At 38.4% G+C, this 206,315-nt stretch overlaps 1 protein-coding gene across 1 annotated transcript; it reads right to left on the reverse strand.

Moving 5' to 3' along the window:
* Positions 1-77,672: 77,672 nt before the first annotated feature.
* On the reverse strand, positions 77,673-206,101 carry LMO7 (LIM domain 7). Its single transcript, XM_032442945.1, is given in 36 exon segments — positions 77,673-78,410; positions 80,768-80,870; positions 82,179-82,287; positions 83,553-83,825; positions 84,716-84,935; positions 86,075-86,127; positions 87,984-88,049; positions 88,366-88,434; positions 89,817-89,949; positions 90,250-90,406; positions 90,409-90,498; positions 91,781-91,885; positions 93,737-93,850; positions 94,138-94,163; positions 96,092-96,148; positions 97,097-97,157; positions 97,793-97,977; positions 99,340-99,501; positions 104,041-104,155; positions 107,243-107,566; positions 108,173-108,593; positions 110,132-110,274; positions 111,290-111,407; positions 113,988-114,017; positions 115,486-116,205; positions 116,669-116,869; positions 117,074-117,364; positions 117,695-117,994; positions 118,480-118,732; positions 119,894-120,092; positions 120,568-120,681; positions 121,079-121,109; positions 149,231-149,337; positions 168,959-169,028; positions 172,272-172,342; positions 205,916-206,101. Coding segments are annotated over 36 exon segments (5,655 nt in total). The 5' UTR covers positions 206,057-206,101; the 3' UTR covers positions 77,673-78,387.
* Positions 206,102-206,315: the final 214 nt, after the last annotated feature.

The following is a 206,315-nucleotide window of genomic DNA, read 5'->3' on the forward strand; positions in this document are numbered from 1 at the left end:
GTAACCCCATGACAGGAGACCACTGAATAGAGGAGAAAACGTAATAATAATACATATAATACATATCATACATATAATACATGTATAATAATAATAAAAAAAAAGATGAGAAAATTAATGTTTCTTTAACTCACCTTTCAATTCTTGTTATGTTTAGATGACTACATGACTTGTATTCAGAATCTTAAGATTTTTTTTCCCTGTGATGCCATTGTAAGATGTGTAACAACAGCATATACTCTTGCTGTGAAAATACAAAGACCACTCAGAGACAAAAGTGCAGCTTTGGAAAGGGCAGGGAAGCAAATTTGAGACCATCAGTTGGATTAGAATCACACCAGGAACTTATAAAGAATCTTCTTGATTTTTCCACAGTACGGGGAGCTGATGCTTGCTAATTTGTCAGGCAACAAGAATGTAATTTAGTCAGTCAAGCTGATTGCTGTGACAAATTTTGCAGATTGACTGTACATATTATTCACTCATGTTTGTCATCTGACTTTTAAAAGTTTTCTTTGTGAACTTTTATGGAACTCCATTCTTTGCCACAGGATAAAAAAAAAAACAAACAAAAAACAACACACCTATTTATCCACTGTTTCTTCTGATGTTCAGATCAGTCAGTGAAGAAAATAACACTATAAATAGCAGGTTAAGAAATAGTGGATTTCAAACCATCTCCCCAAAATGTTCTGCTGTCATGTGCCATTCAATCTCAGGAAGAATTTGTTTTAAACTATAGAAAACATTATTATAAAGGAACTTCATAAGAGGTTCTTCTCTTGCTCCCTTTTCTCATACATTTTCCAGAATACTGAGCTTGAAAATTCGTTACAAGAAGGATCAGAGATGCAAACCATGCCTCTGGTTTGAAGAAGCATACGGACAAGAATAAAAGAAAACAACACAGAAGTAACTTGTTTTTTCTTGCAAGGCATTTTGAGATCTGAAAGATCAAACTCACCCAGCAATATACACTTGAGCTTACAGAAGTTGTTTCAGACAGAAAATATACATTGATGTCATCTCAGAAATTGGAAGGAAAGGCATGGGAACCAGAGACTGTAATGAATAAATTTTGTTAGAGGCTCTTACAAAAAAGTCCAACAGAATGAATATTTTTGGGATGTGGTTCTGAAATGGCTGTATGAAGTCTCAGGGTTTCTGGATGATATTTCATGAAATGGCTGAATTATTTAATAGCTTACTTCTGACAAGCAGGATCCCCTAGAAAGAAAGGGGCTGAAGGGGTCAGAGGGTGCTCAGCTTTCTTTCTTTTGCTGTCATGCCCCTTGGAGACTGATGGTCAACCATCAGCTCCCTAGTTGTTTGTAAGAAGTCAGGAGGCCTTAGTGATTGACCCAAACCAAGAAAATGTGACTGCATGACCCCCAAACAAGCAAAAGCAGAGATTTACATTTAAATTCACACTTAATTCTGTAACAACTGTAAACATAATCTCATCTATTGCTATCATACATTCATTAGAGACAAAACAATCCAGGTGGGTTAGGAGCTTCTATCACATTCCTCCATATTCCCAAATCCATCAGCCAGTATAGGAAGAAATTCCAATATACAGCAAGTACACACAGATAATCAGAGCTCAGTACATGAATAGAAGTAGCTTGGATTTCCCATGGCCTTAAGCAAAGATATTTCTCAAAGAAACCATAATAAGTAGCTGCAACACATACTAACAGTCTCCTTAATATAACAACTGGCAAGTTTTCAGACTCCCTTTGTTGAAAAAAAAACTTAAGATAATCTAAGTCCTTTGGCAATTTCTTGAATTTTTAATGACATTTTGTCTGCCAAATAAATAGGATAGTAGTTTCTGGTATTTTCTGTGGGGTACTTGTGATGCTAAGTTGCTGGAATTTCTTGGTTTACATTATCATATATATAACTGTTATTCTGGGAGGAGACCAGTGAGATCCACCAGTGGGCAACAAAAATGTCTCCATTTGAACCCAAAAGCAAAGGTAATTAAAAATAAATCTGTTAAGATGCCTTGCTTTCTCCCACATTTACTTTTTAATATTGTCTTTTTTTCCTTTCAGCCAGTTAAATCATTTTGGTTTGAAAAAGCACAGTGCACTTCTTCAGATTAGAAAAATTCTAACACCAGTCCTTCTGTACTGACTAGGAAGATGACACTTGCAATAGCATTTACAAGGATGTTCTGGGCTTTTTCTGTAATGAAAGCAAAGCTAATTCTTGTCTCATTAAGTAAGGCAATGCATTCTATGTCTTTTTTTTTTTCTTAAAAAATAATAAAAAAAATGTTACTATGCTGTAAAAATTTCTAGAAAGCTGCTCTGATTGCCTTAATGTGTCTCTCGGCAGCCAGATTCATTGGGCTCATGACAACTGAGCTCAGATAGTGTGAGCTATTAAAGCCCTGCAAATATCTGGGGGAAGCAGCGGATCACTGCACTGCTGTATCCAGCACACGTTCTGCAATAAGGAGTCATGATGGGTAAGATGTTAAAGCATCCTCTGCCTGCTTCAATATCTAATGAAACATTTGGGACAAATGACATTGGTTTCTACAAGCAAAGAGCTTAGATTCTGCAATCATTACATTTGAGCAGGGAATACGACATGCTGAAACTTGCAAGATTTCAAGGAAGCTGGGCTTGCAGCTATGAAAGTCAATGCACAAGGACAGATTGTGGCCTTATATGCTAATGCTTTTATCTTCTTCCTCCAGCTAGAATTTTTTATCTTTTATTCTCTCTCTCAAATTTCACTCAATTTGTGTCCTAAAGCAAATTGTTCCCTCTTCCAGGAAGAAAAGAGGAAGAAAGAATCAGACATGGTGTAACATTCTAGGAAGTCTCTTCCTTGTAGATCTGGCCTTAAGTCTTGGGGAGGTCATTCAAGGGAGACTGTAGCATTCAGGTAGAATAAGTAGTGTTGAATGGTAATGCACTGGATCAAGCTACCAGGGACGTGGTGGAGTCACCATCCCTGGAAGTGTTCAAGAAATGTGTAGATGTGGCACTGAGGGCCATGAGTTAGTGGGCATGGTGGGGATGAGTTGACAGCAGGACTAGATGGTCTTCTTAGAAGTCTTCCAATTTTAATGATTCTATGATTCCAGGATTCCAGGATTCTGTGATTCTATGATTCTATTATTATATTCAAAAGGCAAACCAGACAGATGAGACAATTCCCTTTGGAAAGGATATCCCAGACTGGGCAGGGTCATCTGTGTATTTCCAAAAGAAGAAATAAAAACATGTCAGTGAGGTGACAAATAACAGTTCTCCCAGGAAACAACCCTGGCAAGCCACTAAAGTAAGGGACATCCACTTAAACAGCTACTTTTTATCACTAGTTCTAAGGTTTGTCCCTAATGTAGGATGCAAGAACTGATACCTCCTGACTCTCAGTGTTTTCACTTGAGTGAAAATATTTCCTCTAAAGGCAAATATACCATAAAATATACCTGAGTTTCCACTCTGATGCAAATACAACATCTTACACTAACACAAAGTCTTCATCATTCTTTGTATTGCTGTAAAGGAGATGAAGGCTTATTTAAAGACATATCTACAGTATTTGATTCCAATTGCTTCTAAGGATTTTACGGGAATCACAAAAAGTCGCTGTCTTTGAGAAGCTCAGGCTGGCACAGCTGCATTATCAAAGATATGGCTTGATTTATGTTTTGTTTGCACTTCCTGTGTGACATGGAGTAAGTGTCAAGAATCTTTACAACTAAAATGGTAATTAAAGCCCTTCTGTCTTCCACAAGGGACATGATGATGACAAAAATAGAGGGACTGAACCTTGAATACTATCATAAACATTTCATATAGATTTAATGTTACACAACATTACGGGCATTTGGATATGTTCTATGTTCACTGAGCCAAGAGAATATTTGATTTGAGTTTTGCCACCAAAAAGGGATAGAGTGTTGCCAAAAGCAGAGCATAGTACAGATCTCTTCAGGCAGAAGCATAAAAGCACCCCATCCTAATATTTTTGTTCAAAAATATATGTGTATATCCAAAAGGTAACTCTCCGAATGGCTTAGCTATAATGAGCTGAAGACTACACAGATGTGCTGATGTAACTACACTGTATATGATTATTTAAGATTAAGACTATCATTAATTAAACCAGAGGATGTATTTTTAGGCAGCATGACTCATTGCTTAACTATGACAGCACACTTCAAACATCTGAAAATAAACCAATATTCCTATAAACGACTTCAAAGCAAGAGGGGCAGAATTCAGGCTTTTCCCAGCAGACATCACAGCTCAGCAGGCCTGAGGCTGGCTCACTAAGACAGAGCTGTCCCTGCTTTCAGATCTCTCCCCATGGCTGTCTATATCTACTCTGTGCTCCCACCTGCTGTGGTCCGGACAGCTGGTCTCAGAAGCAGTACAGAACATCTCTAGTTTGCTTGTGATCTGAAGCTAACAAACACATGAAAATGCAATTTACAGCATTCATTATTCTTCTAATGTATACTCATTTCTGCTTATTAGAATGGAATATGTTTTTATCTATTTTCATGAAAACAAAATAATGTAATATTGACCAGGTTTGCTGGCTCTAGATGACAGTACAAAGGACTAAACCAAGATCTGTTGTCTCATTAAATAAAAGTGTCTTAGTTTCTTCTGGGATGGAATTGTTTTCTTTAGAGTGTCTGATATCTTGCTATGGTTTTGGTTCTAGGAGAAAAACTGTATTAATAACACACTGACATTTATAGTTGCTGCTAAGCAGTGTTGTACAGAGCCAAGGCCATTTGCAGCAAATGGCCCAAGGAGCTGGGAGGGAACAGAATTAGGACAGCTGACTTAAACTGGGAAAAAGAATATTCCATACCACATGGCATCACGTGGAAGGAGTTTTGAGGGGGGGTGAGAGATACTCTTTCTCCACCACTGCTAGCAGGGAAAGAGAGAACTTATCAGAATTTCTTGTCTCCCACCATCAGTTAAGGAATGGCTCCTGATGTTTATTATGCTGTGTGTCTGCGCACAGCAGCATGTGCTTCTGGGCTTTATGTTCTTGAAATCAATCTGTGTGCCTTGTTATAAATGCTACAGAAATGTGAGAACAGTTATAGGACAGAAAATGTCATTTAGTATCGTCAGCTCACCATGCATCCCAGCAGAAGCATGAAGCCAAGCAAGCAGCTCTGGGCTGGGCTTCCTGACTAAGCCATCACTCTAGGAAGGAGCACAGCCATTTCCAAATCTGTTTGAAAATGGGATACCTTACTCCTTTCTGTTTTCATCCAACATTGCCCAAGACAAAAATCTCTGAGATTGGGTCATTTGCACTGTGCAGCCATACTATAAAATTCTCAGACCTTGGGTATGTGTTATTACAGTTTGTCACTTTTGCTTGAGTAAATATTAAAAATATGATAACTGTTATGATATAGAATTAAAAATAAGTTATTTGGGGAAGTTTTTAAGGAAAACAAGCAATTTTTGTAGTCACTCAAATACTGAACTGTCCAGATTCAATAATTCAGATGACCTAAAATTTCTCTCCTGAATATGAGTTTGTAACTCTAGATTCACTTTATAGTCAGTGAGAGATAGCTACCTTTCAAAGGTAATTCAGCTCATCATAAAATAAGGCAACTGTTCCTCTGAAGGTGTCTATCTCTCAAATGACAATACAGCACAGGATGAATAACTTAGAATTGTATGTCAAATTTTTAGACTTAAATTTTGGCAGATGAATCCCACCATGAATATGCAAATGTAAGGCATCTGTGACAAGCACTATTAAGACAGCAACTTGAATAAAAAGAATTTGACAGAAGTTAAACTATACTGTAGATCCCATTACAGCAATGCTTTTCTCTCACTCATTTCCCTACCCGTCATAAATATTTCTTAGTGATATCTGCTGAAATGAAGTTCATACACACCTGGTACCACCAGCTGAGCTATACAGCTCATAATCTTTTATGTGAAATGTCATAAGCATCAGATATGACATCTTTACAATACTTTTTAGCATGCTATTAAGCCATAAAAAGCCTATGACACAATGTGGAAAAGATTGTGTGGAAATGTTGATGACTGGCTTTTATCTCTCCTACTATAGAGCATCTTGATTTTAGACACTTATAAATAAATATCAGAGGAAAAAAAAATAATAAAGGAAAGCAAGTAATAAATTAAATTGTCTGTAAAACACTGTGGAACATTACATCCAAACCTTGCAAACAGAGTTATAGTGCAGCCCCTGGCTCAGAAGTGCAAAACAATTCTGCTGGATATTCAATCTAAATCTAAGTCTAAGTCTAAATCTAAATCTAATCTTTCAAAGTCCAAGCAAAAGAAAAAGAGAATGTTGTTATGTTTTCTAGTATTAATCCTAACAGTCTCACTGCTATAATTTTGAAAGGAATAGCAGGAAAGAGGTAGAATGTTCCTGCACACTGTTTAGTTTGACTAGAAGGATTGAAGATTGCAACAACATTTGTTATAAAGACCAATATTTAATTTCTGTGTTATGTATCAGTGCTAGAGGCATGAGTTATAAACAAAAGGAACAGGAGTTGTTCATTTTTGGGGAAAGAAAATGATAATGCTGGCAATTCTGAAACTCAGTGTCACATGCTTGGAATGCTAAAATACCCAAGACATATTATTTATACAGCATACAGTGTGCAAGTGAAATCCCAGAAGTGCCCTCACACTACACTGCACTGACGCAACTACCAATGAAGATCTGAAGGCAGATGCATTCTATAGGTATACGTCGTCTTTATCTGGGGAGAAATCTGAAAAAGGCACTTAAATTTTTCAGAAGTCATAGAATAGCTTCTATTTCCTTGACAATTTTGTAGCATTTAAACTTTGTAACTCTTAAAGCTAGAAGCTCTTAAAGCTGGAGAGATACAGACAGTAGTATCTAGGGGTATCAAACCTGTTGGTTGGAAACCCCTTTCCCAGCCAAGAGTACCATCATACAGCCCTGAAAGCAATTTTCAGAAATTCAGGTAAGCTAACTTGAGGTTAAAGACGTGGTAAACATCTGCTTTCAGAAAATTAAACTCTGCCTTTGGGCCCAAATCAGTCTTAGATTAGGAAACTTAAAATGTTTCCATGTAGGTGTCTGTAGATGTCTAAAATCCTATTACAGCCAACAGAACCTACAGAGCATTTCAGCTTATAATATAGACATGTAGAAGATGACTCAGCTGCCTACACACTGGTTTCCAGTGGCACTTGATACATCTCAAGGTATGTATGATGTCATATAGACCTGTGGGAGACTCTTGCTCTTCTGGATGAGCAGCTGAAAGCCAGACAAGATTACCAAGGACATAAGAAGTGGCATATATGCCTCTGTGGAGTGAATGAATCACACTCCTCATGGTGATCAGCTGACTCATTCCTCAAAGCTCCACCAGCTAGGAAATCTCCTTTACAGATACCACCAGGCATCAAATTTATCAGCCTAAAATTATCTTTCTTAATTCTTAAAATGATTCCTTTCTCTCAGAACCATTCGAGGAAAACAGATGCCACAGTTACATGGTGTCAATTTTCTTCTTCATTGTAGAGGCATTATAGTGGCAGGGCAAATGACGTTAAACAGGAAGAGGAAGGTGGCGTTACCTCCATGCATCTCATCTGCAGTATCTCTTGCAATTCTGTTGTTGACTTAAGAAAGAGGCTGAAAGATAATAAAGCATTTCACAGGAAACTATATAGAATCTGGCCATGGTCTACAAAAAATAATCACTGAATAAGAGGGACAGGATATATTATAGTGCAGAATTTTCAGTATTCACACCTATGAAATTCAGTAAACTATCAGGAAAATATTGAGAGATGCTTTGTTTGAAAACTGAGAGCTGATAAATTCAGACATCTTATCCCTAAATAGGAGAAAGGCTAACAGTACACAGAGGCAAGGAACTCTGAACTTGCTTTTGCATAGCTTTTACACAGCAATGCTCTAGGATAGTTTAAACTGCTGCTGAACCAGCAGTGTTCTACAGGAGGTCAGAGAAGGAGAACAAAAAAAGCCCCCTGCAACTGTGAAACTTATGACACTACTTAGTGGTGTTTACATCAAGGAGTAACCCTCAGAACAGTCTCCGGGCTCTGCGTGCAACCTCACAGACCTTGGGGAATGCACTAAGAGAGGGGTGAGAAGAGGCTAATACTCCCTTTTAGGGGAGGGCAGACCATTCAAATTAGCAGAGAAACACCAGAGTGCATTGTGGTGACAGTGCTTGCTTTTCCTTTGATCATTCACAGAATATTCAACTTGCCCTTAGCCCCGGAAGCCATGTAAAAAGTATGACTAATATCACAATACAGTGTTTATCTCAAGGGCAAGACTGGAGATTTTCTAGAGGATATGTCAGGAAGCATTCCATGACTAAAAAATTAAAGACAAACCTGTAACACTTGAGAGGGATGTGGAACAGTCAGAGCAAGGTGTTTCTCAATGGAGTCCACAACAGGTTGTCCCTGATTAAATAACATAATGTATAGATGCGTGACTTTCTCATGAGCTGAGGAATGATTTCCTTTTTGTGTAGTGAAAGAGAGGTAACAAGGAGCTGCTGGGATCTCCTCTGTTTCCCACAAATGTGACTGCAAAATTGTTGCAGAGTATGTAGGCATGTATGAGGGAATCAGAGGGGATTTGGGAGGAAAAACATTGTACATATAAAGCAATGTAATAATTACCAGTTTCAACTCAACGTAATTACAGATGAGCTTCCACCAGCTACTAATTATCTTTTCGGTTACAAAGGCCATATTTTATTTAAATGAAGTGGAATGAAATGCTATTAAAAGCTACATGCACAGCACTAATGAGAGAATGCATTGGAGAAGACCATTTCTCCCTGTAGGCCATTGAATTAAGGGTCTAAGCATCCTCCTGAACGTGCAATAGATTCCCAAGTCTGGCTGTTTTGAATGTGTAAATGCACATGTAGAAGAGAAGAGGGGGGGTCTTGCTATGAAGATATCTGTCCTCTGGAAAAAAGGCCTAGCTTCCAAACACCTGAAGTTATGTATGTGGAAGAAAGATTTTGCTCACCTTCACCTAAACTGCTAGTGAAATAGATAAATGAAGTCAGACCTTTTCTCACATACAGAAGTCGGAAGCCCAAAATCCAAGAAATGTTTAGATGTTGTACTAAGAGACATGGTTTGGTAGGGAAATATTAGTGGTAGGTGGATGGTTGGACTGGATGATCTTAGAAGTCTTTTCCAACCTTGGTGATTCTATGATTTTATGAAGTTAGAAAGTGATAAATCACCATAGAGTCACCACCCCTGAAGGGGGCATGGTAGGAATGGGTTGATTGTTGGATAGATGACTTTACTGGTCTCTTCCAACCTTAATGATTCTACAATTCCATGATTCTCTCTCAAGACTACTAATTAACATTCATAATCATGGCTATTGCAATAAAATCCGAAGCCTAAACAGGGCAAGACATTGTGCAAGACAGGGTAACATGCAATCCTTGCTTAAAGTATTCACACTAATTAAGCAAGGCAAAAAAGTTTAGGAAATGACATAATATAAGAGCAATGATACAATGTGAGGATGTGATGACAGCAGCCATCTGAGACAGTTCACAGTTCTCAGTGTTCATGTAGGAGACTAAGCTTACGTAAACAGAGAAAAAAGCAGGAGATGTGTTGGGAGGGAAGATGGAGAAGGAAGAAAACAAGTATATGCCAGGAAAAATGTTGTGTGTTCCACAACACATTGTGAAGTTATAGGGGGTTAAAAGTATCATGCAACACTTGGGCATAAATCCACCATGAAACCAAAACACTGAAAAGCAAAATAAAAGGAACAAAAATACCAGAATGATCAAAGACAATGTAAATCTTGTAAGAATAGCATAACCATATAAATAATTTTGACATTTATATGTCAAACTCATTTTGTGACAACAGTAGCTGTCAAGTGCAAATGCGCTGAGCTTTCCATTCACCTTTAAAATAGCAATTTAATAAGTAATTCTAATATTTTTCCTTTTATATGCAAGAAATCTCTATTATGCTTACAGGAGTTGTCATTTAAAATAAAATGTCAGTCTTATCATGAAATATTTGTTTAATAAGTGTCACCATTGTTATAATTCTGTTTATTATTTATTCCTAGCATGCCGGTTCTTCTTAGGACCAGGGCTATTGTGTCAAAGCACTCACGATCTTGCTGTAAGCTACCCACTACTCCATACAGACAGAGCTGAAGAAAAATTCCTGCCATAAAGCCCACTGGCTTGCAGCGCTCTGTTCATGTTGGTTCACAGAAGCAGCAGAGACAGTCTACACAAACCTGAAAAACCTTGGTAAGCATCTCACAGTGCAGCCATGAGAACTGAAAAACAGACACAGCTTCAGTATACAAATCTTTACACACACAGAGTCTTCTTATTAGAGTGTAATGAATGTACAGTATCTGAATTTGCAGCTGGCTCATCTTACTCATGATTATCTGGCTCATTTCTTGTACATCATATTGAATACATAAATGTAATAACCAGAGATATAGTGAAATGATAAAAACACAAACATAATTCATACAACTATTAAAAAAATAGATGGCAATATTACAGCACTGATGAAGATTCCAAGCTGAAAAGCTCATCTTTTTTGAAAAGAATTTTTTTTTTTCTTTTTGTCTGAAAGAGGTCCAACTTTAAGCTTTCATTTGTATAGCCTGCTTTAGGACAACATCAATTCAATTTTCAGTATTTAGTTATTTGTATATGAACCACCAGATGTTCAGAATTCTATATCATATATAGATTTCTTTTTTTAATCTCTACTGAAGCACAATAAAACAAAAATGGGATTGTTTTTGCAGGTTTTCTAGATAGCTACCTATGCCTCTGGTGTATGGACTACATTTCCATGTGTGATTAAAATGATAGGTGTCTTGTGGTTTATAAAACCCAATCCTATTTACTTAGCTGTGTTTTTAATTAAGTGTGCTTTGCAGTTGAACTCTCTGTGGCACTTGGAGAATGCTATAAAAATAAAATGAGTGACTGAATGTAATATCGGATAGGGACTGCTGAAGTGCATTTTAATGTATTTAAAGTGTGTTCATAAAACTTTTGTTGGACAGGCTTAAAATTCAAATTTCCTGGAGCAGAAGAAACTTTCTTCATTATTTAGCCAGAGTGACGTATGACCAGATGTTACAGTCTAACCAGGAGAAAAATACATATTTTTGTGTCACTATTTTTCTTCTCAATTTAAAGTTTTTCCATCATACAGCTATTTTCATCAGCCACAGCAGAAAAGGCAATAAACAAGGCTCCTCTTCCTGCTTACAGATTTGCTATCTGGTTGCTGTGTCACAAGAATGAAGGCCAGAGAGCATCAGCTTGTTAAATCCTGAGTCTTTTAAAACCACATATACACCTTACAACTGAAAATCCAAATGTTCTTGAACTACTCAGGGACATACTATAAGAGACAAATAATCATCCGGGAGTACACTCAGTGCTTTGTGTTTCTACTGTTCTTATAAAACAAATAAAACTTCAGTTCTGATCCCATCCAGCCTTTTCCCATATGAAACAAAAGGTGTCCTCTGTCCATAGGAGTGCATGATCTCAACATGAGATTACAGAGATAGAAGGCAGTGCAAAAATTATGCCAGACAGAACAATGTACAGAAAAATACTCATCCTAAAAATATACATCCACTCTAAAGTGCAGTAGACAAAGCCCCCAACATTTCCTCTTCTTTCTATAGATTATAAAAGGGATACGGAGATTTCTGATTCAGACATCTACTTCACATGCATCCAAAATTAGAGGAACTGAATCTCAAAGAATCAGAATAGCAAATTATTGTCAGCTTTCTCTGTGAATAACAAATCTAAGACCCAGTTGTATAAAGGAGAGCAAAGGACTGGTTTTGTGCATATTTGCACATAGGTGATATCATTGATGGAATCTCATTGCCTGGAAGAAAGTACCAACATGCTCTTCAAGACTTTACCACATCGGTAATGGAAACTGATACTGTGAATGGATCAAAGACATATATTAAGAAAAGCTGTTGGAAATATATTGGCTAATGTTGTCAAATGAAAGATTACAAGATTTTAAGCAGAAAATGTACACTTCTGGAATGATGCAACACTTTTCATGACAGTATTGCATGCCAATAGAAGAAAATCTGCATTCTTTCTATACAATAAATACAATAATTGATAATGTCTCACTGCTCACTTCTCTGTTCTTTTTAATAGCCATGCTTTTCTACTTACTTCAGTGCAGATATTTTTCCAAGGTCTTCTAAGGCTTTCCACCTTGCCCACTTGAAAATCTTGTTATAAAATGTCTTTTACCTAAACCAGCCACCCTAACCTTCCTGGAATAACTGAATCAAATTGACAGCCACCATAATACCTAGCCAGGAACTTCCCAGTAATGCAATGATGCCCTGAATGATTTTTCAATGATTTTTTTTTTTTTTAATACATAATTCTATTTCCTCATTATCTTCTGCAGTAATAAGGCAATACTGCATATGTGGGAGAAATTTTATTAAGCTGCAGGAGCAAAATGTACAGCTACTGTTGTACCACTGGGTACTCCTTAGATTTGTGAGTCAACTTGCATGAGTCATTGCAAACCCTGTATTATATTCCAGATGGGAACAGCTAAAGAAAAACAAATGCTCCTTCTGTCAACCTATTTCACCTTTAAGCTGGAACACAGGAGCTCCTTTCTCAGATCCCAACTCAGCCATAGGCTTTCTGTGTGATCCTATATGTATTTGCAGTGTGTCAGTTACGCAGCGGTTTGATCCCATTCTCAGCTCATATTGGCTGGTTAACCAAGTTCAGTCAAAGACTTGCATTATATTCTGGGATATTTCTGAGGGAAAGCCAAAGTTCTTCCTCATACAGCTAAAAATGATTAGGCATGGTGAGATTAAGAAGCTACAGCTAAATCCACCATCATCTTAAATTTGCTTATTCTAAGGTTTTTCTGTACTTTGAGCCTGAGCTGCAGTTGTGACAGTAGCTCACACAAGGCAGACAGAAAGTGTGTGGATTGGGCAATAGCATGCTTATGCCTATGTGTGCTTAAATGCACAGCGTTTTGGTGCCCCTCTGTATATTTTCTTTTACTACAGATCTTCACTTGCAGAACAGGAATCATCTCAACTTTTCTTTGTCTAACCTGGATTTAAAAAAAAAAACAAAAAAAAACACCAAAAAACCAAAAAAAACCCACCACAAATTCTTTTAAATATCTGAAGCAGCTTTTCAATGGTTTTAGTAGACTCAGATTTTTGCATTCATTTCTGTATTAAGGCAGCTCCACACATAGTAGAAGAAGTGTTATTTCTACACTATCATGAACATACTACTCTAATGATTGAAATTACCCATTTACTTTACTTTAAAATGTCATTATACAACACAGTTGTGCATAAGGAAGACAGAAAGTCTTGGGGGAAATATAGCTGTCACAAAGCCATTCTTTAAAACAACAACAACAAGAACAAAAACAAAAACAGAACAACAACAACAAAAAAAGCAGGCTATATGCTACTAACAACAGGGAGATGAGTACTTCTTTACACCCACTTTTTACATGTTTATATCATTAAGTGAGCACAGCCCTTGCCTGCTTGATCTTTGGCTGTGTATAAATCTCCAGATTTTAAAACTGCATGTTTTCACTTGTTGTGACTTCTGAAAACAAAGCAGTGAACAGTGGCAGTTTTAAATGTTGTGGCTTAATGAAGGCTGGGGACCCAAACGCAAGGTGGCTGCACAGCCTGATGTACAAGGGCATGGTGGCCAAAAGGAAGTATTGTCTGCTAGGAAAGAGTATCCTTCTGTTCTACTAGCAGCATTTTTCTCTCAATAAACAGTTAGAAATATCATTTTCAATGATCACAAAGAATATAAATTTCACATTAATGTATTATTCTTTTCTGCACATCCCAGTGAAGTGTGGCACTTGCACTTGAACAAATTAAGGGGATTGTGAATGGGTGAGTTTTCTGCAGTTTTTCTCTGAAATAGCACATTATCAGTGATGTTCTGGTACAAAGTAACATTAAACCCAGACACAGTAAATGCTGAAAGCAAGCATTGCAATGTTCTGTTTTGGAAAAATGCTCATATAAAAGGTAGGAAAGGGTGCAATACTGATGCACTATGTGAATGCTTTGAGCTAGATTCTAGAAACCATTACTGTTCCACTCAGCAAAGCTTGGACAGAACAAAGTTTAAAGGAATGCAAAATTTGATCCATGATGACATTCTTTAATAATTCATCACAGACTTAAGCCCCTTTTCTGGGCATCTGCTAGTAAGCAGCTAAGCATTACTTGATCCAAAGATTTATAGGTACCAGAGTGATAAAATCTGGGCAGCATGGTCAACATTACACAACTCTTCATAAGTCCTTTGTTTCCTTTGCCACTGAAATTTGAAGAAGAGCTGACTATGCATGTGGCATATGATATTGCTGTCTTGAAAGATTATGGTACCACTCTTTTGCATATATAAAAAAATAACAATGGATTGTAAAATTTGATATCAGCGCTTTATCTTTTATGGATCCTTTATGGACCAGTTCTCTGTAAGTTAAAATCTGTAGGATGATCGAATGAATAGAGGGTATTTGAGGTAGATGTTTTTATCAGTACATTTCCTTCCAATGTGTAACTAACTAAGGAGGGGAACAATGAGTGTTTTGCTTTCTGAAGACTCACCAGGTACTGTCTGGTGGCCATCCATGCTGACTGTGGGTGGATGTAACCAATTGCCAAGAGCTTATCATTTCTTATGGTGTCACTTGGAGAGGTGGCTGGACAATATCATTAGTAACAGTGACTTTTGAACCAGCTCGGCCATCCCAGGCTGCAGAAGAGCAAAGTAGGAGTGACAGAAGGGCCAGTTTGGATGGAGCAGTGGAAAGATTATGTATATTTTTCAGACACTCAATCTAGGAATCTCTCTGCTGCAAGGACCATGTGCAGAAAGCTTCCTCCTTCTCTTCCTCTCTAGGAAAACTCAGTCTTCATTTGTCCCTATTTGTCTGTACTCAGCTGTCAGGCCAAAGACTCCAGCTAGGCAGCACATAGCCTGCCTGAGCAAATACAGCTGTACTGTCTGTCTCCTTATCACCAGCAAGGGATGCTGCCAATGCAAGTGGAGCACTGTCACTCTGTCTTAATGGCACACCCACTTACAGTCAGTCTGCCAGGCACGTGTGTGTCATTATCACACATTTAAAGTACTGAGTGTTTTATATATTCATCCAGATTCCTACAAAAAGTATGTATGCACCAAGTTCAATATAGGCAAAATTGTTCAATTTCTCTCCACTCTTCGGCTTAATTTCTGATGCTGGTATTCATCTTGTCAAGCTCAAGTAACAAAATACATTTACTAGCTGCAGTCAAAGGAACTGTAAACAGGTTTCTTGCTTTGCTTCAGTTCATCGAAGTGGGAAGCTTGATACTACCATAGCAGCAGAACCCTGTAGTGACGCAACACTGAAATGACTCCTGCAACAATTTGTTGGTATTAGGGCAAAAATCTTTAGTCTGAGAGAATCTCAGAGGAAATCAGGAGGAACACTGAGCAGATAAGGTGGAGAAAAGAGCAGTATCACTTACTGATGCTGAAGCCCATTGCCAAAATTCTAGTTGCTTCACTTTGCGCCTAAGGGAACTGTGCTGAGAAACACCTTTACATGGCCACTGCTATACCCACTGATAAAAACCAACAAAATAGGGAGACAAACAAAAAAGAACAGAACAAAAAAAACAATACACTGTGTTCCCCAGTCTTCAAACTCTTCTGCAGCTGATCATTTTCAGTTGTTTGCAAGAGTTTCACCAGCCTCAGGTCAAATGTGTATTCAGGAGTTGCAATGTTAAGGATGCAGGTGTGTAATGGTACCATCCTGGAATGTGTCACTAGGTCAGAGCCTTCATGAGATATTTATGATCAAAGTGGTAACATCAGTCTTATAGTATTTAATCAAAAAGCATAAGCCCCATTATTTTTGAAGCATGAGTACCCGTACACTAAAAAAATATTGAATATTTCTTTTTAATAAGGAAAACATAAGGCATCCAGATCCAAACAAGGAAAATCAAGACCACAGAAATCAAAGCAGGACTTTACTGTTATTTTTCAAAGTGAAAATCAACTGTAGTGCACAGCTGTAAGGGCCACATGATCACAAGTTGCATTTGATTTAGATGCCAGACATCTATAAAGGATTTTTTTGAATGTGTGGACTTCCCATGGTTTCTTATTCTCAACATCTTTTTAGTGTCTATTTTTCTTTCTTTCTTTCTTTCTTTCTTTCTTTCTTTCTTTCTTTCTTTCTTTCTTTCTTTCTTTCTTTCTTTCTTTTGTGTGAAACACCTGTGAAAAGCCACCCACTACACAAAGAAAGTGTAAGGATGAGATCAGTGGTACAGGTGCATGAAGTGTTAGTATTTCTNTTCTTTCTTTCTTTCTTTCTTTCTTTCTTTCTTTCTTTCTTTCTTTCTTTCTTTCTTTCTTTCTTTCTTTCTTTCTTTCTTTCTTTCTTTTTTTATTTTCTCAACAACAAAATAAGCCTAAAAATGACAAAAAGCTACAACATCATCCTTGCAAGTGCTGCAGAATAATGACCTAAAATTGAACAGATTAGCTTAAATTGAAACATTTTTTTGGCATTGTAACAGAGCCATTATGGGATATTTGGTTACCATGGAAACACAGGTAATGAATAAGGCATTGTCACTAAATCATGAAACCTGAAATAAGTGAATACAGGCATTGGAAACATAGCCTCATGTATTACACTAGAGGACCAATGTGATTGACACACCACTGTCTCTAGGGTACAAACCCTAACTTTAACGATGGTGCAAATCTAAAAGACAAACTGCACCTGGTGGCCATTCTGTTACAAAATTAGTCAGGGAAAGAGAAGTTTTAAGAATGTGCTCCTATCTATTTAGCATTCCTTCATGTTACACAAGCTGTCTTTAACAAGCAAATAGTTCTCCCTAAAGAGTAACATTTAACAAAACCACAGCAGCTACTACGGCACTGATAGAGAATTTGTAACTTAAAATTCTGTTTTTCTAGCACTTCAATTTTCTGAGTTTTAAGGTTAAATACCTTTCTGTTCTTACAGGCTTTTCCCTGAGGTAAACAAGGAGTTGGCCTTTGTCTTCCCTATCTATCTTTCTATCTAGCTTTGACAGCAGCTAGGAAAATGCCTCCACTCTGCCTGACCACACTGGCAAACCTCAGCCACTACTCCCACTGTCCAACAGGTGAAAACCATGAGCAGCCAGTGGGAATATCTGTGCAGTGAGGCAGGATTATGTGTACTTGTGTTTTCTTTTTTATACACAAGAACAAATTTAGTATCAGCACACGCCAGATTCAATCCCTAGTCTGAATCTTCAACAAACTTACAAACACAGAAAGCTGTTCCTTTTAACTCTGTGATCCCATGCAAGCCATTCTCTGCTTACTTGGCCCACGTTCTTCCTTCTCTTTCTCTTTTTTCCTCCCAGTATCCCTCTCATGCAGCTTCTTCTGCATTGAAAAGGGAGAGGTATGAATTTAAAATTCTCAAGCAAATATTTCCAGTTCAGTCATTCTAAATATATTTGCAAGGAAATAAGTTCTTCATTATCACATATGTTGTCAATTAGGAAACACAGTGTCCTACTAGCTAATTTTTATTACTGCAATGTGAAGTGTAAATATCAGAACTATAGAGAGGGAGTGAAGAAAAAGGGAGGATGCAGTCTAATAACTTTGGTATTTACATAAACCTTTGCAAACTGACAACTGCACAGCAGTTATGTGAAGACAGTATTATACATGCTAGTGAAACAGTGAGATACAAAGATGGGGTTTTGGAGCACAGAACATGTATTACAAACAGGAGAGGTCTATGGAGCTGATTGACAGTTTTTTCAGGATACTCAAGAAGAGGACTTGGATTTCAGTTGCTGCATTTGCAGAACTGGCCAATTAGTATGTATAGTAGAATTTGGGAAACATTTGTTTCTGTCTTGCAGTTGCAGTTCAGCCACCTTCCAGTAGCAGAAGGTAACAGTAATATGTTAATATTCCCTATTTCTGATTCTGTTATTAGAGTGTTATGAGAGCAATTAAAGGAAAATTACTCTTCAGAAATGCTGATAGTTATAATCTCATTTTCCATTCTACCACTGAAATATGACAACCGGTGTTGTCTGCAGGCAAAGAGGAAACAAAAGAACTCTGCAAAAGCCAGCCTAATTCTTTTATTCCTGATGACAGTTTTACAGAATCAGCGATACCATCAAGTAGCTGAAAAGAAATACTGTAAATAGCACTCAACACACAGGAAACATAACATGCAATAAGAGAAGGTGAATTTCTGTTGGTTATTTTCAGTGAGGTTCTACAAATCCTTCCATAATCCTAAAGAATATTCACACCAGAGAAAAGGCTCCTCAGACCATCTGGCAAGTCTTTTCAGCTCCTGCATTTTGGTTTGTGTGCCAGTTATCCTACATGCAGATGCTCTTGATGTCCAGGAAACTGCAGAGCACCTTCCCTGGAGACATCTCCTTGCAAGAGGTGGTTCCCAGACTGTAACAATGGGCATCATGGCAGGTGTCTTTCACTCAGGCATGTCAGGAAAACGAAGTCCAATTTCTCCTACAATGCTTACATTGTATAATTACAACTTCATATGGTATTTAATAGATAAATGAAGAAGTGCTCTAAATGCAACACAAAGAGTTACTGCTTTATTTCTCTTTCAAAGAAGCCCCCATTAAGTTCTCTTAGCAGAAGACTTTCATAAAAAATGTCTTACACCTTATCATCACTCATTTTGATTATGTTGAATGAGTCCAAAAAGTCTACATAGCTAGAAAGACTGTTAAGTCTGAGTATCTTGGTCTTCCTTTGTTCTTAAGCTTGTCCACAGGAGAAAAGGTTAGTTGAAGAGTTATACTGGGCCTGGCTTGGATGGCATTAATTTTCTTCATGGCAGCTTGTATGGTGCTATATTTTGGACTTGTGGCTAAAAGTGTTGATAACACAGCAGTGTTTACACTATTGCTGAACAGTACTTGAATAGCACTGAAGATTTCTTCTTCCTACTCTGTTCTGCCAATGAGGAGGCTGAGGCTGTGCAAGCAGCCAGGAGAGGTACAGCCAGGGCAGTTCATTACAGATCAGAGATAAAAGCATGGGAAAGAGGATGCGGGGATGTTCGTGGTTGTGGTATTTGTCCTCCGAAGTTACTATCAGACATGCTGGGGCCCAGCTTTCCATGAAAAGAATGGCTATCTACCTGCTGACAGGAAGCAGAGAATTAATTCCTTATTTTTCTTTAATTGCTTGAGCAGCTTTTCCTTTACTTATTAAATTGTCTTTATCTTGAGCAGACAGTCTTCATGCTTTTGCTCTCCCGACTTTTTTCCCTACTCCCTGGCAGGGAGTGAGTGACTGAGTGGGGGCTTAGCTGCTGGCCAGGGTCAAACCACCACAAGAACACAGAAGAGGGTGACAAAAATGAGGTTCTGTGATTTTGTTTTTGTTCTTACTGATCCAAGGAGGCAAATCTCAAGGCTGGAAAAAGCAGGTGGTAGCTCACAAGAAGATCAGGCCCTGTGCCATGAGTAACATTTAAGGTGAATTCCCACAGATTTTTCTAAGACAGGGTAACAGATGAGACGAGACAAATCTCCAGTGAAAGATGGCATTAGGAACTTTATGATTTTCCATCTTAAATGTCCCAAAAATATTTCCATGTTTTGCAAAAGATATCCTGAATTATTGATATAATATCCTTTTGGCAGTGTTCCTAATGGCTTTCCTTTAATGCTATAAAATCTTTTTGTGATTAGATTTTTTTCAGCAAATGAAAGAAATAGACTCATAGTTCACCTAATGAATATACATAAAATTTCCCTCTGTGTCTCTAAAAGCAAATTGTGCTGAAAGATCACATTTTTAAAAAATTGTTTTTTCTCATGTTTGATACAAAGAAAATTCTTTGCAAATGGACTGCCATTCTACTATTCTTCGCTTGTAACATGTAATTGTGGCCATTTTAGTGTCAAAGGAACAACCAGTATATTAGCTGCTTGTGTAAAATATTCTGCACAAAAGACATTTGAAACCCACAGTGCCAACTCTTTAAAAACCATGCTTAAAATGGGTAATTAAAATGCTGATCATATTGAAATAAGAAACAAAGTTTTCACTGATTTCAGTAGGGCCCCTTGTACTATGTATTTGTTTGGGCAAATAGGGATCAAACTGGTAAGTCTATTATCAAGTCCATAATTCAGCATTTATATGTGGCTTCCCTCTGAATAGAGTGCTTTGTTTTGTTGACCAGTCATAAGAGCAGTGTCACATGGAAGCTGTACTTGTCATGTTATGAATGTACTCACAAGGACAGTGCACATCTATTTACCTGCTGAGGGCTGAACCTTGAACATTTTCTTTGGCGGGGAATTCACATCATTGGTCCATTGACTGCCATCTTGCCTCTGGCTTGTAATGGTGACTCCGTGTCTTGTCACCGGTTATGATGCTATCTAGGAAACTGTTACCTTCAGCTTCATATTGGTTCACTACATCTGGACAGACTTTCATGCAGCGCTCTTTCTGTTCCTGTGTGAGCATTTGTGGGACCCACCTTTTCAATATTCCAGCACTGCCACTATAATTTCCAACACATTTAAGCCAGTGTTCAGCTTTGGATACAGTTCCCTTCTCATAATCTGCTGATTTGCATGGATAAGCTGATTGAGATTTTCTTCATTCTGTGGTGTGACGGCTGTCTTTCACATCGCTGTTGTCACTGCTGAAATGCACCACCCACAGCCTCACTGTGCTCATATCCACTGTTTTGTCTCCAGATATGTTCAGCAAGCATCAATGAATATCAATGGGCACCATTTTTTTCACATGGAGGAATTTAATGACATCCCTTTGCTCCTGTGTACTTTTTGTTGGATGCCATTTTGTCAGACTGCCCCTCTGCTGCCATATGTCACACAGCAACAAAACATAATGGCATGTTGGTGGGAAGATTCTACCTCTATTGCCATACCATCAATACCAATCTATGACACTGTGGGACAACATGATAAAATAAGGAGCATTACTTTAGGAGCAGCCCTTGCACTGCAGCAGGCAGACAGGGAAATGGGAGATGCTCTTTAACTTCAGTTATTTTATTTAAAGCAGGCTTACAAAAGCTCAATGGGAAGTGAAAAATGTTATGAAGGCCTTTTTGGCCAAACACTAAAAGCAACAAGGATCACTTTGGTGATCTTTTGTTCACCAAATGCTACAGTCAGGGACATTCAGCAACTTAAAACTTCCTTTATGCTGGCTGCAAATCAGCTTCTGCTGCCCAGTTTCTTTCAGGAGCTGACTATACTGCAGCAATAAATTTCACCAACAGAATGGGGGGAAAATGGAGAATCTTGCCCTCCTAAAATACAAATGAGCACAGCTGTGACATGGAGAGAAGGCAGAACCACAAGCATTCCTTTTTCATATTTCTGGGCACCTAGATATACCATAGATTTCCTACAAAAATCTCTCTTAGTGTGATTCTGTTTATTAATTACCATACCAAACAGCACAGAAAAAAATATTGGCTGTAGGCTGCCATCTGCCGTTTTATGTAATGAAAGGACACTTGTGAGCAGATTTTATTCACAGTGCATTGGCACTGTAAGCAGAATGGCAAATCCTTGCCTGTGGCAGGCTGGGGGCATTGTGTTCCCATCAGTGGCATTTGATGAAGCTTTTGGTAGCCAGTGGGTTTTCCAAATCTGGCTTATAATTCCTCAAAACCCCTTCAAAAATCACAACTTTGCTCAGATAAAGGTGTTGCTAATTAATTGTAATTGAAAAAGAATATACTTCACTGCTTGCTGTCAGGTTATGAATCTTTCAGCCTTACAAATACAGGCATGTGCAATCCTCGCATAAGCCATGCTAATAGGCAAAGCCTAATTTTTGTCATGTGTATATAACTGCACACTGTTTTCTTGCAGTATGATTATAGCTTTAAATTCATCAGATGATATGCCCTGAAGGTTCTCCATCTGTTTTCCTGGGCTCTTAAAATTCTTTAATGACTTATTACAGCTCAGAACACTAACAGTTTATTGGGTTCAAGTGAGGCATGTAGAGTAAATGAACCCGTGCTGATGAGGAGATATCAGTTCTCTTATTTAGCTGACATTTACGTTAACATGTACAACACATGCTCACAAAACAACAACAACAACAACAAAACAAACAAAAAAAACCCCAAAACCAAAAAACAAAAACAAAAAAAACCAAACCCACAAAGCTCTAGAGACATAAGACAAGCTTTTGTGTATCAGTAGGATTTTTGCCACAGATTTCCATAAGGATTCCACTGGATATATGTGATACATCTTGATCTTAGCACATACATATATCCCCAAGCCTGAAACAAGCTCAGAATGTACAGACTCTCAGACTGCAAACAGTGCTGTTAGTTTTGCAAGGGAAGGGGACGTAAAACACTTTCCACATGGGCCACATTCTCAAAAAAATGTTTCCAGTGATCACTTCAGTATGCGGCATGCGCCTCCATCTTGTGGTAGTTACTGTTTCAGAAACAGTGCTGTTAATACTTCACCTCTTCATCTGAGTCATTTGCTAGTTTTTAAAATGTCTTGAGGCCCTGTTACAAGCAGCGTCAGACTTTGTTCCAAAAATAGTCAGCAGAATAACTTAATGGCCAAGACCACAGTTGAATATTTCAACATCTGGGCATAATATTCATGATGCTGTGATCAAAACAATACTGTCATGAGTAACAGATCTTACACTAATTTACTTTTATGTTCTTTTCAGGTCTTTTCTGGGTATCATAGTGCCGAAGGATCTCTATTTATTGTTGATTCCACGTTTTAATGGATCTCACTGGAATGTATAGAAATCCATGGTGATGCGAATGTATTTGCATTCAAAAGCCTATGGTTGTATTTGAATGCACATATTTGGCAGTTCCTGAACAAAAGAAAATAGGGATTCCAGACTAAGGTTTTGGGACACAAAAATGATGCAAGTGATGGAACACCTTTTCTATGAGGGCAGGCTGAGAGAGCTGGGGCTGTTCATTCTGGAGAAGAGAAGGCTCTGGGAAAATATGATAGTGGCCTTTCAGTGTCTAAGGGGTGACTACAAGAAAGAAGGGAACAGACTCTTTAGAAGGGTCTGTTGTGATAGGGCAAGAGGAAATGGTTTCAAACTGCAAGAGGGGAGATTTAGATTGGATATTTTATTAAGAAATTTTTTTATTTCTTTTTTACAGTAAAGATGATAAAGCACTGGAACAGATTTCCCAGAGAGGTGGTGGATATAGATATGTCCCTGTCCATTGAAAAGGTATTGGACTACATGATCTTTAAGGGTCCCTTCCAACTCAAACAATTATTTGATTCTATCAGCTAAGTGCATTATGAAATTTCCTGAGGCTTACTGTTTCACGTGCTAGTTTCCTTGACAACATTAAGTTTCTTGGAGCCATCTTCTTCACTTTATGGTCTCTTCCCAAAAACAATGAACCTCTTAAAATTTAACATGACCTTTCTCAATCACTTGATCTGACAGAAAGTTCAGCAAAGGCACATTCAGAGCCCTGCACCCGAAATGGGGTAACCCCATGTAGGAGGGCAGTCTGGGACAAGGAATGGACCCACAAATTTTGGTGCGCAACTTGAACATGAATCACCAATGAAACTTTGCAGCATGGAATAACGAAGCTTCCCTGGACTGTATTAGTGGAAGTTAAACTAATAGATCAAGAGAAGAAATTATATTCAGAGCTTGTTAGACTATATCTAGAATTCACTTTCCAGTTTCATGCTCCACAGGACAAAGTAGATGTTGATATCCAGGAACAAACAGATAAAAGACTACCAAGTTGTTTGGGGTCTGAAGAACATGTTGCACATGAAGATGATGCAGCATCTGCAATTACTCAGTGTGGAGAGCGAAGGCTGTTGGTGGGATGATCTTAAGGCTCTGAACAGCTAACAGGTAGGAAGCTGTAGAGAAAGCAGAGCCAGAATTTTCTTGAAGGTGTGCAGTTACAGAACAGGAGGCAACAAGCACAAATTTGAGAACTTTAAAAAACTAGAACAACCATAATGAAAATGTTTTTAACATGAGGGTGGCCAAACACTGAAACAGTCTGTACCAAAAGGCTGTGGGATCACCACTCTTAGAAATATACACAAGCCAACTGGGCACAGCCCTAAGCTACCTGCTGTAGCAGGTCCTTCTTTTATCAGGGGAGCTGGATGACAGACCTCCAGAGGTGCCTTCTGGCTTACCCACCTTTCTCCTTTACTTTCTGAAGACGTTTGTTGTTCGCACAGCTGTTACAACATGATACAGAAATTCTCCAATGGCTCTCACTTAGACACTTCAGCAGCTAAGGAGGAAACAGCACACGACACTGGAACAGAATATCTGCTTGGAGCTGTCAAATCTGTCATTCCTGAGTGCATGCAGTGAGACAACTCCTACTAGTTGTACCTTTATAAAATGTGTGCTTCTCTTCTGTGTACTGGTGGAACAGCTACCTTTCTGTTATTTAAATGATTTTGGATGCTCTTTAAATAGCTTTGCCATCCCAACAGTACAACAATATGTGCTGTCATGTTAGCAGGCAACATACACTGTTAGAATTTTACAGTTAGTGGAAAGCAATTAAGAACCTTCAGAGTCAATCAGAATCAATCACAGAATTGTTTGGTTGGAAAGGACCTTTAAAAATCACAGAATCACAGAATTATCAAGGTTGGAAAAGAACTAGAAGATCATCTAGTCCAACCATTACCAATACTTCCCAGCTAAACATACCCTCAACACAACATCCAAACGTTTTTGAACACCCCCATGGTCAGTGACTCCAACACCTCCCTGGGCAGTGCATTCCAGTGCCTCAACACCCTTTCTGAAAAGTAATATTTCCTAATATCCAGCCTGAATCTCCCCTGGTACAGCTTCAAACTATTGCCTCTAGTTCTGTCACTTGCCTACACGAGAGAAGAGGCTGACCCCCAGCTCACTACAACCTCCCTTCAGGACGTTATAGAGAGTTATAAGGTCTCCCCTGAGCCTGCTCTTTTCCAAGCTGAACAATCCTAGTTCCCTCAGCTGCTCCTCGTAAGGTCTGTGCTCCAGACCCCTCACCAGCTTTGTAGCCCTCCTCTGAACACGTTCCAGGGCCTCAATGTCTTTCTTGCAGTGAGGGCCCCAAAACTGAACACAGTACTCAAGGTGCAGCTGCACCAATGCCGAGTACAGGGGGACAATTACCTCCCTGTTCCTGCTAGTAACACTGTTTTTGATGCAAGCCAGGATGCCGTTGGCCTTCTTGGCCACCCGGGCACACTGTCAGCTCATGTTCAGACGAGCATCAATCAGTACCCCCAGATCTGTTTCCTCCACACAGTCCTCCAGCCACTCCGCCCCAAGCCTATAGCGCTGCCTGGGGTTGTTGTGGCCAAAGTGCAGGACCTGGCATTTGGTCTTGCTGAACCTCATTCCATTGGCTTCGGCCCAGCTCTCCAGCCTGTCCAGATCCCTCTGCAGGGCCTCACTACCCTCAGTCAGATTGACACTCCCTGCCAATTTGGTGTCATCCGCGAACTTACTGAGGGCGCACTCAATGCCCTCATCCAGGTCATCAATAAAGATGTTGAAGAGGACAGGCCCCAGCACTGACCCCTGGGGAACACCACTCGTGACTGGTCTCCAACTGGATTTAACTCCATTCACCACCACTCTCTGGGCCCGGCCCTCCAGCCAGCTCCTTACCCAGCTGAGAGTGTACCCATCCAAGCCATGGGCTGCCAGCTTTTGCAGGAGAATAGCATGGGAGACAGTGTCGAAGGCTTTGCTGAAGTCTAAGTAGACAACATCAACAGCCTTTCCTTCATCCATCAGACGGGTCACAGGACCGTAGAAGGAGATCAGGTTGGTCAAGCAGGACCTGCCCTTCACGAACCCTTGCTGGCTAGGTTTGATCTCTTGGTTATCCCACACCTGCCGTGTGATCTCCCTCAAGACAATCCGTTCCATTACCCTCCCCGGCACCAAGGTCAGGCTAACAGGCCTGTAGTTCCCCGGATCCTCCTTACAACCTTTCTTGTAAATGGGAGTCACGTTGGCAAGCCTCCAGTCTTCCGGGACCTCACCTGTTAACAGGGAGCGCTGAAAGATAACAGAAAGCGGCTCAGCAGTCACTTCTGCCACCTTCTTCAGCACTCATGAGTGAATCTCATCTGGACCCATGGACTTGTGACAGTCCAGTTGGAGCAGTAATTCCCCAACCTCTTCTTCCAGAATCACAGGGGGTTCAGTCTGTTCCCCAGCCGAGACTACCAGGTCAGAGCGTGGGGAGCCCTGGGAATAACCGAGATGACTTTTAAAGACAGACGTAAAGTAGGCATTTACTCTCTGCCTTTTCCTTATCCTCTGTGATCACATTCCCAACCTCGTCCAAAGAGTGGATATTCTCCTTTGTTCTCCTCTTACTGTTAATGTTTTTGTAAAAGAGTTTCTTGTTTGTTTTTACCTCAGTGGGTAAAACACATCTCCCACCAGACCTTCCCTGTTTGTGAACAGCAGGCCTAGCGGGGCAGCTCCTCTCATGGGCTCTCTCACAAGCTGCATTAGGAAGTTATCCTCTATGCATTCCAGGAACCTCCTAGACTGCTTCTTCTCCCCCATGCTGTATTCCCAGCATATCTCAGGGAAGTTGAAGTCACACATGAGGACTAGGGCCAGTGACCACGCAGCTCCTGCCAGCTGCTTATAGAACAGCTCATCTGCCTCTTCATCCTGGTTTGGCGGTCTATAACAGACGCCCACCAGGATGTCTGCCTTGTCAGCCCTTCCTCTGATCTTTACCCACAGGGATTCAACCACATCGTCTCCAGTCGCAAGCTCTGCAGCATGAAAGCATTCCCTGACGTAGAGAGCCACGCCGCCACCCCTCCTTCCTTGCCTATCCTTCCTGAAGAGTTTGTAGCCATCCATTGCAGCACTCCAGTCATGGGAGCAATCCCACCATGTTTCCGTTATGGCAACTAGGTCATAGTTTGCCTGCCTCACAATGGCTTCCAACTCTTCTTGTTTGTTGCCCATGCTGCGTGCATTGGTATAGGCGCACCTCAGCCAAGCCCCTCGCCTTGCTCCTGATCCCAATATACCACTTCCTCAGGCTTATCCCTAGAAGACCTGGCTTTACCCCCTTCCCCCTTCATAGAGTCATCCTCCTCCATCACGAAGGCACAAGACCATGGGTTCTTACAAGCACATCCCTCTCCTGCAAGCACTGGGTCACTACGCACCGGCTTTGTGTTAGCGACCCCAGTTAAACACCCATCCCCCTTCATACCTAGTTTAAAGCCCACTGAATGAATCTGCCCAACTCTCAGCCTAAGATCCTTTTTGAACGGTGGGAGAAGCCACTCCTATTGGTCCCTAGACGGTCCAGTCTACTGCAGACAGAGCCAATGTCAAAGAACCCAAAACCCTGCCGAGCACACCAAGCTCGGAGCCAGGTATTAATCCACTGGCCCATTATATAAAGTTTCTCATTATTCCCTATAGCTGAAGGGATGGAGGAGAACACAACTTGTGCTCCCGAACCCTTTACATGTCTATCCAGGGCTCCGAAATCCTTTTTCAGAGTCCTTAGGGAAGTTCTGTGTAAATTATCACTACCAGCCTGAAACAACAACAGAGGATAGTAATCAGTGGGCTGGACTAAGGACGGAAGTTTCTTCTTTACATCCTTTACTCAGACACCCGGGAGGCAGCAGACCTCCCTATGCAGAGGGTCTGGTCTACATATTGGCCCTTCTGCTCCCTTCAGCAGAGAGTCACCAATGACAATGACCCGTCGTGTTTTCCTATTTGATGATGTATTAATTTTAGGCAAAAACTGGTTAGACTTGGGAAGCACCAACTGAGGAGATCCATCATCACCACCATTATCCAGTTGTCCCTGCAGAGCACTGTACCTGTTCTGCAGGGGCAGCTGCGAGGGCTGGGGACTCACTGGGGGGGCAGGCCTGCATCGACAAGCATGGGCTTTATGCCACTGACCTACATCCTCCAATTCTTTGCCATTGTTCCCAGGGGGGTGAGAGGACAGTGGGTTCACTATAGCAGGAACACCATCTGCATGTAGGTTCCCCTCTGTTACCTGTTTGCAAGGCAGCAGGGGTGACATTCTCCATGACTGCTAGGGGCCAGCAGTCAGTCTCCCTCTCAGAATCCCTAATGCTTCTCAGCCTCTCCACCTCCTCCTTCAGGTCAACTACGAGGCTGAGCAAGTAGTTAACCTGGTCACAGCGTACACAACCACTGCCTCCCTCACTCAGCACTGCAAGGGCCAGGCTCTGGCACTCAGTACAGCCAGAGACCTGCACACCAGCATCTCAGGTTGGGAGCTCAGTCTGAGTCTCCTCAGATTTTTTGGTAGCAGCCTTCCGATCAGACATGTGCAGGACCTCAGTCTGGGTCTCCGCAGTCTTCTTGGTTGCTGCCTCCCTTTTCTGAGAGCATGGGACCCTTGTCTGGGCCTCCTCAGTATTTCTGAGTATTTCAGCCTTCCGCCGGGGCACGACCATGTCTAAGCAGAATAGTTACCAGCACTGAAACAGGAAGTCACGAGGTGCACGGACCCTGACCCCTCCTGACCGTTTCTGGTGGGCAGCGACTAGTCGCTGTCCTCCTTGTGCCCGTTTAAATCTCCCTCCTTTGCCAGGCAACGCCCACGTCACGTCAGTCACGTCGGTCCCGTCTGTCCGAGTCAGGCCTGCCTGGCTCAGGCAGCCAGGGCCCCACAGAGCGCGTGCATGGCAGCAGAGGTGGGCTGGGTTGGGATGTGTCCCGAATGGTGGAAGTGAGGTGAGCACTGGGATAGGGAGCTACCACATCCTGACCCTGTGAGGGTTTGGATGTTATCCGTGAGCAGAACATAACCATTAACAAAAGCCATCCTCTGAAATAATTTTGGTCGAAGTGCCTTTTCCTTCTCCTGACCCACAAAGTTGTTAGGAAGCGAGTTTTGACAGCCTATTGAGTTATGTCCTTTCAGTCTGCGGGAGACAAGACTTTGAGGTGCAGTTTGAGGGTTTTTTTTTTTTTATTTTAGAAATAGAAGCTTGAAAATGATAGTTTTCAGCATCAAATCTCAGCCCTCAAATCTTGTATTTATACTGCCATCTGGATAAACTATAAGTAATCTCCAGCAACACAGCAGCTTCGTATACAAAGATGTAGTAATATAAGACCAAATATTTTTACTAAGTAATTTCTAAATGCAAATGAGTATATTTGTATTTAAATTTATTAATGAAAATATTTTAAGAAAACTAAGCAAATGCTAAGTGACATGTTTGTGTTCATGATAAATCAAATCCTAGCGCTGTTTTGAATGACCTGGACTGGTAAACTGAGCATCTTAACTGACAGTTGATAGATTTATCTGTTTAGTCTTAGGATATTTGTATTTGTTACAGAAAATTCTTCACTGAATCAGTTAAAGTAGATTGTATGATGAGCTCTGTTGATTCATAGGTTATGGGGAATCAGTTTCCAACAGAAGCACTACATTCTTCACAGTTAAATTAGCAACATAGGTTTTTTTTCCCCAAAAAAATACAAAATTAAGGCATATAATTTAAAATCTGTTGCCAGTTCAGAAGAATATATGAAACAATGTATCAATCCTTGTAATTGGAATATAAGATGACAGCACCATAAACAATGTATGAGCAACAATAATTGCTAATCACATTTGGAGCCCTGTAAATGTAGCTCTGACTTAATTTGGTTTGAAATTGGAGGAAAACAGTAAAGTTTATAGAGCATGACATATAACAGTTTCTTTATATATATACAAACTTTAAAGGAGTACTAAGAGTGTGTTCCACCAGTTGTTATCTATGAAAGAAATGTTAATTCCTCCAGTAAAAAATACAGAACTGGGGATTTACACTTGGAGCATCCTGCATTGAAGAAACAGAATAGTAAAGACAGGTATTTATTTCTGGCATACTTATTAAGACACCCTTCTAATCAATTCTGTTTACATTGTTGACTATTTTCTTAACTGTATCTAAGAAATATTTGGTTTCTGTATGTATGTGGAGAGGAAATAGATGACATCCAGAACCATTATTTTTAATTCATTGCAAGCCTTTCTGATTTCATTCACTTTTAAGTCCAGTAAAAATGTCTCCAGCATTCAACAGATCTCTCATCTTTTAAAGTCACCAATTGTTGGTCTTGAATTAAAACAGAAATTAATAAGCACCGAGAGGGAAACATTAGGCAGCACATGAGAAAACTGCTTCAAGCTCTCCCATTGCCGCCTTCTCTGTGAGCAAGGTGTTTGTAGCAAACATAACAACTTTGATCTCCTGAGGGAGACAGCTCTCTCCATAAATCAAGCTGGCAAGTATAAAAGGAAAGCAATGCTTTTCTTTGATGCCTTGCCATGCTCAGCTGCTGGTCTGGGCATTTATAAAAGCAGTCATCTCCAAACACATCAAGATGCAGCTTCCCAGCTTTTGGATTTGGAGCACAGTTGAATGTCACTGTGTTAATGTGCTGTTTTTGTACCTGTGATACAGTAACTTGCCTGCTTTAAGGGATGGGATCCTGTTTGATTTCAACACTTTGAATGGCTGTATGTTTATCCTGTTCCTTACATGTCTGATGCACTGTCATGGATGTAGGTGTTGCTTTCATCCGCAGTTTACCTCTTTAGTGCTGTACAGCTTCTGGAAGAAAACAATCTGTTGGCATCTCCATAGAAAATTTGTTGCCAGGGCAGAGGCAGGTTTGTTTCTCCTGATCATGAGGAGCCAAGACAACATTCTGTGTACATTCACCGTTCAGTGAATAAGGTGAAGTTGTTACTTCAGAAACCGTAGAGAAAAGGGACAGATCAGGAGGTGTGTGACAGATATATGACCCTCGGATCATCTGTCTCGCTACCTAAAGGCCGTGGAGCTGGAACACAGCTGGTGAAAAATAAAATTCATCTTATTCTAGGACAGAAACAAATAACTTGACATTTAACTGAGGAGAATAAAAAAGAACATTTAAAAAAAAAAAAAAAAAAAAAAGGGAAGAGCAAAGTACAAGGAGAACTGGAGCTCCAACATTGCTGCCATGATATTTTGTCAAAAGCAGAGTGGTAAATAAGAGAACTGGCAGTTTCTCAAGGGTTTCTAATACCAGTATTTCCTGGTATTCATCTTTCCTAGGAGAAGCACAAATGCTTGGCTACGTCAAAGGGAAAGTAATGCAGAAGAACAAGATATAGCTATTAATGTAAGGCAAACAGACACACAATTCAAAAAAAAGAAAGTCAGACAGCTCATTTAAAGGCAAGACGAAAAAAAAAATATGCAGTGCTTTTAGGAAAATTGGCTTTCAAAGCTGACCTTTTCTTCTTGTCCCTACAGTAAATGCTTGGTCAAGCACTTAGTTTCTGCCATTTTGATACCACTGTAACCTACTACTCTTTGGCTTCTTTCAGCAATCGCACTTCATGCAAAACGCATCTGTCTGTCTATCCGTAGGTTCATATACACAAATATATACACGCTGAGTCAACATCCTTGCCCTTTAGGCTGATCTTTTCTTCCTCCCGTAAGAATTCTCCTGCTGTGATCTGGCACTTACAGATCAAGTTGCTTGCCTTGCTTCCTGCTCTCATGTGTAATGATAAAACCTTTCTTCTTTCTCTATCTTCTCTATCAGGGATGACCCCTCCGAGGTGATCTATCAGTCAAATCTTTGTAACGAGGATCCTCTACGCATTGATATCTTGGAGATAAAATTAAGTAAATTTAGTATGGAAGAGAAGATAAGAAGCTGTAAATTTTAGATGATTTCTTTCATTGCATTCTTCCTAATTCTTTCTTGGCTAAGTAAAAACCTTTCAGGCTTTTTTTGCTATAGGTGTAGCAAACAGGCAGTTGTCACTTTGATGGCAGAGTTGTTTTGTTTTGGCTTTGTTTTCTTTTTTGGTGGTTTTTTTGTGTTTGTTTGTTTTTTGCCATTAAGCATATATCTGAAAACCATTTCTTTGATTTATTTACAGAGCTGTAATTGGAAAAAGGGATTTTCTCTTCTAGCTTACTCTGTAACAGTGACATTGCTCAAACAGTGACATAAAGAACAGAGAACAATGCAAGTCGACCAGTAGAATTTAACCTCTTAAATGCTAATAAAATATGCCTATTTTGTTTCCACATGCACCAACCCACTGAAGTTAGTTTTCTGTAGTAAGCAATATAATTGCACCAGTATGGAAATACTAGGTTAACCTTCCAGCCCTGCTGTTATCATGACCTTACTCATTACATTAAGGCAGAAGCTGTATGAACGTGCATCAGCTGGAGAATTTTGTTTCTTATCACTGTCAGAAAACTAGCTGGGGTATTCCATTTGCCAGATAAAATAAAAGGGGGGTAGGAGGGGGCAGGCTTTGATGGGAAATACAAATACTATTTCAGCAAAACAAGAAAGTGGGGCAGCATCTGGAATAACCATGAAGCAGAAGCAAAAGCAAAAGCATCCACCCAAGTATGAACTGAATCTATGCAAAAATAATGAGGAAAAGAAATTCTGAGCCTTTGAAACAATTCTAGTCAGCCTGGAATAAACTGGACTGCTATTGCAGTAACAGTGCTCCTAAGTGAGCTGTTACTGTTCCCACAGTCAAAGAAACCAAATGCTTTTTCTTTTCATTTTTTTTCAAATAGATTGATTCCCTTTGATCTGTATATCACAGTGTCCTCTTATGAGCCGCAATGATTCATCCTTTAGAATTGAAGTCTCCCAATAAAATTTAAATTAATAAATAGTTCATTTGGAGGCAGAACATGTTGCTTGTGAGTTTCTCAAACATTCAGGAAGAATATATAAATCAATTCTACATACAAACAATAATAACAATTGGCTAAGTTTCTGAGTAACTAAGTGCTTAGAAATAACACATTTTAACTTGTTCTTCTGATTTACTCTGTAAGAAATTATTAGCAGTTAAACACAAAATAAATTTGACCTACCGATCAGTGTAAGTATAATAAACCTTTCATATTTTTTGAAGTATTCTGCAAAGATCAAGGAAAGATGCATGCTGTCTGGTAGTGTGCTGGCACAATTTTAACAAACATATCTAATAAAAAGTCCCTTTTTTTTCTCACGCTAAGCTTCACAGACTGTGTGCTTCACATCTATAAGGTTGTAAAAATCATTTTCCTTTAAAGTAAAAAAAAAAAAATTTTGCTCAGATTTACAGGAAAGAAGGGATTACAAGACAATGGAAGAACCATTTGAAATGTGGTCATTTTATGTCGTGAAAAAATAAATTGGTAGAAAGTCCAAGAAATTCTCTTGTGGGCAATAACAAGAATGGTAAGCCATTATATAAACAGGGTAATGTATGAGTAAGTCATATCACAGGCTTCTGATACCAGGTACACAGAATATGGAGGTCAGTACAAGTTCATACTGGAAAGTTACAAGCAGTCATTCTCCTAATTTTGAAGATTTTTGGTTCGATTCAACAGTGCTGCAGAGGACAGTAGTCATCTCACAGGGGGCGCAAAGCCCCAACATTTGGTTTGAAGTTATTTTGAAAATTGAAGGCAACAGAATTTAGGCTTTCTATATTCAGATTTGGAGTTCTCAAGTCTCTGTTCAACTGCTACCTAGTCTTGAAAGCCTCACTGGTTTCCATGTGAATTGACTAGCAGTTAGCCCATGCATCATACTTGTAATGTTTGTCAGAATTATGCCAGAATCACACAGTCTAGAAATTGATTGTTCCCCCATTGGTATCTAATAATCATTTCAATTCAGTATATGTACAGTGAAAACAGCTATCAGAAATCCACAGACGTTACACAGTGGCAATAATTTTCTTTTAAAACTTCACTCTTTTTACCTCTTCTCCTCAGCCTCCTTCCAAGTCTCTACAGACAGCTCAGCAGTTGAGTCATTTGTCCAAGACAAGAATGACTGAGACCTACTTTCCATATTGTCTAGAGATCAGATTAAGCAGAGCCTTCTTAAGAGTAAAGTGTGCATACAGAGGAAGAGACCTTGCTGATGTATGTTAGTGTTTATTCCCATTCTAAAATCAGGCATTGTTGCTTTGAGCTTTGTGTGCAGTTTGAGTATTCATTGTATCAGATCAGAAGCACAGAGTGGGGACTATTCTATGTCCCTGACCTCGTGGTCTGTTTAATTACTGACTTCAACACTGGTTTTGAAAGAATGAGGTCTATGTGTGTGTGAAGACATCACAGATGAAGACACATAAACTCCCAACTTGTTTCTCGTTTTGTTTTCCTCATCTGACCCTTTAAGTGGTCATCTACATAACAATCTCACTTTGTTTCCTTTTCTGAATCATCAGACCCTTCCAGTATAATAATAGTGTAAGAAAGAACTTCTGGATGTAAACGTCCTCTTCGGAACAAGAATGTAATTCACTTTTCATCTATGCTAATATAAGTCTATGTAAAAAAAGATTTTATAAAGGACTGCTCATAGTTGTTCTGCTGAGAATTTTTCCGAAGACTCATGGTTATTGAATTTCAGTTTGATTCATTTCAGATACTCTTCACTTCGCAGTGATGTATTTATGTGTCGTGGAAACATGATTAAGTATCAGCCTGGAAATTAGCTGCAAGATCAGAAACAAGGTCATCATTCTATCTTTCTTTTTTATCTAGTAGAAGAGTTTTAACAAGCCTCTTAAGAGCCTCCTTTGGCTCACAAAAAACACTGAACATCATTAAACTACAATAATACGAAAAATTATATCTACTAACAGCAAAATCAAATTGCTTAAAGACTACAGAACATATGATTTCTCTGTGTTCACCAAACACCTTCAAACTCATTGAATGTAATCAATTCAGACTCCTTTGTCACCACTTGCATGTAATTCTGAATGTTTTGCTCACAGCTGAGATAATACTTGATATATCACAAGATTCATTAGGTTTTCTGTTTAAAATGAGTAGCATACATGTTTGGGAAACTGGGTGTGAGATGCTGTTGTGATCAGCATAAATCAGACTTAATGACTGTTTGAAGATTTGTATATGTATCAAACTCTTCCATCTGATGATGATGGGACTAGATGATCTTAGTGGTCTTTTCCAATCTTAATGATTCAAAGATTCTATAAAGAAATTCCAAAAGGTTTTGAGGGGTTTTTGGTTTTGATTTGTCGTTATTGTTTTTCTGAAATGCTTTTCACCAGATTTTCACCTTTACCAGACTTGAGACAGTTAAGCTGTGATAATAAGTGTGTGACCAATATCCTGTGATACTGCAAATATCTAATACACCTCACAGAGTTTCAGACAGTCAGTGTAGATTGTACAAGACTTCTCAACATAGGATAAAAATACATGAAACACAAGAAAATGTTAATAATTATAAAAAAATGCAGAAAAGGAAACAAAGTTTATGGTATGTTGAATGCTCTACCTGAACAGAATTCATACCTCCCTATGTAATCTGGAGGCACACTGGGAAGAAACATTAAAGTGATCATTTAAGTGGTTTGGGATGCAGAACACAGCTCTGTTTTGGACTACTGCCTCAGCCCATGTTCAGCTAGGGTGGCCTACACACCATGCATCCTACTACTATTTTCTTTAGAGCAATGCTTCTCTCATGCCCTTGTAACTTAAATATCAACCATCTTATTGAATCAGCTGTAGTTCTCCTTTCAGACCCAAGGTCAGGGAGCTATCAGACTCACTTAGCTAGGAAGATTCACTATATTAAAGTCTAACAATTAGTGATAACTTATTTTGTGAGTTTGTTGTAGATGTTCTGTGCAGTTTTGCAAGGGGGGGGGGGGGCGGGAAAGGAAGAGAATTTGTATTATACTTGGCTGTTGAAAGCAAGGGCACTTCTGAAATTGCTTTATAGATTCAATACCTATTTCATTTCAGCCTTTGCTGATTTTCTTACCTGCTCAGCAAGCAGTTTATAGCTTACTGCCAAAGACAGAAGAAGAAAGAAAGGAAAACAGAAATGTGTCAATTGTACCCCTGGAGCCCTGATAATTTTAAGAGGGCTTCCCATTTAGCTGATTCTTTTTTGGATCACTGGATCAAATCCACCTTTCATATTTCAAATTATTACAGTAGAGTTCTAAGCTTTTATGTAGGAGACTCATTACTGCTTCTGTAATGCATGAGAGGCAGCTATTTCAGTACTGTTTCAGGGGGAGGAAAAAAGGTTGAAGCTCTGTGCTGGAAAAGGCTCTCATTCACAGGAGCTGACAGTGTAAGAGGCAGAAAGACACCCAGGTCCCTGAAAGTCACGCAACCACCCAGGATCCACAGCTTTCATCACAGGAGGGTACTGCTGAGGGTTGCCTGGTGGACACAAGGATCCTGGGATGTACAGGCAGTGCTCAGCAGAGCCATGTCACACCCTCCCACTGCCCAAGGGTGCTGGTTGCCCAACTCTGGGAACATGCCACCTTCCTCAGGCAGCAGGTCAACAGCATCTCATGGCTGCAGCTGGACTCTCAAGGTTTTCCACATAGCTTCTGCAGGTGCTTTGAATTAAATTCTCTTCCTCTGTAAGTAGTGAGCATAGCTCACTACAAAGGCACAGAATACCTCTATTCCACCATGTTGAGTAATGTTCTTATACTCATCTACAAGGAGGCAAACTGTAAGTGCAGATGAGAGAATAATTTACCTGCCTCAGCTTACTGACTTAGCCACATTCTGACCTCCTGGCTCTATTGTTATACAGTTAGGTACAATCCAGACAGACTGGAATATTCAAGTGGAGCAGGTGACATCTTTGTGTGAAAAGCAAACATATCAAATATGAGCAAATTCAAATTATTCAATCGTCATTAAAAAAATATAAATATATAGGTAGTTAATTATAAATGCAATTTAAGGCCAACAAAATAAAGGATGTGATCCAACAAATCCAGATGGATTTGCAGTAATATGGATAGTCACTGCTGCTATCCCAAAACATGGCTCCAACTACATTTGTCTGTGTAATGGTCAGTTGATGTGCACCTGTGAAGTGCTGCATTCTCCGACAAAGGCTTTCTCAAATCTGTTATTGTTTCATGAAGAACTGGTTGTTTACAGTTAGATGGAACCTGGCTACCACTAGTTGCATTTCATGGTGCTTTATTCTCATTCTAGAAGAGATGACAGTCTTTCAGCCTTCATGTGCCTCTCTCAAGTCTGCAGATTTCTACCAAACTGCACAGATACTCTTTGTCCCTTTACTCATTCTCACCCTCCTCTCAAACTTCTCCAATGGCAACCTATCTTTTAAAAGATGGATGGATCAGAATTCTATTCAGTGTACAAGCCATGGAAAAATGGGTTTTGCACAGCAGCAAGATGAAGTTTACCTCTTGTTATTTATTTCCTAGCACTTGGTCTCATTTTTGACTGCTGCTGAGCTGAAGTTTTCTACTATCTATCATAAACCCAAGATTTTTCTCTGCAGTAGTAATGACTACTTCAGAGCCCATCATTTTATGAAATGATAGGATTTGTTTTAGTTGTTGTTACTGTTTTCTTCATGTGTATTTCTTTATATTTGACTACACTGAATTTTGTTGTTGCCATTTTTTTTTTTTTTTTTGGCCACTCATCCATTTGCATACATATTCAATGTTTTCCTGCCAAAAATAGAAGTTTCATACACCATCAAACTATTCAGTTTTCTTTTCACTCTCTATTGGATACTTTTTCGTGAACATCTTGGCAAAATTCATGCATCTCCAGTAACTATTTTTGTTTTGCTGAAACAACAGCTTTATAACAAAGAGTTGCATTCATCAAAAATGTTGCATACAGCTTTCTTTGGTAATATAATAGCCTTCATTTGCCATGTAGTTCTGTGACTTTATGCCTTCCCAGTGTTTTGCATATAAATTAAGCCAAAAAGGACATAGACACAGCTGGTATAACTCAATGTGGTTTCAATGAATGTTTCTAATTTTCTTCCCTTGTTTTCAGTTATTTGAATAATTTTATTGTGCAGTTGAGTAGAACTGCATATAGAACTACCAGTGGCATGCATAGCAAGACTAATGATGATCAAAGTCCTTTAAGACTTTTAGTTATATTAGCTTTCTCTTCTTCTTTTCTGCTTTCATTTTTTTCCACAATATATTTAGCACACAAGCTTTGAAATGACCCACAACAGAAATGAACATAGAGGTAAGCCAATTTACACTGACAGAGTGTTTCTTAGGGTTCATGAAAGAAACGGTGAATTCATAGCAGTTTTCTGAAGATACTGACTTGGAATGTTTTTGTCAGAATGCTAATTGCAAATATAAACCCAGAATGATGCACAATATATAGGGCATAGTTCACATTATGGCCTATGTTACAGTAGCTACTTGATAGAACATGATTATCACACCATGTGGTGATACAATCCCATACATCAAATCGGACATTCTTGTTCCTGTCTAATGATCCAGAACAGTGAAGCTCCAGCAGGCACAATTACACAAGCAGCTAAAAGAGAGCTTACATTGGTCACACAAGAACATCTGCCAAACAGCTATTTTATTTAAAGATGTTGATTTATTAAGCATTTCAAAGGAATCTGAAATGAGCAATGAAATACTTGTCAATGTATTCTATTTGTCTACTTTTAAAATTATTTTGCTAAAAATATAATTGCTTTGGCAGATCTTACTATTGTTTTCTGCTTCAGCATTTTATTATGGACCTATAATTTCTGGTGGTAACTGCTTTGAAATAGTAGAGGCTGATCTAGATGCTAATTTATCCACTAAATAGAAGATATTATATGACCTCCTGAAGTTAAATTACATAGATTGTAAGATGTTTATCACATCTTGTTTATCATCATCATTGGGATGAGAAACATCAAAGAAGAGGAAAAAATAATGTAAGTACCAAAGGCATCTACAGGTGGAACTCTCCAAGACATGATTAAGCGGTTTTTTAACATTGTAATCATCCACCCTTTTATGGTTTTTCATACCATTTTTTACTCACTCATGTATTTTTATGTATTGGACTAGACTGAACAATTATGTATCCAAATAAAGGGATTTCAGAGACTCATTTTCTGTGAAGTCTGACAGGAAGTAATTTCATATAAATGACCAGAGTCTTTCTGGTCCTTTCTGAATGAAGAACTAATGGACATATCTGTGTGTAAAACTGTCAACGAACTAACTGTAGAACAAGTGTCCAAGTAATAGCATGTATTAATAGCTAATAATGTGACAGACAGCGATAGACCAGTTAAAACCTAGAAATCTGACATTATTCTCATCAAAAGAGGATCATAGAATCATAGAATCACAAGGTTGGAACAGACCTACAATATCATCTATTCCAACTGTCCTACAGAAAACCACTAAATCATATCTCCTAGCTCCCTATCCAGATGCCTCTTGAACACGAAATGAGGAAGCACTGAACAAATCTTGCTATGTTTTAGGTAGAACAAAGAATGACAAAGTGGATCATATCTGAGTTCTAAAAAGCTGTTAAAAAAATAAAAATAAAAATAAAAATAAAAATAAAAATAGAAATAAAAATAAAAGAGAAATAAAAGAGAAATAAAAGAGAAATAAAGAGAAGAGAAGAGAAGAGAAGAGAAGAGAAGAGAAGAGAGAGAAGAGAGAAGAGAAGAGAAGAGAAGAGAGAGTAAGGAACTGAGAAGAGAGAGAAGGTGAGAAGAGAAGAGCAAAGAAGGAAGAGAGAGAAGAGTAGAAGAAAGAGAGAGAAGAGAAGAGAAGAGAAGGAAAAGGAAAAGGAAAAAGAAAAGGAAGAAAGAACAAGGACAAAAGAAACAGGAAGGGAAAGGGAAGGGAAGGGAAGGGAAAGAGGGAAGGGAAAGGGCAAGGGAAGGGATAGGGAAAGGGGAAGGAAGGGAGGAAAGGGAGGTGAGTAGGAGGGGAAGGGTGAAGGGGAGAGGGGACACGGGGAGGGGACGGGGAAGGGAGGGAGCAGGGAAACGGAGGGAAGGGAAGGAGAAGGGAAGGGAAGTGGAGCAGGGGAAGGCGCCCATCGGGGAAGGACGCAAGGGAAGGGAAGGGAAGGCAAGGGAAGGGTAAGGGAAGGGAAGGGAGGGAAGAGGAAGGGACAGTGAGAACGGGTGTGGTAGAAAGGGAAGGAAGGAAGGGAAGGAAGGGAGAGGAAGGGAAGGGAACGGGAAGGAAGGGAAGGGAAGGGAAGGGGAGGGAAGGGGCGAGGGAAGGGGAGGCAAGGGAAAGAAAGGGTAATTTATCATTGCCAAATGATAAGGTGACATGATTAGTACTTCCTTTGCCCTGTTACACAAGGGTAGGTTACTCAATGTGTCTCTGTACTTGCTGGGCAGTCAGAGAGCGAGTGAAAGTCTGTGTGGGACTGACATGATATCTGATGTATTGTTTAGAAAAAATATCTCCTTGTCCTTCTACATGGTCTCACAATAAGTTAATTTCCTGTTTATCTCATGTAACCACATCTGCATAGTTTGATTACAATTACAGACTTACAGAAGTATAAGAATTTCCTTTAAACAAAACAACTTCATCTATCTAAGAAAGCTTATGCACTGTAGAGCCTGTATTTAACCTTTTTCACTTTGCAGTAACACCGTTAGTAAAAGTTAAGAGATATTGAACTGTGAATTTGTATAAGTGGTAATGACCTTTGTATCATTATTATGCATTCATTGTCGAATATAGAAATAGAAATTAAATTTTGCTGATGAGTTTGAGCTCTACCCATGAATTCTCAAAAATGGACGTCCCCAAAGAGGGACCAGGCAATGCAGCAGGAAAGAAGACCGGCTGCTATTAAGACTGGCCTCTGCAATTTTGCACTGGACCTCTTCTTCCAAGCTCAGGATCGGGTGCGTCCCTGTGACTAAAGAAATCGGAAAAGGGTGTGCAAGAAAGCACCTGCGTGGATGCGCGTAAGGAGCTCATGTGGCAAGCTCCGCGGAAAGAAGAAAAGTACTATGATATGTGGAAGAAGGGTCTGGACCACTTTGGGAACAATACAAGAATGTATCAGCGGACTGCAGCAGATGCGGACCGACGAAGGCCAAAGCCCAACCTGGAGTTGAATCTAGCTTAAGAGTAAAGAGATAATATAAAAGGCTTTTTTAAATACGTTAACAGCAAAAGGAAGGCTAGGGAGAATGTGGGCCCCATACTAAGTGAGGGGGGCGCTCTGGTAACAGGGGATGCTGAGAAGGCGGAAATACTGAACGCCTTCTTCGCTTCTGTCTTTAGTGAAAGGGCTCTCCCTCAGGAATCCCGGACCTGGAGGTTGATGAGAGAGTCCGGGGAATGGGAGATTTCCCTTTAGTCAGGGTAGAGGTGGTCCATGAGTGCCTAGGAAACATTAAGGTCCATAAATCCACGGGTGCTGAGAGAACTGGTGGAGGTCATTGCTGAGCTGCTCTCTGTAATCTTTCAGAGGTCTTGGAGAACTGGGGAGGTGCCTGAAGACTGGAGGATGACCAATGTCACTGCAGTCTTCAAAAAGGGCAAGAAGGAAGAGCCAGGTAACTATAGGCCAGTCAGCCTCACCTCTGTCCCAGGGAAGGTGATGGAACAGCTTGTGCTGGATGCCATCTCCAGACAACTGGGTGATAAGGAGGTCATCAGGGGTACCCAGCATGGGTTCACCAAGGGGAGGTCGTGCTCGACCAACCTGGTGGCCTTTTATGAAGATGTCACTAGCTGGGTGGACAGGGGGAGGGCGGTAGATGTAGTCTACCTTGATTTCAGTAAGGCTTTTGATATTGTCTCCCATGACATCCTTATAACAAAGCTGAGAAAGTATGGGTTAGGTGAGTGGATGATGAAGTGGGTTGGGAATTGGCTGACTGGCAGAGTGCAGAGGATCATCGTTGGCGGTGTGGTCTCCGGCTGGAGGCCTGAAACTAGCGGTGTCCCCCAGGGGTCTGTACTGGGTCTGGTCTTGTTCAACATCTTCATCAACGACCTTGATGAGGGGATAGTGACCACCCTCAGCAAGTTTGCTGATGACACGAAGTTGGGAGGATTGGCTGACACGCCTGAAGGCTGTGCTGACATTCAGCAAGACCTGGACAGGCTGGAGAGCTGGACAGTAAGAAACCGGATGAGGTTTAACAAAAGCAAGTGTAGAGTCTTGCACCTGAGTAGAAATAATTGCATGCACCAGTACAGGCTGGGGGAAGACCTGCTGGAGAGGAGCTCTGCTGAGAGGGACCTGGGCGTCCTGGTGGACAACAGATTAACTGCGAGCCAGCAGTGTGCCCTTGTAGCCAAAAAAGACAATGGCATACTGGGGTGTATTAAAAAGAGCGTGTCCAGCAGGTCAAAGGAGGTGATCCTCCCCCTCTACTCTGCCCTGGTGAGGCCTCATCTGGAGTACTGTGTCCAGTTCTGGGCTCCCCAGTACAAAAAAGACAGAGATCTCTTGGAAAGAGTCCAGCAGAGGGCCACTAAGATGGTGGAGGGCCTGGAGCATCTCCCCTATGAGGAGAGACTTAGGGAACTGGGTCTATTTAGCCTTGAGAAAAGAAGGCTGAGAGGGGACTTGATCCAGGTTTATAAATACCTGAGGTGTGGGAGCCATAGTGGCGAGTCTGGTCTCTTTTCAGTAGTGCGTGGGGATAGGACTAAGGGTAATGGGATGAAAGTACAGCATAGGAAGTTCCGCATGAATGTGCGGAAGAACTTCTTTACGATGAGGGTGACGGAGCACTGGAACAGGCTGCCCAGGGAGGTGGTGGAGTCTCCTTCTCTGGAGATATTTAAGACCCGCCTGGACGCCTACCTGTGTGACATGGTGTAGGGAGCCTGCTTTGGCAGGGGGCTTGGACTCAATGATCTCTAGAGGTCCTTTCCAACCCCTACAATCCTGTGATTCTGTGATTCTGTAATAGTATGTGATACAAAGTGACATAGAACAAAACCAAAAAAATGAAGATCGGCATAGATACAGATACTCATACAGACCACTTAAAGTTTTTGTCCTGCCGCTCAGACAGCAATCTAAAAGAGAATAATCCAGGTAAAAGACAAACCTGAAAGAAAATCAAATATAGCATTTTGCCTTTCCTGAGGGAGTAGGGACCTACTTCCTAGCAATTACAAAGACATCAGCTTTCAGAACTGTAGGGTTTGTAGTGCATCAGATAACCTAAAGCAACTGGCTTTGATGAAGCCTCAGTGATATGCCCATGCAGACCTCTTCCAAGATCTACAACTTTGCTAGATAAAAGAAACAAACTCTTCTGTAATTGCTGAACCTCCTGAACACACCTAACATCAGGGAAGACCCTGGAGGATACAGACCCTTCTCACAGCAATTTGATGAAATCACAACAGATTATAAAGCTATGGGGGATTGAATGTGTGGAAGAGATTGAAGGCCATGTGCAATATAGTGGGAACACAGCTAGTTGTAAATTGTGTTTTCAAGATAAAGAAAAGGAAGAGCATTTGGTAATCTCAACTCTGACTTTAGAATTTCATTCAATCTCATTTTAATTTCTCAGCACAGATTTTGTTTTGCATGATACTCAACTCCATGCATCTAAATTTGAATGATGCATATTTGTATTCTTCCACAGATCCTACAGCTGTCAACATCTTTTCTAGATAATGCAGCACATTCTTATAGTCACTGAGCAGTGAAGGAAAATCCACTACAGCTACATGACTAATGAGACATATTAACAATATTTGATTGTATGGTACAATGTTAATTATCTTTTATGGACAGAGCCATGTGGTAACAGTTAATGCATATGCAGTGCTAGGAATTCCTTTTGTTTGTGTGACAAAGAGATTTAATCCCAAAGAAAAGCTGTTCTTCAAAATAGTTTTTATGAATAATAGTCAGAACATATCTGTCTTGAAAAGAATGCAGGGTTTTACCAGATGCAGGGAAATTAATTTCTTCAGTCAGTTAGAAGAACTGTAACAAAGGACTCCCTGGAGGTTTTGTCTGATAGTTCCAACACAATAGTGGAAATACATATTTCAACATTTGCATCTTCTCTGAACTTACTCTGTAGCAGAATTGGGTGACCAGCAACTTGTCAGAAGAATGCAACCATCATCTACCCATTTCTGGTTTTATATTGCTAAAAATATTGGTGTTCCAGTGACAGCACGAAATGAAATAATGAAAAAGATTATATTTAAAAAATGGTGCAACAAATGAATATCTGAAAAGTTTGAATTTCTTAGTTTACACCACTCTCTCCATTAGGCAAAGGGGATTTACTCTCTATGCGTGCTGATGTCTTAACAAAAGCAATGGCAGCCAAGAGAGACACGTCCGGCTCATCAGAAAAGATTCTGACAGTGAACACAGAAACTAACACTTGATCATGCACATTGCTTATCATTAGGGCACTCCTGCTTTTTTTTTCAGATATAGCAGCTAGCTCCTTCCAATGCAGAAATAGCTACAATTAAGTTTATGTACCCTGAAGTCCTGAGGCCCTATCTTTCTTTTTGTAGCAATATAGACACAGTCCCCCGGACAGAGTAATTTCTAGTGCATTTTCTGAGCACTGTTCACTTCCAACTTCTTTGTATAGTTCTACTTCATAAAATCTGCATTATAAATCTGATGATGATCCTGCAAGTAAAATAGATAGGTTGCTCTGAAAGTAATGCCTTTTTGTTTATTTCCATGGAAACTACAACAGATACAGAGCCCGATAAAACTAATCGATAGAGCAAATTCTCAGCTACTTACTATTCATACATTCTTTATTTTGTGGTTGGACAGTTGTGTATGGCCATCAAAGACATGGCTTGTCTTTCACCATTTCAGCTGTCACCATTGCTGAAACACAACAATCACTATTGCACTGAGCTCTAATCCACTCTTTGGTCTCCATAAACATTCAGTAACTGTATGTGAATGTCAATGAGTGCCATTTTTTACCATGTGGAGGAATTCAGTGACATGCCTTTGCCAAATATACACTTCCACGTCGGATGCCATTTTGTCAGTTGCTCTCTCTGCTGCCATCTGTCACATGGCAACAAAATGTAATAGAATACTAGTGGGAAGGTTCAGCATCCACCACCATACCACCAATGTCTGCCTCTGACATTGTGGGCCAACATAATGCAATAAGCATTACTTTTGAAGCAAACGAAGTACACACAGGAACAAGGCCATGTACAGTCTTTGGATCTGGAGTCTTATCCACACATTTTCTGACTTAAGAGAAACTATTTTTCACTATGTACTTGCACAAGACAAGAAAACACTGAAGCATACACAGTGGAATAACTCACCTAAATTGTTCACTTGGTCTTCCTAAACTGGAAGACTAGTAGCTAGAAGAGTCAGGCACAAATCCATCAGTCTTTCTTGTAAAATCAGTATAGAGCAGTAATAATTCTAATGGTAATATTTATTTGCAAAAAACATATAGATATGTATCTATGGAAGAAAATTTTTTCCAGAGGACTGAATTCTTTTCATTCTTCCCATCTTACTCTACATCATTCTTTTCCAACCATTAAAATTATCTAATTTTTTAAGATTTTTTCTTTTTAAGACAGTGAAAAAAAAGTTCTGCTAGGAGTAATCTTTCTTTTGGCACATAATATATTTTGAAGAAATAGGTGTAAAATGACTTCAGATTCCATTAAATGAAAATATACCTCTCCTATACATAAGAATAGCCAGTTTAGAACTGTAACGACAGAAGTCTTTCATCACCTTGAAACAAGTACGGTAAGTTGTGTGACAACCACAACACTGATATTAATGTTGTGCTGGTGGCAATGACTTTGTTTCTAGGCTTGAAAATCTGCATAAAATCTTCTGGAAAGAGCTACTCCTACATGAATCCCATCCTGCTGTATTTTACCACCTGAATATCAATAAACTCCATTAGCTAAAATTTCTTTTACAGAAGCGCAGCATTGGGTTGAGCTTCTAAAGCTTAAACATGCAAATTTATTCAAGTTTACTTTTAGTAACAGTCAAGTAATCACACATAGTGAATAAAATAAAAAGCATTCTGTTTTCTTAGAGTTTTTAATTAGTATTTCAGTCATTTGAGCTCCTTTCTGAAAAGCGTGCTTCTGTCTTTTAATGCTGAAGCACAATTTTAAGACTCTTTCTGAACTAACCATTCTTGAGTACACTGTACAAGGACTGTATAATTATAGGAAAAATCTACTATAATAGATTCCTGCTTGCATTCAGTTTCTCAGGGCTTGCATTTATTAAAACAATACTCTTGTTCATTAAAGAAACTCATGAAACACTTTTGTCTCTTTAACAACAGCAAATGTACAAGCAGTTACAAAAGCATCATGTTGACTTAATCTCTGGGATATCTGGTTTTGCTTTGTGGTAAACTGGAGTTGTGCTCTGAGATGATTAGTAGAAGTAGGGCCTAAATGTGTTGCTATTCAGACAGGAGCTCCACCCACACTGGAGAAATACTCCTACTTTAAGTTACTGAAGGGAAACCTGAGTCACTACAGTGTAACAGAGGATTGTCAGATTAATTAACCAAAAGGATGTAAAGGAATTCCTACTCCTTGTGCTAAGTTTTCACCCTTGTTCACATAGACCTGCATTAATTATACCTTTTCAAAGCTATTTCCATAAACTAAATCATTTTGTTAGTGATTCTGCTGGGCTACTCTAGAAATAGGTACTTCAAAATTTATGATCTATACTACTGCCAGGCTACATTTCTAAATTAAGATATTTTCAGCTCATTAGACTGAGATTATTTCCTCTGGTTAGACTCCTAATGTACAAATTGTAACTAAGTCAAACACTGTTTCAGACCACTATTATTTAGTGAGGTACAAGTATGTCATGAAACTCTCTGACAGTGAAACCAACTGCCAGTAACATATGCAATCTTGGAGACAGCCTTAACATGTGGAAAAGTTAAAAGGCTGCCAGGGCCTTTCAAACACATGACCCTCCAAAGCTAAAAGCACATACTCTGAGTTCTATTCAATAAATCAGGTAAATTTCTATCACTTGCATGATGAAGTCTACTGCAGGTCTTACTATGGTTCTTATTAAATTGAGAACATGGTCAAGATTTGGATATATCTCTTATCACTGATATATGATGTGCAGCTCTGATCATAATCTAGCCACTGCTTTTCCATTTACTCCTCCGTATCAAAAAGAATCTCACTTAGCAAATCTGCTGTTCTCATGACACTGGGCTGAGTGCACCCAAGAAGATATTAATGGCAATAGTAGGAAGTTTCAGAAGCTAACTGGTGACTGGAGATCACAGTTTGTGGTGGTGCAGCTTCCAGAGGTGAAAAAAAAAAAATAAAAAAAAAATGCAGCTTTCCCCATTCTAAGTGAAATTGCTGCTCCCATCCTTATTCAGCTCATTCCTGAACCTGCATAACATTTAAAACAACATATATGGTCAGTGATTACAAAGAACAAGTTGTGGACTGTTTTAAGTTACTACTGTTGCTCTCTCTGTAGTAGTTTCCTAAAAGATTCAACAATAGCAGGCATTTTCTGTTCTGGCCTGCTTTATATTCCTCTTCCTATCACGTGTCTTTTTTCAAGCTGTTTCTTATTCATTTCTTTTCAGAAAGTCCCCTATTGAAAAACAATAACCATCAGTTGTCCACCACATATAGAAATCCAGCAAAAAAGGAAATATACCAATCACAAAGTGATAGTGCCAGAGTTCAAAATGTTACAGTTAGTGGTGTCTTATATGTCCCTATGACTGTGGGAAAAGAGCACATGGAGGAGCTGAAAGAAGACAGCTGGGAGGGAGAGATGTTCATTCTGAATTATGAAATATTCATTATTTCTCCTCACTTGTATGTTTGCACTTCATTTTGAAGACTAGACTCCTACTATATTGACTCTTAGATTAATTAGGAAAAAGCAAATTCCAGTATAATATTAAGTTTTAGTCAGAAAAACGGTTCAGGTAATTTAATAACTATCAGGCCACAGGCCAGAGCTGATTGCTATGCAGACAAAAATCAGTCTTCCACTGCTTAACTACTGCTGTAAACTAAGAAAAAAATCACAACCCCCAAATTTGCAGCTCCTGAACTAATACAGTTTCAGCAATTACACACATAGATTATTCCAAATGCAATTAAGCACCACAGTTTACACATGTGACATCAATAAATAAATAAATAAATAAAATCATGTTAATAGTTACTTCAGCACAATAACTTTGCTGAAATTAGCCAATCTTTGCAAAGTCTCATCAGCCAAAGAACCATCCAAGTGTCTTCTTTCAATACACATCATGACTTCTTTTCAGTCTATGTAGTTGTAGGGCATTAACCTTGACCAGCTGCCAAACACCTACCCAGCTGCTCTCATCTCCCCCCCTCCTCAACAGGAAAAGAGTACAGGTGCAGAAAATTAGATGAAATTAGCTCATGATTTGAGATAAAGAAATGTAGGTTAATTGCCAGTTACTGTAATGGGTGAAAGAGACTCAACCTGGGAAAAATCAGTTTCATTTTTTACCAAATAAAATAAATGTTAGATGGTGAGAAATAAAATCAAAACAGCCTCTGCAGCCTCACTTTTTCTCTTGAGGTGAGGCTTTCCAAAAGGGGACAGCTCCTCCTCTCCCCTGTGGTAGTGCTTGGCCTGATGTACCCTAGGGTATGGTTGGCTTTTTGGGCTGCCACAGCACACTGTCTATCTCTGATTCAATGGTTTTCTTCTTCCACTCACTGCCAAATAAAAAAAAAAAATCAAATGTTGGAGATTCTACAAGTGGTTTTAGTTAACCATAGGTTATCATAATGATCAAGAGTATGAAAACAACTTTATTTTTATTTTTATTTTTTTCACCACTTTCACTCTGGTACTTTTGTAGATAATAAAAACAATATGTTCCATTTGAAACTTTGGGGGGAGAAGGAATCAATCATCACAAACTACAGTAATCTCTAACACCGCTATTGAAAACAAAGTATTTGGTATGCAAAAACAAAAACAGAAAACAAACAACAAAAAAGTATTCACTTCAATGTTCAATGTCATACAGTGTCATTAAGACTACTAAAAACAACTCTTCGAAAGACAGTCCAGTTTAAAATTTCTAAAATGCTCTTTTAAAAACAAAGAAATAAATAAGGGAAACATTCATCTGTTCTATATAATTATGATAAAGTCACTAGTCGTGTTCCAGTGGATTTTCCCTGTAAAATAAGTTGAATTATGTCACAAAATCACAGTGTTGTAGGGGTTTGAAAGGACCTCTAGAGATCGAGTCCAACCCCCCCTGCCAAAGCAGGTTCCCTGCACCAGGTAACACTATACTCCCTACAGTCATGTCTGTGAGTTTATAGGTGTGTTTTCCTAGTTTACTGTCTAGTGCTGCTCTGATAGCTTTAGAAGGGCACAGTACTAAATTACATGTATACATGTATCCACTCTTAAATTTCTGATTTTATATGAAAATTTGAGACGTTAATAAAGAATGATCCTTTGTGTTTCCATAACTAAGCTGTCGGTTAACATTATTAAGTTATTTTACCTGGAGGAATAGCAGTAATGAGAAGACAAAAAAGAGGATGTGTTCAAAGAACAAGAATTGAGAGGCTAATTAGTGTTAGCGGAAGAGTGCTTTAGGGATAATTTACATGGGAATTTCCAGAGGCAAATGCAAGCTTCTGTCATGGCATTTCCCAGATAAAGTAAATTATTAGTCATATCCATCATAACTTCAAGGTTGCTTGAAGGATTAAAATAAGGAAAAGCAAAGCTTCATATATTTAATATATATATATGTACTTTCTGAAGATAGAAGTCTACTTCTCTGTAACTTACCCAGAAATGACTTTCAGACAGAAAGACGTATGCTACTGACACAATTAGGTGTTATGCTTTAAGAAGAGAAAGTCTTAAAGAAAAAAAAAAAAAAAAAAAAGAGTGAAAAGAAATAAGAACATACTGCTGTGGCCCCAATTCAGGACAATTCACACCAATCTCATTTGAAACTAGTATTTCAAGTACCAGTTTAAATGCCAAGTCATTTAGACCTGAAAGGCAGTACACTTAGCTAAAGTTCAGTAAGATAAATCTTACAGAAAGGCATTTAATCTAAGCTGTTCACATAGACTCCTCTAATAGTTAAGAAACAGAGAGGTGAACCCCGAAGGAAATTCATGGCACAAGCCTAATTACTTCACAGTGAGCTGAACTGTGCCTGAAGTGTTTATCCTTCTTCATGTAGCACTCTAGGGAGGCTAGATGATTAAGAAATAATTCAGCTGAACCAAGATCTCTGTCTTGAACTCCTCTCCTGGTGCCAAGATGCACATCAGAGTCANGCACTCTAGGGAGGCTAGATGATTAAGAAATAATTCAGCTGAACCAAGATCTCTGTCTTGAACTCCTCTCCTGGTGCCAAGATGCACATCAGAGTAAGGTGGAGGTCAAAGCCTTTTCAATATAGAGTCTTAGGCAGACATGGTTCTTAAAGGCAGATTCATCTCAGCTTCCTTTGGATACCCAAATCATCATAAACTCTCTGGGTAGGTGATGTAGGGAGGCTGGCATTTTTTCGAAATGATCCATTTGTCTATTTTTGATAACCCTCTTCCTCCCCACTGAGTAAGAAGGAGGCATAAAACCACTCCCTCTAATGTTAATATCTTCACTAGAAATTGTTGGACATATCCTATTTCAGATGATGTCACACAAGATTGGACTGGAGGATACAGTACTGTCATTCTTACTAATGATTTTCATGAGAGAGATGAAAGAGAGACACCTGGCTCCAAGGTCATTCCCAGATTCCCTCTGAGAAAACTGCTCAAACTAGCAAGTCAGTAAATTGTTCATCTTTTCTATCTTTTGTCAGTAATTCCCCCAAAGCAGCTGATTCCATTTCTAAATAAAATATGCTGTCAGGCTTAAGCAGAAAGTAAAGAAGAAGGAAAGGAAGCAAGAAGGGAAGGAAGAAGGGAAGGAAATGAAGGAGAAGGAGAGGAAGGGAGGAGAGGAGGAGGGAAGGAAGGGAGGGAGGGAGGAAATATCAAAATGTTAGCTTTGTGGGTTATTTTGTTTTTGTATTGAAGAAAACACTATCATCTTGTGGCAGCTCCCTTTCCACTCCCATTTGGTCAGAATTGCTTTCCCCTCCAAACTTTCTTTGTTCTTGATCATCTCATGACCTAGATTTTTATTTATTTTTTTCAGTGAAACAATGTAGGCACTCATCATGTTATTTCTCTATTTTAAAGCAAAACAAAATAGATATTTAAAGGACTAAACTCTGTTTTGCAATGTCTACACATACTAATGACTTAAATGGAGAAAAGTTGTTTCAAACATGAGGATAACTGAGATCCCAGTCTCAGAGCAGTTTGAAAACTAGAAAGGCAGATTAGATGAAAAGACATAAGAATATGTAACTGAGTACCCATGCTCCTCTTTTTTAATTGCAGGAGATGGTGGTGTTTCACAATACTGAAAGAAAAATATTTTCTTGAATAACAGTTCTGAAATCTCATTAGACTTTGAATATTCCCCTATTATTACACCATGTCTGGATAGAATACAAAGAAAAAAAAAATATATATATATATATATATATATTTAGATGGATTAATGTAAGTTTAGAATTAAAATGAATGAAGAAAATTTTTGAAGCATGTCAGATCTCTCCTTAACACTCTCCCTTCCAGAATTTATTCAGGTTCCTATGTCACAGTATTGCAGGAAGTACTATTAAGTTTCTTCTTAAATATCAATAAAGCCATAGCATCTAATTCATTACATCTCCAGTGGATTGATTCGTATGTCATACTGATAACCATAAGAAAATAAATAGATGAAATGATTATATTCTGAGCAAAATATATTAAAAACAGTTAATATTTTTCAGTAAAAGTTTAGCAGTACAACAGTAGAAAGGTTAAAAAGTTAAAAGCCTTATTTTCATTTGGAGAATGAAAATTCTAGCTTATTCTAAGAAGCGCTACAGCTCACTCTAAATATAATTTCTAAAAAATTATGAGATGCATTCAGCTTAGTGAAAAGAAATCATTTTATATCAATATCATTTATATCAATATAAAATACCATTTATCATTCAGTTTTTTCTTGCTTGTCACCTCAAAGCCATAGCACTAATATTTGCAGTAGTTAAGATGGCAGTCGGTGGCTTTTCTATGTGCTTTGAGCTGTCTAGAAATAAAAAGTACTCTATGAGAATTTTGCTTTTCCAGCCCTTCTTTGGACAGCATGCAGGAGTTGGGTCCTGCAGAGCCAAAGGAAAACATCCCCAATGTGTTACATTAGAAGCAAAGCAGTAGGCAAGCCAATGCAGCAGGCTATCAGATTTTCAACACCAGACTATGTTAGTTGGCAGCCTGCAAAGACACCTACTCCCACACCTTCAGCTCCCTGTGGTATCAGTTCTGAACTCTCATCCTCTGCATTATTTTTATGCTTTGACTTGTGGCAAGAATGCTCAGCAGCTTGAACAGCAACTCCAAAATTATGGCATATCCATTACAAGAGCAGTTTAAAGCATCATGTGTATAAATTTCAGTAATCAGAAACCAAATTGTCGAAACCATTTAAAAGGTATAACTTATGGGAAAGTTATAAGTAGCATGAGTTTTATTACATGATGAAATGAAGAGGCTCTTGAATCATTCTCAGAGTTATTGCAACAATGTTCCATTTATTTTATTGAATGCAGAGCAATTGACATTTAATACTCGGGGAAAAATGTGGCAGTACAAACTAAATAATAAACACTGATTAAAGAAGCCAACAAATACTCTACAAGATCGTGTATCAGGGTAGCTGTTTTCTGTGTTTATGTGCCACCTATTTTCTCCAGAATGCAGATGAGTCCCAAGGCCATTACATGGAATTGATGCTTGGCAGTTGTGAATTCCTGTTGGTCCATACAGCAGTGTAGGATTGGAGTCTAGCTTTACACAGGGAAATTCAGAACATAAGGAACATTTTTATGTCACCTCTATCCATGTCCAAAAAAAAAAAACCACAAAAAAAACCCATGGATGTAAGATGAGTATCTTAGTGAACAAAGGTTTGGAATCTTATTCAGATTGTGAAAAGTTTAAACTCACTGTTTTTCTTAGTTCCCTTTCTCTCACTGAACCCTAAGCCAGAAATTAAATCCCGCTGTTGTAAATTAAGAAAACAGACTAGAGAGAATAAAGACAACATAACCAGGGAGCAACAAAGCAACTCCAAAATCAGCCTGAAACGGTCATAGAATCACAGAATGATTTGGATTGGAAAGGACCATAGAGATCATCCTGTCCCATTCTCTCCTGCCATGGACACAGACACCTCCCTCTAGACCAGGTTGCTCAAAGCCTCATCCAGCCTGGCCTTGAATGCTTCCGTGGAGTGGGCACCCCAGCTTTTATGGGAAACCTGCCCCAGTGTCTCACCACCCTCACAGTAAAGAATTTCTTCATTACATCCAGTCTAAATCTACCTCTTACATTTTAAAGATGTTTCCCCTCACCCTGTCTTTACATGCCCTTATAAAAAGTCCCTCCCAGCTTTCTTGTAGGCCTCCTTCAGGTACTGGAAGGCCACTATAATGGAGCCTTTTCTTCTCCAGGCTGAAAAGCCCCAGCTATCTCAGCCTGCCCTCATAAGGGAGGTACTCCAGTCCTCTGATCATATTGGTGGCCTTCCTGTGGATCAACTCCAACAGCTCAACATCCTTCTTATTCTGGGGACTTTCGTACAAGTCTTCCTGAAAACAGTTCAGCACCAGGAAGCAGAGATACCTCATTATGTCCCTGCAGCATTCAGAAATCTCACACACAGACAACCATTTTCTAAACACAGTCAATAAAAATCAGATTTGTTTAAAAAGGCACATTGCTGGGTTATGGCAGAGGTTTAAAGTTTTAGCTCCAGTTTTCTCCCTTGGAATTTAGGTTTTTACAAAAGGTTTTTACAAAATCTAGCTGGCTTGGCTTTAAAATGTACACAGAAATAGACTGGTTTTAAACAAATAACATATTCCCCAGCACTGCTGTCAGCCTAAGGTTCTTCAGACACCAGTCTGAAAGCAAAACCAGTATTAAACAAAAATGAAGCTAACCTCAACACAGAAACCACGCAAAATGAAGGAAAGGCACAAAACAAGCTGTCTGCAGCCTGGACAGTGGAGAGTTGTTTAATTCTGCAGTCTTACTGCAGGCACGAGGCAGATTTCCGTCCATATGAATGACTACAGAGATTTGCAGTGAATTCTACAGAGTTGTGCATTAAACCTTTCATTATTACATTGCATCATGTAATGTGCATTTAGCAATTAGTAGTTTATATGTTAATTGTCAAATTCTCTAGGATATATCCACATTTTTTTAAAGAGGTTAACTTCTCACATCCTTCTAAAAGCTTCATGGTAACCAGCTGGCTTTGCCAAAGTTTTCTTGTCTTTTTTGTCTGCTGACAATGCATCAGAGAATTTAAATATAAACCATATTTAATACCAATTTGAATTGCTTCTTCCAAACAGGAAGGTTTCTGAATAATATTACAAGGTTACTACTGAGTCATCTGGATTTTGTCTAACAAATGTCACCACAAATAACTTGAAAATATCTTTTAACACAGCCCAGAGAAATTAGCTAGTTCCTGCTCTAAAACTCATTGTCAAAGTAACGTACACAGACCCTGCAACTTCCATACATTTGTTGTGTTTCAAAAGTCAGCACTTGAACTCATGACAGGGGAAGTAAGGAAAGGACAGGGAAGGAGGCAAACAAGACAACCAGGAGCATATAGATAAAGCAGAAATTAAAAGCATGCAGCCAACACTGTGATGAACACCTTAAAGAAGAAAGTTAAAAGCACAGTAAGTGTGATCCAACCTACTGCTGTGATCAGTGTCCTCTGCACTCTCACAAAACCAAACAAAAACAATAAAACCTTTAATGTCTTTCATCCATTTTCAAGATTCCTAACATAAAAACAGTAACTTTTAGTGACTTCTTTCACTTTACTTCTGGGCTTTGCTACAGTGATTGCTTGAGGCCTTTTTAAGTGCTCCATACAAAGGGGATAAATGAAAAAGTGGTGTAACAGCTTAAATTCTTATTTCCTTTATGCACTAACAGAAATTTTTGCAGAAAAAAGGCATATTTTCCCATATTTGCTGTGAGATGGAGTCCAGTTATTTTATGAGATGAATTCTGTGTTGTGGATTACTTGAAAATCTCAAAACTTACGTTTTCCCTTCAGCCTAATATTTCTGTGGGATTATTTCCACACATACACACACTGACATTCATATATACAAAATATTTTGTCAGTTAGAAGATTTTAAACACATTTTTCTATATTTGTACTCCCCACCCAAACTATTTTATTTTTTTCAGACAGAAAAGGGATCAGCAGCAGCCCGAATCTCTGATTCACAAGCATGGTGATACCAAATCTAAGCCTACTGTCACTTATATATGGCTTCTGGCTATATTCCATCTAACCTTAAAGGCCTAAGTCTTGACTCCTAATGCAGTCAGTGAAGAAAGAAAGGCATCTGGAAGACATTTGAATAGGGCCACAAAAGCATATGTAAGTCTCACTGGTTCAAATTATTCTCCAGAGTTAATACTTCCACTGGTTGTATAAGGAACTTCAACTCCTAATCTAAAATGCTCTTACTGTTACCACTGGGAATACCTTCACAAGATCTGAGACCGTAGCCTCCAACTCTTTTTCCTGTTTATGGAGATGATCAGATAAGCCGGTTAACTTACTTCAAGTTTTCCTCCAAAATCCAACATTCCGCAGAATACTGATACGTGAGTTAATGTGTATAATAATTCAATAAATCTGAGTTAGTTCTGAAGTCTCTTAGGGCATTTTTTCAAAAAAACTGATTTGTATGGTTCAGGCCAAGAGGCATCATTCCATCCTCCTGTGTAACTGATGACATGGCTACTATGCAGAGGATCATACAGAAAATCAGTAATTTCAGAAAGGACTAGAAGGCTGGAGGCAAATCTGCACCCTGAGTGCAAATCTATCTTGGTCTATTGTGGAAGTTTTTTTATGCTTTGTGTTTAAATAGGAAATGAGCCAAATAGGTATTTAGGGATTTCTTAAAACTTGGTTTGTTGATACGCCAGCCTTTAGAGCTCTGTGTAGTAGAGTTTTCCAAATCAGATTCCCTTATTACTGTTTGTTTTGGATACAGCAAACATGTCTCTCCATCCCTCCCCTTTGGACGGATTCAATTTTCAGATGGGTTTCAAGCTTATGTGTATGCAAAATATCATTTTCTTCCCCTCCTCACCTTTTCTACTTTGTATACACTGCATTGCTTTCTCACCCAACCTGAGGAGGGAATCCCTCCTGCCTTTTTCCTGAAGAGGGAGTGTTTGCCCTTAGATTAGCAGCAGCCTCAACCCTCATACAGAGCTGGACAGAGAAGGGGCAATTTTTACTGGAGGAAAAAATAGCAGCAGGCTCCTTCTTCCTATTGCTTCTTTAGTGACCCCATTTGGAGCTATAGGAAGCCCCCACTCCTACCAAGTGGCAGGATCCTCACTCCTACAAGCTATTTCTAAGCAAATTTTAAAAATCAAGAGGTCTACATTTTCAAAAGTAACTTGTTATATTTGGAATCTTGTTCTTTGTCCAGCTTACTTGCAAGGGTTTTGCTCATATGGACATGAGTCAGCTATTCTTTCCCTTTGCCCACGTATTAAAGAAGAGTGTCAGAGCTAAAAGGAAAAGAGAGAAAATGAACAAATAAATCTTGAGTCACTTTAACATCTCACCTGCTCAACCTTCTGAGAATTGCCCTCTGACATTTGCTAATCTAATTTAGTCCCAGATGCTTGGAGACTCCCCCCAGTATTTGGATTTCCTTGTAAGTCAGCTCTCTGCTTTGCTGGTGTTGCTGTTCATGCTGTTGTTGTGGTTCATGCCTTATAAAAAAATTAGAAAGCACAAATCCTCCTGGGAAATACATAAAAGTCATGGCGGCAAAGTGCTACCATGCTTTCTTTAAAAATCAATGGCGAGATGTCCACTGACTTTGCTGGTGAAAGGATTTCATAGCATGTGCACTAAGTCCAGGTTTGATTGCTGCTGGGATCTCTGTTTCATTCACAGTCAGAAAGATTTTAGGAATATTTAAAAGCCTAAAACCAGCTTCTACACTTCAATGAACCTTCATTTCCCAGTGAGAGTCTTGTACATTCTTGTATGGCTTTTTCGTTCTGTTCCCCACCTTGTCTTTAAATGATCATTCTCCTCGTCCTCACTCTGATATAGATTGCCATAGAAAAGCATGTTAATCTCATCTGAAATGACTGGAGGTTGCTATATTAGGCAGTACACCTTCAGGATAACAACTACACACACAACTATACATCAAAGATGTAAATCTGGAGATGAATTCCACTTCAGTGCAGTGCTTGCATGAATCAAACCTCTCTGTTTGAGAAAGAGAAGTTTCCAAATTCAGAAATGACTTCAAGTGAACTAAACAACTAAACCTGTGTATTTCCAAGATCCTTTCCTGAATTTATTTGCACCAAATGCTGGTGTTTATGATAGTCACCCACTCATTACCTTAGTGAGGAAGACAAAAAGGTAGTGTTTTTAGTCAGGGAACATTCTTTAAAATCATGTCTATTTTCCATTTTTCTCTGCTTTTCGACCATGTTGGATTACACGTAGTTCTGTGCCTGCCTTGTTAACAGAGACATAAAAATATATACATATATTCTTTTACAAAAATGTTAAAGGTATCTTAGAATTTGAATGTCATACACACTCGTCTAAATAAATATTCACATCTATGGCTAAAGGTAGTTTCTGTCCTCTCTCGCCAGGATCAGCTGTGCTGTGACATTAACCTGACAGTCACTGATACTTCCCAGACACCCTCTGACAGACTATTTGAAAACTCTTTAATTTGCTTCCCACATCATCTCATCTTGCTTCAGGACTGTTTAAGGTGAAGAATCCAGATAAAATGTCCTCAACTCTGAACACGACCTTGCAGGAAGAGCAGGAAAAGCTGGACAGAAAAAGAACCCAAGCATGCAGTAAAGCATAAAGAATGTGACAACACTTTTCAATAAACAGCAAAGCTATTTTGGTGTATGTTCAAAAACAATCTCTTCTGTAAGCAGCATAACAGTCACATCACTGTCTTCCTATGGATTTGTGACTTCTTTCCCCAGAATCTCTTTTCACATTGTGATATCTCCATCTAAAACCCAGTCTACCCAGTTAGCCTGTTGACACATGATGGTCAGGGCATGCCATAACTGAGGTTAGACCAGTCTGCATCTATTGATAGCCAGCTTTCTTTTGATGCAGGCATCAATTCAAGCTTTCTTCCTCTACCCGAGTTTTTCAGAACACTTCCAGGAATGTGATTATTTTGAGATTTCCACATCTCTGTCAGATTATGTGTATGTTAGACCATTAGCGAACAACAGCTTGACAGACAGCACAATCACAGAGGCCTTTTATTCTTAAGAAATCAGACAAAAACATGTTTCCAAGGTATTCCCAGAGTCAATGGGGAACACTTCCTAATTCGCTAAGTGAAAAATGAATGCAGTAAGCCTTTTTCCAATGAAAATGCTTACTTTGTACTCAGTCTGAAGCAAAAAATTGTGTTTAATGATGCATTGAGGTCTCAGAGGAACAGTGAGAGCCATGTTAAAATAAATTGCCACAACACAAATATTGAGTTTGCTATTTTTTTCTCTCCTAGACATTGAACAAAAAAGTAAACCCACATGTTTTATCCAGGAGTGTCTAAATTTTTCCATAGGGAAAGGTAAGAAACACAGACTTACTATATCTGGCCATGGAATCAAAAAGAAAAAGGGTAGCAAAGTCAGAAAGCAGACAGTAAAAGTCATAGATATGGAGAACTGAGAAGAAACTAGTTCTTCTGTTTTGAATGCCAGAAGTTAAAATTCAATGAGCAGAGTCACTTTGGATAATTCAGTGTTGACATCCAATATTTCTGTACTGTTTGTCTATTAACAAAGAAAAAGAGAAATGGCAGTTTCCCTGAATACATTCAGACAGCAATGAGAGGGAGCCTGGCTCATTGGAAAGCAGTTCCAGATCATGGGTAAGTTTGTTTTTTCAGCAGTTTTTTTCATTTCTAAGGGAAAATAATGCCTTGACCTCTAAAAAAATTGCAAGACCCAGCTACTGCCATGAATATTCAATGGCTCTGGGGTTATAGCACTTGTGCTGGGTGAAGATAATTCAGAGGTTGGTAACTCTCTTTGGACTATCTCATACTGCACCTCTGAGTCTACTAACTCTTCTGAGATGCATCTTTCTGCATTTTTGCCCATTGATGTAGACATAAAAAGTTCCTGTTTGAAGTTTCACTGAAAGCCCTTTGGAAATTTTCTCTAAATAATTAGCAGTTTTCTATTTCTTAGTTTTTCCTCTGTTTTATTTACATTTTTTAAAATGCAAAGTTTCTCTAACTACAGCTTCAACCCTCTTTCTTCACCCAGAGAAACTTTCTCTGGGCATTTATGAGAACTACATCTCTGCCCCTGGATCTAGTTTTATTTCTCCTGGTTTTGGAAACATTCACAACTTAATAACACCAAACAGAACCTTAGCATATTACGTGCCTGAACACCTAGGCAGATGTGGCAGCAGGTAGACACTGACGATATGGGATGGAAATGGATCAAGAAACAGGGAGAAGTAGATGTTACTCACCACTTCAGTTAGAGATCACAAAGCAAACATCATAACCAGTCTTTTTTATTATTATTAAATTTTATTTTTTTTTTACATAGAATTGTAGTCATTTTTAGTACTAGCAGCAATTTTTATTCATCCAAGAGGTTTTCAGCTGTTTTGTTGTTGTTGTTTTTTCTTTTCCCATTTTGTTCTTCTTGCCATAGAAAAGGAGGGAAAATTCTTCTCATAACTTTTTAGTATGTTGAGGTTTTAGCATCTCTTTATCTGAACTAAGGGATGGAACTTGCCCTCAGAAAGACCAACCACTTTTAATACTGCTCTTTGACTGAACTTGGAATTTATTGGAACCTTCCAATATTTGAAAATTTCTAGTACTTTTTTTCTATGTTGGTCTTCTCAAATACTAACCTAGAATATATTTCTGCACTGTACTTACTCTTTGTATGAACACATCATACTTTGCTTGTTTTGGGTTTAAAGTAAAGCTAAAACAAGACTTCTACAAAACAAAATTGAACAACAAAGAGATTTTGCAGTTACAAACACATTTTACTTTCTTTTTCCCTTGGAAAATACATTCTCCATTTCAAGGAAGCTATCATCCAACACATGGTAAGCTTGACTTACCAATCATTAACGGCCCCGGTGGCGCAAGTGGTAGGAATGCCGCCTTGCAACACCAGGGCCCGGGGTTCAAATCCCCCCTGTGGCGCAAGTGGTAGAAGTGCCGCTCTGCAGCACAGAGGCTCGAATCCCGGGAGTTGGACTCGATGATCTCTAAGGTTCCTTCCAACCCGCACGAGACTATTACTATTACTATTAACAGCTTTGCAATTATTTCGATGAGTGAGCTGGAGAATATCAGCCTTTAGAGGATAAGTTTCCTTCAAGTTGTTGTTGGAACTCATCTTTATACAATGAGAACTAAGTAGCATTAGGTGAACATGACACAGGTTACCCAAATAAATTGTGTGCTTGCAGAGCTGTATCCCAGAACATCTGGACTTGAACAGAAAAGAAAGAAGTATCAGGGTCTGTACTGCAGATGGATAAAAAGTTATGAGAAAGTGCAGTTGTATTTAGTGAGTAGATCAGTTGTGTAAAGATAGATGGCAGACAAACAATGTCTTTTTTTTCCAGTGATGAAGAAATTAGAGATTTCTCCATTCTAGTCCCTCAGACAAGTTTTCTCTTACACCTACTAAGACACTGCAACTCCTCATTTCTAAATTTCTGTTCAGCACAATGTATGTGAACTTGTGCACAGCAGCTGCAACCTACCTATCTATGTCTTAAGGCTGGAATGTCTTCAGCAGCAGACTTTTGAAACAGCTGGCAAAAGATTTCAGCTGAGCTGGGGATTTAGGCTAAAATTCATTGTAGTATTCTTTCAGTACTCAATAAATGATCTTCTGAAGTTAGGCATTTCTCCTACAGAAAGGCTGTCAAATGTTTTTTAGTCTCTGCTACTCTGTATACAGTAATATCAAACAATTTAAGCAATAAGTATTTTGATACCACCACAGTACATAGCTCATGGGCATCAGTGACATAGCCTCAATAACAGAGAGTCCATATCTAAGTGTTATTATCACCTTTTACTACAAACAAGGATAACAGAAAGTCAGATAACATCTGATGGTATTAACTCATATCTGAATATTGGTTACATATTGTAAAGAGATCATTTCATCACATCTGCAACTCCTCTACAAGACTGAAGGAGACTGTATGTTTGGGCAGTATAGAAGTTTACTTTGCCTGAAGCCAAACTAGACAAATAAACAATCGTCAGGCCTGTCTCTTTGCCCAGTAGTCATTTTTATTACAGCTGTCTCCTTCACCTTGAGAGAGGTTCCCAGTATAAAGAAAACATAGCCGTGGAGAACCTGTAAGACACAATGGCCTTAAATAGCCATGAATTGTCATCACTTTATTTTCAATAAAAACAAAGAATTCCCATCTCAATCAACAGAAAAACACTGTTTGAAGGAAAGAAACAACTGCAACACCTCAAGGGAGATAGAAAGAACAGGGAAGTCCCTGGGACAAAACAAAATATCACTGAATCTCTGTGATGAGAAATGTGTAAAAATTCTCTCAGCTGAAATACTGTGGTCCAATGAGGCATTCATAGCAATACAAACATACATTTGAATGGATGCTAACACTGATGATTTCAGAGAGAATAAAAGAAACACACCACCTTAGGGACTCCACAAGAGAAAAAGAAAGACTCCAGCTCAGTGTTATCACTGTGTCTGATCCATAGAGAATAAGCCTGAGGGGTTTTAAGAATTAAAACTAAGTTTGCTTGTTTAATATTTCAAGTACCAAAACTTTAATCTAATTTCTAAAATATTATAAACTATATATACTACTATAGTATTCTATGCATCTGATTCAATAAAAAGAGCCAGTATAGTCATGTCTTTTTCCACTGTTCTAACTGACGGTTTCAAATCTTCTTCTTGAGTTATTATGGAGCACATTGGCCACCACAATTCAGCAGTGCTTTCATGCTTTCCTACACAGTACGTGTAGCTCGGAACTACAAACCTCTACAAATCTCTAGATGCTAAAATAATTTTATGAACATACGTGAAGGGAAACTACTTCTAGAAAATATTTTTCATCACACTATAATCTTACCAAATCATTTTGAATGTCTTTGGCTTTTCTTATTTTGTAGACTCTGCACTTCAGAGAAATGCAGTAGAAACACTTTAAGTACTGTAAATTTAAGTATAGTAGAAATACAGTACTTAAATCTTGCCACACATTACTATTGTATATCACTCTGAAAATATGTGCATCACTTAATCACTGAAACTTCACTGAGCTATTTTACTGCAGATATCTCAGTGGAAGTACTGCATAGTGTGGAGAGGATGCAGAAGAAACAGTGGTTCAACTACTTCAGACGAACCTGATAGACATCCATTATCAAAAAGTAGGGAAAATATAGTATGAAATGTAAAGAATTAAACTTCAACAGCTTAATAGAATAATTACAATGATAACAATAACATCTGTATATATTCTAATGACTTAAGGGCTTCTCTCTACTCAACTGAATAGTTAAATGAGACTCAAAGCTCACAGATATGCTAGTCACAAGGAAATATGCAGCATTTACTTTATTAAAACACAGTAAAATGCTTAACATTCCATTTAGGACATGGCAAACAAAAAAGTATTTCTTGAAGGAATTTTTTTTAATTAGGTTGCCACGGTAACTAATAAAAATCACTGCCTATTGTTAAACTTAGCAGTTACTAACTTACTGAAAATGAAAGAAAAAAAGCATTTTAGGTAGCCATCCTACTCTGCAATTAATATCTGGAAAAAGCAAATGCAAATAAACATATCCTATATATTTCTTTCAGTTCGTAACTCATTTTATGTTAGGAAGTAAATAACAAGGAGTTGGGGAAAAAAAAAAAAAAAAGGAAGATAAATTAAATTATTAGGGTCAGTGGTGGTGGTGCAGAATCTGGCTGGAGACCTGTAACCAGCGGCGTCCCCCAGGGGTCTGTGCTGAGTCCGGTCTTATTCAACATCTTCATCAGTGACCTTGATGAGGGGATAGTGGCCACCCTCAGCAAGTTTTCTGATGATACAAAGTTGGGAGGATTGGCTGACACGCCTGAAGGCTGTGCTGCCATTTAGCGAGACCTGGACAGGCTGGAGAGCTGGGCAGTAAGAAACTGGATGAGGTTTAACAAAAGCAAGTGTAGAGTCTTACATCTAGGGAGGAAGAATTGCATGCACCAGTACAGGCTGGGGGATGACCTGCTGGAGAGGAGCTCTGCTGAGAGGGACCTGGGCATCCTGGTGGACGACAGGTTGGCCATGAGCCAGCAGTGTGCCCCGGTGGCCAAAAAGGCCAATGGCATACTGGGGTGCATTAAAAAGAGTGTGTCCAGCAGGTCGAGGGAGGTGATCCTCTCCCTCTACTCTGCCCTAGTGAGGCCTCATCTGGAGTACTGTGTCCAGTTCTGGGCTCCTCAGTCCAAAAAAGACAGGGATCTCTTGGAAAGAGTCCAGCGGAGGGCCACTAAGATGGGGAAGGGCCTGGAGCATCTCCCCTATGAGGAGGGGCTAAGTGAACTGGATCTGTTTAGCCTTGAGAAAAGAAGGCTGAGAGGGGATTTGATCCATGTTTATAAATATCTGAGGTGTGGGGGCTATAGTGACGAGGCCAGTCTCTTTTCAGTAGTACGTGGTGTCAGGACAAGGGAAAATGGGCATAATCTGGAACATAGGAAGTTCTGCTCGAATGCGCGCAAGAACTTCTTTACGGTGAGGGTGACGGAACACTGGAACAGGCTGCCCAGGGAGGTGGTGGAGTCTCCTTCTCTGGAGATATTCAAGTCCTGCTTGGACGCCTACCAGCATGACCTGGTATAGGGATCCTGCCTTGGCAGGGGGGTTGGACTCAATGATCTGTAGAGGGCCCTTCCAACCCCTACAATTCTGTGATTCTGTAATTAATTATTATAAGGGAATCTGGAGGTGTCAGTTGATACTCCACTGAATATGAGCCAGCAGTGCACCTAAGTGTCCAAGAAGGCCAATGGAATTCTGACTTGCATCGTAAATAGCATAGCCAGCAGAAGCAGAGAGGTGATTGTCCCTCTGTTCTCAGCACTGATGAAGATGCGTCTCAAGAACTGTGCTCAGTTCTGGGCCCCTCATTGCAAGATAGCAAGGCTTAAGTTATTGAGGGGTATGGGACATATTTCTCATGAGAAATGTCTGAGGGAATTGGAATTGTTCAGTCTGGAGAAGAAGAGGCTTAGAGGAGACTTTATTACTCTTTATAATGACCTGAGAGGGGGCTGTGCTGACGTGGGTGTTGGCCTTTTCTCCCAAGTGACTAGTGATAAGACCAGTGGGAATGACCTCAAGTTGCACCAGGGGGGGCTCAAGTTGAATACTGGGAAAAAGTTATTCTCTGAAAGAGAGGTCAGACATTGGAACAGGCTGCCTAAGGAGGTGATTGAGTCACTGTCCCTGGAGGTGTTCAAGAATCATGTAGATGTAGTATTAAGGGACACAGTTTAGTTGGCAATAGTAGTAGTAGTTGGATGGTTGGACTGGATGATTTTGGAGGTCTTTTCCAACCTTAATCATTCAATGATTCTACATGGTTTTATGATTTTACTTAAAATTTCCACATGGACTACTTTTTAGGAAGCAGCATTCAAACATTATCTGAAATTGTTTCAAGGATATTACACTTGAAGAATAATGTCTCACAAACTGACTAAAAGATGTATTCACTATTTTCATTGCCCACTATAGGAAAAAGCAATAAAATCAGAGAACAAGTATTTTATTTTGAACCATTCACAGTCAATAGTCCCTTATATAGAATAGGAATGCATTTGAATTACTGGGTTAATTTCCCATGATGAAATTGTGAACTGTTGAGAAGTAGTTTCCTTTCATTTTCAGAGATGTCAAAATGGAAGCTGAGGATACGGTCTCAGCTTTTTGCTAACTTAGCAAAGAAAAAAAGATAAAAGATTATTTTTATACACATATTCAGAAGCAACAGATGTAACTTGACACGACTGTACTGTGAGAAGAAAATGTGGAGTTTAGTGTACACAGAAATAGAGGTGATTGTTGGTGGGTAGAAGAATATTGACCTCATGAAATATCATGCTTTAGTAAAACATTAAATAATGTATCTCACTATCACATATGAAAAATTAATTTGTATTGTATGCACTATGAGCTGAAAGACTGTAAGAACTTTAATCAAGGATTATAGAACTTTAATCGAGGAACTGTAATCGAGGATGGCTCAGAAAATCATTTTCAGGCTATTTTGGGAAAAGATCTTAAATGACCTGGAAAACAGAATATATTCGATCTGAGCACAATTATACATACTTTGGAGTGGCATTCTTCTGACCACAGGTAATGATGGGGAATAATTACTGACTTTAGAAAGATCAGCACAGGATGCAACTGCATTACAGAGGCCAAAAAACTGTGGGGGGATGGGAGAGCTGCAAGAAAACTGAACAAATTATGGTATATCACCACTAGACAGAGACATGGCAAGCACCTAGCTGTATCTGTACAAAGCAGAAAAACCTAATTCATAAGTACTTAACATTCCAGTTGAGCTAAATATCACAACAACAACGTGCCATAGAAATAAATCAGAAAAGATCACAATCATGGCCAGTATCCTTAATCCTGCCAGCAACAGAGCATTTGCCTTTTAAAGCCATCCTTTCCTCCTAGCATATCCCATACATTTGCAAAACCGCAATTGTGTGGGCCAGCTGAATCCTCAGGAAAGGCTCTATTCCAGTCCAAAATGTGGCAATCCAGTTACTCCTGAGAGGGATCAAAACACACAAATCAGGGACCTGAAAAATATTCAAATGCAATTCAAAGAACCTATGCACTCCACTCGTATTGGTAGCTGTAGCCAAACTACCATGCCTTAGAAAAAATTGAAAGGGAATGAATTAATTCCAATTGTACCAAACAGATGACTACTCTCATGCACATCCTGCAATCAGATTAAAATAAATACTATTCAAAATAACATTCCTTTCAACCCTTCTGCAAGATGCCAATACTTCAGACACAAAGGGATCTGGACCACAAGATTATCTTTTCTTCTCCCGGGAACCACTCTTTTTTTCTGTCATACGTTGTCCTCTATATACCCTTGGAAGTCCATCTTGTCTCCACTAACATGTCTGCAAGACTAATTCTTCAAACTGATCAGAAATCCTGTTTTATTTCCAGTATAAATTTATTTTTAGTCCATTCCAACACAATTATATGACTCTATGATTCTAACACATTATTCTTATATCTTATCTTCCTCTTAATTTAAACAGATCTTATCTTTCCTGATGTTCATCTCTCCCCTTTCTTAATTAAATTTACACAAGAATAATTTTTTCTCTCAGCCTTTTGTTAGGCCACATTTTGTGTCAAAGTCAAGCACTGAGAGTTTTAGATGTTTTAAAAAATAATGTGAGACTCATACCAGTTGCCCTATATGGAATCCCCATATATTGTAACAATCACATAAGACCTATCAACTAATTGCATTTTGAATATGAGTCTCTTCTTCCGATTATTAGGGTTCCAAATGAACACAAAAGAAGTACACTTAATGAGGGTCTGAATTCAAACTTAACTCAAAACAAAATTCAATCTTAACAAATTGGACTGTTTTTAGCAAATAAAATAGAAACTAGTATTTTAACTAGTATTTTTACCTAACAGAATACCATATAGAGTTATCAGAGAAGTGCATTCACTCCAGCAAAGTTCCTCATCATAAAAAGGCAACTAACAGTAGTTTCATTTTAAATAATAAACTTTAAATTCTTTCATCTTAAATGTAATTTGTGGAAAGAGTCTGGCCTTTTATTAACTGATCTTAATGTGTTTATAGCCTGAGTACATAAGGTTTGCGTTGGCTGAGATTTTGGGGGGGAAAGAAGGAAAAATGGTAAATATGGTACTGCAAAAAATATATAGCAGTTCATGTTAGTGAATACAGTCTTGTAAAATCATTTTAATATTAAATATTAAACTGGAAGAGGATAGATTTTGATTAGATATCAGGAAGAAATTATTTACTGAGGGTGGTGAGACAGTGGAATAGATTGCCCAGTGAGATTGTGAATGCCCCCTTCCTGGAGGTCTTCAAGGCCAGGATGAATGGGACTTTGAACAACCTGATCCTGAGGAAGGTGTGCCTGCCTATAGCAGGCAGCTGGAATTAGACTATCATCTTAAAGGTTCCTTCCAACCCAAACCATCCTATGATTCTGATTCCTTTAAAGAACCAGTACACCCTGTGAGCCTCTTTGGGCCTCTTGTGATTTTCTTTTGCAAGAAAATGCCCATCTACTTCATCCAGTTCTTAACTAAACTACAAAGTCTTAATCAACTGCTGTTCTAAAACTTAAAACAGTTGCAGCCAACTCAAAGCTGAACAGAGGCTTCAGCTTTTTAGTACTTTCTCCTTTTCTTCTCAATTTCCTCAATTTTAATTAAGTACTAAATTAAAAGTATATACAACTCTTTAATAAGTCTGCAGAGCCAAAGGCATTGCTTCAAATGCCACAACCAAAGCACATTCAAGCCAATAAAGAGTTTAGATATGAGACCTCAGAGAAAATCTCCCCTGTAGAGAAGAAAGTGTCAATTACAGATAGTCTAAAGCCAGCATCATTTTCAAGAAGTATGGAAAAATTACTCAGATTTTTTTCAGAAAAATTCTCAAAACTAATGTTGGAGTCAACTACTGTTTCTGAATCAGTCCCAATTAAACTCTTAAGGGAGAGGCCTCTAGAAATGGTCTCCAGTTGAAATAAATTAAAAGGGGAGTTGGGGGGGAAGGGGAGTCATGTCAGCTTTAAAAAGTAATACATCAATCCCATGATGAACCTCTTTTCATGCAAATCACTTTTCAAATTGTTGTCTACCATGTTATGCGTCCTATTTCCAGCATGTGATCCTTCAGTAGTGTGAGGCTTTTACTAAAGAGGTTCTAATTTCTTAGAAAGAAGGACAATATTCATCTGCTAAAACATGGAAGAAAAAAAAATAGACTGCATCATGTCATTATTCTTTAAGTTGCCTTTATTTATTTATTTATTTTTAAACTTTAAACATCAAAGACACTGCTCAAGGTATGATAAGGAGAACAGTAACTGTGAACTGTGAAGATGAAGGCTGCCTTTTTACCTTCTGGGTAGACTCCTTTACTGCTACAAGGTGCCTTCATTCAAACTCCTGTAGTTAGCTATAAGGCTTAACAGACTTATCAGCAAAAAAATAGGTGATATATGGGAAGTTCTATGTATCTGCTCTTCTTGAGGATAGAATACAAAGGGCAAAAAGCTCCCCTGCTAAGCTGTTGTACTTCCATATGTTAAATTTATGCTTTTTCTCCAGTTTTACACAGTCAAGAGTTAAAAAAAACAGTGCTCCAACACCAGTGATGGCTTCTGCTGAAAACACACAACTGCCATTTCATGGGAGCAGACACACATACATATGGGCTCTGATGTAAATTGAGAAACTCCAAAACGATTTATGAAGCCTTCAACTTGACTTAATCACAAGGTCAGTAGAGAACAGCTCCTTTAACATCCTGAATGCAAAAACTAACCTGATCCCTAGGTAAATCTGTAATGCGCAAAGCTGAAGGAAAGAAATAATCAAGTTCCAAGTCACACATGGGTTAGCTGCCAGAGGGACATCACATCTTTTGCCAGCAGCACAACTGTCAGAAGAAAATCCCTGAGCCAACCTGACAGTGCGGTGGGGAAACAAGAAGACTGCCACATTTTGCTTTCCAGCACAGCTGTGAGAACCCCAAGTCCCACTGCTTGCCAAGTGAAATGCTACAGTTAATTACTGACATTACAAGGAGAGGCTGAGCATCAGCTTTCCTCCTGTTTCACTTGTCAGGAATACAAAATCTGACCTCAGTGCTGGAATGTGAGCACTGAAAAAATAAAACTAGTGGCTACAGCATGGGCATGCACCCAGTGCTTTTGGCCAGAACTATCAGTGAATAAAAAGCACTGGATAGTGAAGTTCTGCTCAGGAAAGTGAGGTTTGGCAAATGCACCACATGCTGTCCAATGCAACCCACAGGGCAAATCCTCTGCTGCCAGAAAGAAGAGCCCACACTCCAATGGACAGGACAGCAAAACTCACCATCCTAACGCTTATCTGCCCAGTCTTGTGTTGAAAAGTTAGCAGATGAAAGTTGGTTTTGTCTATTATGGCTTGTAAAAGTTAAATCAGGTCTCAGAGGTTCAGGCTTTTATATCCAGGCAGAGAAATGAAAGAGTATTTCTAATCTGGCTTGGTAACGAAGGCGAGAGATTTGAGTGCAGAAATCTTATTCAGATGCTGTATGTGAAATTCACAGTGCCATTTCCCTCTCTCTACAGCAAATGTTCTCACAGAGCATATCAAAGAGGAAAAAAGCTTGATACTGGCTGAACTTAGACCTATGATTAAATGAAACCATTTATCATCCTCATCACTAGTTGGTTATTTGAATACTGAAGCTTACAAACAGCTAATGGGCGCTACAAAAATGGCTGAAAATGTTTAAACTTCAATCCTCGCATAGAAAATGATGAGTACAGCTACACTTACCTGTGTTACAAATGTCTGCCTAGAAGTGTCAGATAATACTGCTCACACATTCCTTTGGAAAGTAGTGGGGAATCACAAACCCATCACGACAGGCCCAGTGAACTGTCTGAGATTCATTTCATGCTGTAAGAAACAGTTGAACCTTGACGTTTCTTTCAGTGAAGCAATCATCTACCAGGGGCTCCTCACACACTATCGCTGGAAGAAATGCCATAAGAAGTTGATTTTGCTATGGAACTGTCTATCTACCTGCTTTGTTTTATTTGTTTCCTTACTTTAAGGGGAAAAAAAAAAAAAAAAAAAAAAAAAAAAAAAAGTCACTTGGTTTGTAAAAATTATCTCTGAATTACCTTGAAATCAGAGATTTCAAGAATATAGCAAACATTTACAATCTGACACAATAGGCGAGAATTCAACACCCTCAAAGAGTCACCATATTTATTTCATCACTCTTAAATTTCCAGCTATTCTGTCAAGCTTCCAGAAAAAAATAATGGTGATATATCCATGAAATACACCTGTACAAGAACTCTACAGCACCTGTTTAAATTTTAAAAGAGATGAGACTAGCAAAGTAGTTTTAATTTCACCTGCATGGCTTGTGCTTTTCCAGCTGAGGCAAACCAGCACAGTTCTGCTCATATCAATAGTGATAATCTTTTGAAGACTGATTAGCAATACAGCACTTAGAGTTTAGCTCAAAGTTACCACTTCACAGTCTCACTAATAAGCCTTGATGATCCAAATCATATTTCTGTTCTAGGTGGCCAGTAATGAAGCAAACCTTCAGTGATGCAGAACCCTCTTTCACATAAATCATTAGTGTTTATTGAACCAAATAACACTGGATTGTATGGAGAAATTGTTTTCACCAGCTAAGGAACAGCATTCCTATTGCAAAGAGCTTGTTCTGTCCTAAGAGGCAACAGATGGAGACATGACTCCCAGGCTCTCTTCTACTTAAAACCAACCAGGCACTGTGGGAATTAGAGAGTTGCAGTAAGTCAACATGCTTGAGAACAGTATTATAAATGCATCTGATTTGCTGTCTCCACATGAAGCTCAGTAAGGAGATAAATATATTTGCTGAACAATATAAAACAATATAATCATTGTTGTTATGCTAGTAAAAAGAAAATAAATAATCCAAACACAAAGCATGACTTTGAAAAAAAAAAAATATTTTGAGTAAGTACTTTAAGTACACATATCTGCTGCTTAGGGGAATGACCCAGGAATAAACCTTCCAGTTTATTGAAACTTTCATTGACTTCAAAGGTCATCGCCTCAAGACAATGAATGGAAGAAGAGCAAAGGGATGCTTTGGTTTTACAAGGTCAGTGAAATTAGCACTTTCATTTAGTATCTTTCAGACAAGCATGATCTGTCAAGGAGTGCCGGGCTAGTGCTAAAGCTTATGAGAACAGTTTCTACATTGTACATCAGATTTCATGGCTTTGAGTCCAAGGTATTACAGAGAAAGTGGATTTAATAGAACGTGAGGACATATGATACCAAGAACATGCTATGTGGTAACACTATATATGTTCACAGTGTTACAGAGAATATCAAAGAGAGAGTTGGTATGATAAGGATAAATGTGTTATGAACATCCCTTCTTCTTTAGTACCTATTATTGCAATAGGAAGCTGGTATTTGTCTGATCATTTCTTCCCTCACATTTAGCACTATGTCACTGGAAGAAGCAGATGAAATTAAAAGGATACGTGAAAGCAAGATAGCTGGTGTAACACAGTCTCCTGGGCAGTCTAAAAACTTGGTAGATTGACAGGGCTGACCTTCAGCCCAGAATCATCTTTTAACATAGAACTGACATAGGTCTGAGGGAGAGGAAACATGAAATCCTGAGGCTTATGAATGTCAGATGCAGTACTAACCACCACAGGCAACAGATAGCTTCAAAGAACACTTGAATCCAACAGTCAAAAGCAGGAAACATCTCACTATCCCAATAGCAAAGGGCAGAGAAGTTCTCAGTCTTTACTTGCTGTGGTCCAAAAGTACTTGCAGCATTCAGATTACTGAGAGGATTGCATACTCAGCTGTAGCATGAAACATTCTGGCTAGCATATCTCCTGACTGCTATTCTGTATTACGCTGGGTTGGATGACTGTGGATCATTAAGAGGTGATAACTGCAGCCAGCTGAAGGATGCTTATTTACTGACTTTCTCCATTGCAGTCACTGGGGCTTATCCTAAACTGTTTTGCAAACTACTCTGATTTGTACAGACAGCAGTACACTGGTACAACTGCTGGCAGTAGTTATGAGGTGCCACACATAGAACACTTGGCTCATAAATGCAATAGGTTACCTCAATAGGAATGAAGGCTGCTTAAAAAGAGGTATCACACACAAGATCAACTAACATTTCTCTATTGCTTACACAAGTACCAAAAGACGATAATTGTTGTCTTTGCAGGGCTAGCTTTTGATGGAAGGTTGCAAACCAAACCCCTTCTATCAATGCCTGTCACACACAAGAGGAACAAATTGTATTTGTGCATCTGACACTTCATGCTGAGAAATAAAAACGCAATGTGATCTTACTGCCTTGTCAACTGAAACATATTAGCAAAGGAATCTCTTCCCAAGACAGGAAAATTAGCAGAACTACAAAGGAATTCTGGCATAGTGTTTCCCACAAAGGCAATCCAGTGCCTTACTTATCATACCAAGAGATTTATGCAGCATAATTCCCTTCTGAAAGCTTTTATTTCAAATCTATGCATTGTGCAAAGAAATTCTTTTAGAGCTTCAGATTTTTATTTATTTATTTTTTTAATGCTCTTAAAAATTATTTCCACTCTGTGTTACATATTTTTCCGGGAAAATTTTATGTTGCAATTCACTGAGTGAGATCTAAAATAGCCATAGCATCCTCCTATGGAAGTATTCTTCCATTTTTTAACTGATGCCACCAAAAACATATATATTTATGTGCAAGAATAAAAATAAAACTGGGGGAAAAAATGGGGAACATGTCAAAGTCACAGTGTACAAAGTAGGAGAGAAAATGAAGGAACAAAATGTCAATCGAGTACCAGGAGCCTAATCGACTAAATGAATGAAAACAAAATGATAATAAGCTTTCTAGCTTATTAAAATGAAATAGCTAAAAAACAAACAAACAATTTTTGACAGCGCTAATTAACCACTGGAACAATTTAGTTTGACACGTGGAAGATTTTCCATCATTTGCATTCCTTAGAACTACACAGGGCTTCTTTCCAATAAAGAATGGAAGTTGTGTTCATTGTAGGAATTATTGGGTGAGGGGTTCTGGTCTTTGTAGTGATATAGTCAGCTGTAACAACTGCAGCATCCTCATCTGACACCGAAATGGGTCAGTTTTCATCCCAGAAGAGATGTGTGCAGTTGTAGGATCAAGAAACAGCACATCTGGTTGACTGCCTAGAAGCAACGGAAAACTACTGTTCAGGCAAAGTTGCCCTGGCACAACTGCTAGCAGAAGGCCATTTGAAACAGTGTGCTGTGCTGACCACAGGTCTGCTCTGAGCTGATCATGTTTACATATCATTGAACTCAACTACGAACAAACCACTCAACAGCCCTAGCTATTTCCGCTTCTTTTATAATTAAGAAAAGAATCTGCATACATGGTCTTGCGCACTTAAATAAGTGCTTCAACTCTTTCTGCAACTCTTTCTGTTAAGGCAAACCTACAGAAGCCAACAAGAACAGTGTACCTCTCTTGATTGTTTATTGCCTCTAGCAGCTGCTTAATTGACACAACTGTTTGCAGTAGGTCAAATATGAAAACTCCTCAGCTTTAATGAACTTAGAGTCTGCTGCCATCTGAGAATATTCCTCTTGTGAATGAGCGCTCTAGATTATCCTCTGTTGTTTCATGTAGGTGCTCTGAGCACCCCAGAAGCATGGTGCTAAAATGAAAAAGTTGAAGAGTCCTCAGCAACAAGCTTCATGTAATTATGCCTGCTGCTAATATTCTATTAAAGCCACAGCACAGGTTTTGCTAATGGTGGAAATTTAAGATACCGCTAGAAGCACACCAGTTTTCATGCTGAGTTCAAATTGCCAGACTTCAAACCACTTTACCCTCTGTAAATGACAAGGTCGGTAATGTCGTAACAGCTATTAGTGAAGGGAAGCACTGAACTTATCACTAGAAACTATGAAAATCTTCTGTGGGACTCACGTAGGAGGTGCTGTCCTGAAATAATAAGACTACTCTGCCCAATGCTGCTGGTATCAGTGTGAGCTCCAAACAGCTCACTACATAAATCCACATGATAACCAGCATTCCTTGCTGTGCTCCAACTTGTCTGAAGAGCTGAAGGCTTAGGGAATCAAACTTGGAAATTTATGGCAGGAATCTTCCTTCAAACAAACCCTTAAAGACATCTCAGTAAAACTAAGGGCATATGCAACACCTTCAATTTCATTCAGAGGTGACTGATTCGTTTGTTCTTCTTACATACTGGAGAAATGCCACAGTAACTTCACATTGGAGGTTACAAAAAACATTTCAATTTTTTTCCAAGTGCCATATTATTAACAACTGTCCTATGCCAGAGCCACTATCAGTAAACCATTCATTCCCAAAGGAAACTGAAAGATACGTTGCAATTAATTAGGTTTAGCCTGTGCAGTAGTATAAATTCAGGATTTAGCTGAGACATAGTCTCTCAGAATCCAGTCAGCATTAAGGCAGGCAAAAATGCAAGTGTCTGTATATGAGCTAGGATCCACGCTCACACTGAAGTCAGTGAAACCCAGTTGATGATCACCCTTTAGTGGACCATCTATCCATTGATCCATGTAATCACATCTTTTCTCTACCATTGGTAACCTTGATTCAGTTGCTTGCTTATGAAGCTCTGCTACCCTTTCAGATGCTTTAAAGCATCCCACAAGACCTGCAGCAGCAGTTGCTCAATTATCTCCTAAATTCTAGCACTGTATCCTGAGACCCTACCTGATATTCTGGACACCTAACAACATTCCGTGTACCAACAGGCCACTAATAGTAAATAAGTGAACTGAACCCTAAATCCCCAATTTTAATGGGAATACAGAAGTCTACCTCACCAATAGACACCTACACTTGCAAACTTGAAGTTAATGGTTTTAACCTTAAACAGAACAACTGAAGCTAATGAAAGAAAGGAGAGGAACTGATTCTTCTTCTTCCTTGAAAAGCATCTTAGGGGGAAAAAAAAAAAAAAAAAAAAAAAGTAAAAAGAATCCAACAAAATACACCAAAATGCTCCTGAAGGAATCACTTAGATTATTTTTCTAATGTTCTCTTTGCTCTTCTTCCTATTTACTCCTGGTTGAACTAGCAGCTAATTAACTAATTGGCAGACAAAGTCAAATCAGACCGCTCTGGTTCAGCTGTACATCATACTTCCACAATGTGAAGCATAAGAGATTGTTCTTTTTAGAATTCTCAATAAAATTCTCCTTAAAACTCTCAGTTTGGTATCACCTAATAAATGTGATTCTCCTTAAACAAAATTAAACTCATTTCCTTTTGGCAACTGCAATACGTGTTCTCTTGTAGCGAGAGTCCCATCCTCCAAACATTTTGATCAATAGTCTCGATGTGCTCTCACTCATGTTTTGATAACTTGGCTTCCTTGGTCTTTGCGACAGCCTCTTGTTGGCTGAGCACTTCTCCATATGTCAAGCACTAACGCAGAGATAATTCCAGGTACAGCATTTCAGAAAGAGGAGCATTGGCAAGGTTAAAACCACAGACAGGACTCTCTATTGTGCAAGCTGCATTTACACACTGCCACCTTGTGTTGCTAGTGCATAACTGGTTTTGCTGAACTTCAGCACTTCAAGTAGTTTAGTGAGTGTCAAAAGACACAAATACAACATCCATAACATGTGTTTTTAGGCCTCCTCTACTTCACGTGAGTTTTCTGTGTTTGCATTTGTTAACCCAATTTACAAAATGCAGATTTGAAAGGTCTCTGCTAACCAGGCCTTTAAAATAAGAAGCAGCTTCAAATCGAGTTTCAACTTCAGCTCTCTGAACTTCACTAAACCTGACGTTCCACTTGCTCTTGGGTCACAGGTAAACAAGTTGGAACAAGATGATGAAATAACTATCTTTCTTTTGCAAAGGTCCTAAATCCTAAAAGTAGTTATTCATAGCCCCAGGCTGCCCAGACTGTGTAAAGGGGCGCCTGTATCATCTCTGTTGAGGATGTAATTGCATGTGACCAGCCTAAGATCCAAAATGGGTCAGCATCCAATACGGGTTCCTACTCCGGGTGGTTCTCAGGGAACCAATCTTCTTCCACCAACAGCAAAGAGGGCTCAAAATTTCAGTCAGCTGTGTGAGGAAGTCGTGTGACTATCCCTCAATTGTGTGTATTCCAAGTCTAGGATCTTAATATCACTACATTCTCATGTGATCTACTATTACTTACCACAGTAGTAGAAATCAAAGTATCTTTACTGGTGCACTTCATATGAGACAGTTACTGAACACCAAAAACCAAGACCAAATCACTGATATGGAAGCCCCGATATGAAGGCCCTACAAACTGCTTTGGTGCCGCTCCTTGCAACAATTTGTGGTGCTCCTCCCACACATTCCAGCCATCATCTTTGTTGGTTTCCTCCAAAACATGCCCCCTCAAATTCTTCAGATCCACTTTTCATGTCTTCTTTGCAGCTTACAATGACAGGGATACAGAATGCTACATACCTGTGTATGAATAGTGTATGTGTACGAATTGTGTATGAAGCTCCCAGCACAAGAGGGACATGGAGTTGTTGGAGCAGGTCCAGAGGAGGGCCACGAAGATGATCAGGGGGCTGGAGCACCTTCCCTATGAGAACAGGCTGAGAGAGCTGGGGCTCTTCAGCCTGGAGAAGAGAAGGCTCCAAGGAGACCTTATAGCAGCCTTCCAGTAAACGTAGGGGCCTACAGAAAAACCGTGGAGGGAAAGCATACAGTGACAAGGCAAAATGGTTTTAAACTTGAATAAGGTAGATTTAGACTAGATATTAGGAAGAGATTCTTTACTGTCAGGATGGTGAGACACTGGAACAGGTTGCCCAGCAAGGTTGTGATTGCCCTCTCCAGGGGGATGTCCCTACCTATATTAGGGCATTGGAACTAGGTGATCTTAAGGGAACAAACCATTCTATGATTCTGTTAAGCATTTGGGAAGGAAACTGATGAATTAAATCTGCAAGCCACTGATGAAAACCTCTAGGGCTCTTTTCAGGTGTGTTTTCAGAAGCTGTAGAATCTAATCCAGAATATTTTCAGTGCCTCTTTTCTAACCACAGCAAGATTCTCCAGGTAACTTCCACTCTCTTATGAACGTCCTAGTTTAGGGACACAGAACAAAGAACCAATGTCACCACTGACATTAAAAGCTGAAGAGCACAAGAGGTTTGAGGAGAAGTGCATGTAAAATTAGAAGTTTACAACCAGGAGTGAAGAGAGAAAAGCAGTAACTACTGTTCTTACACATATTTAGGGTCGCATTTTAAGCCTAAATGGCATTTAAAATGATGTCCCAGGACAAAATTCAAACAAACTATATTTCAGCTTAACACATTATCAATACATTTTGCTAGAAAGAAAGAAAATAAGCTTCTAATAAATGCAATATCAGAAATTTTATTTACAAATATACTGTAATTCAACAACCATTCTCCACTTAGTTTGTGGAGGGAAAAAGTGATAGTTACATTTTCAAAATGGAAAAGAGAATTCTTTCCCCTTAAATGGATTCCATGGAATATTATGCCTTCACCACTGAGCAAACAGGTAATTCTTTGTATTTAAGTTTCAAAAAAGCACAATTTTAGAAACCAGCGTACAGAAAGCAAACACATTTGTGTGCACTTAAACGCAGCTTCATATTAACCTAGAGAATTCACTTTCAGTATATGTCAAAAATAAAGACAGCAATTGCAAATATATATTTATATTAAGTATTCTCTAATGCTCATTTCAAGAGCTTAGAAACAAAATACCCTCTTCATATACCATTGGAAAGTCTACTAGTTGATTATAAGCCTCAAAAATATTTTGAAGTTATTACCGAAAATATACTTATTCTCCCTTGTGCTTTCAGTACTTGAAGCTGAAAAACTGAAAGCATTTTCCCCAGATACTTCCTTACTGCAATTACTTTATCATAAATAAAAATACAGTTATATGAAGAATATAATGCATTGCTATGAAGACTAGACAAGCAAAAGACTTACTTTTGGAAAACACACACACACAATATATATATTTATAGATCTACATCAGCAGCAATCACCTCTTCTTCTATCTGCAACAGTGGTTTCATATCTACGTTTACTTCACATGGAGGTTGGTTGTCCAGCTGTTAAGAGACAGACACAAGGAACTGTAATTAAATTTTAGCTACTTAAGAATCATAGTGACAAAAATCCAGTTTCTGCTTAAAAGATGTCAGATAGTTGTATTACCATATCTATTAGAAGTGGTAACACATAGTAAAGCATACATTCTCAGTCTAAGCAAGCCAAATGTCATAAACAATACAAATTTGGTTTTCATCCAACTATAGCACTGCAAATATTTCAGGCCAAATCACTTTCCACAGAACATGCACCTTACCCAGGGTTTTAAGGAATTGACTTTCATATTAACACAAAGACAGGTTCACTTTTTCTTTTCTAAGTTTACCCTTCAATAATCCAGTTAAGATTTCCTACTATAGCAATATGTATGTTTTTAAAAGTTTCTCATCCTGTCTCTCTGCACATATTGAAGGGCATCTGCCAACACACCAGTGTTTCACTGCAATTTTACAAGTTTAAAACATAAAACCAACATAAATTTCTGCAAACAAACCATAAAATTACACTGCAAATATTACTAATCTTGTAGTTTTTCAAACCTTTTAGCCAGTACATTTATATTTCAAAATAATGAATTGTCAGAAAAGGTATCACAAAACGTTAACTGCAAAGTTATCCACATTACACACCAGTGCCACATTGCCAGTACATATTCTCATGGCAGTACTCACACAGTTGGCTTTTGTATTGTTCAAATCACTGATTTTGCTCTTTCATTCTCCACCAACAAGTTCCCATTGGCTAACTTATTTTTTGAGGTGCCCACTCACCCAGGAAGATGCAGTCTGACGGGAAGGGTATACAACCACTTCTCCCAGATTAACTTTGCTCCTGAAAGGCTACTCAACATCATGAGTTTAAAAGCTATAATGTCAGAGAGAGACTAAATTGCACTTCATCTATGATAAAATTTTTTGTTACTGCCATCACAAAATACTACCATGTTAAGGACTAAATAAAGAGACTCCTTTCAGTTTCAAACTTATCAAACTCATCCAGCAATTTTGCATACAAAAGAAAAGATAGGGAAAGCTAAAATGACATGAGCAGGCTCCAGACTGAATTGCTCACACATTTGGGTGCCTTAGAGAGGAACATGGTCACTTTGGCATGCTTTTGTTCTCAACAAAAAGACATTCTCTGAACAGCAATTTGGATAGATCTGACCACCTTCAGAGGGAAGGTGATGACTTTCTTCCTTCCACTGATCACAGAGGTCTCCCTGCACCCCTAATGTTAGCCTTTGTGAATGCACCACTAGCATCAAGTGGGTTTTTTCTTTTTGGCACCACACAATCATTTCTGTGGTGCGGGCAATTTTTCCTTCTCCTGCAATCCAAGAAGAACCTGAAAACAGCAAAAGCATCAGATGCAACGTTTCTCTTTTTCTGAGCTGGGTTCTCAGCCCGCAGATGCCCAAGTCCTGCTCATGTGTTGTAGCATGAGTATCTGCTCCCTCCACTGCCTTCTGGACCACAGTGAGAAAAATGTGCCAGCTCATGTAGAAACATGCACATGTTTCCCAGGAAGTCATTCAGAAGCCCTTTCTGTTAGCTGAATTTAATCACTTTAAAGAATTCCTTATTTTCTAAGTAGAGTATATAACTCCAGAAGTAGAGTTATATAAAATTCCAAAGGCTTCTTAAAACTAGGAGGTTGTCTACCATCATATATGACAGCAGAAAAAAAAACCAAAACACCACCACTAGTATTCAAAGCCTTAACATCATGCTCCAGTAAATCAGAATTCTGCAAACTATAATAAAGGAAAAAATATATACTGCACCTTTTAATTAAGATCTGTAAGTAAACCAATTCCTGCTGAACTTGTACCTAAATGAATAACCAATCACAGACGTATAATTCAAATAATAATAGCATCGCAAAAAGAAAGCAGTATTTGTGCCATCTGCACAGGATAAATTAATACCTTTCCAATTACGTGCGAGGATTGAACTAAATACATACTCAAATTACTTTTTTTTTTTTTTTTTTAAATCAATGTAGACAATTTTTCAAAAGGACTCCTCTGCTATCAAGAGAAGGCCTGTTCAGCAGCTGACAACTCCTTCATACCATTTTCTCAGAATTTCCTATGAAGAAAGCAAGATGACTACTGTGTTTGAAACTGCTCAAGAACAAGGTGGTAAAAACAGCTACCAGGATGTTAGAAGTTTAGAATGACTACCATACAAAAGACAGAAACTGGCAATCAAAACTTTCTGAACCTATTCATTAACACAGCAGTGTAAAGTAAAACACAAAAGCTATCAACTGGCTCAGCTACACAAACACTTGAAGTTTCACAGCACCAAGAACCACCATATTCATGCATGCTGCAGTCAAGGTGCCTTACTTTTAAATCTGAGATAGCAGTCGTTGCAGAAGAGTTTGTTGTTTCGGATCCTAACTTCAGCTCCAGAGCGGGATCCCCCAAGGTCGCATTCACAGGCGACGCACTGCATGACAGATGAGTAATTAGCAACTCCTTACGAAATACTGAAGAAACAAAATGTTCTTCAAAAGGAGCTTGGATTAAATCCAGCAAAGCTTGAACCATAGACCCACAATCACTAGAAGCAAACGTGTAATGGTTAGTGGACTGAAATGCAATCAACTCAGAAAGTAGTTTAAGGTGATGACTGGACAACAGATACCAGCGATACACCAACTGAGCAGAGAAAAACCAGATGCCATTTAGAGATTAGTTGATTAAATTGAATTTGAACTTCAGTTTCTCCGAAAACTAGCTCAACAAGGAAGAATTTGTTGCCTAGCTGCAAACAATGATTTTGACACAGAACACCTGAGTGTGCTTCTCACAGACTTCCATATGGCAGTACCTGTGTTGGGATCCTGATTTTGCATCACAGAAGCAAGTTCTTATGTGAAAAGAAGGGACAATTTCATTTTTATTTAACACACTAATAAGAGGCTAGATAGCTTTCAGGCTAACACTAATGAATTTACCTATAGTGGTTGAATAAACCTTTGCTATATATGGACTGCCTCTGGAAAGACTAACACTATCCTTATTTTATATCCTGAATTTTTGAAAATAACTGTTTGTCTACAGATAACTTTTCTGCTTAAATATAAATGAATTTTGTGGATGGTTAATTGTTCACTTTATCTTAAGACATTTTAGAAGAAATTTCTGATTGCCTTATATAAGTAAGGACTTCCAAGTAGACTCCCTTGTCCCAGAATACATGTCCTGGAGGCACAGAGTGAAGAGCAGCCTCTACTGACTACTATACAAGCTGGGCAGCACTAGGAAGATCTTTGAGTCAACTTCTTTTAATACTCCTGATAACTGAGTGAGGCACAGAGGGGTCTTATTAAAGCCATGGAAGATGCAAGGTAAAGTAGCATCTCCAAAGCAGAGTAATTCCTCATTCAGTCCTCAGAGATGGGAACTATAAGTGCCTTTTCAACATTTGCAGAAGGCATTTATTCTTCTGTTTGCCCCAGGCTGATTTCTCTAGGAGACAAGGACTCAGAAACTTATTTCTTTGTTAGAATTGACAGCAAAAAATCCTGTGGTCTTACAACATGGCCACATACTTGCCAAATTCCTTCTCATTAACACTGAATGCTAAATGCCTGCAGATAGGACTGCCTCATGGAAATATGCAGGTACCACACTGTCAGATTAGAAGGCAAAGCAGGTGATTTTAGTAGAGCCCCTGTGAGCATAACATTGAGTAGCCATGCGTGCTTCTGATTAGTTCCTGTTTCTTCACAGTGTTACTCCCAGCTCTCACCTTAAAACAATGTAAATGATAACAAAGACCAAGAGACTCAATGATCATGGCTGCTCCTTTGCCCAGAATGTTATTACAGTATGAACAGATTTTCTTCCCACTGACTGACCTAGATACAGAACAAAAATCCTTAAAACCAGCTTGAAAAAGATTAAAAGAGAAAAGTTAAAGAATTCTTGAGATTAAAAACAAAAACATGCCGGTAAAAAGTAGACTACTAAGCTACTCAAGGAAAATACAATGAAGAGGAATATTATTTGTAGATCTGAAAGCTAGGGAAAGCTGAAGTGTTATAATTAAGATCCAAGTTACATAGAAACAGACAAATTTGCCACATTCTTGGGAGACATTTCATCATATAAAATACCTTCTACAAATAAACTTGAAACTACATTACGTTTAGAGTAAAAGCACACTGCTTTTGTGTTCAAACCTCATTTCTTATTTGCAGGAAATTATCCTGAAGGCTACATTTTAGTGAGCACTCTCACCAAATCCTACCATCTTGTTAGATAACAGGAGACTAGTCCTGGATATACAATATTATCTCAACTCTTTGAACATGAGCCATACAGAGTTAGATTTCTTTAGATCTACCAAACTGTTAGCAAATCAGAAAATGGAAGTGAGAACAAGATAAGCACAGATAAGTAGGTCATTTTCTTACATTAAAAAGAATGTAAGAATCTATCCTTAAAAAAAAAAAAAAAAGTCAATTTATCAAAAAGAGTCTGAGAGTCTTAGTGTAGCAATGTTTACAGTGCTGTTAAATATAATACATGTAATTGTGTGTAAATGATCTTATCTCAAGGTGCTTTTAAAATGTTTCAAGTATATAAAAGAGCAGAGCATCTTCATTACTTACAGAAAAGAAAGAGTATCACAACTGAACTACACTTTGTTTCAAAATATGATTGCACAGATTATGAGCATTCCTGAGTGCTCACTGAGATGAGATGGATCACATGCCAGGAAGAGGGCAGGAGAGATGTAAATGACAGCCATAAAGCATGGGTTTGAGGACTCTGCTCTTAAAACACACCTCAGGAAATAAATACCAGAAAAGCCAACTGGATTAGGCTTTTACTAAGTATTTTAGTAAGCATCATACAGCTCTGAGACTGGAGATTTATTATCCCAGTTCATTTGTCTTAACCTATGTGAAGCGCTGATGACAAACCTGGGGAATTTTATGTATGTCTGGAGCAGGGAAGTCATACCAGTCTACATTTTCAATGTCCCATTCAGCCAGAAAACTACAGGTACTTTCCAGACTTGTTAATTAACATTACCTAAGCCCTGCTGCATCTACAGAGTTCACTCTTCAGCACAGCCTAACATGTGTGTCTTCCCAGCTGAAGGGCACCTACTCACCTGCTGCGCATCTGCGACCCTGGCTGGGAAGCAGAGACAGGAGACTGCACCCGGGGGGCTGCCTGGGACGCAGGTGGGGCTCTCACAGAGGTGGTCACAGGAGGTGCTTTGGCAGAAGAAGGAGTGCACATGTAGGCCCGGTTTGAAGTGGACACTGGGCGACTGTGATCCTGATTAGAGGACAGAGATGAAGTGGAGGAAAACTGGTTCAACCTTGAGTGGTGCCTCCATGAGCTTGTTCTTGAAGAATCAAGATTGTCCAAAGACTCCCCTCTGTAACACAGACACATATACAAATGTAAATGGCAGTACAGCTGAAGCAGAAGAGCTATATTCTGATTTCAAAAGGTAAAAAAAGAAACCATCATTTTTAAGATTTTCTAGAATGAATATATTTGTCTAATCATCTTGAAGGTATTCTAAACACACCGACTTAAATGTTTGAATTGAAAATTATCCTTTGTGTTCAGTCCTAGTCTCAAGGAAATAAAAAATTAGAGGTGAAGGAGAGGTAGCACTTAATGTCTGCAGAGTAACAGTAGAATGCTCTTTGCTGCAGCCTTATCAGGGTGAACTATGCCAGAATCCATTGTACAGCAACAGACCTCAAATAGTGGGTTTGTTTTTGTAGTCTCTAAGGGGTACCAGACTGAAAATAACAATTTACATAGGCTGGACCTCCACATCATCTATGAACAAGATGCTGGCCCAATAGCCAAACATTCTCCTTACTGATAACTCAGGTGTTTCCTAAGTGACAAACCCAACATTCATACATTACTTACAGAAAGAAATGAACTCGAGACTTTCTGATCCAATATTTCTGTGTTACTTATACTCTTCAGCTACAGTAATTTCCACAATAAATTATCTTACTGAAATTCTTAACCATGTTTGTCAGTACTATTAATTTCCAGTGCTGTTATATCAGCCGAGAAAGCAACAGTTATTTGCAGGCCACACACACACTTTACTTACAAAAAAAACCTTTAATCCCAGCTGGAATACTATTACCTTCCTCTACCTACACCGCTATTCAGTTTACCTTAAAGCTTTTTACACGCTGGATTTGTTTCAGGACTCTGTAATAGGAGCTGAAGTTTAGAATAACCAAACAAAAATATCTGATGAGAGACAAAGTTAATTTTTAACATGATTCCTACCTCCTCATACTACTGCTGTACAGACTGATTGGCTCCTTATGCACACTGGAACTGCGTTGCCTAATCCAGCTGCTGTCCGTGTGTAGAGATGTTTTCTTCCTCATTTCCTGAAGAATTTGTTGTCTTTCTAACTCTGCTGCAGACAGGTTGTGCTCCTTCTGAGTCCCCTTCTGTGACTCACTTGTGTTCCAAGACCTCTCTGACTGCTTGCTCTGAGTACCTATTAGGACAAGACACAGGCTCAAAAGCAGTTGTCAGTCATCTAGTACTCCAAGTATAACACCATTCATCATCACATTCACAAGCTTCTTTCTACACTTATGTATATGCCTATAAGGAAAATTAATACAGAATCTCTCTCTTTTACTTGGGTGTTGTGGTAACTAACCGTGGAAATAAGATTGTGCAGTAGAAGACCTTTCAGTACCTGACTGAATTTTTGAATGAGGAAAGCAACCAGCCCTCTCTCTAATCTCTGTTGACAGTTGGAGGACAACATTTTTTTCTTTATTTTCTAAACCCAGTAATTATCCCTTATAGTAAGATCACTTAATTAAGAAAATTACTCAACAGTAAGTCACTTCAATTTAAATTTCAATACTACTCTGATTAGAGATATGATCTTAATTTTACTGCTATCCATTACCATCATAAAATACTGTGGAAGTGAATTCTCTCATTGATTTCAATGATTGAGCTTTAACGTGCGAAAGCAATGCTGTCCATTTATAGTACTCTCTCCATGGCACCATTTACTTTATGATTACTTTTACTAACCATGTTTTAGACATAAACGTAGCTTTCAGAAAATTCCTGCTTTTTAATATAAGTCTTCACTCTTTCCTCTAGAACAGCAGTAACAACTGACAGACAGCTCAAGAAAGGTCACAATAAACTGCAGACCAAGAAACTGCAAAGCCACTATGACAGTATCAAGAGCTGATTTTCACCTGGGTTATTTCTAGGATAACAAAAGTTAAAAATGGCAAACACATGTTGAAAACAGTCAATAAAAAAAAAACCTGCACATACCAAGCTAAGTCAACATATAAGGAGCACAAGCATTTTTCAGTTATATATAGGAACGTTTAGTTCATCTTCTGCACATTCAGTCATCTAAAACTTCATCTTTTTGCAATCAGCACTACTTCAAGACAGGAGTTAATCACATTCATCCTGTTGATGGTATGAATTTCCTCCTGTTTTTAGAGCTTCACTAAGTTGTGCCATAGCATAAATTTGATTATAAATAATTCAGCTATGAAAAAGTACTTTGCTAATTAATTTTCTTAGGGTAACTGCTCCTGATATACTGGTTTTAAAAATAGGTTTTAAAAATAATAGAAATTAAGTACTTACTATTTCTGTTTGCATTGAATTCATTCAGCTCTGAAGTTGACTTGGATTTATTCCTAAAGATATAGAAAATATTCACTCAGACAAGAAGGATAACGATCATAGTGCAGACTGCAGATAAATGGCCCCTTTCTTTCAATGTCCTTTCCATCAAATGCTTGCAATAAAAACCAAACAGGTAAACAAACAAAAAACAAAGACTAATAGGAGATTCAAGTGTCAAAAAAGGTGTCAGTAATGCACAACATAGGTAACCACATCCTGAAAGTTGAAATCAAGTATGGAACATTCCCATTCTTCAGCTGAAAGGGTCTGGTCATTGTTTTTGCTTAAACAAAGCAAAGAGTCCTTTCCTTGTGGAAGCTCTCCAAAGACTACAGTCAAGAAGCAATAACTTTAAAAGCAGGTTCATAAATGATTCAACTTCATGAGTAACTTAAATCACACTTCAGCACACATCACTAGACTGTAAGCTAAATACCTCCTCAAACACTGCACTCAGATTGTTCTCAGGAAACTTATTACTCACTGATTATGCCCAGCAGGATAATATTTTAATGAGTTTTAGCCAAAAGATGCCATTTTCCATATAGGAAGGCAAAGAGCAAAAAGCTGGGTCTCCATCTCTACACAGCATCTTCAGCAACATCTCTGTGCTGTATTAATCTCAAGTAATACATCCAGATTTCTTGTTTAAAACACTTCAGAAAGGAACAGAAGTCATTTCTTGGTACATAGCTGAAAGCTGCTACTGCAGTGCGCTTATGAGTACAGCACTGGATGTGTAAAAATATACCGAACATCAAACATTTTGCTTCCCAAGGTTTTGACTGTTCTATCTTGGGGACCAATGTAATGAATGCATATTGAGCAGGAGATCCAAAGAGTAGGTTGACCTTGCCTGGGCTGATTTTAAGCACTTGAGTGTCTTCCTCGTAATATACGCAAGGGATAACTATCTAGTGGATGCAACTTCTGAAATCAGGTTTACAGATAAATTCATCATAGATTCCCTGTAAAATCTGGGGCTGCTTTTTATGTAAAAAGGCATTCTTACTCCAACAGTAAGAATTAACTAAATGCACAGCAGAGATGATCGTTCAGTATTTTGAGATGTTATCAACAGCAAAGGCTTGGCACAAAATATTCTTTCTTAAGCTACTTCAGCATTTTCTAAATAACAGCCCCAAACTTGAAAGATAGAAAGGAAAATGTCTATTACACAAGTCTGGGAAGCTGCACCAGTTAGTACATTCAATGGACGAAGTAGAAGAAAAAAAACAAACAAATCAAAGCGCTCACAGTTTGTGTCAGGGTGGACACATTACTTGCCATCCTAATAAATATGCTGCTGCTATCTGTCACATCCCTCCCTGTTTGCTGTCTCTAAGTTTCACAATCTTCATTGGGATGACTGCACCTTAATTTGTATAGCACAGTATGACACAGCCAAGAAGTTGTTGTTGTTTCGCGCAGCAGGCTAGAAGTCATAATACCGCCTCACGACCAACAAATGATTTCTACTTCTTAAGTTAGCTTTCCGTCCATTAAAATCTTGACTGACTAACTCTTGTTTACAGCACAGCATGTAATTTGCCAAGAGTTTGGTTACTTGTTTCCTCAGTACAAAAACAGACCATAAAAACTGCAGTAGCTGCCATTAGCCAAAGTTGATTGGAAGTTTCAAGGATTTCTGACACAGAGAGCCTCACTCTGCCCTGTGCTATGCAGCTTCACCTCCTGCACTGGGGGCAGGTTTGGGTACCACATGTAAGAAAGATACAGAACTATCAGAGAGTGTCCAAAGAGAGTCTATGAAGACAGTGAAGAGTGATCTTTCTGAGTCCCGTCAACTCAGGATATTCTGTGATCCTGTATTACCATATATGCTGAACTTCAGTATTACACATACCTGTCAGAAAATGACTGACCAGGTCGCTCCTCAATGGTTTTGGAAGATTCATAGCGTTCATAATGCCTATAAAAAAAGATGCACTATCTTTATGTACAGCAAAAGATATACATAGAACTATAAATATTTCCTGACAAAAATATTTCTAACAGATACTTAGGAAAACAAACAAAAGCTCCCACAAAGACAAAGATCTAAGGAGCCTTAATTTCATCAGTCAGAAATACAACAAACAAAAGAAGCCAGAAAAAGAAAAAAGTTAAAAACAGCCAAAATTGCCTTTTTTGTAGCGAGGGAGTAAAGACAACTTCTACATGCCTAAGAACTTAAGACTTATTGCTGAAGATATTTCAACCTATACATTGATTGCATTTCTTCTCACCTGTCAATGAAGAGGTTGGCCAGGTTCGGTTTCTCTGTTGTTTTAGATACTTCATAGCGTTCGTAACGTCTAGAAGTAACATGCAGAAAAAAGAAAATATATATTTAAAAAAACTTCAAAATTGAACTAATAGTATACATACAGAAAATACAAAGTTCAGATATTAATGACAACATGTTGAAAACATGAGGGAGAAGATTATAAATAGAATACACGACACTATCCAGGTTGTAGAATGAGTAGAATTCACTATATGACAGTAGACTTTATCTCATATTATTTCAAAGAGCGGAATAGATAAGCTTTAGTCCGAAAACAGAAATTCTCAAGGATGTATGCAGCTAATTCCGGTATATTTAGCAAATAATAGGGAAAGGAGGGAAATTCCTCAAAGGAGTGAAAACGAGGTACAAAGGTGTGTATGCAAGGCAGTTAAGATCCTGATCAGTGGCACAGCACAGTACTCTTTTAGGGCTCTATACTCGCGCATCTTATCATTAATCTCCGTGTGACGGCTGGAAACAGTGAGTTCTGGGAAAACTCTTTTGTATGCAAGAATTTGCATTTATGCAATTAATAAATAAAATAGTTCAAACTGAAATGTGGTGATGGAAGAAACACACTCTAATATATACGAGATTAAATATGCCGAAGTAATCATATAGGCCAGTATTTGCTAATCATAGCATGATGTGGCTTGTTTATGTATAGCAAATGGCACGATCTAAAAGGACTGCTGTAGCAACTGATGACAACTAAAAGCGTAAGTGTGATAAAAGATCAGCATTGCGGTATTGTCTTAGAACATATTTTTAAGGTTTTATTATTTTTTGGCGAAAGCCTGTTGAGGCTGGGAGCCGCAAGCGCTCCTATGATAGACAAGGTCCGATCTCGAAGATCTTACGATTCTTGCGATATTCACTCGCTGCTATACAGGTCATCTTGTGTGATTTAGAGATCGAATATTTAAGAACCAAGGAGACTCCTCTGTATCGAGTACACGGTATTATGTAAAATGATGCCGCGAAATGGGTAGCATTAGAGCACTCCATTCAAAGAGGGATCGGTTCCACTGGTTCTTACTAAGAACCCATCAGCACACACGCAGGAAAGAACCCGCGCAGGAGTGGAGCATAATGTTATTCAGGCTCAGCAGGATATTTATGTAAGTGCAGGTTTTCACTCTCTCATAGGCAAGAGATAGTGCAGTCAGGGCTGAAGAATTTTAAGTTAGTATACCATGCTAGATATGTCTCGCAAGTCTCTTCGCTCGAGGCCTGCAACATCAGTAGAAATGTATGTGTGACTTACTCTATACATAATTGAAAAGAGAAAGAGCTGGCGCTGTCACAAGGTGAGAGAGTGGTTTCTCAACAAATAATGGCAACGGTACCGGAAGTGGCAAGGGCTGAAGTTGACATGCCGAACTCAGCACCATCACACTCTCGCACTCGTGTTCTACAGAAGTTAGCGAGATGAAAAGTGACTGGATAGGGCTTTTACTTATATTGCACTGGTCGGTGTAACCAAGACTGGTTTTCGGTATTGTGTAGTATCTTGCACTGATAAACCTACAATATGAACCTGAAATGAATTGCACGATTATTGAAGCGATGGGTAGCTGTTTGATGCTTGTATTATTTATGTTGTAATTGTCAAAACTTTTATGACGAGAAAGGATTCATCACCAATGTGCAGTTTGGATAATAGAGATCAGATATCCTACTGAAATATCCTTCTGCTTTCTGCTTGCTGCCAGTCTGCTCGGATCTCTGCCCGCCGCCGCGCTGCTCTCTCCGCAAGTCTCTGCCCGCCGCCGGTACTGCTCCTCATCTCCGCTCGGCCGGGTCTCTGCTCCTCAGCATTACTGCTGTTCCCTCTCTTACGTTGGTCTCTCAAGCTCTAGTTCTTGGAGTTCCCTTTCTCGCTCAAAACGCAGGGCTGCTTCTTCCTCCTGAAGCCTCCTTTCTTCTTCCTTGGCCAGCAAGTGTGCTGCCAGCTCACTTCCTCCATCTCCTTCTGGCTCCTCAGGAGTACTGGTCAACTTCAGGTCTTGCCGCACTCCAGAACGCTGGAGGCAGATGGAGCTCGTGTAGAGACTGAGATTGTGTTTGAGGTTATAACAGTTTGTTCCTGTGACAAATAAAAGAAATAACATTTTTAGGGGATGAAGCTCTGTGGTTTGGTCTTCTTTTTTGTTTTGTTTTCTTTTTTCCTTTTTCCGCTTTTTGTGTTGTTTTTTTTTTTTTTTTAAAAAAAGCAGAATTGGGCATGGAATCAGAAGAGATTATTTATTCAACATCGGAAGGCTGGTGTAAAAAGCATCCCAAATACTCTCAAATGTAAGAGACAGGGTGTGGTTTCTTTTTGAATGTGTGCCTGCTGGCTTATTCTCCTAATGCAAGAGCTTCATTCCGTACAGCAGCCTTAGCAAGCATGGTGGGCAGTGTGTCCACAACTATGTGAAACATCCTGCTTTCTAAAACACTTCTTACATTCCATGCCATTCCATCTCCACTTAAATCCTCACCAAAAACAAACTTTTCTTTATAAACCACATTTTTTTTTTTCTCACACTCGATCTCTCAAACTTGAGAACAGTCACTTAAGAACAAGCCATTGTGGCTCGACCATTGTTACTTCAACAGGAATCCATCATGTGGAGGGAAAGCTCCAGCCTGCTATTCTCCTGCCATTAGAAAGTTAAGTATCTGACTTACCGCTAACCTTCGTGTCAAACATGAAAAAGGTCTTTCAATGGTCAAAATAAGTTTTAACTGTAGAAGACAAATTCTTTTTGCCAATTAAGGATTGGCTCATCCAAATTTTTAATGATTTTTTAAAATGAAATGTTTTATATTCTTGTACAGCAAAGACTTTGAACAGCACAAACAAGTTTCTTCAATATTGAAACCGTAAACCTTAATTTAAAGTCTTGATGCTCATGACAACATGAACACAACTGATGTAGCCAGTGTTTACGTAGCAGAGAGAGATATAGCGTATACAGGGTACTTCCTGTGTGCTCAGCAAAAACCTGTGCATGGTCTGCATAAGCAGCCAGAAGGTGAGCTACAAATAGAAAACAACACACGTTAAGTTTTAAAATATATGATAGCCAAGCTGAAGTTGATTTGATATGTAAATTTTCCAGAGATAGAACAGCTGAATGCCAGTGTTAGTTAGTTAACCAATCCATGATGAAAAAAGTAAAATTAAACTAATTAATTTCCTCTTTCCATTTTACTAATCGCTTTCTATAAAGTCATAGGCAATCATTTTGGTTTAGGAGCAATTATGTTCCAAAACAAGGCAATAAATGAAATAACAAAATTATTATGCATATGTTTACATCTCACCACTAGTATGTTAAAAAGCACAGTGAAAACCAAACAATCAAAGGGTGAAGCCATACTCAACCATCTTACCTATCTAAATATTTGGAGTTTTCTTTTTCTGCTTCTTGCTTAGCTCGTAGCCATTCTTCCCTCAGTTTTTCTTGTTCCCGTTTATACTTCTCCTATTAGGTTAGATGAAGTTAAACACATAAATAAGGAATTTGGTTTAATTGCATTAAAATATTCTACTCTTTATTTCATGAGTGTGGTATAAACACTTGCTTGAGCTCCTCTGGGACATTAGGTGAGCCACAAATGGACATTTTGGCTCAAATACAATCACAAAGAGTTCAGCCATCAACTTCAGAGAATCTAGGCTTCTTACATGACAAAGTCTCATAACAACTGACCTCACATCTGCTGTATTCCGTCGTTACAGCTGATTTTCGTTCAGTTGGGAACTAAGTTATCTAAAAGTATTTCTTGATTACAGAGTAATTATATTTAACTTTGGAACTAGACAGAGTAATATGATAAATATAAAGCAATGACTAAGGGAAATATGAGGCAGTAATTTGGTTTCAGCAAGAACATTTGCCCTTCAAGAAAACTCATCTGAACAAAAGCCTACTCTGGGACCTCCCATTTTGCCTATGACTGGTTTTAATATGAAATCAATGCAATGTCTTAAGGCATTACTCAAGGTTCACAATAAACATTGTGTTGCTTTTGTCAACCACCACTTCAATCTTGGGAAAAGTAAAATATGCAGTGATTGCAGACATTCCTTCTAAGATGCTGGAAATTAGCAAAGAAAGACTTCCCTTCTCTAGTCTTTAAATAAAGACATGGAACAGAGAAATAGCATTATTACTCTGGCTAAATTTAGCTTTTCAATTGCGGAAAAAAAAGGAAACGAGGAGAAGGCAGAGGAATTAAACGGTTCTTAGTAAAAGAGAAGCCAAGGGTTTATGATACCGTCGCCGCAGAGGCATCATCTCAGGCGTGTGTCACACATTGTGCCAAGGAGTCTAGGACAGATATTATGAACAATTTTATAGACAATACTTATTGGAGCGCCCATATGGTACTTGCGGGAGTTGGAAAGGCGAGACAGGCATGACGCAAAGTAGAAGAAAGGAGTGAGATGGATATAGATAGATTTTGGGTAATCATCATGATTTAATATGCACGGATTGCTATGACATATAAAAGTGTGCGTAAGGCTCACAGCAGGGCTGTCTTGCACAGAGTGGTGAGATTGCGATCTATTTAGCCGCGGAGATCTATGGCTAAGCCAACAAGCACCTATATACATACTCTTATAATTAAATTTCCACAGACGCAGATGCATCTTTCAATAAAGACCTCAGCTCAGTGAAGCATAAGCCTACTTAATCCTGGAATGTTTTTTGTGTATCATCTTGAGATAGCAATCATTGGCCCTTTCCTTTTGCAACACTTTCCTCCATCTCTGGTATCTGATTATCAACGGGGATTTTTTGCACTAGTCAATTGGTTCAGCTTCCTGAGGTCCTGGGAACCAAGATGATTCCAACTGAGTGACTGCTTAACAATAGGATGCTAGCAGGCATTTAACCATAGCACTGCTTTATATTCAGAGATGAAGGCAGCCAACGTCTCGAATGGATGGCAAAACTCATCCTAGAGAATTTTCTTGCAAGAAAAAAAAAACAACCAACATACTCTTGCATGTGAATGACTTAGGGGTGTTGTTGTAAACTCTATATATTGAGGAGCAACTGATTGCGACGCTCGCGCTCTACTGGGAGCATTCTGGCTGTAGAGCGTTGATATGATACGAGGTCTAGAAGTGTAGATCTGTTGTAGCATATCCTTGCCTAATTGCATTTCCCTTTCTTTTTTTCTTTCTGAAAAGTTACGTATGTGACTCTGCAGCCCAGAAAGTATAGCTCGAAGTCCTCTTCTGCCATCAGTAAGAGTCATAGAAGTCAAGAGAAGTTTTCTTTTGTAATAGTTACCACACACAAAGTCACAAAGATTAACATTACCTGCAGTAAACGATCCTGCTCCTTTTGCCATTTCGTCCTGTCGTTTTCGGTTCTTCTTCTTGATGCCCAAACCCCGGTCCGACGACTTGGAGCACTAATGGATGGTACTGGGAGCTAATATAGCATGGAAATAAATGCCACCTTACTACATGTCATCGACTCTGCATTACAGTTTAAAATGAGAAATAAAAGCCACTACAAGAAATACAGCTTCAGAGTGGCAAGAACCTAATTCAGCCTCCTCAAAGAGACAGTAGGTAACCATTCCCTTATACGTTAAAAGTCTTGGTACTCTCTGATTTGACTGGAATTTTTAAGTGTGGAAAATACAATAGAAAACAGTGGGCTTCTTGAAATACAAGGATTATGCAGCTAATTACTAGTTTGTAAACGTTACTTACATCAGGCATTGCAGGCTCTGGGCCTCCTGTGGGATTTGGGAGTAGAAAGCAAAACAGAAAAAAAAACAAAAAAAACAGGAATTATTAGAACAATACTAACTACTTTAATATTTATCCTAGTGTAGGAAGTCAGAACTTTAGAAGTTTTTGCTTCTATAGTAAGACATGCTTGCATTTGACCCTACATCAGACTTATTAGAGCTCAGAATACATCAGGTGCTTTCAGCTAATGTAGGTGAGCATTGAAAGGCTTTACATGCTTACAAGGTGCCACTTGCAATTGTTTGGATTAGCAGTACCTCTCCTACTGTGGTAATACAGAAGTTCCTTGCTACAGCTTTTCTAGTATTATTGTAAAATCCTACTGTTCAGCATGCCTGGGTATAGCAGTTATTTGCCTAATACCTTTGGCATGACTTACAAGCATCTTCTGTGCCACAAAACTGTATTTTCCCTTCCCAACTGTCCTTCTTTTCTACTCTCTAAAGCAATGCGAATTTACTGAACTTTTCACCGTTCACCTCAAACCTTACAGTACTTGAGGATATGACGCTTGGTCTTGGCTTGTGTCAAAATGATTACCAAGAAAAAAGAAAAAAAAAAAAAAAGAATAAATTTTTAAAACTTACTTATATATTAAAAGTTGAGAAAAATGCGGAGAAGCACTAATTTAAGAGCAAATTCTTCTCCAAGTATCATTTTACATAATTATTTTTATTTGTTGTTATTATCCTTGTTACTTAGCTATTCAAATTTCACTTAGAAAAAAAAAAAAAGCATAAATGCAACAAGCTGCAAAATTCTTAATTTAGGATACAAAGGACATCTCCTCTCATCTTACCCCTGTCAGACTATGCTAGCCAGTATGGGCTTAAAAAGATAATTCTTTCATATCAGTATAATGTCAGAGAAATACAAAAATAAGCAAAACTGCACTGAGTACATACTCTAGACACTTTTCATCCCCCTCAGTCAGAAGCGAAATACTGCAAGTATTGCTAGAACATTCAAACACAATTTTCATAGCCAGCCTAAAAAAAAGCCACAAATGACCAACAACAGAATATCACCGTATCTAAGATACAGTAGAACAAACGGAATCACACAATCACAAACACAGGTATATGCTGCAGCACTTCACATATCACTTCTCAAAAAATGAAAGCCATTATCACTGAGGCAAAGTCCTGGCTCCACTTAAATCTTTGACAAAATTCATACTGAACTTCCAGTGGGCCAGAATTTCACTTTCAGGCTACAATAAAACAGCAAGGCATACATAGTCTGAAGACAGCATTAGGCATACATTAATGGAAGTATGTGAGTTGTGACATGCAGAACACCAAAATGCAACCTACAAAACTATAATTGAGTGCCTCCTTTTTTTTAAATTTATTTTATCTTCAAAAGCCAGAAGATTCATTTCAAAATTCATACTGGTCTTTTCAAGATCTAGTGACTTCACCACATAGTGAGTGGCAAGTCGCTTACTGCTGTTTTCCACCAATTTTGAAGGATGTGCACAGCTATGATTCCAAATAAACTCAAATTCAGAGTTAAGTATTTGGTTATCAGCTGTTTGAATTCTGCACAAAGCCTCTGCTGAAATGTTCAATATTATTCTGTTTTGTAGGTAGTAACAAACCTGAACAGAGTGCTATCCCTCTTGCTCTTAACCCAGCGTATCAAAGAAATATGAACAACATATAAGAGATTAAAAAAAGCTATAAATATAAGAGAACACACAAAGACCCATTACCACAAAGGTAGACCCATGAATTGTAAGAATAACCTGATGACCCTGGGGAAAGAAGGGAAATGAATTATGTTGCTTCAAGATAACTGCAGCAAACAATGCTGAAGAGGCAGAGTACCCGGCACCAGAATGGTTAGGAAGAATGTGCAGCAGGAACAATTTCAGGAAAGTACATGAAGTGTCAGCTCTTTGATTTACCTTGTTCAAAAAATTGTGACCGCCTTTTTAAGTTTTTCAAAGAAATAGGTTCAGATGCTATTTGAAAAATATAGAGAATACAAACAAATCAATGAGGTTTTGTTTTTCTTTCAAATGACCATCACCACTGGATAACAAACTGTTATTACACCTCCAGTCTACAGCCACGTCATTTAAAAAAGAAAAACAAGCCCCTGAAATAAAGAAAATCTAATCTTTCATGGCAATAAATACAGTGTTTAGTTGGTTACATCATACGCTGATTAGTATTTCATTTTAATATCTAACATTGTCCAACTACAGCAATAATACATTTCACTGTCATCTGAAAGGCATCTCCAGAGGGCAAGCGACCTTTTGGGGGGGACTCCTGTAAATTACCATGCACATGCAAGATAAAATGAAATACTAATTTCTTTTCCATTAGGAAGTTTACCCACCTGGTTTCTCTCACTGTCATCAGGCAGTATAATTGTTCGTAGCATCATAACTAATTATTATTCATACCAGGACTATCAATATCATTCGTAAGGAATAAAATTAAATAACAACAACAAAACAACAATAAAAATTACCACTGCCAACACCCTCACCCACCCAAAATCCTCATAAATGAAACAGAAAAAAAACCCACAATACTCATTTCACTCTATTCCAGAGCAGTGAAATAAATTGATACTTACACTGAAATAGGCTTCACATGATGCAGTATCTATTATAACAAATTCTGAATCTTCTCTTGCTTGTTCCTCCCTACCCCCCTACAGCAAGTTTACAACTAATTCTGAGACAGAGGATCTGTCACTTCCTTTTTGTCAGATCTTCAACTGCTCAGCATATTGTGGAAGCAAGTTACACCCAGTCTGGGTGCAATTAGATTTCTGTGATACGTTCAGTTCATTAAGGTCTCACTTAAGTCACCAAAGCTTGTGATGATTACAGGTTTACTATCTGTGCTTGCTCCAGACCCATACAATTAGAAGATGAAAAGCAATGATAGTTTACCTCTTTGTTCATTAGATCCAAGATCTCCTTGCATGCCGTTTATCAATTTTGTTTCTGTACTCTGAAAAAACAAAAACCAGAGCTCTAGTTTATTATATTTGTGGAAGTTGATTCAATTAAACAGTGCCTCGATAGAAGCTGTGTATCTTGAAACACTTCAGAATATAAAAACTTCAACAGAAGAATACAAAACTGAAAATTCCTGAGTAGATTATATGATAAAATGATTCCAAGCTTTTGCAGGAATCGATGGCCAGCTGTGAACTGGTAGATGACACTGCAAAAAAGTGCCAGAAGCCAAAATCTTCCATTTCAGCTGATCCATAGGCAAGCTGGGAGTTATTTCCCAGTAATGTGAAAGCAGATACTCACTGTTCCTCTGAACTGCAATATTCATTTACACCAACAACTGAGGTAATATGATTTTCTAAAGAATAAATAGTCTATATCTTTTATTTGAAGTATATACTCTTCAAATATTGTAATGCTTTTCATAAATTCATGAACAAAGTAGAATTCTCAGAGCATCTTAATATTGTATTTGCGAAAACCTGCATGTTCCTTAGAATAGCAATGCACATTAAGAATAAGATTACTAAGTTCTTTTCTTCTTTTCTGTTCTCCTTTTCCTCAAGACAATCAGTTTTCACTTACTTCTTCCCACCAAATCCCCAAACTGTTAAAAAACACACTCACAGAACTTTGGAGACTGCTGGAGAATTCTCTTTTTGTTGATACGGATGAGACACTTGAAACGCGTTCTCCAGAAGTTGCATCAATCCATTTATTATCGGATGTACCTATAATGTTGGTACCCATACTGGTGAGATTGAGGATTTTATGCCTTACATGTGGCAGGGAAGGCTGGTCTTTGCCCCAGTCTTTTGGTATGTGGAGATCAAGAAATTAACACAGACAGTAATGTCAAAGAACAGAACAAGAGTTAGCGAAAACACAATAAAATAACACAGGAAACACATAAAAAAAGAGGGAGAGACACAAATCAGGTGGAATTTGTGGAGACAGGACAATGGGCATTTATCAGAAGACCGCCTTCCCCAAAAATACATTTGTTAGTCAGAAGCCATGTAAGAGTTCACCAAATATTCTGCTAACTATAGCAGACTCAACAGACTACAGCAGCTCAACATTAGAGAGTAATTAGTATTCATTGAAAACTATTTCATCAGCATTAGTAAGGACCAAGAAAGTTCTTCCAACTTTACTCACACAAGGTACAGTTTCAATCATACACTATCCAGTGAAGTGTCATTTTCATGTCCAAGCTACTCAGGAAACACACAGGGCAAAAAAATAAAAAGGTAGTCTAAACTAGAAAAACTGATGAATGTAAGGAACAAAAAAACCAAAAACCACCATCTTCATTTAGTGTCCATTACACCACCTCCCCCCAGTCCTCTCCCCATCCCCTAAATTTTATTTTCTGCAAAAATTTCACTCTTAATTTATGCTATTAGGCAGTACTCATCTTTTCTGTGCCTCACTGTTGTTTTTTTTCCCCCCTTACTTGTTGGTAAATTATTCTACTTGACTTCCCACTGAAGTAATGTTTTGACATTATACTTTCAGCTGGTCACATTTCCAACTCTTGATCAAATCTACAGCATGCTTGAAGAGCTGAATAAGTTTCAGCCAGGATGGAAGACTGAATGGGTACTACCACTTTGGAGAGATTACAGCATCACAGTGTTTGGGTCAACTATCAAAACAACAGCCCAGAAGAGCTGTATCAACTACAGTGTCATATATCAGCAAAATTCCTCCCTGAAGAAAACAGGAAAGATCCTCCTTCACTGAAGAAAAGAGGAACTGAAGACTGAGGGACAAAGGCTTTAAAAATTATCTTTTAGAGACTAATCCCCTCATCATTTTTGTAGTATGGCAGGAAAAAAAAATTAAAATAGCATATTCTCTTGTGTGTTGGTGGCACATTTTATTTATCCATTAACTGCACCTCCTCTTAGAAACAGGTCAGAGCACCAGACAGAGGTCAGTAAATTCATTGTTTAGTAGATTTGCTTGCCAAAACATTTCCAATGCACAAGCAGTTAAAAAAAAAAGCGAAGTTGTGTTAAAATGCAACAGACACACCAGCAAACTACTTAGCTCAGATAGCTATTACCACTGTAAGGGTAATAAGGAGACTCAGCTGTCAGGTACAGCAGAGACAAAGCTTATTTGCCTTACAGAGCATACTGTACCTGCCCTATGAAACAACTCACCATTCTTTCCATATCGTCTAACATCCATGACCAGGTTTCCAGTTTCTAGTGCTCTGGTGATGGCTTCTTCCCACTGACTACTGTCCATTTGTGAAACCTTTGTGCCGTTGATAGCAATGATCTCATCATCTACCTGCAGCTGACAAAGTGCTGCAGGGCTATCTAATGAAAACAGAAGAAAAAAAAAATCATTTCCAATCACAGTTATTTTTTAAACACAGTTATGATGGGAAGAAAAAAAAGTAACTCAGTAAAAGAAATGCTTATCAGCAGGTATTCGGAAAGTCTAAGGAAAAACTGATCTCACTGTGAGTATAAGGTCAGTAAAATCAGCTGATATTAATGTAGTGTTGAAATCTGATACATACATATGAAGAACTTTCTGGGTCTGCAAGCATTCATGTTCTGGCTATCTCATTAGCCCACTCCTGTCTCAACCTTTATAACCCGGGATTAATACAGAGAGAGGGAGCAGGCAGCACTACAGTGTCCATAGCAGAAATTTGCTGAAATTCAGCTTATGTTTGGATAATCCTCTTATTTGCCCCCCAAAAAACAGACTCCACTCTGTTAGCTTTCTTATTTTTTTACTTACATTTTCTGGGCTTGATTGACAAGAATATGCTGCTATACAGCTGTGCTAAAATAGCTTTTTAGCTCTGAATTAACTGACAATGAGACTCACTCAAGATATTGCTGGGTGCTGTCCAATTAGAATTCTCTGGATTGTATTTTTTTTGCCAGTGTGTACAAGCCAATTACAAATTTTATTGCAACTTGGACTTTGAATTTTACTGATATTTTGCAAGACAGGGTGCACTTTATACTCTTTTTCATCTATTACTATGTGTTGACGTAATCTAGCTGAAGGACACAGTGCAGTTAATAAGCCTTCTCATTCTTTTTTTTTTTTTTTTTTGTTGTTGTTGTTGTTTTCTTTTAATAATTCAAAAAACAGGCAAGTTGAGAAACAGCCTTCCTGAAGTACAAATTTATGAATTATACTGAACAGTGAATGGTTCTTCCACTGAGAATAATTCCCCTAGCAGAAGAAATGTGGATTACACAACTAAAGCATTTTCCAGATTAAGTAGAGAAATGCACACATACTATTCAATATATACTAAGAACAATGCTATATTATGTTACCAGAAAGAAAGGTGGGCAAACATGACAAAAATTTAAACACCACATTCTTCATTCTAACCTTCTTCTGACTCACTAGGAAAATGCTGTTCGAAGTCTGGGATCATCCACTGTGGATCCAGATAGCTTTAATTTTCCTACCACCCAAGTAAATTAGGAAACATAGCTTTCCTTCATTTCATAATAGTAAACTAAGCAGTGATCCTTCGTAGTACACACACAAAAAAAATAATGGCATTAACTACTGTGTTGGAATAACACAGCTCCGTATTCTATATTTGATATTCTTCAAGTGTGGACTGATACTCCATTAGCCGTTATCAGCAAAATGCTCAAAACACACTAATTATTTTAAGCATTCTAGGAGAAAAAGTAGTTTTCTTTTGGAGAAAGAAAACATGGGGAGTAGTTCGGGGGACAAAAAAATAAATCACATCCCTTTAGAGTCAAGATGTTTACAGATTAATAGCTTTAAAGGTCCAAGTGAAGGAGATTTTAAAGACACTTCTGTAGATACTGCCACTTTCAGTGATGCTTACTAAACATTTGGAAATGCAACTCGTGTCGCAACTTAAGACAGGTAGTACCATACAGTTTGAACATGTAGATGAAATTTCATGCTCAAAGTATATGGAATGCTTCAGGCTCAGAATTGTTTTGTGGCAGAATAAGTGCTTGGAGCCAAAAAAAGGTGACCATTTAACTCAAATAGGTCAGCTGTGATGAGACCCTCAAAGCTGAGAAAAGTATCTCTAGGCTATAAATTGAGGCTTTCATAAAATATGCAAGTTAAAGATTTCACATTTCCTCCCATGCCACCAGAAAAAGTATATCCAAACTTAGATTCCCACACTGCCTTTATGATCTGTGAATGAAAGGGCTTCTTTAGGAGTGCAAAACCAAAGCACCCATACCGGGCTCCTGCTCTGATTTGCCATCCAGAGAAGCCTACAGATACTAGCTGGCTATTCAGGTGCCTAAAGCTGTATGATAACAACTTCCTCCCTCTGTCCAACTCCTCTAAAACTATAAAATTTATTGATAATTTCTTTTCTTATAAGGGTAAATAATTTAGTTTAGATTACAATAGTAATAATAGTAATACCAGAACTGTACAGCAGCTTTAAATCAATTTCCCTGAAAGCAGATTTTTCTTACTAGCCTTACTCATGGTAATAATAATAATAATAATATCCACAAATACTAAATACACACCATTTTCCACACATACTTATTTGTCTGTAACTTATTCCTGGCTGTTGTTACTACTACAGATAAATGCCAACTCATATTCTCATATATGCAAGAATACATAGGAAGCAGAGCAAATTTACTTCATCTTACGTGCCAGTGTTTAATGCAATCTCAAAAAACAATAGGAAATAGGGTGTGTAAAAGTGAAAGACCTGGAATAATAAAGATTACATGGCAGAGGGCAAGCTAGCAGAACATCAAGATTTAATGACTTTCTAGGGTTTCCTGTTTGTGTAATCTTTAGGATAAAGGCTGAAAATCTCTGTAAAAGACAACCAATTTTTTATATGTAAGTAAATGTGTCTAACTGGAACATGTTACAAATTTAACTCTTAATAAGCTTTCTGAGAAAACATATAGGAAGTTAATTTCACATGCCAAGTAGTTTTCTTAACAATTACTTGAAGGAAAAGCTTATGTTGAATGCAGAGTCATTATAAGCAATAAGATAAGTGTAGTTTATCACCAAAAGAAAATAATTTGGCTAGTTAGGATAACAAGTACATTAAAATAAAAAGAGGAAGTTTTCCCTGAAGTTATTTCTCTGCTTATAAAAAAGGTGACCAAGAGCAGCTGGCAAGCACTTGCAGGTCTAAATCACACTTGCTGAATCTGGGTGTCTTTAACAGCAAAATAACCAGATCTGTGAGTGACAACATAATGGTAAATGTTATCCACCTTGACTTTAATACAGTTTGTAACATGAGACATGGTATCCTGGTAACAAAGTTGGGACATTACAGTGTATGGGACTGAACAACCAGATGAGTGACGGTACAGAGAACCTAAGCAGTTTTCATCCTTCAAGAGTTTCAAACCCAATTGGGTAAGGCCCTGGACCATGATCTAAATTCAATCTTCATACTTTTTTGAATGAGAATAATTCTGGTTGGAAGGGACACCTTGGGAGACCACTTACAGCCTACGTCTAGAACTTATCCTTAGAAACAGGAAACACAATGGTCAGGAGCCCTCAGATGAAGTACATCTTACTCCTCAATGATCTGTCCATCTCTTTCATCTTTCCTTTAGGCAAAGACTCACACTGTTGTACTGCTTAAGGATACAATGTTAGTCAGTTATTGAGATTTTAAAAAATGCAGTCCACTAAAATTTCCTTATTTTAATCTATATAGTTTTCAACCTTACTTGTAAGAAAGGTAATACAGCATAAGCCAGGTAACAGTGTCAAGGCCCTCATCTTCCCCTTGCCTACAGATCCAAGCAATAGAGCTTTGTGAATGACAAGCAGGAACATTCAGTACCACCAGGTTTCTCATTTACAGCTTGCTGTGAATATAAACAGTCCTTTCCTCCCAGCAACAAAACTAAAACAAAATCCTAGCAGCAGGAAAAGCAAATGGAGAATTATTCTTCCTACAAAGCAATTATTAACAGATAAAATCTTCACAAGTGCCCAGCTCTAACGAGGAGAGGTCAGTAAGTTGACTTTTGAATGAAAATCAAGGGTGTTTAGTAAATACAGTTAAATTATATATTTTCTTTCATGGAAAACATAACAAGGGTTAACTGAATGGGAAACTGCCAGTTATTTCTCTTTTCTCAAGATGAACGTTTATCGTAAAGAAGGGTACAATTAATTATTGCCTAAGCATTACTAACAATGTTCAAGATCACTGTTCAGAAAGAAAAAAAATACAAAAAAAAAACCCCAAACCCAACAATGTAATTTTGTTGTGGTAGTTTTGTTTGTTTTATTCTTAAGAAAACCAAACTCTTCCTTAGCAGGAACCTTAAAAATAATAATAAATTGTTACATATGCTTCACTTCACACACACACAGACAAAAAAAACCCCAAACAACTCCATTCTGTCAATATTAGTACATTCACACGTGCACGCACACACACACACACAAACACCTACACTGAAAATAAATTTAGAAGTTGCAACAACCCTAAAATATTAGCTGTCTCCAAAATCCAATGTGACTAAGAGAGGTAAAATTAAAATAAAAATATTAACTTCCAGTCAAGTTACAATTCAATTGTTTTACAAATACACACAGAGGAAAACTTAAAATTAAGGTGAGAGGAGCCATTTATACCTTTTCTATATCATGAAAACATTCTTGATTGGGAAAATGCCTTTTATTATTATGACTTAAATCTATTTCAAGAGATGAGGGCTAACCAAAAAAAATTAGTAAACAAAATACTAACTTTCCAATTGTCTACCTGAGGTTTCTGAAACAGTTGTAGCATACAGTAAGTACATAGTTTAGAAGCCTTTACAAACTAAATACAAGAATGAAGTTTGTACAGTTAAATAGACATTTACCTTCTTCAACTGTCTGTACTAAGGCCCCTGAGGAAGTCCAATTTGTTGTGAACCCAAAGTTGTGACTGTAGCCAGGTCTCTGGTTCATACTGATTCTCAATTCACTGTACTGTTCCTGAAAAATAAAACATGACACTACAGTATCTGGTATCACAGGAATCTAAATGAGGGAAAGTTTATCCACCAAATAAGCAAGGCGACTCACAATGTGCACTTTAATCATCTATTATTAGCATCACTGACAAAGGAAACAGCATTGAACTCTGTTAAACAACTAGTTTGTTTTTATTTAAATAAGTCTTTTCAGTTTTCCTTTATATTATGTGTACACTTACTATAAACTTGCCATGCACTTCTCATTTCAAATGCTCCATAAAATGGTGCTACAAAACATTTCAAAATTTGAGCAAAAACATTTAAATGGGTCTCTATGAACCACATTGTAAATTTGCAAAATTCAGTGCTCCCTGACAGACCACCAGTAAAATAGGAGTGCGGAAAAACAAACAAACTCTTCTTATTTCTTATTGCATATGCTACAGAAACCATCATCAGTTTCCTCTAGGCTCAATTTACTTGGATGAACAATCTACTTTTTAATTTTGTTCCAAATGCTACTTGTTACCCATAGACTTTGTCATGGAGGACTTAGTAATCCCAAAGTTAGCTAAAATCCAGTTGTTCCCAATTTAGTGGAATTTCAAGATGCTTTCAAAACCAGAATGAAACCTGACAATTACGTTTTGAACTACAGAAATGTTTAACTTGGAATATATTTTGGAATACTTGCTTGCAGTCTCACAATGTATAATGAACATGCGGTGCATACATTAACATTTTAATGTGAATTCATTAAAAAACAATTAAAAGTACCCAAATGCATGCTATTCACTTCATTAAAATGAAATAGATACTGCTATAAAAGGAAAAAATATTTTAGACTTCTGTCAAACACAATAGATATATTCAAGTAACACATACACTAAGGAGACCCCCTACATGCTTATACATGAACATCTACATTTTAGTCGCATAGTGAACTAACCCCCTGAAAGGATGGGATTCATTTTCTCCAACTGCAAATATTTATAAGTCTAAGTTCCTACTCCATTACCCAAGGCTTCTCCATCGGTCAAAGGACAAAGAGGCCAGCTGGAGTCACAGGAGAGGAAGCAGCCAGGGGAGGCTGCTGAAGTGCTCAAGCAGAAGACAGCAGTATTTGAAGGCAGTAAACCTGAGGTTTATCCATGCATTACAGGTAAATTCATGCCAAACACCCCTCATCACAACCCAGGGTTGAAACTATCAAGTCATCGAATTACAGAATGGCTTGGGTTGAAAAAGACCACAAAAACCATCATGTTTCAACATGCCTGCTATGTGCAGGGTCCCCAGTCACCAAACCAGGCAGCCCAGAGGCACATCCAGCCTTGCCTTGACTGCCTCTAGGGATGAGGCATCAACAACTTCCCTGGGCAACCTGTTGCAATGTGTAACCACCCTCTGAGAGAAAAACTTCCTCCTAATATCTAACCTAAACCTCCCCTGTCTTAGTTTAAAACCATTCCCTCTTGTCCTATCACAAACAGATCCTAGCTTGCAAAAGCTTTCACACAGAAATAGACATTGTGTTTTATCTATTCATATCAACTTCTTAAGCAAGTATCACAACACATTCACAGGTATGCTACAAATAGGGCACATTGGGCTGGAGCATGTAGAAAGCTTCTGAATTTGAGTGTGTTCCTAGAAATAACAATGACTGTTCTTTTTATTTCCATCACCCCAATAAAGCCTTTTCAAACCTACCTTGTCAGAGGACTAATGCGACTTTGTATACTGAGCTTCATAATTTGGACAGGTCATCTCCAAAACACTTAGCACTCTACAAACCCGGTGTTACTGCCCTGATGCCTAGTGAACTACATCAGTTTCTCAGCTCTTGCAATGATTTACAAACACGCCAAACAAAGCTTGCAAGCTTGCATTCCTTAAGTTACAGCTTGTTTGAAGCACAACACAAGCAGCTTTTTTTTTTTTTTTTTTTTGTTAAACACATTCCTCATTTACAGACAGGACATTTAATATCTTTGTGATCAATTGCAGAGGAATATAAAAATAATGTAGTACAATTTGCTCTCATCTGAAGTGATTAAAAGAATCTACATCTAAGCTACGCTTTCACTGATTAGAATTGAATTTTCTCTACCTGTTTTTACTGCAATTAAAAACCAACCAAACAAAAAACAATCACAAACTCTTTCCTCATTCGTAAATCACAGTTTCAGAAAAGTATAACTTCATTGTGCTATTAAAGCATTCCTTTTTCCACAGGTGATTGAAAAAGATGATTCAAAATGACTGAATGTACAAGATGGTGTGGGAAGTAATTTCAGTGATCAGCATCCAAAGTTTTATCATCTCCACTAAAGCTACTGACAATTCACTTGTACAGCAACATCAGGAATATAAAGAACTCATCTTTCATTTGTCATTGGGTGTAAATTACATCAATACAGATTGCAGAAAGGTGGTGACAATTAAAGCTATTCCTGTTTATTTTCCAGTGTGAAATATGAGATCACTAGAAGTAGCATTGATATATATACACCAAAGCACTGAAAGAACCAGCTCCTGGATAAGCGTGTACAAAAGGTGGTGATTTCTGTTTAAATTCAGTGTGAATTAGAATAATTTTAAGTATACGACTGCAAAAACAAAAAAAGGCTCAAGTCACAACTGAAAATTAAAAAAAAAAAAAAATAACATTGTGATATTCATGTTTCAGGCAAGCCTTTGAAAAGCTGATCTTTATTTTTCCACCACCAGTTTGCTTAAAAGTGCAAATGAATGCTATAGCAGCTTAGACCATTCACCTAATTGACATACCTCATTGTGAGCACAATTATCTAATTGGGAAAGTGCCAGAAATCTTACAGTTATCAAACCAAATGTTTAGAATAACTATTTTTACTACTAATTTTATTTCTAAATAAAAGTATAGGACAGGTAAAAAGTAGGAAAAGAGCTCAAGAGAAGAACCAATTACGTGTTCTTCCTAAATTCTCTTTCCCATGAGAGAAATCAAATGGAATATTTTCTTCCCACTAAGGAATATTTGCATGAGATATCATTTATTTATTTAAACTCTGCTGCAGCATTCAGTTACACAAGTGACTGATTAAATGATTTCCACACTTACCAAGGATTTTGAATCGTCGTGTTCTGACAGACTCGCATTTTCTGCAGAAGATGCAAGTGAAAAAGAATCAGGAGGAGAACAATATTCTGGTTTAAGAATACTATCTCCAGCATCTTGGTCTTGTGATTTTACAGGTAATGACAAACTAGGAGTAGGTGCTGACTTAACACTTTCTTTTTCCTCTTCTTCCTCCTCACCTCTCCTTCTGAGTACACTGGTGGAGAGAGAGTATGTAGAGTCTGGTAGTGAAAACATGCTGCTGCTTAAATTTTGAGTTCCTTTAGCTTTATCCACTTCTCCATTGTATTTCTGAGCATCATCCATCTAGAACAAAAATAGTAAAATGGTAAAAACAGTTTTTGAAAGTCCTTAACAGTTCAGCAGTCAGTATTTAACAAAATGCTCTTCTCCCCTTCATGCAGCTTCTAGTCACTACACGCAGTAATGTACCCACTACTAATTACCCACATTTTAAGTAATAACTTAATAACATCAGAACAATTTCTGTGTCTCAGTACTTTACTGAGCAGGCAAATTCTAGGCTGTAGTAAAGCTTCAGTTTTCAAAGTCAGTAGAGCAGAAGAAATTTGGTTCACATGAAAATTTTAATTTAACGTAACTGTTAAAGACATTTCACACAATTACATCAGACAATGGTTTTCTGATAAGGAACAATAAGCAGATTTGTTAAAAGTAACTAAAAGACTATTCTAGCAAATATATTTTTAGACATCTAGAAAACTTTAAATACAGAAAAACAAGTAAACATCTAACACAAGGACAGAATTTCCTGCTCTGTTAATACAGCCTTTGACAACAAGCAGTAGTGCTTTTTGTCATGTTTTTAAGGAGATCATTACATTCTACTGTTCAGTCAGCTATCTAAGACACTCAACATTTACAAATTTCAGGAACTAAAGAGAATTTTACCGTGAGCGACCGTGGAAGTGAGGAGATTCCTCTGGAGTGGACACCAAAAGGTCTTGGTGTAACCACAGATGTTAATCTGGAGGTGTCAGTTTTCTGGTAACTTCTAGGGAGAGAAGCTGAAACCTGAGCTGACCCAGTTTGAGCATTCACTGAGTAGCGTGTAGACAAAAGAGGCAAGGTCTGCTCTTCTGCCAGGCTCTTTGAGACAGCAGGAGCTTCACGTGTGGCAGAGATCTCTGGCTTGGGTAGATTCTCCTTGCTCCTCTGAGCAGCATACTGGCTTTTGCTATCCTTAGTGCTGTAGGAGGTTTCTTCCTCAAACGAGTAATCTTTCACTGTTGATCGTGTGGTAGGTGCTTTTTCTTCAGTAAACACATCATCAGTCAGAGAATATGCCCATCTGCCATCATATTTTTGTTCCCTGCAAGACAGAGCTCATTAAAATACCAAAGCAAACTGATAGACAGGTAGGACCTAAGGCTGACATCTAGACTACTACTAGAGCATAGGACAGGAGCAACAGCACCTGAGGAAATGGCCACAAGTTGTATCAGATGAGGTTTAGACTGAACATAAGAAGGAACTTTTTCTCTCAGACAGTGGTCAGGCACAGGAATGGCTGCCTAGGGAGGTGGTGGAGTCGCCATCCCTGGCAGTGTTCAAGAGGCATCTGGACAGGGAGCTAGGAGATATGGTTTAGTGGTTTTCTGTAGGTATGGTAAAGGGAGGATGGTTGGACTAGATGATCTTGTAGGTTCTTTCCAATCTTGTGATTCTATAATTCTATAAACTGAAAAACACATCTCTGATAAATTGAAATGAATAGCATTATTTTAAAATATTAATTCCTTAAAATGCTTTGAATTCATTTCTTCACCTACACCCACATATTTTTCAACACTTCCATAATACTCAGGCATATTACTGTCAGACCAGAAGGTTGTCACCAAGACAGCAATATCTTTGCAATAAATAAATAAATAAATAAATAAAGCTATTCATTTTGCATATCCTCAGAAATTCTGATTTTACTGAGAAAAGAACATAGAGAAGTCCACCCTGAACCGCATACATACTTCTGTTGGTGTGTCTACTCTCTGAAAATGCTATACTGTCTTTCAGATAACAAATTACAGGGTGTTTTTATTTATGTATGTCTTTGCTGTTCGTTCTCTTGTCAATAAAGAACAATAAAAAGAATAATCTTTACCATGCAATTTTCAATTTCAAGATGCTGGCAATATTGGACATTCAATACAATTTGAACCCATATTTTCCTTCAAGAGACTATAGTTGCTGTCCTCATAAATAAATCCAAATATTATTTTACTATTTACTTAAGCTTTCTTTATAAACGTACACCATGTGCATATTTCCTTCACCTCAGCTATTCATTCACTTAAAAACAAAACAAAACCTCAGATTTAGTACTCTAACACTCAATCTGCACTTTTCTCTCTTCAGAGAGTCTTGTTCTGTAAAAACGTAGAGGAACAATTGGGAACAAAGAGGAAATTGAGTAAAGAAGTTCGCAGTTCTGTGAAATTCATAACAGCTCTGACTATGTTTATCTGCTGTTACAAAGAGAATGGCAAATAGAATGTTAGAGGAAAGAGAAATAAGCTAACCCAAAAATAAAAAGGCAATTAACTAGTTTATTTTTCTATTGTTTTAAGCTCCTTAAAGCGGAGATAAATACTGACTCGACTGCACATTCATTCTTAGCTGGAATAAAGAATCAGTTATAGAGTAGAAATGTTTAACATTCTATGAAAATAATGTGTTAGGAGACCATATTTTCCTGTTCAATTGCTTAGATTTTTACACTATAATTTGGAACTAAAATTGTTGAGATTTCTGAAGCATCGATTGCAACTTGCAAGTAAAAACCATTCAAGAATTAAAAGGAAAATAAAAGATTTAAGTTCTACAATTTAGTACTCCCATTAGTGTCATTACCTTTCCTGCTGCATTTCTTTCAGTGGCTTGCTACTCCTATCAGAAACTTCAGAGGCTCTCCTTTCTATTTCTTCTCTTTCTTCCTTTTTCTTTTGCAATTCTGAAGTGAAGCTCTTTCTACGATTCTTCCATTTTGCTAAATCCTACAGGAGTCACACAAGAGTATAGAATCAGATTTTCTCAAGATCTTGCAAGTCTACAGAAACATCCTATGACATGCTATCTGGTGCCCCAATTTTACTTGCACGTCTGTATCAAGGCCATTTTTTTTCATGTGCTTCCCCCCTAATTGAAAAGCGTACTTTTTTCCCCTTGACATTTTCAGTTTTGCTCTAAAATACTTCGCACAATTACACATAATTGAAAACAAATATGATAGCATGTGAATTTATTTGTAGTCTTTGGATAAGGGGATTTTATTATTTTTTTTTATTACTTAGTTTTCAAATTGCTAGTATGTTACCCTGATACATTAGCTTGAGAATAAACACATCTTAAATTCCAAATTGAAAACAAACAAACAAAAAAATCCATAGATTTAGATATACTATGTCTGTGAAACCACAATGTGAACTGGCAATCTTTCCCATGAAATACCAGAGCTGGTTAAGGAAGTACTGAATTCTGGAACTGAGATGCACTAAACAAACTGCTATGAAATGCTTTCTTGATGTTCTGTTTTTGATTTCAACCTCTAATTGGTAATCACTAGCAATCACAGGTCTCAATTAAAAATAAAAAGGTCTTCATATTACCTTACGATGCTGTGTAACGTAATCATGCCAGTTTATAAGCTAAATTTAAGACAGAATTATTGAGGGATAGGAGCCTCAAGAATTTGCTCAAGGAAATACTATTTCCTTCCTTTCCCTAAGGATCAAATACTCAGACATTCCAAGCATTTCACAAAGGAAAAAAAAAAAAAAAAAAGGCATACAGCACATGAAACCATGTCCTAAATTTTATGTCAGCAGGAATCAAGCCCAAAGGCTTTACTGTGATATCACAGTATATACAAATCAGATCAGATTGTTGCATGAAACGCACAACCACATGAGTTACCATACATGCCACAACCAGTTTTGTGGGGGTATTGAACATTGACAGCACCCAGCCCCTTGGCAGGACACATCAGGAAGAGTGAAAACTAATATTTACTTCTTGCCACTTTAGATCTTGTTCTTGCAGCTGTTCTTTTATCTTTTGTAGCTCTTCATAACGAATTTTGCGCAATGACTGCTGCTCCTCTGCACTGACATCATTCAAAGATTTACTCCTAGAAATCAAAAAGTAAAAAGAATATTCAACTTCATAACATCTGAGCTACAGTTTATGCAAGTGAAACCTTCAAGAGAGGGAGATTTATGTTAGTACAACAGAGCATTCCTAAGTGTTATTTTAAAGAGAGCAGGAAATAAACAGACAGCTGAATGAGCAAGACTGGGTTGGGACCTAACACCAGCACTGAGGTCAGTAATTGCGTATTTGAGCAAATAAATTCAGATTAAGGGAATAATCCTCATACCTACTACTAATTCTTAAACTTGTTACTCTGCTGACCTTGCTAGTCTCTTTTGCCTAAATGCTTTCCCAACTCCCCAAAGCCAAACTCCCATTATTTCACTTTTCTTCTACAACAACAGCCTCTCAATCTTCTCCCATTCTTTCATTTCTTAGAATAATTGCAAAATCAGGTCAGTTATTGATGCACATGGCTAAAAGAGAAAAGTGATTTACTGTTAAGCATTCATATCAATCATGTTACAGGCCCCACTAGCATGTATCACTTCTTCTCAAAACCCTTTGGTACTTCCAGTCTAAGTCAGGAAAATCTGCAGTCATCACCTCAATAATTTCTTGACACGCGTAAGAATTTTCCCCCACAAACTCCTACTTACTAGGTTCACTGTAACCTCAATTTCTCAAAACTCACTTCCTCCCCAATACACCTGACTTCCAGCCTTTGCTGTTTTCTCTCTTGTTCATTTATTTAAGAATAACAGATCTTTTTGTTTAAGTGTAAGACAAGACTCCTACTCATGTTTGACCTCAAATCTGTGAGACATAAATTAACATGTACATGCTTTGTCACAAGGTTCTGTGCTATAATACAAAAGGAAAGCTAGGCTTCTGATTATTATTATTATTATTATTATTCCGCAAAACATGTTCATTTGTATTTATCTGGACAAAAATGAAGTGATGGAAAAATATTAGAATAAGTTCTAATACAATTCAAAACTGCAGCACTTCTTTATCATGACAGAAAAGCAAGTTAAAACAAAGTGACTCAGAACAGGGCCTTACTCCAGTGTCCTACATACCAAGAGTGCTCTGAACTAACAAACCAGTCTCTTTCACTTCCTCCCAGGAGACCCAACTTACTTATATTCATAACATAAGACTTCAGACTTCGTCCCTGGAAAAAAAGTCTAGGGTATTAATTCACTATCCCCATTTGTTTGTTTATTTTCTGAATGAGAAGAGTGCCAAATTCAGCAAAAATCCTAAGGTCATTTTTGAAGAAACTTTATTTTGCAGTTCTCTTTCACAGTTAAGTTACATCACATATAGAAATGGTTTGGTGTAAGCATTTACACCATCCCAAATTCACTAAAGAAAATTTACATGACAAGGATTTCCTTTTATTTTTAACTCAAGTTTCTATACCTGCACTTGAGTTTCTATACCCGCATGGAGTAAATTAGGAAAATCTAGAGCAAAATAAAATACAACCGAAGGGTATATTCATATATTTATACTTATGAACTAATGTACGTTTGTTTCTAGTTCAAAGATTTAACTAGTAACTGGGTCTCCCTTCACTGACATCTAACTTCTTCACATTTTGTTTCTCCTGGCAGCATGTAGTCATTACCAGGTTTCACCTTTGGGTGGAGGAAAAAACAAAAAAAAACAAAAAAAAAAAAAAGTACAGATGAATAAACACACAAACTTACTTTTTCTTTTCTTTTCAGAAAACACTGAACACCACACTTAAGTAAATACTTCACATGCCACCGCACATGTAAACGGTAGCCACAGTAAGCTATAAACATGGTTACATAAGTTATCATAACTTAACATGCCATTAACCAATCAGTTCACCACTAATTTCAAGTCTAAAAAATAACCATAAAATATTCAGAAAGCCCACCACTGTTATTAAAAAATTCAAACAGATAACCCTGAGAATACTCTTTTCACATTATTTATCTGTTTATTTTCTTTGGTTCAACTGCTACATTGCCAGAGCAAATTATTTAGGTAAAATAATTCTCAAGTCTTATTAGAGCTGGTATTACCATCACAGCCAAAATGTGCAATACGAAGTAATAAACAGCAGGTCAAATGATTTCAATGCTCATTTAGACTATCAATCAAATGTATTAACTTGTAACTTTTATTCTGGGAATCATTTGATGTTATATTGCAACCTATTTCAAAACGAGAGATTTTTCAGTCATTCCCATGATACATGTGTGGGTCATTAGCTACTTTCGGGATTCTAACTGTTCAGTCTTTGAAATGAAATATTTACTAATATTGCTTTGCATTACCTGAATGCTTTAGGGCCCAATTTAAATATAGAACAGCATGTACTTTAAATGGAATAAAATATCAGAGCTATTTTCCAAATGCCTGATAACGATAACTAATCTAATTCTAGATGTCTGAGGACTTTTACCAGATGCATAGCTTTTAGTCTTATATTTGTTATGTAAATTGCTCAAGCACAGAACAAAGCAGCATGCACAAGATGCTTTGAGCACAAGTTTTTAGCTACTGTGCATGCATGCAAATTTAAACAAGAGGCAAAAATAGTGTCATGATCTTCAAGCTTTTATGAACTTACCCTTGCTCATCAGAAAGCTTTTGAAACAGTCTGAGAAATTAGAAATCAAAAAAAAAGAAAGAAAAGATTCAGTGTTTTGTTTGATATTCATAACAACATTCATACGATCAGCAAACCAGCACCCTCACTAAGTGAAGGGGAAACCGTGAAAGCCTGAGGATCAGCCAGCATGGAGTAGCACATTAGCGATCTCACACAAGTCAGAAGCACATCAAAACTGACAAAACAAGGCTGCAAGTTTCCAATGCTTCCAATTTAGAAATGCAGCATGAATAGAGCCTTGTTTTAATTCTGCATCACTTATTCCAGTGCTGCTAAACAGCATGGAAGATATTTTAAGAAATGAAAATTAAAGTCAACTTGAGTCCTAACAAGAAGCCTGGCTCACAAAAGCTGTTTCCTTGCTTTTTCAGCCATCTCTGATGCTAAATACAAGTTATATATGCAATGGATAAAATGTCCTATATATACTTTCATACATTAAGTGGAGAATCAAACACATATGGTGTGATTCAAGGATTTTTAGTATTCTTGAATGTGAGTATTCTACTGAATTAATGCTTAGAATGTGAAATTATTTCAAGTGTTTCAAAAATATTTCTCATTGAAGCCAGCACTTTGTTAACAGCATAAAGCTTAAAAATTAAGTACGATAACATCAAAATACCACTTGCAACACAGAAGTGTCTTAGCCACAAAGGAGGCGCAGCTGGTGGAACTGCAACTTGCAATGCCGTATTTTCAGAGCTAAGGAGACATTCAAACCCCTTCAGTCTCCCAAAATACAAAACTGAAGTTAGGTAGGAGTTTAAAAAAAGACTTCAGTCAGAGAAGAAAAATGGGGATATACCAAGAAATGATAAGGTGAAAGTACTAATTAGGACTATATAAGATATGAAAGCAGAGGAAAATATTGATAGAATAAATATGCAATCATAGAATTAAAAATTATATGGATGCACACCTTGCATGCACCGTGACTTTGGATGGGCAAAGGAATACTAGTACTTTTCCACCTATGGAATCATCTCCATACTGTAGTAAAGCATTTGATAAGCATTTTTAAACTCAGGTGCAAGCAATAATATCATTATGTTAATCTTCAGAGTTTGTCATGAAAGTATTCATGTGTTTCAGAAGTGATTTTCCCAATAATATTGGAAGAAAAAAAAAAAAAAAATCTACCCTCAATAGCTTTTTGAGTAATCAGTATTCCTGTTCAAGCATGGAAAGAAATCTATATAAAGCTGTGTATAAAAGAATTAGTGTGTATTTTCTCTGAAACTGCAGCATGAAACTATAAAAACCATCATATTTTTTGTTGAAAATATGGTATTGCAGTCATAAGCTTCTATTGAAAGCAAATACAAAGCTTGTCCGGGATGACACAAACAAACTGCAGATTCATACTCTATGAATGGCTTAGCACAAGATGATGCTTTTCTGAATGGTAACAGTTCAATTAACTCAAGCAAATCCGTGCAGGACACAACCTGACCTCTCCACCATCTGACGTTTCTTGTGTCTAACTTTGCTGGCCTCCCTGATTGCTTCCCACTTCTTCCAGTCTTCTTCACTGCATGGACCTGGGATAAAGTTTACTGGCTGCATGTTGCTTCCCACTTTCCAAGACTCAATCTTGCGTGTCAGCATATCGTCCCTCTTGTGGTGGGAAGACGGCGACAACACTCTACCGCTGCTTTTTCTTTCCTCAGGTGTTGCATTTTTTTCAAGTAAACACAGAAATTTGGACCGGATTTCTTCTGGAAGACTCCAAGGGTCAGGAAAGAGCGCAGGGTGGTATTTGTCTGGAGCACCTGATAAAGGCACCTCTTTTTTCTGAGAAAGAATCTTACGAAATATCATGTCATCTTTTTCCAAATCTGGTATCACAGGTTGGCCTTCCCGAGGTTGCAGAATTATTTCACCCTCTAGAGGAGGCTCCTGCTCAGAGAATTTTTTGAAATACTTGGGGTCCTGGAGAACAACATGATTCATATGGGAAGCCCCAGTTTTGCGAACAAACAAGTCATCGTTTTCTAGATCTGGGTATGGATATCCATTTTCAGTCTCTCCTTCATCATCACATCCTGGTATAAATGAAATATTTTTTCTACATTTTATGAGCCTAGGGCCAGAAGTAGGATCAATTTTGGTCTTCGTTTCAGAAGACAAGTAGTCAGAGTATTTTTGCAGGGCCTGAAGTAACAAAAACTGGCTGAAGCATATAAAACAAAAGGAAGGAAGTAAAATATCATTAACTAGCAAAAGACAAGCAGATCACAATGTATTGAGATATACATTTGTTTTAGACTTGCAGTATCCTGAGCAGTAAAATTATACCACTTGGCATTCACCACCAGTAACCAGAGCACAGTGCACATCAACCAGTGTAAAGGGTAACAAGACATACCGACTTTCCAATAAACAGCACACTTGCATGCTCACACATAAAGCCAGAAACCCTATACATCATGTTATCCTTTCACATTTGCAGTCTTCAGAAGATGACCAGCAACCTATGGCTATAGTAAATAACAAAACAAAACCACAACAAATGTAATAATAATTTAAAAAAGAAGCACAACAGCACAGGATGCAGTTTAATTTCATCTAGCTGCTGCATATCCAGACACTTTTTTTTGATGCAACAAGAGTAAAGCTCATGCAGTTGTATGAACCTGGGCTGGTCAGAAGCCTCCAAGATTTTTCCTTCTGTAATCTGTGACAGTGAGCTTCCCATATATTCAGCAGTTGGCTTGTAGTTTTGATCCCTTCTGCTACTGCCACTCCACTCAAAACTTGGTCTCGGCTGGTTAGCAACAATGGCAGAGCTTTGTTTGTAAGCAAAATCCATATCCTCAGAATCTGATTTCTTTATACTGTACCGCAGCACAAAAATAAGCAGAGGGAAAGAAAAAACAAAACAAAACAAAAAACAACAAAAAGTGTATGCATTTAGTAAAATGCATAGCATCAACAGTGCAACAGTGCAATATTGAATAATAATTATTTTCCTTAAAAAAAAAAAAAAAAAAAAAAGTTTTGCACACAACAGAGAAACAGGGGCATGCATAAAAACGCACCTGAACCCTTGAATCTCTTTATACCAGGGTTTGAAAGAGGATTTCCTGATTTTTTTCCATAGCAATTCTTCTTGTGGAGTCCAAAGCTTAGGAAGAAATTTGTCAAAAGGAACCACTGTATTTGATGCTGAAGAACTTAGCTTGCGAAAATAGAGATCATCTTTTTCAATGTTTGGGATGACTATTTCTTCTTCCTCATCCTCATCAAAATACCCAGATAATTCTGGAGAAATGTTAACTCCTGGTTTGTTTTCCACTTTAGTATCCAACTGCCTCTGTCTCTTCTGGTTACTGTTCAAAATACCCAATCAGTTAAGATATTTTAGGAGCAACTTCACAAAAAGAATGTAAAAAAAGGCAAAAACAAAAAAACATGCTTTTGGCTTAGGAGTTCAACCTTGTGAATGAAGCAAATTAGTTCTCAACTCCATCACTGCAGTACCAGAAACAAAAAAACGTTAAATTGTTATATTGACATCCTACCACACCTGACAAAAATTTGACAGAAAAGGCACAATAATTTATCACCTCTGTTAAAATGCTGATTAGAAGGCTAACTTTATTGAGTTATTGATGGACTGCAATAAAACAGTTACTCGATCTTGGATTAGTATCTCTGACCTCAGTGGTTCAAGCATTGCAGCTAGCGGACCAGCCGAATAATTTTCTTGTGAGCAAGATTTAGGAGAGTCATTGCGCAACACGAAATGATGTCCAGTTGCAGCAGAGCTTACAGGGCTCTTTTGGACTAGAAATCTACGTTTTGCTAAGTCATCCATAACCACGTCGGGCATCCTTCTTTCATCTTCTGAATCAGAGCCACTGTCATACTCATAGATCATCTGCAGGGAAGCTGGATTTGTAAGCCCACATTCTGCTCTGCTATTTTGGCAGGAAGCTATGGGATTCCTTTCACGTCCACTGAGGTTGACCAAAACAGGAACAAAATGAAGATAGTGAAGTCACGACAGTTATGATGAAAACCAAGAACTGCCCATTAATCTCAAGTGTGCACGCTAAGAAGTTAGACAAGAGAAATTCATCGCCACAGTTTGGAAAGCTTCGATGAGAAATTAAAGCTGTACATCTAGCTCATTCAGTACTTAAGATCATTCATATCCTTCGAGTCAAGTCTGACCAAAATCAACACAACTAGTCTTCTGTTTTTTGATTAAAGTAGAAGAAAGTCAAGCAGACAAAGAAAATAAGAGGGAAAAAAAAATTAAGAAAAAAAAAAAAATCAACAAAACTAGACAACCACAGCAGGCCCTCCCTTCACTTAAAACATAGTATTTTACTTTCAATTGTAGCAACAGCAGCTTTTTTTTTTCATTAATTAATAAAGAAAGCATTTGTTAAAAAATATAAATGAAATTCTGCTTTACAAAGGCTGCACACACCAGTACCTTGAAAATGTTCCATCTGACTCGGTGTAGACAGGGCTTGCCCAACTCCTCCTGTTGTCCTCATTCTTCTCTGTTCTTTTCTTTCTTAGTGGTGCTGGCATATATGTTGGCTGCTTGTTTTTGGTAGGTAAGAAGCGATTGAAGTCAGTAGCAGGTTTTGGTTCAATGACAGAAATCCTCCTATAGGACCTGTCATCTTTATGGGAGTCACGCATCTTGAAAGGCAGTTCTGAGTCTGTGTCACTATCACAGCCTAAGAGGACAGAGGAGAAAAGAGACGGCACGAACATTATTCTCCAGGTAAGAGTTTCTATCTAAAAGTTAAACTGATTTTAGGATATTTCAATGTAACTCCATGTTCGAGACATTTTGCCTGCAAAGTTGCTGAACTACATTTCGGACTGTAAGAAAGATATTTTTAGAAATTCCTTCTGAGGCTGTGATAAGGTCTAAGTTGAATTTGGTTTGCATGCTCATGCTACATTCATTCCATTCTTTCACTATCACTGCTGCCTGCAGGAAACAAAGCAATAACCTCTAAACTGAAAAGATAAAACAGCAGAAAAGGTGTTTGTTTGTTTTCAATTAAAAACACATTTGCAACTCATATTTACTAACCAAGCCTACTTACTAGCAAAGAGCATAAAAATATTCTTATCTCAGCATATTAAAATCCATTAGAAGCCCTGGGTACTTGTCACATATGTAAAATGGCTGTATACATTGCTTTGCTCAGATCAAACATGCTCTATGTAATGTGTCTGGTCGAACTGTTTTATTTTACACAAATGGAACAAAATAAAAAATCTCAGTTTTTATATTGTTAAGACAACAAGTTCATTCTGCATTTTAAACAAGAGAGAAAAAAAAAACAAACACAGCCTAAAGTAGAGCTATAGGGAACGAGTGTCACAGATCATCTTGTTACCTTCTTTTCCATGACAAAATATCAAAAATAAGAACTGCTATTCAGTTTATGACACAGGTGAGAAAAACACTGCTTACAATGAATGTTCACAAATCAAGTGAAAATGTAGATATATGATATAACCGTGATAGGAACAAGACAAGAAATTTTTGAAACTGTTGCAGTTTTAGGCAAACCCATCAGGATCTGAATTCTTGCAACTGCCCTCCTTGAACTATAGGAAAATACCCCATAAAGACACACATCCTGATGTGATAGTGGAAGTTGTTACTAGCCCTCTAGTAACATTCCTGTGGGCACTGCTTTGCTTCTATCAACTGTTAAAGGTCAATATTTGCTTTAGGAAAAAACAGCCCGTGGCAGTTGCAAAATCAGTTACCTTCCAGTCACTTTAAGTACTGGGCACCTGAAGTACTAAGTCCACACATTGTCTTCTACCACTCTCATGAGATGTGTTAATAAAAGATTTAGAAGAGAAAAACATACCTTCACTGCCACCTTTCAAGGTTATGTCTGATGAAAAGCTTGTAGAGGATCTTGAGCCAAGAGAGTCCAAGCTATCAAAAGAATCGTCTCTTTTATGGCTTGCTGAAGATGGAAAGGGTTCTCCTCGGTCCACGTACCAAATATCACCGTATCCACTATCCCTACCACTTCTGTTTAGCTGGCTGGACTCTTCAAGTGCCTATGGGAATAAATTTTGAAAGGTCTTTCAGAATGGTTTAATGCAGAATATTCCTAATGAATTTTCACTCAAAATTTTTTAAAATGTGTTTTGACTACACTAACAAACTTTAACAAAGACTAATGTCAAACCCTGAAAAATATAAAAGCTTGAATAGGGGAGTAAAAACAAATTTTTAAATTTCTCTCATTTCAGCCAAACAGAATCAAGACAAGGCTTGTTCACAATCTACCAACCTATCACAGGGGATGGACTCCAAATTTCTTTATTACATTGGTATCAGAAGAACCAGGGCAAGCTAAAGTTCATTCTTTCCACACAACCTTCTACAGCGAGCAAAAAACAAGAAAACATTGTGACAGTATTCCCCAATTTAAGACTAAAATTAAACCCACCAAGGGATTATATTGCGTTGTAAAGAGTTGCAAAGTATGAAATCAGGGTATTTATGTACTATTTCTAATAGATTCCTTACCTTGGTCAGTGCTTGCCCTAATAATTTCTCAAATGCTTTAAGATTGAGATATGGACCATTATAGTGAGGGTTACTTTGTGCTTTTCTCCCCAGCCAATATAATGTAATCAAAACCTAGGAGCAGAAAACAAAACGAAATATTAAGTTCACTGCTTCCCTCTCAACCAGCATTAAAGCATCCCTTCATGTTGCTAAGAGATGTTCCCCACTGAAATATAAAAATCTTGTCTACAGTGTTAGCTAGAACTTCCATCAAAACCATTTAAAGTGTTGTATTAAATACAGCATAACTCAAGTAATCAGGTGTAAGTGCTGTTTAATTATTATACTTATTTGAAAAACTAACACCCATAGAGATGACCATAATGTGGCACTAATTTGAATGAACAGCTAAAGAATAAAATAAGCACAATAATGCCATAAGCAGAAACATTAAAAATGTTTTAAAAGGATATATAATCAAAATTATTGAGAGATTGTTTCAGAAAGCACCGAAGTAAAAGTGTCTTACGTTTTTCACTCTTCTGTTGGTCTCCTCTGGTCTGAAGGAGGAAAAAGAAAACAAAACAGTTTTATAATCTCATTGAGTTTGATTATTATTCACAGTTTAAAAGGTTTGCAGCCCAATTAGAAGCTATATAAAACATGAAACTATGACTCTTCCAAAAGAAATAAAATAGCAACACGCTTTGAATTATCAGGCATAACTATAATATTTTAAGCATTACGGGCAAAGTAAGAAACCATTAAAGATTTTGATTTGAGAAAGGTCCCAGACTCTTTCAATTAGCTTAGGATTTTAGTTACCAACAACAACATGGAAAACAAGCAAATGTCTGGGCAACATAGTTTCTGTCCAGGAAGAGTTTTCATTCCATATGAAAGCAAATTACTTTCCCTCCCATTGTATTACATTTTCCAAAATATATGCTGGATAGAACACATCAGACAAAAACAAACAAACAACCCACCACTAACAGTAATTAGGGTGAGAGGATTTGAACAAAAAGGTGTAGAATTCATATACAGTGGCAGAAAGATTTACACAGAGTCCAAGATTCAGACCTGTGATGCATCAAGTAACGTATTTTACTACCAGCCACTTGGGAACAAGTTAGTCAAAAGGTTACAAGGAAAAGGTAAAGTAAGCTGTACAGAGGGCAGTTGTGAGGGAGCAAAATCATGACAGGGTCTGGTCAGCATGGACAGCACTCTTCAGAGAAACACTAAACACAACTCAACACAGCTCACACAGCCACTTTCACGCTCAGTACAGATGGGGTTGTCATGCCCACCATGAAGAAATCAGGCAGCCATGAGCACAGAATCATGAGATGCACAATGACATCTCTTAATGTCAAATATCTACATGTATATTTTAAAAACCCTCCCAAAATATGTTGCTGGATTTTTTGCTTGTTTGTTTGTTGTTTGGTTTTTAATACTGGGCATTTATTGGAGAAATGTTTTGTCTTTTTCATGAGCATATGGATTTCTTTTCATGTGTACATGCTATGGCTGTTACCTCATGCGTTGACAACAGATTGGCTGGTTACTAAGCAGAGCACAGAAAATTGTTCTCATAAGGCTGTATATAAAAGCACCACAGTGTATAGGTATTACACTTTTTATATCTGATATAGTATTTTCAAGGTTTACACTCTTTGGACTGAAAATTTAAGGTCATTAGGGCAGAATTTCCTTCATTATTTGCAATAATAAAAGCAGAGTCCATGCATACACCTTTGCTGAGGATGACTTTAAGTTTGCTTCCAACCTTTAGCAGTCTGGTAAACAGTGAAAAAGTCTGCCTTTAATCATTACAGGCTGTACCCAGGTTTCACACCAGCTTTCAGAAGGAAGCGCTGTGATTGAACACAGTGCCCACTTCTCCTCTTCATGAGTTTATTGGTCATTTACAATATGAGGAACACCCATTTGCATTTGTATTTTTTTAAATCATCTACATTCAAATAATCATGAACATAAAAGGCCTGCATACTTGGGCTACAAACACTGCAAAACTTAACTAGTAAGCAATGAACCCCAAACGCAGGCAGAGAAACATACCGCACACACGAACAGGAGGCAATACTCCATTTGCTTGTTTGCTAAGCTAACAACAGAAGCAAGCTGTCAAGTTGTTTACCCATAGCAAAGCTCTTCCAGTTTTCCAGTTTACATGCATTACTACTTTCCTTCTTTGAGCTATGTCCGTTGGCTTCTGATCCTTTAAGCAATTTGTTTTGATAGATAAGTCCAAGCACAAGAACATATAAATCAAGAAACCTCCTGCTAATCTAGAGCAATCAATTGCTTATTTACATAGGTATATATTAATTCTTCTGTAGCCCTTACATAAGGGGAAAAGAGGAGAGATTCCGGATGAATAATGCATAATCCCAGAATGTGTACAAATCCAAAGTCTATAGAATTGTTTCCACAAAAAATAAATAAATAAATAATCTCAAAGAAGAAATCCAACACTGCTATCTTTCTGGAATGCCTTTAAAAAAAAAAAAAAGAGGTGTTGGCACCTTTAGTTTTCACAGCTGCTTCTCCTCTGTGAGGCATGCAGCTGTCAGAAGATGCTGTTTGGATCCATTTTCCCTCTTCCTCTGTGTGAAATAAAAGCCTCTCACATCTACATCATGGCCAAGCTCACAAACCATGTCTGAGCTATGCATGCACAATCCATTGCTTAGTTGTCCTCCCCACCTTGCTTAAAATAGCAAGTTGATAGAATGTTGTGATGATACAGTATGAAAGAGTAACTCTAAATAGACTTTCTGCTTCATAAACTGCTATCATCAAATGTAAATATTACACAATATTATGCATGACCTGATGTGTAGGTTTGAACTACAGGTCATATCAGCAGCACTAAGCTAGGAGAAGTCATAACCAACAGAAATTTCTTCTGCAACATAGCAAAACCATTTGCAGCTTCCAGAGAAGGCCAACTCAACTTCTTTGACAACTTGCTACTATCTCAGTACCCAACAGTGAGCTCCTGCTCTCATCTCTGCTTCCTTTCTCACACATATGGCTCTCTGGTTTTAAAAATGTGGCCAAAACCATCCATTTCTCACACTGTATTTCATGAAATAGGCTAGAAGATGTGGAATGCAGGAACTTTAGTAAGGCAGCTTTTAAGTTTTTTAAACACTAACGGACAGCTAGAAGTTTATTTTGAACATAAGTCTCTGAACAAAAGCACTAAAGCATACATGCAGCATTGATTACACAGACATTTGTCATATGAAAGCTGTTCTAGCAACTGAAGGAGTAACCAACTTGCTGGTATACCTTCATCAGTGCAATTAAACACCAATTATACATTGGACAATTCCAAAAATAAAATCAATGTTTTAATTCAGAATGATGATAGAACCCAGCTGGTGGAAACAGCAGTCTTAATGAAATTATTATTCTGTGTAATACAATTTCTGGCTTGAATAAATGAATACATTGTGCTGTAACATAAGCAGGCTGCTGCTTTGCTCAAAGAAGCACCTTAAAAACAATCTGCTGAAAGAAACATGTTCCTGTCCAAATTACATTTCCACACAGCTTACCAAATCAATTCATTAAATTTCAAAAATTAATCTCTCTGTCTTCCCAAAGGTTTTGTCTTTTCACTAATTATGCAACTTCACTTAAGATGTCTGAACTAAGCAACAGAAGCTGCTAAAGAGAACCGTCAACACACTACAGAAATAATTTTACTGTGTGCTTCATTCGCTCTCCCACTAGTCTTAACATTCTAGCACGTATTCCGGAGTTTAAAAGACTGGGTTACCTAAACTAACTTTAGTGTCAAACTCCAACTAGCACAGAATTCTCAAGTTCAAAACCTACAGTTTCTCATTCATGAAGTGTGAACCTGAAGTATTGGCAACGGTTTCAATAAAGGTTTATGAACAACTTCAAGATTAACCATCCTGGAAAATATATATCAAATGCAGCATAAAAGTCTAAAGGCCATGAGATAACAATGTGTGGGGGATACTGTAATAATTATGAAGCATAACTGAACAATTCTAGGTTGAACACCACTACAAAAGATGTGAAATAACCACCCATGGAGAAGTAATACCTTCTGTGTAAATCACCTGAAGTACGTCAATCGTTTAGCAAACAGGGGAAAAAAAAAAAAAAGACAAATGGGACAAAAATAACATGCACTTGTTAGTAGATTATATGCTTAGATACCAAGTACCTTAGTTACATTTGAACAAAATGCACATTCACCAGAACAGTTTACGCTTGGTCAGCATTAGAGGATGAATGCTTCTCTAATAAGGACCACTATGTAATAAAAGAAGGGGACGTGGCAACAACCGATCGAGCTGCAGCCCAAGGAATTTATTCCCAGCTCCACTGTTTGCTCAAGGTTAAATAGCAAAATTAGTCACTAAGGCCCCTGCCTGACAATACAAAGGCTTTGGCAGCAGCTCTACCTTAAGGATTTCCTGATCACTCTTTCCTTTCCAGCCGTCTCTGTTTGCTGCCCTGTGGTTACGCCAACACAACTCTGATTCATGCTGTGAATCAGGACCAAAAGGGTCGAGCCAGTTTCTCTGTTTGGGTTTTTCTAATATGCATTTTTAATGCCCAAATTAACTCACTCATCTGATTTACAGCATGCTTGCACAAGTGAGCGTGTCAGTATACAGCTGCAAATCTAGCACATTGCCACACAGGCGCAGAGCAGGGCCTGGTGGAAGGGGAGCTCACTGTGCCAACAAGCAAAGAGACCCTAGTGATGGGAACCCAGACAGAGACTCAGCCTGCTTCCTGGTCTTCTGCTGAGGTTTAGGTTTGAGACATGAGGACAGCTTCCTATTATTTTAATTACTTAGAGGTAGTCTTAAAAATAAAAATTGTACAAGACAGTCATACAACTAACAGTAGCAAGCAGACCATAATACCTTTAAGAAATCAACTGGACTGTGACTACTTACAAAAAACATCCACCAGAAATGCTAGCCCCTGTATACTTATATTTTCAGCATTTCCTTGCAGTAGAGCAGTGCATTTAAAATAGCTATGTTTAGGTTGACTTATTTAAAGCTTTTAATATATATACCAACAGTTTGGATTTTGTTTTCTAAGCATGTTATTTGGTTTGGTTCCCCAAGATCCTAACACATGTTAAATTCCGGGAACTATCAATTCATGGCAGCAGATCACTCCCACACTTGACTTATTTTCCAGAGAGAATATCGATGTGGGGCTCAAGACCAAAACCAAGATACAAAATATCAGTAAAAAATTCTGGAAGATTATTTTGCAGCATCCCTTTAAGAATCCATGGATTTCTGAGTATCTGTTTTTAGTGCAGAAAAATTCTGGAAATGCAGATATGGATTTAAAAAAAAAAAAAAAAAAAAAATCCAGATCAGAGTCTCCCCTTCCCCTAAATGAGTAATCTGCTGAGAAGCAGTAATGGGTCATTATAGATAAGAACGTTCTGCATCCATTTACGGGGAGGAAGAAGGGACAGAGACACTCCCACTGATAGAAAGGAATGTGCCTGTGACAAATGCACTGTGCCCAGTGCCAAACCCTTCCCTTGGTGACGAATAGCCCAGAAACCCCAACAGCTGCCAATGCTATCTGTTTCTCATCCCTTCTTCCATGCTACATATCTTACTAATACAGGACTTCACAAACAGAACACAGATTTCTGTGTCAACAGAAGTATCAGTGTTCTCCTTCTGACCTTCTAACCACCAAGGCTGAGCTTCCACCACCCAGATGCCCTCGGAAGGACTTAGCCAAGCCCTGACCCAGCCCAGGGGCAGCTGAGGCCCTCTGCCAAGCTCTTCGCCAAGCTCTAGGCACTGCAGCCCGACACCAGCACCTTAACTTACGTGTCTGTGGAAGACTTTGAAGGGTTCGAAGGATTCTCCACCCACTACTACCAAGGTATGTCACGCAGGAGACCAGCGCCGTCTGTCCAACTAGCAGCAGGCTCATGCTAAATTTTAACCTCTTTGGACACCTACTCAATTGCTATTAATATTGCCGTTATCAGATTTCACTGGATTCCCACATGCTGCTCAGAATAGAAAGGCTTCAATGGACGACAGGACTGCGGCATGGGCACAGAGACATGAGGACATTCCTCCAGCCAGCGCTTGTATTCTCGGCAAACTGATATTCAACCCTGAGAGCCACAGCTCACTGCTGAGATTGCTGGAAACAAAATGGTCTGGTACTGCAGAAGCACTCGAGAACAGCTTTGGAAAACACACCTTCCTACTTGACTGCTCTATAAATACAAAAAGCACATGTACTTTCCATAGCAACGTATCGACCACATCCCCATGCAACTTACATTGTAACCGTATACAGTGTCAGGTGCAAAACGACAGCAGAAAGCGTTTCTCCATGCCCCTATGAAACCAGCAACATGCAGCAGGGAGCTCTGTGGGCCCTGCTGATCAAGCTGTCTGTCCCCAAACCACAACCTCACCTGCTAAAGAAGGGGCAGAGGGGTGAGGAGGAGGGGAGATGCCCAAGAGGGGAAGGGCAGAGAAGGAATTGGGCAGGACAACACCCTCCGTGGGAACATGGCCTGGTTCACTGCCTCAGAGCCCGGCCCATCACATCACCTCAGAGAGCAGTGCTTCCTAGCTGATCTCACCCATTATGCCAAGCTATTCTTAAACCTCTTATCAAAACAAAAACAGGCACTTCTAGAAATGTGCATCAGCCCCAGCAAGTTACAGGACACTCACATTATCCATTTCCTCACGCTCTTTTTCCTACCCCTCCCTGGGTGGTCCACCTCTGCCAGCTTCCTCATACCTCAACCTAAGCCACGAGCTCCCTCCAAGAGGAAACTAATACTCAGGATATTGCAGTGAAGATGAGATATCTGTCAAATAAAACCAAAACAATCCAAAACAATAAGCCCACAAAAAAATAAATTGCCAAAGGAACAAGCCTGTGCGGAGGAGCCTGGCTGATAACCTGCGTGCTCCTCAGGTCAGGGGCTGGCAGGGAGAAAGGGAGGGAGCATCACCGCAGTAACACCTCCAGGAGAAAGAAGAGGCAGAGAATATGAGCTTCCTGCTCACATTTTGAGGTATATTACAGAATTTTAGATCATATGGAATAGTTGGTGTTACCTTGTTGACTTTTTGCATAGTTTATCTACGTTAACTTCGCTTGCACTGTTTTGAAGATCTCTCCCTTGGCTCTCCCGTTCTGCACTAGATAATTTTGTGTGAATTTTGAAGATGAATTTGAAAAGAAATCCATATGGGGACTCATGCTTGCGTTAGCTTTTTTTTCCAAAAGGGTTAGATGGTGTTTCTGTAGGGTCTCACTGAATAACAAAGATCAAAGTAGGCAATTCAGTGAGATCCTGTGAGGTTTTTTTTAAATACATACAATACACAAATGTACAGTTGTTAACTAGCACAGAAATAGTACTTAAAGTTGGAGAGTAATATCCTATATGAAGCATATTATTTGCATTAGCTGAACTGCAGCAACCATGGCAACTCAGTATTTTTTCAAGACAAAACCAATATTCACCTTCTTTACTGCCTGATGTAACTTTGCCATTATTTAATTAAATAGTTCCACATTTACTGTCCTTTTTACTTTGATTCCTATATCCCCTCTTCTCACAGAGCTACTAGTGGCAATTTTACAGAATTGTCCTCAGCGCTGACTCACTTATTCCCTCTGAGTACTGCTCAGATACTGCTGCACCCACTCAGGGTACGGATAAACATCTCATTGCAAGGTAAATTAGGGTAAATATTTTCCATGTACCTACCGCACCATAGCAACTGCCTGTGCACATTCTTACCCTGGATTAATACAATTGTTCAGTTAGGAAGAAGCATTCAGTGGTGGTCCCTGAGGAATAGCTAGGAATTGGCAGATATATCTTTGCTCACTAAGAGAGACAGAGATTTTTCATAGAACGGCCTGGGTTGTAAAGGACCACGATGATCATCCAGTTTCAACCCTCCTGCTGCATGCAGAGTAACCAACCACCAGACCAGTTTGCCCAGAACCACATCCAGCCTGGCCTTGAACACCTCCATTGATGGGGCATCCACAGTCTCCTTGGGCAAATTGTTCCAGTGTGTCACCACCTCCTGAGTGAAAACTTCTTCCTATTATCTAACCTAAACCTCCCCTGTCTTAGTTTAAAACCATTCCTCTCCATTTTTATAACATATATAATCAGAGGGAAAAAAAAAAAAAATAAAAAATTACTACCGTCAATCTTCTGCCTTGCTTTATGCTCAGAGAAAAATCTGGTAAACTTTATTTTTGCATCAAACAAACAGGTCACGATGTACAAACGTGCGTAAGCAAAACAACGTACCATTTTTTAACGCCCAACTTCAGGAGTTTTCATTAATTTAGAGGGGTGCCTGAAAACCTCATGCTATGTATGTGATACAGTATGTAACTTATACATTATATTCAGCAAAGAATGTTTCAGCTGACAAAAAAAACCTACGCCTGGCAGTAATTTATACTGAGTATTGCTAAGCTCATGCCTGCATTTATATTGAGTTTCACCACTGCAAGGAGGTATTTACTTGTTTGCTGTTGTTCTAGTACATACAGAGAATACAATTAAGTGCATAGAAGTGAGTTGCTAAAAGCAAGAACTACAGATTCCCCATCCACGGCTTGTGATTCAGAGCTGGTCAAAACTTACTATACTCCAGTCACCACCTCTCCAGGGAAACCAAGACTAATAATAACAGGTAAAATACAAAGATGAATTCATCTTCCTGACAGGAGACAGGCAAATGTAGACTGCAGTCAGGGCCCCTGCATTTTGGGGTATGTGGGAAATGCAGGACCTGAGAGTAACTTTAACATATTTTTGATGGCTAATGTTTTCCTCTTCAGCAACACAAATGTAACATTGGCAAAAGTATTATATACAAGAGCAAAATTTACTTATCATTCTAAACTAAGTATTATCTGGAAAATCTCTGGATTAACTTTGTGTTCAGATTGATGGACTGGTTATCTTATTTTGGTTGTCCGCATTATGTTTTGGTTAAGCTACACAGGAAAAGACATGTCTTTTGCCAGCTACTAGGTGAAAAGATGCAGCCAACTCAGCTGTAAGAGCTGGAGTTTCCCATTTCTTTGCACCACAAAATAAAAAATAATAATAATAATAAAATAAATAAATAAAAAACCTCAAAGCAGATGAAATATCCACTAGCTTGAACTGTCTCAATATTGACACAAATACTGATGATCCATTACTGCTAGCTGAGGACAAAATCTGAAACAAGAACTGGGTTACTGTCAAGCCCAGCCCCTCTTTTTAAGTTCCAGCCACATTGTTAAAGAAGAAATACTTTGGCATTTTAAAGGGGGATTATTAAAGCACAGTTTTGGGGAAAATATGCTAGAGCTGATATTTTGGATAGAATTCATCTTATTATATGTAGAGATGGACAGAGAGTGAAGTTGAGAAAATAGAGATACAAGGTAAGTGCAATTTATTCCATGATAAAGAATTTGGTAACAAGTCAAAGCTATTTTGGAATATGTCCTTAATTCGAAATAAATCACTACTGCATGACTGCATCATTTAGTTTACTGTCCGCATTTCAGATAAGACCTTTAAAAGAGTAGTGGGCTTTCAGTATAGTATTTTGGCAAATTATCTCACAACCAAGCAGCACTGAAGAAATTACAATGCTTCCTTTTTGAGGTTTTTTTAGATTTTATGTTTGAGTTACCCTAGCAACAGGGATCACAACATCACATAAAAACATGATACACGGGCCGAACCTGACTTTTCTCTGTGAAAGCCAGATCCCCATTAACTTGAGTTGAAGAACATGAACCTAAAGAAGCGTGGTACGCAGATCACAGAAAAATATTAGTGGTCCTTAACATTTCCTATCTTTTTTTCTTTTTTTTATTTTTTTTTTAATTTGCTTTCACATGGGAAGGCAAACTTGGATCCAGGAAAGAACACTTAAATCAATACAGTCAAATGTAAAGTTATTCAATCTTATCAGAAATAATGATGGAAGAGAATATAATTTCATGAATCAGCTCTCCCGGAAGCCATCAAAAAACAAAACACAAGAATCAAGTTTCAAAGTGCACTACTCTCAGCAAAAACATGCCCTGTTGTTTCATGGAGCAGACAAGACCTAAGGTGAGCAAATACTTTTATCCCTATTCACCACATTTCCTACCTTCTGTCCTCAGTTCCTGTAACATATCCATATAATGGAGCTACTTAAAAATGTGGATGTTAACTATTCTTTGATAATTACAGTTTATTCGTTGTTTATTCATTGTTAGTTACATCTTTGGATTTATTTCTGTAATATATGTAGAAATATAAGAGGAGGGCCACGAGGATGGTCAGGGGGCTGGAGCACCTGCCCTATGAGGACAGGCTGAGGGAGCTGGGCTTGTTCAGCCTGGAGAAAAGAAGGCTGTGGGGTGACCTCATTGCAGCCTTCTAGTACCTGAAGGGTACCTATAAACAGGAGGGGAGTAAACTCTTTTAAAGAGCCAATAATAGTAGGACAAGGTGAAATGGTTTTGAATTGAAAGAGGGAAGATTTAGGTTGGATGTTAGGGGGAAGTTCTTTACTAGGAGAGTGGTGAGGTACTGGAATAGACTGTCCAAGGACGTTGTGGATGCCCTGTCCCTGGAGGTGTTCAAAGCCAGGTTGGATAGGGCCCTGGGCAACCTGATCTAGTAAACATGGAAGTTTGATGGCCCTGCCATGCAGGGGGGTTGGAGCTTCATGATCCTTGAGGTCCCTTCCAACCCAGGTCATTCTGTGATATATGAAATGACTAATTCAGTGTGTTGCCATCAATATCACTGAATAAGTGTTTGCTTTCTGAAGGATAAAGAGTCTGTCCACCCTAGTGGACAGAAGTGCTTTAAAGCTACTTAAGCAGTCAAGTCAGATAGAGGGTATTCTTAAACATTTGCTCAAAACATTAAACTTTTCGGCCAGGTTTTCTGGCCAAGTTTTTAATGTTGGAAAAATGAATGCTGCAAAGTGAGAGAATGGGTAGATGTCCAAATACTTGCTTTGCCAGAATGTTAAAGGTCTGTGTGGGAGGCAAAAGGGGGCGGCAAAAAAAAAAAAAAAAGCTAGTCTGACCACATAACTCTGAGGCTGGAGAATTTCTAAAATGCAGCCTACTGAAACCAAATGTGCTGAAGTTTCTGTAGTAAAGTCAGAGGAGTTTGAAAATAAAAACTTGAACAAAGTTATTGATATGGGAAAATAATCCTAGCCACAGAACAGTAGATGATCTCACACCATCTCTTTCACTGGTACCCATAAAGTATGTAATTTGCATCATGAAACTGATGATTGAGGAAAAAGCTTGATACACCAATTAAGACACCACCAAAGCGCTCCAACAAGCTATTACAACTCAATCTGGTGGCAGGGAGGGAGTGGAACAAAAAGATCCAATTCTGCTCCAAGTGAGGTCATGGCAATAATCCCAACTCTTTAATGAGCGCATGAGTAAATCCTAAATTAGGAGTCTTCCCTCTCATGAGAAAAGAGATACTAACGTATTAACTCTTGGAAACTACAGTTCACTGTCTGTAGAATTTCACTAACTGTCTGGCCAGAAGTAGGATCCTTAAAACACACGTGGTGGTTGTAAGCTATCCTTCCCAGAAGTCACTCAAACTGCAGAGCTTGAATAATGAAAACATCCTTTAGGCTCTGGAAGAGGTTACCGTAGAAATCCTTCAACCATAAATCCTCAATTTCCACACAACAACTGGGCAGACATTTTGATCCAGAAAAGGTTAGAAAAATTTGAGAATTCTCATCTTGGAAACAATGGCTTCTGCAGAAGTATCTCTATATGAGCTATGAATTGCAATCATTATTGTGTTTAATCACTGCAATGATTGTATCAGACTAATGATTAAGCTGCAAAGTATGTCAGTGGCAACAGCAAGCTACAAGGCTCAGCTTCTTAGCAAAGTCTGCATTGCGTAGCAACTGCTAATCCACACCTGCTACTTTGGAAATGTCTGCAGAAGCAGCCATTTTCATCTTATGTTTTTAGTCCTCTTTGAGTTTAGAAGTCCCAACAGTAACACTACTGTGACAACATTAACTATTTTCCAGTTCAATGAAAAGCCAAGTCCTAATCATTCCCCACTGAGATGTAAAATATAGAAAAAATGAGAAACACAAAGGTAGTCCAGTAAAACTAATTGCATGTTTTACTTCTTGATTATGCTTAATTCTAGAGTTGCTAACCTACTTGCAACAAGAATCACGCAGGTTATGACTGCAGAAGAATCACACAAAAAGTTATCTCAGAAGTCTCATTACCGGGCTGCACAATGCAATAATACTCAAAATAACTGTAAAGTCTCCAATTATTTTCAACTCCAAACTAACAAAACTACAAAATTTAGTTATCCAGAATAATGAAGGAATAGCCAGTAACATCCTCAAATGAGGAGAACAAATAAGTCTCTGCTGATGGTTTAGAGGGAGGATGTTGACCCAAAGATAATACACATGAGAAATAAGCAAATACGAAGATAATACTAAATGTTGCCAGGTAGCAAACCATTGAGCCATGTTATCCACACAATGCTGACTGTTAAGATCTGCACTACATGTTTTTGCAACATACTTCCCCTTTCTTTCTACATAGCAATACACAGGTAGGGAAGGCTGCTATGAAAAATATGGCTAGAGTGCTATTTACATATTATTCTCTCTACATGAGTACAGATGCAATTTGTGATCCAATTTATCTTCTGAAATCTGTATCTTAGTAAGTATTCTCAATGGTTTTTAACAAGTGAAGATATGAAGATACAACAGTCATCATCATCAAGGCAGTATATTTATGGCAGAACACAAGTCTTTTAATATACTCAGAAATAGCTTATACTGCAGTGTAAGTTATGCAAGACTCATTTTTAATAACATAAACCAGTTCCATCAGAAACATCTTATGCTACAACAAACCAGCCATCTGTTGGTTGTTAATTTATTGGAAGACACTGATTCAGAACTACTTTGGCAATCAGATAACTACTGCTCAGTCAAAAAGAAAAAAAAAAAAAAAAAAGATTATAAATGTTAAGTCCTCTATCACACTTCACTTAGACAATAGCATATTGAGTACTTGTAGAAGTATGCATCTCAAATTTTTTGCAGATAGGAAAGAATCTATAGAAGCTTTCCCCAGGGAAAGAAATCCAGAAATGTACCAGGAACTCTGGACAGAATGTCAGGTATGTAACTTCTAATGATAGTTCATTTAATTACACAGTTACCTACGCTTCTTAAGAGGCAAGGAAAAAAGAACAAGCACTAACACACACAGGACAGGTATGTGGGTGCATATATTTGAGTTTTCTGTCTAATAAAGTTACCAAAAAAGCCAAGCAGTGTTTCATGAAGAAAAGCTACCAGAAAAAGAACAACAGATTAAAGACCTGAGGTATCTCTCTCTACAGAGAGAAAAATTCCCATCACAAGAACATTCCCTAATCCCTTCTTTTTTTCAAGCAATGACACTGGAATTTTAGCACTGATGAAGGCTGATACAAGCATGAGGATCCAGGCTACATGTGAAATAAGTAAGACTTCTAACATATATGAATGCATATATATTTAAATATACTCTGAACTCAGTTGCACTGTGTAAAGTCTCAAATGCACTCATTTTGAGTGTTTAACAAACTACCGCCCCATATGTTCACTAACATGCTCCTTATCTCAGAGCATTATATGCAGAGGAAAATGCTATTAAATAATGATCTCTTTATATATTTAAAAAAAAAAAAAAAAAAAAAAGTTTATTTTTGCTTATTTCAGTTTGCAGAGTAGATTCTGTATTTCACGTGTACAATCAAGCCTTACTGAAGTGCTTCCACAAAATGAAAAGTGACCAGAGAGTACCACCAGTGATAAGACAGCTCCAGTAGAGTCATTGCCAGATTCAAACCAAAAAGCAATTCTATCCCATGAACACAATATCATACAATGTACTTTTTAAAATTATTATTATTATTTGAGAAATTTTAGAGTGAGCTGCAATTTTCTTTGGTTAATGAACCAACATTTTCTGCCCTCTCTCTTCTACAGAGCCTTTAAGATGACCATCTACATCCGGTTTGTATAACACTTATCTTTGGTTCTATACACTTCTGTGTGAATCATCACTTACAAGCTATCATTTCAAAGAACTAGATACTTTCAAATCCTGTCAACAAATGAATTGCAGTTATATCCTCTACCATCAAGGGAAGTACAACCTGATTTCCTGATAAGTACCCACTAATTTTTTTCAGTATAAGGGTTGGGATGTTACACGCCTTAATAAGGAAATACATGAAAACCTCTACAGCTGCCTTTTGTAATACCATTAAAGAGTAACCGCCACCTGTCCTCTACTTCAAAGCATGTTCTCTTTGGAGGCTGACCCTGCGTTGCTGTTTGTTTTCCAAGTTGCCTGGCAGAGAAGCCTGAGAAATGAAGAACAAAAACAGAAAGAAGCCATCTTCATCAGGTATCCCATTCCAGATTAGCTGGAGAGCAATCAAAAAACTATTCCAAACCATAGAAGCAGTGGCATGTGGATCACCTACGGCAAAGGGAAATAAAACTGAGGAGATGCTACTCTCTTTGCTTTTACAGGAAAACACAGACTAGGATACTGTACAAATAAATGTTGAACTTAATACACCAGTTTTGAAACTGAAGGCAGCCCTCAAAATTAAAAATAGATAACATGAACAAAGAAGTCACAGTTCACAGCTGAAATAACCTCAAATAATTAGCTGGAGAATCATCTTGTAGCTTGAAGTAGGAAAAAAACACTGTTTAGGAGTGCTCCTCCACCACTCTCACTACTATTTAATTCTGCTTGTAAGGAACTCTGTCTCTCCTGTGTCTACAGATGCGCAAATAACAGGAACATGTTCCATTAAGCCTTGTATGCCAAAGCCTACATGCAATTAAGCCTGACCAAACAGTTCCTAGGAGCTTGAAGATATTTGCTTTTCTGACAAAAATTCTGCACACAAAAGCTTCTTACATAACTGCTGGTGCCTCTGGTATGTTTCCATCAAAAAAGATTCCTACCCCAGGAAATAAAAGCTAGCTTCTTTCTTGTTTGACTGATTAGACAGCAACATGCCACTTTTACATGATAGAAACCACATAAATACATTCCTGGACAACAGGAGAGAAAGTCAATGTGTTCACTGCTTCCCCACCTCCCCTGAACTGGAATTAATCTTATAAAGAGCCTTTCAGTTCAGGTTCACCTATGAAAATGAGAAAATACCTACTAGTATGCAAATGCAAACCATTCACCTTCAAAAGGTGCTGTAGTTGACAATGGGAAAATGGTTTTCTTGCAATGCTTCTGGGAACAGATGAGATTGATTTCTCCATACATCACCATTAATAAAAGGAGACAAACTGGATTCATTTATACTAGCTTTGAATCACATTTTACCATAATTCCTTTTTGTCCTGACTAGACTGTCTTCTAACAGTACCCATAGCACAACACAGCAATTTAGGTAGAGCTCAAGTTATGTATTTACACCATGCAGCACAGCAGGGAAATACCACATAGTTTGTGGAAATGGAAAGGTGGATGAGAAGAAAGCCATGGTGTGATGCTGCTTCAGTGGTATGCAGTTGCCTGTGTTGCCAATGTGCTCCAGAGGCACCATGGTGATTTGGTGCTGGCTACAGTAGTGAAAATATTGCTGTTCCCATGGCCTAGGAGTCAAGTCAACCCAACGCACTTGATCATACAGATCTACCTCTGTTCAAGCAAAGCAAAGGAACCAGCACATTCCTGTATTCTTCACAGACCACGCTACATTGGAAGCAGACTGGTTTTTGACCTACTTATACCTTATCATTTTCAGTCATGTGCTCATATTTGAGCTGAAGAAAACAGGCCTTGAATTTTTATCTTCTCACATATATTCATGCTCAGTGTATATTTTTATTTAGGCAGCTTTTCAAGCCATCACAGCTGTTCACTGCAAAACTCATGTTTTGTGAAAAAGTATAAATTAAAAGCTAAAAATGGCCTATGGAGAAAGGTTATTTGATGTACTAAGATTCCTTTTCTCAGCCCTATTTCAGTTGATGTTTCAGTTCAGTGAAGATTTCACAACTGGCACTTAAACTGATTTTCAGAAATTGGAATCCAACAACGCTTGTATTCAAATTCATCTCAAGTTTACCTTCTCCAGGGGCCACACACTTCTCTGCCCTTTCACCATAGGACCCCATTGTGTAAATATGCTTTCTGATTAAGAAGCCCCAGCACTTCCCTCCAGCTTTTTTCCTGGTAAAACTTACACTGTCCATTAAAAGAAGGAAATATATCAAGTGACTTTTATCAGGCAACTTTGGCAGATACCTAACACAGTATAAACATGGAGTACCTGTCTAAATTACTCTGAGTATTGAAGCCAACATTGCACAGTTATCCTGCATTGGCAGCAGGAAGTCAGACAATGAGCTGAATTTGTCCTGCATGCACAGCTGAGTACAGCTACTGCGCAGCCATTGCCCACATGAACCCAGGCTAACAAAGCTCAGGAATGCAGGCTTGTTGGCTGCCATCAGCCCATGGATTCATAGGCTTACTATCTTACCTGAACAACAAAAAAAGAATATTTAATAGAATAAAATGTTCACAAGTGCAGTTGCATTATTTTTGTGACAATCACCACCCTAGACTGACCAGCCAAAAAACTAGGCATTTCTGCACAGACATGTCTTAAACCAAGTAGCTTGTTAAATGTATTCACAGTTTATTCAAATAGTATTAGAAAAGGAATTAGGTCACAACTAAGAGAGGAGAATGTCTCAGAATGACAAAATGTTGTTTATAGAAACAAAATCTATTCTTTTTTAAGACAATTATTTTCCTCTTCAAGGAAAAAAGAAAAAAACTTTATATTTAATAAATAACCAACAGTAAGTGACTTGTGTGATTTCTCAACAGCAGTCAATATTAAATACAAGAGATGAGCTCAGGTTTCAAAGAATAGAATGTACTGCACAGCAAAAGTGAGTGTTCTGCAGGATAAGCACAGCAGAGGAATCTCATTACTGATGCATCTTATTCTGTGCTCATTCAAGCTGGGTGGGCGTGCCTTCTGCATAACCATCTGATGCGTGATCTTAGTTACATTACCCATGACAAAATCAGTAACAAACCATCTTAAATTAACTGATATTTTTAGAGAAGAAGGTTTTAACCAATGATTCTGAATATAGTTCATGCAAATATATATGCCAGCTTATCTGCAGAAAAAATCACCTATTCCTACAAAGCTTTTACTAAAATGGCAGATTGTTTGATAAGGACAATTATTGTTAAAAATAATAAAAATTCATAATAATATGAATTTATGAGTATGAAATAATATGAAATATACAATATTTTTTCTACCTCCATGACTGCAAAACCTGGCTTCATGTAGAGATAGTCAAATATTAGTCTAGATTAAGAGATTTCCCATCCTTCCCTACTACAGTGTTAATCACCTTCTCAGCTACCTCTGTACGCAACATTCTATTCCTACTAAAGCTTAACAACGGTAGATTGTTTGTCTGATTTAGCAAAGCAAATTAATTGCTTCCATAGAAGTTGGCCTGATTTCCTTCCTTAGTCATGCTTCTTGAAGGAAGATATCATAAATTTACAGAAGTTCAAACCAGCTTTTAGTGGATGCGACCTTTGCAGAAGCTCAGATGGGAACATCCACACAGGGCCATATCAAAACCCTGCTGAACCACGATCTCATCCTCCTATGCAGCTCTAAGTGGCTGCCTAAGGAGGAGTGAAAATAGAGCAAGCAAAATGCTTCTCCCTCAGGGACTTCCCAAGCTAGATGTTGTTTCCCTTTATTAAGTAATTCTTCAGAGATTTCTCTTCCATGAACTTCTCCACTACTACCTGAGGTGAAGTAAACTTTTATCTTAGGCAGCATCATTTGACAAGGAGACCTACAGCCCTCACATTCGGATGACTTCTCTTTTAAGAATGAGATGCAGCAACTAGCTCAACTACCCTGCCATACCATTTCCTAGTGAGGCTTTCATATGTATTGTTATTAATATGAATAGTATAATATTCATCACTTTGTTCACCTTCCCTTGGCTTAAAGAGGGATTCATTCTACGTCTTCCTGGCTAAGGAGTTCTTTCACATTTAAACAACCAGCAGGAGCTAATTCCCATTTTTGGTTCAAGTGTCACAAGGTTGAAGATTTTTCAGTGCCACTGTTTTGGTTTTGGGGGTATATTGGCAAGTGAGAGAAACAGGTAAATGATCAAGCTCCAAAGCTTCACGCAGTATGACAACGGGAAACTACAGATTAGCCACAGCAGCACAATAATGTGCTGTTATTTCTTCTAGTCCTAGTAATTCTTAGCAATGCTTGGGTTTTATTTCTGGGTGGGGCTTTTTGGGGTTTTTTTGGGTAGTTTGTTTCTTTTTTGGGTGTTTGTTTGTTTTTTGGAATGCTATTGAACAGATACTTTCACAAAACTCTCTGAACTATTAACCCTGTCATTTCAGTCCTGAATAGCATGACCTCTTCCATAGTTCATCATTTCTATATGAAATAGGAATTGTTCTGACTTTCCTGTTCTCACTTAGTAATCCAAGTTTTCCTCATATTTTACACATGGAACAATATTTCTTAAAAAAATAGAAAAAAATTTAATTAAATCTGCCCTCTGTTAACTTGAGCATTTTTAGCTAACGTTTTACCAAGCATATCCCTCATTCCCAGAAAAGGATCATGGCTGAGAACATCTCATAGACATCAGGTCACAGGGTTAAAAAGCATGAATTATTGCATCATAAATCTGACAAGCATATTTGAGCACTTATTCACAGGGCACAAGTGGCTGTCTGTAATTTAATATCATTTACAAAAGTAAAAGCATTTTGAACTTAGCCTCCCTTTCCCCACCCCAGTTGACTATTTTATCATGTAACGCATTGGAATCCACGTCAGTTGATGAGTATCTTTACGCACTGGGTTCAAAGGTGTGTATATGTTTACAATCACTGGACATCTTTTCTAGAAGGGAAAGAGGAAATATAATACATATTACTCAACCTCTTCAGTCCGAGTAACATGCTACAGTGACTTTCACATATTTCCTTCTGAGTCAGTTTCTGATACGCCCCAGCACTGAGCTGACAGGAGCACCAGGAGGGCACAGCCAATACTCAGAGGCAGTAGTAGAAACCTTGTGATTTTCAAGGAGGACAAAGTCCCAGTCTTGAGCTGGGACAAATTAGCCCCTGCAATGGCATAGTGGATTGAGGAGCAGGGCCTAAAGGATGGTAGGAAAGGAAACATGGGTCAACACCAATCATCATAATCATCCTCACTTTCCTCAGTGCTAGTTACTCTATATTTAGAATGATGCTTTCAGTTCAGTGCCCAGCAAGACATTACTGAAATGAAGCAAGTTGAGTGGAGAGGACAGTAGGATGGCTGGAGCTGGAAATCCTGAGCTTCGTAGTCCAGCTTTTTCAGCCTTGAGAAGAGTTCTTTAGTTGTGGGTTTTGGCTTTTTTTTTTTTTTTTTTCCTTTTCTTTTAAAACATTTCTTTTTGTTTTTTAAAGACATTAAAGATCTTTATCATTAAAAACAAAAAACAAACAAAGAAAAAAAAAAACAAAACACGTGCCTTTATGTGGCTAAGCATGCTGTTATTTAGCAGTCTTCTCCCCACAAAGTGCTCTCTTATTAACTATGTGACAGGACATAATATCATTTAGTTGGTCTCATTGACAGCATGGAAAAAAAAAAGCCTGCAGCCATCTCAACATGTGCTCTGTAAAGATATTTGCATTTGTTATTGCACTGGAATACTCAGAGTAAAAAAAAAAACCAAAAAAAAACCAAAAAAAAAACCAACCGTTAATAGCACCTTGAAGAACACTATTGGGTTCTTCAGTTAAGCAATAATAATGAGTTAAAACCTCTCAAAGTGCTGTAACAATAATATTAACCATAATATAGGAATAAGAATGGCCCTAAGCAGGACTTGATATCAAGTACAATCTAAGTTGTCAATGCACTGTTCAGCCTTACTTTGTCTACCCACAGAGTACAGTTAATTGACAAACTCTTGTATTCATGAAAAGGTTTAAGTCAGCTTCCCTTAATATATAAAATAAGAGCTTTATCTTTTCATTCTAGCTTTAGCAATTTAGTATTAAAATGAAACTGAAGATATAATAAGTGACATGAAAATTACGTGATGCAAGCTTATTCTTTTTAGAAGTCCATTAGCCCAAACTCAGACACAACTGCAGTTTTCTATCTAAACAAACAAGCAAGCCTACAGCAAAGAAGAGCAAAAAGGCAGGTTTTATCTGTGTCTTCCTTCATAACTCACTACTTCTCATCCAACATAATCACCTTGTTTTGTAAACTGAATTCTGTCCTAAGAACCTGATTTGCATGATTACAAATGAATGCAGGTGCTCAAGGGATACTAAAAGGTTGGGAGATTCTTCTTTTAATACAAGGAAAAAAAGCACTGAAAAGAGCATTAAAAACATTGTAAAGGCTTCTAGCAGTAAGTTTTTTGAGTGTACAAAACCATATTTTTCAGAGATACTTTTAAAATGTAGTCTTTCAGCAAAAAAGTTATAGCAACTTCGTTTAGTAAATCATTCAGTTTTATAGCATAGATATTTAAATTCCAGTGCAAGGTTAGGAATGCATGTCAGTAAAGATACTAACACACATTAATGTCATTTTTCCAGATGCATTAAGACAATTTTCTGTACACTTCTAGGTACAAATATAGAAGCCTAGAAGTTTTTCATTCCTTCAGTAATCAAACACTATCAAGATTACAGACTCATAAAAAGGTAGATTACCCGTTAAATCACTCAACAGAAAAAGTGAACCACCTTAGACATCTCTCTTCATGATTAGAAACTTCAGAGAAAGTACAAAGATTAAACAATACCACACCCAACATTTTATAGACTTTACACCAAAAAGCTGGAGGTTAACCCTGGCAGGTACAGTCCAAAGTCAGGGACATATTTGATTACCTCCAACGGTTTTACTGTAATTACTTAAAGCTAATGCTTTGTGACATGTGTAAGTACTGTACACTGAGCACAATAGTTGGATGTGAAGATGAGTATATTTCAGTCATTGTTATCTCTGCCTAACAATTATTAGAGCTGACAAAAGTTAAAAGGGAAATGCATGATCTCGAAGTTTTCACAAGTAATATAAATACAGTAATTTTAATGTTTAAAATAGGATATGAGAGTATAACTCATGTATATGAAAATGCCCACAGCTAAGAGGAAATTTCCACGAATACAGAGTCATAGGAACATTTCTGAAGTCATTTTGAAGTGAGGGTGCTGCACTTTTCCATTTCAAGGGAAGTATCACTAGGAAACTTAGTTACCACAATAAAAACTTATTACAACCACATGTGCAAGAAATATAATTTCCCTAGAAGTCAGAAAATGATTTTTTAAAACAGCATTCATTATTCTAATTGAATTTTGTTTAAAAGGCTTTTGTTCCAGAAACTCCTGTCTTCTATTCCTTTCCCCTCAACTTGAATTCATAGATAGTCTCTTTGTGCCTTTGGGTTGATTGACTTTTTAGTCATTCTGTTAGAATCTGGAGACCTTACACATGTACTATCACTGGCTTTCATCCAGTCCACAACTTTCTGTTCTACACAAAATAAAAAAAGCAGGAAAGGGTGGTTCCCCTTTGTGTGTTTCGGGTAGGTATTTTTGTTTTGTTGTTTTGTATTTTGTTTTGTTTTTATTTTAAAGGGAAATAATAACTAGCTTTTTACACTCATACTGTGTGTTTTTTAGAAAAATTAAATCAGTACAGCAGACTTGGGCTCAGAGCCAACATGTACTCTCATTATAAACCTGAAGTTCTTGGGTTTAAAAAAAAAAAAATCAAGAAACTATAGCAGGTCTACAAGAATATTAGCTATGCAAGACTCAAATATAAATTCAATACTATCGACAACAAAACTGAACTCTGACCTACCTGACTACAAATTTACTTGCATTTTTTTCCTTTTTTTTTCTTTTTAATTGCTATTTTTTGGTTAGACTACCTCCATCAAAATTTAAAATAGAGCAATTCTTTGTGAAGCACAGAATAGGATACAACTCCCAAAAGAGTTTCTCATTACCTCTCAAGCCTTTAGGTAAGTCAGTCACCAGACAGTTCAAATTGCTGAGTGCTACTGGCAAAGCAAGCTTAAAGAAATCCTCCAAAGGTTGAGATGTGACACTGCTTTCACAACTGAAACTTTCCTTCATATGCATGTATGCATATACATAAATACATCTTCTTCCTCCACCCCCCACTTTTCCATTCTCTTTTTTGCTTGGTTGTCCAGCGTTCATGATTGAATTACAAGCATTCAAAGAGTCAGAGACCCTCTCTTTCTTCCTACCAAATCACTGTTTCTTTTAAATAGTGCTCTCTATTTCTCAACTAGCTTTTCACAGCACATTTTGGTAAAAGCTTTCATTCCTATTGCAGCATTAGGAAGAACAGAACTGACCTCTCTAAATGACAGCTGAGATTCATGAGTAGGCATCAACATGACTACAGGTGATATTGGTTTGCAAAAGAAATACCTAAAATTGTTAACAATAATCACACACTCAAAAGATCATCTTTTCAGGGCTTCCTACACAGGGAGGGATGCCCCCTCCCTGGAAGCACTAAAGACCAGGCTGGATGGGGCTGTGAGTAACCTGGTATAAAGGGAGGCATCCCTGCCTGTAGCTGGTGGTTTGGAACTAGATAATCTTAAACGTCCCTTCCAACCTAAAACATTTTATGCTTCTATGAAAGAGCAACACAAGTGGAATCAGGAAACACAACTTGTTCCTTAAGACCAGTCATGAAGAACATGAATTTATGAGGAATATCAATTTATATAGCAAAAAATAAAAGTAAAATTTGTTTCCATATAAAAACCTAGAATCTATTTAATAGTGCGTAGCTATTTTCTTAAGATACAAAGAACATAAACCAGCAGATACTACATCCATATTCTTCCCCTTTTTGCAAATGCTTCAGTGGTATTTTTACCACCAAACAATATCCATGCATTTAGCAGTTGCACCAGAAAAGACAAGTGAGAAAATTTCACCACTGAAAGGTGGCATTGGTGTTACTGTAATCTGACTTATGGGATAAAGAAAGCAGGTACTAGAGGATGCTTTGTGTTTGGCTTAACCCAATGCTAACACTGCTTACTTTCTGACAGCCCATAAGAGGAAAGGGTGGCTTAATAAGGGGACAACACTTGTGATACAGCTTGTAGAGATTCCATACATCTGTTTTAAAAAGTTTGTCTGCATAACTCTATATAATTATTCATTCTTTTTAACGTTTAATCATAAGAAAACTATATAAAATTGTTTCTGCTCCAGATAGGTAGGGAGAAACAGAATGCAGGCTTTTAACCGCATCACTTAAAGCTGGAAAATGAAAGGCTTGTTATTTTAAACATCTGTCTTCCAAACATTTTTTTTTTCGTACCTTCAATTCATAAAGTATCACCTCTGAACTGTAAGAAAGCCTGTCTCAAAAGTTTAGCATCTGAAATTCATGAACACAAGGGCAAGCGTAACAGTTGTTACTCCTCCCTGCATGGCTTTAGATACGTAGACCTTTGTCCAAGAGAAAGCACTGCATCCATTTTCTTTTTACCCCCAGGTGTATTTCTTTGCTTTAGAAAACTATAATCTATAGTTCAGAAGGAACTATAAATTGATAGCTAAAACTATCGCAAAGTTAGAAATGCCAAGGGTAGAAATCAGAGTTCTGTTAATTCACCTGATTTATGCACTTAATTCCATTTCAGCCAGATTTCTCAGTCAGGATTTTCCTCTTGTTTTATACATTTTTCTCTTAATTTAGCTAACAAGTTTGATGCTGAATAAGTAAAGAAGAACACAGAAGCAAAAAAGTTAAAGGCCTTATCCAAATATCATATTCAGAAACAGTAGGTTCTGAGACACGTCCAGCTACCTTAACAGAATTCAATTTCACTCAAAACCTATTCTAAATACAACCCCATCCTAGTAATATTAATAGAAGTAAAGTATTTTGATATTTATTGAAGAATGAAATTAAAGTAATAAAATTAACATTAGGAGTTGTGGTAGTTTTAAGCAAAGTTTGCCATTTATGATAAATGCAGTGGATTCTTTTTCCCAAAATTCAGTTTAGTGCATTAAATATTTTCATATATGATCCCATAATAGTTAGTGTTTATCATTAGTATTCCATGAAACTAAGTAGTTCTTTAATTCTTTTCAGATAGTGTTATTAATTTGCTCAGGAAAAAAAAAAAAAAAAAAGATTAATTTTAGTTCAGTTATTGATCCAACTGTTCAGGCTGCCTCCTTTAAAACTGATCACTGGGATAGCAAATTCAATCAGAACCAAAGTTTTCTATCTGTCTAGGGAAATTCTCATTTCTTGGCTTTATGTTGCTAAAAACCCTTCCACAGCTGGGAACAACTGGGTGTGCCACTTTTAAAGAGCTGGGTAAGGAAGTGCTTAGCATTTTTAAATAGAAACTGTTCTGTCAACTGCAAGTCCCTAGGCTCGTGTGACATTCCTACTGTGACAGAACTGAAAAAAGGATCAAAAGAATTATTGACAGCCCTGCCTTATGGGAAAATAATAATAATAATAATAAAGCTGCTGTGTTTTAAAATAATATTTCTGATTGGAAATGATTTTAAGAAATTTTAAATGAGAATTTAGGAGAGTCACATGCACTTATGCAAATAATTGAGAAGATGTACACTTTTATTGGAAGATGTAACTTTTATTGGAAAACATGATACATTGCTGTATTCCACCACTGAGCAATAACTTCTGCAGATCTACAGAAATACCAAAATATAAATCTCAGATATTGATCTATACTCTCATGCTCACTGGCAGAAGAGACGCCATCCATGCTGGTATATTTTTCCACATCACAACAACTAATCTCATCACTGATCTTGCAAAGCATAAAGCTTGCAATCCTTTGAACAGCAGCCAGTCATTTTAACCACCCCTCTTCACACAAACTTCTAAACAATAAAATTTTAAGCAGCTTTCTCTTTGCAAAAAGGATAATCGCATAATCACTTGGAACTCAGAGTCTCTAACATACTGGAGATGTAAGAGGATTCTTGTCCTAGATATAAGTAGTAATTACAGAGAAGAGTTTCAGATTGTGCCTATACGCCATCTCAGTCACCATTAAAATATATATATATAAAACAAAGTATATCTGGAAGTGGCAACTTCTTTACCAGATAGGAATATTATTTGTAATTAAAGCTTTTGGCAAGCCACAGGTAACAGAGGGTCTTACCTTATGCTCCTATGACTCAAAATATACTCACAACAAACAAACAAGAGCTTGGTATCTCTTATGGCTCAACATTATCATATATAATTGATGACACAAAGATATAGTGGTATCAATTAAAGTGAAAAGGAGAAAGCACCTCAGAAACAGGGTATGAGGAGGAAATAAATAAAGTACAAGGAGAAAATAACTCTTCCTGCTGGGAAGGAAGCCTAGCTACATGGAACACAACAAAGGCCTGGTAAGGTGCCGAAGAGCCTACAACACAAGAGGCCCCGAAAGTAAGTGTTGGGAGGAAATGCTTCTGCATATAACGCATCATTACACTGGAAACATTCCCACTGCAGATGTCCAGTATCAGAGCTATTATGGGGGTCAAATAGCAACGAGACAAATTCACACTGGGCAACCATGGCTCAGACAGAAATGCAGCCTACCAGTCAGAGTCATCTGCTGGCTTTACTATGACATATCATGACAACTCTGCTGTCCTCCTTAGTGCTAAAGGGCGAATCCACTCTTTCAATGGCACCCTCCTCCTTACACACTCTTCACATACAACAGAAGCTATATATTTTCTATCTGGTAGTACATAGTAGTAGCTGACCAGAATACTATATACTGCTTACAGCAATCCCAGCCTCAAAAGCTAACTGTTTAAGCAACAGTTTGTCTGATCTACTTTGGGTAGATAAAATGCACACACTTAACAGTGGTGCAACCATAGAAAACTGGAATACTACAGAGGTGTCAAAATACACGCTGCTCCAGGCACACTTTAATATTATCCTGCATAACCTATCACAGCTAATTCAAAATGAGGGCAATTAGCTTCAGGTGATGATGGCAAGAGAAATTTGCTTAGGAATGCCAGATAGCCAAAAAATGAAATGTAATCTTTTTCTCACATGCTGACTTTTATAAAAGTTTTCCTGCTTCATGACAAGAGTGATTTACTTTCAACGCTGAAACCAAGGTTAACAGAGGACAACACAAAAGCAATGCATGAAACAGTATCCCTCCTTTTCTGATGAGTGGCATCCTACAAATTTTGAATTCAAGCTTATTCTGCTTGAATGTCTGAAATTATTTATTTCTATTACATTAAAAAATCAGATGAGAAACTTCTTGATCAGACAGCATTTCTCTCCTGACACATACAGCTTTCTCTTGAAATCTTTTAAAGACTTGCTTGCCATCTGGGTGATCAAATAATGTACAATTAACTTTTCAAATGAGAATTATCTTGGTATAACTTATTTCCTTCACTTCTTAGAACAAAACTCATATTCCCCTCCAAACTTCTAAATATATCAAAACCTGTTATCATAGCTCAGTTAAGACTTCACAATGTGGTCAGATACAGAAGTTTTAAATTACTCTGTAAACCCTTTAAACATACTGTGGAGCTGTTATGATACAAAAATGTGTGGAAAGTCAACTTACATTGAAGTAAATTGAAGAGCATGCCTATACTGCTGCCAGTTCTCTTGACTCTACACTTCCTGCTTTGTTTTCCATAAGAAATGATCAAATCTGATTTTCTGACAAACACTAATTAATCTATTGCCAAGCAGGTATGATGTAATATGCCAACTGCCTTATGACAAATTCACATTCCAGCCTTGCTCTTTACTCCTAGAAGCAGAACTGGTAGCGCTGCAAGGATCCAAAGAAACAAAACAAAACACTCCACAGTTACAGATCCAACTAGAGTAATTTCATGGCTGACCTCACTTGGGCACTGTGGTTAACGTAGGGACAAGTTGGACAACACAGTTTGCACAACAGTTTGCTAACTCTACCTGCCTAACCTCCCCTGGGTTTCAGTTTGCCATTTACAACGCTGAGGACGAGCTCCTGACAGCGCCCAACCAACTCATCTATACCCTTAGAGCAAGTCTCAACCAAAATAACTTTAGCAAGGGTTTTTGTGGATAATGAAAGCTTGGCAGAGCTTACCAAGCCTTCAGCTTTCAGCGTGACATATGAGCCAGCATAGAGGATACCAGCATTATGAAAGGGTGCCAAATCCCAAGCACATTACAAAGAAATTATTTTTCAGATACGAGTCAAAGATTGGGAAGGGGGGGGAGAAGCATTTCCATCTCAAGTAACTAACATTAAAATGGTACGAACTTTCATTTTGAAACCTAATAAATATATCAGCACAGTACCATCCAGTCCACCTATAAGAGATTTCTCTTTAATTAAATCAAGAAGTCATTTTACCCTGTTTTTTCCTGCTATGTACAGAAGGATTACTGCCTGTTCCTCTTTGATAAAGCCAATAGATTAAGACATGAATCAGTTCTTAACATTTCACTTGACAGGTTTTCAGAACAGCCCACAGAAAAACCTCTTCCTGTTTGGAGACTTAACAATAAATTCATCCTTTGTACCAACACAATAAAAGAAGCTAATACTGTAACGAAGCAAGAAGCCCCATTAAGACATCTTTTGGTGACGTGTTTATCTTAAAACACCTGTTAAGTGCCTACATGTGAGAGTTCCACATTAATCTCAGAAACTAGCAATGAAACTTGTATTAGAAGACACAGTAGCCCAGAAATTAGAGTAATTACATCTCAGATCCAAATTATTTCTGTTTCAAAGAAAAAAAACTTCCTCCTCTGTAAACAAGACAATTATTCTGTGCAATTCTGTCCTTGGTTTCTACTCACATATTTTGAGAAAAGGTGTAACACTCAGTGACATACACTTGGCTAACATTTGGAGTGGAGGAAATAGAAGTCCTTCAGGAATACCATACCCAAGCTCCACTGCACTTCAGACAAGCATCAGAAAAACCACCTCAGCCTTTCAGATTTCACATAAATCATCTCAAAACATAAAGGAAAGCAATGCTTGTTGTATCACTCAGCAGTTAATTTTTCTCTAAGCCTAAAATAACCTAAGCAGATTCCATTTAATATACAAAATGTTGTAAATATTCATTAACAATTACTTTGCTTATGTGAGGTTTAATAATAATTAGTTTCTGAAATTAAATTTGCACAAACATTATTGACTAGTTTCAAGAACACATAAACCTTCACCACAGTATTCAGAACTGCTCTTACCAGATTAAAAGAAGAATTTTCCATAGGCAAACATTAAAAAACAAAAAAGAAGCCTGAGAAACTTATTCAGCTAAGCTTAGAGGGAGAAGGGAGGGGAAAAAACAAAACCGCAGAACTCACTTGACTGTAACTCGATTGGACAAATCCTGAAGGTCTCCTGGATGAAAAAGTTGAGCTTCTTTCAATCCAATATTTTCACAAGCTTTCAGAAAAACGTTTATATTATCCTGCAGAGAGAAGTAGAAAGCAGTTGCTGAGTTAGAAGCACTAGGCACTAAGCAGGTTTTGCAAGATGATTAGTGTGAGCCTCTAAATGTCAAAGTCCAGCTCATGGAAATAAAAATAAAAAAAGCAAATCTTCTGGATCATAAATACAGGTCGTTTCTCATATACACATGCAGCCGGTGATCTTGGTGACTGACTGATACGTTAAAGATTACCTGGCATAAAGCAGCAGCTAGCCAGTAGGCAGCAATCTCCACTTTGATGTCAGCTCTGTTCAGCAAACAAACGCCCTCTTTCTAGCTTTGCACGACAAGCCTCACCTCTTGCCTTTAAAAATAACTCCAGCTACTGACATTCACCACCCAGAAACTCTTGGCAGGAGAGGAAGAGGAGGAACATGCAGTTTCTATGATTACAGACCAATTACGGAATACTGCACCTAGAATCTGGGTTTGGTTGCTGAGCAAGCTCCTGAAAGACAGAAACCAAACAGTATTCAAACCCTGCTGCTTCCTCAGTTGTGGGGATTGCTCTCCTTGTTGGTCCTCCCTTCCTTTCCTCTCCACCCCCCTCTCCCCCCCCAAAACACCAACGTATAGCAAAACATAGGTGCAATAGTGTATTGCAGCACCCACCTGCTGCACCTGCTACAGATCAACAGTCTGGCAAGGGCAAGGTTAAACGGAGGGGGGAGGTGAGGGGGGGGGAACCTCACACGATATAGTGAGAGATTATACAACTTGTGATCTCTTTCCACTTCATAAACAATAGGCAATAGGCAAGAAATTCCTTCTCGTTAACGTGGAATGCTATCAACAACAAAAGAATTTGCCCTCTTGCGCACTTCTCAGTTTGGTTGAAAGCCACAGGAAAAGGTACACAGGGTTACTTAGCTCATAAACTGCACACAGACATGTTATGCTGTGGGTCTGTAAAGTCAAGATACTTATATCAGAATTTCAGAGTATGAAAAAGCTACACTTCAGCAATTTAATACACTTTAATCCCCCACTTTTTTTTTTTATATAATTACATGTAATCACTGAAAATAACTCACTAAAAGGAAGTACACAAAAAGTAGCAGCTGCTTCAAACGCATCAAGAAGTAAAACAAATACTTAAAGAAAAAGAAAGTAAATCCAAGAATCCCCTCAACCTTCTGTTTTGAAGGTCCCCAGGATTCCCCTTAATTCTTATCAGTCTGTAAACATGATATTATTCAAGGAAAATATTTGAACACAGTATTCTTTGTGCAAGTTATGTCTCTGTGTTACTACATCCATAAGGTCTCAGCTGACTCTCAAACAATCAGTGTTATGCCTCAAGGTCTGACACATGGTGTGCTGTAGTGGGGACTGTTCTACTGGGGATGGAAGGGGAGGAGAGATATGCCATGGCAGTGACAATGTGGGACATGAAACGGTGCTGCATGAGCAGCCAGGAACAATAAAGGACGGTAACCTCACCTCTGCACCAGCTGCTGCAGCACCCAAAGGGCTGCTTGCACAAGCAGTCAAGCTAGAGCTTTCTGCCAGTGTACCCCCGTACACTTCTCCTTCCCATCCTCTTTGCACCTTCAAGTAACACCAGCTTAGAAATGGCATTTTTATTGGAAGTGTCACCTTAGTACCAAGGCTCAAGAACTTGAAAAAGGCAGTTTCCTTTTATATAGGAGAGGACACAATTTATAGTCCCACTTCCAAGGCAGCGTGCTCTGATGGGTTTACCAGTTGCCAAAAGTCATAGTAACCTAGTAAATACATGGGTTGCATCAACTGAACTGCAGAGAACGCCTGCACTGTGCAGATAAACAAGGAAGAGTCAGAGACTTAGAAAAACTGATGTTGCCCACACCCTGAGTGTAATGAAAACACAAGTACTTGCTCATCAGTGGTGGCTCAGCTGTACAACAACAAAATTGTTGGCATATGACAGAATTTGATGTGTTGTAACAACTGAACTAAGAATCAACGTCGTGATAAACAACACGTATGGCACCTACAATGCATGAGTTAACACCTTCAGAAACAGGTCAAAGGGGGAAAAAAAAATGTGACACAAAACTCAGCTAGGCAAGGCACTCACTGGCATGTAGAAAGGAACAACCGTAAATCTTCCTCTTCCCAGCTGCCAAGCCAGTAGTTTGATCATGCTTGCCATTGTCTAGGTAACTCCAAACCTTCCTAAAGCTGGGGGCTGGGATTCACATCTCAGCAACAAAATCATCAAGAAGGTTATTGCACAAAGTTTGGATATTGACATGAAAAGGTGTAGCATCAACAAATTAGCTCTTCTGGATACTGTACTTGTAAAGTTCTCTTGAGCATTTCTAATCATCACAGTAAATCACTGAAGCTACAAGTCCCAAAATAGCTGGCAACCATTTTAAAGTCTTACAGAATAAAAACCTGTAAATGAATTTTGAATAGTACCACAGAAATAAGCAGAAAAAAATGACAAGCTGTCAAGCTTGCAATTAGATTCACTATTAGAAATGTGAAACGGGAACATTGTTCAGTGATTAAAGTGCTCAAATATAGTAACCATCTTGCTATTCCTTTTACCAAGTCATGAAATATAGCTATACTTTCATAAGACTAATGGCTGCCACCCTTTCCATTTCAAACGCTGCATTGGAATCTTAATTTCATCATAGTACATAGAAAAAAGAAAAAAATATATCAGACCTCAAACATCTGGAAAATGACAGCTCTATTTCCTTGTGACCACAAGGCACACAAGCAATGTATATGAGAAAAACAAGTTTAACACATGTGTTCCTACATGCCTTCTGCAAACAAGATGCTCACAATCTCTGTAAACCATGGCTGAGCGTCTAATTTTAAGAAAGATTCAAATCAACAGAATTGAACAGAAAGATGTCACGTGTTGAGAAAAAGACAAGGAACCTAAATAATAAGCAGAGAACATGAGAATTTGGTTTGTTTATGCCAAGAAAATCATACTATGGTTTTGGTTGGAAGGAATTTTAAATTTCATCTAGCCCCAACTCTGCTGCTGTGGGCAAGGACACCTTTCACTAGATCAGCTTGCTCAAAGCCTGGCCTTGGACATTTCTTGACAAGATGGGACATCCACAGCGTCTCTCAGCAACTTGTGTTAGTGCCTCACCACTCTTATAGTGAAGAATTTCCTCTTTTTCCCTAATATAAAATCAGCCTTCCTCTAGTTTAGTCATTACTCTTTGTCCCATCACTGTAATCCCTGAGATAATGAGCCCCTCCCCATCTTCCCTGCAGGCCTCCATTAGCTACTGGAAGGCCACTAGAAGTTCCTTTAGAGCCATCTCTTCTTAAGACTGAATAACTTGGCCTCTCTTCAGAGGAGAGGCACTCTAATCATCTTCATGGCCTTCCTCTGGACCTGCTCCAGCAAGTCCATGTACTTCCTATGTTTGGGAATCCAGAGCTGAATGCAGTACTCCAGGTGAGGCTTCATGAGAAGGGGGGACAACCACCTCCCTATCCCTGCTGGCCACACCTCTTTTAATGCAGCCCGGGATACAGGCTTTCTGCATTACACACATGTACTGCTGCCTCATGTTCAGTTTTCCCATCAGCCAACACCCCCCCAAAAGTTGTTAACTGCAGAACTGCACTGAATCCATTCTCCACCCAGCCTGTATTTGTTCTTGAGATTACCCTGACCTATGTGCAGGACACCTTACATCTAGCCTTACTGAACTACATGAAATTCACACACACCGACCTCCCAAGCCTGTCAAGGCTGATCTGGATGTCATACCTTCCCTCCAGCATGTTGACTGCACCACTTAGCCTGGTGTCATCTACAAACTTGCTGAGGGCACGTTCAGTCACGCTGCCCGTGTCACTGACAATGATGTTAAGTAACACTAGTCCCAATCCTGACACCTGAGGAACCTCACTCATTATTTGGTCTTTACCTGGACATCGAGCTCTTGACCACAAATCTTTGAGTGCAACTACCCAGACAGTTACCTACCACTGAGTGGTCCACCCTTCAAACCCATCAGTCTCCAGTTTACAGACAAGGATGTCATGCAGAACATGGTTTGCACAAGTCTTGTTGGGCACAGAGGTGAGACTGACCTATAGTCCCTGGGCTGCATGAACCGTGAGAGACAATACTGTTAATACTGTTCTAAGCCCGCAAGAGGACTGACAGCAAAGGGAAATGAATAATTGGCCATTTATAACAGTGATAACAATGACAAAAAGCAACTAGATGTTTTCAGAGTAGAGTTTGTTCAATGCACATCCGTGAGCATCTTCAGCTGGAATTAAAATGATGCCGTTACACTTTTTTTTTTTTTTTAAATCATAACAAAAATAAAGCCTGACGTGTTAACCACAAAATTCAAGTGCAGTCCATTTTTGTTGCATTTATCCTGTTTGTAAATTTGTTCTGGGAGGCTGAAAAGACACAGAGAGGAGAGATTGTATGATTTTCCCTAGACTATGTACACAGAGAAACAGTAGGGCATTTTAGATGCTCCAAGCACAGCTGCTGTTTCCCACAGGCTGTAGAGACTTACATTAAAAGCACACCGCAGAACGCTGACTAGGTATAGCTTTTACCATCCAACATTTCATTTTTGCCCACAGACTTCAAAGTAAACCACACCCAAACCCTCTGTGAAGTTTTAACACAAGAGAGGCTGAGCTCCCAGTGAGAAGCAGGTCAAGCAGCTGGCACTTAAATATTGCAGTTTGGGGAATGACAACTGATACCACACACTTTCAGGCACGCACCTGCCTTTCTGGTCCCCACAGGGCATCACAGAGCCTTCCCCTAGGCCTGTTGCTACGGCATTCCCCTCTAACCAATATTTAAAGCAAGACAAGGTGGCATGTCAACGCAAGGAACAGCCTTTGTCTTTCCATACCTCGCCTTCAGGCAGAAACAATATTAGTAAGTCTGTGGTCTATGCCTTCCCCTCCAACATCACAAGCATGGCTGCGTTCCTCACTCCTGCAAAGTCACAGATAGGAGAAGTGGAAAGAGATGGATCTTTTCCATAGTGGTACGGCACTTCCCTGTTGGTCCTTGCTTGACCTCAGCACTCATCTTCTCCCCAACAAAGGGCAGTGGGTTGGGCCACAGCATGGTAGCTGCAGCAGGTGGATAGGGTTGGAAAGGCAGGGCTGCCATGGTGTCCTACTGTCAATGCATCACCATCCTCCAGACTGTAAAGAAGGCAGCCTCTGTGTGGGAAATACATGAACCTGCCCACTTTCTTCTAAAAATAATGTTAATTTGATAAAGTAATTAAAAATATGGAGAGAATCACAAGTGGCAATGGTGCTATGGTTGCTGCTCCTAAAATGAAGGAAAAATAGCATGAGTAACAGGGTGAGAAAATTACAGATGCAAGAATGCTCAAGAATTCCAGTAGACAAAACTGAAATGTGAAACTGTAGGTAAAATATAAAAAATAATTTAAAAAAATCTCAGTGCTGTGAAAATCAAAAAGCATGAAAGGGATTTGGAGAGTCTCCATATAAGGATGCGTAACCAACATCTTATTTTGACTATACACGTGCAACACAAGATCACACTGAATTCATCTTGCAAATGTGAGTTCCAATTTAATTAACAAAATAAATCCCTCATTATCGTGATTATCTGGGTGAGGCAGGAATATTAATTTAAATAAGTCTGTAAATACATTTGCTTTCTTTAGGGTGCAGCCACATTGTGTGGTAAGCCTGCGTTCTTCCAAGTTAACTGTTTCTCTGAAATTCTGCACTTAAACACAGTGAGATCTTGAAACCATACAAGTTACAGCACATCTTTCAATTCAGTTGGCATCTGTGAGAAAAGCAATTTAATTAACATGGTGTTTTTCTGTTTTTCCTGGCTGGGTAAGCCAATAAACATAGACAGTCCTCCATATAATGTCCTACTCTTATGCAAAATAGCCCCCAACTCAGTTGAAGCTATTCTTCTGCCATTCAAGTTTGTGTTGTTGTTGTGGTTTCTAAACTTTATTTTTATCCCACCCACCACCCTACCCTTTGCAGAATGTGAAGGAAGGGAACATAATTTCATACTGGCAACCTGTGCTCCCAGGACCGTGAAACAGATTTGCACCAAAGTACTAAAGCATCACCCAAACTGCTACATGGTGCCAGAATCAATTCAATTCTCAGGCTTCCCACCACCGCCTCCACCCTCTCCCTAAAAACAAACACCCAGCATCTACAGTGCCTAGCAACAAAATTGACATTTTAGGAAGAGAGTGATGTATTTCTTTTGGCTACTGAATTCTGAAAAACATCTTAACCCACATTTAACAGGCATTTCTTAGTATTGCACTTACGAAGACATTTAGTGTAATCTTTCAAGATAACTCCATGCCTTCATGACAAAGCTTCTTGACATCTGCATTCCTCCAAGAAAGTGTACATTTTAAGAGAAAAATAGGAACTTCTTGTTTGCTTTTAAGGCATTAATTACTTCTCATTTACACAACATTATACTAGCCACTAAAGCTAGGTCAAAATAGTTGAATACAGAATTTAGAGCTGTGTTTTGCAACAGCATCACAGAGGAGCTACACGCTGTTTATGTTCAAAGGCGGGGTAAGGGAAGAAACTTGCAAATGATCTCGTTTGACAAGTTGGGTGACCTGCTCTTCCTCGGAGGTACATTTCAATTATTAGCAGTTTTAGGTGCAAGGGGGGAGGGGGCCAAGGGGGGGAAGAGCCAAGAACAGTGTTGAACATTATGGTCTGACCACAGGCCTGGGAGCCAGGAACTGCAATTACCACCTTGGCCTTGCATGACAGACTGCTTCACATTTGTCCCATCCATAAAATGCAACTACCTATGCTCTTACAGCTCTTGTTATTTCTGTAGAAGATGGCCAATGGATTCAATATTGAACTGGAGATAGGAAAAGTGGATTTAATAGTTGAATGACTTCCTCCACCCTCCCATCCCCCACCCCTTTTTTTTCTTAGTTCAAAAATTAAGAATACAAATAATTTTTAAAAGTCCTGCAAGATAATTTAACTTCTAATGACCTCAGGGCTTCTGTTCTGTAAATCAGCAACATTGTGGAGCACTACATTGGTCAAAGATCAGAAATAATGCTAATTGCTTTACCACTCCCCTGTGTGTACCCTCCACTATTTTTCCATACAGTGCAGAAAAACAAATTGTGAATGATATTATAATGCTTGACAGGCAAGTCTTCCCCACAGCACGTTCTGTGCATGATTACAGATACAAGGCACAAACTGCTCCTCTGTGAGCTGCCTGCTCCAAGTATCAATAATTTTAAATAAGAGCCTTGATAAGCAACATTCCTTTTTGCTGTGCACAGTCACTTACCAATTGACAATGCAATTGGTCTCACTAGAGTTGAACCATTATGGAAATCAACTTCTGAAACAGCCTTAGATAAGATCCATTTTGATTTCAGACAAGAAGGACCATCCTCATTCCCAGCTGTGACATTCCCAGCCCCTGGCATTCCCCACCACTGCAGTTAGCGGCCAGCAGAAGACCTGCCCAGTTCACCTCATTGCCTCCATCCTCTTGATGCACTGAGCACCATGGGGTTTTTTTTTGTTTGTTTGTTTTTGTGGGACTTCATGTTTCTGGTGTTCAAGGTAATTGCTGTAGGAAGGGACCAACTGTCTTCAAGGATTTGATATCTTTTTCAGGCCTACCTTGCTTCTCTATTGTGCTGCTGTGTAAACTTCACTACAGTAATCCAGCAACAATATATAACCTAAATGAATACTTCAGCGATAAGAGCAATTAACAAGTTGTAAACTACAGGTGCGTTTCAGGGATGTGACTGTTACCAAATAAGGCAAACCATAGAGAAAAAGGGCAAAAGTACAACACTCTGACAACCTCAGCCTATAGGACTTTCAGTCAAGAGCGTTCTGTACAGTTCTCAGCTTTAACCCCACTTTGGACATTTATAAAGGGAACTGAGGGAACACCCACAGGCATGCTGACTATAAAGCAAGTATAGGATCAAAATGCTGTGTTACAGAATAGCATCCTTGTTTAGAAAAGCCTTAGCTTTCCCACCAACTTTCAGACATCTGAGCCAAAGTCAAGAAAATCAAGTGATGTGCTTTTCACCCTGAACTTATAAAAAACAACAGAGTTGACAAACTAAGTGTTTAAAGCACTCCAATGCCAAGTTATCCTACCTACTAGACAGAGTTGGAATGACAGTAATCCACTTAAAGGTGAAACTCCCCTGAAGCCTAATGAGTAATAAAATAAGAACTCTTGTTCTTGAAACATTAAAAGTTTTGGCAGAGCTTGCTTTTCCTTTTTGCCACCCCTACTCTTTCCTCCTCCTCCCTTCTCCATCTCCCCCCCTCCCACCCTTTTTCTTCAGTATGTATGTTTTTTCCTGGTTTTGCTCACACAGCCTAACCATTTGATACAGATTAAATCCAGCCCTTCACTTGTACACGGAACTTGACGCAAAAAATCTCTCAGATCCTCAATTCACATAGTGATTGATTTTCAACTAAGATTTGGTACCTGGTCCTTCTTAAACAAAAATTTGAAAGCTCCCTCTACCTTTGACTTCTTCAGCAGCCACTGACAAATGCCTTTTGTTTCCTGAGAGGAGTAACATCCCACCACCTTTTTTTTGAACCCTGTTGCCCTGTCGGAGTTTATTCCATAGAGTAAGATATCCCAGATTTGGAGATCATCTGCTTTTCAGCCCCATCCTAACTCCAGCACCAGCACCCAGCTTCCTCCTGTCCCTCCCTGCTCTCATGCCCTGCAGAAAGAAAGCTTGGCCACCACAGTTGCAGCAGCAACTCCATGCATTAGGTGTTGGCACCGTATTTATTCTTTTACATACAGCACCGGAGGAGAGTGATTCAGCATGGGCACGGAGGTGTTCAGACAAGTGTTGAAAGATGTGGTATGTGAACTGCGTACCAAACAAAAAGGTGAGTAGCATAGCCATATAACTCCAGCTATACCACAAAGAGCAAGTGTCACTGCTGCAATTAACATCTAGTTTCTTTGGAAATTGCCAGGAATTTCAAACGCCACACATCAATAAATATCTGACATGCCAGCAAGAAATGCTCTGCAGTGGCTGCCCTTTGAAGATTTCACACACACAAAAAACACAACGAAACACTCTGCTGTAAGTCTCAAATCTTCACTTCCCTGACGAAGGCGGAAGAAATGAGATTATAAATATCACCAGTATAATTTAAGGTGTGTACCTTTTCTACATGGTTGACATTTTTTTTCCGTTACGAAGGAATGTTTGTAAAGAAACACGGAGAGTCACCAGATATTTGAGGAAATAAAAATGGCATGCAACTGACAGAGTAAACAGGGTACACTACAGACTACTGTTAATTGAGTTGAAAAATAGAGTTTTTTTGCAGGTTATTTGGCAACCATATTTATGTATGCTGTTAACTGTTGGCAAGATGGGGGGAAGTCATACCTTTTTTTTTTTTGGTTTTTTTTTTGGCACGTTAGTTTAGAGCTGGAGAAAGGATTAAAAATTTCCATATTAGAAGATTCTTAAAGTCAGTCCTAATATTTTACAGCTATTTTACAAAAATATTTAATTAGCACGCTGTGATTGTCCCTTTCTGTTCTGCACTTCTAAAAACCCCATCTGGAGTACTGCATCCAGGCCTGGGACCCTGAGCACAAGGAAGATATGGAGGTGTTGAAGCAAGCCCAGAGGAGGGCCACTAATATGATCAGAGGGCTGGAGCACCTCTCCTATCAAGAAAGGTTGAGGGAGCTGAGCTTGTTCAGCCAGGAGAAAAGAAAAACCTGGGGAGATATCAATGCAGCCTTCCAGTACTTGAAAGGAAGTTATAAGCAGGAGAGAGACATATTTTGTAAAATATCTGATAGTGATCAGTCAAGAGGTAGTGGTTTCAATTCAAAAGGGGAGATTTAGGCTAAATCTTAGGGGAAAAAAATGTACCCCAGTGGTGAGGTACTGGAATAGGTCATCTAGAGAACTTGTGGATGTCCCATCCCTGTAAGTGTTCAAGGCCAGGTTGGATGGGGCCCTGGGTAGCATGATCTAGTGAGTGGCAGCCCTGCCCATGGCAAATGAGTTAGAACTAGGTGATCTTACTTTCCCCTCAAACCTAAGACATTCTATAACATCTCTTCCCAGCAACCCATTCAAAGTGTCAGTCTGAAACAGCTGCTCTTATTTAAAACATTTCCCAACTCCTACTTGCAATTCACAGTAAGGAACCAATATTCACAGTATTTGCTATCCCTTGACCAGAGACCAGGCCTAACAGCTGAACCATCTTTTCTCAGGGTGTGTGCTTTGGGGTCCTTGCTATACAACTTCTCCCCACTTACATCCTCTCTATATATTTCATTTTGTCATCACCTCCGAGAGCACTGTCAGTTTAATAGAACATATGGGTTTCATTGAAGCTTTAAGCAGCTACTAAAAATGTCACAAAGAGTTTGCATCAACCTCCCCTTTCCCCACACCCTAAATTTCAAAGTGTTTAAGCAACAACAAAAAAACAATTAAAGGAAATTCATAGCTAAGGCTGAAACATGACATATGCTTTCAAGAAAAAGGGCACAAAACATCAGTAAACCACTGCAGTGATTACATACTCCCACTATCAGGGAATGAAAAACTACAGAACAATGTCATCTCCAACTATTAATAACCATACTTCCTTTCTAGTATACAGCTCTCTTTTCTTAATTGTTTAACAAGGGTATTTTCATAAAAGCCATATTTTTCTTTCCCATAAGACAGCAGAAGCAGCACACAAAAAATGATTTATGAACATACTTATCAATTCCTGCATCGCTCCTGACATTAATTAATTTGTAGTTTTATGTTCTCTGAGCTCGTTCCAAACATGTTTTGTTTAGCTGTAAAGGCTATGAGAGAACTGAAAGTTAAAATTCTATCCCTGTCCGGGTTTTCCTGGTTTATTTTGCACTGCCCATGCCCTGCTTGCTTGAGGTGAAGCATTTTGAGATGTAACATTTCAAAAGATTTTTATGTTAAAATACAACAACTTCTTTAAATTCTTAATCATAGTGATCAGGTTTCTAAAATGCTTTGTAATTTATAAATTTACTTTTTTACTTTTTCTGTTTGTTTTTTTTTCAGATAGAATTTTTACCCTATAGGCTGCGTTGTCCATGAATCTCCCAGATTTTAAGTAATGCCTGTTCAGGAGTTTAAAGTAATGATAACTGTAGTGCCTGAATTCTACAAAGGAGATGTACAAGCTAATTTCCAATTGTCTTTTTTTTTTTTTTCTTTACACCACTGACAAAATATAACTTCAATTCCTAAAGTAAAAAAAGAAAAATTGTTTGATACTGCTATCTGTCTGAAATACCATTCCTGTGTCACCTCTCAGGTAAAGAGATATTTTCTTAGGCTAACATAAATTCTTTTATGTCCGGGAAACTTGTTTGAGCACTAGAGCTGGACCACTGATCAAAGAAAAAAGTTTCCCCTCCCATGTAATTGGACTTGTCAGAACAAAACTAGATACTTAACGTGCATCCCAGTTACCTACTTGGTAACAGTCATCTAGAAGTCCTCACCTAGCTTAAGCCTTTGTGAAGTCTGGAGATGAGATGCTAATGCAAACAATGCCACCAAATACAATCATACATTAAAATGTTCTTTAGTATTTAATGGTATCTGCCAGAGCAGGCAGACAGGTTTCAAGCTACAGTTAAGGCTGAAATATATGGAGGGAAAAAAAAAAAAAAAAAAGAAAGAAAGAAGAAAGAAAGAAAGAAAAGTAAAAAGCATGAAAAGCATGGAGAACACAGCCCCTCAAATTGCCTCAAGTTTAATAATATAGTAAAACTTGATTGCTTAGAATTAAATTTCTTCACTGAAATTGTCTTACATCCCACATTAAAAGGGAAAGTAACACTTTTTGAAAGTAGTTTGTTAACCTGCAGCATAAAAAGGAAATTGAATGAAAAGAGATAGATAATTACTACAGTAAGGAGGAAACTGATCACTTTTCTGTCATCTGAAATGTTACTGAGCCTGCCTAAAATCTCATGGAGTGCCTCATGAGGGAAAGCAGATGTGATAGGAGGTGGATGAAGAACACAAGTTCTTTAGACCCACGTTCACTTCGCTTTCTCCCTGTTCTGCTCAGCTTTTAGACATAACAAATTCATAAATAAAAACCAAAATAAATACTAATTGCCATTGTAAAGCAAATAATAATCTCCTTCCATGTAAGTAAAGATTTCTCTAAGAAGCTGCGATTACACATTTGGCCTTTTGTTTGCACATTATGTATACTTTTTTTCCCTTAGAAAAAACATGCATCATCTTGTGCTTTGCCTTATGCAAAGCAACATCAGTCTAATTGGCTTGCAAGCAGAACACATTAAGCGCTTATGCAACTTCACTCTGTAAATTGCTGCTCACACACTCACCTTCTACCTCTGAATTGACAGTCCAAAGAGGAATACAATTCACAAGACAGATCAGCCATGAGGAAAAGGTGGTGTAATGGAAGCAGGCTTTGAGGCAGAGCTCACAGCTGCATTAGCTATGATGGCCCTGGTCCTTGTCAGGAAGGCTACATCAAACCTTCCAGAGAAAGAGCAACATTCCACATCCCTCAGTACAACTCTCCCTCAGAATGGCCAACCCTCTCGTCACTGCAAAAAGAAACATTAGACGAGCAAACAGAGCAAGTTAAGTGGTTATTAAGTCATTAGATGGCTCTCAACCAAATTTTATTATGAGGCTATTTCTTATGAGAGATTTTGGATACTGTTAGTCGCAGCACTACCAACAACTCCATCCAGGTTTAAAATTTTACTTTTTTGTTGTTGCTTTTTTGTTTTTGCTGTTGTGGTTTTGGGTTTTTTTGTTTGGGTTTTTTTTTTGGGGGGGGGGGGGGGGGGGGTTTTTTTTTTTTTTTATCAAATACCAACAAATGCTTTTACTCAACTTGTTCTAAGCATTCGTGCATACAAAGAGGTTCATGTATATTCATTCTCTCATACCACAAAAGCTACTGCTCATATTACTCATGTAATCCCCACTACCTGATTTCCAGAACAGAAATTGAACAAGCAAGTAGAAACTTATTAAAAAAATAAGCAAAATACAGGAAGACAAGAAGCACAGAGCTACGTAAAGGCTTTACTAAAAAACAAGGAGTTGAACAGCAAGAAAAAGCAAATACAATCAGAACTTTCAGCACAAAGAACTTGAGAATTAGAGCTGCTTTTAAAGATCTCTCTTATAAAGAACATTAATATTACCAACAATTTTTAATATATATATATTTTTAAGTGGAATACATGACTGATTTGAGATTAAGTAATTTAGTGAAAACTTCATAGCTAAATCCTATAAGAAACAATGAAGATCGTTTGGATTTTATCTGGGAAAATAAAAAAAAATAAAAAAATAATAATAAAAAAAAGAGTTTAAAAGCATTCTACAGCAAAGGGAAATTTTCATTTACTTGCCATTCCCCTGCAGCAATTAAAAGCTTTGTCAGGAAAACATTCCCACAGAAAAGAAAATTTTGGCCAGCTCTACCCGATGACAACAGATAAGGAAATACCAGGGCGGCTCCAAGGTTTGCCAAGTGTTAGATACAAAGACTCAGAAAAATATTTTTTCATCATAATGTTTTACCTTCTCCACCCCATCTTTATCTCCCTTTCATTCTGTTATAATTTTCTTTCACCTTTCTCTCTTCCTACCCTTATTATTCCATACTTTACTGGTTTAGGAGTTACCTGCTGATGTCCATAACAAAGTAGCTCTCCCTTGCCTTTTCAGGTAGTTGTCTTGGTGTGCAAGAGGAATTAATACCTTCTGATACATTAAGTAAATTCATTATGCAACATAGCACTGTTATATTGGACTGCATTAAAGAAGAGAAGGAATGATGTTTGTGTAGCACTGGTCAGAAGAGCTTATTGGCCTATGTGAACCAGAAACAAAAGCACTCTTTACCCTAAAGTAACCCTGGTTCCATGCTAGAACAACAACAAAAATAAAATCCCATTCTCCAGTATTTCTGATGCATGTCTTTAAACCCAGGACTGCATATAGATGAACAATTTCATTCTCTTGTGTGAAAAGGAAACAAAAGCTCACAATAAATCAGTAAAAACACACATACTCAAAAAGAAAACCCAACCAGATAGCCAAAGCCATCTTTGCCAAAACTAAAATAAGAACTGCATGAAAATGGTGTATGATGCTCATTCATCCAGCTCTCACACAGTTATTTAGCAGCACGTCTACTCATTTGAGATGAGGAACCAGCTTAGAAAAATAAAAGTCAATTGCACTGCATGTGCAATTCCTAAAAACCAACAGCTCTCCACTCTGCCCTGTGGTCTGACCACAGCCTATCATGATGTGATCATGCACTTCCCAACCACAGAGTGGAGCAAAGTGTTGCACTTCCACCTTACTAACAGGAGCTTCAGGGAAAAGTAGATGGTATTAACCAGATTTGGACATAGCAGGGCAGGCAAAAAAGCTAGCCTCATCTTCCCACTATCTCATGATTGAAATGAAATTCATTGTTCAGCCAGCTAAGTTGGAAAAGTGAGTATTCTGAGGAACAAAAGCACTGCAGACAAAGATGAGTTTCAAAATGCTCAGCAAAGCCTTGATGGAAAATGTGTTCAGACCACAAACTGCTCTTCCTGGTATGATCATATGCAGACCACTTCACATGTTGGGATTGAAGCTGAAAAGCAGAGAACGTATATTTATTATCTTTTTTTTGTGGGTGTTGGTGGTGATACTTCTGCAAAGCATTAATTTTGTTTCTCCCTGAGAATACTAAGCCAAATCATTTTGCAAACTTTATTAAATAACTTCCTGAGTTATTTAACAATATTTAAATTCCCGAGTTATTTAAAAAATGCAAAATTTGTTTCACTCTTTCCTCTTGCCCATATCACTACTAAAGGAGGTAAAAAAAAAAAAATAATGATCAGGAAAAAAAAAAAAAAAAAAAAAAAAAAAAGACATTACAATTTTGAAAAGGCTCCAAAATAGCATACGGCAAGAAAAACAAGATGCTTGTTATTAGGCATAATACTAATAACTAGGGTATTTTGGTGATTTTTTTTTTTTTTTTTTGGGGGGGGGGGGGGGGGGGGTGTTAGGAAAAAAAAAACCACTTTGAATGAAAAAACATATTGAAGAATTTATTTTCCCTTTCTCAGAAACCTTGGAGTAACACCAGGCTGAGGAAAGAGAAACAGGAATGAAGCATCCACTAACCAAGTTGTCATTACATTGCCCACTGGTAGGAGAAGTAAGGAGTGCTCTTTAGCATAAGGCAGTTCTTCCGAAGATGAAGAAAATGGTCTGCTATTCGTTTTCCACATTCAAAGCACAGCTGCATCTTACTGGCAGATGGAGCAAGTCATAAATTTGTAATTCTTTGTCTATATATAACTCGGGCTGTTCTAAAAATCAATATAAACAGGGTTTTCTCTATAACAGGAGCAAAGCAGAGGGAATAAGATCAACCCAGCAAGATTCAACAATGCAAGTCGTTTTCTTTAAATCACATCTCCCTGACATAGGCTTATTTCATATAAATATGGACCACAGGAAGTAGATTTAAGGCAGGCTGCACTTTTATTATCTTGCACAGTGCAATTCATCTTCCACAAATCTGACCCTTCAGTTGCCTGTATCACATGCCCCAGAAATGGCAAATTGGTTCAAAAATAGCTACTCAGTACTGGTTTGCTTGCCTGCTCTGCTGTACTAGGGAAAAATACATGGACTGCTCTTTAAACTGTCTTATACAATTGGAAAGATACACCAAAACTTTTTCTTCTCTCTCCATATAATATTTCAGAACAAAGTTTATAACAAATGGCATTCTTGCAGCGTAGTGGTGTTTATTGCCTTCACTATCCTTTTAAAGGAAATCAAAGCAGTCAAGCACAAGGGAATTCCCCTCAGAAATCCTGCAAAAGCACATCACTCTTTCTGAAACCCGCTGTATGCTGTTAAAAATCAACCTGCAACAAGCCACAGCCTTCTGCAGCTACCGATGGAATTAGTCCTTTGTACCTTTGTGGCTGCACATCCTGTAGCACAAAAACCCCCACCCCGAGTGACTGACATTTTCCTTGGTCACTCATCACTGACCAAGAATGGCAAGGGAATCAGATATGGCTACACAGAAACTGATTCCTGCCCCTGCAGCTCTGTGTCAGCCCTAAGACCACACATCACTCAACTGCACATGCTGGCATTGATCCAGAACTAACCCAAATGGGCACCCTGCTCTGTAAAATGTGCAGCTGCCAGAGCAGGTGTCTCCAGCAGCCAAACCCTGTTAATTGCTCCTGGAATATGAGCTATACTTGAGGGCTGGCCCATGTGCTTCTTATCACCATCAGAAGACGGATCTGTTCAGCCCACTATCTCCTGCTACCTCCACTTGCCTTCAAGAGTTTTGGTTGGGGTCTCTTCCCTCCACAGCTAAGTTCAGTTTTCCAAATAAACACATATGAATCAAAGATACAAAAATATTTTTCTTCAATGGTATAGACAACTATTATCTGTCACGCAAGCCATGGGAGGCACATGCCTCCAAGAAGAAATGGAACATCAGCGTTGTAGCACCAACTCAAAGAATTTTTAAGTTTGTCCAGTACCAGCACTTTTGTTAATTGAATGCCAAGTTTCATTTCAGTGTTTAATCATAAAGACATGTATTTATCCTTTCCATCACGATTATACCTGAACCGCTGAAGTCCACACCCATAGTTATTACACCGCAGTATAATCAGACTAGCTATCAGTATAATCAAACTAGTGATGCAGACAGCTGAAGCTTACTGTCATTTGCCTAAAATGAGCTTGGAATTTAGGTGGTACTTCTAATGTAAAATTTCTACTAGGTTTTTGAGAATTAAATAATACACTTAATTTGTAAAACAAAGCCAACAAAAAACATGTCTCAGTTACTTATCTCAATTTAAAAAAGTATAATACATAATATTACATAAAACCCAGAGTCTTTCATTATTCACATAAGCTTTCTTGAATAAAATAGGCAATGAAATTTGTTCTCAGAATAACTACAAAGACAAACAATACAATGAACCCCTTCTGGAGATTCAAACAAATACTTATGTTGAGCATTGTACTTCTATACTTCTGAGAAAACTGTCAAGCATATGAAGCAAACAAAACTTTTCATGGAAGAGAGGGAAGAAAAAAGTCAAACACATTAACTCCCTAGAGAAGGAAAGAAAATCTGAAGAAATTCCAAGGCCCAAAAGGACTGTGAAGAAGCTGTAAAGAAAACATGATCAAATGATAAAAGACTCAAATTCAAGTTGTGGCATCTGTTTATCCTTTAGAAAGAAATTCTTCCTCTTGAAGCTAAAATTTCCTTTTTCTTTTTTTTTTTTTTTTTTTTTTTTTTTTTTTTTTTTAAATTTATTTATTCAGTAAAAGTCCCCCTACCAACAAGGTTTCCAAATCTTGTAAAGGCCTGGTGGGGAGCAATTACTGTAAGACTGAAAGACAATGAATACAGCAGAAGTGAGAGCTGTAGAAGTGTATATGAAGCCATGGAAAACACAGTCTAGAAGCTGACTTGTGGGAGAATCAACTAACAAGCAGTTAAAGTATTTCCAGAACATGGCAAGCAAACTTAAACCAGATAATTCCTGGCAAGCTCTATACCTAGAAGCACAGTAAACCTTGCTTTTCTATACTGGAAAGTAAAGCAGAGAAGTTTTCAACAGAAGTGGTTGAACATGAATCCTTTCCATCTGTAAATCCTGCAGTTCATCAGCCACAGTATTCTGAATCTAGCAGGTCCTAATGCTTGTGCTTCTATAAATGCGCAGCACAGTTGGTTTTAGTATGAGTTACAAATTCAGAGATGGAAGCTGGGCTCTCCAAAGCTGTTTAAATTAGCATGTCACTCTCAGGTTGGGAGATACACGCACACCCATTATTGCCACCATAATCACAACGTTCTAAAACCAAAGTATTTCTATAAAACTTTTTCCACAGGTTAACACAAAACATCATCTGTCTCAAGGACCACTTTTAAGAGGTACTCCAATAATAATAACAATACCAGTAGATGGTCATGGTTTCTGAGATTCATTTACCCTTCCTCCCTTTTCTTTTTGAAGACTTGTAGGAACTAGTAACAATGATACACCCCAACTAAGAAAAGCTAAACACCTAATAACTACACCAAATTTGTGTGCCTGTAAACAACAAAAGAACCACGTAAAAGTGAAAAAGTATTTCATTTCATAGTTCAAGACAACACAAAGTTGCCACAAAAAACAAAATCTATCCTATGATTTTCTGGTCTGGACTAATGGCTACTTTAGAGGCCATTCAGGCAATCGAACGATTGATAGAATAACAGTACTATCTTCCCCAGGATCATTTTAAGCTCTTTTTTCGGATGCTTCATGGGAAAAGAATGTACAGCACTCATTCACAGTCCTAATACCCTAAGCTTTCTGGGACAAAGGCAACTAATGCTTTGCACATTCATTTGATGTGGAAATGCACTTTCTGAGCTTGGGTTAACTTGCCATATATTATTGTACAATCTTACGACCTCTAGCCAAGTTAAATACACTTTTCCCTCTAGAGTTGCATAGTTAACTAGCAAAAGCAGATGTTTTGCTGTCTCATGCCCTCAACTGAAGTTCTAGAGATGTTTTGTCTTCTACTTCTAGTACAAAACCAGGTAACTTTCCCTGCATATTTACCATAAAGTGGGAATCTCCTTGTAGAAATCACACATATATCTGTTTCTTTTGTGTCTTTCTTAAAGAGAAGTTTTGGCCACAGGATTAAGATACAGTTATCCTGTAATTTGGGAATAATTTACAAGGCTACTTTCTCTGGAAAAAAAAACTGCCTAAAAAGAATTCAATTTTCTTTCCCTCTTAAATGTTTCCTGATCCTAAATGGCTAAAAAAAAAAAAAATTTAGTGTATGGTCTCTGACCAGCATGTTTGCCAAAGAGCATACAGGAAGCCTTAAGTTTCCCATGTAAATGATTCCATCCATTACTTTTCTCCCCCTCAGACAATATGATTTTCTGCCAAAATATCTTCAGCTAAATCTCTTAGCTGAAGCCTTAAGAGACATTTCCGCATCAGGGTTATTTTAACGCAACCTAGGCTTTAACTGTAGTTGAGAAGTAGCTTCTAAACATAATCAGGTTACAAGAAACATTTCTTAGCTTGTTCTTTCCCTAGCAGTGGGCATTCTGAAGTGGTCTGCAAATATAATACAACAGCCTTTGAATAAAGAAAGGTAATGCCGTAGCGTTTTGTGCACAGGAGCCACGAGTGCTTGATATCTTACTCCATGGAGTGGCAAGTTGATTAAAGTTACAGATTCAGATCATTGCATGGTTAATCTCTGCTTTTTAAGTTAATGTATAAATAGTAAAATGTTGATAAAAAATGGAATTAGAGGTATAATACTGTACAATTGGTAGGTTTTTGTAATGAGTCCGTGGTGAAACCAACAGACAAGAGAGTGCTTATTAAGCGAAATGAAACAGATAATGAAGTCATACCACAGATATTAGATTTGCTGTCATTACTTACCAAGCCAGCTATTGGAGTTGACAGACGATTGATCTTCCTAACAATGCCAGGTTTGATCTTGTTAATCAAGCTAGAATGAAATGAAATAAAATTATGTAAAATAAGTTCATATAAGTCTGAGTATCATCACTTATTAAGAAAAACTTTGCATACATAGGAGTATGTATGCAAATGACTTGAATCAAATTGTTGCTGATGTTAACTAGACTGAAATTTCCCATTTAAAGTTTCTTTTACATCTTCTATGTCAGGCCTTTTATCAGAAGAATACATATCAAAATATTAATTTTGTGTGTTCTTTGTAAGAGTTCTGACATTCCTGTAAATATAGGAAACCAGCTCAGATTTCATATGCTACCAGCCTCAGTGTGATGCATACAATATTTTTTTTTGTAAACATTTTACACATGCAGGTTGTTTTGGTTTAATTTTCGTCCAGTTGGACAAAAAGGACCAAGCCTCACAATATCACTCATACTTTATATAGAATTCACAATAAAACTGAAAAAAAAGAACAGATGCACATCTTGTCATGCATTGAGGACGAGGCAAAGTATTCCTTGCACTTTCATTCCTAGTTTCTCAGTCATACTGTTAGGGAAATACCATGATTCACTGAAATACACACCAGACCACCAGACCAACAAAGAACTGGGACCTCAGGACACCCTGCAGACTTCATCCACCAATACCTGAGGAATTTGGACTTGCTCCTTCTTCTTGTTGCTGCTTGTTTGGTCAGACCCCTTAACCACACAAAACATCAACTGGGTTTGGTGATCTACCCACATCAACGTAGAGTCAGGACCAGGAGTTTAAAATTATACAGGCGAAATGGCATTTTTTTTTCTTTGCTTGAACAGCAAATATATTTAGAAAATAAATAAAAAGAACAGAGTTTACGTATACATAATGAGGTGGAAGAGATTTTTAAACGCCTGCAGAAAAAGAAATAAGGTAACAGATCCTGAGATCTTTCAGCTGCATTGTAATTTACCAAACAAAATACACTTGATGACTTTTCCATCAAGAGAAAAGAGGAAGAAAAGAAATTAAAATACATATAGAAAAGCTATTATTTTCTTATATGTTCCACATGCATCGCTTATTTGCTTTATTGTGCTTAAGAACACATAGTAGCATGTAACAGAAAACTTTCTTCCTCCTATAAGGTGTAAACAGAAGATCTAGTATAATGTAGAAGGATTTATTTTGTCAACTGATCGGTCAGTTGACACACATACATGGTCAGTAAGTCAAACAAGCCAACTGAGCTGCCACTGGAATAAGTGGTGAAAGTACAGATCTGATCTGCTGCAGTATAAACCAAATATATCACCTCCAGTGCTAATCTGTGTAAATTAAACAAGTCATGTCAGGGGCAACCAAGGCAACATGCAATGCTATGGCTAGTTTATTTCCATTACTTAAGATCTTGTGTTTTGTTTGCTTTGCTGAAAACTAGACATTTGAAAGCCTTCCGTACTTTGTTCTTTTCCATTTCCAGTGAACTCTTACGGAAATCACTTAACACTGTACTTCAAGGTATGTCAAATTGAAAAGTTATGATACAAGAGAACCTCTGTATGATTTAGTGCAGTATAATTAAATGTCTTTTCCTTTAAAGATTGCTACATGACTCCCCAGGAAAACTGCTTGGATGAAGAAATTACTGGATGTTTTTCTTACATGTAGCTCTTAATTACAGATAAATTTAAGTGATCTGCATTTGGCAGATGGATGCTCATGTTCTTTTGCCAAATAGGTGTCAACAATGAAGATATCAAAGAGTTAGAGTATATCAGTTCATTGCCAATTCTTAGACTTGATTTAAAAGTTACAGCTGAATATAATACACATATCCTACTATGCAGATACACTAAGAAATAGTCATTACTTTAATAAGAAACTATTTTATTACCAGTCAGTTCACATTTGATTATATAAGCAACAAAAAATAAAAATTCCATCCCTACAAAACTGTTTAGTATTAAAGACAGAAAACAAACAAACAAACAACAACAACAACAACAAAAAACACAAAAAAAACCCTCCTCCCTCACACCAGATAATTACAGAAGCAACTAGCAAGATAATCTAAAAGGCAAGGTACCCAAATGAAATAAAAAATAAAGGAGAGAACAAACAGAAAATGAAACAACATTCACGTAAGGATAGATGTGGAAATGTTGCCTGTTTTGCATTTACATTGGTTATTTGTGATATACAATGAAACAAACAAATAAAAAAAGAAAAAACAGACCAGTATACCTTTTATAAATATTTTCTGAAATAGCTGAACTGATCTATGGATATCTCCCCAAGATACAAGGCATTTTTAAGCATCCTATGCAGTCTCTGAATGGGAAACTTACAACTTAAAATATAAGGTGGTTAACAGTGCTTTCAACCCTGGAAACCTATTCTAGTAAGTATCAAACCAATTATAGATAGACCTGATGAATGGATGTTTTATAACTCTGATTCATTCTACCAGCGAAACCAGACAAGTCTGATTATTGCTAAGTCTATAAGATATATAAACAAAAGAAAGCTTTTTTGAGAAAGCATTTTAGAAAAAGCTGAGGTCAGAGTATTGTTTGCTGTTGAAAGTAGTAACTAATTCAGTCCATATGCTACTGAAACCTGGGCTGTAACATTTACTTTTATGATCCTGAATTGCCCTTTGTATGTCAAGTGACATCCTACAGATAATGTTACTGACGTACTTGGATGTAATTGTAAGACGGCCAAATAGCTCCTGTTACATTTTATACTGAAGAGAAATTTTAGGAACTAATATTATTAAAAAAATCAGAGGCCTGCAACTTCTTTTTAATTTATGATTTAATCACATTCACTACTGAAATGAACTATTTTTTTTTTTTTTGGTGACAGGTTTTCTGGGAAGAATAACTGTCTTTCAGGATTTAGAAAACAAGGGTTTACAATTATTTCTTAACCTGATGCAGGCAAAACAACAGTGAGCATGTAAGTAACTGAGTGCCTCCATCATAGTCATGGGCCACACTGCCTTGCATGAGATGAAGAGAAACTTCACTAACACTAAGAGCATTAACCAATAAAACTAATGAAAGGCCAGAAGGTGAGCATTAATGCTCCAGCTAAGACAAGTGTGCTGGACAACACATGGAATACGTAGATCTAGAAAGTGGATGTTTGCCATGGGAAGGAAGAACAGCTTTCAAACAAGTATAAAAAAATATCCATTGTTGGCACTTAAACAACAAGCCAAGAAGGAAAGAGGCTGATGAAAAATTGAAGCATTTTTACATAGTAAGTCAATACTCACTCGCACAACAGGACTCCATTTTCTAGAGCTGCTCGAAAATCTTTGGTTCCAAAGCTTTTCCCAGTAACTGTCTGGAAAAATAAGGAGTTAATTTGAGACACACATACAAAATCAGGTCTAGAAAGAAAAACTGAGAAAAAATAAACAAAACTTCAGTTCAAAATACAGTTCACAGTATCCACTATTTTCTTTTATTAATTTTTAAATAAAAAGTTTTCTAAAACAGCTGTGCCTCAAAAGAAGTCAGATTTAACATCTTAAAATAGTTTCTGCTGGTGCAAATCAATCTTCAGCTAAATTCTGTGGGAATACTTATTGTTATTTTCTGAAGCAGTGCCAGCTACTCTGGAAAGCATAAAAGAAATCTGAAACAGAGGCACAAAGAAAAAAAAGTGTGGAGTCTTTTCTCATTTAAATCTTCTTCATTTTACATCTTGAACACTAATGATATCCAGCATGAAATATATTACTTCTTTTTCCCTGCAACTTACATACACCTAAGGCAGTGTGACTAATGATATGATATACCATTAGTATATTAGTATATCATGTATTGATATACATGATATACCACATGTATATCAATACCCATTAGCTGGACAACTGAAAGACTATACTAGTGGGGCTACTTTTCATATACAAGGTGAAAAGCAATGAAAAAGAACAATGTCAAACAAGAACGTAAGGTACCCGAAGCCAAAACCATTGCCTACAGGTTTTCAACAAAGCTGTTTTCAACAACAGAGATTTATTTGCTCCTGGAATTAATTCACTCCATCTCAAGAGAAGAGTGATGCATTTATGATCTCTTACCCTTAAATTTATTTGGATTCTTCTTACTAGATTCCCCCTACAAAGTTTCCTTTATCAACACCCAGACTGGTATCCTGCACACAAATCAGGAAGAAGAAAAATCTCTAGAACAGTCCAAAAAGAGTTTTATGCCAGCTAGATACAGAAACCAAACACAAGGAAGGGCATTTATTGGTGTTAGCTTAGGAATGTCCAGGTTCAGGCACTAAGTTGTCATAAAATTCCACTCAAGGATCCTAACCATCTCCAATACAGCACAGGACTTCAGGTACACAATTAGAAGTCATGTGGAATCTGTGTGCATCCAGACCAACAGTTAGTACTTGCCACAGTAATTAACAAAATTAGCGGTAAAACAGATGAGTGATGCTTGGTGAAAGAACAAAGGAGAGGACACAGTGCTTTAAGGACCTGTTGAATTATCACTCTCTTATTTTTCCTTAGTGTATGTTCCTCTTGCAATTATCTCCAGAAATGCTAGAACTTAACCTATGTAAAAAATAATAATTATAATAATATTAGCTTTTTTTTTTTTTTTTTTTTTTTTTTAATTCACAACTTGAACTTCTAATCTGTTTCCTCTATAGAAAGTGATGTTACAAAAACAACGTTCTGATTTTAAGGTAAGTTTTTACTCATAGGACTTCAAACAACTCTTAAGAGGCCCAACTTTATTCTCATTTTAGAGTTCTCTGACATCTGTGGGTCTACACAGTACATTTATTTGGTTTAATGCAAACGGTTCATTGCTAAATCACACATGCAGTAGGCAGTGAGGTTTTTCCTTCACCTAATGTCACTGTCCAGAGTCAGGCCCATCTCAAAACTGCCATGACTTAGATCTCATGCTGAAATTCCTTGAAAAAGAATTGGAACTACACATAGCTAAGGAGATCACTAAGACACTATTATTAAGAAGTCAGGGTGGAAATATCACTGAAGAGATGCTGAAACTCAGCACAGATCTTTTGGACACCAAGAGTGCCACACTTCAAGGTATAATGATATTTCTACAGCACATACTGAGGTAATTTCTAAGCAATTAAAAAAAAAAAAAAAAAGAGAGAGAGACATGGCATAATTTTGACTACCACAAAGTTTTCTGTCATAACCCCAGCTAGCTAGAAGCCATTCTTCAACTACAAGAGAGTCCAGTTTCGGCACAAGATTGCAAATGCTAGTGTTAGCTGTACACACTTTTAAAATTACATTAACACAGGGAGTCATTACACTGAAAGCATTCTGACTAAGTTATTCATGCTGTCATTGGGGAAGTCAGTGTTGATTTGCTGTATGGGATGGAGCAGTCAGACTGACATTGCGACTCATAGATTTTGAAGACTGTGGTTTGTTGACATAAAAATAAAAGGTATCAGGACTGCCAAGTTAGGTTTCATCAATATCAACTTATAAAAGGACAGCTAATAATTAAGGACTTAAGAAGTATTTTCAATAAGCAATTTAATACAGATGGCTTGAAAGTGAAATATTTTCCCAGTTGCACAGCACTTTGAATTTGTTGATGCCAGAAAAACAAACAAACAAACCTGTGCTCCATTTTAAACCAAGCTTTCACATGGAGACAGAGCAATTTTCCCAGGAAAAAAAAACTTCTATCCAGCTTATGCCCATTGCAAGGCCAACCAATCACAGCTGTAACTATTGCATTCCACATAGCAACAAGGTATTGTTAAAAACTGGAAAGCTGAGGACTGGCTCAGATTCACCCAACCTTTAAGAACACGAGTAAGACGAAACAAATCCCACCTCAAGATACTACATCTTCAAAGAATGTCTGCTATTTGTGACTCACTGTTTATTCATTAAAACTGGTTATACTGGGCGTGGTACTCTTATGTAATTGTCAGAATTGATTTTGGATAATTTTTCAACCATTTAGGCCATGTGATTCAAACAATAAAGAATATCTCCCAAAAGTGTTTTTGATCCGTGTCTGAACACAATCTCCTAAAATACTCCCTCTCTTCTCTCCCTCATTCAGCTTCCTTCTCTGTGTTCTTGTTGTTCTTTGTTTTGTTTTTTAATATAATGGAGTCAAAAATATAATTAAAGACCAGACCGTAAATCACTTTTAATTGCTGCTATAAAGCAGTTTGATTTCAGTTTTGTAGGAAAGCGTCCCCTAATACTTAGGTAACTTGCAATTGCCAAGTCCATGCAATTTACTTCAAACAGTGTGTAAATTAAGTACTTACACACACAAACATAGGGCTAATTTAACTTCAGGTTTGCAATGATTTCTATAGGAGGTGGCAATTCAAGAAAATATAACCAAAGTCAAACCATTCACAAGATGGCATGACTGAACAAAAAGAACATGGCACAGAAAAATATCTTAATTATGTGCCATGGTACCAAAATGAACACTGAGTACATTTCTCTGGCCTGTCCTACTAGAGGCCAAATATAGCTGGTCATAGGTTGTCTTTGCCCTAAAAGCCATTAAAAACAGAAATCTCTTTCAGTGTTAATAGGAAACACTGAGTTCGCATCAAATCACTTCTACTGTTTACACCAATTTGAATGGCGTCCCAAGAGAGGCTGCTGTCCTACAGGGCTGTAGGTTTCAAATTGGTTGGCTTCCTATATATACACACACAGCCACACATAACTCATAGAATGTGAAGGACCAGCAGCATTCTTACCTTAATTTTGTTGTGGTGCGAACACTACAGCCAGACTCTCCCCTCAAAAACACCTTTCATAACATACCTGGGCACACTGGTTAACTGATAATCCATAAAGAAAAAACTGCTCAAACCTAAGAGAAAGGTATTTTATCATACCTAAACCAGAGCCTGAGTGAAGCATTACCACAGAACACCTAGGTACTTGCCAGTCATTTGTCTACTTCAAAACTCACATTTCCTAAGTCTTACTCTCTTGGTCTCCTTCATAGCTCCTCTGACACGGCCACTTTTAGACCACACAACCTCAAGTTGATTAAGGACCTCACACACTGATTTTAAAGAAACACTAATTGCATCAGTGTGAAGTGCGCAAATCATACAAAGATCTCAGTAAGCAACCAATTTATCAGTGATCTCAAGTACAACAAACTGATTTATGAACTTCATTTCTCAAACAGTCTGCAGCAACAAAAGCCAAGCTTAATGTTGTGCTGCAGAGAGGATGACTAACAAGTGGTACAGAACTGGAGCAATTATACAAATGCAGTGTCATGGTATAGCCCCTGCTGCAGGATTTCAGCTATGCCTGCCAGGTTCCCTGGGTTCCACCACACTGCCTGCCTCAGCAGAGCTGGGCCTGTGCCAAAACTAAGGAAAGGAGAAATCACATCACATATGTGTAAATGTCTGAATTATTACCTTGTTAAAGGCCTTTTTTCCCCTCTTTTTCCTCTAGTACCAAAAATCTGGATCAGGTTACAGGACATGTGACTCCATCATTACATAATCTCTGTGATATATATCTCCACTTACAACACTCACTTGGCTCTAACCACCCAAAACATAATTTCCAAACTGTACTCTTACTGTGTACAGTAACATGCACTAGAGATATGTAGGCTACACCTACAGCCAACAAGCAAGATTTCAAGAAACTCTCAATGCTATTCCTCAGTGAATTTCATAAGAAGTTTAACATTGCCATGGTTTACTGCAGAAGTTGATTAATTTTCTCAAATCTCTCCCCAAGGGCAGATTATAGGAACAGTATTCAGAGCAAGTAGCAAAATGATGGTGGCCACCATTTGGGTAGCCAGGCTGGCCTTGCAGCAAACAGCCAAATAAATGAGATTACTAGCTTCCTGAAAGTCAAGAATTGGAAAAGAACGGTTCATTTCTGAAGCAAGCAGGACCTGCTCAAGACCCCTGAATTTAGGGCCCTGAGAGGAGAATCACAGAGTCATATGGGTTGGAAGGGACCTCTGGAGATCAACTCCAACCTTCATGCTTTTTCGTACAGTGTAAGCATCTATATCATCCAGCTATGGTAGAATCCTGCTGGCATTACACCCCATGCAGCAGAAAGGATGCCTGATTCAAAACAGCCAAGGTCTAAAAGGAATCTCTATCACCATTTAATTTATGGTCCAACAATCCTTGAGACATGCTCAAAAGCTGGTACCCACAGAGGTTTTCACTGGAAACTGTCCAGCAATTAACTTGAGACACTGCCTACCTTAACAACTTTATATGAGTCAAGAGCAATGTCTGGATTTCTGAGACTACAGAACGAAGCTCTTCTTTTAAAGTCCTCATAACTCACTGCTAAAATCCATGACAAGCATGACTCCACTGAGGAAAACAGACTGAGTGGTTGGGAATAACAACAAAAATAAAAAGGCTAGAAGAGACGAAGGTTCTTCACATTGATCATTTACATTGCTCCATGTGAATGGTCCTCTTTGTATCCATAACAGTTTTCCATTTTGAATGATTCCTGTTCTATTGCTCAATGCACAGTTATACAGACCTATTTGAACCCATACCCCAAATCCCTAGACATAGTTTCATTTTAGAGGATGTGGAAATTTTTCAGTCTTCAGCCAAAAATGCCTTTGATAATAAATCTGAACAGACATTTATGAAAGGAAAGGACTGATTATTGAAGATGACTTACAGTAATTTTCTATCATCATCATAATGATGGGGTCTCATTGTGGTATGCTTTCTGAAAGAGGCATGCCAAGACTCACAAAATACCATATAGCTTTTTTTTTTCTTCTTTTTTTAAATACAAAAGATGAAGAAAAACAATTTATGAGAGAAAAGCAAGGATAGAAGATACTGTAAGTATGAGAATTACACATCTCTTCACATCATTTGCTTATGCTCTGGGATTTTATACACCTTTTCAGCTCTTCTGTCAAATTCTGAAGGATGGAACTGAAGTCTTCCTTTGAGTGTTTAGGAGAATCCCTGACTTGGAGAACAAATGCTACAGAAAGAGCAAGGATATTTTCCATAAACATTCAACATCAAGCAATTCAATCACAAACATGAACATCCCAGAAGTGACAGCAAGATGAATAATTTTACACTGTTGCTTATACTGATGACAGTATTGACAGGTGTCAAACTAAGAAAAAACAACTCACATTACTTCAGTTGTGTGATAAGTTCTCATTGTATAAGCAGATTGGCAGGATAAACTGAATGGAAACAGGTGTTCCAGCAGGAGATAAAACTTGCAAACGTAAATTGAAAGACTACTAATCTCTGAGGGGTCAAAAAGAAAAAGAAAACACTGAACATTTACCATATGGATGTAATATCCAAACAAATCAGATGGGCCTATTAATTCTGCAAACAGTTTTAATGCGCGTTATTTCTAAACTCAACACTCTAATTCACATATCAAAATGGAGCTTTAGAACTGAATGTTTGTTTCTGCCATAGGAGAAAGAAACAAACAGGGAACAAAGCTTATAAAGAAAAGGTTTTCAGAAAGGCAATGAATTAACATGAAAAGTAGAGGATATAGATTCCATTTTCATTGTGATCCCACTTACATGGCTTACTGCACTGTTACCTGACCTGAAGTTCATAATACCTCTTCAAGCTGAGGAATAAAGTGATCAAGAGATAAATGAATCCATGTACAGCTGTGTCTCAGCTGGACTTCTGTATAGTGTCAGCCTGAGTAACACAGAGAAGGAAACAGAGAGGCTGCTCTGGACAGAAAATCAATAAGTTCTGAAAAATGCCCTTAGGAGGCTGAAATAAAAAGACTAGAAAAAAATATAAGCAACAAAGCAGCTCGGTGAAGAGGACTGGTGGGAACACTACAGCAGCATGCATACAGCACACAAACAGAAGGTTTTGCAGAGCTGGCTGAGCAGATCAATCAGAAAAGAAAACCACGAGCTTCCTGTCACCCTGAAATTGCACTAAAGCCTCCTTTCCCACTTTGTACCAAGTGAAGGGGTTACATTTAGAAAGCACCCCATCTTCAGATCACATAGACTTCTTACCCCTACCCACCCACCAAACCGCTTCTCTCCAGCACTAAAAACCACAGCAACTGACCCATGGGTTCCCAACACCCACAGGTCCATGGCCACAGGATACTGGAAATGAGATAAGGATAACATCTGGACTCTGCTCAGATTCTTGAGGTTTAACATACCTCAAAATACAGTGATTCAGTGCCCAAATGAAGCAGGCAGAACGTGACTGAAGAATTGGCTGGCCACACGTCATCGCCCAGAACTTCAAGTTCAGACAGTAAAAACAGGAGAAAAATTGAAAATCTCTGAAGTCTGTCCATACCACCATTTTTGCTAAAGAAGGAAAACAGAGTTCACGACAACAGTAGTGCTTGTGTTTCAGATGAAGTAGGAAAAAAAACCACAAAAAAACCATATTTTTTTGGTTTCACACATTTCCACACAAATAGGGGTGTTACTTGGAGTATTAACAGATGAAGATACATTAACAGATACTAAGATCACATTTGTTTAGGGCAAATGTAAAGAAAGAAAGTGAAGCAAATCGTATTTCACTGTTGCTTTAATCTCTTCTTGTTTTTAAACTAATGTCATTTCAGTATCTGAATCTTTAAATATCTTGTTCTCACTCGTTTAAACCCAAAAATAAATGCAAGCTCAATGGGTGCATTTCCCAAGTTCATTACCCAGTTTAACTACCTGTAATAGCCAGTCAGAGAGTAAATACCTACAGTTCTGCAGAGTAGATGGTCAGTGCCATGAGCAAATCAGAGATTTAACTGCAAGGTTTATAACTATATCCAGCAGAAGGAAAAAAGGCACATAGTAAAAAGAATATGCATGCTACAGGCAAATGCTTTAGATATCGTTGCTTTCATGTGTTTAGAGAGGTTATTCATGCATGGAAGTCATTTTATGCTATTACTGGAAATAGACTCATAGAATGGTTTGGGTTGGAGGGGACCTTTAAGATCATCTCGTTCCAACCCCCTGCTACAGGCAGGGACACCTCCCACTAGACCAGGTTGCTCACAGCCCCATTCAGCCTGGCCTGGAATGCTTCCAGGGAGGGTTATCCATAGCCTCTCTGGACAACCTGTTCCAGTGTCTCACTACCCTCAATGTAAAGAATTTCTCCTTGATAGTCTAAATCTACCCTTTTCCAGTTTAAAGCTATTTCCCCTTGTTCTGTCACTACCTGCCCTTATAAAAAGTTCCTTCCCAGCTTTCTTATAGGTCCCCTTCAGGAAAGAATTTTGAGAAGCTTTTTTAATCTTCTCAATTTTTCAATCTTTACTGGAAGCAGTACTTCCAGCAGCACACCAACACATTCTCTGAGCAAGCTGTGGTCAAAAATATTCACCAAATCCCAGCCCATCTCAAGCATGAACCCACATACACACATACAGTTTGGGGAAGCAACAGCTTTCTAAATGCATCTTCTCTCCTGTCTTCACATTCCTCAACCTCTACTACATCTCCTTACATAGCCCTAGTTTTCCAACCCATTTACGCTGGCTTATTTAACTTGTTAACAAGTCAACAGATGGGCAACGAGCAAAAGAAATTGTGCAGAAAAATATTCCACAGTGTCAAAAGACACCACAGAAGCAATTAGTGTCACACAAAGAGTATGGAAAAAATAGCCATGACACCAGCTCCCTACAAGCAATGGCACTTAAGGTGAATTGCAGTATTTTGAAATTCCACTGCTTTATATAACTGTTGCTAGATAACACCAAGTGAAAATTGCATAAATTAATGCTAAGATCACTGACGTCATCTGTAGAAATATTATTCTCTTCTTTCAAATTGGAATAATTTTCAAGGGGAAGAACCAGCTCAAGGGTGGTTCTTTGACAGCATTGACTGCACACATTTAAGTCAAAATAAAAGCAAGACCACAAAACTCCTGAGAACTATGCTAATTTTTCAGGAAAAAAAAAAAAAAAAAAGAAAAAGAAAAAGAAAAAATCTACCAAAAAAAATTGTGTGAGAGTGGGAAAGCAGAAGCTATAAAGAACTGTAACGTAAGGAAAAAAATGCTTTTCAAGGATTTCAATAAAAGTTTAAAATTTAAAGGAATATAAACAAACAGAAGTAATTATATTGGGTTATTTGAAATACACTGTACATGCACTGAGTCACTAAAATGGGAGGGAGACTTAGGAAGGCTCCATTTCCCACCACTCACAGCACTGTATTGCATTACAGATAACAAGCTCATAATATTACAGTATTTGATGGCAGAGACCATTGCTGCTGCTACGCAGCACCACCTAATGAGAGACGCCAGGTACAGCACAACCAGAAACTGTGCTTACAAGGTGTCTCTCACTTAGGCAGAAGATGAAAGAAATTGCCTTTGGCAAAGAAATTAAATAATCACTGTCAGGGGACTGATGGCTACAGAGGAAATTGAAGTCCAAGGGAGTTACAGAATGACGGTGTGTATCTCAAGAGACAAGAGGAGCAGAACTGGAGGAGGCAGAGCACACAATACTGCAGAAGGGACCCAACAAAGGCAGAGCAGAAAGGGACAATCACTTCTCCTTCCCTGCTAGCCACCCCTTTTTTGATGCAGCCCAGAATACAGTTGGCCTTTAGGATTCCAAGTACACACTGTTGTCATCTGTGCATGTCACTGCCCTGACATCTGTCTCCTATCAGAGATCTTTAGTCCAGTCAGCTTTTGAGTCTTTAAGATAATTACCCCACTGGCAAACTCTGGCTCTGCAGGGAACTCTTCTGCTTGGTACTTCCATTTGCAACACGGTGGAAATGTCTGTAGCCATTATAGTTGTAGGTGGCCTTGAGTAGAGACCAGAGGCTGAGAGTCAGCTAACTCAGAAGGGAAGCAGGGAGTGACAAGTACTGTTTTGGCCATACAGAGAAATATCTTAAACTGTTGCTCACCTTTCATCTTCAGATTCAGGCTGAGAACTGATAGAGCCCAAGTGTTATTCTTCCACCTCCAGCATGACATTTCCTTCAGCCATTTTATTGCTTAACTGCAAATGCAGCTTTATTATTATTATTTTTTAAAGGAACCAAACTGGTTTGACAGAGCACTTCCCTCCTCACCAGGGTGTGTTTAGAAGAACCAAAGATAAGATTGACTGTCATAGCAGTTATGCATGGTTGCTACGTTTACTGCCCAGAGGTAGGATGTAATTGCTAATTCTAAGGCAGTCAACCTCCCCCCCATTTCAGAAGACAACTACAATTTGTTACAACCTCCCCATAGAAATGCTAACTTCTCTTTGCAAAAAATCCCATTCCCGGCAAGGGTGAGGCAGAAATTTTCCACAGTTTTCACAGTGGCCCCATTAAGCATCTGGAATGGAAATCCCCAATATCACTGAAATCAACTTTTTGGATATTATTAGAAAAATTCATGTTGCTGAAAACTTTCATTTATTTTTCTCTTGATGGAGTAGTGTATCCACAGTATAGCAAATAATTTAACTGCATATGGCTGACACATCCTATCTCAAAAAAGGTCACTGACTTAGACTAGTATATCAAAGAAATAGGCAGGTTCCAACTTCTAGCGTGATGCTTCACGTATATTCACATAACCTCCAATAATAAGGTCATAATCATTTTTTAAAATTCCATAAAAATGCAAAATGCACACACATACACAAATATATTACATAGAGCTATATAATATTATTGGGTAACTACTTGGTTCCATTCAATTTAGCACAATATATAAAAATTATATATATAAATATATATTAGCTATATATTTAAACATCAGAAAAGACACAGCTTCTGGTTGCTGAAAAATGGCCCAAGTACATGCATTTGTTAATCTATAGCTCAACTTCCTTTTGTCTTTAAAATAATAATGCACAAAATGATGGAATGTTATCAATACTCCATACAGTTTTTCATAAATAGAAGAGTATCCTTCTCATGAAAGACTGAGATTTTCTCCCACTGTAGGCAAGATGCCTCAAACATTTCACATTGGGGCCCCTGCTGTTTCCTATGATCTGCTGCCTTCCAGGGTGCACAGATACCAAGAATGTCTGAAATTGTGCCTAGCAACACAAAGCAGAATGCCCACAATTTAAACATTCTTCTCTTTGTGTATTCCATTAAATTACGACAATTTTTGCTGCTTGATCTGGTAAATGATTATCATGTCTAAATGAAGATTTACACAATTTTACTTGCAGTTCACTAGAGCAGCCGAAGTCACGTCTGCTATCATAACAAAAACGGGAAATATTTTTAACATTAGGTCACTGCTTTATCAAAGCTGAGTGATGCCTTCACTCTTTTATTAGGAACTCCAGACAGAAAGGAATGGCTCTTTGTACCATCAATGCTATTTCCTGTGTAAGATAGGATTTTCTTTGAGGGCATCACAAAATTAAGCTTTTCTTTCTTTCTTTTTTCTTTTCTTTTCTTTTCTTTTCCTTTCTTTTCTTTTCTTTTCTTTTCTTTTCTTTTCTTTTCTTTTCTTTTCTTTTCTTTTCTTTTCTTTTCTTTTCTTTTCTTTTCCTTTCTTTTCTTTTCCTTTCTTTTCTTTTCTTTTCTTTTCTTTTTTCTTTTCTTTTTTTCTTTTTTTTTTTTTTCCCAGACACATCCACTTAAATATTTTCTAATCGGAAAAAAAAAAAAAAAAAAAAAAGTTGGATTCAGCTTCAGCTTGAAGCATCCACATGCTGCTTGCACAAGCATAGAGTAACACATAAATTATCCCTGCTGAATTAAACTAGTTGTCCATCCTGCCCAGCATCCTGTACTGACCTGCGCCAGGTATGTCAGCACGTTCACAGGGTGGAGAGAGAAAACAGAGGGAGGATACCAGTCCTTTCATATTTAAAGAACAGAAATCCTTGCCTTCTCTATAATTAAGTGGTAAAAAACAGATTGGAAGTGCAGCGAAACTTCTCACAAACAGTTCTCTTGCATCAGAAATCACTACAGTGTGGGAAAACATCACCCACAACATTTCCAACCCACTCTGGACATACTGCAAATAAATCTTTAAGCAAGTAGATCTCAGGCAGGGGTGGGGGGAAAGGAAGAAAGAGAAAAAGAAAGGTTTGTGGCATAGAATTGGGTAGGGGAACTTGTGCCAAAAGAAAAATGGAACTAGTTGGAATGTTGAACATATACAATGTCTTTTCTTAACTAAAGTATGCAACCATTAATATATTACTAAAAACTCACGTATTCTAGGCTAGCCAACTTTCTCCATGATTGCTATATCAGTTTGAGGGTCTGCATTTATATTGGGTATAAATCCACACCAAATCTGCATGTAGTTGGAACACTGATCTCACATATCTTCTGACATGTTCTGACCTCTGCTGTCGTAAAGTGGAATTTATTTGGACTCATTTTTCCTTCAAAATGCCACACTGAGATGAAGAAGAGTTTTTCAGTATCTGTAATTATCCAGGATGAAGAAACGATGGGAAAAATATATTTTACACCACGAAGCATTTAAAAAAACAAACAAAAAAACAAAAAAACCAACCAAACAAAAAAAACCAACCAAGCTTTTATTTTCCCCTCACATTTTTATTATCCTGTCATTTATTATAAAATGCATGCTTGGTTCTTACTTAAAGGCACATAGTCTATTATTTTAGCATCTAGATTTGACATGCACTACTAAATACACCCAGCAACTTTTTTTTTCTCTGAAAATGCACTGTTCCAGGTGCAAGTACTATAGTAATTTATTTGACACTATTATGACAGATACTAACAATATCACCTATGACACCAAAGTACAAGTTCTACCACTAACAAAAGCCCATTAAAACATCTGGTTCTAGGCACTTTATTTTCCATCTGAGCCGCATTTTCACTGTTCTACAGTAGACTAGCAAGCTCTTTTACGTACACATCTAAGACATCCATATTGAATTCTGACAGTGTCATTTGGAAACCCACTCATTACCTCATGGAAAAAGCCTCCTTCCAGAGCTTGTTCTTGAAAGATTAAGGCACAGATCTTTACTGTACTCATCACTAATGCTCAAAGCACACTTGCCCTTCCTCCCCCATTGCAGCACCTGACACTTCAAAATAAACTCACCTCTATAAGTTGCATGACTTCCATCAGACTTCCTGATCTCCCTTGGCTTCAAGATGGTCAAGTATTTGATCAAACATTCATAATTAGAAGAAGCCTGAGACTGTATCTCCCAGCTAGGTAATATTTTTGACTAAGGAACAGACAGACCACAGCACAGCACCCAGGAAGTATTTTACTACCAAGTAGCCTTTTTAATCCATACTTAACCAGGAAAGCAACACCAACCTCAAGTCATCAAGTTTACCCCAAAGCCAAAAAAAAAAACCCCAAAAAAAACCAAAAAAAAAACCAAACAAACACTTACTTCATGACAGCTTTATTTTATGAGCATAAAAAAGAAAGATTTGTTCATTTCTTTGGCAGCAGTTCCTTCCAAAAACATCTATTTTTGTCAATAACCACACTAAAATTAATGTTTTTTTATTATTTTCCTGCTGCTTGCATATAAACACACAGGTTAAACAATGTTTTTAGCTTGGACAACCATGAAAATTTAGGTGCCTTAGCACCTTTACTAAAGTAAAAAAAGAAATGTAACAGTCCAATATGAATAAGATACTAAATCTTAAGAGATCCTCAACCAAATTGACAAAAGAAGCCACCACTGGAATTCAGCATAGCACCACATTCCATCACACAGATGTCCAGGGGACAGCCTCATGGGCTTACATAAATCATTCCAGCAATCTACCTCACATGGTTTCTTTTGCCTTTAGTTACAGACACCATCTATAGGAAACTACAGCAGCAAGGGCCTCAAAAATGTTGCTACAGCTTCATTAACAAATACTTACTTATGCCTACTACCAACAAGGATTCCAGGTAACGGGTTACACTGAAGATGCTCCGAATGTTTTAATTACTATTAAAACATGTTACTATTAAAACAGGGGAAAACTTTAAGAAGGCAGCCAAAGCTCACACACTGATTTTTATTAAGACAACAGTTTTTCAGTGTTTAAGACTGAAGCCTCAGTATTTAAAGGCAACATTGTATAAATCCAGCACAGCAACTTGGCTCAAAGCATTACTTATTCTTTTCAAGGCTATTACAAAGTCTGTTAAGTGTTCAGACAAATCAGCAATGTGCTACAATTAGTTCTGTTTTGTGTACGAGAGTATTTGAGCAAAAATGCAGTAAGAAACTGAACAGTCTAAAATAGAGAGTGGTCTGGCTAAGCGGGAACATTTTAAGAAACAAATTAGCAAAGTTAAAGTGAACAAAAGTCCTATAACAGGCTTAATAAAGAAGCAAAGGAAGTTTAAGGGAGAATAACAACTACCAGAGACAAAGGATCAGAAGAAATTTTATAGCCACGCTAAAAGGAAAAGAAAAAAAGGAGAGTGAGGATGAATCAGGTATGAGCAAGCTGAATAAATAGTTAATGAGAAGTTGGCTACAATGTTCAGAGAGCTACTTGTCAGATTCCTCGGAGAAGGATGAGATGGGGAAAACAACCACTGAGAGCATAAGAGAAGCGTACAAGATGTCCAAGCCTGGGGAAACTTAATTAGGTCCTTCTATTCTCTGGAGCATGCTCTGCCATTAGCAATCAGCTGCAAAGGTCTAGCTGACTAAAAAAATTAAGATCCTTTAGTGGTGTGAGGTAAGAGAAGAAAACAGAATGGAAACCGGAAATTCTTTAGTATGATTCCCCCAAATTTAGTTTCTAGAAAGCTATACACATCTGCTGATCTTTCCCACACCAATCTGTAGCCTTTTTTTTTTTTTTTTGGGGGGGGAGGGGGGGGGGAACTTAAGTTTGAAGCATGGCACAAAACTAATTTCTTTTGTCTTTCTTTACTACAATAACTGGTATAAAACACAAGAACAAAAACAATAAATGAGTTATAGATGGACTGAAATAATGCAACTGGTACAGACTTGCATGACTGTGTAAAGACAGACATTAGAAATCCAGTCTAGGCAAAAAGATTTAAAGGCCATGTTGTGGCCAGTAGGAAGAGAAGATTACATACTTAAGAGAAGTCATACAAGCATTACTGGAGAAAACATGAACTCTACATTCTCCTCATTAATTGCAGATATTCAGACTAATGATCCAAGAAAACATTCAGTTACAAAATCTTATAAACAGAAGCACTGGACAATAAAAGTGGGATGTTTGTGTACCTCCCAAAGCAACGTTAACTTTTTTCTTCAATAGACTTGGTCTCCATTTACAGTGAGCTCTGTGCAGTTCTGCTGCACCAAGTGGGTGCTCACCACTCTTCATTGGTGCTGCAGTTGTCCTGCCCATAGTTTGGCCCCAGGTGGAGCATACACTGTTGCTGGCATTGCAGTTGAAGACAAAACAGAGAAGAGGCTTAAAATGAAGGAAGCAAACTGTTATTATTATAAAGAGCTGAGAAACAGAAGGAACATTAGGTTGCAGAGTTTATCAAAGCAGAAATAGTATTAATTAATTTAATTTGCAGAAAAGAAGATCATCACATATTTGGATAGAAAAGCAACCATATAATTTAAGTACTATCGACCAGTTTGCACATTTTTACGAGGTTTAAATAAATAAATAAATAAATAGACACCAGGAATGGTCTAGATATAAAACTATCCGGTCTTGCACGAGAGTAGTCACGAACTGTATGACCTCTGAGCTCCGCAGAGTTTCGATATGAAAGACTTTACTACTCAGTCTCATTATCTGAATATCAAACCAAGAGAAAACTCTTTGTTAAGCATGTAAGCATTTGTGGGACTTAGGGCATAAGACAGAACAAAGAGAGTTTGTGGATTTTTTTTGTGTTGTTTTGGAAATTAGGTGCATAACAGCAACTGTTCAGAAAACACAATAAGCTGGAAGTACAAAAACAACTCCCAGCAAACCAATTTACCTCAGAATGCACACGCTAAACATCAAGTCAGAAATTTAAACAAATAATAAAATGCTTATTGTGATCTAACATTGTTAAAGCGAAAACATAAAATCTGTATATCCACGGATGGGGTGAACAAGCACTTCTCATCTCCACTAAGACAAAGTACCCATAATTATACAGATCAGAATAATTATTATGTCTGAAGATGCACATTTTAAATGCCTCTTACACTATCATATATAACCCAAACAAGGCCTTTTATTACTAGGGTAATGATATTTAAAAAAAAAAAAAAAAAAAATGCATAGGAAAATAAGTTTTACTAGAATTTAGAAACTAAGCTGCTGGCTGCATCCAGCATAATATATGTGTAGTATACACACAGTGAAAAATTCTGCTTACAAAATAGATCATTCTATTCAGACTGCTAATTCCCATCACTGGCTGGGAATGGGTGCAGAAGAAACTGACTACTCCTTGCACACAAGGTAATTGATTCTGCATAGCTGAAGGAAAGTGTTGGCAGTCCAACTGCGGACCTCCAGCTGCTGCCCTGAGACTGCCGGAGATGCCATAGAAGGACTGGCGGCCAAGGTTGCTTATACACTGCTGGTGCTTCCTACACCTCCACAGAGATTATATGATCATATCAGACAACAATAATTTTAAATTTCTTTTCCACAATATAGTTTTGTCTTGATCTAAACACAACAAAGTGTTAAAAACAGACTTAAATGCTCTGATGGACAAGAGTGTTCCTGGACACCTCCAACTAGAGAATTATATGAGAGTAGGGTAGGTAGCAGGGGAAAGGGTTGCTACAGCTACTCCTGTGTGTTCTTTGAAGAACCTCCAGAAACCACATTAGAAAAATAACAAACTTGTATTTATTTTTTGGAAAGGAACATTCAAAATAAGAACAGGTTTGGACTTCATTACACAAGTTTTGGTTACAGGTGCTACAAGAATCCACCTGCTCAAGGCCTATCAGTTCAGGCACACAAAGAACATCAATTTTCTTCCGCCTCAAGGCAGACAATGCAAGAATCCACACAATCTTTCTGCCAGAGGAAAGAACTGAAGGAACAGGGGATAAAAACGGCCAACAGCATCCTAGCCTGCATTAGAAATAGCGTGGTCAGCAGGAGCAGGGAAGTAACCATCCCCCTGTACTCAGCACTGGTGAGGCTGCACCTCAGGGACTGTGTATAGTTTTGGGCCCCTTGCTACAAGGAAGACATTGAGGCTCTGGAACACATCCAGAGAAGGGCGATGAAACTGGTGAAGGGTCTGGAGCACAGGATTTATGAGGAGCAGCTGAGGGAGCTGGGATTGTTCAGTCTGGAGAACAAGAGGCTCAGGGGAGACCTCATTGCACTCTACAACTTCCTGAAGGGAGGTTGTGATGAGGAGGGTTTGGCCTCTTCTCCCAGGCAACAAACAGGACTTGAGGAAATGGCCACAAGTTGTGCCAGAGGAGATTTAGACTAGATACAATGAAAAACTTTTTCTCTCAGAGAGTGGACAGATACTGGAATGGCTGCTAGGAAGGTGGTGGAGTCACCATACCTGACAGTGTTCAAGAGGTGTCTGGATGAGGAACTACGAAATGGTGTAGTAGCTTGTGCTAGCTAAGGTAAAGGAAGGAGGTTGGACTAGATGATCTTGCAGGTCCTTTTGAACCTTGTGATTCTATGATTATATGGTTCTCTGAAAATGGGAATTTCAGGAATATCTGCTGTTCATAGCTCCACTAGAGAAACTGGGTCAGAAAAGTGAGAACAGACAGTTGTTGCCTGCTCTGTTACCAGTGAGCTAGAACAGTGGCCATATAACCCTGCCTCCAGTTAGCAGTGAGGACAAAGTTTTGTTACACTCTGGTTTGCCAGTGTCACCTCTCCTCCCCTTGCCTACATTTAGTGGTGGACACAGGAGAAGTCTTCAGATAAATCCAGTTCCACTGCCATTTCAGTCCTGCACCACATTAACACTGATTTTAGGCAGAATTCACAGTACCCTGAACAGCTGAGATGACTCTTTGGCTTGGTGAGCAAACACTTCACAGTAACAGTACCAACCTCAAAAATTCCCAAACGTGGGAATTAAAAGCTGGTAGATCACAAGTAGCTCTCCAAGATTTCATTAGGATAAAACTTCTATATGGTGGCTCTCCCAAAACAAACAAACAACAAAACAACCCACAAACTAAAAACCCAACAAAACTCAATAAAAAACCCGCCCAGTCAGAAAGCAGGGTGCAATAAAGGCTACGTATGCCTGAATATGTGCCAAATTCAGACTTGTGTCCCTGTCAAAAGTATGCCTGTGAAAAGAGACTATCAGGCCTTTACAAATCTGTCAGTGGAGACTGATGACTGGAGATATGGGGTCAGTAAAGACAACCTAAGGGGATGGCTCATCTTTCATTTAATGGCTTTCATTCAAAGCCAAATATATATATATATATATATATATATATATATAAAAGAATATTAAAAAAATACCAAAAAAAAACCAACAACAACAACAAAAACACTAACAAAATAGGTTATTATGTTTTTCTCCACATAGATAAGAATATGTCTACAGTATAGCACCTCCACATGAAAGAAAAGTATTATGAAACAATTCTGGAAAATTCACTCTGTATTTATTTTAAGATTACTTACTCCAGAGTGAAACATCTCCCTTATAAACACTTTAATTGGCAAGCTAAGAATCTTTGCAAACTACCTTCTGAACCCTTGGATTAGAGCAAGTCACAGCACACTGCAATGGAAGATGTTCTTTTCAGCAAATCTGAAAGCTTTGTACAAAGTGAAGCCAGAAGAAGCAATAGACCTTTCGTTAACCAGCAAAATGTTTTGTTAGCAATTGTTGATACCAGTATACCAGCTAAAAAAGAAAAATAATAATGTGAAAAACACTATAGTTGAAAATTCTTCATAGCTAATAATTTTTGCTAACATTACAGATCATGTCATGCTACTTGAAAATGTGCAACATTGGTCAGATTAACAGAAAGTAACTGATACAAAATACCAGCTAAACTCCTCAATGCTATTTTTTGCCCCCTACATAAATGAAACATTTGTTCAATTCACAGCATCTGAGCTTCAAATACACATTTTTTCAGTATGACATAGCGAGGGTTATTTTAAGATGCTGGAATGTCATTAATTTGTGCCCCTAAGCTCAGCAATTTGTAAACGATTAGCTCTAAAGCACCCAAACAAAGTAAAGCCTGTCTAAGCCCATTTTATCCAGCTACTAGTGTTTAATTTAAACATGATTTCAAGACACAATGCCAAAAATCAGCACATACTACTTATTATAAAATAGAAAAGGAACCCTGATGCACGATTATACACAAATTTGTATATAGACACACATATATACAGAATCACAGAATTATCAAGGTTGGAAAAGACCTGGAAGATCATCCAGTCCAACCATCACCAATGCTTCCCAGTTAAATCACATCCCTCAACACAACATACATTTACAGGAAGACAAGAACAAGTTTAAAACTTGGTCCTTTTTAATTCCTGCCATTTCAGAGAAGCATCATGTTCCTGCTGGTAAGAAAATCTCCAAGGAGCAAGTGTAGCTTGAGATGTCCCCATCAAACCTTTTTCTGCCAATGTGAGAAGCTAAATAGGAAAACAGTTAAGCACTATGCTATCTAAATACCTATTTAGATCCCTGCACAAGGTGACAGAAGCAACACAAAAAAAGCGAAAAAGGATATATTTTAGGGAAGAAACGGGAAGCTCCAGAAAGTTTGTGAGAGTTTGCCTCTGAGACACTCACCACATCAGCTTTGAAAGTGGCAGCAGACACTATTTTGTGTTTGTTTGTTTAGATCTGTGAAACAGAACACACCTAGGGCTTCTTTTTTTCTATCCCCCGACAATTCATTCATTCAACATCAAAGCTTTGGTCTGAAGTTTAAGGCACTCTATTTTTTTGCTTTGTTTTAGGCTAGCCTTAAAGGAGCAGTGAATTGGTAACACCATTCAGCAAGAAATACAAGTTACCCAGTTCTTGGGCACCTTGAGAATGAATTTATTTCAAGTTCTTCAAGTCTGAAGGTAAAAAACTATATATATAAAGTTGAACTTCAAAAGTTTTCTGCTGTAATGAATGACTTGCTCTAACTAGAATTTAAAGGAGGTTAACCACTGTGAAAAAAACAGGGAAAAAAAATACAGAAAAAAAGTGGGGCTCCTGTACCTTTCTGTGTCCCAGCCAACTTTCAAAGAGCAACAAGCATTTTAGCTGGATATTTTTATTACACATCTACCTGAGGATTCATTTTTTAATGATTCTACAGGTCTTGCTTCTTCAAAAGTATGTCAGAGACAAAGGAGCTCACAGGGGAAAACAAATCTGAAAGAGACTATCTAGAGAGAAGCATTCTAGGTCAAGAGAAATGAAAACCATCTAAATCCCAGGTGTTGTTTTTGATTGTTTATTATAAGAAAAAGCCAATTTTTTATTTATTCAGAACCGTTATCTGGAATTATTATTATTATTTCAATATTTATCCATCTAGAAGGTATTTTAGCAAGGATGGTATCATGCTAAAGCACAGAACCCTATCCTAAATCATTTTCATAATCCCAGAATACTGATATCAAGTTTTTAGTCTCTTCCATAGCAACTGTTTATCTCCCCTGCTGTAAATACTCTCTCTTTTGTGTTTAAAGTTCACATGTGTAGGCATCCTACACATAGCTCTTGAAAGGAGATTTTCCCATTCACCACAGTAGGACCATTTCCCACTTCTGATGGAAGACACCAAAGCCATCAGGTCGCTTAACATCCTAAGCAAATTACTAGCAACAAATGTTCACATCTGCCAGCACACACACAAATAGAAGTTGGAAGTAAGTAGCAACATGTTAATTCACCACAATGTTGAGTTTAATTCAAACATCACTAAAGGAAATCTGGAGGAGATAGGAAACAAGACTGTTTTCAGGACTGCATAGCATGAGTTACAGCAGAAGGTCCACGTGAAGATATTCAGAACAGAGAAAACCCCACTCCCCACAGACTGTTTTTGAACTGGAACTTAAACAATCTTTATTTGATCTAAGCCCCCCTACCCCACCCCCAAAGCCCATCCTCCAGCCATGCCATGGTGGCAGACACTCAGCACAAACCATTCTGAACTTTCTCCCCCACAAGCTTAATCTCTACATTCCTAAACAAATATTAATAATAAAATAAATGTGTGGTTTTCAATTAAGGACGTAATTAAGATTTCAGTTTAGCAGCTGATTTTTAGTTGGCCTTAGACCAAGAGGAGCTTGAAAGAAACTATTACACAAGAATACAGTTCTGAATAATTTTCTGAGTTATTAGTGGCAGCTTGATATGGCCTTCAGACTTCAAAGAGCCCTTTTATACGAAAATAGGACAAAGTCAGAGAAGTCTTTAACATTGCTTATGGTAAATATGATAGATACATTTCTAGGTACTAGCAAGTTGATGTTTTCTGATGAAAACAAATTAGAAAGCTGATGAAAGTGTATTAGAACAGACTGAACTTTGCATGAGCTTCATCAACATTTTAGAAACCTTGAATTATCTCGTAGGTTTTTGAATATAAGATGAGTAATTTGGAATGTAAACAGCAAATAGTTCAGTAACAGAAGAATTCAGATCAAGTTTCTGCTATTTGGCTGTCAACAGATGCTTGAGAGAACACATCCTCAGATCCTAGCAGAACATATGCCCAAGCATTTCCTGCCAACTTACAAAGAATGCATCAGGTCCTCCCATTCTGGGCACACACAGCCTGAAATCTCTTAGTTTGTTTCTGCTCACCCTTAAAGATTCCCACTTCCCCAGTTATGAATACACCCAGCATACACAGACAAACTTATGGCCCTTATGGCTGGCGTTAGAGGAATTGCATGTCAAGGTCTACTACTAAATAACTACACTGCTGATAATTAGACCATATGGAAATGCAAGGATTTCCCCCTTACCAGAATTCACTGATGAAAAAAAACAGCAACAACACATGGCTTAAAATTAGAGTAGTGTGAAATAAGAAGCACAAACCTTCAAGTGGAAAGCTGCCTAATGTAATTTTGACAATTACCATTTAATTTAAGAAGCAGATCAAAGAAGTGCATCATTTACATTCTTCAAACATTAAGTTTTCAAGATCAAAGACCTCAAGCATTTCCAGACTGTGTATATGGGAGTAACTTGGTTAGAATAATGAACCTATGCAGAGGGAGAACACAAGCTGCTGGTTTGCTCTGTGCAGCAGTTTCCCCATTGTCTGAGTCTGTAACAAGTGGCGTCTGCAAATCAGCAAGCGCTGTTTGACACTATATAAATAGAAGCAAGAGGCTTCAGGCTCTAAATCAGCATTGCACGAAGGTTCTGGCTGCTGGAGACCTCCCTCCCTGGAAACAGGCACTGCTTCAGAGATTTTTCACAACTTCAGGCTGACAGCTATGGCTTGACAGCTCACTTCAATGTTCCAGAGGTCAATAAAGACTTTACTGCTGGTCACTGTATTACTGAAACAAAACTGTTTTGTTGCTATCTGGCAGCACTCTTAACCAATTATGCCAGAAGTTTAATAGCAAGAAGTGCACTATGTAGATATTCCAACGAGTCAGTGTAAAGATAAGAAAAAAAAAAACAAAAAACTATAATCAACAAAACTGATATTTTAATGACCACTGGAAGTTTCTACAACAGACTCTGGTCAAATTCAGTGTAAAGTAGAAAGTGTGCTGGCACTGATATCCAGGAAACAATCAAATGTTTAGTTCACGCTGAAGATTCATGGTTACCATTGAGGGCCTCTGAAAAAACGTGACTAGGAATTCAAGATTAAAACCAGATTTTCCAAGCAGTAACCTAAAAAGCATTACCAATGTAAAACCTACTCTTAAAACAAGAGAATACCATTAAAGCCAGGTCAGAAAACAGAAGTCACTCACAGAACTTGAAGAGAGTGCAAAAAATTTCTTTTATTAAGTCAAGAAGCGTGACATCACAAGTACAGCAGTAATCAGTTCCTGATTAATGTTATCATGCAGTAAGAAAAGCTCTGGGGAACTATTAAATCCTCAAAATCCTTAGTACCGCTCATCAGACTAGTGACAACCACAGGATGGATTTATATATTTTTAATCTGCACCTCCCTCACACTTCTCACTTTCTTTCTGAATTACAGGACTAAAACCATGTTAAAAGCAGTCAGGAGAGGATAACATTCATAATAAGATGTACTTTTTAATAGTGTGGTACTACACATCCAATATACTAAAGGAAAGGGCATACATACCTTCCAGTACTTGAAGGGATCTTATAAACAAGAGACAAGGACAAGGAGGAATGGCACTAAACTAAAAGAGGGTGGATTCAGATTAGATGTTAGGAAGAAGTTCTTTACACAGAAGGTGGTGGGGCACTGGCACAGGCTACCCAGAGAAGTTGTAGATGCCCTATCCCTAAAGGCCTGGTTAGATGGGGCTCTGGGCAGTCTCATCTGTTGGGGGCAGCTCTGTCCAAGTTAGTGGGTTGGAGATATGTGATTTTTTTAAGTTCCTTTCCAACACAAGCCATTTTGTGATTCTAAGAAAAACATGTAGAGGATTTAAAACAATCTGAAGAAATTTCTGATACGTATTTCTCACAGTAAGGGTATTACATTCCACAACTAAGGTTATCAAGCTCTTTGAGATGAACAGCAACTGTGTTTTTATAAAAGCTGAAGAACCTATGTATTATTAGTACTCTGGGAAACAAATTTTCTGACAGACAGAAGAAACTACGTAGAAGCATGTTCTGTACTTTCTTTCCCAGAAAACAGAAGTTGAGTGCTATTTGGACTCATTATTTGATGAAAAGGATTAGTTGTGTCCAGTGAAATTAACTTGCAGTATCCTAGGCTCAGAAGACAGTTACAGTGAACAAGGTTGTGGAATACATGGGTATTCATGCTAGATGTACATTAGCTAGCATAATTTTCTGCATTACTGTGGCCACATTTCTTCACATAGATAACCAAGGTTGGGCAGATAGAAACAAAGGTCTTAAACCTGCACCTCTGACAAAAATTAAATGCAGTCTAAGCAATGTTATACACATCTGTAGATCAAAACATTGGTTAGTTGGCTAAGAATTGGCACATGTCACATTTATCTTGACGAGCAGTCTACAAAGTGCTCTTTTCCAAACAGTACTACTGCTTGCCTCAAGAAGAAATGAAGACGCACTTTTTCACCTGAGTGAAGGAGTGTATACGTGGATTGGCATAAGGGTCTCAAGATCCAGATCTCCTCTTCATACCCTCCCCAGTAATAACATCTGTTAAACAGAGCCTTCATCAAATTAATTGGTTCCCAGACTCCACACAGTAGTGACAAGGTAGGAGTAAAGATAACATATTCATAACACAGCTCTAGAACAGATTGGTTAGAGATAATGCCCTAAGGAAATTAGAAAATAAAGACTGTGGTGAGAAAGGCGGGCAGATCTCTAAAAACAGCTGATAGACACCAACATCCTTTGTTTCATTCCCCTCTATCTGAAAGGTAGAAGATCTGTCACTCTATCACCAAGCACACCCTCCCCTATCCTGACTCCTGGGCTGGAGGTAGAGGAAAGGCAGCAATCCTGTGAATCACCCCTGGAAATTTGCACACATCAAACATCTACTCACCAGACATAGGGAACAAAATTAATGTCAGCCTACCAGCACCAGTGCCTCTGCAGAAAGACACTGCTCCGAACTTACATTTTGTTGCCATGATTAATAGATATGGTTCTTTCAAGTGACTTGCCCACATATGAAGACCAAATCTTGCTGCTGAAACACGCATACTGACTATTTTTCAATCTGACAAAATTAATCATCATATTGAGAACCAGACGATTAATAGTACTGCTTTTCAGTAGAATATATCCTAAGTTTAGGAAAAGAACCTGCTCACTATAAATTTCAAGGAAAACCAATTTACTCAAGAAAAGATCAAAGATAGCAATGGAAAATGGAATGTCACAAGCTGGGAAGGTATGAAAGAAAGAAAAGGAAAGAAAGAATCATGTGTGCACACATTTTCAGCCAGATCTCACAATAGGCTTTCATGCCCAGTGGTTGGTAAAATAGATACTAATTTCACAAACACAAAATTTGAAAGTAGATTAAGTGAGAATTAGAATAAATTCATAAATTTAGAATAGACCAAGAGAGCATTCCCTTTCCTCCCATCTCGTAAACACCCCAAATGCAAAACAGGGCATTTAAGCCAATACCTTGTAGAAAAAATAATAACTGAAATACTCACAAAGCAAGAAATTCACTCCTGTAAGAAAAAAAAGCAGCTATTTCCAAAGAATCTTAGAAGCACATTTCTCATCCTCACATTACCAATCTCTCTCCTCTATCATCCCTCCACAGTGCAGGGTTCCCAAATGTATACACCAATACTTGACATGCAGAACTTCCTGGAGTCTTCAGCGATGCTCCCAAATGAGATTACAGCCCATGTCTGCAAGCCCTATCCCAAAGTCACAGAGGACTTTTTGATTTTATCAGATGCATGGAAGCGAGGTCATTAGTGAGCAACCTAGTCTGTGCATCTTAATGGGGACTTGTCTTTGAAAAAAATTTGTCCACATACTAGGCTTACAGTAGTGAAGCAATACCTTCCTGAATAAACATCAAGTCAATGTTTATTATATCAGGCCTTTTTTTTTTTTTTTCCCCTTCAGAGCATCAGGCAAATGTCTGTGAAAGATATCCATCTGTACACACCTTCTTCCTCACCCCATTTTTATCCAGCCCAAATAAGAGCAACTCTATACAATCTTTTGATTGAACGCATAAAACTCATAGTGAAGATTCCCAGCTGGCCTTTCAATAAATTACAGAAAGGCTTTTAGCCAGTTATGAGAAATAATATCATTGTTAGAACCCTTTTCTATTTCTGCTCTACTCTATTTAGCTGTAAGATGCTCCTGTTCATTGCTGGGGGGGGGGAAGGGAAGGAGGGGGTTAGACTAAATGACCTTTACAGGTCCCTTCCAACTCTAACACTCCATGATTTTATGATCCTTTTTGTAAAATAATCTAAAAATCAGATGTCTAGCCCATTTTTCCTCAGAATCGTGTTTTCAGGTGCATCAAGAACGTATATTTTGTCAGTGGTGGCATTTACACAAAGACAGCACAACACAAGCAGGTAGAGAATTTTTTCCTGGAGTGGAAATGCAGCTTCACCTAACCTGAAATAGCATCCAAAGAAGCACTTCAAGGTAGCACAACAGCTGTTGCTACAAAAACCACACAATAGCAATGTTAAACCCTGATCTTAAGTTTTCTTCGTATTCTCCACAGTCACTTTGACATCTGGCTTCATTTGCTTGCATTCTTTATTGCATCATGATTTACTAACTGATAGTCATTTGAGCATGGAGAAAGTCTCAGAACCAACTTCACAAGCTGGATTTTTCAAATTCCTTCCTGAAGGAAATAAATAAATGAGAAATAGCGGGGCCAGTAAAGCACTTCCAGGAAAGAATTTGCACATAAAGCTGGAGATTAGATCTGGGGTTCAATTGTGGCTATGAATGGCAGGTGATTGCTTCAGAACTGCTGGGCCAGACAGCCCAAAACCAGCTAAGGGATCAACTCCCAAACAATGAAACTCCAACAAGCTGCTAGTGCTGCTTCTGCCGTAGTAGAAGCTGGTTTATAAGCATATCAAATTCTTTCAAATGCCTCAGCCCAGAAACTCCTGGCAGAGTTTCTATTTAAAACAGTTTCAACTGTATTTATAAGTCTTACGAAATAAATCCTGAAGAAGTTCTTTATGGATGTAAGCCTCCCTAATTCAGGTGTCTAGCTTATACTTCAACCCCAGGCACTCAGTGCATCTGAGTGGATGACTCCCAAGTCATGCAATGAAGAGAGGCAGGTAATGAGCAGAAGCAGGTGATTCAAGAGGCCTCCAGGCTTCTCTAAATTCAGGTGTCTCCTTCTTCATCTCCTGCATGAAGACTTGCATCACTTGCATCAACTTGGATACAACTAAAGAGCTGTTACCAAAATGCAAGCTCAGCCGTTCCCATTACCTTCCTGGTGTGAGCATGGTTGTCTATCATCTCCCAGGAGCCAAATGCTACAAAGCCAATCAATTGCTTCCCCTCGCAACCCATTTTCTTCTTGATTTTGCACATGCTCTAACCTAAATCACAATCAAGAAGGTCTCTATCATCAGATGGACTTCCTGAACCAAATCACCAGTGCCACTGGCACCACAAAAGGAAGCAGAAGAAGCATAGGCCGAACACTAGAGTTTCACCAACACCTCGCAGTACCATGAAAAACACACAACTATGGAGCTTGCTCTTGGAAGACAGGCTGATCCAGTGCTTAAAATTTTCTTTAAGTTATTAGAATTTATTTCAAGTCAGATATTCATTTAAACATGTGTTATATGAGAACAATTTTGGCTTTTTTAGCCAACATATTAGTAACTGTTTCTTAAAATTAGCACACTGAGTTAATTTTCTAATAGAATCATAAAGGCTGGAAAAGACCACTAAAACCATCTAGTTCAACCATCAGCCCATCACCACCAGCTTCACTGACCCATGTCCCTCAGTGCCACACCTACATGTTTCTTGAACACCTCCAGGGATGCTGACTCTGCCACCTCCCTGAGCAGCCTGCTCCAACACCTCAGCACTCCTTCCAAGATGTTTTCCTAACATCCAGACTGAAAACTGGGTGCAGCTTGAGTCCATTGCCTCTCATCCTGTCGCTAATTACCTGGGAGAGGAGGCTGACCCTCAATTCAGTACAACCTCTTTTCAGGTTGTAGAAAGCAAATAGTAACAACTCAGAGCTGAATATGACTTCCACATTAGCTGGTGGGGAAAAAAAAAGAAGTGCCAACACATCCTGCACTGGAAAACAATAAAGAACATCTCATAAGCCTCACGCCCTCCTAAGATAATCCCAGATGCTCTGTAGCACAAATACAAGACACTGCTGAAATTACATTTCTTCTCAAAATGTAACACAAATGAAGGCTTCACAACTATATAACTGGAAAGTAATAAACCATAAGACACATCCATATATCTTCCTTTTCATCGGGGGGGAAAAAAAATAATCTTGCACTCTTCATTAGAGGTTAGATTTGCAACTTCTTACAGAAGCTCATAGTACAAGCAACCAAAGAACTTATTTTAAGACAACTTACTCACTACATTCATTTCAAGTTAGATTTTCCCCTGGACTGACAGCATTCAGATATGTGAAAAACAGCAAAAACAAAACACTCCTTCTAAGCTAATTCATGTAATATGAAAGGTGTGTCAAGCACACATCATAGATTAGCAGAAACATTTCTAGCACACTGAGTCTCAGGACACACATAAACTTGCATTAAACTGCTCAAGATGGAAAATCCATTTTATAACTGATAGTTAAATTTAGGTCAGTCTCATTTAGAACAAACAAAATTCTTTTGTTGGTTTTCTTCCTAATGAAAAAAAAAAAAAAGAAAGAAAAAAAAAAAAAGAAAAAAAAAGAAAATTCCCTCCTCCAGGAGTGAAAATAACTTAAAAGACAGGGAGTGGTAGGTACAAGGAACAGCTGGAATGTATCTGGTTCTTAGAATAAAACCCAAGTGCTTTCCAAAGCGCAGCAAAGACAGTCTAATGCAATATACCCACATGCTCTTTAAAAACTTTCAGTATTTGGACCAAGAGAAGTGTTTAACAGAGAAAAGGTGCTAAAAGAAGCCCACTGTAATCCAAACAAGCCGAACATGGAAATCATCATCTCACCTCCTCCCCCAAACTACAAAAGGAAAACACACTTGACCTCATGAAACTAAAGGAAACTAAAGGAAAAGCAGCTCACAGTTCCAAAACAAAACAAAAAAGCCAGGAGGAAGAGAACAAAAGTGACTCCACAACAGACTCAAGTTGGTAACCACATAATACAGAACAAAAGAAAACTCCAGTCGAAGTTTGCTGTAGAACTCCTTAAATAGCACTGCATTTTCCATATGTATATGACATAGACATTTCTATATTCAGCAAGTTAATCATTCTCTGTAAAGTGCCTGCAGATGCTGATTCCATATAAAATTTTAAAACAATGCTGAAAACTACAAAGAGGCAACTGTCCACAAAGGAAACAGCTCAGCCAAAAGCTATGCGTGCCCATCACTCAGTTGCGCGAAGACTGACTTCAGGCATCTAAGAAATGTGAATGTACAGTTAGCTTGAAATATATATATAAATACACATAAAACTCACCTAGTAGACACTTGGAAATTGTTTTTCTGGAAAACAAGTAAACTCTAACAAACAAACAAAAAGAAAAAGACCCTGTTTTTTCTCTCAAACATACCTCCCTATATTCCACAGATATCCTTCCCAAGAACCAGGAGGATGGGACAAGGTAATAGAGAGCAATACTCACCAGATAAAACAATGCTGTCCCCTCTCCATCCAAATCATCATACTGCTATGCCAGCAATATGACATTTTGTCAAAGTGCTTTCATAGTTTGCAGCCAATGAAAACATTATTTCTAGAATTTACATTCCTATAGAATGTACTTAACAGCATGTATACTTCTGTATCAATTCACTTTTGTATATTAATTGGATACACTTAAACACAGTCCATGCAAGGGCTCCCTGCCAATAACTTACAATAATGAAGTACTGACACAGATACCTAATGGAGTCTTAAATACATCCCTTATGCAGAAATGAGCCAGAACTTTGGCTGGAGTGCTGCAAGAAGTTCACCAGAACCCAGCCCACCCAGGTTTTATGACTTGACGGAATTAGCTGCTATTAGACATGGCTTAGACAACACAATATACAGAATTTGCCTTTTCTTACAAATATACATATATTTTTTACTCTCACACCATTTGAGATGTTGACAAGCTCACTGCACACCACCTGAAAATACCATATTCAAAACCAAGAAAAGCCTTTTCATAAGGAATTAATACCACTGAAATAAACATACTATGAGAACAGGATTTGAACAGTAAGATGCGTCTGGACCAGCTTCTATCTTTACAGTTACTTCTCCCATCTGACATCCCAGACTGTATGCATTAGATTCATGCTTGGGGGAAAAACAAAACCAAACAACCACTATAGTAAGATCTCTATGCAAATAAAGGAAAAACATTGCTGCTAGACCTAGTGCTGCATTTGCAGAAGGCATAAAAATATACAGTAGAAAGGCAGGCTCTGAATGGTTTCAACAAATAGAAGCATTTGGTGACCACATGTCAGAAACCATTCATTGGATTTGATTGCTATAATGCCAGTCCAAACCAAAAGATTTTTGGTTTTATCCTGAAGCTGACCTTTGTCTCCAAGCAGCTCCTTAAATTTGCTTTTCAACTTTTCTGGGCAAGGGCATGTGCACACATAGACTTCTCTTCCCCGGTAAAAGGCAAGAAGCAACATCCAAAACATGACAAAATATTTTTGAATTACAAAGGAAGATCATTTTTTACTCTGAAAATGCACACTGTAATGAAGTAATAAAGTTGCTCACACACACAAGAGCGTTCATGTAGCGCTGGACTATTTCACTGCATAGGTAATGGCCACGGGCAAGACTGGAACAGCAGAGCTGTCTTAGTTGCACTAAGTGTGTAGACACGCTGAGGTCTTTTTCCAAACATTATCTTCAGAAATCTCAGCAGCAAAACGTCCCTCTCCATCAGCACTTGGCAGGTTTAGTGACAGAAAGGCCTCTCCTGTTACATGGTGTGAAGAACAGACCCCAGACTAATGGATTCCGCTTGCAGTCTCAAGCCTGATGCTCTCAAAGGTAGCCTGAAATGAAATCAGTAGCCTTCAGGACAGCCAACTTCAATAATCTCAGCTCAGCCATGAGGGGAAGAATATCAGATGGAGAGAGGCTGTCTAACAGTTTGCAACACTAAAAGTTGCTTGGCCCAACACCTTGTTCTCAGTTCAATGGTTTTGTCGAAGTCTCTCTGTTTGGTTTTCCTGGAGCTGCTTTAGTTCACTCTAGCAACTCATTCAGGCACACGCACACTTCCCACTCTCTCTCAGACAGGATTTGTACATGGCATGCATTTGGCTGCTGCAGGGGAAGGGGAAAAAAAAAAATGGGGAAAAAAGAAAAAGAAAAAAAAATAATCCAAACGATATTTGCTCCAGGGCACTCTAAGTAAAGATTTACAGACTGTGGGTCAGGTTTCAAGTTACTTCAGCAAACAGTTTCAAACCATAGACATTCACCTGAAGAGTAGAGTTCATTTAAAAGACAGAGCACGAGTGTAAAGTGGGGTGGTTTTACAAGAAAACAGCCCACTTGAGCTCTTCTAACACAGCACAGAATGTTTTGGGGAGAGGGCCCTCGTTCCAGCAATCAGTGCACACATGAACTTGGAGGGGGTCTGCAGAAAAGAAGAGGTTGGGGATTGCCCTCCCACAGCTTGGGCTGAGTGCAGGGAAACAGCCTTGGCAAAGTGGGCCAGTTCATAGCTGGAGGAGAAGTCTGGGTTTTGAGGAATAGCTTTGGCTCTCTAAAGTTTAGGATAATACAGAACAGAACCTAGTAAAAGTATTGTAAAGCCCGGCTATTTCTAGCTTTGGCAAACACACTTCTACCTTACAGAGCCTGCTCCTAAGCTGTGTTATTTCAGTTCTCTGTTCAGGTAATGACTGGACACACCACGTGCCCACACAAGGTGCTCCAAAAAAGGTCGAGCTGTGTGTGATTCTGAGCAACAGCAGTTTTTATGTGCATAGCTCAGAAGACCCCAAAACTCAGATGCAAAAAGCCAACAGCACCAAGGCTGGGATCCTCAAAAGCCATCAGCACGGGAGCACCTGACAAGAGTCAGAGTCTTGCACAGAGAATAAGACTACTCTCTCACTGAAGCTCATTCGCGAGGCCATCAACCCTGCAAGAGTGACTAATCGCCTCAATTAGTAGCCTGTATACAGAGACAAGCGGCAGCATTCCCCACCAGCTCTCCACAGTACACAAGCCCTCTTTTACAAGAGGCTTGGGGACATGGCCTCGTAAAGACTACAGACTTGGTCTGTATTATCATAAAACACACCTGAACAACAACAAAAAGATTTAAAAAAAGACAATGGTTTCCAGTGTTTCTAGGTACAGGGTTTCTTTCTCCCCTTTTTGTTTCATTTCCCTCCCTCCCCCTGGACCTGGCAAGCACTCATTCATATAAGAGAATCACACATCACCCTCAGCTTTGGTGCTGGAGCTCGGGCTAACCAATTTATTTCTCTTCAAATCTGAGAAAATAAGAAATTTTAAACTGAAATACAGAAGTATGCTGACATTGATTCTATTAGCAAAGCATGAACAGTTCAGAGAGCTTGTTTTTCTCATTGTCTTAAAAATATGAGGTAGCGTTTGCATGCTTTCATCTTCCTCTAAACTTAGGGGAAACTGGCACACAAAACCTTACTGAAACATTCAAAAACCTATAAATATTTGGGAATCTGCCCGACCTTCAGAACTAATTGCTGAATCATTAGGATTGCGGGTTGCTTCAGGTTTCACTCTCAATCACACACGTACCACTGCTTGCACCAAGGCTCACAAAACCTCGGGACGTCTCATTACTCTAAAAATATCTTTATTCTTCCTATAGAACGGAAATGGTTGGCTGCATGTTTTCAGTCCGTCTGGATTTAAAGAGCGGGGGCCATACAACAGACCTTCTGAAATGGAAACCTCACTTCAGACTGAAATAAATATTTACATTTCCCTTCAACACTACAGAATTTTTAACATCCTGTTTATCGATAGCTCCAGGTTTACAAGTTACACTGTTTAAAGTAAAAGTTTACCCGGGGGGAAGCTTAGGGGTTACTTTAAAACGAGCAAAGCTTTAACATCACAGAAACAAAGTATAAAGGCGCACATTTGATGGGGAGGGAAGGGAGCTGAGTGCACGCTGACTTTCCACTACGGAATCAAGAGCACAGACTTTACACTTCCAAAGCATGGCTATGGCTCCCATGTGCTGCCGTTTGGTGGGAAGACGCTTTGCAGGATCATACACATGAGAGAGGAGTGCTTTTAGTGACTTAGGCTCGTGAATAGAGCTCGGACAAACGGGTCCCACAAACGACAAGCACAGAACAGGCACCTGAAGCTCTTCTATGACACCCGTACCTGCCGTGCTCCGGGCTCACAGCTCTCTGCCGGCCCTCAATAGACTTTAAGCACTAGATGTCATTGTTTTACAGAGAAAACCAAGCAGCCCGAACTCAGGTTTTGGAAAACTCGCTAAGACGTAGCTGAAAAGTAACGAGTAACACCCTGCTTTGAACGTTCGCTCTCTAGAAAGTTATAGGCAACATCGTACTGACAGCATAAGCTGTCCCGGCGTGCCCCGTCCCGCACGGCCCCGCCTGTGCCCACACCGCACTCAGGTGCGGCCGCTCGCAGCCTTTCCCCGCTGCGCAGTGAGCGCAGGAAGGAGAGCGCTTCTGTCAGGCTGCGCGCGGTCAGACAGCAGCGTTTGAAAGGAAAAGAGAAGAAAAAGAGGGATAGAGAGAGAAGTAGGTGACTCTGATTGCAGGTTGGTGCTTCCTAAAGTGTTCGCCGGCAGAAAGAGGAGCGCCTTTAATCTCAGCCGCCTGAGAGCGGCGAAGAAGTAACTTAAGAGAACGACAAGCAATCCGAAATCACGAGCTTCAGTTACAGGCGCGCAGCCCCGACGGCCTCTAAGGGGCTTTGGGGAGGGGAGCGGGCCGAGACCCACCCGCCTGCTTGAGAGAGGCAGCCGCTGGCAAAGAAACAAACTCGGGGAGCTCTCCCCACGGTCGGCGGGTGCAGCGCTACGGGCGGGGAGACAGCGAGCCCCGGGGTAGGCAGAGGGGGCACAGCCCCGGGGCGGGGCGGGGGACACGAAGCCGGGCAGTGCCTCACCTCCACCCATCTCCGCGCCTCTGCGAACGCCGCCTCGCAGCCGCACTCGGCATCCTCTCTGCCGTCCATGGCCGGGAGAAAGAGCGGGTGGAGGGCGCTTGGCTCTCCGCCGGGACAGGCGCGGGGAACAGCCGCTGTCATTCAGCCGCCGCCTTTTAACGCTCCCGTCGCCGTCTCCTCCTCCTCCTCCCCTTCCTTCTCCTCCTCCTCCCCCCGCTCCCGGCAGGGAGCTCGCTAGCGCTCGGCGGCCGCAGGAATGCCAGGAAGCCGCTCGCTGTAAAACAACACCGCGCCCGTCCGGGAGGGGCTGCGGGGCCGCGATCCCCGCCCGCCCCCGTGCCCCCGGCGCCCCCCGTCTGCCCACCGGGCGGGGGCGGCCCCGGCGCATACCGGGAATTGT

The sequence above is a fragment of the Coturnix japonica genome, chromosome 1 (assembly GCF_001577835.2).
Source record: "Coturnix japonica isolate 7356 chromosome 1, Coturnix japonica 2.1, whole genome shotgun sequence".
In the NCBI taxonomy this organism is placed as follows: Eukaryota; Metazoa; Chordata; class Aves; order Galliformes; family Phasianidae; genus Coturnix; species Coturnix japonica.